The following is a 259,108-nucleotide window of genomic DNA, read 5'->3' as shown; positions in this document are numbered from 1 at the left end:
TCAGCTGACTCCATAGCTCTAGGTCCAAGGTGAGACAAGTCAATGGCTAAGAGAGCAGTAGAGGAAAGCAGCTTAGGACATGGTAACTAGGAAACAGGACTCTGCTCACCAGAGATAAAATATAAATCACAAAGGAGTACCCCCAGTGACCTACTTATTCCAGCCACACCCCAGTTGCCTATAGTTGCTGCCCAATTAACCTATATCAGTGGATTAATCCACTGATTAGGTTACAACTCTGATAATCATTTTACTTCTGAACATTCTTGCATTGTCTCACATATGAGTTTTTGAGGAACAAACACCTCACATCCAAACCATAACAAACCCTGCATAGTTCTATCTCAGCAAGCCACAAGAAATATCTTGGATAGGATTATTGAAGGCTTACTGGGAGTGAGGCTCTATGCTAAAGGTTTCACCAAGGTAATCTTATTTATCCTCATATCAATTAGTTCAAATGTTATATTAAAGATAAATAGAGGTTTGGGGGGTAGGAAAGATGGTGAAATGAGACAGACATCATTATCCTAGGTACATGTATGATTGCATGAATGGTGTGATCCTACTTTGGGTACAACAAGAGAAGTCAAAAGTTGTGCTAGCACAACTCCATTGTGTACAATGAGTCAAAGAGCATTCTGCTATCATGTATAACTGACTAGAACAAATAAATAACTTTTTAAAAGATAAATACAAGTTTATGATACAACTCTGTTGATCTTTGCTTATATTTGAAATTATCCATTACAATTTTTTACATCTTGTTCATAGATTCTTCTTTCATACTAAGTGATAAATGACATATTCCTTGACTTGTACTTGCTTCCACACTTCCATGTTCATAAGGATAAAAGCCTACTTGGCTCAACCACAGGCCCTCAGATGTAAGGGCCAGGGTAGAAGTTAGCTCCTCCCAGTTCACAGAGAACTTGCTCAAGACCACACTTATACCCACCCTGCTATTTCACTATGTCCTTTGTTTTAATCATCATGAATCTGAGAACTTTTTTCCACATCAGCCTGGAACTAATACTAACACTGCTCTAGTTTCAGGATAAATGTTTATATCCAATGCTCCTCCTTTGAGATCCCATAATAACTATTCACAACTGCACACATAACCTTGTATAATATATGTAGTAGCCTCTTGAACAACATTCTGTAATCCAGTGAGGGCAAGCCTATGTCCTATTGTTTAGAGAAGAAGTAGTATCTTATCATTATATCCCCAGTGCTTAGCACCAAGTAGGAATTTTTAAAAGTGTGAAAAGAATGGCTAGGCTAAATCAGTAAAGTCAACGTGTCAACATTCTAGATTCTCAAACTTTAGCATGCATCAAAATTCCTAGGAGGCTTGTTAAAACACAGATTGCTGGGTCTCCTATCCAGAAATTTTTTCAATATAGGGTAGACCCTTGAGAATTTACATTTCTAATGATTTCCTGGGAGATATTGATGCTTCTGGCCTAAGGACCACATTTTGAGAAGTTTTAAAAGTTTAGAAAAAAGGACCTGTGATATACCTTTAAGTGTACCAACATAAAAATAACGGGAGTCCTGAGAAAGGAGAGAGATAAAGGGGAAGAAGAAATATCTGAAAAAATACTGAGAGCAAAATATCTCCAATTTTGATTAAATTCATGAGTCTACACATCTAAGAAGCTCAAGAAATTTCAAGGAAGATAGAAAGATCCACACCAAGATATGACATAAGCAAACTGTTGAAAGACAAAGAATATTGAAAGCAGCAAGAGAGAAGCCATTTATTGCATATAAGAGAGACTAAAAAATAGATCAACAGCTGATTTCTCATTGGGAAGCATGGAGGACAAAAGGAAGTGGGAAGAGATAGTCAAAGTACTAAGAGATTTAAAAAAAAAAAAAGCTGTCACCAAAAATTCTATATCTAACAAAATTATCAGAACTAAGAGAAAAATAACAGAAGAATTTGTTACTAGTAGACTTAAGCTACAAAAAAAAAGCCAAAGAGAGTCCTTCAGGCTAAAATAAAATAACACCAGACAGTTATTCAAAACTATATGAAAAAAGAAGAACACCTGCAAAGGTAAGGATGTAGGTAAATATATACAAACATTTCAATGCATTTTTGTTCACAACCTATTTTCCTATCTTCTTTCAAAGACAGCTGCATAAAACAGTACTTATGAATCTATGTTAATTGGCATATAATAAATAAAGGTGTAGTTTCTAACAACAGCACAGGGGAGAGGGAAGGAGCTATATAGGAGTAAAACTTTTACGTACTACTGAAACTAAAATGGGATTAATTTTTTGAATATTTTTTAGTTGTAGACAGACACAATATCTTTATTTTATTTGTTTTTATGTGGTGCTGAGGATCGAACCCAGTGCCTCACACGTGCCAGACAAGTGCTCTGCCACTGAGTCACAACCCCAGCCCTAAGATGGGATTAATTTGAACTGCATTATTATAAATTAAGATGTCAATCCCAAGGGCAACCACTAAGAAAATGTAAAAAATATGTAGTAAAATAAATAAAGGGGCTGGAGTTGTAGCTCAGTGGTAGAGCATTTGCCTTGCACAAGCAAAGTACTGGGTTTAATCCTAAGCACCACATAAAAATAAATAAATAAAATAAAGGTATTATGTCCATCTACAACTGATTTTTTTTTAGTTTAAAAAATAACAAAAGAATTAAACTAAGGAAGTGGATAACTCCTTTCCTTTAGCAATCCCTTCTTCTATTTACTTATTGTCCTTAGGGATATTGCTGCTGTTGTTGTTCTTGTTTATAGTACTAGGGAGGAAATTCAGGGCCTTGTATATGCCAGGAAAGTGCTTTAACACGGAGATATTTCCTCTGCCCGTTTTATTTTATTTTATTTTGAGACAGGATTGTGCTAAATTGCTGAGGCTGGCCTTGAACCTGGGTTCCTTGAACCTCCTGAGTCCCTGAGACTATAGGCATGCACCACTGTCTTCAGCAGGCCTTATGTTTTAAAAAAGTTCCAAAACACTTTGGTACCATCTATATTCTATATTTTTAAAACTATTCCTCCTTTGTCTAAATTTATTTGTGGAGAATTCCATTGCAACATAAATTTTAATAGTTTTGACTGCCATTAAAGTCAAAATAACAGTGGTTCAAGCATAAGCAATCTAGAGTTGCTATGCAGATATAGTATATTATATTATTGTTCCCAATTAGTATTCCAAACGTAAAACATATATTCTCACCATGATATATATATATATATATATATATATATATATATATATATATATATCCCTGCCTTATTAGTATTGGGCTTTGCCATGTGACTTGTTTGATAGCATATGACTTGTTTGATTGATAACACAGAACTCTTAAGAGTTTTGTGTGCTTCCACCAACTTCCTTTTCTTTTTCCTACTACAGTGAGACTATATCCAGATTGGGAAATGCTTCTCCAGCATTCTAAAATGGAGATACATAGAAAACATCCATGCCCAACCCACAGCAGCAGTCACCTTACATGTTCTATAAATGAAAAAAAAAAAATCTTTCTATAATCCTCTAGAAATTTGTAATTGGTTGTTACTGCAGCAAACCGCCCAGTTGGGTGGCTCCATCTTTCTATCTTCTTTCTCTTTAATTATAATAATGCAGCTTCCAACTTGTGGTATGAAACAACTTCTCCCAATAGCATCACACACTGCCCTGTGGGAAGACAGAATGGAAAATAAACAGCACCTATACTCTTTTTCTAAAGTCACTCCCCAAAAATTGCACACACCTCTCCACTCAATCCCATAGCCCTACTAACCATAGCCCACAAGAAGCAGGAAAATACAATCTTCAGCTGAGCAGTCATGTGCCAAACTAAACAGGTTGCTCTATTTTTCTGCCATCTACAGATCACAGTGGTCCCCTATCTTCCCCATATTTAAACTTCAATTGTTATAATAGTAAGAAAGAAAATATAAATTCTTGGATTTTCATGAGAAGAAAAACTAATATGTACTGAATTCCTAATACTAAACCAATACTAGGTATGATTATTGGGTGCTGGGGAGACAAGAAACAATCTAATAAGGTCCCTACAGCCACAGAGATTTACATTGTAGTTAGGGGAGAAAGACAATGAATAAGTACTCAAACAATTAAGATAATTTCAAATTGTGATAATGTGTCATAATAAGAAATGTATATTTGGTCTCTGCCTCTGTTTCCTGACATGGAAACCCTAAAACCTCGTACTTTCCTAAGAAACACTGGTGCCAGAAATATCTTTTGTTCTAATATGTAATCTTTGAACTTGATTCCTGATACAAAGCTCTTAAATCCCCTAGGATTTTCTGGGTGCTGGAATATCTTTTGTTCTAATGAAAAAATTCTTGGTGAGTTCCTAAATGGGGAGGTGAGACAGAAAGACCATTTCACAACTAAAAACTTAGAATGGTTAGCCTTATCCCCCATTCTTCAAAAAGGAAAGAGGTAATGGATATTTAGTTAATAAACAATCAAGCCTATACGATGAAGCCTCCATAAAAATTCCTAAACTATAGTGTCAGAGAGTATCCTAGTTGCTGAACACATCCACATGCCAGGAGGGTGCCAACTTCAACTTCTTAAAGACAAAAGGTCCCTCTTGACAACATTCTATTTACCTCTTTTTCAGAGTGCTCATCTATGTCCTTTGAAATACCTTTATAATAAATTATTAAATGTTAATACATGTTTTTCTGAGTACTGTGAACTATTCTGATAAACAGTTGAAACTGAGGAGGATGAATTTCATGATTGCTTTTCTATTTCTATGAGGAATGCCACTGGGATTTTGATCGGAATTGCATTAAATCTGTATATTGTTTTTGGTAGTATGGTCATTTTGATAATATTAATTCTGCCTATCCAAGAGCAAGGTAGATCTTTCCATCTTCTAATGTCTTCTTTGATTTCTCCCTTTAGGATTCTGTAGTTTTCATTGTATAGATCTTTTACCTCTTTCGTTAAGTGGATTCCCAAGTATTTTTTTTTTAGGTTATTGTGAATGGGGTAGTTTTCCTCATTTCCTTCTCAGAGTATTTGTTACTGATATACAAAAATGCCTTTGATTTATGGGTGTTAATTTTATATCCTGCTACTTTGCTGAATTCATTTACTAGCTCTAGAAGTTTTCTGGTGGAGTTTTTTGGGTCTTCTAGGTATCGAATCATATTGTTAGCAAATAGTACTAATTTAAGTTCTTCTTTTCCTATGCATATCCCTTTAATTTCTTTTGTCTGTCTAATTGCTCTAGCCAGTGTTTCAAGAACTATGTTGAATAGAAATGGTGAAAGAGGGCATTCCTGTCTTGTTCCAGTTTTTAGATCTGGGAATGGAACCACCATTTGACCCAGCTATCCCTCTCCTTGCTCTGTACCCAAAGGACTTAAAAGCAGGGACACAGCCACATCAATGTTTATAGCAGCACAATTCACAATAGCTAAACTGAGGGGCCAACCTAGATGCCCTTCAGTGGTTGAATGGATTAAAAAATGTGGCATATATACACAATGGAATTTTATTCAGCAATAAAAGAGAATAAAATCATGGCATTTGCAGGTAAATGGATGGCATTGGAGAAGATAATGCTAAGTGAAGTTAGCCAATCCCCCCCCCAAAAAAAAACAAATGCCGAATGTTTTCTCTGATATAAAGAGGCTGACTCATAATGGGGTAGGGAGGGGGAACATGGGAGGAATAGATGAATTCTAGATAGAGAAGAGGGGTGAGAGGAAAAAGGAGGGAGCAGGAGATTAGCAAGGATGGTGGAATGTGATGGACATCATTATCCAAAGTACATGTATGAAGACATGAATTGGGTGTCAACATACTTTATATACAAACAGAAATATGAAAAATTGTGGTATATATGTGTAATAAGAATTGTAATGCATTCTGCTGACATTTTTTAAAAATCAATAAAAAGAAAGAAAGAGAGAGAAAGAAAGAAAGAAACTAACTGAGGAGGAGGTCGTGGGAACTTCCAATGCATATCCAAGTTGGACAGAGGTTGTGGGTAACTTGGAAACGCACCATGTGATTGGCATCTGAAATGGGAGAGCAATCTTGCAGGTCTGAGCCCTTAAGTGTGAGTCTGTTAACTTGAGATAGTTAATGTAGTATAGAATTGAACTGAATTGTGAGACACCCAGTTGGTGTCCACAGAGAACTGAAAAACCCATACACGTCTGGCATTAGAAGTGGTATGAGTGTAGAGAAGAAAACAGTTTGTTTTTTTCCAAATAAATAAGTTCTAAGAGAGTGGTGAATGGTTGGTTGGCAGATTGGTCAGAGAGGACTGTGTTAGAGAAGTAATATTTGAGAAAATGCCACCCTTGATAAACTCTAGAATACAGCATTTCAAGAAAGGAAATTTCAAATTCAAAGGCCATGAGGCAGGCATAGTTCTGGTGTAATGAAACAGAGTAGGCAAATGGTAAGAAATAAAGCTGGAGGGGTAGGTTTGTGCAAAGCCTTGAAGACCATGAGGAGGAGGTCAGGTTTCATTCTAAATGAGACATGGACCTTTGGAGAGTTATAGGTAAAGAAGTTGCATGGTCTGACTTAAATATTAACTAAATCACTGTGGCCATGGGGAATTCCTCCAGGACCTGTGCTATATGATATACAGATATTAGTCACTTAACACTACAAAATTATTTTTTAATAATTTTAATAATAGCAATTATTATTTCTCAAGGAGGCTATATAAATGTCAAAGTTCATATAATTCAAAGAAGATGCAATCAAGATGGCAAACAGATCATCTTTAACTCCTGATATTTACACCCATGTCTAATTTCCTCCACTTGAGTGTTGATGGGACCTGTAACTTGTTTCTAACCAATAGAATATGGCAAGAGTGATAGGATGTTGCTACCTTGACTTTTGCATAAAGGTCTGTCTTGGTAGTAGACTTACTTAGTCTCTTGTTGTTGCAAGCTGCCATGAATCCTATAACTATAAGAAACTGAATGCTACCGACAACCACATTGAATGAGTGGACCCTTTCCTGATTGAGCCTCCAGATAAAAACTTAATCCTGGCCAACAACTTGATTACAACCTTACAAGACCCTGAAACACAGAACCGAGAGAAACTATGACTGAACTTCTGACCCACAGCAATTGCCACATGTGTAGTATGTGTTTAAGCCAATAAATTTGTGAAAATTTGTTACCCACAACAAGAAAATAATATGCCAGGTTTCAAAACCTGGTCTGTCTGGGCTCCAAATTCTGTGCTCCCTCTCCTACATCTGATCAGTTGAATTTATAGAGAAAGTTTTTAACTGAGGAGTTGATAGAAGTTATAGACTGTCAAAATTTGCAGAAGTTCACAGGTCATATAGTCCATCCCTCCTAGGACAAACAAATCCCCTCTCCCAAGGGAATGTCTAAGGCTAGAATATATGTATGTAGTGTGTGTGTGTGTGTGTGTGTGTGTGTGTGTGTGTGTGTAGTACAGGGGATAAAATCCATGACCTTGTGCATGCTAGGCAAGCGCTCTCCTACTGAGTTACATCCTCAGCCCAGAAGGTTAGGATATTGAGCTAGAAGATAGCATTTATATTTATATGGCAAGGAATAACAAGGATAACTAATAATTTTTTTAATTTATCAATCTGAAGGAACCATTGATTGTGATAGTAATCTTTCTTTTCCTAGAATTGTAAGCAGTAGAAACACTCACAACATTTGAAAAGGTTTGTGTATTTATTTCAGAGAGATGGGCAGTATAAAAAAACAAGAGTCTTGGTACACAGACAGTCATAAACTCTATTAACTGCGAAAGTAAAAGATGTGGACCACCAACAGGTGATGGAAATCTCAGAGCAGGATTTTGTTGGTTCCTTCACAGTGTTGGGAATTAAACCCAGGCTGTTGTGCATGCTAGGCAAAGATCTATACCCACAGCCCTCAGAGCAGAATTTTAATCACAAAAATCAGTCTTGGAGCCATTTTATCATAATTAGAAAACATTATGACTTGAAATTATGAAACTTCAAATGTGAACTGAAACTTAATAAGCAAATGTGGAATTGGATTGTCAATAGCTACATAAATAATACATTACATATTTCTTAGGGCTGTGTTAAATTCCTGTATTTATCCACTGTCTCCATTAATACATCTGTAATTGTCAAACCACATTTTCTATTATCTGATTCAGACCCACATAGTACAATTCTTTTATCATTAAAGACACTTTTACCTGAAAAGGATAGTATTGATTTATTAAACTCAAGAGGTATCCAAATTTCCATCAACTAATTGATGGATTAACAATATGTGGTACACAGAAGAATATTTTTCAGCAATAAAAAGGAATGGTGTGCTAATTTATGCTAAATCATGGATAAATGTTGAAAACAGTATGCTAACTGAAAGAAGCCACCCACACACACACACAAAAGCCACATACTGCATAATTCCATTTAAATGAAGCATTCAAAATAAGCAAATAGAGAAGCAAGTAGATTAGATAAAATAAAAGGTCATTTGAAAATCCAGACAATTCTTAACCAATCTATTAGGAAGAAGCCACCTCTTTTCCTATAGCACTAGCAAATCTAGAATAGGACTTTCATTGGTCCTGCGTGGGTAGCATGCCATTTCTGAACCAATCACTGTAATCGAGGGGGATGCAGTATTGTGACTGACCAAGCCTGGATCTCATATTCACCCCCTCTTTGAAGAAAACAGTATCAGTGCTTCTCAAACCTCAAGAATAGAGCCTGAGTGCTATCTCTCCTAAGGAAGATTAAAGTGTTGTTATGGTAAGAAGAAAGAACAGAAGCTAGACAGGCCAAAACAATAGATGAACACTTTACCAAACCCACACAAGGGCCAAGAGAATCTCATCACGTAGAATCTCTTCATGACTTTGTGGAGCTAAAACTTCATAATACATGGCTACTTCTGCAATCCAATTCAATCCCATATTTATCTGAAACTGGTTAGTGTTAGAGTACAAGAGTCATCTGTGCTTGGAAAGCAACAAGGATACAGGGTGAGGGACTGTGATAGTAGAGTTGAACAAGACTCTGTTCTCAGGAAGTTTACTGGCTAATCCAGGAGTTCTTAGACTTTACTATACAAAAAAAAAAAAAAAAAATTCACCAGGGGGGATTTTATTAAAGATGCATATTCCTAGGCCCCAAACTTAGATTTAGAAAGTGTGTGAGGTCGGCTCCAGAAATGTGTGTGTTTGTAAATAAGCTCCCCAAGAGATTGTGTTCCAGGGGGACCAAAAACTCCCTTGAAGATTCTTTAAGGGGTGGGCATGCAAAAAAGAAGATACAGGGCACCTAAGAGATTCTATAAAACCATTGCAACTGAAAGGTGGCACAGAGGAAACAGTGTCCTTGTTTAGCTTATTTCATGAATTTTACATAAGGTATTGTTTCTTATAAAGAAAACTAGAGCATTTTATCTAGTCTACTACAAATGTTTCTGATTTTGATGAGCCTGGGGATGTTTGAGAGATGAGAAGCTAAGAGCTGGCCTTTATTCATTTGCTTAGAACAATCCTATACATTTCATCTCCTTTAATCCTTTGAGAATTTTGTAATGCAAATGAATTTACCCTTCAGAATGTATTCTACTCATTTGTATTTTCTTAGCTAAAAAACATTATCCTTCTATGTTTCATCCAAATTATTCAATAAGTCATTTGAACTTTTCTTTCTTTTTTTTTTTTGTATTGGGGATTCAACTCAGGGATGTTTTACTACCCAACCCCTTTTTTCTTTTATTTTTTTGAGACAGGGTCTAACTAGGTTGATTAGGACCTTGCTAAGTTGCTGAGGCTGGTCTTGAACTTGCCAGCCTCCTGCCTCAGACTCCCATGTCGCTAGAATTACTGACATGCACCACTACACCCAGCCCTGAACTTTTTCAAACTAATTTACTATTAGATACTATTAAGGTTCCATTTAGATTGACTCTCCTGAATAAATAAAGTTGACTCTCCTTAACCTCATGAGTAAATTGTAGGCATTGTCCCTCAGAATATTGAAAATCAACTCTGCAGGCTATTTTTTATACTGGGATAAGTTTTTTTTTTTTTTTTTTAAGAAAGAGTGGGAGAGAGAGAGAGAGAGGAGAGAGAGAGAGAATTTTTTTTTTAATATTTATTTTTTTTTTTTAGTTCTCGGCGGACACAACATCTTTGTTTGTATGTGGTGCTGAGGATCGAACCCGGGCCGCACGCATGCCAGGCGAGCGCGCTACCGCTTGAGCCACATCCCCAGCCCTGGGATAAGTTTTTGATATTAGATTATCAATTGAGAATGTCACAGACAAATAAAACAAAAAGGAGACCAATTGTGCTTATTTCATGTCCTCAAGTTCTTATATAATCTCATAAATGTATGCTAATTTCCCTTTCTTTGAGTTATTAGTTGGACTTACTGGCTCATTTTTAATAATAGAATATAGCAGAATTGACAATATAACTTTTAAGATTAGGTCACAAAAGGTATTCCACCCTCTTGCTTGAATTGTTCACTGTAAGAGAAGCTGGCTGTCATGCCATTAGAATGCTTCAGTAACTGTGGAGAGGTCCATGTGACAAAGAACTGAAGTCTTTAGCCAATAGCCATGTGAGTGAACCATCTTGAAAGAGGATCATCCAAGTTCATTCAAGCTATCAGGTGGCTGTAGCCCCAGTTAAAATTTTGACTGCAACCTTATAAGATAAAGAGCTAGACCTGCCCAGCTAACTGACTTTCAGAGTTCTGACACTCAGAAATTATAAGAGAGTACATTTTTGTTGGTGGTACCCACTATGTTACACAGAAGTAGATTGCTAATCCACTGACAATTTGTGTCACTTTTTTATTTTAAAATAAAGGATATTTTTAAAACTACTATCATTGGCTAAAATAAATGACTTTATTTATCTTTAACTTTTTATTGAGTACAGTTTTATATATGCCAAAGATAAGGAGTAAACCCTCATGTACTTGTTTAAATTCAACAATTATTAACTCATGAACAATTTTATTTCATGTATACCCACATCCATTCACGCATATTCATCTTAAATTATTTTGAAGGGAATTCCAGATAGCAAATTATTTCATTTGTAAATATTTTAGTATATATATATATATATTCACACACACACATTATGTAGATAGATAGATATAGATATTTCTAAAAGATAAGTGCCTTTTTTATACATAACCACAATGAGCTTATTATACCTGAAAACATAATTCTTTAATATTGCTGAATATTCAGTGCTGTAGTTTGGATATAGTTTGAGACTATCTGCTTAAGATTCATGTGCTAGAAGCTTTGTTCTCAATGTAACAGTGTTGAGGTTTTAGGACTTTTAAGAGATAATTATACCACAGAAGCATCATGTTTGGAGGGATTAATATAGTTCTCCAGAGTTGATTAGTTCCCTCAAGAGCAGGTTGTAATAAAGAAACAAGCCTAGCCCTCCCTAATGCTCTAGGTTACTGGCTCATCATGTAACCTCTTTCTCTCAGTACTACTGAAAAGTAATGCCATCTATCTACCATTTTATGACTCAATAGGAGGCGCTCACCAGAAACTGATGCCAGTGCTTTGCTCTTGGTTCTCCAGAATGTGAGCTTAATAAACCATTTTTCTTTTTATTTTATACAGTTCCAATGTATTTTACCATAGCAGCACAAAATGGACCAGAACATCCAAGTATTGGAAGGTTTTAAAACTTTCTTATACTTTATATGAATCAGGATCAATTGCTTGATCTGTTTTATACATTTCTTCTCATTCAAGTGTTCCCACATTTCTCAAAGTACATAATGTCTAGATGTCTCCTTTTTGTGTTGCTAGCCATTGATGATCATTTCTAGATCCATTAATATTCTATAGATAGAAAATTAGTAATATTTAATTTAATTATTTTTCATTTATTAGCTGGAATACTCTTCATACAAGAATACTGGAATACTCTTCATACAAGAGAAACTTTCATCAACTCTTTTAGTTGCCTAAGCTACAGTTCATGGAGAAACAATAAGATCTCTGTTTATTCCTTTTAAAAAAAAAAAAATCTATCACTTTTCAAAATAAAGTTTTGCAGAAGTGTCCCTACGGAATTTTGGGGTATATAAATATATTTAGTGTTTCAGTGCATTGCATTTGGTATTCCCTTTTCCCCCCTGGTGCTGGGGATGTTTGACAAGTGCTCTACCACTGAGCTACATTCCCAATTTTTTTTTTTTTTAATCTTAAGACAGGTTTTTGCTAAGTTGCCCAGGCTGGCCTGAAGCTTGTGAGCCTCCTGCCTCAGTCTCCCAAATTGCTGGGATTACAGGTGTGTACCACCATATCTGGCTATTATTTTTAATAATGCTCAAATTATTCTCCTTCTCCAGGAGATACTTCAACCTGGCTTCTAAGCCTTTTTGCATGGTTCTAATATTCCCTGGTAATTTCTTGCTTTTTTGAATGGAATGATGTTCCAGGCACAAGTTTTATATTTTCTGCCACTAATCTGGAATCCTTTTTCCCAGAAGCTCTGATTTTTATTAATGGGAAGTAGTTATTAAAAGCCATAATCTGGGCACTCTCTGCTACTTAGTCCTTATTTCAAGAATTTTTCAGTAGAAAGAGATTGAAAATACTTTCTCTTTTTAAAATTAAAATACACTGAAAAAAGATACAAATAAATACATTGTGAATTCATAATGGTACTTCTAATTTAAATCTGGGATTTAAGATATTTAAATTAATTTCATTGTTTTTACATTTGTCTTTGTTTTTATACCAAAAATCTTTGCTTCCCAATGACCCTTGCATAATTACTCATTTGCTTTAATTTATAAGACACAAAATATAGTCTCAGAACAATATACTATTGCCAACAATATGATCACAGAAAACAGTTTACAATTTTTTGTTGTTTTTGTCCTTAGGATATAGTTCCCAAGTTATATATTAGTGAAATTACTGTTTTAAAGCATTTGACACAGTCCTTTCTGTGTGGTTATATCATGTATTCAATTTATAATTAGATTGATGCATTTCATTTTGCTTCTGATTTTTAGGGACTTTAAAAAACTTTTTTAAGTTTGTTTCATAATTATATAAACTTTATAAATCATATTTATAAAACATAATAAATCCAGAGAAGTCTAGCTACTATCCCCACCTGTATTCACTGTCCTTCCCTCCTCCTAGAGAGGACTGATTTTTTAAAAAAAGTTTTTGGATTAGCCTTATTTTTAAAAAATATAAGCATTAACCTATTAATTTTTCTTTTCTCCCTTCAGCTTTCATAGACAAGTAGTATCAGATCACACATGATTTTCTTCATATTGGTTTTTAACTAACAAATATATTCTATAAATCATTCCATAGAACTGAATAGTTAGTTATTGCTTATTTCTATTTACAGTTTTCTTTATTTGAGTAGACTGTATCCTATTTGACAGCGCATTACAAAAAGGAATATTTCCAATGTTTTTCTACTGTAGTACTTTAGCAATCAATTGCTTACCTCAAATATATTTTCATATAACTTTGAGATATATTTATAAAAGTGAGATTGGTGGATCAAAGTTAAATACAAATGTAATTTCACTAGATATTGTCAAATTCCCTTTCATATGTGAATTAGTCTGGGTTTGCCCCAAAAACTGAATCAATGGCATACACACGAGTTTACACACACACACATGCAGAAAGAGATTTTACTATGAGAATTGGCTTACACAATTATAGAGGTCAGTAAGCCTATCACATGCAGTCTGCAAGTTGGAGTGTTAGAAAAGTCAATGCTATCCTTCAGTCCAAGTCTGAATCCCTAATGCACAGGGTCTTCAATGTTTAAAAGTAGGAGACTAAGATTTAATTTGCCTTTCCTCTGCCTTTTTGTTCTCAAAATTTTGGCCCTTACCTGATTAGATGGCCCTGAACTGCTAAGGACAATCTTCTTTACTCAGTCTAATTCAAATGCTAATCTTTTCTAGAAACACCCTCATAGACAGATTCAGAAGTAATGTTTTTCCAGGTACCTGAGCATCCATTAGCCCAGGCAATTTGACACATAAAATTGGCCATCATAATGTACATTATATCATTTTGCATTCTCATCTACAGCATATGAAAACGCCCATTGGCTCACAGTCCAACTGAGAATATTTCACTTTCACTTCCATGGTTTCAGCTACATGCAGTCAACCATACTCAGAAAATATTAAGTGGAAAATCCTAAAGCTGGGGTTGTGGCTCAGTGGTAGAGTGCTTGCCTAGCATGTGTGAGGTCCTGGATTCCATTGATAAAGATCCATAGACAATGAAAAAATATATATTGTAAAAAATCCTAAGGATAAACAATTTATATTTAAAATAATTTTTATTAGAGTATATTGTGATAATTATTCTAATATTATTTAATGTTGTTAATCTCTTATTATGCCTGAATTATACATTAAACATTATCATAGGTATGTATAAGAAAAAGGCATATATAGGATTCAGTACTATCTCTGGTTTCAAACACTCCCTGGGGGTCTCAGAAAAAATCCCTTTTTATAAGGGACAAACTGTATTGTTAAATTTCCAGACTCTTGCCAGTATGACAAATGATAACAAGTATTTTTGTGTATTTTTAATTAATAATTTTTTTTCTCTTAAAAACAAGGGAGACAGATCCACCCACACCAGGCCATGGGGGATCCAGGCTCACAGTAGGCCCAGGTCTACCCGTCCACCTGCTGGGCAGACGCCTGCCAGAGCCTAGCCTCTGGCACAGGACTGCCCCTTCTGACCAGCAGACTACCACAGGAGGTCAAGCCTGATGGCCCAGATCCACCCACACCAGCCTGTACAGGACCCAGGCTCACAGTAGGTCCAGTTCCACCCCTCTACCAGCAGTCACCCACCAGAGCCCAACCTCTGTCACAGGACTACTGTGGGAGCCCAGGCCCAGCCCAGATTTGTCCACACCGACTTACACAGGACCCAGGTCCAGGGTAAGTCCAAGTTTGCTCCCACCATGTGGGAGCCTAAGCCTAACCCACTTCCATCTTAGGACACTGCAGTCATCACCATAGCCTTCCCCACGCAGTAGCCCCTAACTTTTTGACAACAGACAGGGCCTAGAAGCAGCTTCATCTCAGAGCAGGCATCCCAAAGGGAGTGAGAGGCCCACCCTTCAGCCCCATCTCTGTAAGACATTGCTTCCAACTTGGGGCACCTTAACTATTATCTCGAGTTACCTCGGCTATTGCTGCCACCACCTTTAGATGCAGTAGCATCCATTGAGGGACACCAGCAGGGTCTGGAAGCCCAACATCAAGGTGAGGTACAGACAATCTGCATGGGTACTCCAAGAATATAGCGAAGAAACTGTAATATCTCAGATCCACACTGCAAGAAAGGAAGACACATAGACAACATGAAAAAAAAAAAAACAAGGGAGAAAAGTGCCCCAAACAAACCAGGACACTATAATAACAGAACACATGGACAGCGAAGTTGATGAAATGTCAGAGAAGGAGTTCAGAAGGTTCAAAATTAAAATGATCTGTGAATTAAAGAAAGACCTAAATGAGCAAATACAGGCAAAAATTGATCACTCCAACAAAGAGATAAGAGAGCAAATACAGGTAGCAAAAGATTACTTCAAGAGACAGAAAATCTGGAAAAAAAAACAAACAAACAGAAATCCTTGAAGCGAAAGACACAATGAATCAAATAAAAAAAAAAACTCAATAGAAAGCATAATAAACAGACTATATCACTTGGAAGAAAGAACATCAGATAATGAAGACAAAATATACAATCTGGAAAATAAAGTTGATCACACAGTGAAGATAGTAAGAAACCACGAACAGAACATCCAAGAATTATGGACAGCATCAAAAGACCACATCTAAGAGTTATTGGGATAGAGGAAGGCACAGAGTTTCAAACCAAAGGAATGCACAATCTCTTCAATGAGATAATATCAGAAAATTTCCCAAGCATGAAGAACAAATTGGAAAAACAAATACAAGAGGCTTACAGGACACCAAATGTACAAAGTTACAACAGATCTACACCAAGGCACATTATAATGAAAATGCCTAGCATACAGAATAAGGATAGAATCTTAAAAGCCGCAAGAGAGAGGAATCAGATCACATATAGGAGGAGACCAATTCATATCTCAGCAGATTTTTCAATCCAGACCCTCAAATCCAGGAGATTGTGGAACAACATATACCAAGCTCTGAAAGAAAATGGATGCCAACCAAAAATCTTATATCCAGCAAAACTAAGCTTTAGATTTGATGATGAAATAAAGACCTTCCATGATAAACAAAAGTTAAAAGAATTTACAACTAGAAAGCCTGCACTACAGAACATCCTCAGCAAAATATTCCACAAAGAGGAAATGAAAAACAATGATGAAAATCAGCAGAGGGAGGGATTACACAAAAGGAAAATCTAATCAGAGGAGAAACCAATTTATCTTAAATATCAAAAATGAACAAAAATGGCTGGGAATACAAATCATGTCTCAATAATAACCCTGAATGTTAATGGCCTAAACTCACTAATCAAAAGACATAGACTGGCAGATTGGATTAAAAAAATATGCTACCTCCACAGACTGAAGGTGAAAGGTTGGGAAAAATCATACCACTCACATGGACTACAGAAGCAAGCAAGGGTTTCCATCTTCATAGCAAATGAAGTAGACATCAAGCTAAAGTCAATTAAAAAGGATAAAGAAGGACACCACATATTGCTCAAGGGAACCATACACCAACAAGACTTAACAATTATAAATATATATGCCCCAAACAATGGAGCATCTATGTTCAGCAAACAAACCCTTCTCAAGTTCAAGAGTCAAATAGACCACAACACAATAATTTTGGGTGACTTTAACACACCTCTTTTATCACTAGATACTTCCTCTAAATAAAAGCTAAACTAAGAAACTATAGAACTCAATAATACAATCAATAACTTAGACTTAACTAACATATATAGAATATTGGAATTAAATTAGAAATCAATGGTAAAATAAGAAATAAAAGCCACTCCAACACCTGGAGACTAAATAATATGCTACTGAATGAAAAATGGATTGCAGAAGATATCAAGGAGAAGATTTAAAAAATTTTAGAGGTGAATGAAAACACAGATACTACATATCAAAATCTCTGGGACACCATGAAAGCAGTTCTAAGAGGAAAGTTCATTGCATGGAGTTCATTCTTTAAAAGAAAAAAAAGTCAACAAATAAATGACTTAACATTACATCTCAAAGCCCTAGAAAAAGGACAAATAAACACCAAAAGCAGTAGAAGATAGGAAATAATTAAAATCAGAGCTGAAATCAATGAAATTGAAATGAAAGAAACAATTGAAAAATTTGACAAAACAAAAAATTGCTTCTTTGGAAAACTAAATAAAATTGACAGACCCTTAGCCATGTTAACAAAGAGAAGGAGAGAGAAAACTCAAATTACTAACATAAGTGATGAAAAAGGAAATATCACAGCAGACACTACAGAAATACAAAGATAATTAGAAGTTACTTTGAAAACTTGTACTCCAATAAAACAGAAAATATCAAAGGCATCGACAAATTTCTAGAGTCATATAATTTGCCCAAATTGAATCAGGATGATATATACAATTTAAACAGATCAATTTCAAGTGATGAAATAGAAGACACCATCAAATGTCTACCCACCAAGAAAAGCCCAGGACCGGATAGATACACAGCCGAGTTCCACAGGACCTTTAAAGAAGAACTAATACCAATACTCTTCAATTTATTTCAGGAAATAGAAAAAGAGGTAGCACTTCCAAACTCATTCTACGAGGGCAGTATCACCCTATTTCCAAAAACAGGCAAAGACACATCAAAAAAAGAAAACTTCAGACCAATATCTCTAATGAACATAGATGCAAAAATTCTTAATAAAATTCTGGCAAATTGAATATAAAAACATATCAAAAAGACCATGTACCACGATCAAGTGGGATTCATCTCAAGGATGCAAGGTTGGTTCAACATAAGGAAATCAATAAATGTAATTCATCAGATCAATAGTCTTAAAGCATCATATGATCATCTCAATAGATGCAGAAAAAGCATTTGACAAAATACAACACCCCTTTATGTTCAAAACACTAAAAAAATTAGGGGTAACAGGAACATGTCTCAACATCATAAAGGCTATCTATGCTAAGCCCCAGGCCAACATCATTCTAAATGAAAAAAAATAAAGACATTCCCTCTAAAAATGGAACAAGACAGGGATGCCCTCTTTCACCTCTTCTATTTAACATAGTTCTTGAAACACTGGCCAGAACAATTAGATACACAAAAGAAATTAAGGAATACACATAGGAAAAGAAGAACTCAAATTGGCACTATTTACTGATAATATGATTCTATACCTAGAAGACCCTAAAAGTTCCACCAGAAAACTTCTAGAACTAGTAAATGAAGTCAGCAAAGTAGCAGGATATAAAATCAAAACACCCATAAATCAAAGGCATTTCTGTATATCAGTGACACATCCTCAGAAAGGGAAATGAGGAAAACTACCCCATTTACAATAGCCTAAAAAATAAATAAATAAAATACTTGGGAATCAACTTAACGAAAGAGGTGAACGATCTATATAATGAAAATTACAGAACTCTAAAGAAATAAGTCAAAGAAGACCTTAGAAGATGGAAATATCTACCTTGCTCTTGGATAGGCAGAATTAATATTATAAAAATGACCATACACCCAAAAGCACTATACAGATTTAATGTAATTCTGATCAAAATACCAATGGCTTCCTCATATAAATAGATAAAGCAGTCATGAAATTCAACTGGAAAAATAAGAGACCCAGAATAGCTAAAGCAATCCTTAGCAGGAAGAGTGAAGCAGGTGGCACTATACCAAACCTTAAACTATACTACAGAGCAATAGTAACAAAAAGAGCATGGTATTGGCACCAAAACAGACTGGTAGATCAATAGTACAGGATAGAGGACACAGAGACTATCCCACAAAATTATAATTATATTATATTAGACAAAGGATCCAAAAATATGCATTGGGGAAAAGATAGCCTCTTCAAAAAATGGTGCTGGGAAAACTGGAAATCCATATGCAACAAAATGAAATTAAACTCCTATCTCTCACCATGCACAAAATTCAACTCAAAATGGATTAAGGATTTAGGAATTAATCCAGAAACGCTGCATCTAATAGAAGAAAACGTAGACCCTAATCTCCATCATGTGGGATTGGGCCACAACTTCCTTAATAAGACTCCTTTGGTGCAAGAATTAAAATAAAAAATCAATAAATGGGATGGACTCAAACTAAAAAGTTTCTTTTCAGCAAAAGAAACAATCTGTGAGGTGACTAGAAAGCCTACATCTTGGGAGCAAATCTTTACCCTTCACACATCAGATAGAGCACTAATCTCTAGGGTTTACAAAGAACTCAAAAAGCTAAACACCCAAAAAACAAATAACCCAATCACAAATAGGCCAAGGACCTGAACAGACATTTCTCAGAAGATGATATACAATCAATCAACAGATATATGAAAAAATGTTCATCATCACTAGCAATTAGAGAAATGCAAATCAAAACTACTCTAAAATTTCATCTCACTCGAGTCAGAATGGCAGTTATTATGAAGACAAACAACAATAAGTGTTGGCGAGGATGTGGGGGAAAAAGGACACTCATACATTGCTGGTGCAACTGCAAATTGATGCAGCCAATATGGAAAGCAGTATGGAGATTTCTTGGAAAATTGGGAATGGAACCACCATTTGACCCAGCTATCCCTCTCCTTGCTCTGTACCCAAAGGACTTAACCACAGCATACTACAGGGACACAGGCACATCAATGTTTCTAGCCACACAATTTACAATAACTAAACTGTGGAACCAACATAGATGCCCTTCATTAGAGGAACAGATTTAAAAAATGTGGCATATATACACAATGTAATATTACTCAGCAATAAAAGAGAATAAAATCATGGCATTTTCAGGTAAATGGATGGAGTTAGAGAAGATAATACTAAGTGGAAGTTAGCCAATCCCCAAAAACCCAATGCTGAATGTTTCCTCTGATATAAGGAGGCTGATTCATAGTGGGGTAGTGTTGGAACCTTTTACCTCCTTTGGGACCGTGGCCATTATTGGGTGTTGGCTGAGGCGGCCTCATGGGTTAGCATTTCCGTATATGTGACCTGGCTGGATTGGCATTCGCTGGCTTTTAGCCCGCGCCCGGGCTTTTGACCTTAGTCCCGCCTAATGGTTTAATCTGAAATCTGCCTAGGCCCCTTAGTGATAGTGACGTAACTGCCCCTTATTGGTTCTTGCTACTGTCTCTTCTTACTCCCTCCTTCTATCACTATATAACCTTGTCCCTGACACAATAAAGTTGAGATTGCTGCACCTCTATGGTTGACTCAACTCCCGACTCAGTGTGATTCTTGGCCAGGCTGGGTGGCGGGCAGGGTCGCAACACTCATATCTCGCTCAACCCCGGAGACACTAGCTGGTCTAGTGCGCTTCACTACCTCTGTCGGAGGGCAGTTCCAACAGGGTAGGGAGAGGGAGCATGGGAGGAATAGAGGAACTCTAGATAACGCAGAGGGGTAGGAGGGAAAGGGAGGGGCATGGGATTAGAAATGATGGTGGAGAGGCTGGGGATGTGGCTCAAGCGGTAGCACGCCAGCCTGGCATGCGTGCGGCCCAGGTTCGATCCTCAGCACCACATACAAACAAAGATGTTGTGTCTGCCGAAAAAAAACTAAAATAAATAAATAAATATTAAAAAAAAAAAAGAAATGATGGTGGAATGTGATGGACATTATTATCCAAAGTACATATATGAAGACATGAATTGGTGTGATTATACTTTGTATACAACCAGAGATATGAAAAATTGTGCTCTATATGTGTAATAAGAATTATAACACATTCTGCTGTCATATATAAATTTAAAAATTAACTGAAAAACAAGGCAGACATAATTTCAAACCAAATATATCTCTTTGAATTGTATACAATTAGATTCTCAAACTCACTACATGTTCTTGTTTGTGCTCATTTTTCTCTAGGTTGGTGAATACTTGCTCACAGTTCAGTATCAGTGTGCAGAATATAGAAACCATTGCTCTGGCCAATGCTTTTTCATCTACACGTATAAAATAATGATATTTGTACACTCTCTGGAGTGGAAGGGTGAGCCTTCTCATAAATAAGGACAGCAGGCTCCAGAGTCTGAACATCCAAAGACTTTGCCCAGATTCCCAAGGAAAAGACCCTTAAAAGCTACACACACCTGGAATCCATATGTTATGGTTTAGATATTGTTTTAGTAAGCTTTTTTGCTGCTGTGACTAAAGGACCCAACCAGAACAATTTTAGGGATGGGAAAGTTTATTTGAGGGCTGACGGTTTCAGAGATCTCAGTCCATAGAAGATCAGCTCCATTCCTTAGGGCTCGAGGTGTGGCAGGACATCATGGCTGAAAAAGAGTGTGGCAGACGGAAACAGTTCACATGAAGATCAAAAAGCAGAGAGAAAGAGAGAGATCTCCACTTGCCAGATACAAATATATATATCCCCAAACCACACTCCAGTTCCCACCTCCTCCAGCCACACCCTACCACTTCATTTAGCACTCAATTAATCCCAATCAGGAGATTAATTTGCTGATTGGGTTAAGACTCTTACAACCCAATCATTTCTCCTCTGAACCTTCTTTCATTGTCTCACTTGTGAGCTTTTGGGAGACACCTCACACCCAAACGATAATAGAAGTGTCCCCAAAAAGCTCATGTCTGAGATAATACAAGAATATTCAGAGGTGAAAATGATTAGATTATGAGAACTGTAACTTAATCAGTGGATTAATCCACTGATAAGGACTAAGTGGTCTGTGTAGGCAGGTGGGGTGTTGCGGGAGATGGGGGACTGGGGCGTACATTTGGGGTTTACATCTTGTCCCTAGTAAGCAGCTCTCTCTCTCGCTCGCTCTCTCTCTCTCTCTCTCTCTCTCTCTCTCTCTCTCTCTCCTGGTTGTCCTGTCCTCAGCTGCTTTCCTCTGCCATGCCCTCCCACCATAATGTTCTGCCTCACTCCGAGCAGTAGAGTCCATTGACCAGGAACTGAACCTCAGAATCTGTGAGTCAAAATAAGCTTTTCCTTTTCTACATTGTTTTTGTCAGGTCTTTAGTCACAGAAATGGAAAAGCTAACGACAACACCATACCTGTTGGAAATCTCTGTATTAAAAAACTAACTCCATTCATGATATATGGATTCTTATTAGTTTTCACCTCGGAAGTTTGCCTTTGTCTAGACATAACTATTAATTTAGGACTAGATTTTCCTCTGAGGATTATAACCCTCTGTCCTCTAACTAAAATAAAAGTTGAAATTAATTAAGAGAACAAAGAACAAATAGTTTCCAAGCCCAATGAAGTATTTCAAAAGTTCTATTCACTCTGTTTTTTTTAAATTATAAATCATATGCTATTTATATTATAAATCTTTTTATTTGTCTATTAAAATTAGGCACATGCATTTCACTGCTATTATGGTTTAGACCTGGAATGTACCCAAAGGCTCATGTGTTGAAGGCTTGGTCCCCAGTTCAGCAATGTTCAGAAGTGGGGCTTTCAGGACATGTTTGGATCTCTAACCTCATCGGAGGCTCAATCCATTGATGGGATCATAATTTGAATGGACTATTGAACATGAAGGAAGTGGGTCCTGGGTGGCATGCCCTTGGAACTATATCTTACTCCTGATCTCTTCCTCTCTCTCTCTCTCTCTTTCTCATCCCTCCAACCTCCCCCCCTCTCTCTCTTCTTTCTCTCCCCTTCCCAGCTGCCATAACACAGGAAACTCTCCTCTGCCACATCCTTTTGGCCAAAGAGTAGACTCAGACCCAAAGCAAAAGAGCCAGCCATACATGGACTGAAATCATGAGCCAAAATAAATCTTCCCTTCTTTAAGTTGTTTTTCTCAGGTATTTTGTAACAATAATGAAAAGCTGACTAATAATAACTGCCTGATTAATTTGGGGTATGACCATGCATTTTGCTTTGGCCAATAAAATATGAGCAGAAGTTACTTGTGTTGCCTTCAGGCTGAAACCCCTCTTTCCCTTTGCTGTGGCAATCAGTATTTTTCCCATTAGCAACTGCTCCATCAGGTTGAGTCCTGGACTAAGACCCACTAAGATGAAGCAACCAACCCACCATGGACATGAGCCTGAGTGAGAAATAAACCTGGGTTGTTCCAAGCTATTGAAATTTGGGGTTTGCTCATTCCTATAACATAACTTGGCCTATCCTCACTAATAAAGCACTCTTCAGTGTGGCTTTGTATTATGAAGACCTGAGATTTCAATAAAGTTGAAAATATTGTAAAAGACATTGAAATAGATCAGAGATATCAAATGATCACTCCGTAATTGAAAAAATAACATGTATCATCTGCCAAATTGATATCTGCTTACAGGTAAGTTATTATTCATGCAATCACAGGTTCTCAGACTTAAAGGATCTTGGAGATGACAAAATCCAATACTCTTTCCAACACACAGCTCCTCTGTGCAACATCCCCAGAGAATGGTCTTTCAGGATCATCTTGTAAACCCCCATAGAGAGCTTAGGTATATCATATGAGTAAGTGTATTCCAATTCTTAATAACTCTTAGACTTGTTTAAAAGTGCTTTATTATATGTCAAGTCAACTTTCTTTCTCTTACTTCAAAGCATTGGTTATAAGAGTAAATTTAATTTCTCATATCAAAAAAAATTCTAACATGTCTTCTTCTCTTGCTGAAATATACCCAAGTTTTGTAATTTTTCAAAGTCACTATTTCAGACCATTCTCTTCACACTCCCTCACCTTGGGTCTCTCTGTGAATCTGGTAGACCATTCTTCAGTCTAATAACCAAAAAGACTCTGCATTCATCATTCACTATTCACTACCCCCATCTCCAACTCTGCCACCTCCCAAGATGGTTGCTGGTGGAATGGAATCCCTACCACAGTCACCCATAAAAGACACCTTTGATGTGACAGTCCTCCAAGAAATGAAAACCACATGGAGAAGAATGGCTAATAGTTAAGTGTGGAATTATAATAACAGAAAAGGCTGAATCCCTGCATTTTGCCTTCAGGGAACATTGGAACAATGGACTTATTGTATAATTCCAGCTGAGTGATTTTTGGGACCAAGGCAGTCTGAAACCAGAGAAGGGAAACCAGCTGCAGTGGATTCCAAGAAATATAAATGTGTGTGTACTTTTTGGAGGGAAATTTCCAGGGATTTCTGGGAATATTTAGTAACTTCTGTGCTTACATATGTTTAGTTGTATAAGGCAAGGGCTTATCCCAAAAGTAACCATTCAGAAATCAACACAATTTTATTTTAAAAAGTATCCAACTGGCTGTTTCTCTAACTCAGTAGTAGACTGATTGTCTAGCATGCACAAGGCCCTGAATTCAATACACTGTGCGCGCGCACACACACACACACACACATACACACAAAAAAGTGTCCTACCAAAACATGCTATCAGAAAACTTAGGATGCACAGAAAAATATACACACACAGAAATTAAAAAGTTATGACAAAAGCCAGGCACAGTAGCACATGCCTTTAATCCCAGTGACTCTGGAGGCTGAGGCAGGAGTATCACTAGTTCAAAGCCAGCCTCACCAAGTTAGTGAGGCCCTAAGCAACTCATCGAGACTGTGTCTCTAAATAAAATTTTGTAAAAAGCGGCGGGGGGGGGGGGGGGGCTGGAGATGTTGCTTAGTGGTTAAGGCCCTCAGATTCAATTTCTGGTACAAAAAAAAAGTCATGGCAAGAAACTCTTACAATAAAAATTTTGCATTATTCAATAGTTAACAGCATACTTATTTATGGTCACGTTTGATGTTAAAAAACATTATTCTTCAAAATTACTTTGTGTCCTTAAATTTTACATAACGAGATTTAGACTTTTTAGAGCTTTAACTCTCCTTTCTGCTAGAATTATAAAATTTATTTCAATTTCTTGACTTTCAGACAAGGAAATCAAGAACAATAAACTTCATGGTTATTGAATCATTTACCAAAGTGAAAAGTAGTTTGGGGTAAATACTTCATAGTCATTGCAAACTCAAAGTGTCTAAAAACTGAGCTCATCTTCCTCATCGCGCCTTCTTCTTCTTCTTCTTTTTTTTTTTTTAAGAGACGAGGTAATGCTATTTTTCTGGTCCACCACACTTACAATCTCAATGCCTCCCTCTCTTCTCAACATTTTCAAGAAAACAGAAGTTCTGGTATGGGGGAGAGATAGCTCAATGCTAGAGAGCATACAGAATGCTTGGGACCCAGGGTTAATCCTTAGCACCTCCCAAAATAAAAAATAAATAAAAAGAAATTCTGTTGCTTCTTCTGTTAAACTTTCTCTAGGATTTCAGCCCTTCTAGAATTTTATGCCACTCCCTTAGGTACCATCACCTGAGAAGCTGTGAGTAAAAGAAGACCCAAATTAATAGTCCATTTAGTTTTCTCCATTATTCTCCCTTAAAACATCCTTCCTTATATATGTCAGTCCGTGGTCTTAAGAGTGTCAGAGATCTTTTTTTTTTTTTTAAAGAAAGAGTGAGAGAGAGAGTGAGAGAGAATTTTTTAATATTTATTTTCCAGTTCTTGGTGGACACAACATCTTTGTTTGTATGTGGTGCTGAGGATCGAACCCGGGCCACACGCCAAGCGAGCAGGCTACCGCTTGAGCCACATCCCCAGCCCCGGTGTCACAGATCTTAATTGTTTATTGATTCAAATGTAAACTCTTTAGCCTAATAGAAAGACATTTACTTATCTACTCTGGGCCATGCATAGGACCAGGCAGGAAAGAAACAAGGGTGAAATCAACAGATAAGATTCCCAGCCCCTTAGTGCTACAATTAGTGGGGCAGTCAGACAGTACAGAGAACAACAAAAACAAAATAAATATATAACTTATGACAACTGCTCTGAAGGACAGTAACAGAGAGCTGTGCCCAAGAATCACAAGAAGAATCTACTTTGATTGGGTAAGGTGAGGTTTGGAGAAGACTGAAAGACAACTTGGGGGAAAAAAGAGGTTTCTGCCACTGTCCAGGTAGCAGATGATGATGAGGGTTATATTGGAGATACTAGTTAAGAAGCAAAAATAATAGGACTGACTAAAAATGGATTTGATGAGAGGGGTGGTAAGAGAAAGAGGTGAATCAGAGGTCATAGCCAGCATTCTGGTTTAAAGAAATCAGGTAGAGATAGATATACTGAGATAGATTTACGAGAAGAGTGAATTTGGGGACTCCATTTTCCAAGAGCTCCCTTTTTAGACCTAACCAACCATTTTAAAAGAAGAACCAGCCAGGGGTCACAACAATAGTAACAACTCAGGCATTGGCTCCCCACGGCCCCACCCCTTAGACTCAGCTATTCCAAAGAGAACTCTGCCCTCTGAGCAGATAGTGGCTCATCTTCATCCCAACTGAAAATCCGTCCAGAGCAGCTATGACCTCGTGGGGTTTATCTTCTGCAGCCTTAAGGGAGTCCCTAAGAAGGAGTATAACAAAGCACCTTCCCAGAAGTTTGAACAGGAGGGACAAAGAAGGGAATTTCTCCTGAAGATTTACCCATCTAGCAGGGCCACTCTCTCTAGAGAGGGTCTGTGGAATAGAAGGAAGGGAGCCCCCTCCCTCCCATTGATACAAGGGCAAGGTCCTTACCAAGGGGTTTCTTTGAATCAATCTCATCTGAAAGGAAGTGTCACTCTCACAATTTCCTGTCAACAAGAAACGAGTTTGCCTCCTCTGGATCTGGAAAATGTGTTTCCCTACCAGGAGCAGAGAAAGGCCAAGTCAGCCCCTCCTTGGCACACAACCATCCTAAGGCTATGTCCTGGCATCCTGTTCACTCCAGCTCTATCGGCCAAGCTTGCCCAAGGAAAGGCTTCTGGATTGATAGCTTTCCTTTCACTACCCACATAGCACTCCCTGGACAAACTGAATCCCACCTACCTCCCTCACTGAAATATGTACTGTGTGGCCCCTGGGACCTGCCCTAGATTGGCCACTCTTAGGCCACCCTAGGCAAGGCCCTCAACTCTCTAGAGAGAAAGATTCCTACATTGCTGCTGCCAGGATCACTCAGGCTGCTGACATTCTCTACGGCTGAGTGCTTAGACTAGCTAGAGATACATTGTCTGCACCAGGGAACAATGTGGCTCTTCTTCCAGACAGCAACCTCACACCCATGGCAGCTCTTCTTTCTGGGTTGGGGCAGGGTACTTTCGACAAAAAGATCTGCCGCTTGAGAAACACTTCTTTTGTTTTCCAACCTCCTGGCCATGGACACCATCCAGAGGTAGCTACCATTCATTATGAGGAGAGCCAATCCCACCTGAGGGGCCCTTGGCAGGATGCCCTTGACTGCACCTGTGATGGGACAGTCCATCAGCCCCAACACCATTCCCATTGCCATCACACTTCAAGCTCCACCCAAGACACACACTTTGACCTTTGGACTCCTTGCCCCAACTATCTCTTGGACATCTTTCTCTTGACCATCTCTTAGTTACCTCGAACCCCTTACCTGTGCCAACTCTGTGGATATCAAATAATTCTTGACAAATGCAAACTGATTTGTGGTGTCATCTGAGATTTTACCCATTGCCGTGACTAGCCCTTCTGGATCAGGCCTGCTGTACTGAGGAAGAGAGCCAACCTTTAGTAGTGACCCATGTGTGTCTGACTTCAGATTTAAGAGTTTTTCAGATTTTGTAATATTTGCATACGATTTATCAGTTTGCCGCAGTCTGGCTGGGCACAAAATAACCGAGCCACCACACACCTTGTAGATTCAAACTGTAAGGGTCCGGCGAACGTCAGAGGAAGAGACCACCAAGAGACCGGCTCATGCAACAGCAAAAGGGGATTTATTGAGGATCCAATCCAGCGCGCTGGGGCTCCAGGCTCACTCAACAAGGGAGAGCGGCCCAGACCCCTGAGCAGAGGTTAAGCAGTGCTTAAGTACACTTTTTGGGGAGGGTGGGGGCTTTGCATACATCAGAACAAATCATCATGAGGCGCGGGAAAATCGAACAACAACTCTCAAACTTGATTAGCACATTCATTGGCGGGAACAGGTTGGGCGGGGGTGATAGGTCAGTTCTAAAGCGGGGTACACATTCAAACTGATTGGTTTAGGCCCTGAGATGCCTACGTGCCAAGCTGCACAGGGTCCTAGGTTATTAAACAACTAGATGGTCAGGGGGAATATTTACTGAGCAGTCCCGAGATTTGTCCTAACTGCTACAGGAATTTCAGGGTTTGGGTGTACCATAGGAACTTAACAATACCTGGTCCTTTACATTTTATCTCAGGCTTTGCAGCTTAGAAACTTTACGATACCCGGTCTTTTACACTTTAACTTCAATTTCTTTTACTCTTACAAAACAGCAACTCTTTATTCTCGAACTGTCACCGGCACTCTACACGCACGTTCTGGGAAAATTTCCCCTCCACCGGGATCTGGGTCCCAAATACCCTCTGAATCCCACGAGAACTCAGAGAACTCAACAGGAACTCAAGGAGCAGGCGCCTGAGGCAGCAGGATACGCCCTATTCCCAGCAGGATCCACCCTAAACCTGGAACCGCCCTAAACCCAGATCCACCCTGGTCCTTGAGCAGGGTCACCTTTCTCAAACATTCATGCAATGTCACTGCAAATGACCTGGGTCCAAGGCAAGCCCATTTCCACAATGGAGAGTCCTCCCTCTAAGCAACATTGGGTAGGCTGACAAGGAAATTGCCATGCGTCATTCCTACTTGGCTATGGCTCTCAGCATCAGTTGAGGCCTGCATAGTGGTACATGCCTGCAGTCCCAGCTACTGTGGAAGCTGAGGCAGGAAGATTCCAAGTTCACGGCCAGCCTGGCCAATTTAACAAGAACATATCTCAAAATAACATTTGAAAAAGGACTGGGATATAGATGTAGCTCAACGGTAGAGAACTTGCCTGGCATTTGTGAGGCACTAGGCTAAACATTCAGAACTGAGGGGGGTAAAAAAAAAAAAAAAAACAACTTACCACTTGAACATTCCTAACACAAAAACCTGAAATCTGCAATGTTTAAAGTTTTGGATTTTAGGAGCATTTCAGGTTTCAAATTTCCAGATTAGGGATGCTCTACCTTCATATAATATTAAATAATATGTGTATAATTTTCTTATAACACATATAATTATATGTATGTGTATGTAGAAAAAGATGAATCATAAAGAATTGCCTCACGTGATTATAGGAGCTGACAAGTCCCAATATGCAGGATGAGTCAGAATGAATTATTTATTACCAGTTCAAATCCAAAGTCCAGAGAACGAGGACAGCAAATGGTATAGTTCCTAACCAGACTCAGTTCCCAGGAAAAGTCCATGTTTTTTGTTTGAGTCCAAAGGCAAGACACAGCTGATATTCCAGTTTTAAGATAATCAGCAGAAGGAATTCCCCCTTACTTTGGTACTATTCAGGCCTTTCACTGATTGTAAGAGACCCAGCCATTTAAGGGAGGATGATCTGTTTTATTCACTCTACCAACTTAAATACTAATCTCATACCAAAACACCCTTACAGAAACATCCAGAATCATGCTTGATCAAATATTTTCTTGGCTCCCTATGGGCCAAATTAACACAAAAAATTAACCAGTCCACCTGAAGATGCAGACCAACTGCTCCAACACTTACTAACTGAGGTGCTAAGAATATTAAAACCTATAAAGAAAGGGTCTGTTCTGGAACAATCTAGTCCCAATGTAGGACAACCAGCCATGTAGGACAAACCATGGGGTTTGCCACAAGATCAGAGAAATGAAGCCAAAGAATCTAAGATTGCTCAAAGTGCAATTTATTGGGGGTGGGGAGGAACCTACTAACAGAAATGTGGTCTTGAGTAGCAGCAAGATCAGGTGGATCCCTGTGATTTGAGACAGAAATGGGGGAATATCTATTGATCAGGGCAAAAATGACTTTATTCAAGCCAGAATGCTCCTTATCTTGAGATAATTTGCAAAATCAGGCACATTTCTGGCACCTGGGTCCAGTCATAAAGCTCCATATATGGCTTTAGTGATTTTTACCTGTTTTCAGTGTGCTGGGAAACTATGTTGGGAATCTGACCAGGTTTCCCAGGGGCAGTCATGGTGGTCACAACTCAGGATGATTGCAGCCATGTCAGCCTAAATCCATACAGGTTCCAACAGTAAAATGCACCAGGCCTACTTCAGATCCTCATAGGGATTAAAAGAAGGGTAACGTCCTACTCTGCCTACTCAGTAATGTACTTGTTCTGTTTGATATGTTAACTTGAGATAGCTGTGAGGCCTCTAAGGGTCAAGTAGGCTGAAGGATATTTGAGCCTGGAGGTCAAACGAGGGAGTTAGCATATAGCATTAAACCAAGGGGTAAAGATTACTGAGACAAAAGAGAAGAGGGTCTGGAATGGATTCCTGTAGATTGAATAGGAAAAGAATGGATATGTATAGAAGAAAACTGAGAAGTGCCAGGAAGAGGGAAGAATATGGTATCACAGGAATTAAGAATATTTGGAGAATGATTATACCAAATACCATGGCAAGATCAACTAAAGAGAACACAGAGAGTGCACGGGGTTTGATTATTTATAGACTTTTGCAGTTTGTGCACTAAGACACAACTCTAGCCCACTGTCATTTCTGTAAATGACCTGACCTCTTGATGACTTCTGAGACACACATCCTACTTTTCTCAGGACAGTCCTCCAATAAGTCATGTTGTTGTTCTCATTCCCAAATGTAATTCCAAATAGTGTTATCTTTTATTCCCCGAAGTGCACCAGATTGCATGGTGAACTATACGGTCTCCCCATTTATAACACAAGTCTTTTGTGCCAGGGTTAGAAGGAGGTAACTTAAGTCCTACTTCCTCCATTCTCCTTGCTATCTCAGGGCTTTTGCTCAGGGTACTCCCCACACAACAGAAAGTCCATTTTGCTTCTTTCTGACAAATTCAGATTTACCTCCTCATGCTGCATTGATGGGTCCATCCCACCACAGACCTTCTCTGTCTCTTTTAACATTGTATTTTTATTCTGAAACAATATAAGATTTATAGAAAAATATAAAACATGAAACAAAACACTTTTTTCTTCTTATCTAATTAATAGTAAGTTGCCAACATTGTTCCCATGGCCCCTAAAAATTCCAGTGTGTATTTGGTAGGACATTCTTCCTCCAAAATCAGGAAATAAACATGGATACATTGTTACTATGTAATTCTTAGATTTATTCCAGTTCGACTGGTGTCTTCACAGCAATGGGTCCAGTTCAGAATCACTCATTGTTTTTGTCAACTCTCTTTAATCTCCTTCAATTTGTCAAAGTTCCTTGGGTTTTTCCTTGACTTTCATGACATTGACCATTTTGAAACTACATACCAGGTATTTTATAAAATGTTCCTCAACTTGGGCTTTGTCTGCCATTTTTTCATAATTAGATTCAGGTTGTATCTTTGACAGAAATAAGACTTATTGTTATGTTTGTTTCATTGTGTCTATGCCTCAATATGTCGTATTACTAATGACTAACTTTGATCATTTCGTTAAGGTGACATCTACCAGATTTTTTTACTATAAAGTTACTCTTTTATCCCTTCATAATAAATCAATATTTTGTACGTAAGAACTTTGAGAATATGTAAAATTTTCATTTGTCATCAAAAGTTTTCTTTATTCATATCCCTTTACATAAATATGGATTTATGAATTAGAAATTATCCAATAGTATATTACCATCATGTGGACTACATTGTTATTATTTATTTGTTTATTTTTATAGTGTTGGGGATCAAACCCAGGGCTTTGTGCATACTAGGCAAGCCCTCTGGCACTGACACATCACTAGCTCAAAAATGACTAGACTGTCATTTTTTTCAGCTTTCAAATTGTCCCAGATATAGCCAAAAGGAATATTCCGGGCTGATTCTTGTGTTATTCTTTGAGTTCTTTCTTACTTTCTGGTCCCACAAGATATCCCAGGCTCATCTTTTACTTGTCTCAGTCTTAGAATCAACCATTTCTCTAAGGGGTCTTGGTTTCTTAGTGAAGTATTATATTTAGAAACCAGGGTTTATATTGTTGATTGCAAGCCCTCTCTGTGCACAGAACTAGAGAGTATCTAAAGATACACAAACACATAACCACATGTGCATTTACACTTATATTTACATATACATATCTTATTTGTTTCTTTACTTATTGAGAAACATGAATTCACACTGATGCTTCCAATTCCAACCCAAGTTTCATTCTACTTTTCTCTCTAGTTTCCTTTCCTTTTCCTTCCTTCCTTCCTTCCTTCCTTCCTTCCTTCCTTCCTTCCTTCCTTCCTCCCTTCCTTCCTTCCTTCCTTTAATGGAGTTCTACTACATTTCCCAGGCTGGTCTCAGACTTCTGAGTTCAAGCCATCCTCCTGTTTCAGTCTCCCAAGTACCTGGGACTATAAGCAAGTGTCATTGCACTTGGCTGTCTAGTTTCTTTCTTTCTTTTTTGCACCAGGGATTAAACACAGGGCACTTAACCACTGAGTCACATATCGCCAGCCCTTTTTATCTTTTATTTAGAGACAGGGTCTCACTGAGTTCCTTGGGACCTCACTAAGTTGCTGAGATTGGTTTTGAATTCACAATCCTCTTGCCTCAGCCTCTGGAGCTGCTGGGATTACAGGTGTGCACCCCCCACACACACCCCCACCCCCACCCCACCCCGCTCTAGTTTCATTTTCAACTCTTTTTCCAACAGCAAGAAGCTTTGCTCCCATTGCTTTTAATACCTCTACATGCATGTCCTTAGAGATACCACTTTCTCCCCAGCTGCACTCCAACACCCCATCCAGTGAGGACACTCCTTTACCCCATTTAGGCAAGCAATGACACCCTGTGCCAGACTCCATCTAAATGTAAGCCTCCTTATCCTAGTCAGGTTCTGAACACCATAGCTCTGCCCCCACACTCTCTCTGTGCACAGAATATCTAAAGATACACAAACACATAACCACATCTGCATTTACATTTATATTTATATACACATATCTTATCTGTTTCTTATTGAGAAACACGAATTCACATTGATGCTTCCAATTCCAACCCAAGTTTCATTCTACTTTTAGCTGCCTCCCTTGCTTGTCCCTTCTCCCACCCTTGTGACTTTTGCACTTGATTATTCAAGGAAGGAGGAGGAAGGAAAAGGGTAACTGTATCTTCTCTCCTTTCAAATACTTCCATCTCCTTTATGCTTGGTCATTCAGAATTCAATGATTATTTCCACCATGTATTGTCCTTAAATTGTGTAATGCCTTTAAATTGCATCTCCCCAATAAGATTGGCTCTGAATAGAGGAACTCTAGATAGGGCAGAGGGGTGAGAGGGGAAGGGAAGGAGCAGGGGCTTAGAAATGATGGTGGAATGTGATGGACATCATTATCCAAAGTACATGTATGAAGACATGAATTGGTGTGAATATACTTTGTATACAACCAGAGATATGAAAAAAGTGTGCTCCTTATGTGTAATATGAATTGCAAAGAATTCTGCTGTCATATATAAAAAAAATTTAAAAAAATTTTTAAAAAGTCTAGCTATTAGTACACACAGCAACTTGGATGAATCTCCAGGAAATTATACTGAGTAAAAATATCTTAAATGGTGAGAAAAAAAAATGGCTCTGCACTGAGAGCAAAGGTCTTGTGTCCTTCTTTGGGTCCACTACACTCTTTTCCCTTTGCATAAGGCCTCCTCCTGGCTTCCTCTTGCACCTCTTCTGGCTGAAAGCTGGGTGTGGGGAGTAAAGTCACTCAGGCCTGAGATCTGGCCTTGCCTGATAGTCTGCCTAGTGACTGGGGCAGTCTTATCAGTTATTTGCACACAGATGGCCCTTGGGAGGAAGGGGTGGAGGGGTTGTTCATGGAGGCCCAGGCTGTGAGGCTTATATCCAACACCTCTGAAGAATAAAGTACCCAACCCAGGACAAAGAGTCATGCTTTCAGACTTTGTGTCTTGAGGAATATTATTTTAAAAGGTTAGTCACATAGGCATTTGATAGCCCATAAAGGAAACAGTGAATGACTGACAGAAATTACAGGATGGCTCCACCCTCTTGCAGAAATGACATATTCATTTGAATGCTTTGGAGGATTTCACAACACGCAGTGCTTAGTGCTCCCGGAAAGCAGCTTTCCAGCATCCAGGATGGAAATAGGAGAAATGAGGATGAGCCTTCTCATCCCTTCCTTTTCTGCCCAGCTTTCTTTTGTGACCAACCTCCTCCTACAGGCTTTTCTTGTTTGAGACTTCATACCTTAAGAAATAAATTAATTCATGCAATTGAGAGAATTGTAGACAGAGTATAAAAAAGATAAATTTAATTGTGCTGCTTTTGAGGCTCGAATTCCAGTAAAACAACCAAATTTTCCCATCTACTCCCTCCCGCCAGACGTAGAGGTATTTACGTTGACACAGTGCCATCTGCTGGCACTTTGAATAGCAGCAGCTGATTATTCGCTGATTATTGTTTCAATGGCGCTTCTCACTGCTGCTCATTTTATTTATTCATTCTGAAAACATTTACTCTGTCCTAATGATGGGTCAGGCACTGTGCTCAGTGATAGAGATACAAGAACGTATCACTACTTCCCTGTGTAGTGTGGTAATTTTTAAACTCGACACAAGTCAGAATTATCTCAGGAAAAACTTAAAATGCACACTCCTAGGCTCTGCTTTGCAGACTTCAAGTTGAGGGTCTAGATTAGGTCCTTGAAGCCTGTATTTTAAACCTACTCCTCAGGTAATTCTGAAACAGAATCTCCATGAATTATATTTTGAACAAAAGTAAAGACAAAGATACAAACAGTAGAATCCATTATTGTAATGTAGTCTAGTAAATGCCACAAAATAAGGACAGGGTTTGCTAGGGACATAGATAGACTAAGGAATAGAATGGAGAAAAGTTCCCAGAAGGTAAGAGTCTAGACAAATAGTAATTGGTATGGGTTAGAGGTGTAACTTAGGATACTTTCCTAGCATGCGTGAGGCCCTGAGTTCACATCCCCAGCACTTCAAAACAAGAAAAAGAAAAGGTTGGGAGATGACAGAGGAGACCAGAGAAATATACAAAGGCAACTGGGTATGAAACTCCATGGGATTTGCAAGCAGTGTGGGAAGCTAGAGCTAAGAAGAGCTGGGCAGAGTGTCAAAAAGCATGAAGGCCCTGGAATATCAAGCTAACCTTATCTGCAGAGCTCCAGGGAATGTGGACACTTCTTACACAGAATGACTTGACCAGTCCTGCATTTTAGGGAGATCCCTCTGGCAGCAATGCTGATGGTGGATCCTTTGGAGATGAAGTATGAGAGCTCTGAGTGGAGGCAAGGGCGGAGGATAAAGAAGGGGCAGATCTGAGCGGGGGTCAAGGAGGTTCAGGCAGAAGAACATAGGGCAGGTACCAAGTAAAAAAGCCTCACAGTGACTGTAAACACTCCAGCTTAGGTGACCAGATGTTATTTTACAAGACAGGGCAAACAGAGGGATGGGCAGGGCTGGGTGGCAGGCGTCAGGGAAGAGTAGGAAAGACACAAAAGGAAAAAGCACAGTATTTCTCTGTAGTATGTCACTGCTCTCTTCTGTCATTTACTATATGGTTGAAATTCTTCCTTTACCTTTCTGCACTTTAGATATATGCATCTGTAAAATACAGATTGTAAGAGTATCTACTTCATAGGGTTGTTGTAAGTGTCTAGCACATATTAAGTCTCAATAAATGCTATTGTTTTATTACTTTTAATGTTATTTATAGTAAAATTTATTACCATATTAAATAGTTGCTTGTGGTACATCTAATGCTCCCAATGCTTCACCCCCTCCATGTTAAGAACTGTTACATCCATGGCTTTTGCCAAGGGACTTTGCAGTACCTCCCATTAGTACAGCCAGAGTGCTTCCCCCTCCAGGCCTCCGTGAGTAGCTTAGGCCAATGCCATATTAGTGATGATGACACAGCTGAGATTTTAAATCTGCTTGTGAAGTTTGGCTTATTCTCTTTGCTTATGAAATTCACCAGGGCTGGATCAGCAGCCTCAATTCAGAAGGGACCAGCCAACCCATAGGCTTGTGAACAAAGACATAAATGGGTTTTTGTTGTGTACCAGGAAGATAGGAGTGTTTCTATTACAGAGTATGTTTGCAACAATTACAAATCATATACTGATACGGAAAAAATTGTCTGGCCAAATTGTTCAATAATTAAGGGACTTTTGTCTCTCCGTTAGGCTCTCTGCAAGCAGAAACTGCCTAGGTATTCTAGATCTGACAATACCTAAGGTATTCTGGGCCTTTGGTAAGAGCAATCATTTTATTTATTGTTCTTAATAGCTAAGACATGGAATCAGCTTCAGTGTCTGTCCATCAATGTATAAACAGAGAAAAATATGATAAAGATGCACAATAGAATATTATGATTCTTTGAAAAGCAAAAGGAAATCCTGTCCTTTGAAACATCATGGATGCACCTAGAGGGCATGTTAAGTGAAAAAAATAAGCTAGGTACAGGAAGATAAATACTGCATGATCTCATTTGTATGTAGAATCTAAAAAAGATTACCTCATAGAAGCAGACAGTAGAATGGTGGTTACCAGGAGTGGGGGTGAGGAAGGAGTTGGGAGATGTCGATTAAAAGATATAACATTTCAATCAAGGGGCTAGAAATGAAGCTCAGTGGCAAAGCACATGCCTGGTACATGGGAGCATTGCAAAATTTTTTCAGTTAGGAAGAATAAGTTCAACAGGTCCACCTAACAACATGTTAGCAATAATGTATGGTACACTTGACCATTGTTACTAAGAAAATAGATTTTGAGTGTTCTCATTACAAAAAAAAAAATTAAAAATGAGTGTGGTAATGCCTATGTAATTAGTTTGATTTAGCCATTCCATAATGTGTACATACGTCAAAACATCATGTTGTATACCATAAATATTTATATTTTTATTTGTCAATTATAAAAGTAAATCTAAATATAATAAATATTATATTTATAATATAATAAATTATTATACTTATTTTAGGGTTTGACCAACTTGTAGCCACTAGGGTCACTTGGTGTCTTTATGTCCATGAGAAGAGAGGCATCAAGCAGAAAAGATGGCAGATGCCCAACCCCCATCTTCAGCTCAGACCCTTCCTTCCCCCTGATCAAGCTCAACTCGTGGCCCTGACCACAGAATGACCCAACAAAGCTAAATTCAATTATATGTTTGAAACCTAGAGCAGGCTCAACTTGGCCTCCAAATCTCCTATTTGGAGCACCCATATTACCAAGACTGTTTTCTGTATGCAAGGGGCAGGATTGTCTTCTTTCTTTTTGTCAGGGAGATCTGAGGTCTTTGTTCATTTCTCAGTTAAACTTGATAACCCTGCTTTATTTTGGACAGCAGAGTGGGGGAAAAAACACTGGGTCAGGAGTCAAAAGATTAGCTCTGCTACTGAATTGTCTGACACAGCCACACAAGTTAGCTGACTCTCAATTTTTTTTCTTCCTTCTTTTCTCCATCCCTTCCTCTCTTTCTTGCTTCCTCTTTTTTAAATTTATTTTTTAGTTTTAAGCGGACACAATATCTTTATTTTACATCTATGTGGTGCTGAGGATCAAACTCAGTGCCTCGCACATGCTAGGCAAGCACTCTTACCACTGAGCCACAACCCCCAGCCCACTCCCTCCCTCTTTCTTTCTTTCCTTCCTTTGTTCTTTCTTTCAATTGTGTTACAAGGACCTCATGTTACAAGGACCTCTTTTCTTTCAATTGTGTTACAAGGACTCTAACACTGAGTTACATTCCCAGTCCTGCCCAATTTTTATTTGTAAAATGGGAATTATCTGGCAATTGGGAAGATCAAGTAAAAAAAAAAATGAAATATAAGCAATTGTTCCTAAACTGAGGAGGTTCATTAGTATGGGGTAGGGGTTGGGAGTGAAGCAGGAGAAATAGCACAGCAAGGGTTCCTCCAGCTCAGGAACCTCAACACATCTCCCACTGAAGGCATTCTTAGTCCATTCTGGGGAGTTGAACCTTGGGCCATAGGTTTAAATCCTATTCTGACCCTCTCCCTCTAGGTTGCTTTAAGACTTCCTAGTTTAATTTATACCACTATCTCTTCCCTCATTTTGATCTCTGCGTGGGCATGGGACCTTCACAGCAGTTTAGAATTCTCAATGGTAACCACCTGTGGTGGTTTCTTATCCTTCTGAAACCCACTGAAAGGCTCACTTGGTCACAGTGAGCCTTTCCTATAGGAAATTCCAGATGAGATATTTATTGCAGATTAGAATCTGAGTTTGTTTTTTGTTTATTTGATTGCTTTGTTTTTGCTTGTGTATTACTGTTTGCTGAGAAGGATTTTTCACCTGCTTATACACATCCTCAGGACAAGTGAACTACAAACTCAAAGCAAAACTGCAAAGAGGGCAAGGTTTGTCTGGAGGGTTCCTCCATCATCCTTGATGCCCTCTTCAAGAGCATGAAGAACCAAGAAGCAGATTATGTTGGATGTCCTTCCAAGCCATCCAAATCTCCTACCTCCCTGTGCCCTGAGGCGTCATGGTTCTGCCATCTGCTGGGACTAACTTGACTATTTTAAAAAATGTATTGCTAGGGTGATTTTATATATATATAATTTTTTTGAGACAGGGCCTCCCTAAGTTTCTAAGGACCTTGCTAAATTTCTGAGGCTGGCTTCAAACTTACTATCATCCTGCCTCAGCCTTCTAAATTGCTGGGAATACAGGTGTGCATCACTAAGCTTGGATTAGATGATAATATCTTTTTTGTGTGTGTGCTGGGGGTTAAACTCAGGGCCACTGAGCCACTTCCCCAGCCCTATGTTGTATTTTATTTAGAGACAGGGTCTCACTGAGTTGCTTAGCGCCTCACTTTTGCTGAGGTTGGCTTTGAACTCGCAATTCTGCTGCCTCAGTCTCTGGAGCTGCTGGGATTGCAGGTGTGTGCCACCATGCCTGGCAGGTAATAATATCTTAATGTGCTAACATATTTGTCTTATAATGGCAATCTTTAAAACCTTGACCCAAAGATGAGAGTGGAAATATAAAGAGGAGAATTTTAATAACAATAACACAAAAACAATATTTGTAGACAGGGCCTTTCATGCACACAATGAGTAGCATTCACACATCGTGAAGAGCTGAGACAGGCAGGCTCTCCATCTTTCTCTTGACATAGAAACATTCAGTGCATGTCCAGGTCTGTGAGATAATTAGTAACTGAAGCAGGACTGGGTGAGACTCAGCTATTTTACTTTGCTCTTCATTTCTTCGCCATGTCATTATACTATAAAGGAATATTGAATGAGACAGAGGTTGCAAATATTTACTAGAAGGATAAACTGATATTCAAAAGAACTATCTGCAGGTTTACATTTGCTTTTGCTTTTATTTTTTTTCCTTAGTACTTGTTGCATCATTGATTGAAAAGAAGGCGGAGAAAAGAAACAGAGCAAAAGAAAGAGAAGGAGCACTCAGTATATACCTGGCATTTCACAAACGTAATCTTACTTAAATTACCGGACAATCACACATGATAGGTCCCTGTTTCATAAACACATGGAATGATGCTGAGAGAGGTTAGTCACTTTTCTCCAGGTCTTCCAGCTCGGGAGAGTGAATTTTGCTGTGTGCCACTGAGAGTCCTGTGAACTAGGATATCCTTGAATTTCAAGAAGGATTATCCTCATGGGAGTACACAAGGTCCTGGATCAAGGAAATTTGGACCTATTTTATAGGTTTTCTAATGTTTTAATAACTAGTAGGGCTAGTTCCTCCTCGTTGTTTTTCATTTTTTCAGGGCTTTCCCTGGTATTCTTGCTTATTTATCCTTCCAAATGAACATTGTGATAAAATGGACTTAGCTCTCAGGCTCCCCCTTCTGTTGCTTTTGCAAAGTACAATGATATTATTGACAGTTTCCAGACAAGAGTTCTGTCTCCTCTATTTTAGTCCCCTACTTTGGTCTAGACATTTTCTTTCTTTTCCCCCATATCCTACTAATATTCTCTCCGCCTAGTCTTATTTCTTTTGTAGTATTCCCATTCTTATCTAATGACAACTCTTTCAGTATCTCGGGGAGAAATTCTTCCTTCATTCTATTCAACTGATCCATCAAGGACTCCTTTTTAGTTCACATTTAAAATACGTTCAGGGAGAGACATCTGTGTAGGAGAACAGGGTGAACAGAGTACTCATGTGGGTAAGTGGCCAGGTGTGTGATTTCAGAGCCAGGAGTGGCACAAAGATGTCAGTGTAGGGATGCTCTAGCATGGAGTGTCAGAGCCCCAGCAAGAAGAGAAGGGTGCCCACATATTGGGATGGTGGTAAAAGGCCCACCATGGAGATGAAGTCAGATGGCTAGAGTTGGATTACAGGGAGAATGAAGCGCTATTTTCTTCATGTAGTCTCAAGGCCTCTCTAGGTGGCTTCTTCATGTGGCCCAAATTTGAGCTTTTTTGTAGTGTGGTGGACTTGGAGTAGTCAGATTCCCTCTGTGACAGCTATAAGCTCTTCCAAAATGAGTGCTCAGTGAACAAATCAGAAGCTGAATTGTCATTTATGACCTAGCCTTGGAAGTCACATAGCATTGTTTCCACCATACTCAGTTGGTTAAAATAGTCACAAAAGCCTACCTAGTTTAAAAGTAGAGGGGGACACAGGCCCCATCCCTTACTTGGAAAAGTGTCAAAGTCACATGTAAGAAAAGCACCTGGACTGTAAGTTGGTCTCCTTGTAGCTGTCTTTGGACAACATCTTTTGTCACAGTGGCTGATAAGGCCCAAAGAGACTGGAACCCTCCCTACCTTCCAGAATCATTCATTCTGTTAATTTCTCGCTTTGTTTGCTCCAGGCACACTGACTTCCCTACTATTCTTTGAAAACCAAGCACACTCCTCCCTCAGGGCCTTTGTACTTGCTCTGCCTACACTTTCTAGGATTTTCTCTCTCCACATATCTAAATGGCAGGGCCCCAGATTTCCTTTTTTTTTTTTTTTAATTTTTTATTGTTGGTTGTTCAAAACATTACAAATTTCTTGATATATCATATTCCTTTAGGTCTCAAATTGTCTGACAACCTTTCCTTAACAATAAAATAACAATAGCCCTATCCTCATTCTCCATTTATCTTCTCTGATATATTTTTCTCTGGGGCACCTATAAACACCTACCATTTAATGTATTTATACATGTGCTTGCCTCTTTTCTCTCTTTCTAATGGAATGTTAGCTCCATGAGAACAAGGAAGGCCTTATCTCTTTTGTTCAGGATTGGAATGATGTCTTTAGCCAGTAGCTACAGAGGACCTGAGACGGACCAATAGCCATATGAGTGGACTTCCTTCCCAAATTGTGGCTTGAGTTGACTGTAACCTCAACCAATGCCTTAACTGCAGCATTGTGTCCGATTCTGAGCTAAATCTGGACTCCTGACACATAGAAAATGTGAGATAATAAATATTGTTGTTTTAAAGCTACCATTTCAGAGCCATTTGTAAATAGCAATTGATAACTAATGCAGATTAGTATTAGTTAGATTCTGTAGAGATTGTTACAGTAATGGTTCCCAATGGATTGTACCTCTCAGTATCTGTGCACATGTGTGGTCCCCTCACACATGGACTCTGGATTTGTTTACAGGAAAGCATGAGGCAAGAAGAGGTGTGCTAAGTACTTAGCACATTGACCCTTGCCCTCCAGGAATCCTGAGTCCACAGAATCTAAAGATGCCAGGGACAAAAGACCTTGTGGGGAAAGGCCCAGCTGACCACATAGTTTCAGCCATTCCAGCTGATCTGTCATCTTGTAGTCACATGAGTGAGCCCAGGGGGAACCAACAAGACAAACTATACAACTGTAATAGAAAATAAATCATTTGTATTAAGCCAGTAAAGTTTGGAGAAGCTTTTTACAGAAGTAGACAACTGATGTACCCTCCTTCTCTTCCAGACTCACCCCCCCTCCACAAACACACACTATTTATAGACAAGTTCTGGCTGTGTTGCCCAGGCTGGCCTGGAAATTGCTTTTTCTTATCTTTTTATCCCATTACAATGCTAGTCGTGGCTTTTCAGACACTAAACCTTTCTATTCTTTTATTTTCACTTACCAAACTCATGGTGTGAACCAACATACACACCCAGAAACAGATTTCTTGGAACCGTAGTATATTCCTTTCCTAGGGCTGCCACATCAAATTACCACAAACTGGGAGGCTTAAAACAATAGAAAGTTATTTTCTGGTAATTTTGGAGACTACAAGCCAAAATCCAGGTGTCAGCAGGGCTTCTCTCTCTCTCTCTCTCTCTCTCTCTCTCTCTCTCTCTCTCTCTCTCTCTCTCAAATGCTCTGGAGGAAAAATCAGTTTCCCGTCTTTCTCTTGGCTTCTGGTGTTGCCAGCAATCTTTGGTGTTCCTTGGATTGCAGCTATTTAACTCGTCTGTGACTCCAACATCACCTGGCATTCTCCTCCTGGGTCTTTATATCATATAGGGTTAAGGGCTGACTGTACTACAATATGACCTCATCTTAACTAATTATACTATAACAACTCTACTTCCAAATAAAGTCATGTTCTGAGGTATTAGGCAATCCCAGTGTATCTGTCTGTCTTTTTGGGAGACACAATCCAACCTATGACATATATCCATAATCCCTGCCCTTTGCTGTACATTCTAGAGCTCTTAAATCTTCCAGTCTACAATGTGACTAAACATTAATTCTCTTTCTTTTTTTTTTTTTTTTTTTTGGTACTGGGGTTTGAACCCAGGGATGCTTTGCCACTGAGATACATCTCCGGCTCTTTTTATGTTTTTATTTTGAGACAGGGTCTCACAAAGTTGCTTGGGGCCTCACTAAATTGCTGAGGCTGACCTCAAACTTGCAATCCTCCTGCCTCAGCCTACTGAGTCATTGAGATTACAGGCATGTGCCATTGCACTTGGCTAAAACACTAATTCTTAGCATTCAATTAAGACATTTGTTGAATGCCTACTATGGGTAAACACTCTTTCTGGGCTTTATTTAATTCAAATAAGTCTGTATAAAAACTTGGTCTTATATAGTTTGGGCACCCCTTGCTAGATTAAAAAGTAAATTGGAGGGCTGGGGTTGTGGCTCAGTGGTAGAGCGCTTGCCTGGCATGTATGTGTAAGGGACTGGGTTTCATCCTCAGCACCACATAAAAATAAATAAATAAAATAAAGGTATTGTGTCCATCCACAACTAAATTTTTTTAAAAAGGTAAATTGGTATGAATATTAATTTTGAATTGTTATTACCATTGGAGCAAATTAAATAGTAAACAAACCCATACAAATGCCTGAGTGTGATGAAATGATCATGAAAAGCTTAGTTGCCAAGAGAGTTCCTGGTTTGGCAGTCACTAACTCATTTTTAATCAACAAGCTTTAGCTTGTTTAGTCAAAGTTAGTTGATGTATGTGGGCCTTTTAACTGTGACCACAAGTTGCATACCATCTCTTACCTCACCCCATGGTGACAGGATGATTCCTCAGTTATTTTTTGTTTGAACTTTTTTTTCTAAGTCCAATTTCACAATAACTTTTTCTTTTTTTTTTTTCAAATCTCTTTTGGCACTGGAATCTCAAATGTTCCTAGCTTTGGAGATTAGAAGTACTTTCCCACACTTTGAAGTTTTATAGTATTGCATAATTTATACTTGTCCAGACATTTTTATTCATTATTTAATTCTATATGTTATTTACTTAAGCCCTTCCTTTGCTTTCCTGGAGTCATTAGAATGTCCTTTTTCAAACTATGTGAATTGAATATTTAATTAATTTATTTTTCTTTCCATTTGCTTAGTAACAAACACACATGAACTAATTTTCTTGTAAATACAGGGCTGTCCACTTATTGAAATTTCCTTGTCTGATCATTCATCTCAGAATTCCTTTCTGAACACGACTGCCCTTGCCATCTACCTGAAAGAATTTCTTTTTCAAAATTGAAAGCAGTTTTGAACGATTCATTTGGCAACCTCTGAGAAAGATAGCACTGCATTTCTGTAATCAGAGCCTTCTTTTTGCCTCAGCATAGAGTCCCAGCACAAAGATAATAAGTGGACAATGGACAGTCTTTATTGAGCATTTTCCCTTGTAGCTGGTATTGTACTAAAAACTTTACACACATTATTTTAACCATTCCACATTAGTTTCCATGCCCTTTTTACCAGGTAAAATGCTACTCATATATTTGTCTCATATTTCTATTATCGGAACATGTGAAATATTCCATTGTAGGGCCTTCTTTCTGGCCCTGTGTCATTTTCCCTCCATATTCCAACTCAGTAGTCACAGCAAATGACTGACCTGCCAGATCTAAAACAACCTCCCTCCACACTTCCACACATTCTATTTTATTTTACATTATTTCAAATTATTTTGTTCATTTGTTTCCTGGTTATGATCGGCTTCCACTGCTAGACTTTAAACTTCAAGGGCTTTAAAACTCCAAGAAGCCTTGTCAACCACAGGACTCCATAAAGTAGCAGCTGCTTTTGATTCTGAACATTTGATCCAAGAAGGTAAGAGACATCTTTCATTAGATGTGTGCCTTAAAGTCCCTCAAAAACTGAACTAGGGAGGGAGGGAGGCCCTCCAGGCTCATTGTCAGTCACTGTGATTTTAAACAGATGCTTTCCCAGGGCAGAGGAGGAAGAAGGTAGAGAAGGGAAGTAAAGGAGAGTGGGAGGGAAAGCCGAGACTCCAGAGAGCCAGGAGAACTTGGCGTGGCGCGGAGGGTGCAAGAAGGCACCTGGTGGGACAGCAGACATTGCCAAAGGAGCCCGAAGAAGGCACGGTTTATGAGGCTGGGACTGGGCAGGTCAGGAACTGGCATGGACTAGGAAGGGGCTAGGGCTGCAAAAGGGGTGAGGGGGAGTAAGTGGAGTCCCGCAACCAAGAGGCGTCAAGGGGCAACCAGAGGTAGAAAGAGGGCGCCTAGGAGTTGCCAAGGGTGAATGGAGAGAAACGCGGTCTATCAGGGGGACCTGGCAGGACAGGCGCAGTGGTCGAGGGACGGGTAAAGGCTGGGGGCTGGATGAGACCGGAGCAGGGGGTTTTATAGGAGTCGACCAGGAGGCAGAAGGGAGCAAAAGAATGCCAGCGAAAGGAGCGGAGCAGAGCGGAGGGCGCAGATGGGGAAGCAGCGCCAAGGAGCGCAGGGGGCCTCTGAGACCTCAGGGATCCCCGAGGTCGCCGAGGGAGTGCCCAGGGAGCGCGGATAGCGCCGGCTGGCCAGGGCGGGCTGCGAGGAGGGGGCGCGCCGGGGTCGCCGAGGGGCGGGCGCTGAAGCCGGCGGCCGCGGGCGGGGCGGCCCGGTGGCTGTCGCTCACTTCCGGGAGAGCGTGGGTGCCGGGGCCGCCGCCTGCTTGCAGAGCTTCCAGCCGGCCGTCCCGGGCCGCGAAGCCGGTGAGCGCGCAGGCCAGGCCGCAGTCCCGCTGTCCGCCCTGCCTCGTCCTCTGTCAGCGGCCATGGGGGCTTCCGCGCGGCTAGTGCGCGCAGTGATCATGGGGGCTCCGGGCTCGGGCAAGGGCACCGTGTCCTCGCGCATCACCAAACACTTCGAGCTGAAGCACCTCTCCAGCGGGGACCTGCTCCGACAAAATATGCTTCAAGGCACAGGTGGGCGCCCAGGCCACGGGGCCGGCGGAGCGCTGTCGCCCGGGTCGGGTTTTGCGGGCGGAGGGGCCGAGGCGGGGGATTCGAGCCCGGATGCGGTCCTAGGAAGCGGGCGCGGCGTTTTCCTCCCGCCGCGGGGATATGAGATCTCTGGCAGCTGACAACCCCGAAAACTCCAGTTTCCGCCGGCTGTTTTGGGTAGGTTGCGTGGGGTGGGGGAGGGCATTCGTGAATTCGGACACGCTCTGAGTTCAAAAATAAAAAGAAACCACCTTGCTTTGTTTGAAAGGCACCTCCAGTCTGGTCGCAGCTGCTTCTGAGGGTCCTTCTAGCTGAGCTTCTTCTTCACGGGTCCCTTGAACATGGAAAATTGGCAGAGCCCTGCCAGGTCTTGCTCTTTTTCTTACCCCACCCCCATTTAGTTAAGCTCTGTGGGATCTTGTAGTTCTGACCTTTCTCTTGTAAGCTCAAGGCCAAGATTATTTACCCTCGTTGTAGTCACTGCTGAGTAATTTTTGAGCAGTGGCTTAGATTTTGATACCCCCAGAGACTTCTTAAACACAAAAGGTATCCTTATGCTTGATCACATAAAAGATAGTTTTGTTTTGCATGTCAAATAAAGCCGGAAAACTCAGTGCAAAATCCAGTCAACAAACGGTGTACTTTACATTGCTTGAATTTGTGGTATGTAGATTCTTTCTCTAAAAGACTATTTTTAAAAAGTTTTCTTAAAGTTTTTCTTTTTCTTAGCAAAAGTGTTGACCTTTACCTCACAATCAGAACCCATTTTGAAGCCTGCAAAAGGTTTTTTAAACAAGGAAAAACTCAGGACAGATAGAAGTACATAAAATAACACACAAAGCTTTCTCTCATTCCCTGTCTCAGTCCTGTTCCTAGAGAGGAAAAATGTGTTTCCTTATAGAAATGTTTATTTATGTACAAGCACATATACGTATATATTTTGTGTTATATGCAATCATATATGTACTCTGCGTCAAAGTGTTTCCACTTTATATCTGGGATATCTTTTCCCTGGAAATATAGAACTCTATTTCATTCTGTGTAGGCATCTACTTGCTGAATTTACTGATTTATTTAAAAAGTCCTCTTTTGATGGGTGTTTAGGTTATTTCCAGGTGAGTTTTTTGTTGTTGTTTGTTTTTAGTTTAAAAAATGATATTTAAATTGGGGGGAAAACCAGAATCAACCCAATATTTCTATAGTTTGTTTCTTGGAGTTCTTTGGTTCAGTATCCAACTTACCTGGCGCATTACTACTTTCAGTTTTAACATTGATCTTAAAAAATAATGCCTTGTAGTTAATTGAACTTTACCAAAAAGATTAAATTGTTTGACTCTCTTGCTAAATGTTCTTGATGCAACACATTGAAATAGTTAGGTAACAATAAACAGTCCCTAGTATTGTAGACTGATTTTTGGTGTGAGGTTATCCAAAGTACAAGGGAGTAAGGAATTCTTAAGGGATTATCTGAAAAATTACTGAGCAGTGAGGCATAACTGTGTGGTTAGAGAGCACCTTCAGGAAAGAATGTTTATTAATTTATTAAAACAAAATATTTTTAAAAAGTAAATTTAAAAATCAATTAAATAAACTTTAAAAATGAAGAAACCATCCTTAACACTCCCTGACATTCTTGCTGTCTTATTCCCTAGAGCTCTACAACCTGAAAAGAACCTAAAGGGAGTATAGGGAACATGAAAGGAGGTCCAGCTTGCCTCAGGTGCCTGCCCCTTCTGGACTTTTTAGTAATTCTTAGACAAAGACAGATAAAGACTTCTTTAAAGAAATTAAAGATTCATGTCAGGAGAACTAGAATGTCAGAAGACCAATCTCTGCAGGGTCATGGTTCAAGGTAACTGCACATAAAAGGGTTGGCTTCTCTACTTGGCTAAGGAAAATTCCAGAGTTCACACGGAAGCACCCAAAGAGATCCTGAGGGATGGTTGTACTGTGTCTGATTCATCTAGCTGCCCCAAGCAGCAGAACAGGCATATCCTGAGGTGGGTCATTTGCTAGAGCTCTTCAAAGCATTATGGGCAGTTCTTTAACAAGAAAAACAAAATGAAGCTTGATGTCATAAAATTGTTATTACAGATGTGAATAATCTATTAATTATTAAAGTTATGCATAATGATCTGTTATTACAGATTATCTTCACAGAACAGATCTGGCACAGTTCTGTATTTCAAAACTAAGACTATATTCTCAATAAATATTTGTGAATGGGTTGGATATTTCCCACAGAATCAGAGCCAAAAAAGGTATAATCTTTAAAAATAAAATACTGCTCATGCTTTCTGATACTAAGTTGTATTTATTATAAAGGAATAAAAATGTCATGAGACTATTAGGAAAATTAAGATCATCCATGATTCTGCCTTCCCACATAGATAGATAGAGTTATAGTTGACCCTTTGGTGTTTTCCCTTATTGTTTTTTTTTTTTCTCTTTTTCCCCTCTGCTCACTGTTGTATTTGCATGCATTTGTAAAATTGTTACATTTTAGATACTTTTTATTCTTATTTATTGTATGTTCACTCACACATCATTAAGCAGCCTTAAAATATTTAATTTCATTAAGATTATAAGTAAACAGTTTTTCTACTGTTGGACATATTGTTAACCATTTTTTTGCTATAATAAATACTGGTGCTACTATCCTTGTTCCTGAATATTTGTCAGCATCTTTGACTATTTCTCTTTAAATAAATTTATAATGTGGAATCTCTTGCAATCAACCATCACTTCATGAAAGTGCTGTATTTTATAACCCTTCTCAGTATTTTATAGCTAAAGTTGAAAATCATCCCAGGAGATCTCTGCTCTTTAAGTTTATAATGTGAGGGGGGCTTGTATTCTTTCCAGCAGTTGTAGCTTCACTGTTACCTCCTTGGGCCTAGAAGTTTTCCTCATCTGTAAATGCAATTTAAAATATAAGCCATGAATATACTTTATTAAGACCAAAGGTAAATCACCCAGGAGATATGATAAGGACACTGGAAATGCTAGGCAACTTATTGGCAATAGCAAACATGGAGTAACTGTAGATCACACCTGGATCCTGGAGTCAGGAAACTTGAATATGATTCATACACATTTAGTCCAATCCTCATTTAAAGATGAGGAAACTGAGCTCAGGAAAAATTAAGAATTCAGTCAGTAATATACTGCATTTATTTGTTCATCTAAGCAGTGCATATAATGAAATGTGAAGGATACAGAGAAGATTAATATGACCTCTGCACAGTCTGAAATACAAATTCATGAAGTGCTTCATTAAAAAAAAATAAGATGAAAATAAAAAGCATTTACTGAAAGACTAGGATGAAAACCCAGGGCTTCTGTGTGTCAATTAAATACTCCTTTCATTATGTAGTATTTCTTTTTTTTTTTAGAATTTTTTTAATATTTATTTTTTAGTTTTCGGCGGACACAACATCTTTGTATGTGGTGCTGAGGATCGAACCCGGGCCGCACGCATGCCAGGCAAGCGCACTACCGCTTGAGCCACATCCCCAGCCCATTTATGTAGTATTTCTCAAATTGAGATTCATGAGATATTTTTAGGTAGACATTTTTATATATTTATTTCAAAGTGCATGAGAAAAAAATAAACCTATATTTCATGAACTTGATGACATTTATTTAAAAAGGTGAGTCACTTTAAAGAAAACCATATAATATATAATGGTTCACCTGTTATAGAAATTGCAAAGTTGATATGAGATTGCTCAGAGTTTGAGAAAGTATACCACAGTATTGTGTGGACTCAGTGGCTTAATCTTTGAATCTCATTTGTTCTCATCTATAAGTTGTGGGAGTCCAACTCAGTATATAAACATCAAGATCCCTGTCAGCTCCCAAGTTTCTATATATCTAACAAAACATTATTATGTATACACATAGAGCATAATTATGCTTAATTATGATGATAGTGATGGCAGAGCAAATTATCTTTTTAACGGTAAAAATTTAATTTGTAATAGGAGATTCATTTACATAGTTTAGAATTCCTAAAAGTCTAAAAAGGATATTACATGAAAAAAATCCTTCCAAGATATTTCACGCACATGCAACCAAATGTTTACTTTTTCTTCTCTGTGTTTGTGTTTTACCTAAACGGCAGCACACTGTACATATTGTTCTGAACCTTTACCAACATGTTTTCAAAAAGAAATGCCCCATTTCACTTTTTTTCTAATAGCTTTGAGATGATGTATATACCATATAATTTATCCATTTAAAGTGTACAATTCAATGGACTTTAGTATATTCATAGAGTATCTCTCACCACAACCAATTTTAGAACATTTTTATTACCCACAAAAGAAATCTCCTTCCTGTTAGTCACTCCCATTCCCTCCCCACCTCACCTAATCCCTCCTGAGCCTCTGATACCAATAATACACCTCTATATTTCTTCATCTATTTTGGACATTTTATCCAAACATACAAATTAATTATACAATATATGGTATTCCCCCCCCCTCCGCGGCTTCTTTACTAAACATAGGGTTTATTTATTTATTTTTGTTTTGTTTTGTGTTTTAAAAGACAGGTTCTCACTCTGTTGCCCAGGCTGGCCCTGAACTCCTGGGTTCAAGGGGTTCTCCTTCTTGAGTCTCCTTAGTAGCTGGTCTATAGGCATGTCTCTCTGCACCCAGCTTAGTGCAGTGTTTTCAGGGTTCATCCATATTGTACTATTAGTATTTCATTCCTTTATTTTTTTAAAGAGAGAGAGAGAGAATTTTTAAATATTTATTTCCTTTAGTTTTCGGCGGACACAACATCTTTGTTTGTATGTGGTGCTGAGGATTGAACCTGAGCCGCACGCATGCCAGGCGAGCACGCTACCGCTTGAGCCACATCCCCAGCCCCACTTCATTCCTTTTTAATTGTCAAATACTCCATGTATGGATATACTACGTTTGATTTATCCATTCATGAGTTGGTGGACATTTGGGTTGTTTTTTCTTTTTCCATTATTTTCTGTGTATAGACAGTTTGTTTAAAAAGTTAAAGGAACAGTTTTTAAAAGATAAGTGTGTTAATTAATTTTGTCTCAAAGAAACTAGGCTTTTGTTAGATGGTAATTTTTGACAAAAATAAAGCCTTTGAAATTCCATGAATAGAATCCAAGGGCATCCAAGCAGCTTGTCCCTCCTTCCATATATCATCTATCCACCCATCCATCCATGGATCCAACAAGTACCTAATATGTGATAAGAAGTGACATACAGAAAGGAATAGATTTCACTGAAGATGCCAATAATCAGGATGTGGGCATGAGGGACAGGTGGACAGATGGACCTGTGTGTTCATAAGCTCCGGATGCTGTAACAGCCTCCCACAGCAGATCAGATATCTTCAACAGTAGAATTTATTTTCTCATAGTTTTGGATCCTTTAAAGTCCAAGGTCAAGGCACTGGAAGAATTGGTTTCTGGTAAGGACTTTCTGACTTGCAGACAGCTGCCTTCTCACTTTGTTGTCTCATGGTCTTTCCTCTGTGCCCAGGCACTCCTGGTATCTTCCTTTGCTTATAAGGACACACGCCTTATGGGGTCCACCCTTATGACCTCATTTAATCTTAATTACCTCCTTAAAGGCACTATCTCTACATTATAGTCACTTTAGGGGTTAGGGTTTCAACATGGATTTGGGCTGACACAGTTCAGTCCTTAACATGTAGACATGTAGTTTTTTAGTAGTGTGATAGACAAGTCTGTGACATCATAGATGTGTGGAGGAGGAAATTTTGGTTTCTTAGGAGGTTGAGGGATGCCTCACTATGAAGAGCTCTTTAAGATGTCTCTTGAAAGAGTCCATTTTCTTTTGCGATAACCAAATACTTGAGTTTATAAAGGAAAGAAGTTAGTTCAGCTCATGGTTTTGGAGACTGGAAGTCCAAGGTCAAGTGGCTATATCTGGCAAGGGCCTTGTGCTGCATTATGATGTGCAGATATGGAAGGACAAGTGGTTTCATGCAAGATACAGAACACCATCTGTTACAATTCATTCTCAAGGCAACTAGTCAAACTCTAAAAACTCATTTCCCAGAGAATTTTCCCAGTCCCACAAGAGTAATATTAATCTTTTAATGACAGTGGAGTCCTCATGAACCACACACCTCTTTAAAAAATCTTATCTCGCAATGCTATTCTGTTGGGGACCAAATTCAACATAAGTTCTAGAAGAAACAAAAACCACATCCATATCATGGCAGAGTAAGAACTCATCAGGCAAAAGAAGGGGCAAAGGGCTTGTGCAAAGGCTAGGATTCTTAGTATGTTCAGAGTATGTCCAGGCTGGGGGTTGTGGTTTGAGGGTAGGGTAAAAGTGGGGAGGGAAAGAGGTAAGATGAGGCCAGATGCAGACTGACCTTTATACAATTTTTGAATTGCAATTCTATGCTGAAACAGAGTTGAGTGGGAAGAGAAGTGTATGGATCTGGTATAAAAACACTTTCTAAGTGTTTCACTGAAGAGGAGAAAAACTGGGTGATAGTTGGAGGAAGGACCATTGGCCAAGGGAGATTTTAGCTTTAATATTTTGTTTTCAGTGTAATTCCTTGAAATATTTTATGCCTGGAATTAGTATAATGTCTGTGTGTGGTTAGAAGAAGAGTTAAATGAACACTCATTTACCTATCCCTGGAGAGAATGCCAGGCGCTTTGGGGGCTCTTCTGTGTGCCCTTTCCACAGATATCTTCTTCCTGTCCCACGTGATAACCACTGTGTGAATTCAAGTCTTTATTATTTGAGAAAGGTTTTACTCCAAAATGCCCAGGATGGGGGATAAAGCTGTCATTTAACCCATTCACTGTCATCTTTCTAGTTTTATTTTGACACATTTTTAAAAGTAGAGTTCATGTTGTTTACTATATAATGATGATGAAAGCAATTTAGGTAGGAAGGAGATTAAGTCTTTCTAGCCCTTTCTTTTGGTCTGTGTAAAAGAAAACTGATTCAGGTCCCTCTTTTGTACTTCATGGCTGCTCAAGCAATAATTTTGAATGTTCAGATATGATGTGAGGTTGGTTTGGGTAATGTTGTGAGGATGACCAGATTTTAAAAGGAGATACAGAAACAAAAATTGTAGTTTATGTAATAAAGCAGTTATTTCTCAGATTAATGCCTGGTTTATGGTTATTTATCCTTAAAAGTTGATTTAGACCTTCCCTGTTTTTCCTCTTAACTATCCTTTTCTATTTTTATTTGTGAATAACTTTATAGAAAATTAACTTATTGTGAAGAATCTACTTTTAAACTAGCTTTTTGTGCTGGGCATGGTTGGCACACACCTGTAATACCGGCGCTCAGGAGGCTGAAGCAGGAAGATCTTGAGATCAAAGTCAGCCTTAGCAACTGATTGAGGTCCTAAGCAACTCAGTGAGACTCTGTCTCAAAATAAAAAAGGGCTTGGGATGTGGCTCAGTGGTTAAGCACCCCTGGGTTCAATCCCCGGTGGTTTAAAAAAAAAAAAAAAATTAAACTAGCTTTTTGTGTTTTGGAGATGTGAAAGCTCCCAAATTTGTTAATTTTTGTTTTCTTTTTTTGTGGTGCTGGGGCTTGAACCCAGGGCTTTGTACATCCAAATTGTTTTTGGTTTTGGTTTTGTTTCTGGTACTGGGGATTGAACTCAGGGATGCTTTACCTCTAAGCTACATCCCCAGCCCTTTTTATTTTTTATTTTGAGACAAGAGTCTTGCCAAGTTGCTCAGGAATTCACTAAATTAATTGCTAAGGCTGGCTTTGAACTTATGATCCTTCCTCTTTCTCCAAGTGGCTAGGATTACAGGCATGTGCCATCATGCCTAACTCAATTGTTAATTTTTGAATCAAAAAGTGAATGGTACTCTTATGAGAAGTCTATTAAGGTATATGTATAATATTAAATTATAGGCAATCAAAGAAATATTTACCTAATGTCCAAAGCTCACCCTGGATGGAAGTCTTTGTATATAATTTAGGGAGTAAGTCAACATTTAAAATGTAAAAAGCAAACTGCTTAGACTTCGAGGTGGAGAGTTGAATCTTTTTTTTTAAACTCCAGTTGAAACATTATAGGCTTTTGGTTTTCATACTGTATATAAATATTTACCTATGTATACACAAAAACTCAAAATATCTATTATCAGTTTTAATAATAATTGACTTTGAGTAGTGGTGGGATTTTTTTCCTTACTAGGAACTTTCCACCACATAATCATGAAATTAACCCTTGTAAAGTATGATTCAGTATTTTTTTAGACTATCCAGAGTTGTGTAACCATCACCACAGTGAATTTTTGTACATGTTTTCCCTTAAGATTTTTATACTTTTAGCTCTCAAATGTAGGTCTGTGATCCATATTGAGTTATTATTCAGTTATCCCAGCAGTTTTTTTTTTTTTTTGAAAGATTGTTTTACTTCATTGAATTGTCTTGACATCCTTATTGAACATTAGTTGATTGTAAGGTCGAGGGGTTATCTCTGGATTCTCAATTCTGTTCCATTAAACCATGTGTGTTCTTATGCCAGTAACACACAATCTTGATTGTTACTTTGAAATCAGAAGTGTGTGTCCTCCAACTTTTTTCTTTTTTTTTTTTTTAAGATAGTTTTGACTATTCAGGGTGCCTTGAATTTTAGAATCTGCTTGTCAAAGACATCAGGTAGGTAGGATTTTGATAGGATTTCACTGAATCTGTATCACTTATGAAGAGTATTACCATCTTAACAATATTAATTCTTAAAATCGTGAATATAAGATGTGTTTCCATTTTGTTAGGTCTTTCTTGTCTTTCAATAATATTATAGTTCTCAGGTTACAAGTTCTGCACATTTTAAAAAATTTATTGCTAATTTTCTTATTTTTTTATGCAGTTATAAATTCAGTCTTCCCCTTCCTATGATGATCAAGCCCAGGGCCTTGTGCTTGCTAGGCTAGTGCTTTACCACTGAGCCACATTCCAGCCCACTGAGTTGTTATCTTAGTTTTATTTTCAGACTGTTCATTGTTAGCTATTTGTATAGTTACCTTGTACTCTGCAACTTTCTGGACTCATTAATTGATTAGTTGTAATAGTTTCTTAGTGGATTCCTTAAGATTTTCTATGTATAAGATAAGGTCATCTGCATTTACTTCTTCCCTTCTGGATACTGTTTCTTTCTGGACTAATTGCACTGGCTGGAATCTCTAGTTGACTCGAAGTGACAAGAGCAGATCATCTTTTCTTGAAGTTCCTCTTATACTGATGAAATTAAGCATTAAGCATTTTATTAATTAGTTCCATCACCTAAAGTCATTTGTTGTCATTGGTTGGGAGTTTAGAAGAGGGGTTGGTCTGAAGCAAGAGAGATGAGGATGGAACCCATTTGTTTAGGACTCAGTCCTGAAGAATTGAAAGTTTTTACTTTTTTTTTTTTCTTTTTTTTTCCTCCCAAACACCATTGAGAAGGATGGAACTCTGCCTCCCTAGAGCAGTAGTGAAAAGCCTGGAGACAGAATGGTCTACTCATATGAAGTATATGAACCTTTCCAAAGACTGTTATCTAATAAGTCTTCAGAGCTCTCTAGCTTGGAACCTAGGCCCTTTCTCAATGCTATCTGTATTAGATTTTATTTGTGAGGGGGAACAGGGTTTCATGATATTGTGCCAGCTGATCTGGAACTGGTGGGCTCCAGCCTTCCTCCCATCTCAGCTTTTTAAGTAGATGGGACTACAGGGGTGCACTACCACACCCAGGTCCAAATGTTGTTGTAAACCTGATAACACACCTTCAAATGGCAGTTTCCATACTGTTAATTCTTGGTTAAAATATAAAATTTCATGAATTTAACAATTTGGAATCTGTTTTGAGTTCAGTATAGCAATTCATACCAAGAGGTATGAAAATATTCATATATACTATGACCTTTAATCAGATTATTGGGAATGTATTCATCAGAAACAATTCAGAAGACTAAAAGAAGGAGAAGAAGAGGGAGAAGGGGAGGAGGATGAAGAAAGAAGAAGATCTTAAGGAAGATCTTAAGAAACAGCAGTGATGAGGAAAAACCAAGACTAAGTTACATAATTTAAATGTCTAACAGTACCACTGTGAGAAAGTATATTTTTATGTATAAAGCATTGATATACATTGATGGAGAGGACTATTACCAGAAATGACTATATAAGATCACTGAAAAATATTTACAAAATGTTAGTGAAAAAGAACACAAAACTTTATATATACACAAGTTACAACAGTTTTACAACTCTGAATATATATAGATTACTAAGGGAGCATAAGGAAATTAAGTTTTTTGGATAAAAATGATACAGTTGTGCACAGTATTTATAAATTGTTCATAAATTCTTTTCCAGAGTATCTTATTAATAAAAGTGTAATATGATCACAGTCAAAAATTGAATTGTATTATGACAGTAGCACCTGTTTTAAGATTGGGAAAAATCTCTAGACTAACATATGAAAGCAGGAATTTAAATTAAGCCATCTCAAAATAATGAATATTTCAAACTCTTATTTAGAAGAAAATATCAGTTATTCCATATTTTTCCCTGAGAGAAATAGAAAATTACAAATATATAAAAAATAATCTATTCTCAATTCTATCACAAAGAAATGACTACTGTTAGCATATTGGTCTATAACTTTGTATTATTTTTTCCATCTATACATTTATATTTATGTATTTTTTCATACTGGAGGATTTGAAATAGGCTAAACTTTATTTTGTAACCTGTTTTTAAGCAGAAAAGTCGATGATACACATTTTCATACAGGTGTGCTTCCCAAGGTCAATTTTAGGGAACCAGTTTTAGGAACCACTAGGATAAAACAAATGCACTTAATGATTTTCCCCCCCTCTGCTCTAGAGATTGGTGTGTTAGCCAAGACTTTCATTGACCAAGGGAAGCTCATCCCAGATGATGTCATGACTCGGCTAGCTCTCCATGAGCTAAAAAATCTCACCCAATGTAACTGGCTATTGGATGGTAAGTAGAGTGTTGTGAGCATTCCAACTGTCCTATGGTAAGTAGAGTGTTGTGAGCATCCCAACTGTCCTAAATGATGAGTGCTGGCAAGACAAAGATCATTTCATGGGCTATAGAAAGTTATCAAGAATGGTGGTCAGGGGACCAGCTGCAATGGCAAGGCTTATAATTCTTGCAAATTGTGAGGCTAAGGCAGGAAAGCGCAAGTTCAAGGCCAATCTCAGCAAATTAGTGAGGGTCTAAGCAATTTTAGTGAAACCCTGTCTCAAACTAAAAAATTAAAAGGGCTGAAGATGTAGCTCAGCGAAAAAGTGTCCCTGAGTTCCATCCCTAGCACCAAACACACAAATAGAGAAGTGTTTTTATTGACACTTTTTTTTAGTGCACAACTTTTAGTTATGAGTAGATGTTGGGTTAGCTTATGTTCAAATTCTACTCCCACTGCTTAATTAGCTTTGTGAGGAAGAGCAAGTAACCTTGCTACGCCTCAGTTTCTTCATTTGTAATGTGGGAATAATAATAGTGCCTCATTTATGATGGTTGAAAGAAGTTATCTTTATAAAATATTTGACATTATATATAGATCCTGGAACTTGGAGAGCACTCAATAGATTTAGCCACCATATTCTATTTGTTCTCATTAAATGTATTAAAAATGTTTTTATTAGAGGGATAAGGATATAACTCAGAGGTAAAGCACTTGCCTAAAATTATTTTTATCAGGATCATTTACTTCATTGTAAATTTTATAATAAATGTTTGATGACTGACTTATTCAGTTTGGGGCCATATATAGATTGAGCTTTTTGCCATTATAAACTTTTATTAGGGGCTATTTACCCCAAATCCGGGTTTCTTGGGTATAGTTTTATCCATTATAATTGCTGTTTTAGCTATATAAAGTCTAGGTCACAGGAAAATTTTTCCATCTTTCAGTGCTAATAAGAAAATGTATTTTTAGCTCTAACAAATTATTGCATGTACACTTTTAATCTTTGTCACTTTTGTAAAGTATTCCTTTTTACCAATTTAAATTTTTCCTGGTGTTCTAACCAAAATGTCCTTAGTAACAACACTGCAAAGTCAAAAATTTGGGGATCAAAATATTATTTTAAATTCCCTATAGTTGTATCTGTTTCTGGATTCACTAACCAGTTACAATTTGCCTTTCTCTGTTTTTTTTAACCACATTGTTTAAACTACTTTAGCTATACCAGTTGAGTATCCTGTATGTGAAATGCTGGGATCCAGAAGTGTTTCAGATTTCAGTTTTTTGTATTTTGGGATATTTGCATAAACTACTATTTGAGCATCCCTAATCTAAAAACTCAAAATTCAAAAAGCTCTGAAATCTGACTTTCTGAGCATCATAGGATTTCAGGTTTGGGGATTAGGGCTGCTTTATAAATTGGTTATCTGTTAGGGCTTATTCCTCTACTTTGTTTTCTGTCACATTCCAAAAAAGCCTTTTGAGGTTCTAAGTGAAGGTGATGAGTTCAGCTTTTGTTCAAAGGCATGAAAGTGTGAATGTCCTAATAAGATGGCAGTCAGGCAGAAGGTACTTGAGAGGATCAGCCTTCTGTTCTATTCAAACCTTCAAACTGATTGGTAAGGCCAATATACTTTAGAGGGCAATATACTTTATTCAGTCTACCTGTTTGAATGTTAATCTCATAAAAAAAAAAAAAAAAAAACACCCTTTCATATATACCCAGAATGTTTGATCAAATATCTAGGGATCCCATGACCCACACTCTCAAAAAAATTAATTAGTACAGTTGTATTACATCTATGATCAAGCTGCCTATGGTATTTCTTTTGTTTAGATTGTCCAGCATTTTTTTTTTAATACCAGGGATTGAACCCAGGGGTACTTAACCACTGAGCTACATCCCCAACCCCTTTTTTCTTTATTAGTTTGAAACAGGGTCTCTCACTAAATTGCTTAGGTAAATTGCTGAGGCAGGCTTTGAACTTTGTGATCCTCCTGCCTTAAAACTCTGGAGCCACTGGGATTATAGGTGTGGGCCACCAAGCCTGGCTTCCAACATCCCAATGTTAATTTTTGTTCTTTCTTTCCTTTCTCCTTTCCTCTCTCCCTTCATTTTTTTTTTTTTTTAACTTTCTAAAGGTTTTCCAAGGACACTTCCACAGGCAGAAGCCCTGGATAAAGTTTATCAGATAGACACAGTAATCAACCTGAATGTGCCCTTTGAGGTCATTAAACACCGCCTCACTGCTCGCTGGATTCATCCAGCCAGTGGCCGAGTCTACAACATTGAATTCAACCCTCCTAAAACTGTGGTGAGTAGTTGTAGAGGAGTGGACATATGGCAGACTGTCCTTGAGTCCTTTTGCCTGCGTGGACATAAAGTTGGTGAACTTGAAAATCTTGTACCTGACCAAAATTCCTGAGGGTATATTTTCAGGTTACTTGTAGTCCATTCAGGTTGGTAGTAAAGTCATTCCAGGAGCAACAGGGGTTTGTTACTCGAAATTCAAAAGTATGTGTTCATTTCCTACTTTGTGCCAGGAAATGAGTTAGGAGAAGAGGCAGGAGGGATTTGCAGCACTGACAGTTGAGGTTCTCAGTGTATAGCTGAATCTGTATGTGTGTGTATGAAATTGTTTAGAGGTTGGTTAGAAAATCTTTTTATTAAGGTGACTGATACTGTGTCACTTTCTGCTTTCTGTGCTAGCCTTCCCCTATTGTAATAAATACCTGAGATAATCAGCTTTACAAGGAAGAAAGATTTTGGCTCACAATTTTGAAGGTTTCAATCCATTGGCCCATTGCTTTTGGGCCTGTGGTGAGGCAACAAATCATAGTGGGGAACACATGGTAGAACAAAGATGGGGAAGTGGAAGAGACCAGGGTCCTACAGTCCCTTTCCAAGGCAAACCCCCAATGACTAAGACCTTCCACTAAGCCCCACCTCTTAAAGGTATCGCTACTTCCCAATAGTGTCATGAGCTAGGACTAATCCTTTAACACATGGACCTTTGGGGATCATTCCAGATCCAAACTATAGTACTACAGAAATAATCCTAGTTTCTCTTGGCTCTGTGTTGCAATGGTCTGTCTTTGGGTAGGATTGTTTGTTTAGAAGTTAACATATTTTTGTAATTGGTGCTTGAACAGAGATTCACTGAAGTGCTTATAAAAATTTCCTTTAAAGATTATGATATTTAATACCAGTCTTCTAACTACTGTTTAGGGCATAGATGATCTGACGGGAGAGCCTCTGATTCAGCGTGAGGATGATAGACCAGACACAGTGATCAAGAGACTGAAGGCTTATGAAGCACAAACGGAGCCAGTTTTGGAGTATTATCAGTGAGTTCTTGCTTTTGAGAACTTCTCTTGCATTTTGAAGCATGGGGTTTTTGATTTTCCATACTTTACAATTGGATATGCTAAAATTCCAGAAGACCCAATTCAAATTGGCTTAAGCAACAAAGAAAATGTATTAGCTAGTACAATAGAGAAGTCCAGAAGGTAGGCTGGATTTCAGTCACTCCTAGGTCTGACCAGAGGTTTGCCATTGTCTTAGCTTTGCCTTCTTTTGTGTCTTTACTTTGTCCTCAGGCTTCCTGCATGGTTGCAGACATTAGCTAGAACAGCCAGGGCTTCCTCTTTCATGAAAGGCTGAAGAGTAACCTCTTCCTAGTGAACAAAAGCTCTGAATATCCCTCAGATTAAACCAATTGAACAGCCACTGTGGTCATGGAATCCAGGCACTAACTGTTGTAGGCCTGGATTACCAGTCACTTGGCTGGGAGGGATTATACCAGTTAGTCCACACCCGGAGCTAGGAGTGACCACTCTCACCCTAAACTCTGCTATGTAGTGGAGAGAGGACTGGAATGAGTGCTGTGGAGGCAAACCTGCCCACTGTATGTGCCAACAGAAGTTGCTTTAGTACAGGAGACTTTCAATTGACATCTGACCCACCGATCGTGAATTTGTCTAATAAATCAGGAGGGTTTTTTTGGTATTGGGGATTGAGTCCAGGGGTCTTAACCACTGAGATATATTCCCAGTATCCTCCACCTTTTTAAAAATTTTGCTTTGAGAGAAGATCTCACTAAATTGCTGAGTGTCTCACTGAGGTGCTGAGGCTATCATTGAACTTGAGATCCTCCTGCCTCAGCCTCTCAAGTAGTTGGGATTACAGATGTTTATCACTGCACCTGGCGTGGTTAATAATTTTGGTATACTCTTCAAGGAGTTCATACACAGAATGGGAACTATACTGAGTTAATATTTGATGCAAGCTAAGAAAAAGTTCTGTTTCTTTTTTTTTGAGAGAGAATTTTTTAATATTTTTTAGTTTTCAGTGGACACAACATCTTTATTTTTTTAATGTGGTGCTGAGGTTCAAACCTAGCACCCCACGCATGCCAGGCAAGCATGCTACCACTTGAGCCACATCCCCAGCCCAGAGTCCTGTTTCTTTAGTCAGCTTTCCTTCTCCTTATAGAGAATGACTGCTTCCCTCTTATTCACTGTCTTACTAAATAATGATTGTCAAAACAGTCCAGTGTTGTGAAAGCATAGGCTCTGGAGCCAGAACAAGTTCAAGTTTCAGCTCATCATTTAATTAATTTGGCCTTAACCCCTTGCTTAACCCTTGCCTGTTTTCTCCTCTATAAAATGGGAATGAGAATACATGCTTGGACATGAGTTAATATGTGTTAATTCTTAAAATGGTGCATGACATATAGTAAGCACTACATAAATATTAGCTATTATTATGGTTGTAGTTATTGTTATAATAGGGGCAAGTATGCAGTAAAATCTGAAGCAATAGTCTTCAAACCATTTTAATAGTTATTTCTGGAGGGCAAAATTACAAAATAGCTGGTAATTCACTTTTTATAGTAGTTGTTATTATAATTTTGTGATTTATATAATGAGCCTGGCTCCAAAGATTTCCAGCTCTGGCCCTGGGCAAGATATTTAACCTTACAATACAAAATCCTTATTATAAAATCAGGCAATGTGAAATAATACCACTATATAGGCTTAAGGGAATGAAGAGGATATGTGAAAAGACTCAAAGCAAATTTGGTGTCTATTACTAAATCACCCAGTGTCAGTGATTATTATTTACTCTGTTGACACTGGGTCAGGCCCTTGGTCCACACAAATAGATTCAGTTCCTGTCAGGCCCCAAGCAGCTCACCTTCTGTATATGGGTGAAGTGGAAAGCTGAAAGCACTGTTTATCATTCGATGTGGTACAGTAACCTAATCCACACTGACTTAAGCAGAATTTGGGGCTGGGGTTGTATCTTAGTGGTAGAGTGCTTGCCTAACATGTGCGAGGCACTGGGTTCAATTCTTAGCCCTGCATATAAATAAATGAAATAAAGTTCCATCAACAACTAAAAAAATATTGAAAAAAAAAACAGAATTTATTGGTCATATACCTAAAAAGTCTAAAGGTAAGTAGATGGCTGGGTCCAGGTGTTGAAGAAACATCCGGCTCCCTCTGTACTCTAGCTTATCTCCTACCAGTTCAATTACCCCAGCAGAAAAGAGCCTTTTTTTTGCCAGCAAAAATCTTGTGATTGGCAGAGATTACTGTGACTTTGTCATTCTTGAATATGGGAAATGAGGTTCAGTCTCACCTGAACCTCATGGACTTTGGTTGGGGAGATTATTACTGTTGTTGGGCAGGTAACATTACTGTAAGGCTCTGAATAGAGAACTAGTCCTACTGGGATTAGTTATTCCAAAATGAGGAAATCTTACAGAAATGAATGAAGCAGGTCCTTATCTTGAGAGATCCTAGTGCCAGTAGTGGTACACCTATAATCCCAGTGACTTGGGAAGCTGAGGCAGGATCGAGTCCGCCAAGGCAAGCCTCAACAACTTAGCAAGACCCTAAGCAACTTAAGGAGACCTCCTCTCAAAATTGAAAAAAATAAAAGGTTAGAGATGTGTCACAGTGGTAAAGTACCCCTGGATTCAATCCCCCCACTCCAGAGATACTAGTTTTTCTTTCAAGACTTCTGGCTTTTGCTACCTCTTGCTGTTAATTCAAGCTTCTCCTTCTGAGTTCTCACACATAAAACTAAAGTTGGATTTCACTAAAAATTGAAAGTGGTACCATAAGGACTTCAGTTACAACATTGTTATATTAAAATGCCCACAGTTGTTATTGTATTTTAAAACTCCTTTCAGCCATGGGACATTTATAGAGTAATTAGCCTATGTTTAAAAATAGCAGGATGCTCTTACTCTTTGGAGGACTAATTTTTTTGAACTGGTTCCATTTTATTTCACAAAAAATGACAAATGTTCATCCAAGGTAACAGCTTTAGGATTGAATAGGTACCTTTAGTTGTGCTCTCAGCAATTAACCCACTTGTGACATTGTGGCTTGATTTTTAAAGTAGGTCTTCATGAGGCTTATACCATTAAGAAAGTTATTCTCTTGAAAGCTACTAAATTCCTGTGAATTTAGAAGCTTAAGACTTCTAATATGCAAAGAATACTGTTTGAATATAATTTCTCTGGTAGCAAATATTTCTTACCAAAAAAAAAAAAATGTTAACTATCATAATCTTATGAGGTTTCAAGAACTCTGAAAACCTAGTAAGAGGGTTTAACAGAGGTATCAGTGAGTTTTTCATTTGCTTTTTTGCAACCTTTGAGCCAGTGTGTATACATGAGTATGCATGGATTGGTAAAGGGATATTAGCAAGAGTGTCACACTCTTTGGACTAATATCTATGGGTTGAAGCAATCGCAGGATTCTGCTTCTTACTCTTCACTGCTGATCCGGTACAAGAAAGACAAATCTTTCCAGGGGAGAAATGAAGAAAATAAGAAAAACAATAAAACTTAAACTTTCTATTCCCCTTTCTGTTAAAGTTCACAAGGGTAGCGTAGAGGAAAAAAATAAAACTCAGCAAAATGAGAGATAATCCAGTATTGGAAAGCTCCAAGGAGCGAGAGAGAGAGAGAGAGAATTTTTTAATATTTCTTTTGCAGTTTTCGGTGGACACAACATCTTTATTTTTATGTGGTGCTGAGGATCGAACCCAGCGCTCCACGCATGCCAGGCGAGCACGTTACCGCTTGAGCCACATCCCCAGCCGCTGGAAAGGTCTTTTTGCAAAAGACTTTAATGAACAAAAAAAGCCAATGGCTATTCTGGTGTCTGACGGTCCCCGTTTGGAAATCTATTACCAACTTAGTGATCTGGATTAAGTCACTTTATAAGAGACAATTTTGTCAGCAGAGTAAGAAAATTTGAGTTTTGGAAATTACTGAATGAATTAGCTATAAAGCATTTAACAGAGGTTTTAACACACAGTACACAGTCAATAATGACAGCTGCTATTATTTTGTAAATGCCCATTTCTGTATGCTATGGGGCAAAGCTGAAACTAAAATGTAGGCTCTCCAGTGCCTAGCCAAATTCTTTCTCTTAGTCACCTAGATCTATACTTATGAGACTCCTAAATCTATACTGTCATGTTTTACAGAAAAGCTTTGAAAACCTTATTAGGAAGATTGAGACCTGTGTTTTTCATTTTTGTTTTGTTTTTCCTTTAGGAAAAAAGGGGTGTTGGAAACATTTTCTGGAACGGAAACCAACAAGATTTGGCCCTATGTTTATGCTTTCCTACAAACAAAAGTTCCACAAACAAACCAGAAAACCTCAGTTACTCCATGAGGAGAAAAGCGTGTAACTAGTAAGATGAGCAGAACCTCCTCATCTTTGCATTAGCAGCTCCTTTTACTAAGATTCCAGCATGTATGAATTCTTTGAAAATTGTTTTATTTCTACTGATTTTATTGTGGATATTATTAAGGATGTGCCAAATGATTCAGATACTAAGATTGATCTTTTGAAATCATCTAGTATATTTTATCCAATTATATTCTATGAGTGTGCAATTCAAAAACATCAGATATCAAAACTTTTTAAAGAATTTGTTAGAGTAAAAATTAAAAGAGCAATTAGTAGTAACATTTTTGTTCAGTAAAAGTGGTTGATAAAATTTTTGTATTTTTCTGGGAAAGTTGGAAAAATACATGTCATTTGGGGAAAATAGCTCATCAGAGGCTTCTGCATATACTGATGCCAAAAAATGTTTTCTAGCCTGTGGAACATGGTATGGTAAGACACTATATGAAATTCCAGGAAAAAAGCAACTAGATTTACAGATCCGTTGCAAGATGCAAATTCACTGCTGCCTTTACACTAAGAAACATGTAAGCTACCTACATATACTATATTTATTTTGTCATTAGAAATACCTTGTTTACTCAGAATTTTCAATTTGCTATAAAAATGTCAGCGTATAAGAAAATATTACTTTAATACGACTTATTTTCTTTTGAAAAATACATGTGTACTGAGGGACATGATTTGTGTCAAAATTGACATTGTACGTTCTTAGGTAAGCACCAACACTGACTTCAGTGGAAAATGTAATAAAATCTTAGGTTTTCAGATGTTACTCAGGTTAAGAAATGTATGTTTTAAGATATACTTGTCAGTTTTTTCTTGATCTAAACATACACTCTGCCTTGATAAACAAGTTATAGCAAAAAGAAAAAATAAAGAAAAGAGGAAACCCATGGTACTATGTAAAGTAGGCATACTTTACCATTAAGGAAATAGAAATAGATCAGGCATACCTGGAGGATGTTCTCTTGAGGAACACCAACATAACTGGCAAACACATATTGCAATAGAGAATTTACAAGACAGGTTAAGAAGGACCAGGAAAGTAACTATTCCTTAAAAGAGATTTTTGTTTTTGATCAAAGAAATTGATACTTAATAGTGTTCATTGCCATCCTGTCTTAAAGGGAAAGAACTCTGCTGGTGTCATCTGAGCAGCCATTTTAAAACTTAAAATCATTTTAGACTCCTAGCAGGGCAACAAGGATGCATGCTTATATATCCTGGCCTGGTAAAAGTTGTGCAATTTAAGAGGTGGAGGAAAAACCCACTGTGTCTTCCATGGGATACTGACTCTTATTTTCCTTGGTGCTAAAATCAAATGAATCAAGTCCTTGTACAAGCTATTAATTGCCTTTGAAAATCTGGCCCATCTTATTCCAAGGCCTTTAAAATACAAAACAAATGCCAGCAAGTGGTTCTTATGTATTTGGGGTGGGGCATACAACTTATTTTTCTTTCCTCTTGATTTTTACAAATTTATTGTTGATCTTTTGAAATGGACCAAGGCTTTTTAAAAGGATTACAGTAACCATTATCACTCTTACAATGCCTTATTAAAAACATGTTAATATTATGTGTTTCCTAAAAATGTTGCAAAACTACTAAACTTAGGAATTACCACTTGGTTATCAGGCATACAGTCCTTATTAGAATGTAATGAAATTTCAGCACTGTAGCTATTACTTACTTTGTCTTTGGTCCTTCACAAGGGCCACCCCACCCCACCTTCCTTTTTGCTACCCTGCCATCTCATTGCCTTTGTACTAATAAATTGTCTTAAAACAGGTTTTAAAGCTGATTTTATACAATTCTTTATCCCCTGCTATACAGTATGGTAGCCACACTGGCTTTTATGACAGCCTTAGATCTGGAAATCAATAAGAATTAAAGAATATACTATGAAAATTAAGACTGTCTTCTGTGACCATTCCTTCCCCACTACTAAACACTTAACCACAGTTTTGCACATGCATGCATTATTTATGGGAAATATGTATGATTTTTTTTTTTAATTAAAACAAGCAAAAAGAACTTGTTTTCTGCTGGATGAGCTAATGTCACAGACAATGCTGATTAAGGGTATTGTTGCTAAGTGCCTCCTGCAGGGGGAAAAAAAAATCATACTGTGATGACCATTATAACAATTCATGTACCACATGGAAATATGTCTGGAGCTGAATGCATGGTTTAGGAGGAGATACTACACTTGAGATTAAAAGATGAGGAGAACAGTACCTCAAACCACCCTCCTTTCTGGAAAGTCAGTATGAAATGGGACATGCATAAAGGCAATTAGCACCATCCAGAAATTTTAGTTTAGCTCTCAGTTCCACCTCAAATAGGTTAATTATTGTTTAAATTACTAAAACCAAGCCTATGGCTACTTTTGCCTGCTCCAGCCACATACAATGGCATCTTAGCAAAATATTTTGGACACACATGGTTTGGAATAAAATGTCTCATATTAACATCAAATCATTGCAATTACAGACCTCAGATTATATTAAATTGCTGTAATACAAGCAACAAGAATAATTTTAAAACTTACTTATAAACTACGTCTTCTCATTGATAAAAGAAAACATCCTCACTGATAAACTGCAGAAATAGCTTTCCTGTCCTTGCAATTAAAGATTTTCATCCTGGAAGTTATGGTTTAAAAAAAAAAAATTAAGGTTAAAATAATCTAGCTGAGCTTAAAAACTAGTAAAAGCCGTATGATCTGTAGTGTCTACTCACCTCTTTCCCTCCTTTTTAGCTTCCAAATGATCGGGAGTTTGTCCATATATAGCACTGAGTAAAACTAAATGTTAAGGCCAAAGTGTTAATCAGTACAGTGTTGTGTCATATTTTCCCAAATGATTCAAGTTAACTGTCTGAAGAGTGAACAGAATCATACTGCTCAAAGAACCAAGTGAACCAGGCAAAATGACACATACTTGGGGGACTGAGACAGGAAGATCACAAGCTGAAGGCCAGTTTGGGCAACTGAGACCCTGTTGCAAATTAAAAATTGAGAAAAAATTGTGGGAGCAGTGCTAATTATGTAGCTCAGTGATAGAGCACTTGGTAGGCAAGCACAGGCCCCAGGTTCAATCCCTAGTACCACCAAAACCAAAAGTGAATGATGTGGGAATTTTAAAAATCATTTTCTCTATTTAGAAAAGACAAAACTTCAATCTAATTCTTCAAGGGTTATAAGAATATTTTCAACTTCATTATTAGATTTTAAGCAATCCATGAACAACTTATTTCTGTGTACTCCCTCAATTCACTTACATAGTAAGTAAACAAATACTTACTAGATGACTCAGCTTCTCAGAAGACCTCTGAAATAGTATCCGCATGGTCATTACAGATGGGAACAGATGCATAGGATTTTAGGGTCTTTAAATGTGTATGACATAGTAGCAAAATTGAAATGGGAAATCTAACCTCAAACCAGACAAATACTATTTCTGTCCCACATGAATATAGAACTGAAATACCTGAGTTTAAGCATAGTAAATTGACTTTTTTTTTTTCTGAAAATACACCAAGACTTATTTCCCAAATACCTTTCCTAAACAAACTTAAAACTAGTTTTTTTTTCATCCTGTAAGAAAGTCCACTAATCTATAGATAACATGTTAATTTATTTTTAAAGGATAATATGAATGCTACTCTGAAAGAAAAGAGCCTGATTTTCCTAAAAAAAAAAAAAAATTATTATTATTTTTTTGAGATTGTGAGCCCATTAGGCAACAATTTGAAAGAGCCCACTAATGGTATTACTGGAAAAGAATGCTAGCCATCTATCTTAGAGCAATAATTTAAAACCAGTATTGTCTTCATCACTATTGACATAATAATTGCCAGAATAAATGGAATGATAGCTATTTCATCCTTTTAAAAAATATTTTATTAGAAGATTAATTTTATCAAGTAAAACAGGATTCTGTTGAATATTTTAATGTCAAAAATGTTTTATTCCTCAGATTGGGTTTTCCATGGCTTAGCCTGTTTAGGGAAAATTGTTCAACTTCAAATATAATTATCCCTTTGTTTAGTATATCTCTCATTACTTAAGAAACAGAAAAGAGTACATTTATTTCGATAGGAGTTAGTTCTCAGTATTAAAGAGGACATTTTTTAAATGAAAAAAAAAAAGATGTCAATTTACTGTTCTTAGTACTAAATTACTAATTATATAAAAGTTATAGTCTTAACGTGCAAATTATCCCCCCCTCTCGAATAAATCACACTTTTCTATACTTAAAAGTTATCACTTCCTTTTGATAGTTAAAAAATACAAATAGTCAGGCTGGGGATGTGGCTCAAGTAAGTGGTAGCGCGCTTGCCTAGCATGTGTGAGGCACTGGGTTCACTTCTCAGCACCACATAGAAACAAAATAAAGTTATTAAAAAAAGAGAATCATATTAAAAAAATAGTCACATTTCACAGAATAGTTCTGAGGTAATTCCTGTCATTAAAAAAAAAAAAAAAACTTTCAGAAATAGTTTACTCAATTTGTGGATTCTTTCTGTCTTGCCATTCTTCTATTAATGGCTCTGTCAGCCAGAGCCATTAATAGCTCTAACTTGGAAGAAGACAAAATGAAAGTCAAAACAATTTGGATGACTACAGGCAAGTTCAGGGAAAAGTGAAGTTGAAGAAGTGGTAAATAATGGTTCATATAACATTTCTGGGAAACGGGAGTAGTATATTGTTTTTGTGTCCATTCTCTCCAATTAGGACAAAGGGAAAGATGACAGCACACTCCAGAAGAAAAGAAAACTTTCTATGACTAGGTCATTGGTTTAAAAAATTACAGGCTGATGAATACTACCATATAAATTAGTCAAACATTTTATTATAGAGTATATAATAATATCAAAAGCACAAAAAAGACTTATTCTGAAAAACAGGAAAATTGTGACATTACAGAAGTAGGATTCAATAATTCCAGCCTGTTTCTATGGGTACTAGTGCCTAATCACCTCAGTTAAAACAAGATACAAATGAGGCCAAGGTTACAGATCTGATCCCCATATGGATCCTTTAGCATTATTTGGTTTCTTGAATTGAGACATGTATTCCCAATTCCATGTTTGCTTCCAAATGTTTGCTACTGGTCTATACTCAAATACAATCAAAGCTCATGTTCCTGTGAGAAGATAAATTTTCAAATAATAAGGACAGCATGATCAGCACTGTCATCTAATCTAAATAAAACAAGCCACCAAATATTCTAGTACATTTGAAGTGAATTATGCAAGAAGTAGTAAGAATAACATTCTATGGTAGCTAAACTAGAGAGGAATAACAAGTGGAGTAAAAGCCATTATTAGCATTAAGGGTTACCAAATTCTTAGATATGAGTAGTTGGCAGCTTAAGAAAGTTAGCTCTACAAGATTTATCATTATTGTTCTTCCAGTTTGTTCTTACAGGTCATTAGTATTCTTTTAAAACTTAGTCCCTGAGAGATCCCAGACTATGTCAAGTAAAGAAATTGAGTAAGCTTGTAGTCTATCTTGTTTTAAAAAAAACAAAGCCCTATATGAGCTCATCACTACAATCTTTAGTATTTAGAAAGTCAACAGTAAAATCAACTTCTAAAGAACAGCTTTGAGAATACACTGAGGGGTAACAGAGTCAAGGATTTAACTGATGGTGCCGAAAATACATATTATTATTTTAAAAGGAACGACTTTTAAAAATTTGTGCCACCCAGCTTATTAGTTATGTAGATTATCGACTACTGATTTATTGCTTTTAATATGATGAAACACCAGATTTGACAGCTAAGTTAGCAGTGGGATACAAGTACATTTTTATCTTTAATTATTTTTGTAGAATAGGACATATCCATATAAAAAGAGACTATGTAGCAGATGCCTCCTAGAATCAGCCAGTTCTTGTAAACATTGCATTTGTGCAGATTTTCATACTTTGATTCCAAAATTGAGAATTAGGTTAAAGGCAAATTTAGTAGCCAACCCAGGGGGAAAAAAAGAGTTCAGTTTGACTTCCTGCAACATATGGTACCACTTCTCCTTTCAAAAACAAAACAAAACAAAACAAAAAACCTAGCAGCACATAAAAAAAGTTACAAAACGTTTCAGTACTCTTTTTTCCCTCCCATCAAAAACCGAACAAAAATAAAGTGCAGCACCCATAAAAGTGTCAAGAAAAATAGCCAAGTTCTTCCTTTCTTGTAACAAAATAGCACTTGGCCTCAGCAGTCTTAACCAAATTATACAGTGTCCATCATTTTGGGTTCATCATCTTCTTTATGTACCACTGAATTTAAACTGCAGAGAGCTGTATTGATAGAATACTGAAGATAATCTGGATTCTGGGGAAGGAAGAAAAAAAAAGAATATATAATAACCAGTTTTATGCCAGTACACATAATCACATATGCATTTTCACATCCTAATTCTCTACAGTATAACAAAGTAGGAAAGAAGATAGACTTTGGAGTCAGACCAGCTAAAACTGGAAAAATAAATAAAAAGTAGGCTATTATTTGCTTAACCCAAAGAGATGTGATAAAGACAGAATATGTGTAAACAGAAATGTAATAGACATCACCTTTTCTTATCCTTTTAACAAAACTATCATTTTAGTTATTCATACTAGGCCATGTATGTAGCTAATCTATGTAATAGATGTATACACTTATTGATAATTTAAGTAATAAATGTAGCTTGAAGGCAGCAATGAATTTTGAAGATTACTATCTAATTATAGCAGTAAATGCTAAAAATGCAAAACATCTTAACAGAGGAAAAATCCACTTACTGAGTAAAATAAGCTTGAATAAAAAATCTGAAGTACACAGACCCATATTTAAAAAAAAATAAAAGAACTGAGATTTTATTTATTCTTTAAATAGAAAGATAATTCATAAATGTTATGTTTGCCCATTTCTAAAACTAAGATAAAAAACCAAAACCTTGTCCAGTATATGCAAAAATAAAACCGTGATTTGTTAAAGCACTACTATTAAGGAAATAAGGCCTTAAGATCCAGGATTTCAGGAAAATTTTTCCCCAGAATTCAATTTGGTCTACCCAGTCATTCTAAATATCTACTAGATACTTTTACAAATATTGTCATCACCTAGTTTAATTTATTTTTATTTAACAAACACCAGTGAGGAAAGTCCAAATGGCACAGATGTTTTAAACCTTCCCATACCTTAAGGAGAAAGGGTTTTCAAAAACTTCTTAATAAAGTATAATACTATATGAAGTTTTTTTTCTTCTTTTTTTTTTTTAAGCCAAAAAGCTAGATAAATTATTCCCCAGCAGGTCTTTATGAAAGAAGTGACACCAATAACTGACTGAGGTCTGGGACATTCATCGTGAACTTCAGTTCTAATCCTGCCTCTATCCTGTATTCTGAGAACTGGCTAAGGAGATTCTCCAGAACTCATTTGTCTTGAGGCTATCATGTCTCCCACTTTGAAAAAACAAAAAGCAATTGATATGCCTAACCTGACTTTGCTTAAATTACACTGGTTGGCTCATATTCTCATCTCAAAAATTTTCTTATCTCGGTGACAAGTGTCTTCTAAAAGCACAGGATTATCTTGCACTATTTGTAGTACATGACTCAACAGTCTGTAATGCAGGTGAATAGGCGGTGAAGCAGGAAATTCAGGATTAGAATATTAGCTCTATCACACACTTCAACTGACTTCAGGCAAATTATTTAACCTAAGTTTCAGTTTACTTATCCATGAAAATGAACCATAGTATTTTTGAGAAGATTAAACAATAAAACACATGAAAGTGTTTTGTAACCTGTAAACTGATATAAAAAGGAATATTATTGTGGCAAGATTTTCTTTCCAACTTCCTCTAAATTGACAACTTGGTCCCTCAAGTGGCCCCCCATCCTGTTTCCCTCAGCCAGTCCACAATACTGCGCATCTAGCTGAAATCTTAAAGTTCTCCTCTTCCTCAGGCAGATTAGGTTAGGATACTAAAATTCTCACTCTATGAGGAACTGCTCTGTTAGCCAGATTAAGTCTAAGCAACCCTGATAATGTTAGCAATTAAGTCAGAATCATGAGTCTAGCCCCCCCCCACACGCCAAATAAGTATAATGGATGCCTTGCAGTTATTATCAGTTACTATCTGTTATATTTACCAAAAACTTACTTCCCCCTTCCAGATGCAACTTTTTGATACTTTACTGAATCAAACACCTTCAAAGTCTCTTTATTTCTCCACATGAATCATGTAACATTTTAATTTTAGGAGGTTTATATATTGGATATGACAGTGACTTAAGTCATAAAATTCCCTTGGAAAAACTAGTTCCCTATGGGCTATATCTCAGGAAGTGAAATTCACCATTGTATTTAAATACCATTTAAGATTTGATATTATATAGGAAATCTTTAGAGGTAATGTTTCTTACAAGTTTGGGGGGGTACTATTAATTGTTTAAAAATCAGAACTTGATGATTTCCATCCTCGAAAATGATATTTTTGATTGAGTTGAATATGATCAATTGCTTTCCTTATACAGCCTACAATACATGTGACTGGAATGGTGAAATTATAGTGACATAAAGTCAAGACACTGAAATATCTCAATCTTTTATCACCTTATGAATTTTAAAAATAAATCTAGGACTCTCCTCATCTTGTCTACTAAATGAGACTTTCCATCTCACAATGCAGGCAACAGAATAAACTGGTCTTTAAAATCCTTGCACATGGAAATGAGAGCTGATTGGACTAAGATGCTTCCACTACAATCAAATGGGAAGGAACTATCTACCAATAATTTAAAACTGAGTTTTAAATAGTATCAGCTAGATGAGTGGTCTGATTCCTTCTTCTTTTTGCTATAAAGTCTCTGATGCTGTTGACATGGTTTTTATCTTGATCTAAAGATTGATTTAAGTAGTTGCTGATACTACCAGACACAATATTATAAGCTATATTAATGTGAACTAAGTGTTACATCTGATAGGCAACACCACCACTAGAGATGGTATTATATAAACCCATGAGGGGACTACCTTGATTACCACTTTCATGCATGCTCTGAAGCTAATCCATTTAAGAAAAGAGATAGAAGAGATTCAATGCATAAAATAGGACTAAGGATTACCTTTTGAGGCAAGAATATTCAAAACAGTCACACGTGTATCACATATAAGTACTCCAAAATAACAAAAACTATGATTTAATATGTTTACAAAATAAATATTAACTTCTCTAACTTACCTGTGGTAAGGATTCTAATAAACCTATAGATCCAACACCAGAATGGGGAACATGATTAGGAACTGTCATAGGTTGAAAACTTTGTGATTGAGAATAAAGTCTTACTCTTGACTTGAAAGCTTCAAGTTCATTTTTGAATGCTTCAAAATAACCTTCTTCCTCTGCCTAGAACACATAAAACAGACTGTTTTTCAAAACCAGAGTAAATTCTAAAAAGCTTACAATACAGCTGGTTGAGGAAATAAAGAAAAGGTGAACAGTCTAAATGTAGAAACCATTATGGCCTCTTCAGATCTGTGACATCTACTTGTTTTATAGGAACATTAATGACTAATTTGTTCCATTTCTTACTGCTTCAGCAAAATAAAACAAGCTAATAGGAACACACAAAAGTAAAACAGGTTTTCTCTTATCTCTCTTGATTTATCTGGATCTTTAACAGGACCCCAAAATCCTCATTTCACCTTTCACATTCATTCCATTCTCTTACCATTGCCAAACCGTCACAGGATATTCTTTAAAAAGATATAAATTAATGAGGGGGAACTATTGCCTACTTCTAATAATTTTCTAACCCTTTATTCTCTATGAAAACCAAATAAAACTCAACATTCTACTTCATTAGGAGAACACCTTTGTGTTTTTAGTTAAACAGGTACATCTTTTTCTCCCAACATTATGGAAAGAAAAAAATACGACTTATGATGACATGTAACATATTCTATATCAACAGAATGCTGGCTTTATGTTCAAGTGGTGGAAGAGAGCTTATCAAATGAAGTTTAGGTTATATAACCAGGTTAAAACCTCTTTAAATTAGTCATTAGCATCAGCATACAAATAATGCAAACAGTATTCTACTGCCTTCCCATCTTCATAAATTTCATAATAATTTCCTTAATCACATTTTAGCACCTTTACTTTAGTTAATATATGGGAGTCATGTGGACAAACAGAATGTTAGCCCTGTGCGTAAGGCCTAGGGATTCAGGTCTAGAGTGATTTGACTTTGTTTTATTAAGTAATCCATATAGGCCACTTGCTTAATTTCTTTTCTTTTCTTTTTTTTTGGTGGCAGGGTATTGGGGGTTGAGATAGAAGAGATAGAAGAGATTCAATGCATAAAATAGAGGACCCCGGGGCAACTGACCACTGAGCCATATCACCAGCCCTATTTTGTATTTTATTTAGAGACAGGGTCTCACTGAGTTGTTCAGCGCCTTGCTTTTGCTGAGGCTGGCTTTGAACTCGCGATCTTCCTATCTCAGCCTCCCAAGCCACTGGGATTACAGGCATGCACCACCGTGCACAGTGCTTGATTTCTTTATACAGGTTTCCTTATCTACAATATAAGAACAGAAATCCTCATAAAACATGACAAAGATTTATAAGTTAATCCATATAAAGTGCCTTGCACAAAGTAAGCATCTTATGAATATTATTGTTTAATTAAAAAATATATTAAAAATACAATGCAAGACCGAAGACTTCAGTGCCTTTCAGTTCTACTTTGTTAAATTTTCAAAGAATGTATACAGTGTGGACATGTTCCATTATCATATTAATCACCAGTTTAAATACATCCATTAATACAAGATGAAAAAAAAAAAAAAAGCTCCTATGTGCCATATAAAAATTTAGAAAAGTCACCATAAACCTAGCTAAAACACCAACTCATCAAAACTCTACATCACAAGGGTTTTAGGGTATTTTAAGGTAGAACTGTTGCCACCTTTGTAGGTTTTTTTTAATATTAAAAAATAGAGGACTGGGGTTGTAGCTTAATGGTGAAGCGCTTGCCAGGGTCTTAAGTTCCACCCCCAGCACTCCCCCCATCCCCCCAAAACACCTTTTGGTATATTTCTTTTGAACTTCTAATTTTACATGCTGAAACATATCCTATGTGCAAAAGAGCATGTAAGATACACATGTGTAGTTTATTCAGCAAAAATACAACCTTGTACCCATAAAAATTAGGAAATAGATCACTACTAGTACTTTATAAACCAGTTCTGAAGAGAAATTTTCCTCCCTACCTAAGTTATCATTAGACTCGGTCCTTTGCTTCTTTAATTTTACTGCTTATACACATATCCCTCAACTACATATTGCTTACCTCTGCCTGCTATAAAAATATTTTATAAAATACAGAATATTTAAATATATGATCTTTATCAAAATATATTTTAAAAACTGATACTGGTTATATCACTCCATATTTTATTTTATTCATTTCCCAGCTTTTTCATCCATACTGATACTGGTTAGTATTTTACCAAATGAATATAGCATAGTTTATTCATTCTATTGTTGTCAGACATTTGAGTTGTTCTCAGGCTTTTTGTTATTATGAACAAAGCTACATATTTTGGCATCTACTGTATAGGTATAAGAGTTGCACTAAGTCAAACTTTGGAGCTTAGGACTCTTTAACACTTGAAAATTACTGAGGACCTGTAATTGTGTGGGTTATATTTGTTAATATTGCTGTTAGAAATTAAAAGTGAGGAATTAAGGAAAATAAAAATAGTAGTAAAAAACTCATTACATACTACCATTAATAACATTTTTATTTTAAAAGACTATTTGTGTTAGGCATAGTGGCATATGCTGGTAGTCCCAGCTACTTGATAGACTAAGAAAAGATAATTGCTTGATCTCAAGAATTTGAGATCTACCTGGATAACAAGGTGAGAACCTGTCTTTAAAAAAAAGCATGTGAAAATTTTATTCTCCAAAACTAATTTAGTGCCATTTTTAATTTCTGCAAACCTCTCTAAGGTCTACCTTAACAGAAGACAGATTATCACATCTGCTTTGGGATCAATTTCAATTGTACACTTGTGAGAGAATAAGAATAAAATAGCAAATACCATCAATATTATCATGAAAATACTTCTAATCAAGGCCCGCCTGAAAAGGTTTTAAAGACTCTCAGAGGTCCCTCAACTACATGTTGATAACATATTCTCTAGGGTATAAACCTAAAAGAATTTTTGGGTATTCACATATGTGATTGTTCAATTTTACTAGAAAAATTTCCCAAATGGTTATTAGAATTTATATTCCCACTAGCAGTGAATTCAAGTCCTAACTGTTCTACTTCTTGGGCAACTTTCAAATTTTTACTTATCTAGTGAAATGGTAAGCTTTGCAGACATTATCTATTTTTTTGTGACATAGCCAACATTTTTTGTGTTTATATAAACATGTACCACTTCCTCTAAACTTACAGCATAAACATTTCTTAGAGCATTAAAAATGTTCCATAAATAACTAATGGCTGCATAAATCTATGTACACTACAGGTCTTTTTTTTTTTTTTTAACCATTCCTCTAATTATTGAATTTTTGGGTTGTTTCTTATTTTTCCATTACAAAGTCTGATTTCTTATTAAACTGTGAATATCCTATATCTTCCACTTCTGAAATGTTTTGCTTTCCATTAGCAGGTACTCAATAGTTACTGAATGGATAAATGATAAACTATCCAAATATACACATTCATTTGAATGGATCTCAATTTCATATAAATGCTATAGTATAAGTCATAAGAAAGTATGTATGAATTCATAAAAGATTATATAAGAATAGCTCCTTTAAGACTCAATTAGTCTGTGGCCTTCTGGTTAAATGGTTTCTCCTGATGTGTACAGAACAAAGGGGTCTCAGCTATGACCTAACCTTCCCATTTAACAATACAAAATAACTGGGTTGGGGAAATAGCACAGTAGTTGAACACTTGCACAAGATCCTCAGTTCAATCAATCCCTAGTATAGCGTGTGGGGGAGGCACACCCTTAAAACAGCAACAACAACAAAAAATACTTACTTTGGCTTTTTGGAAAAATAAACGAAAACACCCTCTTGGATCCACATTACAGTTTTTGGCCATTTCCATAATAAATTGCATTACAACAGCTTGATGTGCTATTTGTTCCATTAGAGCCCCTTTCTGAAAATAAATAAAATTATAAGAAACCTCAATTGGGATACTGATTTAAATTTTAAATCTTTAGGGTTACTTCTGATTTTGTTCTTTTTAGTTATAAGTCAAATACTATGTGGACATATAAAGAGTATATCTCAATTCTTTACTATTTTTATGTGACCAGAATTATTAAAGGGGACCATGCATTGGTCTGACTTAAAATGTGATTACCATTTGGATTTTTTAAAACATCACTTTCTAATTAGAAAAGAAAAAGGATATAGGAACAAAAGCAGTTGAGAGGCGGCAGAGAACACACCAGAAAAGTTTACATATGCTCACAAACAATTATTTTAAGTTCCCACATTAAACTCAAGTAGGTCTGAAAACAAAAACAATTAGAATTCTAATGACCTTCTTGCTTTCATTGAAAGTAAATAACATAATAAACAAAACACCAAGTAAGAAATCAGAATTCCACTAACATTTCCCACAAAGTCAACATGACCAAGTAACACACTGAAATTTTAAGATTCACACAATACCTGCTCAGCTTCTAGGTGAAAACACCATAGAATAAGATATTTAGCAGTTTCTTCACATACAAGGTATGGATGGTCAGACAAAAACCTCTGACTATCATCCCATCGACTCAACATACCTGAAAAAAAAAAAAATACATATATATGTGTGTGTATATGTATATATATACACACATATACATATATATGAAATCATGAATGCTAAATATTTTGTTTCTTCCTGTGAAGAAAATGTAAAATTATTCTCTTTAAAGGTAATTCATATTACCAAAGCAGTGTGTATGGTAAAAGGGCAAATGAAAAGGGATAATAGCCGCTAGACTAGAAATAGCTTCCAAAATTCACAGAAAGTTTTCTTTCAGATAATGAAGCTAATGTAGAAAGGCCAGTTTAAAGTCAAAAAGTCTTGCATCTGTAAATGCCCACAGTCCCAGGCAAATCGAGACAAGTGGTCATATTAAGGTTAAAGTAAAAGACCTGATTTACTCAGAGAACAGAATCTTTTCTATTCAAACGATGGAAAAGAAAGCAAAACCTCAATAAACTGCACTTGGCACACTTAAAGACTTAAGACGATATGTTAAAATGGTGACATTTACCAATTTAAGAAAATTATCTACTGGTAAAGCAATGAAGCCAGTATCATACTAGTAAAAATAATCATTTAAATTATTTTAGCTTTTTACTCATGATGTCTGTTTACACTCACAGTAAGTAAAAATTTCTAAAAAGTAGTTAAGTATACTTAAAAATGGCTGCCATTTTTTTTCAAGATGTCAAATGAATACAAATACTACCTTAAGAGTATATGCATGTTTATAAGACATCTCCTCAAAGTCAATATGACCAAATCATCATAGAACCAGACAAGTATTGTACTTTTAATTTTTCCAGTTGGCTTTATACTTGAATAACTTCAACATAACAATGTTAGCAGCTTTACACTCCTCAGATCCACCCAAGGAAATATGGATGTTACCAAATCATCATGGAAATTTTACAGGGCTGTTTTAGTACTCTGGCAATAAACTTTCCTCTAGACACAAAATGAATTTCTATATATTAAATTCTAAAGTAGAACACAATAACAAACAAAACTATTGCTGAAAATACACAGCAACATATAGCAATCAGTTGAAAATACATGATTAACTTTTCCTCAAAAGAAAAAGGGGGGGCATAAAAAAGGTTTTAACATTTCTTATAAACGTTTTATAAGCTTTGTGTTATTTCCCCAACACTTTGATGACAATGATTATTAGGTCATTTAAGATTCTAAGAAACAGAATACTGAAAGTTTAAGTAACTACTTCTCAAAGTATAGAGTTAATAATGACTCCTGGAAGTCAGAGTAAATGAAAGCAAAATCCTTATTTCTTATACCTGAAACCATAAAATTAATCCTATGAAGTAGTTTTGGCTTAACCTTCTTATACTTCTGAAAAGCTAATATTTCAACTCTATTTACCATCTGTAAAGCACTGCTTTTCTTCTTTACTTCTCCATGGTAGCACTGTGACTCCATGAATTATCAAAATTCTACACATTTTTGTCATGAAATGTATGAAAGGGTTAATAAAAATACTTGTAGGGAACCCTGATGGGTTAGTAGCACTTATAAGGGTCATGAGGAAGGGTGTCATTACATGTTAAAAGTTTTTTTTTTAAACAACTTATGTAATACCCAAGACAAAATTTACACTTGAAATTAAACACAGATTTTCTGTAACTTGGAAATATTGTCATCACTTGACTTCAAAAAAAAAAAAAAAAACAGACACTGAATTACTAGGAAATTGAGAAGTTACAGGTAGTTCATACAAATCTCTGTGGAGGGAGTATGGAATTTTATGAATAAAATACTGAAAGAGAATCAATACAGGATCAGAACATGACTAAAACTATTGATGTTATTTTGGAATTTGTAAATAAATGTAAGAATAACACACTCTAGCAGGACGGCTAGGAAAAACAGATTCTAAACTGCTTTTTAATATAACCGCTTCACCATTTACTAACTTGAGCAAGTTCCTTTACATGCCTCCATTTCCTTGTAGAATAGGGCTATAAGTAAATAATACCTGACAGGATTTTTAAACGATTATATAAAATGAATTCATAGAAAGCACTAGAAATAGTGCCTGACACATATTAAATAGATAATAAGTATTAGGTTACTAACATGATATAAGAAATATTTATTAAGCTAAATCTTTGGTCAAGGATAATCCAGTCGTCTATAAACTAGCCAACCAATTTCTTTGAAAGCTTGAAAAACTTCACTTGGACAATTTATTTCAATTATATGATTTAATTTATGTATTTCCCTGGTGAACACCTATCTAAATCTCAATCTATCCATCTCTCCATATTCTACCTGTTTCCTAAAATGGTCCCCAAATATGCATATCCTTATTAATTTCTCTTTCCTTTTTGCACTATACTTACAGAATGAAAACATTTTAACATTTTACACTATTCATCTATAATGTCCCAGCTAGGTTGTTAATTTATTGAGGAAAGACATATATATGACTATTTTTTTGTGTATTTCCAGAGCCTCAAATTTCCTGTATTTCCAATCACCTATGCACCAACAATTTCTACCTATACGACTACATAAACTCATCTTACTTGAAAATCAAACCCATTCTTCCATTTCTGTCAACCTACAGGCTTCCTGGATTCTATTACTCACTCAAACATTCTAGAAATTCCTCTGACATTTCCATTTCTCTGACATTAAAACTGACTATCAAGTTCTATGGTTATAATACCATAATCTGTTAATAAATTTCTAATGTTAAGCCATCCTAAAATTCTTAGGATGAACTCTTTTTTTTTTAATTTTTTTTTTTTTTTGTACTTGTAGATGGTCAGCATGCCTTTATTTTATTTGCTTATTTTTATATGTGATGCTAAGGTTCAAACCCAATGCTTCATACACGCTCAGCAAGTGCTCTGCCACTGAACCACAGCCCCCACCCCTTAGGATGAACTCTTAAAAATATTTTTCAGATTATAAAAATGAAGTGTATACATTATGAAGAATATGAAAAGTCCAAAACATAGAAATCAATTGCAGGTCTACCACAAGCAATATTAATATTTATGTATTTCCTCCCAGCCTATTTGAAAATGAATTTTAGAGAAACAAAATTAAAATCGTATCATAATCTTCTCTTTGTCCTACTTCATAGTCTATTCAAGAATACATTATCCTATTATAGTTTATATTTTTACAGCTTTTGATAACAATTCGTCCAGATTCAAAAAAATGACAAATCATTGCTAACTATGGCTGGATGGGAAGATGACGTGCTCTGAAAAACTGTTAAATGAATCCAAAAGCAGCGCTGTAGATCACAAAGACAGTGATGTCAAAGATACATATAACTTTGAATAAAACTGTACAGTGAAATCTAAGAAAAAACAGGGTTTTTTTATCTAAATAAGTATTTTGTATTTATAAAATGTGAATCAAACTAACAAATACAAATGTAGAAAAATAAGATTTCAATACTTCGTAATACTCCACAATAAGCATTGTACCATTTATCATTAGATGGTAAATTCCATCTAATTATAAGGGTAAAAGCAACACAAGAAAGACAGCCAACAAACAGCATAAGGGAAAGTTAGGAAAAACTCTAAAAAATGTAAGTACAGAGTAAGACCATAAAGTAGTACTGGTGTGAAGCCCCACATCCTAAACAGTCCCCCATGCACCAGGCTCATCTTTCAAGAGTCTGAAATGCAATCCAAGTATGGAAAGTCTCTCCATTTGAAAACTTTAAATACAGCTGCTATTCCAGGTGTGTTTACAGGAGTGTATCAGTGTGGTCATCATTCTCGAAAATGCTTTTTTCGTTCATTACAATACACATACAACACTAGAAAAATGTGCTTTCTCCAAGCAGGGATAGCATCAAACATTCATTGTCTTGCTTCAGGGCTCTATCTTCTCTGTGCCACAAATTTAGTCAGTGAGGATTTTGATTGACTCATCATCCCACAACTGCAAGCTGGTCCACTCTATGCTGATGGAACTTGGTGAGCAGGAAGTACTGGGTACCTCAGATGTCTTGGTAAGATACACGCATGCCAGAGAGTAGGAAAAAAACACATGAAAATGTTGGGAGCCTACTACCTTAGTAACATTTCTGTGGATCCAATGTGCTGCGGCAAGTAGGATATCTCCTCCAAAGTGAAAAGTCAATATGTATTTCCACTAAGAGACAGGCACAATGTGAATCTGGGAGTGGCTATCAAGTCTGGTTGGGTTCGAAGACAGCAATGCTCTGGTTAGTATTACAAGATGAGGTAGTGGATGTTTACAACATGCAATGTTCAAAACAATTTTGCTTATCAATGACCTATAGGTGTCAAGTTAGCTTTTACCCTCAGCTACCTCATTACACGTACAATAGTTTCATAAACTAAGGAGTTATTGTAGCACAGGCTTGAGATTATGCACAGATTCAACAGTATGGATTTTCCTCATCAGGGATGTTCCAGTATCCCAACTCAGCACAGCCAATGGATACCTGATCTGCCAGTAGCAGAAACCAATGCCAAAACCTCAATATGGCAACATACACAAGAGAAACTATACAGTCATCAAGAAGCAGATTACATATTTTGGTCCCATTTCATCTTAAAGAGACAGTAATTTCTCACTTGAGAAAGCCCATTCTAGATCTGGAATTGCCCTCTCTGCTTACCATGTTTCTATCAGTAATATACCTGTGGTCCTACTAAGTGAATTATTCAATATCCCACATGATTTTTGGTTTATTTATAACAAAAGAAATGATGACTGTAGGCTCATGAAATCACTCGTCTTACCCTGAACATCATTACTCAGAAGGAGGTTTTATAGAATGATGAAATTATTTATTAAAGACTCAGTCATAGTACCAGGTGGGTTACAACAACTTGTGAAAACTGGGATATTTTCCCACATAAAATTACTTTTGACCACACCACCCAGTTTACAATAAAAGTGAAGGAACTGTTTCTCACCTACTAGGTTCCATGGCTCCAAAGCAACTAGCCTATAGAATACTAGATGGGTAAAAACATCTTCAGGGATGCTGTTCTACCAGAATCGGTGTATGCTCTAAAAGAGCAACCAGTAGATGGTGCATTATTTTTTCTTATAGCAGAACACATAGACCTAGAAAGCACGGACTGTAGGTGGGAATGGCAGCTCACATAATACAACTAAGACAAATAGTTTTACAAAAATTATGACATAAGGCTCTACTCATTTAAAGATTTCAATATCTATCTAAGGGAGGACTGCTTATTCATTTTTTCTATTATAAAAAATATCACAATGGGGGCTGGGGTTGTGGCTCAGCAGTAGATTGCTCGCCTAGCATATGTGAGGTCCTGGATTAGATCCTCAGCACCACATAAGTAAATAAAGGTATTGTGTCCAACTACAACTAAAAATTAAAAATATAAAAAACATCACAACAATAATATGTAGAAATGCAGACTTTGTCTATACTTCTTTATGTACTAAGTTTTTCTTCGTTTTAAATAAGAGGTATGAAAAAATGAATTCTTCATGAAAAAATAAAGAGATGAGAAAACATTGACAATACTATCCATTGTCTTGACATTAGTGAAGCATAAATGAAATTTTAAATACTTTGGGAGAAATGCCAATGGGAGAAAAAAAAATTTTAAAAATGCCATTTAAAATATTCGTGAACATAGTGTTCTTTTGTACTGTTTGCTAAATTAACATATTACTGGTGATTTTAAAAAAACTATGAATTGAACCTTAACTCCTAAAACTTCCCAATAGCATTTTCATTCCAGCAGTATACTGTCTATAATTCTTAGAATACAACATACTGTTGCCTGGCTGCATTTCTACATGCCGCTATGGTTGCTACATGGAAAACTCTATCTGTTCCTCATAAGCAGGCTCAGATGTCACCTTTCTTGGGAAGCCTTCACTTTACATTGACCTCATCCCAGTCTTCTTCCCCCAATAGAAAAACTATCAGTTCTTTGCATACATATTTCTATCAGTACATTTATCTGAATAACTGTTAAATAACCTGCTTGAGTTACACAGCATAAAACCTTAAAAAAAAAAAAAAAAAAAGAATGCTAATATTTTAACAAAAGGATAAGCAGATACCAAGGAAGAAAAGAAAGAAAAAAGCAGAGGCTAGTCAAGATTGGAAAGAGACCATGGAATAAAGAAGATGGTTTCAGAAGGTATTATTAATAGACTGAATTTTGCTTTTCCTCACAATTTGATTTGTTCTATCAATCTATATTATTTATGACCCCAAAAAATGTCTACAATAAGATTTGTACATCTCCAGAAGTAGCTACATAACTGGAGTCTGTTACATATCTCTTTTTTTGGTTCCCATTTTATAAATCCATTTTTTTGCACATATATATATGATACCAAATATTATAAAGAAGAAATTCAGAGAGTAGACTTACCAAAATGTCTGATTTTTTGTTCATATTTCTGCATAAATGATTTTGATTTATCTTCATCTTCTGTTTCTTTTCTTTTATCTTGATTAATAAAACTCTATGAAAAAAATTTAGAAATTAAAGTTGGATTTTATGTTCTTGAATCTTCTTTCCTAGACATTGAATGTCTAGCAATTCTTCCAATAAACAATATAAAAATGTGGTGTAATATGACTCTATTATATCATTTTTTAAGTTCTTCATTAAAAAGGTAAATTTTTTTTCATTTGAGAGCTTAGTTTTGTTTAATGTGTGTCTGGAAAATTATAGATTTATCTTGAAAATCATACAGAAAAAACCAACTGAATTAAACCGTTTTGTTAAAATGGTTGCCCTACTAAAGCTAGATTCAGAAAGATTCTTTACATGAATAATTTAGGTTTACACTATTCATTTCCTGTGAACATTTGCAACTCTAGCCTAATTTTTGGATTCTGCTAGAAATAAACTCAGAAATTCAAAGCACATAGAGAGTAAAGTATTTACTATAAATTCTTTGAGAAGAGATAAATCAAAACATACATCTGGGTTGTATTGCTAATAAATTTTTCTTAAGAGGCAAGTTTGATTCTTGAAATCAAGTACAAAATTCTATTAAAGAAGTGCTTATTTTCAGTTAAAACAGACCAAAAATGAGGTTTTTATCTCTAGCCAGCGAAACTGACAGCATAGTTTCTCAGAACATTCTGTGATTACATTTATACCCTGATATTATCACTGCCCAAAATAAAAAGTAAAACCAGCTTTCTGTCAGTTTATGACCAGGAAGCCCACAAAAGTTTATACATTTCAAAATAAAAGCATTTTCCCCTTTACATATTCTGCCATCTAGACCAGCACTGTCCAACAGAAATATAATCCAAGTCACAAATATCAAATTCCTATTAGCCACATTAAAATGCAGAAACAGATGAAACTAATAACTACATTATTTAACCTAACATATACAACATATTATCATTTTAACATGTAAGCAACACAAAAATATTAATGAAATATTTAACTTTTTTTTTTTTTGATACTGAGCCATCAGAATCTGGTGTGTATTTTACACTTACAGCACATCTCAGTTCAGACTAGTCACATTTCAAGCACTCAATAGCACATGTGGCTAGTGGCTATCAAGTTGGATAGCGCAGATCTAGACCAGTCCTCTCAAGTCTCAAGCTCCCAGACAAAATCAATGTACGATTTTGAGAAAATGACTGGAACATAAAAAACAGTCCTCATTAATTTGTGATATAAATGTAGGCTATGTTAGAAATTAAGTTTAAAGAAACAATTAAAAGCAGAAACAAAATGAAAATATTCTTTGTGAGCACTGTGTTAAGAAACATTAACTATATAAAATAAACATTGCTTTGACTGTTCCCTCTGGAAGAAAAAAATTTTTTTTAATTATTTTAAATATTTTGAGGGTATAATGTAAAACAGAAGTAAAATAACACTTAAGACACACCCCTTAATACATTTATACAAATAGCAAATTATTTAAATGAAGAATGATCCTGTTGTAGGGGAGAAAAATATATATAAATTAGAACAGGCACAAAGAAAGTCTAGAAAGATATGACTCATTCTTAACAGAGGTTATGTCTGGAAAATGGAACTAAACGTAAAGGGAGCCTTTGAATTTCTATTTTACATGCTTGTTTATTGTTTATTTATCAATAAGCATGTTTTACTATTAAAAATTTTCTCAAAGAAGGAATTATTGATATGGCTAGTGGTGATGCACATTTACCTATGTGTCTTACTGACTGCTGTAGTAGAACCGAAGATGGTCCAGAAGAGGCAGTTAATAAATAGTGCTCAATGAGTGGGTGAGAGTGGATGCCAGGAAGACAGAAATTAAATAAGTTATAGGATGAGAAGTCTAGAAAATAATGATGGTGAAAGACAGGGTGAATGTTGATTTAGACAAGAATGAGCAGCCAATCTCTATAGCCCAAGGGTTAAATTTAGAACAAATACAAAAAAATTCCCCTTAACAAATTAATAGAAAATGACTGTCTTTCATTGCCCCAATAAGTTGCAGACCAAAGATTTAAATCAAATACTTGATTTTTAAGTTCCAATTTATACATCTTAATAGAGTGTGGATTACATAACTATATCTAGTTGTTAATTTTTACTGGGGATTGAACAAAGGACACTTTACCACTGAGCTATATCCCCAGCCTTTTTAATATTTTTATTTTAAGCCAGGTTCTCACTAAGTTGCTGAAGCTGGCCTCAAATTTGTGATCCTCCTGCCTCAGCCTACTTAGTTACTGGAATTATAGGTGTGGGCTACCAGCTATTTACTAAAATGTTACACATGAGATTTGTGTACCTCAACGTAAAATGTTACCCAAAGAATAAACAAACAAACAAACAAAAAAATGAATAATCAAGCAGGGATAGGTTCAGGGATAATCAAGCAAATGAAGGTACAGATCAAATGAGAATGACAGAATGATGACGGTGTTGATGTGCAACATGGGGTTTGTCTGTTTACTTTGTGTATATTGATATATACATTCATATATATTATAATATATATTTAATATTAAAATATTAAATTTATATTAATATATATAATATTTTCCATATTAAAAAAGCTAAAAAAGAACCAAATTCTCTCCTACATTATATGTTCATGGGTTAATTAAGGAAAGTGATGACATCTGAATGTCTATCTCTGTCTATTCTCTACATAAATGTAGTAACATCATCCCTGCTTCAAGTTCAGGGAACACTAATAGAGGATAATATACAAAATCCACCTTGTGGTAAAGGCAAAAGCTTTTAGCTTCTGATAAATGTTTCCTTTAGCCATTTTAGCAAAGTGGAAAAAAATTAACATAAAATATTTGTGCCTATAAGTATGTTCACAGATTTCATTACATTTCTACAGAGTAAGGCTCAATACAGAATGCTATGCTTCAACATAATATTACTTTATCCCATATTAAAATCATTAATTCATAAAATTATTAGGCTCTAGCCTGGTGCAATGGCCCATGCCTGCAATCCCACCAGCCTGGGAAGCAGAGGGAGGAGGACTACAAGTTGAAAGCCAGCTTCAGCAAAAGTGAGGCACTAAGGATCTCAGTGAGACACTGTCTCTAAATAAAATACAAAATAAAGCTGATGATGGGCTCAGTGGTCAAGTGCCAGCGTTCAATCCCCAGTCCTCTCACCGCCCCCAAAAAGTTATTAGGCTCTGACTTTCTCCTCCTTCTCATGTGTTTTGAAAAATCTCTAGAAGCTCTAGTTTTCAAATGGAAAACAAACATATAACCCCTGAGCAGTGTGAGAAATATGGGATTTTAAAAGTCTATCATTAATATCTATTATCTGTTATCTTCATTTAATAATAGACATCATTTTCATTCTTTTTTATTTATTTCCTTTTAGTTGTATTTGAACACAATACCTTTAGTTTATTTATTTATTTTTATGTGGTGCTAAGGATTGAACCTAGGGCCTTAACGTGCTAGGCAAGTACTCTACCACTGAGCCACAACCCTAGCCCCATCATCATTTTCATTCTTAAAGGTATCTTTAGTAAAGGATATTCAACACCTTTCTTTACCTTATCTAGTCTTCAAATCCCAGAGTAAGGATTTTATTCTTCAAATTTAATCCACTGTTATGTTATCAAGTCACTGTACTTACTTTTCTATTTCTTCACTTATAAAATAAGGTAGCTGAATGAAAATAACTCTTAATGCAATGACTACCAAACATAGGGTGCAAAATGAGATGTGAGAGAAAATTTAACTTTGATTTAGATATTTTCTCATCCTTAAAATTTCTAAATCCTTAAAAGCATTTTAAGAATGCTTTTTATATATAGTATTTGTTCAACATTATCTTACATAAACAATTAATTGAGCCTGGTAAATTATAACTGCCTGTAGGGGCTACTGATATAGCTTAGTGACAGAGCACTTTGCCTAATATGCACAAAGCCTGGGGTTCAATCTATAGCAACACAAAAACAAACAAAAGAAAATGAAAAAAAAAAAAAAAAAAAAAACTGCCTACAAAGCTGGATGCTGTGGTGCATGCCTGTAATCCCAGCAACTTGGGAGGCTGAGGTAGGAGGATTGCAAGTTCAAGGTCAGCCTGGGCAACTTAGTGAGATCCTGTTTCAAAATAAAAAATAAAAGGGCTGGAGATGTATCTCAGTGTTTGTAAAACACTTGTTTAGTATGTTCCAGGCCCTGAGTTCATTCTCCAATATGGGGAGGTTGGGATGGGAGGCGGGCATTGGGAGGTGGGTGCAACAAACCTGCCTGTAGTCTGCAGCTCTAGAGTAAGAACTTTCAAACTTACAGTTTAGATTAAGAAATAGATTGTACGTTTTGTCCTAACATGCACACAAATACCTAAAATACTAGTTTTTCAATACAATATTGACCCTAAGTGGGATGCACTTTGATCTTTTCTATCAGATTCTACTTGAAAAAGAAAAAATGCTGCTAGGAATGCACCAAATTGTTTTCATAGCCTACTTAAATTGGTCATGACCCCATGGTCTGAAGAATACTGTTTTTCTGTACTCTCCCAGCAATAAATGGTCTTTGACTTTTTCTTCTTCAGCGACAAAAGTAAAAGAAAAAGGCCTATATATTCTAATGAGAAACACAATACTGCTCTTAAAACAACTTAACAAACTACTACACTATTTTAAGAGACAAAAGAATCTGAATTATTTCTAAAAAGTTCTTTTCAGTACTATGACATTTTCTAGATTACCTCCTAAATTTACTAAACATTGGTAACTAAACAGTGAAAAGATTTTTATCTAGTAAGTCCAATAACTAAATGTGTTACCAAACTGATAGCAAGCAGGCAGCATTGCAATGTCAGAAAGTACTCGTAACATCTGAGCTTTACCACATACCAGGTTCTATGCTACCACACTTTTAAGACATTACTTTATTTGAAGCTACCAAGGCTAAGAGATGTTAAGTGACTTGTCCAAGGTCACAAAGCTAGCATGTAATAAAGTTGAGATTTAAGACAGTCTAATTTCAGAGCCCAAACTGCACTATACCATGTGTCATGCTATTGTCATATATTTGTATTAAGGACTACTAGAATTAAGACAATGCTGGAGTACTTGTACTTTCCATAAACTATCAAAATTTGAACACTTTACAAATACTTGGTTGTTTTGCTATCAAAACGTACAAATACTTAAATTTTTCTTCTTTCTTTATAACCCAATAAAAGGTCATACCTTATTAAAAACATCCTTGCTAATGGCATCCATGTTCCACAGACACATCCTCTCTCTTTGTACTAAAGCCTCTTCTTTCTGTCGCCACTCTTCTTCTCGTTGCCTTAGTTCTGATACTGCTGTTTGTGCTTTGGCATGTTCCTGATCCAAGGACTCAGAATTATGCAGTGCTAAGCTACCAAGTTTCTGCTGAGCTTCGGCAAGATTCCATTTGCACGCCACAGAGCTCTTCACAAACTCTTTCTGCTTTTGGCAAGCCAGCTCAATCCCATGGCTATACATCTGAATAGAAAAACAGTATTTGTAAGAAATGAAGGTTGCAATGGATATATTTGTGCAGCACAGCTCAACTCTTTTAAAAATTTTTATTCAAAGGATCTCTGTACAATGTTTGTGGTGCATAGCCTATCCTGTGTTCTTTGTCTACAAGTTACATTTTTATATTATAGGCCTTGTTTCATCAACTAGATTCTAAGCTTCTTTGTTAACCTGTGTCCCTCCTCCAACAACTAACACCACCACAAAGTCTGGCAACTATCACAGTGACTTGCATATAGCTGGTACTCAACATTTGACTCACAGTCTTCATAATCCTGGACCAACAGAATGAGAATAAAGATTAAATCTAGCTTACCACCTCAACACTCCACGTGTTGAAAACCAGATCTTTTAGAGTTTTGTTCTGCAAGTTCTTCACAGTAAGGAATCTCCTTTTGTTTAGAAATAATTATTTCTTGATTTCTGCTTTCTTTGTGTATTATCCCAATCCCTAGTGATCAGAGAAGATCTTAATAGAAATTTCTATTTATAACTGATTATATCAGACAGATATTCTTTAACTTTATCCTAATAAAAACAGGCAAAGTTATTTAAATTAATAACTGCCAACTGTTCTACCCTGGTGATTCTATCCTACTCAGAGTAACAATTACAGATTTTTAATATTGTGTTTTATTTGTTTATTTATTTGGTGGTACTAGGGATTAAATACAGTGACATTCTACCATTAAGCAACATTCTTTTTATTTTTTATCACATATATATGTGTATATGTGTGTGTGTGTGTGTGTGTTTGTGTATGTTTCACTAAGTTGCTGAGGACCTTTCTAAAATTCTGAGGCTGGCCTTGAACTTGTGATCCTCTTGCCTTGTTTCCACCTGAAGTTACAGGCATGTGCCACCGAGTTAGCAGTGATATTTACTTAATTGTTGTGTGTAAAGCAATATGGTAGTCAAAAAGAGGAAGGCATATTATGATTTCTTGGCCAAATATAAATCAACTTCAAACTACTTATTCAGAATAATTTCTCTTCAATCTGTTCCTATATATATTTCACTACTGAAAAGCTCTTATAACTTTATACCTAAATTATACAAATAGTCTGTCTCATTTCAAGCTATTCTCTACTCCACTACGCTATAGCCATCTTTCCAAAAAAAAAAAAAACCAAATTCAATCACATTACTCGTTCTTAAGACTCTTGGAATAAAATGCAAATTCTGTGGCATAGCATGGTACTTCATGATTTCATTTCCTATAATCTCTCCCGTCTCAGTTCTAGGTACTCTTCCATTTGTTTGCTTATTCTTCCCGCCTTCAACCTGTTGCCCCCTTCAATTTGGCAATCCTCCTTGCTCTAGGTAAACTCCTATCTCCATTCCAGATTCTAACAACCCATAAGCTTTTTCTTATTCATTCTGTTCCTACCCAAGATATAATACACGTTTTATATAATATTTTTCACATAATATTGTACTTATTTGTATTTTCAGCATCTAAGCTTCTTGAAGGGCTAGCATTCAATAAATAATAGAGGAATAAATGAATCTTCACTTCTTAGAACAGACTGGTCAGGTGGTAAAGAATTCTAAGGCAAGTAGCAAGTAAGGCCTCTTACACTGTTATAATGCAGATGTTTTATTTACTCATTCAACAGATTTGTAGCCCAGGTCCCCTACAAGTAAATCAAGTAAAACATTTATTTTTACTTTTGGCTATCTTAGAATAGGATCAAAGAAAAAACTGGAAACTAGCTATGCTTAAAAATGGGGCCAAAAAAAGAAAAATGAAACTATAAAACTTAATTTATAAAAAGACAAAGCTATACCATACCTTATATTTTTTCGAATTATGTGGAAGCAAAAAAAAATTTTTTTAAATCAAACCAATTCCAAAAATGATTTCTATTTAAATTCTTCTCCATAGCAATTAGAGATACCATTTGGCTACTTGGGCAAACTATCTAGGATGTATTCAGATTAAGTAAAATATTAGGTCATATTTTAATCCATGACCTTGATGTCTTAGATGGATATAATTATTTTTTAATGAACATAAATTCTGAAAAGGAACTGCTAAAGTCCACTAATGTTAGTAACGTCACATTAAAAATTCTCAAAAAGGATATCTATATTCTAATTTGCTTTTACCTTAATTGGGATCTCAGAATCATACACTGCTTATTACATTAAGATATCTAAATCTATCATATTTGGTAAAAATTAATCCAAAGTTTTTTTTTTAAAGAATAATTTTAAGTGCCTATTTATTGGATTAAACATTTTATTCTTCCCGAATATTCCAGTTCAAAAATTTAAGTCCTAAAGTCAGCAATACAAAATAAGCAGAGTTGTAACGAACACCTGAACTTAAAATTAGAAATCACTTTGCAAATCTGAAGACTATTTAAAGGTAATATCAGCTACACAGTTTTATAGTATTTCCTAGGATGAGTAGTGTAGTAGGTGGGCAAAAATACTGTACTAGAAGTCATAAATTCTAATTTTGACTCTGCTACAACTAGCTATATGGCCTCAGGGAAATCACATTTAGTGAAGGAGATAAGCCTATTCACTTATAAAATATTTTTCTCCTATTATGAGTTTGTAAGTGCACAAGTAAAAGATTAATATAAATGTATATTAATCTTTTAATCTTTTAATCTAATTAATGTATATTAATCTTAAGAGTTTCTCTTAAGTAACTTTTGTGATTCAATTATAATGTACTGAAATTCTTGAGACTTTTTTCTCTACGTCTGCCTTTCAAATTGACAACAGCAACTGCTGTTCATTCTCTCATACTCCCTTCCTTCCCCCACCTCTGTAATGCATTATAGGCTCATAACACATTTTGTATATAAAAATGACACTAGTGATCCATAATTAGTGGGTGACTACTGACACATCAACTCTTATTCTGCCTCACTTTCCCAGTGACCCGTTGGCTAAGTACAGACTGTGGTTATGAAACAGCATTTTTCTCCGTGTGAAGCCAACCAACTCCATTAGCTGAAATAAGACTGATGATCCTATACTTACTAGAAAAACAAATTTAAATCACTAATCTTCATTAACATTGAGCACAATGAGTTTTGAGGGAAAACTGCTATTAATTCTATTATGCTGTTATTGAACCTCAGTCTGCAGAAAGCCTAGGCAGACATCTACAATCCATTTCGTTGAACATAATAGTATTTAGTCTATGATCCCGAAATACAGCCCAAAACACTCAGGTTAAGAGAAAAAATATGAAAAGGTGATGAGTATGTAAGCACTACCTACGATTGGACCCAGAAAAATCCTAAATATCATATTTGGTTAAGTTGCAGAGACAAGAAATCTGGATTGAAAACAAGTAGCATTAGGAATCTTAGCAAAGAGTCTGGAAAAAAAAAAAAAAGGAGAGAGAGAGGGAGAGGGAGAGGGAGAGGGAGAGAGAGAGAGAGAGAAAGGAAGGCTGTGCCTAGTATGTTTTCACTGGAGAATGTCATTAAGCAGTCAGAACTAAAAACAAAACAGCAAGGGAAAGTCACCCGACTGGAAGGTGTGAGCCAGCATCTAAACCGAGGTTTACAAAATTTGCTCAGGTGTTAACGTGGGTTAAAGAGCACGTGAAATCTTTATGTGAGGACTCAGTGTAACGTTGAAGTATAACCAGTAACTATTCCTATCAGCCGTGCATAAGTACACTGGGGCCTTTAACAGAATAAAGTATTCGGACAAAAAAGCACGCACGAGAGGACAAAGGGTCAATGTCACACCGGGTGTGCCGCCCCAAATCTGGGCGCTGTCAGGAAAGAGAGAATGAGGAATGTATTCCAAGGATGAGAAGAAATCATCCAAGGTAAGCGAAAATGTGTGCGTGGAAGTGGTGGTTGGGAATGAATATATAGCTACCGCTTCTTCACTCCAAAAGATGCTACAATAGCGGAGGAATGGCATCAGGCCCCGGGGGTTGTAGTGGGTGCAGAAGTGGGCACAGAAGCGGGTCGTAGAGACGCGACATTTTAGGGGGCTTGGCGCCAGCATCTCCCCATCCCCCAGCAAAACGTGGGCCCCCCTCACCTGGGCGCCACCGCCCGGCAGCGGCGGGCAGCGGGGAGAGCCAGGGGACACATCCAAGTCACTCTCTTCCTCAGTCTCACCCTCTGCCCGAGGGAGGCTCCAGGGTCCGGGCGGCGGCCACGGTTGTTCCATGTCCAACTGGCCGCAGCCCTACAACTGCCACTGCCAACGGACTTGGCGTGAATGGAACCTACTGCACCCAGCCAGCCGCCCCAGCCATCCGGGGCCGTTACCCAGAATCCCTCTGCAGGCAGCGACGCCGACGCACACCCGCGCTGGCCTGGCCGCGCAACTGGCGGACAGCGGAAGAAGAAGTACTCAGCTCGGTGCGTCACTTCCTGGTGGGCGTGGCCTGGGGCGCGGCACAGGTCTTGAGTCTCGCGCGTGGAACTGGAACGCTTTCCCGTTTAAGTCTCGGAAGTCTTTCAGCCTGCCAATCAGTCCGCGATGGCTCTGTGGGTGGTGAGATGTTAGTTAGCGTTAGATACTGTTGTTATAGTGTTCCTTACCCTGTAAACGGCGGATCCTAGCCTGCGGGAGTTACTTGGACGGTGTCCACTTTGCGTGTTTTTTAAAGCTGCAACTTGTTTTTGTACAATTGATATATAAACCAGCAGGTCTAAGGCGGAAATGGAGGGGGCTAATTTTTTAAAAGCAGAGCCAATTTACCTCTCATTTCGAATTACCCGCAACAAGAGAGTTCTGCAAAATTTGGGAAGACAGGGACGCCCTAGATAAAACACTGGAGTGAACATGGCTCCAAAAAATTAAGACTAGTACCGCACCTACTGAATGTGTGATCCGTATCTCATTTAATTCTAAAGATTGTGTTCGTACTATCAGGCACCCCGCTCTCCGCCGCCGCCTGTTTTTGAGAAGAAATAGACTGAACATGCCCGAGGTCACACATTTAATTTAAGAGGAAGGGCTAGAATCCAGCCATGCAAGTATAATTTCAAAATCTGCATGTTTAATAATCAAACCTTGCTGCCCTACTCATAGAGTCTCAAATAAGAACAGCAAAACGCCACTCTTTCTTTCAGTCGATTAGACTAGCACATTTTTGAAGTTGATAAATAATAAATGTTGACCAAAATACAAGGAATGCTGTCGGAGAGAATGTCAGTTGTACAACCTTTTGGGAGGAGTAAATTAATAATATGAAAGGCTTAAGTGCTTCAATTCAGTAATTTCAATCCCAGGAAATTATCCAAGAATTTTGCACCAATATTCAATGATTCATATACAAAGATGTTTTTCAGTGGAAAGAAAAAGCCAAAAAGGAATTGTTTATCAATAGAGGATCTAAATTATGTCATATTGCTACAATGGGATACTAGTCTTATAAAGAACAAATGTGCTGATTTAGAAATATCTCAAAAGTGAATTGAGTGAAATAACAAGTTGTGGAATTAGATATATATGTATGAATCCGTACAGATCTTATTTGTATCCAAACAAGTCACCAGCTGAATGGGGTGGCCGGTCCCTTTAATTCTAGCAATTCCAGAGTCTGAGGCATTAGGAACACAAGTTGGAGGCCAGCCTCAGCAACTTATGAGAGGACTGGGGATGTAGCTCAGTGGTAGAGCGCCCCTAAGTGGAATCCAAAATACCAAAAACATACAAATAAACAATAACAAGTCTGAGTGTGTGTGTGTATGTAAAATTTCTGGAAGGTATACAAGAAACTTGATTACCTCTGGTGGGTAAGGCTGGGGAGGAAAGTTTCTGAGGGTTTTTATTTTCTAGTTAGCTTTCCCGTATTGTGTCAATTGGATATTTTCAATGAATAAGTAAAAGTGGAGAAACACTGCACCTAAGCCTTTTGAGTGTAGGAGTGAAAGCCAAAGGAGAAAATGAGAAACAGAAAAGGAAAACACTTTTTTCTCTTTGCTTCTTTGAAGCCACAAAGTGCTTTGAGCAGTGCCTGGCAAAAAGTAAGCTCTATATAAATCCTAAATTCTAAATAAATGCCAAGTTGTTGTTAGGGTTATTATTGGCAATGGTTTTTCTTCTACCTCTGAATACTTCTCAGTCTCCTTCCTCTAACTGATCTCTAATTTTGGAATCCCTCAGATTTTGACTAGTGGAGAAGATTTTATCTATCACTGTAGCCTTAAATTAAAACAACAACAACAACAACAACAAAAAAAAAAAACCCTTGTATTCACAGCCACCAACCTAAAATCAAGCCCAGACTTTACCCCAGTCCCTCAAACTCCTCTACTTACTGATTTCATATTTTTATTTGAATGTTTCAACCACATTTTAAGTCATATATATATATATATATATATATATATATATATATATATATATATATAATCCTACTCCTTTCCCCAAATCTCTTCTTCTTGTCTTGTCTTAGATCTCATTGGCTAGAACTTACGAATAATAATTCATTCCCTGGAATTGAATGCATTGCCACCCAAACAAAACTGGGTTTCTTTTAGCAAGGAAGAAGATATTACAAGTATGAGGTAGGCACTGTGTGCCACAACTAAGTTCCTGTGCAAGCTAGTGGTAGTGTAATTTGAGTGAGTGTCAGTTCCTGCCAGCTTCCCCTTCACAGTTTTCCCCTCCCCAGGGTTCTCTTTGTATGATCTTTGGCCTCCTTTTGGTTCCTGAAATATACCAATTTCTTTCCTGACTCCTGGCCCTTTGCATTTGATGTTCCTTTCACCTGCATATCTTTTCATTTGAAAGTCTTGGCTAGTGGTCATGCTTCTCTTTTAAGGTCTTAGGTCAAATGTTGTCATACCCTTGGGGAGCCAAGCTAGCCACTAAATCTAAGCCAGATTCTCATTTGCTCTCTCTAACCTGTAACCTTCTATCTCATCACTTTGGATATTTCCTTCTTGCCCTTCATAATACTTTTTCTATTTATTCTCACTTGTTAATTATTAAGTTTCTTCCTGCAGTAGAATGTAAGCTCATGAGCATAGTTTGCTTCTTATTCACCTTTGTACCTAAATTGTTCAGAACAGTGCCTGGGACATAGTAGGTGTTCAATGAATATGCCGTGAATAAATGGATGGAAATAGGAGTAAATAGATGGATATGAATATAAAAATAAAAAATGCAAGATTAAATAAAGACAGAAGAGAACCAAAAAAGAACACAAAGATGTATATTTTTGGTAGGAGACAAATACATATAATCACATAAGAAGTAACCTCATCTTGAGCCATTGCTGGCTTCAAAGCATGCATTTTGTGTCCCAAAACAGTAGACACACTTTTTAAAATTTTACAAGTTTTCTTTGTTTATATGGTACTGGGAGTTAAACCCAGGGCCTTCTGCATGCTAGGCAAGTGTTCTACCTCTGAGCAACATCCCCAAACCCTAGGCCTGCCTCCGTCTTTTTCTTTTCTTTTTTTTTTAACAAGTTTTAGAACTTAATTATACTCTTTTCTGCTTTTTTTAATGTTGCAAAATAAAGTTTCTGAGAAATTGCTTGTGTCATAATTTGCTTACTACTCCCAAAGATATAGTGCTAGCCAGCTGAAACTTAAGGAGCAAATTAGTTTCTTTCTGAATATAAATTAAGTTTAAATAGAAGAACTATATAGTACAAAATGTCCAAGAGAAGTCATAATTATTTAAATATTAAGCCTACAAATGCTAGTGTATTAAACACAAGGCAAAAAGTAACATAGTCTGACTCCTGAACTCTTATAAGTTTTATGAAATAGATGTCATGTGTGGGCCAAGATCCCAAATGACTTCAGGATTGTTAAAAGCCATTCAGTTGTAATTTGATTCTTTCTCTTGAAAACACTCCTAGTACTGGGAGAAATTCTGGAGAAGTGGGTACACTTAAAGAAACACTCAAATTTCCAGCTCCTGTTTTGGATTAGGAGACCACTGTTCTTACAACACAGTGCTTCTTTTCCCCTTTAAATGAATTTCCCTCTCAATTACTTTAAAATGTTACGGACCACAATAATTTGCTTAACTTACCTATATTAGAGGTGAAGAGATCCATCATGTTTTTTGTATACATATGTGAGACTTCTATCAAAGAGAACTGCATGTAATGCCACCAAGAATCCTTTTGATGGACTATTTTAGGACAGAAGTTCCACAAAAGGCTATGATATTTTTTTTAATTTAACTATTGATTTTTAAAAATTGTGATTATGAAATTTTTTGCTGGTACTGGGGCTCAAACCTAGTACCTCACCCATTCTAGTCAAGTACTCTACCACTGAACTACAACCCCAGTTTATTTTCAGACAAGATCTTGCTAAGTTGCCCAAACTGGCACTGAACTTGCAATCCTCCAACCTCAGCCTCCCAAGTAGCTGAGATTACATACAGGTGAGTGTTACAACCCCCAGTTGTGAATATTTTTAAACACATATTACGATAGAAGTACAGAAACTTTATATATCCATCACCCAGATTCAATAATTATCAAGATTTTTCTACATTTGTTGTATCTATTCCTTTAATGCATTTACTGAATCCTTGAAAGCAAAACCTTAGCATTATATCATTTTATCACTACATAATTTAATATGCATCTCTAAACAGTGTTAATATTTGTGTTATATAAACACAAAGGTTTTATCATACCTATAAAAATTAATTTTTTGGTATTTAATATTTAAACCATAATCAAATTTTCCTGATAGTTTCTATAAGTTAGTTTATTCAAATTAACTTTCCAATAAAGTCCATATATTACAATTGGTTATTAGGTCTCAACTATCTTCTATCTAGAGAAGTTCTCCTCACTACTAGTACTTCTTGCTTTTCCTTCCTTCTTCTCCTTTAACTTCTTTTCCTTCTCCTTTTCACTTTTAATACCATTGACTTGTTGCAGACTGAGGCAGTTGTCCTATACAGTGTCTCACATTCTAGATATTACTATTATTAACATGTTCTCCTCCCCCATTCGCTTCAAGTGAAGTTAGCTTTAGAGTAGTGCTGCCCACTAGAATATTCTGTGATGATGAAAATATTCTACTTGCATTCAATGGTACATAGTCACTAGCCATATATGGCTATTGAGCACTTTGAATATGACTAGTGCAAATGAGGAACTGAGCTGTAAATTTATTTAGTTTTGGTTCATTGAAATAATTATACATGTCTAGCATATTGAATAATGCAACTCTAGTAGCTTGATTAGATTCAACTTGAACTTAGCGCAAGTGCTTCATAGGTGCTTCCTATGAATCATGCAGGGAGATACTTGATGCTACCAATAATGATATACAGTGATTGCTAAGAGCCACAGCCAAGTAATATGATGCATGGCATTTTTGGTTGAAAGGTGATGCCAGCAAGCCATTGAGATGATATGATTATGTTAAGATTTGCATTCATATGGATATTGGACTCCTGCTGTCCACCTTGGCCTGCTACTGGACTCCTGGAGAGTTCCCATTGGTTGGGGAAGTGCGGTAGGAGGGAATTCCGGAGGAGGAACTTCCTCTTGGGATCCGGGAGAACGGCGGCGTGGGTCCATCGATCTGCCTGGGCGCGGACGGAGCACTGGCGGCAGTTTCAAAAAATAAAGTTTGTTCCTGCTTGAGTGGCTCGTGATTTTGTGCCCAGCCAGACTGCGGCAAGTGATATTAGGACTGATCCTGCTCATGGAAAGTTTTCCCAAAGGGTATGATTTTAACAGTAACCTTTGTGTGTGGGGCGGGGGACTGGAGATTGAACTCAGGGGCACTCAACCACTGAGCCACATCCCCAGCCCTATTTTGTATTTTATTTAGAGACAGGTTCTCACTGAGTTTAGCACATCGCTTTTGCTGAGGCAGGCTTTGAACTCTTCATCCGCCTGCTTCAGCTTCCCAAGCCACTGGGATTACAGAGGTGCACCACTGCACCTGGCTTAACAATAATCTTTAAAAAAAAAAAAAACATTAATTGCATCTTTATGCAGTTTGTGGGAACCAAGGAAAGAACCCAGTGCAATTCATTGAACTCATATATATTCACAGTAAAAGTCAAAAAGACAAAATGTTCTCTTATATCAGACTTGAGAAAGCTAAACTGTGAAAGAATATTTTAAAGAAAGTCTTCGAAGGATAATATAAAATACAGTTATTTCTTGGGTCTGGACACTGTGCCTAAAAACAGAACAAAACAAAATCAGTGTTCTGGAAATGCATTACTCCTGAAGCAATCAATTGTTCTATATACTTGGGACTTTCTTTCTTCCTTTTTTTATTTCCTGCAGGCATTTTTCACAAATGCTGATGAATAACAACTCACTTTGGAAATCTAATCTGTTAGTGTTTTTTACACTTACTAATGAGTAATTCACTGGCTCCAAAGATTTTAGGACCTAACTCAGTGTTCTCCACTGAATTCAGACATAAATAAATGGCTTAAGACAGGAATTGACGGTCTTTTTTTTAAAAAAAAATCACTTATTATGGAATGTAGCTGCCTTTGGAGACAACTATAAGGAGGTATGACTATGATGGAGAGAGAAGGCCCTCTTTCCTTGTCTTTGCCTCATCAGATAACCCAGGTGGCCCTTTTCTTGTGATTGATGGGGAACTGATAGCAGGTTGGAGGGCTCAGTATGCACTGAGAAGTAGCTCTAAAACCTGATGTGACTACCCTTTTAGATGCTGAAGAAACCTACAGGCTCTCTTCCCAGAACAATACACATTTGCACATGCAAGAAAGTTTGCTTATCCTTTCAGGAATGTTAGGGCCTCTGGGATAGGATCACAGAATTAAAAAAAAAAAAAAAAAAAAAAAAAACACACAAAACCAAACAAACAAAAAATCCTCTGCCCTGGAAGTGGAAGTGGCAGACATACTTTGCATGGATACTTTTGTAGCATGCAGTAGATAAAACATGGCCCCAAAATCTGAAGAAGTCAGTTCTTGCTCCTTCCTATATTCCCAGATTCATCCTTTCTATTGTTTTATGTTTCCTGTTTGTTTAGGTAAAGATTCCTCTTTACTTCTGTACCCCAGATTCCCTTCCCAGAGGCAAATATTACTAGCAGTTTCTGTTGTATTTTTTCAGGAATATTTAAGCATGTAGGAACACATAATATTCTGCCTTCCCAAAAGGCAGCATATCATTCACATTTTTGTGCCATGCTCTTTTTCTTTGTTCTATATTTTAGAGATTATTATTGTTAGGTCTTATAGCTCTGCCCCATTCTTTTTCCATGCTGTGTAATATTTCCACATGTGGCTCACTTATAATTGATTACTGCTTATTGAACATTTATTCTTTCTAGTATTTTTTAACTGTGAATACTGGTACAGCATATGTCAGTGTTTTGTGAAAGCATTCCCATGGGATAAATTTCTAGCAGTGGAATCACTCAGCCAAATTAAAATTTTTGGTAGACATTATCAAATTGTTCTCCTAAGAAGTTATATGTGGTAGATAGAATAATGGCTCACAAAGACATTTCCTATATTATTTCCTATAATCTTACTTAATAAAGGGGAAATTAAAGTTTCAGAAGGAATAAAGGTGCTAATCAGCTGACCTCAATATAGGGACCTTTTTGTCTGACTGGTCCCAATGTAATCATAAAGATCCTCAAAAATGGAGTAGAGAACCAGAGAGATATGGCAGCATGAGAAAGACTTGGCTTGATATTGCTGGCTTTAAAGATGGAGGAAGGGAGCTTGGAGCCAAGGAATTCAGGCAGCTTTTAATTAAAAATGAAAATGTAAGGATGCAGAAAAGGCAAAGAATGTAACCCTGCTGGTACCTCAATTTTTGCTCAGTGGGGTCCACAAAATTGGAAGATAATAAATTTGTCTTATTTTAAGCCCCAAAGTCTGTGATAATTTGATATAGTAGCCAGAGAAAACAAATATATGTATTTACATTCCAACCAGCAATGTTTCTCCATACCCTGTCCATTAGTGCCTTAAAAAAAATAGTTTCTTCCCTTCATATGAATACAATTATTTGAAAAGAAATGTTTATAATTTTGTGTCTTATAATTAGCTTTTTGGTTAAAAGGAAAATCTCAGTCATGATTGTCACATTCTTGTTCTTTGCACTTTGGCAAATTCTCATTTGAAGAAAGGTTTAATTTTCTCATCTGGGGCCAGGAAATAAGCAGGATGTACTGATATGTCTTTTCTGCAATGCTGATGTCACTGCTGATCAAGGTGCACTGCAGAAACACTCTACAAGAAACACTTTACAAGAAAATATAAATTAAATATAATCTCTATTGATTCATTGAATATCCCCACAGCAAATTAGCAAAAACAGCTGTGCCTGATCCCTTCTCATTGGGTATATTTAGCTTGCCCTCATGTGGTGAGACTGCCCCTTATTCACACAATTAACCCTTACAGACTGTAGATCATCTCTACACTTAACATCTATTCCAAGATATTTATTGAGCATCTGCAATGCAAATTAATCAGGGTTCAAACACTTAGCCTTGTAGAGTTAACAGATTATGGAGATAAACAGTAATCAGCAATCACAGGAACAAATGTGAAACTACTATTGTGGGAATTGGTCCAAAGGGATTATAGATGAATATAATCATCTAAAATAGTAAGATTCCACCCTATCAGAGAAAGCTGAAGAGCGAAAGTTGTGTGGGATCTGTAAATCTGTACATGTTAATTAATACCTACATTGGCTGACATCCCTAGATAAAGGATACAGAGTGAGGAAAACAAAGGACCAAGAAAAACTGTTTGGCTAGGTAGAATAGGATACAGAGACAAGAAGAATGTTCAGAGAGATGGAGGGAAACCATAACAGGGCTGGGCCATGAAACCAAGCAAGGAGAGTCCAATTTTATGAAGAGTTAAAGATTAGAAATAGCATATGATGGGAGGGTGGACAGTGTGTCTGTAAGGATCAATAGGATGTTCTTGTTTTAGGGGCAGTGATGTGGTAGGGCACACCTTGATTAAATATAACTTCTCTTTATTAGTTGTGTAGCCTTGGGCAAAAGGCGATTTATTTGGCTTTAGATTCTGCCTCTGTAAATAGGGAATAATATCTCCCTCAGAGTTATTGTGGGAGTGATTAGCTCTTTGTAGATCCTCAATAAAGGTTGATTTTCCCTTGCCTTACACTAGTTACTTATTCATAAATCTGTTTTTATTGTCACTCTCCTTGATATGTTAATATTGGTGTTGATGACTTCATCACAGGGCTCATTCCAGTTAGCTGTTGTAAGGTAACAAATCAGATCTCTGGATTATAGGAAACCAGGCATCCACCTGTGTATCTCTTGGTATGGGGGAGGGAGGGGAGCTGAGCACAATATGCTAGGAATCAGAAGAGTAAACAATACATCATCATCACACTGTATTTTTCCCTTCCAGGGAAAGAAACATCAGTGACCAAAACGAAGACCCAATTATTCTCTAGGGACGTCTTTTTGTACCATTTCCAATTGCATAAATTTCCAATGCAAAATATTAATGATAAATGATAACAAATGTTTTTGTTGTTGTTTTCAGAGATAGCATTGTTCCTCCCAGATTTTTTGGATTGGCTAGAAGTGGCTGATCCTACCTCTCTTCCTTCATTTTTGTTTATCAAATACAATGAATGGGGGAAAAAAAAACATGATTTCCTTTACCAATTCAGACCTCTTACTTTGCCTGTCATCTCTGACAGGTTTTTACAATGTGACCGTGGCTCTGTTGCCACTAAAGCAAATGGGGACTGGAACAAACAACACACCATGTCCCTGTATTCCCTTTTTTGTTTCCCCAAATCTAGCCAAGTTAAGGGAATAATGAGAGAAATCTTGGTCTGGAAAATCCAGACACATTTTTATCTTGAAGGACACTGGCTTTCTCTTATGCACACCGGGAACTCGGGTGAGTGTTATTTGAGAAAGCTACTTTTTTACGTGTTCACCAGGACAGTTGCTCCTTGGGATGCTGGTAATAGAAGCAAACTAAGCAAGCTAACGTGATGATGTCATTGTTTCTGCAGTCTAACCTAAAACCCCTCTGTGAATGGAGACATAAACAGAACTGAAGGCACTGCGGGAAAGATACATTTCACTCATCCAGCTCTGCCACTGGACAGAACACCGTGAGGGAGAGGAGGCACTGCTTGGCATATCACTATGAGGGATGGAGTGCTATCAGCCTTTCTCCACTCAACTCTTATTGGAGAGGTCACTTGATTTCTTGTAAGCTTCTTAAAGAGCAAACGCGTACCTACTGGGGCAGTTAATTATATTAAATTGGAAAATGGTTAACAGAAATTCCAGGACCTGGGGGGTAGTAACTACTAAAATGTGTAGTAATTAAATTATATCGGAGCTATGATTTCATTCCACTGTTAAAAAGGAAATTGTAAACATTTAAACAGTGATTGGGACCACACAGAGTTGATGGAAAGAAATTAGTGCTCCAAACACCTGACCAGGATCCTGCTCCCTCGACAACACCCAGTAAGTCACTGCAGACAGTTGCTGCCCGGGAAGCCGCGCCCCGCACGCGCGTTCCAGGAGGTGTACCGGGCCTCGCTTGTGTTCTAGGGTCGAAGGTTGCGCGTTTGAGTGTCCATGGCAACGCGACGCTTCCACCTTCTAGAAGCCTACGCTCTGGCGCCGGTTGTGAGAGACCGGTCCCGGTGGGAGGGACCCGGGCTGGGAGGGTCTGATGGGGGATCGAGGGGGTGGGGGGCTGGGGAAGTTTCTGGGAACACTTCCCCAGGGGTTGAGCTAAACTAAGGAAAGTTGGTCCAAGACCCAGCACAAAGGATCTTGTCATTCCAGATCTTTCGCCCGCGCAGGGAACGATGCCTCTGGAGGCGGTGGTGGAGTTGCAGATCCGGGAGGTAAGAGATTAGCAAACCTCTGTTCCTTAACTCCAAGTCAGACTCTTAAATGGTCTCCCCACCCGCCGCCCCATAGTTTTCACCGCTCTTCTCCCACTTGACACATACACATTATTTTCTTTGGGGACAGATCGTACCTTTTTGTCCTAAGATTTTTATATACGTTTGTATTCCTGGACTTCCTAACCTTTAATTCAGATCAACCTGTTCCTATTTTTTCCCCCAAAGCAAAATGTTTCTTAACTTCATTCTGAATTTGTTGTTTTAAAACAACACTACCTTAAGTCCAAGTAGGATTTTTTCTTTTTCAGAATAAAGATTTGTGAAAGAATTTTAAATTCTCCTTTAAATAACCATGGAATAATTTAATTTTTAAAAAGCCCCATTATTTCCTGATAATGTCACATTTATGAGCCAACCAAATATTATGACTTTGGCTTGCTAATTCAAAAAGGGAAATCAGTCAACAAATGTTCTGTAATTATCCACCACATCCTTCCTAAATGAGGTATTGGGGCAGGGGGCTTCACTGTTCTTATTTGGGAGACAGTCATTCTTCTTCTGCTTCCATTTTCCCATCATTCTGTAGTTAGTGACAGACTGACATTCAGCTTTGTCTCCAAGGTGCTAGGGACTTCTCTCCTGGCTACCATTAGATTATAAGACTAACAGGACACTGCTGTGGATTCTGGCTAGCTTCCATACAATTGGCAAATGCTAAAGTTTCATCAGACATGTAGCTGTGAAACAAAGATAATACAATTTTCCTGGTTTTGTTCCATTTTGCTGACAGAAAATAAGGCCAGACCATATCAATTGTGCTTTATTAATTGCAAGCTCTCAAAACTGCAGAAGGTGAAGAATCTCTGGAGAGAAGCCAAGTGATATTTCTTACATACAGGCAAAAATTAAGTTTTCATCTAACAAAATTATTGGTTAATTTTATTTTGATTTTTAAAAGGCATTCCTCAGTGTATAATTAACAATGAAATCAGTTGTCTATTCTACAGTACTTAGGATGTTCCAGAAAATCAGTTGAATTGATCTGTGCTTTAAAAGCCAGCAAACTCAGATCCCAACAGCTAAAACAGGGAATTCCATAAGTATAACTACAAACTGGAAGTTAAGCCCCCAATATTCAGACTTGTGGACACTGCAAGAAGAAATACAATTGCTTTCAAATATCTGGCCTGAATATTGCTGCAGTTACTATGAAGGATCTAAGATTGAACAACAAACCCAAAACCACTTAGAGATTCACTGTTGGCTGATTCAGCAAGTGAAGAGGTAGTTCGTGTTCAGGATATTGTGGAAATGTGAATTATTTTATTTAGGAGTAGCCGTTCCTCTTTTAAGTGTGCCTCTCTCAGAAAGTTCATGCTTCCCCCCAATCAGAACCTACTTATCTATCACAGTCATTCTCCAGGTTCCTGTGTGCATCTCTTAAAGTCCATAGTCCTTCTATTTATAAATGCCAAAATAATTGGTCATTATTTTCTGAAGACATTAGTTCCAAAAGTAGGCTTTCTTTTCAGGTAGAGCAACATTTAAAGCACATACCTCTTTTTAGGTCAAATGAGTAAAGCCTACCACGCATTTGGTAGTCTTTGGTCTTATGATTTGAGGCAACATGGATGAACAGCTTTAAATGTAAAGGTCAATGTAAACAGAAATTTAGGAGTTTTACCTAGTGTCTGATATAGCAGCAAGCTCCCCTGGTGAATTTCAAGTTAAATACTGTTACATAAACTATGCTTTATACAGGAAAACGGAATTCCATTTATAAAACTATAGAATACAGGGTCATCCTCATGGTATATATGAAAAAGCTTTTGCACATACATTGAAAAGAATCACATTATTTTCCTTTTTTTTATTTATGGATAGAGGAATGTTATTTTTTATTCAGTAGAGATGATGGGCAGCAGAGTCTCATCTCCTGCCATGCTGGTCATTGACATAATAACCTAAATTCTCAGTTCTTTTGACTTTCCCCAGCAGCTTAGCTTCTCTGTCCTCTGTTGTGCCATGCTATTGGTTGTCAATAGAGTTAGACATGAAACCAGAGTCTCATACTTACTTTTCTGTGGGCACCTTAGACATGCTCACCTTTTAAGTATTTCTTCAAGTAGTTCTTGATTTGTCCTCTGAGTGGTAAAAAACAGTATTAGAGAATACTGGAAAATAATATTTAAAGACCTTTTGAAAGGGTGTAGGGAAAGGAGAGAAAGTACTATAATCTTTCTCACTGCCTAGTCCACAAAGATGGAAGAGATAATAAAGTAAAAAGGCTTACCAAGAAAATCAGGATTAAGAAGAAATCTCCCTGATGGTGGCAACAAATCTTCAAGGAATAAACTAGAAAAACTTGTGTCTTAAAAAGACTTTTAGTACTGCTTAAAGTCTAACTCAGAAAAAGGACTAGGATTAGTACATGAAATATCTGCTCATATATTTATGGAATGAAGATGGTGTTTCTCAAAAATTCAATTTACAAGTGATGTTAACTTACAGGATTACTATACAACACAAATCCTACTGTCAAAACCAGCAACAGTATAACCACCCCAGCTTGGTTTCTTTGCTATTGTCCTGGAGATATAAACAGTTGAATAAATATACAATAGATTTTTTTTTTCTTTTTGCTTCCCTTTTTATGGCTGTCTTCCAAGGGCTAGCACGTGCTCTGGCCTAGCAACACATCAAGATGGTGGGATATCTGAAATCCTAAGGAAGCCTGAAAGAGGGGCAAGTGGGATGGTGGCTGATTTAGGCTGGCATCATCAAATTGTGGAAACTTTCAGCTCTCCTGTTGCCATAATCAATGAGATGGTGTCACTGTTGATTCCACAGTATAAAGAGGACCGGAGCATTGTGGGGTGAAAGCCAGCAGTAGTCCACGATGCTGTACTGCATATAGCCCAGAAAAAAGCCAAAAGCCACATCGGTGACATTGTGCCTCCCCAGCATGACCCTGGAAAGACCCAAGATGAAGGCCCACAGTACCACCAGCACCCTCAGTGGAATGGCCAGTACCAGGTGCTTCAGGATGAACCGGGACACCAGGGAGGCCCTTGTGGCATGGCCCGAGGGGAAGGAGTACTTGTCCACCGAGAGAGTGACAAACATGTCCATCTGATTGTGGGCCGGTCGGCGCCTGCGGACCAGCCCTTTGATCAGGGCCACCACCAGGAGGTCCAACAGCAGGGCGAAGAGTAGGTTCATCAGCACCTCGCGCCCAGCCCAGCTGTCGCTCCTGCATAGGCAGTACAGGGTGCCCAGCAGCCAGGTGATGCCGTGTCCCGAGATCTCCAGCAGCTTCATAAGGGGCCTCACGCTACCCCAAGACGAGCTCTCCCCTGCACACACCCCCAGCTTCTTGGACAACCACAGGTCGATGGCCAGCAGGGAGCGCAAGGCGATGCCCAGGAAGGACGGGTTCAGGTCCATGCGGTCCTCCTCGGGCAGTGAAGGAGGGGGCGCCTGCGAGGAGCCCGCGGCGGCCACTGGAAAGGAGCCGCGCCGGTGCACCGGGCTCTCGGACGCGCGCAGCCGGGCGCTGGTGGGGTCGACGCCCGCGGCTCGACTGCTGAGCAGGGACTGGAACTCGAACCTGCCGCTGCTGCCGCCGCCATGGGCCGGGCTGCCGGGGTTGCTGGTGTTGCTCGAGACGGAGGCGCCCAGCGGCCGTCCCTCGACGCTCCTCCGGGGGCTCGCCATCGCGGCGGGCGGCCCGGACCCCGGGACCCGGCGGGACTAGAGAGAGGCCTCCCGGCCCTGCAGCCTCTTCCGCTTCCGCACAGCCATCCTGAAGGGGCGGGGAGAGGAGCCGGCGAGAGCGCGATTGTGACACCTGGCGGAGACGTGGGAGGGAATTGGAATTTCCAATATGAAATAGGAGAGAACAGGGGAGGATGTTGATGATGGGAGGTACACGTGAGGGAATATGATGATGGGGGGACATTTCAGGGGCTCTGGAAGGCTAGGAGGAATAGAGCCCTTTAAATAAAACAAACTTTGCTTGTTCTCCCCCCCCCCCCCCCCAAGATTTCTTGCCCGGGAGTGTTCCTGCCAGACAAACAAGATGTGTACCTCGGGGTTTACCTCCTGAATCAGTACGTGGAGACAGCCTGCTTTCCTTCTGTGTTCCCTATTGTCATTCAGCAAATCCTGAGATTTAAAAAGGTGATCTTGACTTTCTCATTGTATTTTGCTGTCTGAAGATAATCTAATAGTTCTTGTAAAATTATTTTGTAAATTTTCTGTAAAAACATAACCCAAAGGCATTTAAGTATAGTGCAAAACTACAGTCAGCCTTGAAGTAAAATCACAGTTGAAAGACTTGCTTGTGCTTTGCAAGTCCCAGCCAAGTTCTGTCAATCTAGTGCTAAATACCCTGGTCAATGGTTTCTATTCTTGGAACTCCCATGACATTTTTTAACTGGAGCAAAGAGAGCATTTCTGAATGTTCTTGGAGGTGTTAGAATTGCATTACATTTAATAAATTGCAAACCTTAGCAAAAAAAAAAAAAAACTTTCTCAGACCCGGAAAAATAATGAAAGACTATAACCAAATCAAGTTAAATCTTATAACCAAAATCCTGTAAGGAGACAAAAAAGCTCTTCTGATTTATTTAAGTCAAACCTCGTTTATGTAGCTATAGTGATAAGGCTAGATTCTTGTTCCAATGAATACAGTCATGACACAAATAGCCCAAACACTACCCACCCACTTCCCACCTCAGTATTTAAAAGAATATTCATTTGATTACTATGCAGTTACTGGCAATCCCCTGAACTTTTTGTTTTGCATTTGGAGATGGAATCAGTTTTAACCTCAATAAAGCTAATGATGTTTCTCTAAACAGTGTCACTAAGATCTTTTGGGCAGAGGGAAGGTTGGTAGGATAGGTCTGAAAGATGGTGCCCAGAAAGTGACCTGTTTTGACCTGAGGATGGGAGAGAAGATCAAGATTGATTCACTGAAGGGCCAGGGTTGCGTGCAATATGTTTGTAAATCGCAGCCTATTAATTTAAATTAAAAATGTGCTAAACTGACTGGATAAAAAGAGAGAAATAAATGAGTATTATCTTAGAACATACAATCAGAACCCACAGGAACCTATTTCTCACATTTAGATGTTGAAAGTGGTGAAAATGCAGCCATTTTTCCTCCTAAGAATTTTCATATTAGTTTTATCAGTTTTCAATTTAATCTGTAGAAGACTTTAAAAATCTTTTTATAAGAAGCCCAAAGATACAAAATTGTGGAATCCTAGAATGAAATCTGTAAATGACTTTGGGCAGGGGGTCGTCTAGTCCAACCTCCTTGATTTGTTTAAAAAAAGAAAGGAATGAGTCTTAGAGTCACATTTTAAATGTCACTACTGCTCTGTTGAAAAGTGGTACATTTGATATTACTAGTCAAATATATCAGAACCATTTTTTTTTTCTGAATGAAACTAATTACCCTCTTTGTATGAGTTATTTGGGTTCATAGTGTAGTTTTCTCCTAGTCAATTCCAGCTCTTCTTTATCTGTTCACTTATCTTTCTTCAAATACTTGCAGCAAGTAGTGACATTTTCTCTTCCTTGGACCTTCTGTGTAATGCAGAATTGAATGTTTTAAAGCATTTGAATAAACAAATTCCTCATGAAAAATTTATGAGCTATTGTGTTTGAACAGTTTGTGTTCATCATTTACTCAAGATCACACTTGAGAAAATCCTCAGATAAGGGAGTATTCATTTTCCAGAGCTGGTATACAAAAATACTACAAACTGAGTGACTTAAACAACAGAAGCATATTGTCTCACAGTTCTGGAGGCTAGCAGTCTGAGATCAGAATGTTGGCAGGGTCATGTTGCCTATGAAGGCACTAGGGAAGGATCAATTCTTGACCTCTCTCCTAGCTTTTGATAGTTCCTTGGCTTTTGTCAGCATAATTTTAATATTTATATGGCTATTTATTCTTTCTGTGTGCATGCTGTTTAAAAAATTGAGGGCAGAGAGGCTATTAGGCTGGGGAAGATCCAGTGCTTTAAGTGCCTCCATAAGTAAACTGAAGCCCAATGTAAACTGTAAAATCAAACTAGAGACTTTACCAATTATAAACTGTCAACTGTCCTCTTAACTAGAGACTTTCCTAATCAGAAACTGTCAACTAACCACTCTCCAGGTCTTTCCACTCCAACCAATCAAATGTATCTTCTTGTTTTATTTCCATGTCACCTATAAAAGCTCTCTGCCCACTTGGTAGCAATTTTCTGATTGAGTGCTGCCTGGTTCATAAATCATTCTTTGCTCAAATAAACTCTTGAATTTATTTTGTATAAACTTTTTAATACCTTCTGTGCTCAAATATCCCCTTTTTATAAGGACACCAATCATATTGGATTAGGAATCCAACCTATTCCAGTATGACCTCATTCTAGCTTAACAATTACTTAATGACCCTAATTGGAAATGAGGTCACATTCTGAGGTACTGGGGCTGGGATTTCAACATTTTGGGGGACATAATTCAAACCATAACAATAGTAAAAGATGCAGTTATTGAAATAATTTAAGCAAAAAATTACATTTGCTTAATAAATCCAACCCAGTAAGACAAAAATGGATTACAGGGAAATCACACAGTCTCCCATTTTTGTTCTTAAAGCAGATCTGGCTTTGGATCCAAGACAGATTTCTAACCATGTTTAACATTGTTTAAATGAGAACTCTGAAGCTTGAAATCAAAGTCTACTGGAAAAAAAAATGCTTTCCACTGGGTTGCATAATTTAGTGGGAGAGGCCTTTGTTTTAGTCCTATCCCAGGGCCTTTACTGTCAAAAACAAAATATGCAGATTTGGCAATAACTGAACAGAGCACATGTGCTTTATGATAGATTTAAGAGGCTCTCTCTCCCCCACCTCTGGATTCTGTGAGAGCGTAACTCCTAGTAGTGAGCTTTTTTTGTGTGTGTTAATATGTAGGCAGAATTTCTATTTTAATGTTCCTTCTTAGCAGAACTAATTGCTTGGGAAGAGAAATCATTCATTTAACATTTAGTGAGATCTATTGTAAGCAGAATGTTTTTCTAGGTACTCAAGACTCAGGTTAATGTAAAATGTGCTTTTAGCAACAAATAGAACTAGGTCAAGTTGACGACATTTTAAGCATGTGGTAGATTTAGCCAACTCAGATTTCCTTGCATATGCTATTGTTCTGTTAATTTCTATGAATTTGTTCTATGTTCTATTTTTGTACTATATTGATCTTTTAATCATACTTGTTAAAAGTGTTTCTGTTGAGTCCTAAAATATTATATGGCTGGATTTTACCAAATAACATCCTAATTATTAGGAAGAAAATAATCTACAGTTTCTGTAAGTACCTATTAAAAAACTTAAAAATGTTTTTCCCATATTTTTCTCTGCAGGTATTTGAAAATGCAATAGATCCTGGAGCTGTAGCAGAACTTTTAGAAAGTAGGTACTCATTAAAGAAAAAAAAGATTATTCTGTGTAATTCACAGGTATATAATAGTATGCAGTTTGCTGTTTTTCTAAACTGTGATATTTCCATGTTTGATCATGTTTACATTCAAAAGACCTTATGGTAAATTTTGAATCATGTTTTTGATCCTATTACAAACTTTTTTCTAAATATAGATGGAATTTTCAAGATGATAAATTCTGTTTGGTTATTTATCAATATTAAGTGAGAAATCCTATACCCATTATTAATCACTCTCTATTCCCTGCTAACCCTCCCAGCCAAATGCAAATATGGATCTTTCTGTCTTTATAGATTTGCTTATTCTGGATATTTCACATAAATAAGATTATTCAATATGTGGTCTTTTGTGATTAACTTCTTTTGCCTAGCATAACATTTTGAAGGTTCATTTGTGTTATAGCATGTTCCAGTACCTCATTTCTTTTTATGGCCAAATAATATTCCATTGTATAATTATACCACATTTTGTTTTTCTACTTATCAATTGGGTTGTTTGCACTTTTAGGCTATGATGAATAATGATGCTATGGATATTTATGTACAAGTTTTTGTATGGACCTATGTTTTCTTTTCTTTCTATCTATCTATCTATTCATTCATCTATCTATCTATCATTTATCTATGCATCCATCTATCCAGGAGTGAGATCACTAGGTAATATAATAACTATTTGGTTAGACTTTTAAGGAACTCCCACACTATTTACCAAAGCAGCTGAATCATTTTACATCTCTTCAGTAATGTCTGAGGATTTCACTTTTCTACATCTTGGCCAGCAGTTATTATTTGTCATTTTGATTGGTCTTTGTGGGTATGAAGTGGTATCTCATCATTAGTTTGATTTGTTTTTCCGTGATGGCTAATGATGTTGAGTGTTCTTTGCAGAATTGTCTATTCAGATCCTTTGCCTACTTTTTAAGTAGGTTGTCTTTAAAAAAAAATTGAGTTACAAGTGTTTCTTATGTATTCCATATATAAGTCCCTATCAGATAAATGATTTCCAGTTATTTTTCTCCTGTTCTTTGGGTTGGCTTTCATTTTCTTGTTGGGATTCTTAGAAACACAAAAGTTTTAAAATTGGTGAATTCCAGTTTGTTCTTCTTATATTGCTTATACTGTTGGTGTCATATCTCAGAAACTATTGTTTAATACAAGGTCACAAAGATTTACATGTAAAAATTTTATAATATTGACTCTTATATTTGGGTCTGTAATCTGTCTTCTGTTGATTTTTGTAAATGGTGTGAGTTATGGGCCTATTTTCATTATTTTGCATGTGACTATCCATTTGTCTTAGCATCATTTGATAAAAAGACTGTAAAGATTTTGTTTCTGTCACTGAAGTCTCTTGGCACTCTTATTGAAAACCAAGTTCCTATAATGTGAAGGTTTATTTTTAGGCTCCCAATTCCATTCCATTGATTCATATGCCTATTGTTATGCCAACATACAATCTTGATTACTGTAGCTTTGTGAGAAGTTTTGAAAGCAGAAAATGTGAGCTTTCCAGCCTCCAGTTTAGTTCTTTTTTCAAGACTCTTCTCAGGGGGATCACTTAAGTTTTTTCATATGAATTTTAGAATCAACTTGTTACTTTCTGTGAAGAATCTAGCTGGGATATTAATAGGGATTTCATTGAATCTATAGATCAATTTGGGGAATATTACCCTCTTAACAATATTAAGTCTTCCAATCATGAACATGGGATGTGTTTCCATTTATTTAGGTCATTTTAAGCTTATTTTCAATGTTTATAATGTTCAGTGTACAATTCTTGCATTCCTTTTGTTAAGTTTTAAGTATTTTATTCTTTTTGATGCTGTTGTAAATTAAATTTAATTTTTTTCCATTTTTAGATTGTTTATTTCAGTGTATAGAAATTTAGCTAAATTATTCTCTGATATTATATTCTGCAAATGTGCCAAACTCATTTATTGATTCTAGTTTTTGTTTATTTATTTATTTTTTATGATTTTATACACACAAAATTAGATTGTCTACAAATGGAAATAACGTTATTTCTTCCTTTATAGTCTGTCTGCATTTTATTTCATTTTCTTGTCTAATGCCCTGACTAGAGTTTACAGAACAATATTGAATAAAAACAATAAAAGTGATGTTACATGTCAATTTTTTATAGATGCCCTATATCAGATTGAGGAAGCTTCCTTCTGTTCCTAGTTTATATGTTGTCTTTTTTTTTTTTTTTTCTTTGTGGTGCTAAGGATTAACTCAGGGCCTTGTGCATGCGAGGTAAGCACTCTACCTACCAACTGAGTTATGTCCCCAGCCCAGATTTTTTTCTTTAATTACAAAAGAATGTTAAATTTTATCACATGCTTTTTAATCCTTTATTTTGTTCATATGTTTATTTGTTTTCAGACATTTAGCCAATTTTACATTCCTGGAATAAATTTCACTTGATTATGGCATACAGTCCTTTCCATATATTGCGTTATTTGATGTGCTAGGATTGTGTTGAGGATTTTGGGATCTACAGTCATAAAGAGATACTGGTTGACAGTTTTGTTTTCTGGTGATATCTTGGTCAAGTTTTGCTAATACTACCCTCATAGAATGAGTTGGGATTTTTAAAAAATTTATTTTATTTTATTTTTAGTTGTAGATGGACACACTATCTTTATTTTGTTTATTTGTCTTCTTATGTAGTGCTGAGGATTGAACCCAATGTCTCACACATGCTAGGTAAGCACTCTACCACTGAGCCACACCCACAGCCTGGGAAATGTTTTTTCCTCTTTAGTTTATTAGTATTAATTTTCTTTAAACTTTTGGTAGAATTCACCAGTGAAGCCACCTGGGCCTGAACTTGTCTTCAGATTGTTTTTCAATTACAGATTTAATGTTTCTGCTTGTTTTATTTTAATTTTTTAAAATTTTTTTAGTTGTATTGGACAAAATACTTTTATTTTATTTATTTTTATATGGTGCTGAGGATCGAACCCAGGGCCTCGCACATGCTAGGCAAGTTCTACCACTGAGCCACAACCCCAGCCCCTCTTTCTGCTTGTTGTAGGTCTCTTCAGTATTTCTATTTCTTCTTGAACCAGTTTTGATAGATTATATCTTTCTAGGAATTTTTCCATTTCATTATCTAATTTGTTATCATAAAGTTGTTCATAGTATTGCGTTACAGTCCTTTCTATTTCTTTATGATCAGTAGTAATATCCTCTCTTTCATTTCTGATTTTAGTAATTTGAATCTTATCCCTTTTCTTGATGAATTTAACTAAAGGTTTCTCAGTTTTGTTGATTTCTAAAGAACCAGCTTTTGGATTCATTCGACTTTATTGTTTTTCTGTTCTTTATTTTATTAATTTCTTCTTATCCTTCATTATCTTCTTCCTTCTGTTTGCTTTAGATTTAGTTTGCTCTTTTTTCCCCAATGTATTAATATGAAAGATTCATTAGTAGGTAACCAACAACCACTTTCTTAATCTTTATGAATTTTTCAACTGAGATTTATTCAGTTGAAAGAATTAGGACCAAGGTCATAGGTAATAGCAGAATATCATAGAGAAATAATAAGAATTAAATGCTAGGTGACCTGAGGCAGTGCTGGAAAGAGGACAGAATCAGGAGCAGGCTAGGTATCCGGCCAACATAAGAGGTGGATTAAGAAATTTGAGGGGCTAGGGTTGTGGCTCAGTGATAGAGCACTTGCCTAGCATGTGTGAGGCCCTGGGTTCGAGTCTCAGTACTATATATAAATAAAATAAAGGTCAGTTTACAACTAAAATAAATATATATTTAAAAAAAAGAAATTTGAAATTATGCATCTAATGAGTCTGTGTCCACAGATAGTGCAGGTTAGAGGCCACTGAACAAATGTTCTGAAACAGAATAGTACAACAGTAAAACAGGGGTTCAGAAAGCCAGGTGTAGAATAAATAGAAAATCTACAGGAATCAAAGGTTATGATCATCAGAAACAGTAAATGAAACTTTGAAGGAGTTGATGGGATGTGGGTGTGCTCAAAACTCACAGCATCTAGAGAAAACCCTGGATCCTATTTATGCTATTCACTAAGACTAGAAAGTCAGAAAGAAGAGTTGGTGGAGGGAGTTTAACTTTGGACAGATTGAGTTTAGAGTGTCAGTGTAAGATCTAAATGGAGGTGTTTCATTGCTAGTAGGCAATTAAAAGCTGTAGGTATTTTATAAAGTATCCTAATGTACTTGTTCTTTGGAAGAATGGGATTTTCAGTGAAACATCTTGTGGGTAAGAACACTAGCCCTGGGAATAGACTGCGTGGGTTCCTGTAGAGCTCTGTCAGTGTTAGCCATGTGACCTTGCTATGCTTTTTTCTTTGAGATTTAGTTGTCTCATTCATAAAATTAGAAGATAGCTGTTATTAGACTCTTTGAGTTGTGGTGAGAATTAATTGAATACAAGGAATTTTGAACCTAAAACAAATTAAGTGCTTAATGGAACTGTTGGAGTGAAATTTCAGGCTATCTTGGTTTTTAAGTTTCTTGGAATTTATATTTATTTATTTATTTGGGGTACTGGGGCTTGAGCTCAGGAACACTCAACCACTGAGCCACATCCCCAGCCCTATTTTGTATTTTATTTAGAAACACGGTCTCACTGAGTGGCTTAGCGCCTCGCTTTTGCTGAGGCTGGCTTTGAACTCATGATCCTCCTGTCTCAGGCTCCCGAGCCACGGGGATTACAGGAGTGTGCCTCAACATCTGGCTAGTTTCTTGGAATTTAAATTTTGTTCTTATGCATTCATAAATCTATTTTTATGAATGCATATTTTTCATAAATCTACAAAGTGAGAATTTATTTCTATTATCTATTTTAAAATGTTTTTACTTCTAATATTATTTTGTGGGAATTATTATCTTTATTAATTTTGTATTGTAATACCATTTGTTTTAATTCACCTTTATGATTTGAGTTTTATTCTTGCCTCTAGAGATACTATAGATTAGATCATTATTTCTAAATGTATTTTGAACTCAAATAATAATAAAGTTTTATTTTATGTTTTAATTTATATAGTCATTGGTACACTGTCTTCGGTAAGATAAACTTTTATGTTAATGGGTCACAATTAGATTTTGAATTTTTAAGATGAAAAGTACACATTTTAATGCTCCTTTTTTTTTTTTTTTTGGTGGTACTAGGGATTGAACCCAGGGCCTATGTGCATGCAAGGCAGGCACTCTACCGACTAAGCTATATCCCCAGCCCCCCATTTTGATGCTCTTATAAAAACACTTTTTTTTTTTGGTACCAGAGATTTAACTCAGGGGAACTCGACCACTGAGCCACATCCCCACCACTATTTTGTATTTTATTTAGACACAAGGTCTCACTGAGTTGCTTAGTGCCTTGCCATTGATGAGGGTTGCTTTGAACTCTTGATCCTCCTGTCTCAGCCTCCCCAGCTGCTGAGATTACAGGCCTGCATCACCGCACCAGGCATGAATACACTTTTTTTTTAAGTATTTATTTTTTACTTGTAGTTGGACACAATACATTTATTTTATTTGTTTATTTTTATGTGGTGCTAAGGATCGAGCCCAGGGCCTCACATGTGCTAGGCGAGCACTCTACCGCTGAGCCACAACCCCAGCCCTCATGAATACATTTTTAAGAGACAAAATATTACATGTTTTGTCTGTACTTTCCTGGAGTTGAAACGATATTTTTATAACTCAGATATTCTTATTCTACTCCCTCGACTTATTGACACCTGAGACCTTGTTGGTGTGGCACTTATTTTTAATTATAATTGTTCCTTGATATCCATGGGAAATTGGTTCCAGGACCTCAAAGAATCCCCAAACCCACCAATATGCAATTTCCTTATAACGAATGATACAGTATTGACTTATAACCTATACCCACCCTCCCATATATTTAAATCATAGCCATATTACTTAAATGCAGTGTAAATAGTTGTTATTCTGTATTGTTTGGGGAATAATGACAAGAATATGTCTGTACATGTTTAGTACTGATGCATTTTTAGAAATATTTTCTATCCGCAGTTGGTTGAATATGTGGATGGGGAACCTATGGAAATAGAACCTATAAATATAGAGGGCTAGCTGCATTGTTGTTATTAATAATGTAAATGAAGTGTTATGGTAGTTTAATTTATAAAATTAAAATATTTAATAAAAAACTCTGACAATTTTTTGAAGTATTAAAATTCCACTGTTTTCCTTTTTAGGCTTCCTAGCCAGGTTTGAGTTAATACAGCTAGTGCCTCCAGGTAATGTGCCAGAAATGCATTTCTACACCAACTTAATTTTAAGAGGATTTTTACATGACAAAATGGGGACTGGCATTTAAACACTGAGCCTTTATATAACATATAACTTCTTATGCTTATATGTTTATATATGTGACCTTACTGTGTTTTTCTCTTTGAGATTTAGTTGTCTCATTCATAAAATTAGAGGATAGCTGTTATATCTTGGGGTTGTGGTGAGAATTAAAAAGTATATATGGAATCAGCCAAAGGTGTCTTATCAATGGAAGAATGGATAAAGAAAATGTGGTATATATGCACAATGAAGTTTTATTCAGCCATAAAGCAAAATGAAATTATGGCCTTTGCAGGAAAATAAATGGAACTAGAGACCATCTTGTTCAGAGAAATAAGTCAAACTCAAAAAGTCAATGGTCAGTTGTATGTTTTCTCTCATGTATAGAAGCTAGAAAGGAAAAAGGAAACAAAGGTCAGGGTGGATCTCCTAAAAATCAAAGGGCGATCAGTAGACCAAAGGGAGCAAGGGGTGGGAGGCAGAGAGGGAGAGGGGAAAAGTTAGGAAGTGATATTAGCCAAATGATATTGTTATATTGTGTGCATGTGTGAATATGTAATAACAAATTCCATCAATATGAACAACTATAATGCATCAATAAAAATGTAGAAAAAAGTTTTTAAAAAGTGTACATAATATATACTTCTCCTCTGCCAATCTGTTGACAATTCCAGGACATTTTTTGTCACCCCAGAAATAAACCCCATACACAGCAGTTATTCCTCATTCCCTCTTCCGTCTAGCCCCTGAGCACTGCTCATCTACTTTATGTCTCAATTGATTTGCCAATTCTAGAATTTCATATAAATGGAAAGCTACACTATGTGGCTTTTTAGGTCTGGATCTTTCATTTAGCCTAATATTTTCAAGGTTTAGGCATGTTGTAACATGTATCAGACCTTAATTCCTCTTTATGCCCAAATAATACTCTTGTATACTCACCATGTTTTGTTTATACATGTATATGTTGATAAAAATTGGAGTTGTTTCCACTTTTGGGAGATTATAAATAGTGTTGTTATGAACATTCACATACACATCATTGTGTATTTCTTTTAGTTCTCTTGGGTGAGTGTGGTTTTCTACATTATACAATAAATCTGTCAAACTTTTTGGGAAACTGCCAAACTGAGTATGGTTTTTCAACATTTTTAGATGGTTGAATAAAAATTTTCAAGAGAAGAATATTTAGTAATGTGAAAATTATATGAAATTCAGATTTTATCATCTAAAAGAAAGTTTTACTGGAACATAGCCACATTCATGTTTAAGTATTACTTGTAGCTCTTTCACAGCACAGTGACAGAGTTGAGTAGTTGTAACCAGATGGCCTGCAAAGCCTAAAAGATTTACTATCTGTTCCTTTATAGAAAAAGTTTGTGACCCCTCTGCTACAATCATGGGACTCTAGGAGGAACCCATTCTCTGATGCTTTTGCATTGAGTCTTGAGACCTGAGCTGGTCCAAGAGGGTACAACCAGCTAATCTCATAAATAGTCTTTGAGCATGGCTCTGTGATTTTAGGGCTTTATATCTCTATGGTGTGTGTGTGTGTGTGTGTGTGTGTGTGTGTGTGTGTGTGTGAAAGAGAAAGAGAGAGAGAGGAGAGAGACAGAGAGAATCTAAAACCCAGAAAATTCTCTTGTGATCTTTGATCTTTGCTATTTACACATTTCTGTTTTTTTCTTTCCTGAGATGAAAATAACTTCATAGTCTTTACTTACAAAAAGGATCCAAAAATCACATCATCCTGAAAGAACCATTAAGCATGTTTCTTGGTATTTCTCTGTGATTAGAGCACATTGTTACAGACTTTTTATGTGTGTTATATACATATTCTATTCTTGTTAAAAAGTCAAACTCAAAAAGTCAGTGGTCAGTTGTATGTTTTCTCTCATGTATAGAAGCTAGAAAGGAAAAAGGAAAATTAGATTTTCCTCATTTTATGCCCCTGTTTTATTGTCTTTTTTTTTTTTCCTTTTTAGTACTGGAAATTGAACCCAGGGACATTTAACCACTGAGCCACATACCCAGCCCTTTTTATTTTTTATTTTGAGACAGGGTCTCACTAAATTGCTTTGGGTCTTGCTAAGTTGCTGAGGCTGGTCTTGAACTTGTGATCCTCCTGCCTCAGTTCCCAAGTCGATGGAATTTCAGGTGTACACCACTGCGGCCATTGCCAGGTTCACTTTTTTTTTTAGTTTCCACATCAGAGAGAGAAACTATAACACTTTTCTTTATGTGTCTTGACTTATTTCTCTTAGCATGATGTCATCCAGTTTCATTCATTTTTTCCTGCTAATGACAGGATTTCATTAAGTCTGAATAATATTCCATCATTTCTAATGATAATCTATACCTTGATTTTTGATAGCCATGAAAACCTTAATTAATTTACTTGTGTTTTTAAAGGGCTATAAACAGAATATCTGCAATATTTTGGGTTGGATTTTCTTATTCTACCTAGTTCACCTAGTTACCCATAATTTAAAATTTTTCAATATCTATTTTCCATAGTGTTATCCTTACATTTTATTGAGCATTTAGATTTTGTCTTTCACATATTTATAAAAATTATTTTTCCTTGGTTTATTTATGAAGAGTAGAATTACTAAATTAAACTGTGCCTTGTGAATCTGGGGTTAACTGATCACCCATAAGGTTCACTGCTACATCTGCATCTACAAGGCAGAGCATACCCATTCCCCATATCCAGCAGATAATAAGGTCCAGCTGAATATTGTCATTTGGATTTACTGTGTTTACAAAATGTGTAATAATTTATTTTTTTAGATTGATTTTTTAATTTGTTCTAATTAGTCATACATGACAGTAAAATGCATTTTGACACATTTATACTTAAGTGGAGTATAACTCCATAATTCTTTTGATTGTACATGATGTAGAGTTATACAGGTCATGTAATCATATATGCACATAGGGTAATAATGTCCAATTCATTCTACTATCGTTCCTACAATAATTTCTTTAAGATATATTTTACCATGTTTTATAGCCCCTTTTAAAAAAAGGTGATTTGTGAAAATCCTACATTTGAAATTGGCTTCTTAAAAATTTCCATTTTACTATATTGTGAATTATTTGCTTCCTTTTCTTCTATATTAAGTAACTGTCAATGTCCTTGATTAATTGTGGTGTTTGGTTGCAAAGTCCTGACATTTTAACCTATGTCTTTAGTTAGTTATAGTCAATACATACATATTTCCTCTTTTTTGATTCAGTGTTTTGGTATTTTACATGTGAACGTTCCTTTTTCTTAAGAGAGCATGAGAGAGGGAAAGTGAACCTGGCAGATGCCTCAGCTAAAGAATGGGGGCAGTGGAGGATTTTGAGTGAGGATCATATTCCTACCCATAATGATATATCACCAGAGCAAGTCAAGGGCCCCTGTGAAGTGATGTAGACCCAGGCAGCTATAGTTCTTTCTTCTACTTCTTGGTCAGCCCCTGCAAACAGAAAAGAACCCCACTCTGTCTGAATTTAGGGATAGACACTCTTGGATATGTCGTTACTTTTTAAGGCAGACAGAACAGAGCAGATAGATGCCTCCTACCTGCTGTTCAGAAATTCTTAGTGAAGGTTTTTCAGCCAAAAAGTGACAGGCTAAAAATCAGGCCATTGAGTTTTTTTCCATAAGTTTTTTTTCTTACTTGACCTAATTTTATGTTCAAACATATATCACTGCTAAGTGGCAAGTTATATTTTAATATACTAATAAGGTAGAAGTATGCTTATTTTGGTCTTATTTAATTTTGCATGAATTAAAAATTAAAAATTACCTAAATACCTCACTGTACAAAATTTAATTAACATAGAAGTATATAGACTCATTCATCAACAACTCCTAACAGATACTTCATTAACAATTAGTTGCATATGTTTTTAGATCTTTTAAAATGCATTTGGTATATATCATGCATTTAGTATATTTAACCAACCTTAAAATAACACATGCACACACCTCTACATACTGAATATGTGAGGTGCACACTATATTTTTGTAGATGTGGTGTACGTTAAATATGTGCATTTGCAACTGCTTTTAAAATTTAATTCATGTTGAACCGCTGCATATTTTTTATGTGACCAAAATCCATTTTTGAGAAGGCTATGAAAATAGTTGTCTGTAAATAATGATGATTGGAGAATATTTAAGCTGAGTGCATCCATACTGGTTCTAACTCACAAGTTAATCATATGCAAAGTGGGAGCCTTATTATGCTTGTTTTCTTTTTGTCCACAATCCTCCAATTTCAGATTATAATTTTAGTGGAATTAAGTTTAAATTACTCAAAATAACAATTTCACTCAGCTACAGATGCCATGCAGATTAACTGATTAATTGTTCAGCATATGTTATTGAGGGTATACTTCACATGTGTCTACCCTGTGCCAGTCTTTCTAGTATGATACTAGTGACTCCAGGCACTAATTGGAGGTAGTGAGCCCTCTGGATCTGCAGTCCTTGATACTAACCTCTTGCTTAAAGTCTTGTGTGGGCTGCACTGTGGGGTCACACAGGCTACATTTAGACCAATTTTTCTTTGGCTGATTTGTTATCTTGCTGTATTTTGCTGTATATATTACTTTATTGTTTGTTACTTTTTGCTTCTCTTTCACTTAACCATGGAAAGACATTTTCCCATTAGAATAGGAATACAAATAGTGTTACTAAGATTTGCATATGGCTTTATGCTAAAGAATGAAGAAGTCCAGTGATTTTGCTTCCAAAAATTAATGATCCCTTTGGCTCTTAGTTTACAAAGATGCTATGGACACAGGGGGGCAGTGTAATCCTGTTTGACAGTGAGCTCGGTACTTTTTATTAATCTCCTAAGCAAATACCTTATCTTTGGGTAATCCATGTATATTCAGTATAACTGTAAAATCCTATTTTAATGGGCACCCATTTACTTAATCAGAGCTTGATTTTATACTTCACCAGTTGTGTTCACTAGGTGCCAGCACGGAAAGTAGTTTCTATGAAAGTCAATTACTGGGAGTAAAGAGATAAAGAGTAGGTGGGAAACAGGTGGGAAGGTGAGTATAATTCTAAGATTAGTCTTCAGTTTCGTTTACTTCATTTACTTTGTTTGCCTCAGCTGAACTGCTTTTGAATTCTTACTTTGCCATGTGGGCATCATGAAATGTCTTAAATTCTGAGAGCTTCAGTTTCCCTGTCTGTAGAGAGAGAATCAAATTATATTCTCTCTCTAGAATCATACTGTCAATTCTGATATGCTCCATAGATGTTAAAGATTTCTAAAAACCAATGTTATTAAAATTATTGTTCTTCTTAAAGACACATTCATTTCCTTTTTTTTTCTTTTTTTGGTTAGATGATGCTACTATCTATGCCATTAGCCTATGGAGAACACTGAGTTCTTTCAAACACTTCATTTGTCCTGAGACTTGCTCAGCCTGTGAATGAGTTCATTATTCATAACTTTGACTCTTGTTGTAACTTCCCCTTAATATGCTGACATTTTCACACTTGGTGGCAGTTTGGGTGTCTGGAAAATGACCAAACCAGAGAAACTGTATTAAGAAGTTTTATAGCCTTCTATTTATTTTTCTAAATTGTTTCAGTCTATTTTTAAAAAAATATTTATTTTTTAGGTGTAGATGGACACAACACAATGCCTTTATTTTTATGTGGTGCTGAGGATCGAACCCGGGTCCCGCCCGTGCTAGGCGAGCTCTCTACCGCTGAGCCACAATCCCAGCCCCTTGGTCTATTTTTAATCTTATTATTCCGAATGTAGTAGATGAGCTCACTTCCACTTCTTTGACCTCTTATTTTAATCTAAATTCTTGCTGCATATAGAAATAATAATTTAGTGTTGTCATTTTGGATGCAGTGACAAGAACTAGCTGAAAACATTTGAAAGGTAAGAGGACAAAGGAAAAGCCTATTTCATACCACACATCTAGGTATTTGTTCCCATCAGGAATGTAACCATGTTCACAGAGACCAGAGTAGCGCTGGGACAACCCTTAGGCAGGTTTTGGGGAGCAGTCATGACAATGACAGGTAATGTCAGATGCTCTGCTTCATGTTACATGTGTTTTGTCATTTGTCCTTACAGTACCCCTAAGGTTAGGTAACTAGGATGATTTGTATATTTACCTAAAGAGAAAGCTGAAGTTATAACATTTGCATAATTACCTAGGGTCACATAGCTGATAGGTGGTGAAGCAGGGATTTGAAGCCAACTTTTACTGACTCTGGAACCTGAGTTTTTATCCAGTGGGCCACAGCCTTCAGTAGAAAGCTGCTTTTGTGTTGCTAGTGATAGGGAAGGAAACTGGTACACCACTTCCCATTTTTATGTTGTACTTCATTGTTCAGTTGGAGGAAGAGTCTGTTTTGGGCCAACAAGGGTGGAGAGGTCACACCTGTCACAGAGAACACTGTAAAGGGAGCACTAATGAAAAAGGAGCCTGGGATAAGACTAGTAAACGAAGCAGAAGACTGATCTCAGAATTGTACTCACCTGCCCACCTGTCTCCTCACCTCCTCTTTATCTCTTTACTCCCAGTAATTGACTTCCATGGAATCTACTTCTTTTCACTCCCACTTATAACTCTTTTTTAAAAAATGTTTTTTAGTTATACATGGGCACAATATCTTTATTTTGTTTATTTATTTTTATGTGGTGCTGAGGATTGAATCCAGTGCCTCAAATGTGCGAGGCAAGTGCTCTACTACAGAGCTACAACCCCAGCCCAGCACTTACAACTTTTAACTATACATTTATTTTTTGAGGTTTTGGTGCATTAATTTTAAATATATTATTTTTAATGTGTTAGTAATATTTAATGTATTAGCACTTGTGGACTACAGACTCCAGAAGGTCAGGAATTGTGTTTATCTTGTTCACCTGTATATATCCATTCTTTAGTACTCTTGGCACATAGTAGGTTCTCAACAAATATTTCTTGAATAATGAATGAAAAAAATCATTGAAAAATAAATGTAATCCCATCTACTTGGGAGACTGAGATAGAATTGGAAATTTAAGTTCAGACTGGGCAACTCAGCAAGACCCTGTCTTAAATTAAATTAAATTAAATCAAATCAAATAGGACTGGGGATACAGCTCAGTGGAAGAGTGTCCCTGGGTTAAGTCCACAGAATCACATACACAAAAAAACTCATTCATTTTCTTGAATGAATATGAGGATTGCATTTATCAAGTATTCACTGTGTTAGAATTATGTTGTTCTGTAGTTCTGAAGACAGCATCCAGTATGCTATACTTTACTGTTCTTCTCTGAACATCTTTGGAATTCAGTTTTAAAATGTTTGTCTTTAGGGCTGGGGTTGTAGCTCAGTGGTAGAGCGCTTGCCTTGCATGCATGAGGCCCTGGGTTTGGTCCCCAGCACCACATAAAAATAAACAAATAGAAATAAAGATATTTAAAAAAGTTTGTCTTTAACGATAATTCAAGGGGTCTGTGAAAGATGCTGACATTGTGACTCCTTTTTAGAGATGATTGTCTTAGTCTGCCCTGTAATTGTTGAACTGCCCTGAGTTCACACCTTTTTAGGGGCAGCCCTGTCAATAGAATAGTGAACAGAAAAGACAAAGTCAGTGTTTTCATAGAGGAAGCAGATCATGAATAAATACATGAACAACGACAACAACAACAGTGATAAATGTGATATCAAAAATAAAATAGAGTGATGTAATGTGGAACACCCCTTTGGGCTGAGTTGCTAACTTTCTGATGAGATGATACTTAAGTCAAGTCTATCATTTGATAGGAGGGAGCCAGCCATTCAAGGGCTAGGGGGAGGAATACTACAGGGAGAACAGTAGGACAAAATTCTGTAATAGAGGCGAACTTAGTATGTTTGAGGGACAGCAAGGATGGGCAGCAGTGATGACAGGAAACAACCCAGGGGGAGGATAATAAATAAAGTAGGAGAAGGTGACGAGAGGCCTGATTATGTAGAGTCTTGAAGGCTGGGGTAAGTTGCTTAAGTTTTATTTTAATATTTGGGAAGACTATTGGAAGGTTTTAAGCAGATGAAAGGCACAGTTTGATGTACTTAAAATAACACAGAGTGTGGAGAATAGGTTTGGTGGGCGATGGAAGCCAGGGGATCACCTAGGCGGCCATAGCAGTGACCCAGGAGAGAGGTTAAGGGGTGGGGCATGGAGTTAGGGTGGTAACTATAAAGATGAAGCAAAGGAAGCAGATTTTAGATTTACTTTGGAGATAGAGTCGACAGAACTTGCTAATGGAGAGCTGAATTTTTTTGGGAAAATATGACTTCTGGTTCGGGCCTGTTAGGATGAAGAAACTATAATGCATTTAGGATGAAGCTTGAAAGATGAATAGGATCTCAACACAATGAGAAGGAAGGAATAGCATAATCTGTGGGGAATACATTGCAGAGGAGGGAAGATTGAGGGACGATTCATCATCAGTTGTTGTGGATCATAAGCTGGATCATGTCTGGGAAGGCAAGTGGAAAGAAAATCAATATAATATTCCAACTGTAATATAAGGGAAAAATAAAAGGACAGATGTTTATAATAAAATGATATGCATGTCAGTTCATAAAACTGAGCATAGTGAGGTATTTAAATGTGACATGGTTTTCAAAATGCCAGACAGGTCTTGATGAAGATTCAAACAATACAAAGTAAAATTTTTCCTTGATATATGCTATACCCGCATTCTTAGAAAATTCAGTTTATTTTAAAATCACACAAAAAATGCTTAGTACTTATATGTAACATAGATTTAAGGTCTTGGCTCAGATATTCATCAGGCAATTTTTAGCCTGAAAGAATGTCTTATAGGACTATAGAAAATCATGCAGATAGCCCATTGTCCAAGAGGCAGGAGTATTGTGAGCACTGCAGGACACCCTACCACCTTTGGCTCCTGCCCATAAAATGCCTCACAAATGACCAGAATGTCCCTGGGGTTGATGAGAACCACCTTATGAGAACCACAGGTTTAGCTGTTCTCTGGGCCAGTGGCACCCCTGTTTGGCAGACAATGAACCCCAATCTAAATAAGTAATCTTTGTGTATGCAGGGGTGTGTCTGCCTTGTTCCTGTCTATTCCTGGGGTGTGGCCAAGGTTTGTCCTTGGTAAATATTTGGTGAGGGAAAGAATGAAAGAATGGTTGGAAAGATAAGTTCTCTTCTTTGTTCTGTTTTGTGGAGCAACCCTTTAGTCTCTTTAATCTGTTATGACTTGAGAGAATTGTTAAACATTATCCATGAGATAACGAAATAGTACAAATTATTTTCCCCTTGAAAAACAAGTGCTGGTACCAAAATGTCTATTTTTACTTATTTGTATCTCTGCCATAGTCTGTCTGAACTTTTATTTTGTTAAATGTGGGTGAAGATACACATATTTGTGCTTTTCTCCTTCTTTTCTAGTGTGGGAAGAGTTGGCCTACTATGAAGAAAACACACGAGATTTTCTTTTCCCTGAGCCCAAGTTGACACCTTCACATCCTGGAATACATAGAGAGGTGCTTATGAAGACAGCCATAGGTTTTCCAGTAAGTGATCTTGCTCATCTGGGCTTCTATTGGGAGAGAAATTCTTGGAACATGAACATTTTATTCTCAACAGTGTTGATCTTGGACAGATAACTTTATCTTGCTTAGTACCTCACTGCTGTTCAGGGCCCTGTTTAGATGCCCTGCTCAAGATACCAAATTATACTTATTTCTACCATTGATCTGATGGTGGAAGTCTTATTATCCATTCAGGCTAAATCATTGACATAGTTGCATTATCACATAGCTATACAAGCAAATTGATATCTCAACTTCTTCTTATTGTGGATTAACAGAAAGATTTATTTAGTCATAGCAATTACGACTAAGTAAAGAAGCAATAGTGGTAATGTTATCTCTCATTTATTTTGTGCCTTCAACTTTTTATGCATAATATTTTTCTCCTAACATCTCTCAAGTTAGCCAAGGCAGATCTTATGGCCTTTATTTAACAGAGGGGAAATTGACAGAGGCCCACTAATTGTTATTACTGAAGGATCTTTCTTTTTTGTGTGTGTGTTTTGGTTTTTTGTTTGTTTGTTTTTGGTACTAGGGATTGAATCCAGGGATGCTTAACCCACTGAGTTATATCTCCAGCCATTTTTATTTCTATTTTGAGACAAGTAGCTCAGGGCCTCACTAAGTTGCTGAGCTTGACTTTGAACCTGTGATCCTCCTGCCTCAGCCTCCTGAGCCGCTGGGATTATAGGCATACGCCACCGTGCCCAGCCTAATGTCTGTATCTTTAAGCCCTTCAATATTTTTGAGACTTTGGCAAATATTACTGAAACTATTTTTTCCCCAACATCATTATCTTGTATCAATTATACTCATGGTCTTATGATATGCTTGCCTTTATTATGGTGAGTTACTGGGATATCGCTTTTCAGAAATTAAAAGGGAATAAAACTTAAAGAGAAACTCTTATATTGCCCAAATTCTCTGTTAAATAAAAGTCTTTTGTTTTGTTACATGGGATTGAACTCAGAGACACTTAACCACTAAGCCATGTCTCCAGCCCTTTTTAATCTTTTATTTAGAGACAGGGTCTCACTAAGTTGCTTAGGGCCTCCCTAAAGTGGTGTAGATGGCTTTGAGATCCTCTTGCGTCAGCCTCCCATGCCACTGTACAAGTCATCTTTAAACACTGGGCTGGAATCCAGCAGAATATCAAGACAAGGAAAAACACACTATCTTATGTTTTTCACATTATCTGTTTAACTTTATGGGTATAAACAGAAAGAAGGACTTGTAAGATGCTGTGTTTATAGTTATTTATAAATGTACATAATCATCAGAGAAGGAATTTTAAAAATGTATGGAAATAGTTTCTTACAATTACATTACTTCTATCAATTCTTACAATTACATTAATCGCACTATATTTTAAACAGTTTGTAAAAAGAAGGGCTCTGTTTCTCTCAAATATTCCAAAAAACAAAATAAAAACTGTGGCTGAAGTTTTAATGATAGCTCTTGTTCATTGTGTGCTCACTAGATAGCAGGTACTATGCTGAACTCATTACATGGATTTTCTTGTTAAAACCTTCTTCACCTTGTGAGCACTTTGTTCTGCTTTTCTTTTTCCTATTGTGTGGATGGAAAGCTGGTTTAGGGGGGTTTCAGAAATGTACTGAAGATCATAGAGCTGGTGAGTAGTAGATCAGGGGTCCTTATGTTTCATTGTTGGCACTCTTAGTGCATGATGCTAGTTCTCTTGTATTTATTACAGCCCACTCCTACTTTTTTCCATTAACATTATAGGAAGTTATTCATTTTATTCTCTTAATTTATCAATTCATTAATAATTAGATTTCTTTCCTTTATTAAATGGGATTTTTTTGCATTTCCATATATATGTATTTTAAATTTCACTTGGTACTTTAACAGTCTTCTAGACAGTATGGTAATGAGGAAAAATAGCAGCATCAGTTTAGGAAACAAAATTCATTTTGAGTTTGGAAATAATTCTGATGAATATGAATATTTGATATAAGATATAAAACAAGTTTTTCAAAGACAAGAAAAGAGAATCTTTATCTATCCCTCCTTCTAGTTATCTCATTCAATTTCATTGTCCCTTGATAAACAGAGTAACTAATAGCATGGACACTGGATAAGTTATTCAAACTGTATATTAGTTTAATCATGTACTAATGGAGATCTATTAGGACCTGCTTCATGGAGTTATGTTAGGATTAGAGGAGTTAATATTTTCAACATACTTAGTTCTGGATCTAGTAAATAATACATATTATGTAAGTCTTTAGCTATTCTTATTATGTATATATTTTAGATAATATATGTGGATTATGCCAACCACAGAAGGGCAATTAGGTTCTTGCATGATTTCAAGTTAGGATGAGATATGGAAAGAACTGTTTCTAGTAATTTAATTACTTCTTTTATGCTATTTTATTTTTAGGGCATTGCTCCCAAACTAGAGTTTTCTACAAGGACAGCCATCCGAGAATGTATGTTTCTGCATAGAAACAGATTTCATGTAAGTATAATCAAAAGACAGCAATAGAAATGACAGAATTTTTTCCACAAACTTAAATTTTAAATGCAACTGAACAAATAGAAACCTGTAAAGTTTTTTGCTAGGTTTCTATATTCACACTGTTCGCTCAGCCTATCACATTAGAGTGGATATGTTTGGCATGTATTTGGTATGGTGTAGAAGTGGATAATTTAGACATTAAAATCACAAGTTTGACATAATCGACCAGTTATTGTTCTGTTTGTTTGTTGATCTTGTGAACATTTTGTTTTTTAATTGATTTTTTTAAAAATAAATGACAGCAGAATGCATTACAATTCTTATTACACATATCCAGTATAATTTTTTCATATCTCTGTTTGTATATAAAGTATATTCACACCAATTCATGTCTTTATACATATACTTTGGATAATGATGTCTATCACATTCCACTATCCTTGTTAATCCCCTGTCCCCTCCCTTTCCCTCCCACCCCTCTACCCTATCTAGAATTCATCTATTCCTCCTATGCTCCCCCTACCAACCCCACTATGAGTCAGCCTCCTTTTATCAGAGAAAACATTTGTTTTTTGGGGATTGACTAACTTCACTTAGTATTATCTTCTCCAGCCCCATCCATTTACCTGCAAATGCCATGACTTTATTCTCTTTTATTGCTGAGTAATATTCCATTGTGTATATGTGCCACTTTTTTTTTTTTTTTTTATCCATTCATCCTCTGCAGGGCATCTAGGTTGGCTCCACAGTTTAGCTTTTGTGAATTGTGCTGCTATAAACATTGATGTGGCTGTGTCCCTGTAGTATGCTGTTTTTAAGTCTTTGGGGATATAGACCGTGGAGGGGGATAACTGGGTCAAATGGTGGTCTTGTGAACATTTTGTTTCCTTCTTTCTTCTGCTGAGGCTTAACTTCAGAGTTGCATCTGCAGTCCATCTTCAGTAGGTATGAAGAGCTCAGGGCACCTGTGCTCATCACCTCCACACTACCATCTTTTTCACTCCTAATTTCTCTTCATCCTCATTTTTATCAGTCTTTCTTTTACCTTAATGCACATAGCCATTAGAAATTCTTTCTAGAACGGAATGGAGAAGAAATGAAGATAAAGTGTAAAGCTTTTTCAAATACTTTAGGACAAGGTAGAATAAAATTAATAGTAAAGTGCTTATCCCTAATCTCATAGTAGTCGTAGAAAATACCTTGAAATTATGAACTACAGATTAAGGGGCACTATTAGAAGGGCCACTAATCTATGAAAATCTAACAGTTCTTACAGAATGGAGACCAGTAATTAATTTTAAGGACGGCATTAGCTACTTTCCCCCCACTATACTGGGGATTAAACCCAGGGGCATTGATTTATATCCCCAGCCCTATTTATTTTAATTTGAGATAGGGTTTCACTAAATTGCCCAGTCTGATCTAAACTTGTCATTCTTCTGCCTCAGCTTCCCTGGTAGCTTACAAGTATGCCACCTTACCAGACATAGTAATTGCTTTTAAATTTCTCTTTATTAGTCCTCCATTTTCTCCAGTTTATTTGTGATATGTTCATGACAATTTTTCAGTCTATCTTTTTCTTCCATTCTACCATTTTAACTTGTTTAACTTCCTTATAGTCTGCCTTCTAAATGTGAACTTTTAAAATGAATAACTAACAAAAGTATCACATTTATTTTAGAAAATGATAAAATACAGGTAAGAAAAAAGGGGACAAGATAAAAACAAACATCACCTGTAATTATTACCATTTAGAGATAAGCTTGACTTAAAAAATTATATTCAGTACACATACACATATATTTTTCTATTTTAAAAGATTTGGATCATACCATGAACATATCATTTTGTACATTTTTCACTAGTATTTTTCAAAAGTTCAATTAAATACTATTATATTCAGATTAAATTTTCTTTTATTGTAATATATATTATATATATGTGTGTGTGTGTATGTATGTGTGTGTATATATATATATATATATATATATTACTTCAGGAAGAAAGATGTAAGTCACGAATGCCTTTATCCACATCACGTCGACCAGTGTTTCCCTTAAATAATAAAAAGAAAAAGCCAAAGGAGAACAGTCCTGATAGACAGCCCAGAGGCACTCAGCCCCGGACGCCCTCTCCATATTCCACCAGACGTTTCTTCCTTGACAAACCAGCTCAGATGAACCTTGGAAACAACTTCAAAATCTCTGAAGAAGGGAAGCCTCCTTTCGTGGTTAGACATGTGAGCCTAAAATTACTTTTTGGAATACTTTGGAATGGTCAGGATGTAGATGATGATGTGAATAAAGGAAGGTTGGGCCATGAAAACAAATGAGTAGTAGTAAATAAAGAGGGAATTCAAATTAAGTAACAACTGTGAATAAATTATGTTCTTTCCTAGAATAATTCCAGGAAGCTCCTCTAAAGGTATCTCATACAGAGAACTTGCTTGGCAAATGTCAACATCCCTATTTTTAATTAAAAAAAATTATTCCTAGAGCATATTTCAAGAGTTTGTGAACTGCTGGGAGTTGAAGATAGGCTGGTGTGTACTCTCTCAATTCAAAACTGAAGTTTCATCAGTTTAAAAGAAAACTGCTTTGGTTTTCTCAATGAGATTGGTGTCCCAGCAGCCATACTTTGAAGAGCAGAGAGAATATGTTTGTAGGAAGAAGCAAGGATATGCCATATTCACAGCCATTAATTAGAGGCACTTTAAATTTATCCTGCAGGAAGTAGTGAGCAAATTTAATTGCTTTAGTTCTCTTAATCTCTTTACAATTTTTAAATGTTGTACTATAAAAACAATGGAAAATATGACAAAGTTCAAGAAAATAAATTACCCATAGGCTCACTAACATAGTAAAATCATTATTTCATTTAATTTGGTTCATTTTCTCTGTCTTTTTTGTATTCATAGGTTTTATCGAATTATAATTTTAGTGTATTTAGTGTATATACACCTTCATTTCCTGATATATTTTAATTAGCATTGCTTTTTATTTATTTATTTTTTTTTGTGCCAGGGATTGAACCTAGGGGTGCTTAACCATTGAGCCACATCCCCAGCCTGCCATTTTTATTTTTTATTTTGATACAGGTTCTTGCTTAATTGCTGAGGGGCTTGCTATGTTGCTTAGGCTGGTTTTGAACTTGTGATCCTCCTGCCTCAGAGCTGCTGGGATTACAGGTGTGAGCCACCATGAACATTGCTTTAAAAGAATTTTCTATATTATTTTATACTCCTCAAAAACATCATTCCATGTTCTAGTTAATGACTTATTATCCAGAATATTAAATATTGATAATATGTTAAGTTGATATTAAAGTTGCTAGTTGTAATGTTTCTGTATTTGACATATAGTGAGGCATAATAAGTCTGAAAGTCAAGGTACTGTTAAGATGATGTTAAAGTAGTTAGTTTTTAGGAAGTCAGAACTTACTGCTAGAAACTACCAAATAGACAACATACCTACAAATACTCTCAGACTGGAAGGGAATGTAGAAGGCTGAAATGTTACCTTGTGGCAATCCCTTGCTTTCAGAGAGATCCCTGCCTGAGCCAGCAGTGTTCATACTATTTAGAAACATGAAACTCTGTCCTCTCTTTAAAAGATCAAAATAAAGCTTTGCTTGCTTCCTACTCTGCTCCATCCTTATCAGTTATTAGAATGTAATTTGTGTTCAACTTTAGTTCCTTATGCTAACATGTAGCCTGTATCCTCATGTTCTAGCTTCAATGAAGCCTCAGTGAAGACAAGGACAAACAGTTTCTCTAACATACTTGGAGACTGTGATTTTTTTGTTTTTCAACTTTCTCTTTTCCGAGCTATCTAATCAATGATTGAGGAGGAGAAAGGCATTTTTAGGTAATAGGGATAATAGGGATAAGGGATAAAACCTACTTTAGATTGTAGTCTTATTTTTTCTTTATTTTCAGGTGGACAGTGCAAAGCCCTTTGGTGAAAATAGTTCAGAGCATCATTCACGAAAGTCTAGAAGAAAATCTAAGTTTCCAAACTTCCCATTTCCAATAAGAAGAGGTACTAAAGTTTCTTGTTACACCTGTACATAATTCTTATGAGAACAAGTGCATCCTACTTATTTTCTTTCATTTTGAGGAATCAAAAGTTACACTGGACACCATGGGCCTGACTATGAAGGACTCTCCATCTGTGATGTTCGCAGAGGGTGTTCCCATGGAGCTGAGGCAACCAAGCCTCCAAGCCATCAATTGGATAGTCCCCCTTCTATTGAAGGGGACTGTCCTGAGTATTATTGCCCACAAAGTATTGCATTTGTCCTTTGGCAGAGCTGAAAAAGCAGACAGCAGTCTGTCTGGGTGTGAACTCCTTGCAAAGGCACCATTAATAGCTAACAAAAAAGCTATTTTGTCTGCCATTTTTTCCAAGTGGGAAAGAGTAAAAGATTGATGGTGATCAGGAGATATAGCATTTGCTATACAAGATTCCCTATCAGTGAGGAGGGAGCCAACTCTATCTGAAGCAGTTTGGTTAAGGCAGGGATCTCAAAACTTTAGATTTCAGGACACTTGTCCATTTTTAAATATTGTTGATTATCCAAAGAGCTTTTGTTGAGGTGGATAATGTCTATCAATATTTAGCATGTTAGAAGTTAAAACTAAGACATTTAAGAAATATAAAACACTAACACAAATTCCATTAGCCATCAGCACAGTGATATTATGACATGTCATGGTAGCCTTTGTTAGGATTGTGAGAAAATGAAAGTGAAAAGAGCAAATCATGGCTTAGTATTATTATGCAAACAATTTGACTTTGAAAATTGTTTAAAAGGTCTCTGGAACCCCTAGGGAGGTTCCTGGAGTACACATGGAGAATTGCTGGGTTAAGGCATTCCTGAGTGTCCTTTACCTTTTGACTTTGATTTGTGAATCATGTCAATAGTGAAGGTCAAGGTAGCCAATTCAACCATTCAACCATTCCTGAATGTAATCAAAATTATTTGATTAGGAAGGGATTGTGGTGGTTCCTTTTCCCTTGTCTCCTGGTAGGACTGGTCTTATCCCATTCCTGACAATAGAGTTCTCTGTCTTAGGCTTAAAGGTTTGTACTCTTAGGGGGCTGCAGAGTCTTTTATGGCAACTCAGGCCAGAATTCTTAGATCATGGTGACTGTCTGATAGTAGCTGACCAAGGTCAGAGTATAGGGTTTGAAGCAGAAAGTGCTTCATCACCTCTGACATTTAATTTAAGTTCTGTGAATTGAAATCATCCACATGGCCTGTAAAAGCAGCACTGTCTTTCCTATTACAGTGAAATCAAGCAGAAGCAAATGTCCTTCCCTGGGAAGGACAAGTTGGGCTTAATGCTGGTTTGAATACAACAGGACTCATATATCACAAGGTCTCAGCCTTTGTCGTTTCTTTATCCTGGCAGGTGGAAAACTAAGGTTCCAGAAAGGTTACAGGATCCTTTTTTTCTAATAAGTCTCCATGTGATACTGATGCTGCTAGTCCATGGGCTGCACTTTGAGAAGCGAGGGAACAAAAGCCAGCCCTCTGTGCAAGGAGTGCTCAAAATCAGAGCAAGGGGTTCCTAGGCCCCAGGGCAGGTTTGTGGCTATTGTTGCAAGGACTTTAGCACTGCCAATGCCCTGTCCAGCTCAGGGTGGCAGAGGAAAGCTCCTGGGATGAGATGAAAATGCACATATTTGTGACTCAGAAGATATGAAAACTACCAGACTTTGAAAACTCGTTTTTTTAAAAAGTCTTCCTTCTTATTACCAGTGGCAAGGGGGAATTTTCCATCCAGGAAAGGTCCTTGTTACTGCCTAATCCCCAGTCACACTGGGGGAAGCCAGGGTGGCATCAGCATCATCTTATAAATATTTTATTTCAAAATCATTTTTTTCCCAACCTGGAAAAATCCAACTTCACCTTAGTTTTCTCTATGTGAATTTATTACTTCACTTCCTATCATCCTTAGCATTTCTGGTATTCTATATACTTCTCATATTTATTTAGGGTGATAATGATTTCCATCGTTGCTGCTTTATATTTCTCTAAGCTCTTATGTATTCATTGTTTCAATTTAACATTTGTGTCTACCTTGGACAATATACTCAAGAGCTCCTGCATATAATCCTATAAAAACCAAAGAAAATGGCAGAAGAGGCAGAGTATATGAATTTTTTTAGACCCACATTACTTTTTTTTAGGTTCTGAGCATCTAGGCAAATATAGTTTTTTTCTGCATAAGGCTGCATAGAGGTATTGAACTTATTGCTTCACTTTAGGTTTGCTTTACCTTAACCCTTCCCATACATGGTGTCATTAAATTATAACCTCACTTTTGACTTCAAGAAGACAGAAATAGAATTGCAGTGACTAAATGGAGATTTAAAAGTGATAGTGTAATTTACAAGGGAGCATTTAAGATTTTTAATAACTCATTCATGGTCTAAAATTTATATACTGCTGTGGAATAAATGTAACAGCAGTTTTAGGACTAATGGTAATAATGAGTCATTCAAACACCTGTTCCTCTTTCTTCTAGCTTCTTCTCTTGACAGCATTGCAGCAAACATAAAGGTAATTTTAGAAGTAGCATTTGTAAAATGATTAATTTCCAGCTATCTTATGTCAATTACTGGGTTTTCTGCAATCAGTTGTGGAAATGTATTTCCAGTTAGTGCTGCTTATATGGACTTGCTTTAGTTTAACTAGGGTTTATGCAAAGAGGTGCCCAAGTTCCACTGTACTCTTTGCTTTGGGACTTATTAGTTTCCTCTCCTCTTTTCAATTGTAGGATGAGTTACCTAGGAGGGTGTATATAGGGGCCTATTACCTACTTTATCAGTAGTGATTTTCATTGCTTTTTCTGTAATTGAATGTTTATACATAGAGGTGGTAAATCACTTGTTCTTGAAGTTTGGTTTGTCAACGTGAAGGCTCAGACTTCTATGGTATGACTTGAAAATATGTATGTGCAGAGCAAATTGAATATACTATGCTTTTTATGCCATAGCATTTAAAAAATTTGAATATATATGTGTGTATATATATGTATATATATATATGTATATATATATATATACATGTATATATATATATATATATGTATGTATGTATATATATATATATATATATATATATATATATATATATATATATGTTTTCCAGACTAATAATCCCCCATCCTCAGAAATCAAAGTTCAAAGCATTAATTTATTTTGCCCTATTAATATATGCTAAACACACAGGCTGTGGGTTATTTTTCCTTGACCTTGACTCCTGAGCATTTTGTCTCTATAGTCTTCTGCATTGCAGTTCCTCTTTCATTTGCAGGGACAAGTATTTTATCATCTTACTCCCAGTTCTCTTCCTTGTCCCACCCAACCCCTGGCTCTAAATTAAGCAAACAAAACAAAAAAAATAAAGAATAATGCACAACTATTGTCATTCAGGTTATCAAAGAGCCAGATGAACGGATTGTCTTAAGGAATGAATCATCATCAAGTTTAAATTCAAGTAAGTTTGGAAAGCCCTTGCCCAAGAACCAAGGGGATGCTGATTTCCACCGGGAAGCTTCACTTGCCATCTCCCAGCAATCCAGCTCTACCAGCCCTCTGGATCAGCCCTTTCTCCGAGAAAGGTTAGCACTCATCTCTGCTTGAAGAGAGCACTGAGGTCTGGCAGCAGAAAAGCCCAGTCACTTTATTAGTTTGCTTTCTGAGGATACCTTGATATGAAAAAAAAAAAATGACTGTTCTTTTTAAAATTTACCCCAAAGTCAGAATTGAGCCTTTTCTCTTGCCTCTGGAAAACATCTCTAAGAAATGGATAGACAACTAACTGGTATAGATACTTTTTATCTATACATTTTTATCTATTGTAAATTTTAAAATTAAAGCTCTTTATTTCATCAGTATAAAAATCTTTGCTATAGAAATCTTAGAAAATAATGAAAAAAAAGTGAAAAACAATTTCTCATAGTCCTGCCAAAGACAAGTGTATTAACATGTGGATGTATTTTCTTTTTCTAGAGATAGTTTGTTTCTTTGTCTACATTATTATCACAGATAATCAAAATACATTTGCATATGTCTGGAGGACAGACCAGAGAGCTAAAAGCTAGAATCTGCATTTGCCAAACTGCACTCTGGGAAGGTGACCAAATGCCCACGTTCCTTGGGTCTGCCCTGAGTTGAGCCCTCTAAGTTCCAGGAATCCTCCGAGTCTTAGGCAAGCCAGCACAGGTGATCACCTTAACTGAAAATAATATTTTAAAGATAGTTATTTTATTTTAAATGGGAAAGATATGCCCATTTTCTTTTCTCTGTGTTATTAGTGAACAGAATAAGAAAGAAATGCCCATACCAAAAGAATACTGTTGATCATAAAGGAATTCATAGTAAATATATCCCAGAACCAAATAGGCCCTGAGATTTTAACAGGAACTATGTAAAATTTGAGGTACACGAGGAAAGTGGCAATCCATTTTTAGTGTTTTTCAGAATGATAGAATAACTATATTAAAATGTTAATTCATTTAAGGAAACAAGGTAATTATTTTAATAATATCTATTAATGTATGGTGAGTTCTTGATTATTGACTTTATTGGAAAATAATATAATATAGATTTTTGAAAACCAGCATTGGCACATTGAGATAGGTGGTTAGACCACACACTTATACCTGTCTCTGTGCCTAGTCTCCATTGACTCCTGGTTTATACTTTTGCCATCAGACTGGAATGCAGCAGGTTGGCAAAATGGGGGGTTATCCCAAATTCAGAAACTTGCAGAGAATTGATTTGATAGACTTTTATTTATTTACTTATTTATATGTGATGCTGAGAATTGAATCCAGTGCCTCATACATGTTAAGCAAGTGCTCTACCACTGAGTCACAAGCCCAGCCCTGGTAGAGATTGATTTGAAATGGAGAGTGGGAAGAACCTTTAACTGATGGTGATTGGGAGACTTGGCTCTCATGCTTGTCTTATAAGTGCTGTTTGATCTCTCACAAATATCCAACCTTTTAGACCTCAGTTTTGTGATCCTTAAGATGAATGTGATGATCAAAGATCCATCTTCTTTCAACCAGCAATTAATTCTCTGCTGCCAGAAGTAGGAAAAGCCCACAGCTTTTGTCCGTGTGTTGTATTTATATACATCTTCCAAATTCCTTAGAATCAGTTCAGCAAAATTTTCTGAGAGACTGAACTGAGTATGCAGTTATTGGGCAACTGTTATGTGCCATTTACACGGTCATGACATGTCTGCTTCCCAGTTGCTTACACACTAGATGAGAAGGCAGACAGAATCCCATCCCATTAAGTATGAAATGGATTGTGTTATGTACTTAATGGAAGTACATTCCAAATGCAGGGGAAAGACGGTGCAGGAGGAGATTAATTCCTTCCTGAGGGAGATCTGGGAAGGCCTCATTTATCCTTCTGCCTGTGAAATGGCTTATGCATTCATTCAACCAGACTTTTATGACTGTCTTTATAGAGCAGGTCAGAGATTCTCTGGATGACATAATTGCCTCATGTTTTTTGAGTCAGTATCAGTTGAGATTAGAATTAAGTGTATGGTTAGAGTGTGGAATCTCTATGGTTAAAAAAGTGTCTCAGAGGGAAAACAGGACTGTTAACCAATCTGCTCTGCCTGGAATGGGAATACTTGACATTTAACTTATTTCTCCTGACTCTGAGAACTTGAACCTAGCACAGAATTAAAAAGAAAGGAAAAATGTACAAAGAGCTTTCTACAGGCAGAACTTTGTGAATAAAGCAGACAAATGCTACTAGAGTATAAAGGAGGAGAATGGTACTTCTGGAATGTTTTGTGGAAGAGGGAGCATTTTCATTTGGCCCCCAAGGAAGGAGACTAGTTTATGATAGAGTTAATGGGAGTGAGGGCTTGGAGATAAGATTGCAGGGCACTGTCGGTCTCTGAGTTTTGCGGGGGATAGTGAGTGTCAGTGCTCAAAGATCTGAGGGGCAGAGGATGCCAATCTGAGGAATTTGGGCTTTGCTTAGAAGAGAGTGGGAAGCTTTTGCAATGTCGCCTTTAGGAAGGTGTGTCTTCAGACCAGCATTTTATTAGCTATTTATAATGAGACAGAGAATTCTGTGTGTCCAGAGTCGCTCTAAGCAACTAACTTTGGACCTAATTGGACTATGAGTTTGTAAATGAGGCCATAATCCATAATGACAAAAGAATGCCATGGCCACAGAAAGGTCATCCAGTTTGCCCATGGTTGTCCTGACTTTAGAGCCCAAAGTTCTGCTTCCTGGGAAACCTCTGGGTCCAGGACAACCCAAGAGATGGGGTCACCTGAACTCCAGAGGAGTTTAAGGCAGCTGTTTGATTGGAGGATATACCCGTCATATACTTGGGGAACACCTCATTCCCCATTGATTTTAGAGTAATTACAAAGACAGGCTTCTGGAACAGGAAGGGTTATCAGCACCTTGTCCCCAACTTACCAATGATTCTTTTCACAGCAGTACCATCAGAACCAGTCTCTGTGCCCAGATCCCAAGAGTGCATGAGAAACACCTCTTGAGATTCTCCTATCTTAATACTGAAATCAGTAAGGTCTGAGGTCATAGGGATAGTTTGGAGTGAGATTTTGGATTGAGATTCAGCCTAAGGGTTGAATGGAAGAAATGCAAAGTCCTTTGACTATCAAGGTAAAAAATAGTAGTCCCAAAGGAGAAAGGAACACTCTCCAGCCCAACCCCTATCTCTACCATCTGGATAGTGTCACACCCCCTTCAATGTACATCCTCACTCTTCCTTCCACATGAGAAGGTGAATAACATGGACAAAGCTGTAATAAATAAACAGCACTGAGCCAGTCTGCTGGCTCATCATTCTCAAAGAATAGAATCTCAAATGTAGAATAGATTGTAGGTAACATGCAACATATGTATTTATACTGTATGTGAATGTGGGAATTCCTTTTGTATTTTGAGACTTATAAAAAAGCATACACAGTGTCCAGCTGGTAGCTATTTTTAAATGTTAATTTGATTTATAGCTTCAAAATATTTCTATTTCTTCCTCTTAAAAATTCTTGGAGAAATTTACAAATGATATGTGTGGTCATTTCTTAAATACATCAGTACTTTAGGGGAGGCTTTTGTTTGCTGTGAATTGTTTTTCGGGGTTGGTAATGGTTTGGAGTAGAGTCATTTCTACCCTTGGTGTCTTGTCTCTCTGGAAACCAGTGGGACATGCTTGTTACAGAGAGACTTGTGATCAGAAGCTGGATGGACCTGGAGCTATGCAGAAGGGCAACTGTACAGGAGTTATTAGCTTAGTGGTTATAATAACTGTATTCCCAAATGCTCCTACCATTTCCAATGTTTGTCAGCCATAAATAACAGTAGAGAATGCTTTCATCTAAATTGCTGAAATTCTTTAGGCATTTTTAGGAAACAGTATCTATGCTTTTCATTATCAAATTGCTATATACACTTTTAGTTTAGTTTGACCACAGAATTTAGGATTTGGTATCTACCCCCTCCCAAATATGAGTGAGTGAATGAATGAATGAATGAATGAATTCACCACTAAGCAATAGTCTTTAAATACTTACTGTGGTATTTGATACCTACTATTCCTGGGATGAGCTATTAACCAGAGTCTCATTCCAATATCAGTCTTAGGAGGGGAGAAAGACATTAACCAGATAATAACAAAATGTTCACTGGTAGAAGTGCTATGAATGTGGTATTGGGAAATGGAACACTAAGTGCATATAATAGGTCAGCTGACCTCCTCTACAAAAGACGGCTCAGGTGACACTCTTTGGGAAGTCAGCAAAAGAACTGAGCCCAGAAGTATAGTTAAGAGTTAATAAGAGTAGGGATAGGGATTGGGAGGTGGTGGTGTTGTAGGCAGAGGTCTTGGCAAATGCCAATGGACAGGCAAAAATGTTCCATGTTGAGGAACTGAAGGACATTATAAGGTCTGTGGTTAAGTTTGGGGTCCAGGTAGTCTAAGTTAAATGAGATATAAAATGAAATCCTTGTGGTAGAAAATAAGGGCTTAAATTTTATATGAAAAATTGAGGGATTGAAAATTTAAATGTAAAAGCAAGATTTGTTCTTTAGAGAACTATCTGAAAAACACAGCAAAGTCTGAAGAAGAAAAGAATTAATTTCTCCTAGCCCCACATTCACATACAACCATTTTTTTAAAAATATATTGGTTGTTCCTGCTCCCTAGTTATTTTCTGATGTGTAAGTTTTATAAAGGTATTGAAATTATACCATGTTAGACTGTGGTTGTAGCTCAGTGAAGGAGCACTTGTCTAGCACGTGTGAGGCACTATTTTCAATCCTCTCAGAAAGAGAGAGGGCGGCGGGGGGGAAGCACTGGTTTCAATCCTTAGCAGAAGAAAGAAAGAGAGGGAGAGGGAGAGGGAGAGGGAGAGGGAGAGAGAGAGAGAGAGAGAGAGAGAGAGAGAGAGAGAGAGAGAGAGAGAAAGGTATTTTGTCCATGTATAACTAAAAAAATTTTTAAAAAGAAATTACACTATGTATACCATTTTGCATGTTGCTGTTTTTCTTATGATTAAATTTTTAGTATCAACCCGTGTTTGTTATGTACTCTTAAGACAGTGTTATTTTTTAACATAATGTTTATTTTTTAAAGATTTAGGTGGACACAATATCTTTTTTTTTTGTTTTGTTTTATTTATTTATTTTATTTTATTTTTATTTTTTTAATTTTTTATTGTGGGTTGTTCAAAACATTACAAATTTCTTGACATATCATATTCCACACTTTGATTCAAGTGGGTTATGAACTCCCACCTTCACCCCATACACAGATTGCAGAATCACATCAGTTACACATCCATTGATTTACATATTGCCATACTAGTGTCTGTTGTGCTCCGCTGCCTTTCCCATCCTCCCCCCTCCCCCCTCCCCACCTCTCCCCTCCCCTCCCCTCCTCTCTCTCTACCCCCTCCACTGTATAACCCTGAGGGTCTCCTTCCATTACCATGCAATTTCCCTTCTCTCTCCCTTTCCCTCCCACCTCTCATCCCTGTTAAATGTTAATCTTCTTCTCCTGCTCTTCGTCCCTACTCTGATCTTAGTTACTCTCCTTATATCAAAGAAGACATTTGGCATTTGTTTTTTAGGGATTGGCTAGCTTCACTTAGCATAATCTGCTCTAATGCCATCCATTTCCCTGTAAATTCTATGATTTTGTCATTTTTTAATGCAGAGTAATACTCCATTGTGTATAAATGCCACATTTTTTTTTTATCCATTCGTCTATTGAAGGGCATCTAGGTTGGTTCCACAGTCTTGCTATTGTGAACTGTGCTGCTATGAACATCGATGTAGCAGTGTCCCTGTAGCATGCTCTTTTTAGGTCTTTAGGGAATAGACCAAGAAGGAGAATAGCTGGGTCAAATGGTGGCTCCATTCCCAGCTTTCCAAGAAATCTCCATACTGCTTTCCAAATTGGCTGCACCAATCTGCAGTCCCACCAGCAATGTACAAGTGTACCCTTTTCCCCACATCCTCGCCAGCACTTGTTGTTGTTTGACTTCCTAATGGCTGCCAATCTTACTGGAGTGAGATGGTATCTTAGGGTGGTTTTGATTTGCATTTCTCTGACAGCTAGAGATGTTGAGCATTTTTTCATGTACTTGTTGATTGACTGTATGTCCTCCTCTGAGAAGTGTCTGTTCAGGTCCTTGGCCCATTTGTTGATTGGGTTGTTTGTTCTCTTATTGTCTAATTTTTTGAGTTCTTTGTATACTCTGGATATTAGGGCTCTATCTGAAGTGTGAGGAGTAAAGATTTGTTCCCAGGGTGTAGGCTCCCTATTTACCTCTCTTATTGTTTCTTTTGCTGAGAAAAAACTTTTTAGTTTGAGTAAGTCCCATTTGTTGATTCTAGTTATTAACTTTTGTGCTATGGGTGTCCTATTGAGGAATTTGGAGCCCGACCCCACCGACTGTAGATCGTAGCCAACTTTTTCTTCTATCAGACGGCGCGTCTCTGATTTGATATCAAGCTCCTTGATCCATTTTGAATTCACTTTTGTGCATGGCGAGAGAAAGGGATTCAGTTTCATTTTGTTGCATATGGATTTCCAGTTTTCCCAGCACCATTTGTTGAAGATGCTATCCTTCCTCCATTGCATGCTTTTAGCCCCTTTATCAAATATAAGATAGTTGTAGTTTTGTGGATTGGTTTCTGTGTCCTCTATTCTGTACCATTGGTCCACCCGCCTGTTTTGGTACCAGTACCATGCTGTTTTTGTTACTATTGCTCTGTAGTATAGTTTGAAGTCTGGTATCGCTATACCACCTGATTCACACTTCCTGCTTAGCATTGTTTTTGCTATTCTGGTGGACACAATATCTTTATTTTTATTTTTATGTGGTGTTGAGGATTGAACCCAGTGCCTCGCACATGCCAGGCGAGCGCACTTCTACTTGAGCCACATCTCCAGCCAAGACAGTGTCATTTTTAGTAGCTGTATAATACTTCACTCTGTTTACTCTGTTGAGCAGGTTCCATCCTGGTTCTCAGCCCACATGGAAGAAGATCCATGAAAGGGTATGCAGTCTTCTTACATCCCACAGAGCTCAGCAGCATGTGAACAAGGTTAGGAGTTCCGATGAAACTAAATCTTTATTGACAAAGTAATAAGGGAACTGGAACTTGCAGTCTAGTGAGGGAAACACACATTAATCAAGTAACTACAGGAATAAATGTACAACTGTGACATTTACCACGGAGAGTACAAGGTGACCTGAGAGTGTGCAGCAGGGGCAAGTGAGTAGTTAAGAGCCAGGGAGGAAGAGGAGGAGGAGCTTAGATCTGAGGAATGAGTGGCAGCTACTTTGGTGCACACCTTTCATGGAGTGGAGGTCCCGTGAAGGGGTCCTTTTAAAGGACTGAGAGAAGATGGTCTAACTTGTCTGTAGCACATTTCCTCTACACTTGGGAACCCAGTCCAGAGAAGAATATGGGGTGTGTGTGTGGTCCATGTAAGATTGAAGAAAGTTTTTCTAAAATTTAATAAGGCGATTTTGGCTGTTTGACTTACATGTGGGTGTTAGGAGTATTCTGATCCATTGGTAGATATATCCAGGACTTTATGTGTACTACAGACCTACAACTAAGCCACCTTTAACAATGCAAAAGAATACAAATGAAAGGTTAGCAGTACACTCGGTGTCTGGATATAACCATGCCATATATAGTTGAATTGGTCACCTTGGCTTGTTAAATACTGGCATGTACTAAATTTATGGGATGACATTTATAGGTGGATATTGATTACTGTAACAATGAGAGTAGTGGATTACTTCCTCTTTGTGAAGTTATTGGTTTTACCTTAATTCGCAACCTTTCCAAGTAAAGGACTCTCTTTAAAATGAAGAAAAAAAGAAAGGAAGGAATGGAAAAAAGAATGAAAGAAGGAAGAAAGAAAAAAAGGAGGGAGGAAAGGAAGGAAAGAAAGGAAGGAGGGAGGGAAGCTACATACCCACACATACAGCGAACACCACAGATTTGGGATGTATGGGATGCTCACACAAAAACTACTGATCTCTATTACGTTGTGGCAGTACAATTTCTGGATGTGTTTTATAGGAAGATTCTACCTTTGAAATAAATGATAACCTTGAAAGACCAGGCTGCTCTCCAATGAAATACCCACTGCATGAAGAGATATATTTTTAACTGCTGTCATAAGTAAGTAAGAAGCTTCAGTACTTATTATCCTTTTGTGAAAAAAAATTGAAGTTTTCTACCAATGAAGTAACTAAAAAATGTTGTGGACAGAAAATGTGGAGGAGACCTAAGGGCCGTGTTCTTCCTTCACCCAGTAAAACTCAGTAAAGAATGATGGTACATATATCTGCCAGCTCTCTTGCCTCCTATCCCACCTGCTGTCTTTATCTAAAGACCCTTGGGCTTCTTTCAGCTCCTTGAACCAGTCCCTTTCCTTGAACCAGGGGCCTTTGCACTGTTGCTTTCTCCATCTGGAATTCTTCCCGCCTCTGCCCGGGTAACTTCTGTTTGTCCTTCAGCTCTCATCACTTTCCATGACACTCCCTCCTTTATAACACTCTGCACTTATCTTTCATTAAGTGCGACACAGTTTTTTATTATTGTTTTAAATCAGTCTCTTCTACTAGAATGAAACCTTCATGTTATCCAGAACTGTATCTCTTGTCACTTGCCACTTTAAATTTAGCATTTTGTGCAACACAGGGAATACCATTTAACTTTTCAATTGGACATACTGGCTGTGTGTCCCAAACAAGAGTCTGCCTTGCCACCCTCATCTGCCATTATTCTCACATCATTCGGCCCTCCACTGTGGTGGTTACTTAGTAAACTTTCTTAAAAGTGAATGTCAAGTAAGGTAACTCTATCTCATATTTCAATTCAGATATGTGGCAAAGTAGTTGGCCGCATTGTGAGCTGTTCATCATTTCTCAGGTATTCTCTTATATTTTCCTTTCTGAACCAGGCCCAGAATAATAATGGCTCTAACTTTTAGAATGGTATTCTTGCCTGTGGATAGTTGAAAGCTTATTTCTGTGGATGGGAGTGAAGCTGGGGAATTCCTCTTCTGCCATCCTGCTGACCAAAGTCTCAGCTTTTCCTTATCAGATGCTTCCTAAATCCCAAGAATGGGTCCAAACACTTCACATGTATTAAATGAATTGATACTTACTTCTCACAACAACCATATGAGATGAGTACTATTATTAGTTCTGTTTTACAGAGGGAAACAGAGACACTGAGGGATTTAGGTACCTTGCTCAAGGTATATATCTAGTGAATGATGGAACTGACAATATGAACTTAGGAAGTCTGGCTTCAGAGACCATCCTCTTAACCATTACAAAGCTAGAGTGTGTGATAGGAGAACTCTGGGAAGAAAGACAGCAGGTATATAAACAAGAGCCCTTTGAAACCCAAGCAGGGTTTTCAGACACTGCCCTTGGATGTCTTCCAGTAAGATCCTATTGTATATTTCTCACTCCAGCCTCATCAAAATAATTGAGTCTTTTTAAACAATAAAGGAGTATGGGATAACCTGCTAGATTTTCACTATAGTCAGGCTCCTGAAAGTCTGCTTTAAGGATCATTTTTTGCTTTAGGTCACAATTCACCTTGCCCCAGGGCTGGCCAGGTCTCCTCATCTTTATCACAGAGGAATGTGGAGGACAGCTCAGTAATTGTCTACATTAGAACGTTCTGCTTTGTAGATTAAAGGATTCTAGGCCACTTAATCTCTGGTCATGAAAACAGTCATCTAGGCTTTTATTAGGTTGTTGCACAGAACATAGCCCACATAATTATGAAATGCCAAATTGCTTTGAATTTCAACATGGGTAACATCAAGTTACCTAAAGCCTGACCAGCTGGTGTGGACATTGATATGAGGGGACTCAGAAGAGGTAAAAGAAAAAAGCTATAAATTCTGTCTTGGAAAATGGATTTCCTACAAATCAGGAGTCACCACCCCCCTGGGGTTTGGAATATGCTCATGAGTGTTTTCCAGAAACTACCCATTCTATCCTTTTACTAACTCTCCTTTTTTTTGTATTTTTAAAATTTATTTCTTTTTTTTTTTTTTTTTTTTTTTTTTTTTAATTTTTTATTGTGGGTTGTTCAAAACATTACAAATTTCTTGACATATCATATTCCACACTTTGATTCAAGTGGGTTATGAACTCCCACCTTCACCCCATACACAGATTGCAGAATCACATCAGTTACACATCCATTGATTTACAAATTGCCATACTAGTGTCTGTTGTGCTCCACTGCCTTTCCCATCCTCCACCCTCCCCCCTCCCCACCTCTCCCCTCCCCTCCCCTCCTCTCTCTCTACCTCCTCCACTGTATAACCCTGAGGGTCTCCTTCCATTACCATGCAATTTCCCTTCTCTCTCCCTTTCCCTCCCACCTCTCATCCCTGTTAAATGTTAATCTTCTTCTCCTGTTCTTCGTCCCTACACTGTTCTTAGTTACTCTCCTTATATCAAAGAAGACATTTGGCATTTGTTTTTTAGGGATTGGCTAGCTTCACTTAGCATAATCTGCTCTAATGCCATCCATTTCCCTGTAAATTCTATGATTTTGTCATTTTTTAATGCAGAGTAATACTCCATTGTGTATAAATGCCACATTTTTTTTATCCATTCGTCTATTGAAGGGCATCTAGGTTGGTTCCACAGTCTTGCTATTGTGAACTGTGCTGCTATGAATATCGATGTAGCAGTGTCCCTGTAGCATGCTCTTTTTAGGTCTTTAGGGAATAGACCAAGAAGGGGAATAGCTGGGTCAAATGGTGGCTCCATTCCCAGTTTTCCAAGAAATCTCCATACTGCTTTCCAAATTGGCTGCACCAATCTGCAGTCCCACCAGCAATGTACAAGTGTACCCTTTTCCCCACATCCTCGCCAGCACTTGTTGTTGTTTGACTTCCTAATGGCTGACAATCTTACTGGAGTGAGATGGTATCTTAGGGTGGTTTTGATTTGCATTTCTCTGACAGCTAGAGATGTTGAGCATTTTTTCATGTACTTGTTGATTGACTGTATGTCCTCCTCTGAGAAGTGTCTGTTCAGGTCCTTGGCCCATTTGTTGATTGGGTTGTTTGTTTTCTTATTGTCTAATTTTTTGAGTTCTTTGTATACTCTGGATATTAGGGCTCTATCTGAAGTGTGAGGAGTAAAGATTTGTTCCCAGGGTGTAGGCTCCCTATTTACCTCTCTTATTGTTTCTTTTGCTGAGAAAAAACTTTTTAGTTTGAGTAAGTCCCATTTGTTGATTCTAGTTATTAACTTTTGTGCTATGGGTGTCCTATTAAGGAATTTGGAGCCCGACCCCACCGACTGTAGATCGTAGCCAACTTTTTCTTCTATCAGACGGCGCGTCTCTGATTTGATATCAAGCTCCTTGATCCATTTTGAATTCACTTTTGTGCATGGCGAGAGAAAGGGATTTAGTTTCATTTTGTTGCATATGGATTTCCAGTTTTCCCAGCACCATTTGTTGAAGATGCTATCCTTCCTCCATTGCATGCTTTTAGACCCTTTATCAAATATAAGATAGTTGTAGTTTTGTGGATTGGTTTCTGTGTCCTCTATTCTGTACCATTGGTCCACCCGCCTGTTTTGGTACCAGTACCATGCTGTTTTTGTTACTATTGCTCTGTAGTATAGTTTGAAGTCTGGTATCGCTATACCGCCTGATTCACACTTCCTGCTTAGCATTGTTTTTGCTATTCTGGGTCTTTTATTTTTCCATATGAATTTCATGATTGCTTTCTCTATTTCTACAAGAAATGCCGTTGGGATTTTGATTGGCATTGCATTAAACCTATAGAGAACTTTTGGTAATATCGCCATTTTGATGATGTTAGTTCTGCCTATCCATGAACAGGGTATATTTTTCCATCTTCTAAGATCTTCTTCTATTTCTCTCTTTAGGGTTCTGTAGTTTTCATTGTATAAGTCTTTCACCTCTTTTGTTAGGTTGATTCCCAAGTATTTTATTTTTTTTGAAGATATTGTGAATGGAGTGGTTGTCCTCATTTCCAATTCAGAGGATTTGTCGCTGATATACAGGAATGCCTTTGATTTATGTGTGTTGATTTTATATCCTGCCACTTTGCTGAATTCATTTATTAGCTCTAATAGTTTCTTTGTAGAGCCTTTTGGGTCTGCTAGGTATAGAATCATATCATCTGCAAATAGTGATAATTTAAGTTCTTCTTTTCCTATTTTTATGCCTTTAATTTCTTTCGTCTGTCTAATTGCTCTGGCCAGTGTTTCGAGAACTATGTTGAACAGAAGTGGAGAGAGAGGGCATCCCTGTCTAGTTCCAGATTTTAGAGGGAATGCCTTCAGTTTTTCTCCATTCAGAATGATGCTAGCCTGAGGCTTAGCATAGATTGCTTTTACAATATTGAGGTATGTTCCTGTTATCCCTAGTTTTTCTAGAGTTTTGAACATAAAGGGATGCTGTACTTTGTCAAATGCTTTTTCCGCATCTATCGAGATGATCATATGGTTCTTATTTTTAAGTCTATTGATGTGGTGAATAACATTTATTGATTTCCGTATATTGAACCAGCCTTGCATCCCAGGGATGAATCCTACTTGATCATGGTGTACAATTTTTTTGATATGTTTTTGTATCCGATTCGCCAGAATTTTATTGAGGATTTTTGCATCTAGGTTCATTAGAGATATTGGTCTGTAGTTTTCTTTCTTTGAAGTGTCTTTGTCTGGTTTAGGTATCAGGGTGATGTTGGCCTCATAGAATGAATTTGGAAGTTCTCCCTCCTTTTCTATTTCCTGAAGTAGCTTGAAAAGTATTGGTATTAGTTCTTCTTTAAAGGTTTTGTAAAATTCTGCTGTATACCCATCTGGACCTGGGCTTTTCTTAGTTGGTAGTCTTTTTATGGTTTCTTCTATTTCCTCAATTGATATTGGTCTGTTTAGGTTTTCTATATCCTCCTGACTCAATCTGGGCAGATCATATGACTTAAGAAATTTATCTATGCCTTCACTATCTTCTAATTTATTGGAGTATAAGGATTCAAAATAGTTTTTGATTATCTTCTGTATTTCTGAAGTGTCTGTTGTGATATTGCCTTTTTCATCCCGTATGCTAGTAATTTGAGTTCTCTCTCTTCTTCTCTTCGCTAGCATCGCTAAGGGTCTGTCGATTTTGTTTATTTTTTCAAAGAACCAACTTTTAGTTTTGTCAATTTTTTCAATTGTTTCTTTTGTTTCGATTTCATTAATTTCAGCTCTGATTTTAATTATTTCTTGCCTTCTACTTCTTTTGCTGTTGTTTTGCTCTTCATTTTCCAGGATTTTGAGATGAAGTATGAGATCATTTATTTGTTGGTTTTTTCTTTTTTTAAGGAATGAACTCCAAGCAATGAATTTTCCTCTTAGAACTGCTTTCAATGTGTCCCATAGATTCCGATATGTTGTGTCTGTGTTTTCATTTATCTCTAAGAATTTTTTGATTTCCTTCTTGATGTCTTCTATAACCCATTGATCGTTCAGTAACCTATTGTTCATTCTCCAAGTGATGTATGCTTTTTCCTTCCTTCTTTTATCGTTGATTTTCAGTTTCATTCCATTATGATCAGATAAGATGCATGGTATTATCTCTACTCCTTTATATTGTCTAAGAGTTGCCCTGTGACATAATATATGATCTATTTTTGAGAAGGATCCATGTGCTGCTGAGAAAAAAGTGTAACTGCTTGATGTTGGGTGGTATATTCTATATATGTCAATTAGGTCTAGGTTATTAATAGTGTTATTGAGTTCTATAGTTTCCTTATTCAACTTTTGTTTGGAAGATCTGTCCAGTGGCGAGAGAGGTGTGTTGAAGTCTCCCATGATTATGGTATGGTGGTCTATTAGACTCTTGAACTTGAGAAGAGTTTGTTTGACGAATATAGCTGCACCATTGTTTGGGGCATAAATATTTATGATTGTTATGTCTTGTTGGTGTATGGTTCCCTTAAGCAGTATGTAGTGTCCCTCTTTATCTCTTTTGATTAACTTTGGCTTGAAATCTATTTTATTTGATATGAGTATGGACACTCCTGCTTGTTTCCGAAGTCCATATGAGTGATATGATTTTTCCCAACCTTTCACCTTCAGCCTATGTATGTCCTTTCCTATCAAATGCGTCTCCTGTAGGCAGCATATTGTTGGGTCTTGTTTTGTGATCCATTCTACTAGCCTGTGTCTCTTAATTGGTGAGTTTAAGCCATTAACATTTAGGGTTATTATTGAGATATGGGTTGTTCTTCCAGCCATATTTGTTTATTTCTGTTACTAAACATGGTTTGTTTTCCTCTTTGATTATCCCCCCCCCTTTACTGTCCTACCTCCCACTGTTGGTTTTCATTGTTATTTTCCATTTCCTCTTCCTGTAATGCTTTGGCGAGGATGTTTTGAAGAGATGGTTTTCTAGCTGCGAATTCTTTAAACTTTTGTTTATCGTGGAAGGTTTTAATTTCATCCTCCATCCTGAAGCTTAATTTCGCTGGATACACAATTCTTGGTTGGAACCCATTTTCTTTCAGTGTTTGAAATATGTTATTCCAGGATCTTCTAGCTTTCAGAGTCTGTGTTGACAGATCAGCTGTTATCCTGATTGGCTTACCCCTAAATGTAATCTGCTTCCTTTCTCTTGTAGCTTTTAAAATTCTCTCCTTATTCTGTATGTTGGGCATCTTCATTATAATGTGTCTAGGTGTGGATCTCTTATGATTTTGCACATTCGGCGTCCTGTAGGCTTCTAGGATTTGGGATTCTGTCTCATTCTTCAAGTCTGGGAAGTTTTCTTGTATTATTTCATTGAATAGACTTCTCATTCCTTTGGTTTGGAGCTCTGTACCTTCCTGTATCCCAATGACTCTTAAATTTGATCTCTTAATGTTATCCCATATTTCTTGGATGTTCTGCTCATGGTTTCTTAACAGTCTTGCTGAGCTGTCTATGTTCTTTTCCAGTTGAAATACTTTGTCTTCATTGTCTGATGTTCTATCTTCTAAGTGTTCTACTCTGCTGGTAGTATTCTCCATTGAGTTTTTAAGTTGGTTTATTGCTTCCTGCATTTCTAGGATTTCTGTTTGTTTGTTTTTTATAACCTCTATCTCCCTGTATAGTTGATCCTTTGCTTCCTGGATTTGTTTGCGTAATTCGTTGTCGAAGTGATCTTTCATTGTCTGATTTTGCTGTTTAATGTCTTCCTTGATACTCCAGATCATCTGAAGCATGTATATCCTGAATTCTTTATCTGACATTCCATCTGCTGCAGCTGTTACCTCTTCTAAAGTTGCGTTGACCTGCATTGCTTGTGGTCCTTTCTTTCCTTGTCTTTTCATACTGCTTGCGTATCTTTCCTGCAGGTGCGGGCGGCGGCTCTGCTCTCTTCTTATTCCAATTGGGGTGTCGTGGCTACCACGCCGGCAGGTCACTGGGCCTGTTCTGGGAGCTGGCGGCGGCTCTGTTCTGCCCCTACTCCAATTGGGGTGACGAGTGTACCACGCCGGCAGGCCACTGGGCCTGATCCGCCGGTCGGTTGCAGGTTTGCCTACCCTGCAGGCGCGGGCGGCGGCTCTACTCTGCCCCTACTGCAAATGGGGTGACGTGTCTGTCGTACCGGCAGGCCACTGGGCCTGTCCCGCTGGTCGGTCGCAGATCTGCCCACCTTTCGGGCACGGGTGAAGGCTCTGCTCTGCCCCTACTCCAATTGGGGTGTCGTGACTACCCCGCCTGCAGGACACTGGGCCTGTTCCTGGCACGGGCGGCGACTCTGCTCTGCCACTACTCCAATTAGGGTGGTGTTTGTACCACGCCGGCAGGCTCCTGGGCCTGATCCGCAGGTCTGTTGTAGGTCTGCCTACCTTGGAGGCGCGGGCGGCGGATCTGCCCTGCCCCTCCTACCACGCCTGCGGACCCCTGGGCCTGATCTACAGGTTGATCACTGGTCTGCTCACCCTGCGGGCACGGGTGGCGGTTCTGCTCCGCCCCCGATTGGGGTCACGTGACCACCACACCGGCAGGGCCTGATCCGGGCGTGGGAGAAGGATCTGCTCTGCCCCTACTCCAGTTGGGGTGACGTGTGTACCACACTGGCAGGCCACTGGGCCTGACCCGCCAGGCTGTCACAGGTCTGTTTACCTTGCACGCTCATTCGTCACAGCGCGAACCGCGGCTCTGCCCTGCCCCTCCTACCACGCCCATGTACCACTGGGTCGCGGGTCTGCCCACCTTGCGGTTGCGGGTGGCGGCTCCGCTCCGCCCCCTCTCCAATTGGGGTCACCCGGTCACCACGCTGGCAAGCCGCTGGGCCTGCTCCAGGCGCTGGCGGCGGCCCGGCTCCTTCCCTCTGGCTCGACGACAAATTGAGGAGACTCGGGTGACTGTGCCTCACCCCCCCTACCAGGAGACCAACTGCTTATGTCACCACTGGTATTGATGAAGTTCCCTCCTCCGCCGCTTTCTGCAGACATCAGATCTCTGCCATGTTGGTATCCTATGCGAATGGCAGCATTTCGTTCCCCTTGCCGGGCAACCAAAGCACCGGGTGAGTCCTGACTGGCCCTCAGCAGGACCCGGACCGAGAAGCCGTTTCCGCGGGCTCCTAGCCCCGGGCCAGGGAAGTTCCGGGAGCCGGAACTCGGCCACTCCGTGCTCGGTGTAAGCTCCTATAAATGTAAGCTCCAAGAAGCAGTCCCCGCGGGCTCAGTTCCGGGAGCCGTAATTCGGCTGCTTAGTGCTTGTTGTATGCTCTGGTAGGCGCAGGGTCCAAGAAGCAGCCTCCGCGGCCTCAGCAGCCGCTCCGCGCTGGGTATTCACTCCGATAAGATCAGTTTCTAAGAAGCACCCAGGCGCTGAGCCCTAGCAATCTGTCTGCAAGCCGCAGGCGAATTGCAGCCTGAAATTACCTGTTCTATGGCTGAATGAGCTGCGGTCAGTCGAAAACCTAAAATTTATTTCTTACATGACAATAGTGGAGTGCATTAATTCATAATTATCCATTCCACTTTTTGAGCTATGGATTCCTAGTGAGGCAGGATCCTGGAGCGTCATCGTGTTAGAGAGGTTCTTGTGAAAAACCTGGATGACTTTGGCTAGTCTTAAGCAAACAGGGCATTTATATAAGCAGCACTGTGTAACTAGGGAATATCCAAACAAGTAAAGTCAAGTAGACACAATAGCATAGCTAGCATCACTCCTGTGGGTCGGGAAGCGAGATCCCAGAGAGGATGCATATGGCACACTGTGCTGCATTTCCACCACGTGTTCCGGTCGATACCTTCCTCAAGGACTCTCCTGACTGCAGCATAAATGTCTGTCCTGTCCCTTCTCCATATCAGCTCTTTCATTGTCAGTCAGCTTTTCCTCTCCTGGCTTTCAAGATCTCAGGGAAACCTAAAAGTGGATTCTTAACCACAAAAAAAATGAGGGATTCTTAAATCCAGAATGATGAGTCCAACTATCTGGCCAGGTAGAGAGAGGATAGAGGGAAGAAATGGGTAGAAGGCATTGGAATACATCTGTTTCCTCCTTATTCTGGATGTTTTGGGACTTGGTACTTTTGACATAAAACAGATTATCTCTTGTATACTTTAAAATGGTGAATTTTACTACAAAAATAACAACAACAACAACAATAAAAACTCTGAACTCCTCAGGTTATCCTTAGTTCTCTTGGACAGGGAGGGCATGATTGCCTCTATTCAATATCCCTTACCAGTGTGTGAACTAACTGCCCATGTCTGGTACACTTTCTGAGAATCCATTTTTGGAGATGGGTTTACAAGGCCATCTCTATAACACTCCTGATCCCTATGCACTCAGGCCCTCTGCCTTCTGTGCAGGAAGCGGAGACTTAGCAAATTGCATTAGATCTGGCCCACTGGACTCTCTATCCCTGTGAGCATTTGCCCACCTGTGATTCCAAATTCCACCCTGTGGCTTGCCCTCAGGGAGAGAGAGATTGAAGTTTCTTGTAATGCCTCCAGCCAGTTAGTGAGGAACTTGGGCCTGAATTTCCTCAGACACTAGGAAGAATTATATCCCTGAACTTTTTCGAAAATTGAAGAATAACAAAAAGGAAATACATCAAGAAAAGATAAAGGACGCAAATAAATTGAAGTACTGGTTTCTAATCCTGTCATAGCTCATTGCCTCTAGTTCCTAAGACAGTAGCTGGTATGGCATCTAACTCACCTGTCTCCACTGGGTAGGGGCCATTTGACTTTCTTTCATAGGGGCCCAAACACCTCTGTGAAATCAAGCTGAAAGCAATTCCACCTCACTGCTGAGCCATGCCACTGTTCAGGGCTCTCTCTCTGACTTGGTCACCAGTTTCTGAGGGATTTGGTGATTTGTGAGGATTGAAGCAATGGATAATGGTGTACCTTTCTTCATCCTAGGAGCTTTCGGTCCTGTCAGAGACTAACAGACCACACAGGCAGTGGCTACCCACCCAAATCAGCAGCAAACTTATGGGTTAGCAGTTGAAGAATGAGCATTAGAATCACTGGGAGTGCTTTGAAAAATTTTAGTGCCTGGGCCTCACTCACTCCAGAACAATTTAATTTGAGTCTGTATAGGTGGTGCCTAACACTGGTATTTTTTTAAGGTCTCTCAGAGATTCTGATGCACATTTAGGATTGAGAATCTCTGCAATAGATTGTGAGTTTCTTGAGGATGGGGAGTTTGGAACACCCCCAAGTTCCATACTTAACCTACTCTGTGCTCAGTAATGATTGCTCTGTAGAATACAGTTGATTGGAATATGTTGGACAGTTCAACAATTATTTTGTTTGTTCCGAGCATTTGCTACACACACACGACTAGTAACAACGCTCACAATAATACTAGGAGGTAGATACTCCAAGTATTGTCATCCTGATATTTTACAAAGAGGTCAAATAACTTGTCCAAGGTCACACAGGTGTTATTCTGCACTGGGAATCTTGGGGAAAGAGGCTCAGAAAACAAATGACCTCATTTGTTTTCATTGGCATAGTCTGAGAAAAGCTAAATGCCAAGAAGGGTAGTATGAAATAATCTTTTTCTCTTTGATTGTGTTGATTGTAGTGATGGAGTATGTGATGTCTCACATTTTACAGGGGAAAATGATGAAGGCTGGAGGAGGATCACGAAGAGCTTGCTCAAGACAACTACACATCCTTGGAGAAATGAACAATGATCTTTGTTGTCTCTATTGAGTTACTGGTGTCTAATCCCCTTTATATCAAACCCTGTATTCATTCTTTTTTGCCCAGGTAAGAATTATTGATTAAAATGTTTGCTGTTTGGGGCTCACATTTTCTTGTCACCTGGAACATTGTGTTTTGTTGTGGCAGGTGCTTTTCCATTTGCAAAGCACGTGTTAGAATTCTGACAAAAAGGTCAAGATGCTTTCTCAGCTATTCTTTATTTTTGTCAGTGAATGTGTTCTTGAAAAGCTTATCTTCCCTCTTCCTTCTTCCTTCTTTCTTTCCCTTCCTTTCTCCCTTCCTTCCTCTTAAATTTTATATGCAACAGAAGTTGCTAATTGGGGGAATAACCTGATAAATCCTGCAGGAAACAATTGTCAACCTGATTTTCTCCTTTTGGCAAATCTGATTTTGTTGTTATTGTTGTTTTTAATGTTAGGCTTGATTTATATGAAGTACTCTTAAAATGTAGGAAAAGAGAATTATTTCTGGAAAAATTCACATTTTGTTTTAATGGTTGAATTTCTATGATAAATTTGTAAGAGGAGGCAGTTTCTTTGGATTGTGGTTTAAACTGTTCTGTTCCCATCCCTTCCTTTTTTCACCCTTAGCAATTCTTAATAAATTTAGATGAATATCAAAATCTTTTTCAAGCATTTCTCCAAAAGAACTACATTAAGTAAATAGGTTCCACAGAAAGGTCTGCCAAAAACCAGACTTTAAATTAATTAGTAGGGTACCTTTATGAAAAGCTTACATAGTTGGTGGAGCAGGAAGAGGAAGCAGATGGAAGGAAGGGTTATTAGAAGCACATTAGTTTTCATGGGCACAGACCCAGAGAAAAGGGGGTCTGAAAAATGGAAATCTTCGTTTTTTATTCATATTATAACCTAGGCATCTTCTTCTGTCATACTTGGTATGGTCTGAATGTTTGTATGTCTTCAAATGTTGAAATCTTACCCTGGAAGATGAAAGTATTAGGAAGTGGGGCTTTGGGGGAGGTGATTAGGTCATGAGGGTGGAGCCCTCATGAATGGGATCAGTATCCTAGAAAATTAGGCCCAAGGGAGCTCATTTCTCCCTTCCACCACAAGTGAGGATGCAGTGAGGTGGTACCATCTACAAACCAAGAAGAGGGCCCTTAACCAGTTTCCAAATCTGTTTGTACCTTGGCCTTCCTGGCCTCCAGAACTGCGAGAAGTAAATTTGTTATGTTTAGAAGCTACCTGGTATTTGGTATTTTGTTATAGTATCTCAAATGAACAAAGACAATATACTAAAATTCTTTTAGTTTTTACAAGATACAGAGAGAGCTAGGTTTTCTTTTCTCATTATGACCACAAAAATTGGTTTGTTAGGAAAACAAAATTAAGTAGAAAAAGAGACTCCCAAAACAAAAACAAAACTCATTTAACTCATCTCAGAATTCTAGTCAGTTGGAGCTGGGGTTGTGGCTTAGTGGTAGAGTACTTGCCTAGCACATGCGAGATTCTGGGTTCGCTCTTCAGTATCACATAAAAATAAATAAATAAAATAAAGATATTGTCCTCTCCGGGCTCAGGCCTTAGCCATGTGACATGGCTTAACGCACCAAGAAAGTCAGAATCATGGGTAAATATGGGACCCACTATGGTGCCTCCCTCCGGAAAATGGTGAGGAAAATTGAATCAGCCAGCACACCAAGTACACTTGTCCATTCTGTAGCAAAACCAAGATGAAGAGACGGGCTGTGGGGATTGGGCACTGTGGTTTCTGCATGAAAACAGTGGTTGGTGGTGCCTGGACCTACAACACCACATCTGCCGTCAAGGTGAGCTCTGCAATCAGAAGGCTGAAGGAATTGAAAGACCAGTAGAAAGTTCTAATATATAACAAAACTGTGGTTTGTTTTTAATTGTATTAACTGGATATTCTGATGTGAATTGTATTAATATTACCCTTTAAAAAGAGATTTGTAAACTGAAGCCTTTCTAATTTGAATTGAAAAATTTTGCTGAGATGGGTTATTGTAATTCAGGGTTTTTTTTCCCCCCAGTATTTAGATGATAATGGCATGAAACTAAGTCTTAGGTATATGCTTACCTTTTTTTTTTTTAAAAAAAAAAAACACTGTTCAACTTCTTAGTGAACATATTGTGCAAAATTTGTTTTAAAGGTAAAATGTGCTAAAAATACACAAAGGATATACATAAAACAAAGATTGTGTCCAACTACAACTAAAAAATAAAATATTGAAAAAATAAATTAAAAAAGAATTCTAGTCAATTAAAAGCATATATTCTAATAAGCATTCCACCTTTAGAAACGGACAAAGCAGGCTTAAATTACATGCATTTATAAATGTTCTTGATGTTTTTGGAACTACCATTTATCAATTTGTTATTTTGATATTACCTTTAAGAAGTCATCAAAATTTCAAAAAATACTGTGTTACATTAAGATTATAGTATGCTGGGCTCAGAGGCACACACCTGTAATCCCAGTGGCTTGCGAGGCTGAGGCAGGAGGGTCATGAGTTCAAAGCCAGCCTCAGCAAAAGTGAGGTGTTAAGCAACTCAGTGAGAACCCTGTCTCTAAATAAAATACAAAATAGAGGTGGGAATGTGGCTCAGTGGTCAAGTGCCCCTGAGTTCAATCCCCTGTACCACCCCCCCACACACACCAAAAAAAAGATTATGGTACAGTTCTCAGAAAAGGTCCATTTACATAAGTAGTTAAGGGAAAGAAGTCCTAATGAATTCATATCTCATTTTAGTTATTTTAAAATACATGAAACTCAGTGTTCATTTTTCAAAAATGGTTTGTGCATAACTTCTTAATTTAATAAGATCTTGAATGCTTGCTTTTATTAAGTCATTTTTTTATTAAATATACCTTTTTTCTCACTTTCTGATCTGTTAATTCTATTTTTATATTATTTTTATTTTAACTTTTTATTTCTCAAAGAATCATTGTTTTGAGGAGTCATCTTAGGGCTGGGGTTGTGGTTCAGATATTTTGCTTTTGGATTATGTAACAGCACGAATAATTTTGTCATGTATTGGGGTTTGGATTGCTGTGTGAAGATCTGTGTAATTCAACACAATAAAAAAAGAATCTCCATCTATCTTGCTTCAGTTTATAATTTATTTCTTGACTTTCACAGATGAAGATCTGTCAAATCCTGGACCATAATTTACAAATATATTTCATGAGATTTTGGTGAAAATCATTGTACATGCTGCTGTACAATGAGACCTTTATGGCCATTAGGCTAGCTGAAGCTTATAGGGCCTGTATTATAAAAGAGATTTTTAAAAATGAGAGTGTGAATAAAAGAGGTTTTAAGTGAAAAATGTGAGAAGCTTGATGTGTTATGTATTTGAGTTCAACCTCCCCCTGAATGCCATGTTATTCTCAACATACCCATGACACCACTCAATGAGTTTCATTTAAAGGGTCCTCTCATCTTTCTGATGGACATTCTGAGGAGTAGGACATTCCCTCTAGTCCATGCTATGACGAACAAATCTTCTAGTATTTCCAAGTGGACTACTGGCCCTTCCCTAATTAGGGGTTCCAACCAAGAAGTACTTGGGAACTTTCAGATTGTGTTAGCTTTCTGTTGCAGTGGCAAAATATGGGAGACAAATGACTTAAAAGAGGAAAGCTTTATTTTGGCTCTAGGTTTCAGAGATTTTAGTCCATGGTCAGCTGGCTCCATTCTATCGGCTTGTGTTGAGGCAGATCATTATGGCGGAGAGGGTATTGTGGAGCAGATCTGCTTACCTCATGGAGTCAGGAAAGTAGGGAGAGAGAATAAGTGAGGGTTTGGGACAAGATTTGCCCTTCAAAGTCAGGCCCCTAGTGACCTACTTATTCTGCCTAGGCCTCACCTCTTAATAGCCCATTCAGCTAGAACTCATCAATGGATTAACCCATTGATGAGGTTAGTGACTTCATGATTGAATCACTTTTCAAAGCCCCACTTTTGAATAATGTTGCATCAGAGACCAAACCTTCAACAACCTGAGTCTTTAGGGTTCATTTTAGATGCAAACCACAACACTGGTCTTGGGAAAAATTCCCTCTCACCACTTGCCTTGCCCTGGGAATCCTGACAACAGTGATAAGAGCTGCAATCTTCTGTTCTATTGGTCTGGGACCCTTCCATCCTCATCAATGGGTCTGGGTGTCCCATTATGGCAATAAAATTACTTTATAGGGGAAAGAGCCTATGCTTACTTTCACCTTCAGAACTAGGGAATTTGGCTAAAACAGGAACATGGTTAGGACAGAAACTCTTCCTTGGTGCAGATGGGTCCTTTTTAGGATGGCTGGGTTGACAAAGCCTCTTCAGCAGAGTAGGCATTCCCAGATCCAAAAATATCCCCTTGGATCAGTCTGTCTGTCTGTCTGTCTGTCTATCTATCTATCTACTATCTATCTATCTCTATATGTTCTTTTCCCTTTGTTTTCATATCTCTGTTTTTAAAGTGCTCTGAAGCCCATAGTATAATATGACCTCTTTTCACTTACCCATAACAGTTGCCTTCTGGGGCTCATTTACTCTGTGTAACTCATGTAAAGTACGTGATAGAGCACCTGGAAAACTGAGATGCTGAACAAAGGAATGAGGGAAGGAGTGCAGGAGTGTTGGGGGAGGAAGGGAGAGAGAACCTTTACCCTATCTCTTTACTGGCATTCCAGGTCCCCCAAAAGTAGATGATAAGGTTTCTAAGACTGTGCCTCTCTCAAACACCCCAAAGTTGCCCTTGACCTGGCCCCCTCTGTGTAAGAACATAGGAAAAATTGCCCTCTACACACATTGAGGCTAAGCAGGACATACAATAACAATTTACTAAAAGTTTATTGAGGATGTTTGCATCTGTATTCATCAAGGATATTGGTTTGTAGTTTTCTTAATGTGTCCTTCTCTGGTTCTGGTATCAGGGTGATACTGGCATTAAAGAGTGAATTTGGAAGTGTTCTATATCTTTCTGTTTTAGGCACTTATAGCACTGAGAAGCAATAGCACCTGGATTTAAATCCTGCCATTTATAGGCTGAGGGCCTTGGGCAAATAATTTAACCTCTTTGTGTCTCGGTATCCAGATGTGTAAAATAGAGATAATAATAGTATCTGCCTCATAATGTTGTTGTAAATGGATGACACATTTTGAAAGCACATTAAATCAGTGCCTAGCACAAAATTAGCACTCAGTAAATATTTGCTATTCTTATTCTCATCTCATTTAATTATCTGAAGAAAGCACTATTTCCTAGATTTTCTCACTAAGGACACGAAAGCTCACTAAAAGCAAGTGTCAGAGTCAATTTTCAAACCCTGGTCTGTCTTGTTTCCAAACCTCTACCACTTTCTGGTTGTCACATGGGCATTATTGTCCCTGAGGCTGGTGCATCCTAGAAATTCTAGCTGAGGGTTTGAAGAACATAAACTCAGTGTTTCAGTCAAAGTGACAGGGCAACTAAGGTCTTTTGACAGTTGTTAGAATGAGGTTAACCACTTCTTGCTTAGGTCAACAAGAGGTGCTTTCTGTTTCTATTTCCTGTCATTGGAAGATTATGTTTGTAAATAGCATTTTTAGGAAGTTCTCCTTCCCCCTCACTTCAAAATAAACCTCCCTGTTCCTTTTCCTCCAGGAACTGACACTTAAGTTGGTATTTTGAACTGAGATAAATACCACACCTGTTTTAGTGGGATGACTTCCAGGAACAGATCGTAAGCAGTAGGTGTTATTGCTGGAAGTGCTGGATTCATGGTGGGAACTCCTGGTCATGAAAGCTCATCTGGCATTGCGTAAGGGAAGTTCATCTCAGGCGCATGATGACATTCTTTGTCCATTGAGTCATTCGATCTCCCAACCCTGACAACCAAATCTATTCCACAGTCTTGCATGGGTCCACTGAACTTGTATTCACCAAGTTCCTACTATGTGCTTAGTGTAGTACTGGGACCTGTGGGGTAGCAGAGGTCAGGCTAGAGGTGTACAACACAGCAGGTACCTCTGGAAGTCTCCAGACTTACTAGGGCAATGAGATAATTCAAGTGTGACTCTCAAAAAATATTGCAAACTTGAGTGTCTTCAGGATCAGGCAGTACTTGTGACTCTTTGATGCACTAGGATTTGAAATAATGGTGAGTGGTAGAAACTGGAGTGAAATGGGCACAGTGACACCTACTCCCCCACTCCCACAGGTTGTTTGAATTCCTCAAATTCAAATGTAAAGCAACAAGGCTCTGTTGCCACATAAAGCTGATATGAAGCCATGTCTTGCCCACAGTCATCAGTTCTGACTCCTGTTTAATAGTATGAAATAATGATATCGATTAAGTGATGTTTGTGGAACTTAATTTCAGTCCTTTATAATCAACTCTCATACTGATTATAATAAAGTAATAATATAAGGTTATAATATCAGGTAATATCTGATTAGTTACCAAGATGCTTTTGTTTCTCTAGATTCCAGGATATAAGAAACACTGGAGTCTTAGGGCTGAGGGCTAAGAGGGTCTTTTGACTTTGAAGAAAAAGAACAGATGGAGAAGAAGCTTGGAAAAAGTGAGGCAATTGGAGAGGGGAGAATGAGGATGTGTGTGGAGAAGGAAGTGTGCATTAGGAATATATTCTGAAGTGTATTAAATAGGACTCACATTTTAAACTTTGTACTATAGACATTAGGGCTTGGGGACAAGAAAGTCAAGTGTCAATCTGACAATCTTATTTAGGATAGTCTGGGAGTAGGTTAGAGACTAGGGGCAGGGAGACTCTGAGAAAGCCTTTGAAGAAATCCGGAAACTAGCCTTGAGCTGGGTAGGAGGCCAGGGAAGATAAAAGGATTGATTCAATATCTGGGATGGAAAGAAATAATGAGACAACTTACTTTATGAAATGTTTTGAAGCCTATGGGTGTGTGTGTTAGGGGTAAGATCTGATTCCTTTCAGGAAGAAGCCAGGTGGCCTTGGCTGAACTGTGAAGCCAAGGTAAACTATTCATTTATTGAGAGTGAAGTATTGATTAAGAGAATAATTGCCCTGCCGATCCAAGGATACAGAGTCCTTCGTTTTATGAAATTCATATTCTTCATGACCTAAGGCAAGATGAACTCAAGAACTAAGGGAAAAAAATAGGAAGTCAAATACAATCTTTTGGGGGAGGGTTTTTTTCATGGTCTCTTTTTGGCAGGCGGGATAGGGAACACTTAGAATACTAGGGAGTGGGATTGCTAAGAGGCAGAATAGATGTCCCAAGGACAATGGAGGCCTTGTCTTGTATTTAGTTTAGCTTTTTTTTTTTTTTAAATTTCCTCTGAATCATTTTCTTTTCTTTGAATCTTTCTTATTATGAAGGTTCTATTGTAGTAGAATGTAGAGGATCATCAAAGTACAAGTTGTTTGTTGAAGGACTGCATGGGAAGAGAAGATGAAGGAACATACCACATCCAGTTATTCACTGTGAAGGGAGGCTAAATTTTGGGCCAGCCCCTTCACAAAAAGGCAACATTGTTCACTCCAGCTTCCCCCTAAAGCCCAGAGCAGAGGGATTCAAATAAATGCACTAATTTCTATAGACCTGCCTTATAGCATCAAACCTAGTGGAGTCAAAAACAGGAAGACACTTGCAGGGGAAATAATGATGACTTTAAAAACACAATACTCAATTTAGGAGAGACGTAAGTAGAAATTTATGTGGTTAATATTGAGTAAGTTCAGTTTAAAAAAGATAGTAGAAAGGCCAAAGGAAAATGCCCAATAGAAGTTAGAAATGGGATCTGAAGTTTGACCAAGAAGTCAAGGCAAGAGAAATCAAGGGTTTTAGTTACATTTTGTGGATTCATATTTTTGATAATCATCTACATAAAGTAGTTGGAGTATAGTATTTGAAGCCAAATTAATGAGTGACTTTCTGGTGGACAGAGTATAGAGAACATTGAAAGGAAGCTTGCTCACTCATTTCTCAAAAATTTGAGGGGCCCCTGTGTGTTTGGCAGAGGCAGAGATGAGAACCACAGCAGGAAGCAACAGCAGGAGGAGGTTACAAAGGTGATGGGACAGGGCGGGAAAGAGGCAGGCAGGGAAGCCCCTGGTGGTGTCCCCAAAGTCAAGGGGAGAGAACATAGTGGTATGTGAGCTAATCAACAGTGACAAGTGTTGCAGAAGAGTAAACACTGATGACTGGGAAAATGCCCTTTGGATTTCACAAGCAGGGCATTGGTTACCTTGGAATTTCAGGAGAGCTGTAGGGGTGGAAACCAGACTATGGTGGGCGAGGGTGTTAATGAATGGGAAGGAAATGGAGGGTGAGCATGAAGACCAGAAAGCAACCCCAAACATTTGTCAAGAAAAGGAAAGAGATATATAGTTTCAGTTTTTATTCTGATACCTTCCCATCTTTAGTTTGGGATAAGGTAGGTCTTCTTGGAATAATTTTTTTTAAATGTTTAGTTTTTAGTTATAGGTGGACACACTATCTTTACTTTATTTTTATGTGGTGGTGAGGATCTAACCTGGTGCCTCATGCATGGTAGGCGAGCGCTTTGCCTCTGAGCCACAACCCCAGCCCCAAGAATTGGGTTTTGAATGAAGGATTTAAAGGTGATATAAGGGGAGAGTGATGTGAAGAAATGGTATCAGCCATGGAGGAGGTGAGGTAAGGTCACAAGGTGACAGAGGATAATAGAGATATTTTCATCTCTGTTAGAATGTGACAACAAATTTGAGGGAGTAAATTTGATCATAGCCAATGAAATGCCATCATTAGAAAAGATGAACAGCTTTTAATGAGGTGACAGTTGAATACTACCATGCACAGCATTTTGCTTTGTAGGCATTTTTGAAACCCCAAATCTTGATTGCTCTAAAAAGACTTTGGAATCATGTTTGAGTCCCAGCTCTTTGAACTTGGACAAGGTACCTCATCTTGCTAAACCACAGTTTCCTCATCTGGAAAACAAAATGGCGATATTACCCAAAGTTCTCTATAGGTTTACCGCAATGCCAGTCAAAATCCCAACGGCATTTCTTGTAGAAATAGATAAAGCAATCATGAAATTCATATGGAAAAATAAAAGACCCAGAATAGCAAAAGCAATTCTAAGCAGGAAGTGTGAATCAGGAGGTATAGCGATACCAGAATTCAAACTATATTACAGAGCAATAGTAACAAAAACAGCATGGTACTGGTACCTAAACAGGCGGGTGGACCAATGGTACAGAATAGAGGACACAGAGACCAATCCAGAAAACTACAACTTTCTTATATTTGATAAAGGGGCTAAAAGCATGCAATGGAGGAAGCATAGCATCTTCAACAAATGGTGCTGGGAAAACTGGAAATCCATTTGCAACAAAATGAAACTGAATCCCTTTCTCTCGCCATGCACAAAAGTTAACTCAAAATGGATCAAAGAGCTTGATATCAAATCAGAGACCCTGCGCCTGATAGAAGAAAAAGTTGGCTCCGATCTACATATTGTGGGGTCGGGCTCCAAATTCCTTAATAGGACGCCCATAGCACAAGAGTTAATAACTAGAATCAACAAATGGGACTTACTCAAACTAAAAAGTTTTTTCTCAGCAAGATAAACAATAAGAGAGGTAAATAGGGAGCCTACATCCTGGGAACAAATTTTTACTCCTCACACTTCAGATAGAGCCCTAATATCCAGAGTATACAAAGAACTCAAAAAATTAAACAATAAGAAAACAAATAACCCAATCAACAAATGGGCCAAAGACCTGAACAGACACTTCTCAGAGGAGGACATACAATCAATCAACAAGTACATGAAAAAATGCTCACCATCTCTAGCAGTCAGAGAAATGCAAATCAAAACCACCCTAAGATACCATCTCACTCCAGTAAGATTAGCAGCCATTATGAAGTCAAACACAACAAGTGCTGGTGAGGATGTGGGGAAAAGGGTACTCTTGTACATTGCTGGTGGGACTGCAAATTGGTGCGGCCAATTTGGAAAGCAGTATGGAGATTCCTGGGAAAGCTGGGAATGGAACCATCATTTGACCCAGCTATTGCCCTTCTCGGACTATTCCCTGAAGATCTTAAAAGAGCGTGCTACAGGGATACTGCCACATCGATGTTCATAGCAGCACAATTCACAATGTAATGTTTTGAACAACCAATAATAAAAAAAAAAAAGTAGGTTATATTAAATAATTTTAAAATGTAATTAATTAAATAATAGGCTTTGCTTTTTAAATCTAATTGAGATTTCATCCTATTATTTTCTTGCTTTAGCAAGTTTTTAGTTAGATATATGAAATGATTAGTTTAATAAATTATTAAGCTTATGTGTTTGTATAGAAACAGAAAAAGTTTCTCAATGATAAGATCTTATATAACTGAAGTGAATTAAAGGCCTTTTAAAGTAAAAAAAAAAAAAGAAATGCAAAAAGCTGCACCTATTTGATGTGTAAAAATTGATGAGTTTGGAGAGAGTTTTATGCCTATAAAACCATTTCCATAGTGAATATCATAAATCTGTCACCTCCAAGTTTCCTTTCTCCCTCCTTCCCCTTTTTTTCTTCTTTTTGTATATATATATTTTTAATGAGAACACTTACTATCAGAGCTACCAAAATTTGTAAGTATACAGTACCATATAGTTAACTATAGGTACTATGTTGTAAAGTAGATCTTTACAATGCTTCTTTTTTGTCTTGAAATTTTTGGACCATTCAGATTTGTTAGAATTAATATTCCAGCACCCCTGGCTCTCTCTGCTTTATAGTGCTCAGTAAAGAACACTGGCACTGGAGCAGGACTGCTGTGCCATCTTATTTGTTGTGTGATCTTAGCCAAGTTGCTTAAATTAACCTTTCATGCTGGTTTCCTCACCTATAGAAAGGAGATAATAATACTTCCACTTCATGATGCTGTTATGAAATTACATGAGTTATTGTTTAGGTGGTAGGAACAGTGCTTGCCACATCATAACTACAATGCCAATATTTGTCAAGTGAATAAAAATCCTCTGTCCTGTCATTTTTCCTTCTAGTATCACAACATTCCATCCCCTCTTGCCTTCATTCGGGCAGGGAGAAATCTCACTCGATGCCTACAGCTATTAAGTATTAGGTCAACTTCTTAAAGAAATGGGACCCTCACAGTAGAATGGGTAGAGAATAGTGATGGGAGGGGAGGGGAAGAGAGATGGGGATAGGGAGGGCAGCAGAATACAACTGACACTAGGATTGCTGTATGTATACACATGGATGTATAACCAATGTGATCCTGCAATCTGTACACGTGGAAAAATGAGAATTCATACCCTATTTAAATCAAATATATGATATGTCAAGATCATTGTATTGTCTTGAGCAACTAATAAAAATAAATAAATAAATAAAATTTTAAAAAAAAGAAATGGGACCCTTACTTGCCTTAATGTCATTCCTCTGAAAGATAATGATACACCAGAATAGAGTAGGTAGTTGTCTGGCTGGAATAATCTATGAGCGAACTTGTCCTAGGGGCAGAAGAGCAGACTACAGATCCTTGCAGCACAAGTTTGACTTGTTTGCATCTTTAATTTTTTCATCGATTGAAGGTGGCATGTTTTCCTGACTTAACTAACCCCTCCTGTCAGAGTCTTGCTTGGGTTTGTGTGTGTTTAATGTGAAGCTGACAAATTCTTGTCTATTGTAATGTTTCTGGCTAAATGGAAATGGAGGACTAGCTGGGAAGCCCTGGGAGGTAAAGCCAGTTTGGCATGCTGGGAAGACAGAAGTGTTGAGGAAGGGTCAGCCAGTGCTCCTTTGTGGCTAAACTGGTACTTCTTTTATTCATAATATAAGTTTACACAGTAGCACTTCTCTGACATAGTCACACCCACTCTCTTTCCTAAAGACCTGGAAATTTTGTTATCCTCAGATTCAGGTTTTTAGGTCCCTGTTTCCTCACTCCAGTCGGTTCAGACAAAACCTTTCTGCTGGCCTTTTATTATTCTTGCCAAGCTAAGTGATAACCTTAGGAATACAACACAAGGGCTCTTTAAATGAACATTATGTCTACATGCTGGATAGAGGATCAAAGTCATCTTTCAAATATTCATGCCTTCAGCATTTTGTGAGGGCAAGGGGTGCCTTTTCTCTAGCCACTGTGCTCCCAGGATCACTCAATTCATTTCAACCCATCTTACCTTGATCTTGAAATGTACTTTTCTACAGAGTCCTAACAAAATAAAGTAAAACCTGGCTAGAGTCAGATCTCCAAATCCTCCTGACTTCCTCTGGCAGCCAGACCCTTGAATCTGAAGGGCCTAGATGACAACTCTTTTTTGCAGTCTCCAGACACCCAGAAGTGAAAGAAGAGAATGCAATGTCATAAAGCTAATGACTTTTCTGAGTCATGGAGGAATGGCAGCTACCAGAGCCTCTAGTTTGTCATGAATAAGCAGTTTTTTGAAGAGAAAATAGTGTTGGCATTCAAACACTACTGCTCAGGGATTTGATTTTGTATTTTAGTTCCAGGGTCCTTTGCCTCTCTTTTGATACATGGTACTTGTGCAGGTCAGTCTTCTCTCCAGGTAATATCCCGATGGTGCTCTATGGGATTGGAGCTTCCCAGCTCCAGGCAGGTGAGGCCTTCTAGAAATCAAAGGAATGTCTCTGGAAGAGCAATGGCTTTCCTTCCCCACTTTTTCCAACCAGAATAACAAAATGGTATGGATATTTATCTTGTAATTAGGGCCACATTCCCTAATTGCAACAGTGACACTGAAACACTGCAGTAGCAATTGTAGTTGCAACTTATGTTAGCTTTCTGTTACTGTGATGAAATCCCTGAGATTAAGAAAGGGTTTATTTTGGCTCAAGGCTTTGGAGATTTCAGACCATGCTCCATTGGCCCCATTGCTAATGGCAGTGTGATAGATGATGTGGTATATAATGGCAGGAACACATGGCAGAGGAGGCTACTCACCTCATGGTGGCTATGAAGCAAAAAGAGAGACAAGGGTCCAGGGTCCCAATATCCCCTTCAAGGGCATGTTCTCAATGACCTAACTTCTTCCCACAAGGCTCCACCTCCTAAAGTGCCATAGGCTGGTGAACAAACCTTCAGCGAATGGACGTTTGGGGGACACATCCAACAACAGCATATCTCTATGGATCACCCATGTAAATGGGGGAGGAGGGAAAGGGTGTAGGCTATTTTTTCTCCAGGGGCTGGCATAGGGGGTAAGATACTAACAGGGTCTCTGCTAAATACATCCCATACATTTTCTCATTAATACTTAAAGCAATCTCCTGAGGCAAGGATTGTCATTCTTATTACATAGAAGAAGAAATCAAGTCTTAGATTATTAGCAAGGGTCCCAAAGGTGACATGGCATCACAACTGCATCATGCCTACCCATTGTGTTTCACAGTTTGTTGCTGGGCAGTTAAATTCAGAAAATCAGTCCTGTTGCATGGCATCTTCTAGCACTCTTCCAAGCCTCCTCAGGACCATTGCTTATCTCCTCTTGTGGCAGGGAAAATTCTTAAACATCTGTAAAGCCAACACCACTGCTGGCCTACTGTTCTATTATAAACCAAATACATTCCCCGTAGCTATTCTTAGGTGTTTTTTGTTTGTTTGTTTTTGTTTTGTAGATGGACACAATACCTTTTATTTTATTTATTTATTTTATGTGGTGCTGAGGATTATACCCTTACACATGCTAGGCAAGATCTCTACCACTGAGCTACAACTCCAGCCCTAGAGGTATTTTTTAAATAAAAGTCCTTGTACCCAGAGGGCTTCCAAATATTTGTTGAAAAAAAAATAACCATTTTCCAGAGCTAATAAAAACATCCTCTGTCCCTGAGTATACTCTGGGCAAGATCAAAATCATATGGAGGTCCTCTGCTCAGGTGCACCAATTCTTCCAAACAAATCTCTCTGAGGACTTGTGTTGTTGGGTATTCCCCGCATGATGCAATCAAAAGAAACATTCCTGATTTCCTTTGGCCAGATAGTGATAAGCATTCATACACTGTCTTCTTTCAGTGGGGCCCAAGGCTCTGTCTGTACCTTTGATGTCTATCATGAGTCCACCATGTCCTACAGAACACAGTCATGACTCAAGTGTTCCACACAGGACAGTGCCGTCCCTTCAAAGAGCACTGTCAGCCCAGCCTTTAGCTGGGTTGTATTAGTCATATTTCAGATGGCAGGACTGGTTCTTCCTTGAAACCAAGTCACCATCCTCTTGAGATAAGCCTGTCTCCTATTAATTTCCAACAAAGGTCTATTTACATCTCTGTCACAAAATATGAGCACAGCTGTTCATAATGGCACTGTATTTCAACTATGTAACACTCACTGGTTCACATGAAGGTTATATTTTCTCAGGTCAGGCTTTTTCATTTTGGGGTTGTTTAAAGGTTTTGAAAACAATATACTGTGTACAATCTGACTCAGCTGGCCACATCTCCACCTTCCCACATCCACCCGGGTAAGATAAACGAACAGATACAAGGAAGGAGGAAAAGGCCAGGAAGAAAGAATGAAGGAAATGTTTATTGAGACTGAAATGGAACACTGTTTCTTCTATGAGTTAACAGCACAGTGTGTTAACAGGCTGGTTACAAACTCCAAAACAAAGATGACCCATAGTTCATGAAGAGCTCTGCCAACTCTGGTGCCACTAATTGGAGCCACCTGATAAGAGGATAGAACCATTCAGTCCAAAAATACATTAATGATTCAACTCCATTTATATTTAGATTTAATTCCTATTAACAGTACCAATATTTGCATTTTAAAATTCACACTGAGTTTCACTTTGATGTTTACATGGCAATTTCAGTATTATTTTCTTGTAGATTTCAGGTACAGGTGGTCAATACTATTTACTTTTCTGCTATCTTTGGCACAATCTCTGGTTTCTAAAATATAAAAGTACAGGTTTAGGTTGGCTACACAATATTGCAAAACATGACTATTTGGGATCTATCTCCATGTAAGTACAAGTTCATGTTAAGCATTATTTACAAGATGGGATCTGAAGTACAGACTCTAATAAGCTATCTTCCTTCATTAGCAGAAGAATGACAAGTAGAGAATTTTAATGATCAGGGCCAAGATTACTAGTTAGAACAGTCCTCTCTGGAGGAGGAGACAAGTGTTGGAGGAGGAGACAAGTGTCAGAGGATGGAACAATTTCCCCTGAACCATTTATGTTGTGGGATTGATTTTGCAAGAATCCAGGGTAGGGATGGCTGTTTTAGGCAATGTGTCTTGTTCAACTTCTGGAATCTACATTAAAATACAACTTAGCTGGTAGCTCGCCATTGTTGTCTGGGCCCTGATGGATTAAAAAAAAATCCAAGGGCAGCAAAATACTGGCCTCTTTAAGTGGGTGTGAGTGAACTTGGAAGGATGAAGCTTTCCAGTCAGATCCAAGCAAGTCTAGCCTTCTGGGAAAACATCTTTGCACATCATCTTGTAGAGGGCTGGTGTGGATTTCCTCCAGAAAACGCAAAAAGTCTGTGAACTGTAAATGAATGGCTATGCCACCCTGGAGTATCACCATAGTACATCTCTGCTTTAAGGCTGACACACAGATGTGAAGTGATCAAACAACATGATTTCTCATTCTAGTGCTCCTGAGAAAGGAGTTCTGATAAGCCGTGAAGCAGACCTGGGTTGGAATTGTGGTTATTCAAGTACAAGGAAAGTTCCTTATTTCACATTGACAGTTTAATCCTGATCTCTGTCTTGTAAATTATATGAAAATAATAAATATATACATATATATAGTTCTATACTGAACACTGGGTTAACAGTTACCAGCGTCCCAATACAGTACATTGAATAAAGAACCCTTCTCCCTAAATGCTATGTCCATGTTAAAGTTAAAACTGTTATTGCAGAACTGTGCTGGTCTGTTTTGTTTTGTCTTCCAAAACAGTGTCTTTGAAACTGGCTGGAGATGAGTTCAAAATGGACAATTTGGCACATTGACCAGGTGGGGTTGTTCAGATGCATTAGAATCTATAAAAAGTGAGAAGTCAAAGGAAATCCATGCCAATAGAAAGTCTGAGTAAAAATTTGTAACCAATGACAGAAATTTTTAAAAACCCCAAATCACTGATTATGCATGAGAAAGCAATCTCTCTTCCACATCTGTTACCTAATTCTAAAAAGTTATTACTTCATATACTTCCAAACTTTGTTTTATAGAAATTTTCAAACCCAGATAACACAACTTTCTTTTAATCAATTTCCTTTTATCTTACCCCAACCCCAAATCCCAAAACCCAGAGAACAAAGGCTATGAAGCCAAATATAGAAAATAATCTGGAGGTCTGTTTATCAAACTACATGTACAATTGACCATTAGCGTTTCTCTTCATGTTTGAATTCGCTAAGAGATGACTCTCATGGAGATGTCCTTCATCACTCCAGTCATCTGAAGCCAAGGGCTCTAGAACTGTGAGGTCTGGGTGAAAGAGATAGTGTCGGACTTGTCCACTGCGAAGCCTCCATTGACATAGGACTTCTTAGTATCTGAGTCTTCATTATCCAGTATTGTGGATTCCAAGGCAAAGGGATTCACAATGTTGACTTCGGATGAAACATCCATCTGCTCCAGCTCCTTCTTAGAGAGCTTTTCTACAATGCCAGTCCCAAATGCATCACCGAGGACATTGACCATGGTCCTGAACCGGTCCCTGGGGAAGAGACAGGAAAGTCAGGCAGAGGGCTCAGATTTGACTTTCCTTCATCACTGACAGGACAAAGGAAAGGACTGATATGTTTGGTTAAGATTTAAATCAATACAGAAAATTCTGTCTTCATGGCTGGCTGGCTGGAGGTGCCTCACAGGCCTGGGGCAGAAGGGTATTCTAAAGCCACAGAAAGAACAAACAGGCTCCACTGGGTCTGTGCACCCAATAGGTAGCAATGTCTTCCCTAAATCTCCTAAAGTTCTCTTTTCTTCTTCCAAAGAAATATGAATATAGTCTCCACAGAGATGTTTGGAGGACTGAGGGAAACTCATGATTTATCCAGATTAAATGCAACTGACATTATGGGTTCTCTTTTGGCTAAGTGAGAGAACTTATGCCTCTCTCTCTCTCTTACTTTTTCCTTTCCTGGTGTATTTGTTTCTTTACCAAATGAATCTTGTTCTATGAGTAAGCTACCAGGAACATGGCAGAGCACAGGTTCAGAAAATACAGGTCAGCCCAGGAATGGATTCTCCTTGAGGCAACTGCAGCCAGTCCTAACTTCTGGACAGCCTAGTGAAGAGGCTGATGGCAGGACAGTCTGAAGACAAGGCCTACTGGGGAGGGGAGTATCAATTTTGACACTGGAGCTTTGATGGCAGGAAATGTGTACATAGGTATTCCTGTGAAAATGATACCCGTGGGAAGGAAAAGGCCACAAGTGTCTACACATATCCACTCTGCATGCCATTCTGCTATTTAGAGCAAGGCCACGGATTGAAATGGCCCTAGTTTCTTTCTATCCCATGACTTCAGATTGGATTTTTGGTTCATCTGGCTATCATGACAGTGAAGGTCCCTGGTTTCAGGAAGAACTAGGGGAAGGAGAAGAGGGTAAATCCATCATTACCAATGGAAGGAAAAACTAAAGCTTACCTCAGTGGTATGGTATTTTTGCAAGAAGGGCACCATTTCAGTTGGCTTATTAAGGCCTGGTGAATGTTGAGGGGACTGTGTATGGGACAGCTTCCAGGCTAGATGCAGGGTTCGGGACATACCTAGAATGTCTCTGCTTCCTTTCCTCCATCTCACCTGCAACCTACAAACCATGCAGCACTGGACTTCCCCGTCAACCCCACCGGCTCTAAGTTAAAGGTTCAATGTGGAGATTACACTTACCCTGAGGGTCAGGGGATGGAGCCAGACCTAGGTGCTGGAAGTGGACAACCAGGATAAGTCCCAGAGCCAGGCTAGTTCCAACTTTAACTTTGGAATCACAGAAGGCCCATTCTCACTCTCATGCTCTGCTGTATTTTGTGTGTGTGTGTGTGTGTGTGTGTGTGTGTGTGGGTGAGAGAGAGAGAGAGAGAGAGAGAAGTTGTTTGGGGCCTTAATTCATCTGAATTGTAGCAATAAAATTTGCCATATTTTGAGTATGTACTGTCTATTAGATGTGATTCTAGACACTCAATTCACATGAACTCACTTGGTCAATGGCAGAATTTCTCCTGTCTCACAGATAATGCAAATGGCTCTCAGAGAGGTTAGGGAACTTGCTTAAGCTCAAAAGCTAATAAGACATCAGATGAAGATTCAAACCCAAGTCAAGCTTACCCCAAAGTCTTTGCTCACACAATTGCCCCTGTCATCTCCAAAGATGCTTGATAAGATGCACAGATTTTAAACCAGGACATGGTGCCAAATCAGGTTAGGAGAAGCCAGGATGGACAGGGGCCTTTTCCTGGCTTCTTCACCATTTTATCCTATGTTTATCTTCTTCCACACCCAGCTTCTAATCTTGAGTATCACTGGTATAATGAGGTAATGGGGCTTACTGGCTTTTTAAAATCACTATTTAAAGTTAGGAGGAGTTAATTTTTAAGCATGTTATCAGATAGCCTGGTCAGAGGGAAATTAAAGCAGCAACAGATGGCTCATTAGGCAATCTAAGCAGGGATGATGGCAGCCTGCAGACTGTGAATGGTAGGAAGCTGCCTGCTCATCTGGCTGAGGCAGAGCATTTATTCCAACTCACAGGAGCCAGTCGACAGCGACGATCAGGGTGACATCCTCGGCAGGCAGGCCCACAGCACTCAGCACGATCACCATGGTCACCAGGCCAGCCTGGGGCACACCAGCAGCTCCGATGCTTGCAGCTGTGGCTGTGATGCTGTAGTCAAAACACACCAGCAGAGAGGAGTTAGACCCAATTTCTCCACTTAATGTCCCTGGTCTGAAATGGTCTCCGTGGGTGTTACTGCTCTGCCCTGAAATTGGGCAGGCAGAATCTGTTATCTGTTAAGCACCAGCTCTGCCTCATTATAGGATGAGTGTTGCAGGGGACTGAGAGAAGCATGATGCCAGGTTCTGACAGGAGGAGATATGGCAAGGACATATAGAAGAACTGCTTGAGTGGCAGCAAAAATGAGCCTGAGAGTTATTCAAGAGGAGGGCAAGAGTTTACCAACAGGGGTGTTTATAGAAGGTTTTATCTATCTACCCATGCATCCACCCAAAGTTCCAAGTACCTCTCCGTCTGCTGTCTTCCTCCCTTCTACTCACCTTCCCAGTCATTTACTGAATATCTAATGTGTTCCAGGAATTTAAGTTGCCTTGAAGGATTAGTATAGGTAGTGGCAGGGTAGGTAGACAAAGGCATTTTGAGTGCAGCAAAGGAATGAGCAATTGTTAAGCAGGTTTTATGCACTTTATGGACATCACAAGACTCTTGTCTCTCAGAGGTTTCAGGGCACTGAATTGAGAAAGACCAAGACTCCTGTCCAAAGTACAAGAATTTATTCCTGACTGCTCCTTTTGCCAGTGGATGCTCTTTGTGCAAAAAGAAGCGAGATCTGGAATCCAGAAAAGGCAGGGAAATGAACTTTATTACCATGTATTTAAAAAGATCTCTCTTGGGGATATATGTGGTACTAGGGGTTTTTCATCAGCAGCATCTTTCATATTTTAATTGGATCATTGTGGAGGAAATCAAGGCTCACCATGCCCTGAAAAGTCCCTTGGTTTGGATGAGCATGAGAGCACAGCCACAACACTTTCTGGAGACATGGTCTTGCCCTTGGGCCAATGAACTGCTGCCAAGAAGTCACTGGGTGGAAAGATAAAAATATAGGAACTGCAATTTAAACCAGAAGAATCCCGAATTTAAGCTACAAACCCATATTCTAGTGAGCTCTAAAGTCTCAGTTCTTAGGCAACTGATTCTACTGCCCATTCATCTGCCTAGTGATAAGCTGTCAGGGTTTAAGGAGTGGTTAAATGCAGTCCAGAGTTTTTTGATGATTATGTTATTCCCTCAGTGGCTGTGGCCCCCAATTTGTGGGGCTGTACCAATTTCTCTAAAAGTTTCAAGCTTTGCATAATTCTTTAGATCTGTTCTGACCTAAGTACTCTTTGGAAAACCCAATTTTATTTCAATGCTGGTTGAATTGAATGAATCAATGGGTTTTCTTTGTCAGAAGTGATTTGTGCCCAGACCCTCTGATCCCTCTTGGAAGCCTCAACATGTTATTGTTAACCAAGTCCCTATAGCCTGAGGCTGGACTGGAAACTCAAAATCCACTGAGCCAAAGAAAACTCTGCCCTTGAGCCTTCACGTTGTTTGCTAAATGTCAGCAGTCTGACTGGCTTTGGTCTGAAATTTGGAACTATACATAACTATAAGCAGGAAAAATATAAAATTCTATTCCTGCTATTTGAACATATACTACTTTGGCTGAGAGGACTTTCATTCTCTAAGGTACAAAGTTCTTTCCTAGCACCAAGGTTTAGTTTTAAGGACAGGCCATTTTTTAACTCAGTCCAACATGATTGCAGGTTGGGTGTGAATTGTAGTGAATAAAGGTTTGGGAATCAGACACACCTGGGTTATACTTCTGGCTCTGCCATTTTACTCACAGTTTTAATGGGCAGGTTACTTCTCTGAATCTAAATTCCTTGACAGTACTATGATGCTGCTCTGAAGATGAATCCGGGCAAATCATCTGGGATAGTAGATTTATAACATGCCATTTCTGCTGCTAATTTTTCAGCCTCTGTTGTTGCCACTGCTAGCACTAATAATAATGTCACTATGACGACAAGCAAAAACACAGGTTGAGCATCCCTAATCTGAAAAATCCAACATCTAAATGCTCCAGGATTTGAAACTTCATTTGATCACTGACACGATGCCACAAGTAGAAAATTCCACACCTGATCTCATATGAGGGGTCACAGTCAAAACACAGGCACAAAAGAATACTGTGAATATTTATAAGGTATACATGAAACTTCAATGAAGTTTGTGTTTGTACACTGATTTACTCCTAAGCTATCTCATTATGTATATGAAAATATTTCAAACTCCCAAATCCCAAACACTTCTGGTCCCAAGCAGTTTTGACAAAGGATATTCCACCTGTGCTATTATAACAAACGCAACTACTACTATTGGTACTTTTTTCTTGTGAGCCTTTCTAGGCCCCCAATCCTGTAATTATCTGTTTTTATAAGATAATTTATCCTATTTTCAATCAGTTATAGCCTGTGATAAGTGAATATTAGATAAAAAGATACCACAAAACGATGGTATCTATGTTATTTGATGTTCATCCCACAAAAAGAAATGTACTGTGTATGGGTCTAAAAGTTTTTAACCATTAGCCATGTGAGCTATAACTGTAACCTATAAAGTTAAAGCTAACTTTTATTTGCCAGGTAGAGCCAGAGAGGACTTTTTAAGTCAATGATTACTTTGGACTTCACAGTTGTTATGGTTCTGAGACACTAGTTATCAGCAAGTCTGACTGAAGATTTGCCAGAACAGGGAGGGAGGTTTTAATGTGATTTTGCTAGTTAGCTTCTTAGGCCCACAGTTGATTCCTCTAGCAGACAGGTTTTAAAAAAATGTTAGAAAGATCTATAAAATGTATGACTAAGGAAAAGGGAGGGGATTCATTAAAAAGTGGCCAGTACACTTGAGAGCCACCACCTCATACAACCACTCCTTGGAGCCGTTTAGTGCAAACTCTTGATTCCCCAGGCCAGGCTGAGGGAGATGGGGAAAGACACTTGGAAATGTAAAAGCAGCAACTGCTGAAGCACAGGGGACAGGTGTAGAGCAGGAACTTTCTCCGGCATGATTGAAGGTCTTAATTTAACACAGTCTCTGCTGTTGTAAGTACAGGACTTTACTGAAGCTCTTTTGGCACAGCCTTCTTCTTTTTTTTTTTTTTTAGTTTAAGATGGCCTTCACATGTGCTAGGCAAGTGCTCCACCACTGAGCTACAACCTTGGTCCCTGGCACAGGCTTCTTTAGCCACTCACACTTCATAGATTATGCAGCATTTGTCTACTACCTCCTACTCCCACCAGCTGACGTGCTAAATGATATATATATTTTAGTACTTTTTTAGTTGTAGATGGACACGATGCCTTTATTTTTGTTTATTTATTTTATGTGGTGCTGAGGATCAAACCCAGTGCCTCACCTGTGCTAGGAGAGCACTCTACCACTGAGCCACAATCCAAGCCCCTCCAAATGATACATTTTGCACTTGTTTTCAGTGAATTTCAGGCAAATAGCAATAGTTTATAGGGTTGAGGAGGAGGTTTTTAAAAATGTACTAAATTAGAACATTGTCAGTTAATGAACTCCTTATCCATAGAATTTATGTCTATGTTGTGGACACAACAGTTAATTAACTCTAAAAGGTTGAGAGTCAATCCTGAGTGGGCCTAGGGACTAAGTTTCATATTACAAACTGAACTAAATGGTTACCTCTAATCCAAGCCTGTCGCTCCACTCCGACATACTGCTGTCCAAAAGAACTTTTGGCAGTGATGGAATTGTAATACAGCTGTGCTATTTAATTCAGTCAGCCATTGGCCACACATGACTGGTAACAACCATATTGGTCCTAAAGAAACAACTCAAGATTTACTAATGATATTTCTACTACCTGATTGAGCAGACAGACTATTTTGGTTCTCATTCGATGAGAATTCTCTTTAGCATCTGACTCTGTGAATCATTTTCAACCTTGAAAAATCTTCTTTGGGTTTTCATGATAACATGATTCTTGGCTCTCTCCCATCACTCTGTTCCTTCCCACTCTCTCTCTCTTGAATTCTCCCTTTTTTTGTCTGCGTCTAATATTAGAATTTTCCAAGGCTCAGCCCTAATTGTCTTCTCTATATACTCTCCCTATGCAATGCCTTCCATTCCTAACATTTATGTGCTCCCTGTGTAGGCACTAAGCATTTTATATGCATCATCCTACTTCATCATTACTACTTGAATAAATTGTAGGCACTATTATTATCATTTTACAGGTGAGAAAACAAGAAAGCTTAGAGAAATCAAGTCTTTTGCCTGCGGTCACAACTAATCATAGTGTCGCTGAGATTTGAACAGACACCTGACTTGTGACCTACTTGTTTGATGACCACCATTAAGATGATTGCCCTGACTTCCATTTCTCAGTCCAGACCTGCATTTCTCACTGTATATTTCCTTAAAATCTTAAAGGCTTTCAAATTCAATGTGTCAAAATATAAACTCTTTATTTTCTCCTTATTCTTGTTTCTCTCATGCTAGTCCCTGTTATGATAAGCCCCATCCATCAATCCAGAACCATCCATCAAACCTGGGAGTCATACTAGTCTCCCTCTGAATCCAACTGATAACTCTTCAATTTATTAGCTCCTTTCCATCCCCAGTGTACTCAGTGCCTTGTTGTAGGCCTTTTAAGACCTTACTCAGACCGCTCCAAATGGCCTCTAACTGGTCTTCTAGCTTGGGGTCCCTGTCTCCATCCAATCCATCCACTGCATTGGCAGTTACCTATCTAAAATGCAAATCTGTTCATAATATTATAAACGATCTAAGACCCTTCTATGAGCATCCCATACAAAGCCTTTCATCAGATAACCCCTTTCTCCTCATCCTTTCATGTTTTTCATGTTATACTCCTTATGTCAGCCACACCAAATAATCTGTACTCAGTAACTAGGTCATGGCTATATCACAATTCCTGAATAAACTATTTTTGCTACCCAAAGCTCTAAAGTGTCTTTCTTCACCTAAATTCTTACTCCTCATCTCATATTCAGCTACATTTCCCCCTCTTCCAGGAAGCCTTCCCCCACCTTCCCAGGTAGAGCTGATCCTTCTTTCTTTGGTACCCTCTGTAACCACCACAGCAAGTTCTGGATAACTGCTATCACAGATATCAGCTCTCACTTGGTTACCTATTCCCCATCCACCAAGGGCCCTTAGAAAGCAGAGACTAGACTCTATTCAACCTTGAGTCTTTGGTGCCCCCTCTGTGCCTACTTTGAACTGAGCACAGAGTGGTGCTCTGGCTAGCCAGACCCTGAAACAGAAATCTTGTATACCACAAGTCCACTACTTATACTTCATCTTGGGAAGAAACTTGGTAGGCCAAGAAAAAACATCACTGGGCCATTCTTGATCTCCCTTCATAGACCATTTTACTTGAGGCAATTCCTATAACAGTGATGCAAAAGAGTGACACCAGGCCCCACCTGATAGTGATGATCTGCCCAATGCCCAAGTCTAAGTCATTCAACTGCGCAATAAACACAGCTGCCACTGCTTCATAGAGTGCAGTCCCATCCATGTTGATTGTGGCACCAACGGGCAACACAAATCTAGTGATCCTCTTGTCCACCTGGTTTTTTTCTTCGGCACAGCGGAAGGTGACAGGCAGTGTGGCTGAACTGTGTGATATAGAGAGAAAAGAACTTATGGTCTTAGGATGGTGGTGCTCAATCCCCACCTGAAAAGACACATCTCTTCCACAAAAGTAAAGAAAGGACCCAAAACAGGTTGGTATTGTGGCCAGTCCAGGGATCCGAAGGTGCTGTGTCCACCACTGCCCCCAGTGATTCTAGAACTCCTCCCTGGCTGCAGGCCATGCTGAGGGCAGGAGATATTCAACAGTGTGAAGAAATATGGTGAGGATGGGGCAGAGAATATGGAAGTCAACTCTCAAGTTAAAGGTAGGTACAAAAAACACAGGCTGGAGTCTGCTCCATCAAGTGAGGGTTGAGCTAGTAAAGTGTGGCCTGAGGCTTCTTCTAGAAACCTCTTATAGTTACCTGGAAGAGATCATGAGAGCTGTCAGGAGAGCCTGGGCCATACCCATGGCAAATCGGAAAGGGTTCTTCCGGACGACTATGAAATATATCAGTGGGAGAATTACAATGGAGTGGATGGCAAGCCTGTAAACAAGAGGGAAAAGTTTCAAAGATAATACTCTCTTACTTCACTCTTTTTTTCAAATAGTTTTTAAAAAGTATGACGTTGTTCAGCTTTCCTAAAGACCCAATGAGAAAATGAGAAGTTGCCTAGGAAATATATGTTCCCATGCTGCAGATGAGGATGTAGGGGCCTATTCAGTAAATGAAGCATCTGGTCAAAGTTAATGACAAATTCAGTAGCCGAATATAAATTTCAGAGCTCACAGAACAGAGTTATATCATGCTGAAATGCTCCTGTCTGTGTGATTCCTGGTTTTGAATTATGACTTCTCTAAGACTCAGCTAAATTTCCCCCTCCTTCAGGAAACATCCAGTTACTTTCCCAGGAAAAGCTTACCCTTTCTTACTTGGCACTCTCTTTATCCCCTACTGTGATACCTCATTATAGCCCTTGTCACAGTCTCTACCTTCTCTGTCCCCTGGGCTCTGCAGTTATTTTGCTGGATGGTACTCACTGTGTAAGAGGGCGTTCAGAGTGGCTATAAGGAAAAAGTCCCTCTTCTTCCACAGTTGTACTTTAGGACTGGCCCCCTTTACTAGCCTTACCTTCTCAAATTGTACCTTATTTTACATGGAAATAAATAGCGTACCCAAAATAGGGGGCTTAAGAAATGAGACTCATTTGATGGATGGCATGCATGTGTAAGTGGCAACCTAAGAATTTACAGATCAGTTATACAAGGTTGAAATGATAAGAAATGGGCACTGCAAATACCAATCCTGGAAGTTTGGAGAGAGGGTCTTCTCAATACAGAGCTTATACCTAAGAACTGTGAATTCTTAGCTAGGACTTTTAGTTTTCTGTTAGAAGCCTAGAGAAGGCAAGAGAAAAGAAACCAGCATAACTCCATTAAGAAATGGCTTAGTGTCACAAGCCTCAGTTACATCACTGCCAAGAGTTTGATCCTGGTCCTGCATGTTTCAGCGGTCCCAGAGCAAGGCTGGCCTCTGGTGAGGCCAAGGCCCTGCCTCCCTGACCTCTGTGGCCTGGAGATTTGACGCTGATCCCCACACTATAGGAACCCAGGCTGCTTCTGTGTTAGCTGACAGGGCTGTGCTTTTGGCAAACACAGATTATGAACCAAAAGCTGTGCAATGGAAACCCCAAGGCAATTGAGTTCCAAAAGGTGAGCCAATTCCTCAAGTTGGGTGTTTGACCTGTGAGAGTCAAATCAATGTCATTTCCTCATTCCCTTGCTCCATATGTTTTAGCATATATGAAGTATCTTGCTCTTGGATGGGTGTTTGGGGGCACCCTCTGTAATCTACCCCACTGCATTTCTTCTCAAGGAACCATACCAATATCCCCACTCCCTTCCTATTTGTGGCTTCTAAAAAGCCCCACATGATTCCAACTAGCCTGACGATTTCCCCATCACCATCCCCAATACACTGAGGACTCAGGGCAGGGAGTAGCTACCAGCCTCAGTGACAGCATTTGAACCAACCTGTTCTCCTGCTCCTACTTGCTCTGATTTAATTTCATTTAGGCCCTTCTTAATTTCTTTCCACTTCAGGGTATGTGGGGGGCAATTCCTACCTGCTCGGTTAGTTTATGTTCTTGAGAAAGTAATGGGCAGGAGACAGCCAAAAGAGGCTACGAGTGGGTTTCTCTCTTGTTTAAAAAATGATTTAAACACAACCAATAAAGGCAGTGGTAAAGCCTGGTCCAGGCTGTTCTGCCAAAAGCTGGCAATTAGCACAGTGTGAGCCACCTACAGTACAGCTGTTAAAGGGCAGCCCTGCTCACTGCTCTCTTATCTCTAAACTATCTTTTCCTGTACTTATGAGAGAAGCCGACCTTAACCAACCAAACCCCAGTCTCTCTGCAGCAATCCTATTGAACCCAGTTGAAGGTTCTGTTTTTTTTTCTCTTGAATCAGACATACCCACTCAGGACAGTAGCCATGTAAAGACCCAGCTTGCGGAATATTTCCCAGTCTTCAACTTCTATGATCTTCCCAGCAATCAGGAACAAAATACCAAGTGGCATGTAACTAGAAAGTAAGCACAACAAAGACCCAATTCCATCACTAGGGTTTTCTCAGGCTGGGATTATTGGGGAGGAAACAAGCCAGTGCATGCACCCCAGCTTGCAACTGGAAGTACAGAAGACATGGTTGCAGGACAGCAAGTGCTCATCTTCGAGTCCTGGGCAGACTAATGGCTCTAGTTTCCAGTACCTGCAAGCAAGCACCTTGCACTCTACCCACCCAAACTACTGCAAGGGTATTTTGCAAATATGACATAAATATGCAGTGAGATTGGTGCATACCCCATACCATATACACCCCCACATCCTACTGATTGTCACATCTGCTTAGCCCATTTGAGCTCCACTCATCCCTACAAAATAAGGATGCTAAGCTCTTTCTAGCCATGGCATCTCATTTCTCAGGTGCCAGCAATTGAAGCAACGGTAATAACAGTGGAAGTGGTCACCATATGTCTATTTGTGGAGCTCTCATTAGATCTTGTGTTGGGGAAAGTATTTTACATGCATCATCTCACTTAATGTTCTTCCAACCCTGAGGTTAGGTTTTATTACTTTTTTTTTTTAACAGATAATAAAGCTGAGGGTTTTACAGGATTAAGTGGCTTGCCTGTCTGTTATTACTGAACACTTTACATCACTGTCAATGTCCTTTGGGGTTAAATAATGTTGAACCAATTCCATGTGAGATACATGAGGCAGAGATCTCCCAGGAAATGTGGACTTTCTGGCATCTCAGTGACAGGGCGGATACTTAGGTGGTGTCTCTGGGATGCTCAGATGGCAGTTTTCCTTTGAGTGAGCTAGTGGCCCTGCTGTAGCATTTTTGATGTTTTGAACCTCATTTCTGCATGGGGCCTAAGAAGGAAAAGCACCCTGAAAGCACCCTCTGTTCTGATCTGCGAGGAGCTCTTCCAGATCATCCCTTTAGGAGCACTTCTCACCTGAGTGTTGGTTGGGTGCAAGATGACCTGCCAGGACTTTGAGGGAAAAGACAGTGGCTGATAGCTAGACATTTATTAATGAACTACCTACTGAGGAGTATATGGAGCTATTTCATACTCCAGTGTCTTGATTTCTAATGTCTCCATCTCCAAGAGGAGACGAGTTGAGGAACATAAGCCTCATCTTTCTAATTTTGAGGATACAGAGTTTTTAGGAGAAGCAAAATGGTCTCAAATAGTGTCTGCTCACCACATAATGATCTGAACAATTTTCATGGTTGCGTCACTCAAGGCGTTGAAGAAATCCACCAGAATCTGTCCCTTTTCTCCCATTTTTCCAATGACAAGTCCGAAGACGAGGCAAAAGATAATCAAGCCTAGAACATTTATGCCATCTGAATACATGCCCACGATTCTGTATTCCTTTGTTTTGTTCTGTGGATCAAAACAAAGAAAATATATTGATACATGATGATAATCACAGTGATCTATTAGAGTCGATAATACTTTAGGAAATATAATAATTATTAAAAACCCTACACAAGTATCAAATCCCCTCCCCCAATGAAATTTAAAGTCCCCCCTTTTATTTTATTTTTTTTAATATTAAAGCCTGACTATACAGCTTAGTCTTTTATTTATTTATTTTTTTATGTGGTGCTGAGGATAAAACCCAGTGCCTCACACATGCGGGGTGAGCGCTCTACCACTGAGCTACAGCCCCAGCCCCCCTCCCTTTTCTTAACAAGTCCATATTTTAATATTTTTTCTGAAGATTTATAATTCTATTTTTTTTTAATTTTTGTTATAAATTTTAGAATCAGAGCACTTTTCAGGGTTATTTAAACTACTAGCTACATTTGGAGTTCGTTTTTAAAGAAAGATGGGAATTAATAACACAGGAAGCACAAACTACCATCTGTTTTATCCTGATAATGAAGCACAGGAACATTTTTCACTGTCTCTGTTCTTGTATGACCAACAGGATTTTAGAGATAGATATAAAATTAGCCAGATACCTACTACAATGAGCCATTTCTTCAATTTATCCTGAGTAAAAATACCCTGAGATTCACTGAGAGAAAACATAATCTGACTGGTGCAAACCAGGGTGATAAAGAATTAGGTTAACAAGCCACTGGGGTATCAGTCATTTCTTATTTATGATGAAACAAATATTTATGGAGCAGCTAGAGTGTTCTAACTGCATTGGCTATAGTGCAAGGCCTTAAAATTCAGCTGGAGAGATGAGACCAACTGTGAGAAACATGAGCCAATAGCAAAATGGTGTGTAATTAAAGACACAGCCAAGCTATGAGTTACAAGCATCACACAGAGACTGGGACATGAATGAGGACTTCGAGGTTAGGGAAAGCTAAGTTTGAGGAGTAGGCAGCCAGGAGACAAAGTATGTTCCAGAAAAAATGGTACGCACCGGCAAAAATCATGGCATATGGGCCTTTGTAACTTGCTTGGATAATAATTCTTACATAACTGTTCCTATGGCTGACACCCTAACTTAAACCTCTCTGTTGGATGACCCTAAAAGAACCAGTTCTTCTCCATTGTAATATCCATCACTCTTCGCATGAGGACAGATGCAGTATCTGCCTTTTTACTATTATAATCCCAAGGCCCAGCAGGGCCTGGCATATGGAAGGTGCTCAGAAAAATACTTTGGAAGCACATCAAAAGGCAGGAATAAGGGGTAAGTGAGGAGGCAGATCTGGATATAAGAGAGGGGGCTGTTGGGAAGAAAGCTAGGAAGACTCCAGAGAAGTCAGGTCATGGAGGCCCTCTACCCAAAGCCCAAGAAGCTAAGGCTTTCTGAAGTAGGAAGCAAGGAGCCATCTGTTGTCTACTTAGTTTGAATTCTTAAATATATGGAATATTTCTCTTTTCCTTAAATCTTTCCTTTTTATGTGAAGACAGAGGACATTCAGGAGATGTCTATTAGAGGCCTACAAAGGTATCAATTCAGGACCATACATTCCAGTTCTGAAATCCCTAAAGATCTTAAAGTCCATTGATCTAATTGGTAAGTTTATAGAAAACTCTGGGTGACAAAACCTATTCTGAACAGAGATGAGGCTACTGATAATCTGTTTCTCTGACTTTACAGAGTATCCACGTGTTTGTTACAGAAATATTGATGATGTTTGATTCTCTGGAGTGTTGCTGCAATCTCACAGATGTTACTTATCATACAGTGTATATATTGTATAACCCTTCTAAAGTCTTAAAAGATTTGGAATTAGAATCATTTCTCGGTAGAAAGATTTGGACATGGAACTGTGGGTCTGTATCCTGTGTTTATATAGCTTTATAAAATTAAATCAGTCCTCAAGGTACCCAATTGTAAAAGGTGTCAAAAATTCAGTGGCAACAAGCCTCATTCTTTTCCCTATGTATACAGTTGAAACCCTTTGTTCTTACTAGTTTTTATGTAGTATAGTTCCCCCACACACACCAACATACTGAGTTAGCAAATGCTGAATGATTGCTACTAGTCACATCAAACAATCAATAGGTGACATTTTTATGCGGGTTTCTGCTTAAAAACATCTCATTTAATATATACTGCTGATTCATTGACATTGAACTCATGACCAACAGCACTATTACTCCTGCCTGAATGAAGATTCTTTAACACACATATTTTCTCCTTAACACACATCACAGCCTTCTTGTGTTTAGGAACCCTTAAAGAGTACTTTAGTACTTTGTTTCTGTTCACATTAAATAGTGAAATCACCATGAAAAAGCACAAAAATGGAAAAAAATGGCACTAAATGCATCACAAGATGGACATTTGCTTACAGAGTGAGAGCCAAAAGTAGGCAGGTCCAGCCTAGTCCAGCCTCACCTGGGAACATGCACAGTGGGCGACTCAAATTTTGTGCTGCTTTTTGCCAATGACTATGAATGTGCCATGAATATTGATTTGGGGGTCACAAGTAAGTTCGCAAAAAGGAGAATTCACAAATGTGGATTCTGTGAATAACAAAGACTGACTATCTTTCATCTTCTGCTCACTCATGAGTGGCATCTGCCTACTGGGGGAAAAAAGCAGGTGACAGAATGGTACCTCAGAAACTGTGGACATCATGGTGGTGACAGGCTCCTCTGTCATGTTCCTCTGGGGATCACTGGGGGGCTTTACTTCTTCACGCTTGGTTTTGTACTGCATATTGGAGAAAAACAAAGACAAGCAAACAAATAAGATTTTTAGCATCTTTGATGCTACACCATAGGAATAAGTTACTTTTGCCAAACAAGTACCTCCAAAGAGTTCTACCTTCAGTGCTTCTGTTGCTTCTAGTTTTTGATAAAACCACCCATGAGGTTTTATAACTAAAAATGGATTGAGAAATCCAAATCCCTGACTCCCACAACCACCATTCAATAATGTCAGAACGTTCTTTCACTTTCATAATAAGGACAAAATCAATGGAGAAATAATGTGAAAGAAAGGATGTTTTCTCCACAGGCGCTTTCACAGAAAGACCCAATAGGGATTCCTATCACTTTTGCTTTTATTAATTAATTTTTTTAATTGGAAAAAAATACCTCATCACTTTGGTAAAAGTAGTCCCCAGGACTTTAATAAATATCCAGAAAGTTTTAACAAGATAGTTGCATCCAAATCAACAGTCCCTTTAGGGCTATTCAGTGAGTGAGATTTCTGTTTCCTTCAGTTCTGTTTGGATCTGTGGAGCTTTGACACAGAGGTTTAAGAAAGAGCTAGTATATTATTACACCAGGCGCAAATGTCCCTCCTACAGGGCTCTGCCAACACTGAGAACCTTACAAATGACCACTGTGGCTGATCTGCAAAGGCACCCCTGAAATAGAGGTGGTTCTGTGCCCCATGGAGGTTGGCAGGGAGCAATATAATTGCCATTTTTGTTGGTATACACAGAAGTTTCTGTTCATGTAATTTATGTAAATGAATACAGCAGTTTGTGATAGACTCAGCTGTCTTGACAAATGGAAGAAAAAGACTTGTCCATGGAGTGAAGAGATGTCAAACTTTCCTAGAGGGGGGAAAAAAACCCCTATGGCTTTGTTACATTGCTCTCCAGAGTATGGGCAATAGACATATAATGGTTAAAGAAAAGAAATAATCTCAGGAATTCTAGCTATGTCATGTGTGTTAGATACAGATTGCCAACACCAGAGCAGCAAGAAAGAAGAGATAGAAAGCTCTTTTTCTAACCATTGCACTGCATCAACAGACAGTTCACATTTCTTTACAAAAGTAACATGATTCTCCAGAACAGGTACTGAAGGCCACATTTTAAGCCACTCATTGTTTGAAAGATTACTAATTGCTCCATTTGAGCCCTTTTGAGGGAAACTGCATACGGGAAAAGGAAGCAGTGTAAAATATGACATGCATTTGACTGTTGGTTTGAAAGCAAGGATACAAAACAGAAAAGCCACTGAAACTCTTCATTCACAGGTGCACTGCCCACTGCCAGGTTTGATGGGATTACTTCCATTTCTTGGATCATAGAAGGAAAAAAAAAATATCTTAACTGGTAATGGAAAGAAGAGAGAAACTCAAGGGTAAAAGTCATTAATATTACCTGCTGAAAACAGGCTTGGACAAGGTTCTCAGGGAACATATTCCTGTTGGAGACATGAAAAGCAGTATTATAGGATGGCAAAAAAGTGTTGTTTTTTTTTATCATACTCAAATACATTGATAAAAAATGAGTGTAAGATAGAATGAGTACTCTGATTTCTCCTCTGGCCTCTCTTTTGAAAAACACTTCCTTGTAATAAGATTTCTTTCTTGTTTGCCGAGCCTTAACTGAGTATAGAATGTTCTCCTAATCAAATGTCACTTAACCAGTTCACTGAGTAACAACAGTTGCGGAGCCCAGTGAAAAGCTGGCAGGTAGATACTTGTAGTTGAGAGACAATTCTTTAATTTTCTGCACATTTCAGTTTTCATACATGAGACAATATTTCTACTAATAATCTGTTCCCAAATTCTTTATGCCAATTGCAAATATTATTGTAATTATTGAATTAAATGTTAAAGCATTGAAATATGGCTGTGAAAAAGACAGTGTGGTTTCTATTAAAAACCAAGTTGAATGCCTGGAATTTCAATAGAGGCCAATGACTAAAATTTTCACTATTAAATTTGATATGAGGAGACAACTTAAATAAAAAGAAAAAGTGGAATGATTTGGCACTTGACTTTCTTTGCAATTTTGAAGGGTTTGGGTTGCTTCACTCTATAGAAACTCAACCTGGAAATTGTAAAAGATGCATTTATAAGGGCACCATATGCAACAGAAATTATGAAAATACAATGAAGTGATACATTGAAACAAAGACTGTGACCCTACATCAAAAAAATTGGTGAATAAATGCTTTTAATTTTTAGGTAGGAAAAAATATGTAATACAGCTCCTATAACTTTTTTTTTTTTTTTTTTTTTTTTGTGTGTGTGTGTGTGTGTGAGGGGGTGTTGCTGGGGATTGAACCCATGGCCTTGTGCATGCTAGACAAATACTTTTATCACAGTGTCACACCCAGCTCTCCTAGAACACCTTTTGTGAGTCTCTGATTTAATTGCTACTTTAAATCAACAAACCTATTTCTGGCTCTGTTTTAGATAAGAGGATTTTTCCTGTACAGTTAAAAAAAATGTATTTTTCCAAGTGTGAGGTTTTCTCCCTACAATTAAAAACAATGTGTATCTCCAAGAGTGCTACGGACTGAACATACAACCCAGTCCGACATCTTTATACAATAAAGATACTTTCTGCATCTCTGTCCATCCTAAATCATTACAGAAGACACTGTTGCTTCTAATCCTCTTGGAACCATGACCAGCAAGCAGTAATTACTTGCCATGTAATTTGTGGGGTCCAAGGTAAAATGAAGATGCATAATAATTTTAAAAATTACTAAAAATGTCAAGATAGAAGAGCATTAAAGCATGCACATGGCCTTGGCCTCCTGTAACTACACAGCTGGCACAACCAGGAAGCTAAGACTCTCACCTGATCAGGTCTAACATGGCATCTACTGTGCTGACTTCCGGGGTGCTCCCCATCCTGTCGATTTCAGACACCTTCTGGGTGACACCAGGCTTGATGCTCACCACCAGCACAATACCTATGATCAAGGACAGTATCCACAGTGCATTAAGAAACTTCCGGGCCATGTGTGGTGGCATACGCCTGTAATTCCTGTAACTTGAGAAGCAGAGGCAGGAGGATCACAAGTTCAAAGCCTGCCTCAGGAACTTAACAAGCCCCAAAGCAACTTAAGTCAGACCCTGTGTCAAAATAAAAAATAAAAAGGGCTGGGGATGTAGCTCAGTGGTTAAGTGCCCCTGGGTTTAATCCCTGGTACCAAAAATGTGAAAATAAAAAATAAAGAACCTTCCAGAACATTTGGCATCCTGGTGCATTCTTCTAACACTGTAATGAGGAGACCTGAAATTAACCAAATGCTGAGACATTCGTGGCTTCCTTAATTACTTCCCCATTGAAATTCATAAGCAGAAGGAATTCTGCGCCCCCCCCCCCACCTTTAAGCATCTAAGAATTGCTTCTGGAAATACCTATTGATGAGAATTCTTTTCTTTTCTTCAATTCATGAGATCAACCTAGGCAGGTGTGCGGGTGAAGGTACTTCATTTCCTGGCCCAGGGAACCTGTTGATATCTTTTGTAATTTAGCCCACAGACGCTGGTCATTCTGCAGGTCATACAGAACAAGCTTTGTCTTGTCTACCTTCTTTACCAAAGGCCTTGGAAGAGCTAGAATGCTGTATTGTGGGTGAGTGTCATTCAGGGGTGGAATGGAGAATAGATAGACAGGAACTGCAGGGAGGGAAGGTGCTTCATGCTGTAAGGAAGACCTGTCTGCATGCTAGGTCATCTAAAAGCACCATTGTGATCTCTGGAAATAATGGGTTTCTCTCTCAAAGTGTCTAGCAGAAATGGGAGGTTGTAGAAGAGACCAAGGCATTGAGGGATGTTTGACTAAAAGACAGAGAGGAAGAAAAGATATTTCCATGCCTTTCTTGCTCCTTTCCCAAGAGGAGGAAGTACTAAGGGGACTTTGGAGTGTAGAATGGGTCAGTTTTGCTTGTAGGACCAGTCGCTGGGCAGTAAGAGGGCTGTGGATCTTTTCTTTATGGCCCACTTTCCCCTGTCAGGGCTGCAGAAGGGATACCCAGTTAATTATAAGGCAATATCTTGCTTTTTCTCTGCTATTTTTTCTTTGTGCTGGATCCCCTTAAAGAGATACAACTTTGGTTTAGGGCTGGGCTCAGGCCCTCCTAAGCCCCTCAGCCTAATACCACTAAAACTTCACCATATCCCACCTCTTACCCATTCACTGAATCAGGGCTGCAAGGATCAGGCTGGCTGCAACATCTGAGAACATTTCCTTCCTTTCTTCCCCCTCTGGGCACCCTTCTTAAAATGTCATGCTAGGTCACAAAAGATCTTGAAGCTATAAGAATAGCTCTTCCTTTATTAAAACTTTCTCTTTCTCCCTTGTACAAGTGGGATTTATACTTAGCAATACTGTTAGCTGTTAGAATTTGGTAAAATGTGAAATGCACTGAAATCCTACCTTTCTGGAAATATGTATCATTATACTCAGTACCACTATTATAGATTAATTATCCAGTTTAAGATTACATAAGCTCTTGGCTTCACTTTCTTCAACCAATGACTCTGATAAGGTATGGAACTGTCATCCACTTCCTTTTTCTTAGTAGAGACTCTAATAAGCAGTACCATGTCTAAAATTATGTCAGCATTGCATTGCCTTCACATAACAGGTGCAATGTAGACTTCAAAGCAAAAAGTTCCAGGGTAGTTTGACATATTACTTTCTGATTTAAAATAATCTTCATTTTTAACACTCCAACTACTTTTTGGATGAAAAGTCACAATTGTATAGGGGAATAAGGATTCAGAAATAAACATTACCTAGAATTACAGCAATGATGGTGGTACAGAAATAATATACTACAGCACGCAGTCCAATTTTTCCAGATACACTGGAGTCCAGTGCAGCAACACCTGGAAGGAGAGGAGAGAAAGGTCAAATTCACTCATTTTTGAAAGACAGAATTCCAGCTGGGTCTATAATCCCAGCAACTCCGGAGGCTGAGACAGAAGGATCATGAGTTCAAAGACAGCCTCAGCAAAAGGTGAGGCACTAAACAACTCAGTGAGACCCTGTCTCTAAATAAATTACAAAATAGGGCTGGCCATGTGGCTCAGTGGTTGAGTGCCCCTGAGTTCAATCCCCAGTAACATCCCCCACGCCCCCAAAAAGACAGAATTCCAGGATTGGTGATTCAATTCTTAGGGTGTGAAATGAGGAGCTGAGAGGCCCATCTCACACAGTCAGTTTGGATAAGACACAATGGGCAAAAGAAGCACTTAAAAATTCCCAAGCTAAAAATTAAGAAATAGAGACCCTGGGCAGGCTAACAGCTTTGGTCTCTGTTGTTCTTAAGGGCAGTTATGAAGCAATTACAAGGAGTATCTCTTCTGCAAGTGCTCTAAGAACCTTACCAGGATTTGCATATTATGTCACTCAATATCCTTTATGATAAACTGATAAAACTTTCCTGGAATTCCATACTAAGGTAACAATTTATCTTGAAGAACTGAGACAGTACTCTTTTTCGCTTAATAAGAATCATGGGTGTCATGATTATTTTCCCGTCTGTCTTTTCTGTCAGGAAGCTCAGTCAAGTGAAAAAGTAACATTTATGTGTGATTATAAAAGGAATGCATATTCATTACAATTAACTAGAACAAAAATAAAGATGAAATTAAAAGACTTTATCTAACCCAACCACAGTTAATAAGCCAGTGAATTTTTCTCCAATATTTTTTTCCTTGATGTTTTTAACCCACTGTCTTCTTAATTTTGTATTATAAGCATTCTCTCTCATTGTTACAAACTTACCCTACTGATAATCTTAATGGCTACATAATCTCCCTGGATCCTAATGTACTAAATCATCATTCACTTATTGCTAGATCTTTAGACCGTCTCAGAACCTGATTCAATAATAATTCTTGGTAATTTCATTATCCATCCTTTTCCTAACATATTTCCTTCCTCTTTTCATGATTTTCAAATTGCTGCTAGTTGAGCAACTTTATGAGATGCCTTAAAATTTCTGTTTGAAAAAGCACAGGTTCTGTTTCCAAAGGCACAGGTGATTTAAGAGACTTATGGCCACATCATTGGATCCAGTTTCAAATAGTCTTGGGATACCAAGAGGAGTGTTGCCTAAATTTAAGGGGGGTTTCTGGAATGCCAAGGACAGCTATATTAGAGGTGGAAGGTATATATCTCTGCTTGCTAGAAACCTTTGCCCTCCATCAAAAATGCTTATATCATTGGAGTTGTGGCTCAGTAGTACAGCACTTGCCTAGCATCTGTGAGGCACTGGGTTCAATCCTCAGCACCACATAAAAATAAATAAATAAAAATGCTTGTATAAATGAGGTCAAACGATGCTCTCTAAATGGACTTCTATGAGGGGGATAGGAAAAATTGAGAAACAACCAAAGCAAGCTGTCATTTAAGATTTCAGACTTTAACCTACATAAGTTCTAAAATGAAGATCACGTTTTTGAGTCAAATTATCATCATAGAAAATTATTTTGCATTTTCAATACTTATGAGTTTTCCTATAACTGTTTGCAAAGCCCTAAGTACAGGGTAACAGGAAAAAAGAAGAGGTTGTCACAAGGCAATCCCCAGGGAAAGGTAGTAAACCTTATGGCTAACAGGATGTTCAGGCAGCTTTTATGGTTTCCCCTCCCACTATAAAAGGCTTACCCTTTCTTTTAAGTGACTGGGGGATTATGCTCCTCACATGTAATGGTACATATGTGACAGGAGAAATCTGCAAGGACAGTATCACCGTTATGATGACAGATCTAAGTCATTTCTCCCTTTACACACCCTATTCCTTGGGTTTGATTACTCTTCTGGAAGTTAATATTTTGAGAGAGGGAGCCCTGGCCTCTTTAGCAGTTACCCAGGAAGTTGTTAAAGGGCCAGTCAGCAACCTCCAGGACAAGGTTGTGCAATCACAAATGACAGGCATGTTACAAGAGTCACATCCTAGAATATCCTTGATGACAGAGTCTATTCTCCTTGATTGGGAAAAATGGAATTTGGTGTGCTGAGGGGAACTTCTTTCCTGACAGTAAGGCATTGAAAAATAACACTTATGCAAAGAACAACAATAATAAGCTGAAGGCCACAATTCACAAAAGAACCAACAATCTCATTTTTAATTTAGATCTCTCTAATAAAAAGCAAACAATAATGTAAATATGTTTGTTATTTTATGATTTTTTAATACTGTATGATTATAAAATGTGCCTATTTCATTTTAGAGCTCAGTCTATTATTTTGACAATTATAATTATTTACAAAAATAAGGGTAGGTTAAAAAGAAACAAGAAACTCACCACTTTAACACAATCCTATGTAAACTACAGAAGCACCTGTAATCCCGACTTCATGTAGGATGTATTTTCAGATATACTGTCCTTCTTTGGTAGATGTCCAATTTAAGCATGTTCCAGCCCCTAAAGGGCCGATAAGTGACAGATTCACAGGGTAGTTATGGAACGGTTCCCTGGTATGTATTTGGTACCCTCTCAGGACTTTCTTCCAGCAGTGAAACAAATTAAATCTATGTGGGTAATTGTTTCCAGCATATGTTAATATGTCTTAATTTGTCTTAATGATTTGGCCATGGGCTGGTGCTTCCGATTGTACATCAGGACTCAGCTGGCAATAAAAGCCTTCAGAATAATGAGCTTATTGGTGGAAATATCTAGGCAAATACCTCCTGGAGCAGTCAATCAGCTCCTCTCAGCAGGAGCACGGCAACTATCTTGTAGTCACTGTTAGTAAGGGCTTGACTTCCCATTCCTCTCATCTATCCCATGCCTCCAGTATTCCTGGATATAGCAGAAAATTCTGTACTTTTCTACATTCTTACAGTTACACTTTTACTTCTCCAGTCATCAGTGTTGGTTGTGGGGCAGAGCAGCACCCCAAATCCAGACTCTTGGATGATTTATAATGCATCCTTGGGAATATGGTGGCTAGCACTGTAGAGGGAAGGGACATATACAAGGAAAACAGTCTAGCCTTTGAAACCCTATATAATAGAACATTACAGAACTTAATAACTATGAATGTCTGTCTGCATGGTCTGAACACCCCACCTGCCAACAATGATGGTGATGATGATGATGATGATAATTATAACAAAAAATGATAATAATGATGGCAGAAGCCACTAGACTGACTGCATATTACTAAGTCAACTCCTTTAATTCACATTGTAATCCTCAGAGACAGGCATTATTATTATCCTCTTTACAGAGGAGAAAGTTGTGGCTGAGAAAGGCTAAGTAATCACCATGAATATAAAGCTGAGGAGGTCAGTGGTGAAGCTGGGATCCCAGTCCTGGTTTGACCCCGAAGACCATATTCTTAACCACTATGCCACTGTGGTTTCATTCATGTGCTGCAAAATTCTAGACTGGTGCTATCCAGTGTTACTTCCTGGGATGTGGAGATGCTCTGTATTTGTGCCATCCATTGAAGTACCCACATACTACATAAGGCTAGTGAGCAATTGAAAAGTGGCTACTGTGCCTGAGGAATTGTATTTCAATTTTAATTTAAATTAATTTCAACTTAAATAGCCACATACAACTAATAGTTATCACATTAGACAGCTCAATCTTTAGACCTTACTGGAGTGTTCAGCATTTAGTGGGTGCTCAACAATACTGAATGAACAGCTCAAGTTTAACTCCATTATGAAAACTGGTGAAGCCTCCTGACCTTGCCAACATAGGGGCAGGGAGAGGAAGAGATAAGGCACAATCTCTGGGCACATGGTGCCATATTGCTCCAAAGCCTGATGCTTATTCTTCTCTGGGTCTCCAGAACATTCAATAAAGTACTTTATGAATGTTTTCATGTCAAACTTTCCACATGATGGGGAGAGCTACACTTTTTATAGGTCATCTTCCTTTTATCAACTGAGTCCATTCTAAAAGTCTATTTGTGTGTCAGAAAAGTAGAACTCAGCAGGTAGCCTCCTTAGAATCACTTGTACATAGTGGTTAGGTTGGGTTCTCAGGGTAGCCAAGAAAAACACTTGCCAAAAGCTTCTAGGTGAAAACATGTTTAACATCTTTGTGTCTCTCAACTTGGTTTTCTTTATTATGGTTCATCTCCCTCCCACAAAGTCTTTTAGACATTTTCCCCTTAATAACCACCTTCATGAAATTTTAGTACCACAAATTATGTGTTTATGTACTAAATGACTACATTTGCTTTTTACATAGAATAAAATCCCTCCCCTCCCCTGCCGCTGCTGCTCACCTCAAATCAGCTTTTGCTGCCTTTAGGGTGATATTGCCACACTGGGAACTAGTGGTCAAGCTTAGTGAATATTTGCCATGCACATAATACAGGGATCAGACTCTGAAGGTGGTGCCTCTCCATCCCTTAGCAGAGATAGGTAGGACAGCATGTCCACATGGCTGAAACGTGGCCCTGCCTTATGCTTGGTTTTACTCTCAACATCCACCTGGGTTTCCTGCTCTCAGGCCTGGTGCCTGGAGAAATCTAGGGGACCTCCTCGATTTATAGTTCCAGAAACTCCTTCCTCCTGGGAGCTAATGGCTGTTCCACCAGAACTGACAAATGATAGTAGACTGTGTGTTCATCCATCACAAAGCAGGAGCAAGAGGATCTGCACAGACATTAACACAAGTGTTGAAAAGCATTTACAGTAATGATCCTGTTGACTGCAATAATAAAAAATAAGGCTAGAGTTTTATATGTCTTTTTTGTATCATTTTTCTGGTAAATTGTTTTTATTATAGTTTATAAAGGCTGCTGATCTGTGACAGATTAGAAATTTTAAAAACGGGATTTTCTCATCTAGTTTAAGAACCAGATATATTGTGAAGCCCTGGTGTACAGAATAGGTACTGTGGACTTTCTGAGGATCAGGTGAGACTTGATGGAGCACCTGAATTAGACAGAAAAAAAAAATGCACAGGACTCCAGTTACCAATAAGGCCAGGATCATCCTTTGAACCAGGACAGTTCTGAGTTGGGCTATGGCCTAGAAACAGGGATAAGATCCATGGTTGTCCTTGGAAGTCGGGGGTACCTGCTAGTGCTTTATTTTAGGAAAGAACATTTGCTTTCTTTACCCCAGGAGGAGGCTCTGAAGAGCTGGGATGTTGGCTCTTGGCCAAAGCAGTATTCATCTGAACTTTTTATAAAAACACTGCAAAGGAAGCAGTGCCTGGGCCAAACAATAGCAGGTTTTAAAAATAAACATCCAAGAGCAAAAGACTCGTCAGAAAGCCCTCTGATGAAGCTGCCTCCCACAGGAGAACAAAGTTTTCATGACATTCCCTATCCATCTTGCAGTTAAGGTATCAAAATTAACTTTGTCATTGGGAAGCTTTTTAGTCTGTCATTTGATGGTGCTTCACAATTCTGAATGGACACAACATTCAAGAATCTCAGAGTTGCATAGGAGTTAGAGCCTGCTATGTGGACGACTCCTATCTATCTCCAGGGGAGTCCACCTGCATAGAGAGAAACAAGCATGGGCTCTGCTGGGACAGATTGGGCTCAAATCCCAGCCTTCTCCTCCCAGACTCAGTTTCCTCATTGACACAGTGGAGGTTTTAAATGCCTATACCTCTTTAAGGGTGATGGTGAGGAGCAAAGTGAACAACCTCTGCTTGCACAGCTGTCATGAGGATTAGAATTAGTGTCTATATCATGCCTGGGACAGTGCATAAACTAGTGCTAGGCAAGCAGTCCCCAATATTACAGAATGAATGATCAATATGATGCATGTCACTGAGCAATGAAAGGCACAACAAACATGAACTTATCCCCCCCCCCCCCCCCTTTCATTCCTTCACTATATAATAACTAAAGAGATCTTCTGAAGTCATTTTATACTCTGGTATAAACCTCCAATGGCACCGAAGATAAAAGAGAAAATTCTCACCCAACAAATTAGAACCTATCTGCCTTTCCAGTCCCAACATGTGCCAACTGCCCACCTCATCACTTCCCATCCCTCTTCTAGAGCAATCCATGCCCTTCCCACCTCCAGGCCTCTGCACAGGCTCTTTCCTCTGCCTGAGTTGCTTTACTCCACTCTTCATTTGGCTTTTAAGATCTTTTCTTAAGGTACTTCTCTGACTGCACACCCTGATTTTCTTGCTTGGAGTCCTGTGCATATCATGTTTCATAATTTTTCATCAGTGAGCTCATTATTTAACATCTGTATTTCTCACTAGATGGTAAGCTCCATGAAGTCAGGAAACCTAGATATCTCCTTATCCACCAACACATACCTGGTGCCCAGCACATCAGACATGTTGATTTTTATATTTAATGTGGTTACATATATATCGTTGCCTATCTCAGATTTATCTCCCAGGCTCTGGCCACTGGGCAGCAGAGAATGTTCCAGTGTGGAATTCATCAGGCCCAGGTGTTGCCCTTATGATCTGTGTGATCTTAGAAAAGTGGCTTAATCCCTCTCCAACCTCGTTTCCTTATCCTTAAAGATGCAGATAGGACCCCACCTACTCCACTACTTCACAGGGTTGTTACAAGGAGTCAACAAACAAGTTCATGATTTTTGAACTATGAAAAAAATTTTTTTTAATTCCCTGGAGAAAACAAGGCTGGATATGATCTCACTTTGTTAGTCCAGGGCACAGGGAAATCTGACAGCCTGGATTAATACCCCTGGGAGGTTAAAAGGCAAGAGAAAAGGCAGAGGGGAGTATGCAAAACATATTTCTGTGCACACTTCACCTAGATATCTCTATTTCTTAGAGACATTAATATAAAGAACTTCCTTAAAATAGGTGATATCATCACCCTAGACAATTCTTTGAAGTAAACAAAATAAACCAGTTCTTGGGCAGAATCAAGCAAGGTCACTTTATAGCCACTGTCCACATTTGATGTTCAAAACATGTGTCAAGAAGCATGGTTTCCAGGCTGGTAAATGGCACAATCAGGATTCAAACCCAGGTAGTGTGGGTTTGTACTCTTAACCACTAGACTCTCCTGCCCCTCTATGATGGACACTTCCCCACCTGAAGCTTATTCAGGGTGTCCCTTTGTAGAAAATGGCACAAGTGGCAGTCACTGCTATAACTTTCCTGTGCCTATAGGCTCAAGTCCACACAAAGCCACTGAAGCACATGCTCACTCTTCTATCCCATTCCTCCCCCCTGTGTTTCTAGTACATCAATTAAATCTCACTGCTTTCCCAGATGCTATGCATTCAGCCATTCTCTTCTTTCTGGAATATCCTTTTTCCTTTCTCTTGATTCCTATCTTTCCTTCAAAATCCCACCTCTCTGTTCCTTCCACTGCTCTCATTCCCACACAGCACTTACCACATAGCATTGTAATACAGTCTCTCTTTCTTGCTAGGATAGGATTTAACTTGATGTCTTTCATGCCTAGCATACAGCCTGGCTCATTGAAGATGGAATGAATGAATGAAGTCTCCTAGGTCTATGCATTCAACACACTGGAGGATCATTAAAACCCCTGCTGGGTTTCTCTCTCCTTTTTAAAGAAACACAACTGGGTTATCTTATAGTAAAAACAGGGCTGCAAACTAGTCAAGTAGCAGTTTAGGCATAAGAAAGCTCATTCATGGTTGATTCTTGGGCTTCACAGTCTCAGGGAGAGACTGAAGCAGGGCATGTTTATCCCCTGCCACTTTTCATGTTATTACTGGACAAATGGCACATCCATTAAGGAAACTTTACTTCTTTTACACTTTGTGTTCCTTTTGGCTTGGGGGGGGAGCATTATAGACATCAAATTAATATAAGTCCCTTGGATTTAATAAGTGTGTTCTTATTCAACACATATATTGATGATCTTAGGGAAAGGTTTAACTCATGTGAAAAAAGCTGCTTAACTTACCTTATTTTCCTGGTTCCCACATAAGGCTGGGGATAGGGCCAGGGGGCACTTGGAAGGCAGGAAGAGACAACTAATTCCAGGTGTTGCAGTATTAGGCCACAACCTTCCCCAGGGTGGAGTTTTATAAAGAACCTTGAAGTGGTAATTTTCATTAAAACTGAACTGTATAACAGACCATCACAGTTTCAAGAAAGAGTGCAACTTCCACAGCTGAAGTTGGCATTACAGCTCCTAGATACCTATGTTTACAAGCAGTGGCTTATAATTAACAGCAAGTTGTATAGCCACGTGATATGTGCAACTCTGGTGTCTTCTTGCCAACAAGAAGATTCCTGTACCTGGCTATTGGAAGACTGTGGTCCATGACCAGATGATTGATAGGACTTCACCCTCTTATAGGTGGTTTTCTGTTAGTTTTCATACAGTTGGTATTAATAAATGTTTTTTGAATAAAACTGAACCCTGTCTCAGGGAGGCACATGGCATGGTTCTTTCCACTGGCGGATGTGGGATCATTTCCAGGTACACAGCTGCCTTTGAGTAAATGAATACACAGCCTCAACCAATGCCTTTCCCAGCCCAAACAATCCAAGTGTGTCATCTCTTGCAAAGCCTGAATTTTAAAATAAGGGTCTTCAAAATCTCTGGCCCATTTCATTTTATTCTTCTCCATCCTCTTTATTTCTTTGTATCTCTCCAGGGCATTTATACTCATGTTCAGTGTTGTGGTTTATTTTGCCACATGGATTTAATCTCAATTAGATTGTTTTTAGAGAATCAGGATCCAGTCTTGTCTTTCATCTGCATTAGGGGTCTCATGTTTTGGTAAATAAATGTTTTACTGGCACCCAGCCAGTCAACATCATCTACATATTGTCAGTGGCTGTTTTCCCATGGTAACCAGAGTTAGGAAACTGGACAGAAAATGAATGGCCTCAAAAGCCTAAAACATTTACTGTTTGGCTCCTTATGGAGAAACTTTAGTGACCTCTGTTTGAAAGGTAACCACTCACATATGTATTCTACATTTGTTACTGAATAAATACTCTTTAGGTCTAAGCTTTTATAAAGCTTTAAACATTTTTTTCCTTTGGCTAGAAAGTAGTGGAAAACTTTTGCCCTTAAGGTTAAGGTCAAGACCTAAAAACTTTGAGATCCTGATATAGAAGCTGAAGTAACTAGCATTTAAAAGCCTGTAGTATTTTTATTTTTTTAATCTTCTGAGGGTTAGGCCTTAACTTTATCTTTTGTTGTTGTTGTTGTTAGTTGTAGATGGACACAATACTTTTATTTTTAAAATTTATTTATTTATTTTTGAGAGAGAGAGAGAGAGAGAGAGAGAGAGAGAGAGAGAGAGAGAGAGAATTTTAATATTTAGTTTTTTAGTTTTTGGCGGACACAGCATCTTTGTTTGTATGTGGTGCTGAGGATCGAACCTGGGCCGCGTGCATGCCAGGTGAGCGTGCTACCACTTGAGCCACATCCCCAACCCCAAATTTATTTATTTTTATGTGGTGCTAAAAGCACTCCACCACTGAGCTACAATCCCAGTCCTTAACTTTATCTTTGAAGAGGTTCCCCACAAATGTAAATTCAATCACCCAATTAATGTTCTTTTGGGGACTGTGAAGTCCTTGATACATGGAAGGTAAATGGTTTCTTCTGATATCTAAATGTGATTTGCCCAGGAAGTAGAATCTGTCCTAGGATCCACAAAAAGTGGCCTGAGAGGGGAGTGTGGGGAAAGGAGAGAGTTTTCTTGGCTTGGTATGAACTTGGAATACACTGAGCTCCTTCTTGAGTCTGAGTAGGCATTTGCAGGAAATCCAGACTGAGATGTCACAGGAATGGTTAGGAATGAGCTTCTCTTCTTTGCAGGAGGAAATGTCCACAGGAACCAGCATGGACTTAGCTCATCCTGACCTGGGCAGACCCCAAGTTCTATGGGCTGGATGGGAAGGCAATAACCCAAAAGGTACAACTAGTGTGCCAATTCTACCTATGTTCCCTGATGGAGCCCATAAGGTAAGACCTACCCCTTGGGCCTGCAAGTTTTTCTCTGGAGTAGGTATTCCACAATGGCAAGCTTTAGAGGAAATAATTGCATTTGGGTCAGGACAGGAAGGCCTATGTTGTAGTGAAACTCTTCCTTCTTAGAACCTGGTATTAGGTGCTGGGGCCTGGGGTGCAGCAATGCTTGGCTGGAGACATAAACTGCACCAGCTTCCTGGAGGCACGTTGGCAACTAAACAGAGGGGTATCCCTGTTAAGGAACTCTAGGACCCTTGGAAGATCCCGTTTAGGAAGCAGTTGGATGTCTCCATTTGTTTTTCATCTGCTTTTAGTCACCCCAAAACCTTTAGTAATTCTCTGGTCTATGTAACAGTCTGCCCTTACCCACACCATGGAGAATTAAGCAGTTGCTCCTTTTTAAGAATGAACAGAGAGGTGTGACAACCACAGCAGACACCAGGGGGCGCGGTAGTGCCCTGGAGCACTTCCGGCCCAGGCAGTATGAATGGAAGAGTATGGCTAAGAGCAGGGGCATATGCAGGGGAATCTTGGAGTGGGACTGGAGGGGCTCTTCTGTTTCTATGCTGGTCACAAGGGGCTCTGGTCATCAGAAAGGGGTACTATGCCAGGCACTGGCACAGTAGCACATACCTTTAATCCCTGCAGCTCAGGAGGCAAGAGGATCCTGAGTTCAAAGCCAGCCTCAGCAAAAGACACTAAGTAATTCAGTGAGACTCTGGTTCTAAATAAAATACAAAATAGGGCTGGGGATGTGGCTCAGTGGTTGAGTGTCCCTGAGTTAAATCCCCAGTACCCACCCCTCCCCTGCCCGCCCCCCAAATGGAATAATTAGGATACTATGACTTAAATTGAAACTCACTGGCTACTAAGACCTGAGCCAGTATTTTTCCAGAGTCACAGTACTCAGGCGTATCTACAAGCCATCTCCTCTTTTTGTTTTGCTGGTGGTTTGACGTAAAAACAGCTTAGAAACCTAAATGTTAAAAGGGCCCAAGCACAGATCATCCTCACCATGGCAGAAAGGTGGGGTTTTTTTAGAATGTAAGTCATGGAGAAGATTCTGTTAGTGCCCCCACTGTCTGTTTGTCTCTGAAAATGCCTTAAGATTATATTGAGTGTGCCTTCTCTTTTACATTTTTCTATTTTAAAGCAAATATGAGACATTATGTTATTTCATCCCCACATAATTCCACATGCATTTTTTAAAAAAGAACATTTTCCTTAATTAACTCTATGCCATTATCATCTCTAACAAAATGATCAGAAATCTTTGATATCATCTAATATCAAGCCTATATTCAAATTTACCTGATTAAGATAGTTTCTTAACATCATCTTCTTATAAATTATCCTATTTAAAAACTATCATCCTATTTTAAAAGACTATCATCCTATTAAAAAAAAACAGCTATAAAGTAATAAGCATTTTTTTTGTCACCAAAGGCTTTCATGGCCTTTTTTTTTTAACCTGTTAATTTGGCAAGGAATATTCAGGAGCACAGATTATTAGTCTTGGGTCTCAGTGTTAGCGGTATTTATTCCTCTAATTCATGTATTCCTGAGGGATGCATTCAATCTGCATAGCTTCCACAACATCCTCCTTTGGCTTAATAAATGCACCAATTAGGCTAGTGACCTGCTGGGTTTTCCAAGGCTTTTGCAATGTGAAAACTGCCCTTCCTGTGAATTCTCCATGCCATCATCTGGGTGGGGAAATGGAATGATGCTGCATGGCTGGGGTGAATGACCTGCACACAAGGCTAAAGGGGGCACTGAACTGGCAGGGACAGGGAGCAGAGCTCAGAGAAGAGGAGTAGGGAAATTACCAGAGGCAAAGTCTGTGGAGCACAGAGTAGAATTCATCCCACTTTCTGCCATTAAACAAAAGAAAGGGGAAAACACAAAACAAGACAAACAGAATAACACATGTTCACCTTGAAAATGTAATGAAAGTACAATGAATCATGTTTTCTTACTATCCAGATTGAACCACTGTTAACCTATTGGTTTTAACCCAACTTTTAAAAATGTATACATATTTTACAAAAGCCTGGCATTTATACAACATCATGTTGTGTAATTTGTTTTATCCTTTCACTGGACGCGTATTAGGAAAATTTCCACTTGTCACTAAATATGTATCCAAGCAGGTTTTTAATTGTTGCACAGTATCCTAACTTATGGGTATACCACATATTTAGATTGCTTATAATTTATTGCCATTATTTTTTAAAATGCTACCATGAATATTCTTGTACCTAAATCTGTGAATATGTCTCTGCATATTTCTTTATGATAAATCCTATGAAGTAGAATTACCAGGTGGAAAGATCAGAACATGTTCTAAACCACCTTCCAGAAAGTTTGTTCCAATTTTGATGGGAAATGAAAGTGTATGAATTTTCCCACATCATTGTCAATACTAGTACTGCCACTTTTTTCCTTTAATCTGACAATTTTAAACATGAAAGTGGAACCATTTTCCCTATTCTGCTTTTGCTCATATCCCTGGAATCTCGGACCATTTCATTGTCACTACTCAAAAGAATGAGTAGTGGTTTTTCTTTCTCTTTAGCTCCTGACTAGCTACTTGGGATTTGGTAAAGGATAGGTATAGAACCTACCAGAATCTGTGCTATGGCTTTGAAAAACAGCTGAGCTATGTCACTAAAATACTGAGAATTATAATTTATTTCCCTAGATTATTTACAAAGCTGAGCTATACACAAAACAGCCAGCCTGAAATACATATCACTAAGTGATTCTCAACAGCCCATATTTTCAAACAGCCAACATTATAGAACTAGTATATTCATACATGTATTTTTACCTTTTCTTCTAGAACCTGGATTACTACATGAGTTTTGAGTTTGCTGCTTAATTTTGGATTAACTTTCTTTACTTTCCCAATAGAAACAAGAATTAAATGATGTCACTCATCAGGCAGCTTTTGAATCTTGTGCAAAATATGTAAAAGTATGCAAAATATCTTATATGCGTACAATTGTACGCATATAAGGAGAGAATCCAAGATTCTCATTTTGCTCTTGAAAGAGTACAAAAAGAAAAAAAAGATTAAGAATCTTTGATATGGGGAAAATTTCTAAGGTGTTATAACTGCAGTGCCTACAGGAACCAATCAGCAAATATAAAAGAGAGAAGTGGACAGGGTGTTAGGGAATATGGAATGGTGGGGACTGCGGCATCCTCAAATGTATTTCCTTCAATTAAATGGAACCACTGTCTCTTGGCTCTTGATGGCTGTTGGTGTGTATGAATGGTGTATCCAGATCTTAATTTTTTTTCCAGAAAAAGCCAGAAATCTGTATATTTATACAAAATTCTTCCAAATTTAAATGCTTCCAATAATACGAAAATAAAAATCATGTGGGAGAAACAACTAATATGCTGATTTGTTCCTGAGGCTGTGAGGCTTGAAAGAACTCAGGCATTTCAAAACATAATTAAATATATAAATAAAGATAATTAAATGTTCTCTTTAGGTTTCTCATATGCTGAGAACACCAAGACCATTTATGAACAAAGCTCCCAAGGGACTCGAATCTGACTGGAGTTTTGCTCTTGTGAAGTTCATTGGTCAAATGTGGCAGCTTTTCAAACAATGCAATTACTGAATGCAGCAGATTCCTCCCTTCCTCCTGGCCAATGTTTTGGACAAGATCAGATCTTTTCAATGGCAGTGGAGAAAAGTGTTCTAGAAGAGGACGTACAAGTCTCCTAATTGCATGGTTACATAAACCTTGATTTTGAAGCTGACAACAGAAGTGACTAATGTCATGCCACATTTTCTCAACTGCCAGAATTGAGATAAGTACAAGCAGTGATGGAATGCATATAGCAGCATACCATTTCCAAATAAATGGCATTTTTGTCAATCAGGTTAGTCTCTATCTAGATAAAGAGATACATTGCAGGATTATATTATAGGATTCCTTCTCTTTGTTCGTAAATGGCCTTGATGTTCTTAGCTTATTAGAAACCTAAAGAGACCATTTAATAATCTTTATTTATGTATTCAATTATGGTTTGGAATTCCTTCTCTTTGAAGAAATCCTACAATATAATGACCAATAAGAGAAAAGTCATTTTCAGATCCAACTGTGTCACAAGTTTAAAAATGCTGGCCTTGTAAAGTATGGTACAAACCCATACTTAGGTCTTTTCCACAGTACTTGGCTGCTGGCCCCCTGGCAAATTTGCAGGGCAGGTATGTAGCAAATTCTGAGTCCTGTGGAGGAGCAGAAGTAGGCGAGGAGTAGGGAACAGAGGGACCCTAAAGGCAGCTGCTGAGAGAGCTCAGCTGCAGCTGGGAAACAAATGAGTGAATTACTGAAAACATGATCAAAATTGACAACCACATTTTCCCCGAGGACACTAGCTAACATTTCAGGGACCAAATATGCCTTTTCCCCACTTCTGTGCCCCAGATGGAGTTTTATCTACAATATATTTGAAATAGCATCCCCCTCACAAGACATCATTTGTTGAACAAATGAAGATTAGAGACAGTGCACCATGACAAAACCATACCACTCTGACACCAAGGAAATGTTTTCACCTAAGCAAATATACACTTTCCAAGTGAGGAGTGTATATGAGTGTGTGATTTGTGTGATGCCTCTAATGCATTCCAATTTTCCATAATTAGAAAAGGCCAACATAGATTCTGCTGGACTCCTTAAAGAATCACAGAGAACATCAAGGTACCTGTAATCATGCTGGATATAATTAATGGCAAAATGATGAGTTTCAGCATCCTCATTAGAATTTCTCCAGGAAAAGCAAAGTAGAATTTCTCCAGATTCGAGAGCTTGCTGTATTCTCGAACTAAGACTCCTATGGCAATGCCTAAGAAAAACAAGGAAAAAAAGAGGAACATTGCTGAGTTCTCCCATCTACATTTTTAATGGGAAAATATCCCCCAAACTGCAAACTTTAATGGCAAGAAGACATCACTCATGAGTCTGTAAAATTTAGACTTTTAAAAAAATGTATTTTAAAAGGAAATAAGTTGAAGGTAAACATTAGTCGATTAATCTGTAAAAAAATAATCTCACATAAGAGCTTTGGTTTGCATTTCTTTCCCATCAATTCTATGTATAATAATCACAAAATTGTGGAAAAGAAAGTAATCCACCATCTTAGAAAAACCAGTATAACTTTTATTTTTACAAACCACCTTATTCTATTTATCAGCAGAGACATTTTACATATTTCATAGCTTGCATATCCACTTGTATTTTCTCATAGTTTTGTTATAAGCACTTTTAATGATGAATTTTTGTGATGCTTTTCTGTTAATGCAACTTTTGTAATTTCAATAGCAAATTAATATTATATTGATTTGACATTTATTATATTACTGAACAACTATGTTTTCATTGGTTTGCATTCTGTCCAGTTATTTCTAAGTAATGATATGCTCCAGTTTATCCAATCAAGAGCCATTTTATGAAGTTTGTGATCTTGAGTTCTTATACATACATTGACTACAGGGGTACATTCACTTTTAAGAAATGTTATATATTCCCTGAAATTTTGCCTTAACAAGATGCTTATATGAAGTGTACAGGAAACAATTTAATGACAACTTTGATAACTAAACTCACAAAATTTCAATATCCTCCTCATCATATTTCAAACTGTTCTAAATCCTTGTACCTCTCCCCACAATACACACATATATACTTTTTTAAAACCACAAAATAAATAAATTGGGATGACTCATATCTTTTTTCTTTCACTAACCTCTGATGAGTGATGCTAATTGAAAATGAAGTGATTAAATGGCATGAAAAGTCAAAGTGGATATAACTGGGTATGCAAATTCATAAACTCAAATTATCAGCTGGTGAAAATTTGACTGTAGGACAATGAAAAGAAATATGAATTATAATCAATATAAGAATTTCCATTTAATTTCAGGTATTCCTCTTTTACCCACTAGTAGACCAAATACATGAACCTCTCACTTGGTGCATTTTGTGTTTTAAATCTATCCTTAATTTTGTTTTCCTACATATTCTATCTTTTCCTTGATCTCTTTATTTGTGTATATAATACAGAATGCATTTCTGGTCATAAATGTTTCCCAAATTGTAGCTAAGACAAAGAACAAATCCATTACCTCTCTAATTTAGTTCATATATCAAAACCTACTGTTAGAAACTCATGAGTGGTTAAGATGATTCAAAATGTTTTAAGTAAACTAAAAAAGGCATTATATACTTCTTTCCTGCTTTATTAATTGTCTGGGTTCAATTGTTCTATATGCATATACTTATGCCATAAAGATAATCCATAATGCTCAAAGCTGTTTTTTTTTTTTTAATTCTCTCTCATGCTATTTATATTGCTTCAAATAAATTTTTGGCTTGAATGTCAAAGAAACTTCAATAATGTAAAAATAAAGATGTGTTTGTGTTTAAAAAAAAAAAAAACAGCCACAAAAGCCCTATGTTGTGCCCAACCTCAGGGTTTGTATTCCCAAGGATGAACTGCCTCTACCCATCTCCATCCAAATGAATGCAGTGTGCTTAGAAAGAAAAGTACTTACTATTTTTTTCAGACTTCAGTGAAATATGGGTTTTTATGGGAGAAACAAAAGAGTTATAACTTGGATTAGTTTACAAACAATCAAGGGCAAACTGCAAGGTGAAATGCGTTATTGTATGTGGCAGTTAAAACTTTCTATTAAGCTTGTTCTTGAAGGTCACTGTTACAAATTGTACTCCAACATTTCTCTATTTTACTGAAAAGAATTATAAATGCCAGTCAAGTTAGGAGGTTTATAGATGTTGCCCCGAGATACTCAAGTACCTGAGGTGTTTGGTGAATGCCCTCAACTGGGACCAATCAAATTTGGAAATATCAGATTCGGGTCAGGGTGAGGATAATCCCTGGGAGATCTTCGGGTCCCTAGACCAGGTCAGGATCTCACAGGACACATCCCCTCCCTACCCATTACAGAGTTGGAACCTTGGGCTGGATTAAGGTGCATGGAGAAGGTTCAAAAGATAAAGCTTGCTGGGAATAACTCCTCTCCAAAGGGTGTGCAGGTTAGGCCTCCCTGAGAGGGCAATGCCCACCTGAGAGAGGTAAAGGTCAATAGTCTCCTTGAATGGTAGAGTACCATAGAGGCCTTTGGCAAGGCCAGTGAGGAATTCCCCAGTGGTAAGGTAGTAGCTTAGAACACTGTACCCCTAGCAAGGGACTCAAGGACACCGTTTTTGAGCTTCTCTTCCCTACACAGGCAAGATTATCCCAAGCAGGTAGAGAGATAGTGTGGAAAGAATACTGGTGTTAGATGAGCATGCTGGGATTTGGGTTCCACCAATTGTGAGGCATGTAAGCAGGGCCATAAATTTTAAGTCCTCTTATTAAGTGGTGGGGAAAAGGTTAAGTTAGTGACCTTCAGAGATCCCTCTGATGCCCAAGAGGCTATGAGCACCTCTGAGCCTCCACTTTAAAATAGGGGTCACAGGATCTCAGTTCCAAGAAAGCTGTCCACACTTTCTCCAGGTTTTATGCTAAATATAAATATGTTAGTAACACAGAGGAGAAAGAAACACAAGAAGAAAACAATCAACTAGGGATTCTTAAGTTCAAAGACCCAAGTTTAAAAGAGAAGATACCCAGAATGTCATCTATTTATGTCTCTATTGTGTGAGAAAACAACTGCAAGTCCCACAGACTTGTCCCCAGGGTTCTGGGGTGATTTGCTTTCTAAGTTTATAAAAAAATTATTATTCAGGAAGCAATACTAGAAATCACAAGGAGAAAAAAAGCCATATATCAGTACATCAGCCGGTCTTCCTCTCTGTTTTCTCCAGGTCCTCACCAGTCCTTGTTCTCAGGAGCTTACACTTTTTAGAGTTATAAAATTAACCTGGGGATAGTAGCTGAATTGCATTTGATTTAGATTTATGAAAGCAGCATTGTTACTGTTTGAGGGGACGTGAAGGACAGAGATTAGAATCTTTTGTGTGTTTTTTTCCCCACTAGTTTCCCATTACACAAATTAATTTTGGATTGATTAAATAAGAATTATTGACAAAGGTAAATATTTTAAATTTTCACTGAAATAGTTATCAGGCCATGCCACATGCTAGGCTCTATAGTAAGCAATTAACCATGTGCCCTTTTGGCCTCCTGGAGCTACTCTGAGATGAACATTAATGGTGAGGAAAAAAAGCATAAAAAGACACTTCCTATAATGACAATGTGTATATGCTGGATAAATGGAAGGATGGTTTCTCTATAATGCCCTTACACTGCAATATATCTGGACCTTTTTCTCATCCTTTTCTTGCTCTCCAAAGATCTGAGTAGCTCCACCAATGCAAGCCTTTCTTAGAAGTATATCTCAAAAACCAGATGCTTGGGTTTGTAAAACTCTTATTTTTTTTTTCAAATTTTTTAAAAATGTATTTACTATACTAGCAATACTAGAATAGCTCTACTAGAAATTTTTAAAAAGTATAAAAAAATTCACCCCAAACTACCAACTCACTTGAATACCTGCAAAGTGAAATTGTTTTTATTTTACATATTCTATTACAGTTAACCATAATATAATGGTGAACACAAATGAGCACATTTGTGTTCCTATCAGGAGCTGCACTAAACACCACAAATGAATTATCATATTATCTCTTGTCATCTTTAATGGCTATATCATCATGGAGTTTTTGGTATTTTTTATTGAGATAAAATTCATATAACACAATATTTTCCATTTAAAGTGTGCAATTCAGTGGTTTTATGTATATTCACAATGTTGTAGAACCACTGCCAATGTTTAATTCTAGAACACTTCTATCACCCCAAAAAGAAACCCAAACCTGTCAGGAGTCGCTGCTCATCACCTTCTCCCTCCTGAGGCCCCTAGAAACCACTAATTTATTGTCTGTCTCCACAGATTCCTGCTCTGGCAGTTCACAGAAATGGATTCATACAATATGTGGTTGGTTGTCTCAGTTCTTTCACTTAGCATGTTTTCTAGAGTCACACACGGTACAGAATGTAAAGGGGGGTTATAAAGCATTTTTCACTTAACTTGATATCATGAACATTTCCCAATATTGAACATTTTTACTGTTGGTAAGTGTTGAGTATTACAAGTTTGTATAGACTTGCTTATTTACCATCAACCAACTGTTAGACATTCAATCCTAGAAAAATTTCCTGAACGTTGCTGACTTTTCCTAACAACCAAAGACTGTGATGCAAAGCCTTAATGTGATGCAAAGCCTTAATATTATCATACATGTCCAGACTTCAGGGAAGAAGGCACACTGAACACATTCTTTGTAGTATCTGAATTCAAGAAAAAGCAATAACAAATTAACATTTATTAATGCCAATTACATACCAAGCACTACATTGAGTGCTAGAGGATCTGAAAAGCATGAGTTAAAAAGGAGTTCAACCTTGTTGTTATTGCAATAATAAATGTTTTCCTTCATGGATAACTCTGTCCACTATCAACAGGAAATGTGGTTTGCACTGTTTTGTGAATAGCTGTGACTGCTTCCATTGAGTCATCTCTCCTGGTGCCTACCACCTACAATTAATTCAGTCTGACTCAAGAATAAAGTTGATCTTGGTGAGGATCTCATGGGTTTCTCTGGGATAATGGTTTGGGACCACAGAAAAAACAGTTTCTGTTTGGCACAATACTGAGCTAAACCAGCATCACCATGCCTTAAAGAGTGACTGCTTCTCCTCCTAGCACAGCTGATCCTGAAGTAACTTTTGGAATCAAAGGTTACACTTTTTTTCTGCACCATTACTATACCAAGTGCCCTTAGTTATGCTTCCAATGCTTCAAAAAACTCATGGGCCACAATGGAGTGTTTTGATAATGCAATGATCCAGATTTCTGATAATCCACAACATTCCACTGTCCAATATGTCAGATATCAGAATCTATGATATGCAATTTGAGAGGGAGGAAAGAATTGGACTCTCTTCTGTGCATGCTCCTCCTTATTCCCTTCTCCCCTCCCCAAACCTTCTGTCACTCCAAATAAAAGTTAGAGAAAATAAGGGAAGGCATCAGGTTATTCACTTTTCATTATTTATTGTGTATTTTTAGGAAGACATTAAACACTCAAGTTAGTCTATCAGCCTACTTGATAAAAATAAATAAAATACATACATAATATTTGTTTTATTGTCCAACTCAATTTTATCATCTAGTAGCACTCAAAGCATTCATTTTACAAATGACTGAGAACTTTAAAAGGGACTAGCTCCACAGACCATGAGTAAAATGACTATGGTGATATAATAACAACCAATATACATTTAAAAAACGAGAGCTGATGCTAGAGATTACCATTTATTATATTCATCTGCATTTTTATCTGTTCCCTCATACATAGGTTTATTATTCCACTGTTATGATCTAGATATGAAGTGTGAGACAATGCATGAATGTTCAGAGGTAAAATGACTGGGTTATGAGAACCTTAACTCATCACTGATGAGGATTAATCCACTGATATGGAGGAACTGGGTAACTGCAGGCAGGTAGGATATAGCTAGCAGAAGTAGGTCACTGGGAGCGTGCGTTTGAGGTTTATATTTTGTCCCTGGTGTATGGCGTTCATTCTCTGCTTCTTGGTTGCCATGTCCTGACTGTTTTTCTCCACTATGCCTTTCCACCTGATGTTCTGCCTCACCTTGGGCCCAGAACTATTGAGTTGGCTGTCTATATACTGAACCTCTGAAACTGTAAACCCCAAAGAAACTTTTCCTCCTTTATGTTGCTCTTGTTGGTCACAGTGATGAAAAGCTGACTAAAACATCCACTCACTAATATGCACATATCAAATATTTACTGAGCACCTATACAAATAGGCACCATAACACACTGCATGACTACAAGGACAATTCAATGTCCAGCCCTGTCCTCAAGGAATCGTCTTTGAAAGGCACACAGACAAACTGTTTTAAAACAATGGGAGCCTGCTGTGGTGGCACACACCTGTAATCCTAGCTGCTGGAGAGGCTGAGGTAGGAGGATCACATAGCCTCAAACAACTTTGTGAGGCCCTAAGCAATTTAGCAAGACCCCATCTTAAAATAAAAAACAAAAAGGGCTGAAGTTGGGGCTCCATGGTTAAGCAGCCCTGGATTCAATGGAAAAAAAAAGAGTTAGGATGAAGATAAACAGTTTCTTCAAGAGAGTAGAAAGTTTATCAGGGAAAGGAGGACTAATAATAAGACCAAAAAGAAAAAGACATTTCAGAAAAACAGAACACTATTGCAAAGGCATGGAGTTTAGAAATCCTAGTGCATGTGAACGGCTTCAAGCCATTCAGTGTGGGCAGTGATCAGAAGGAGGACTGGCAGCTGCTGAAGGGCAGACTGAGACGGGTCCCACACACTATGCTAAGGAATTGAAATTGATCCTGAAGGCAGTAGGAAACCACTGACAGATTTACCCATTCATCTAAAGGAGTTCTGAATTAAGAGAGCCGTGTGAACCGTAGAAGCCTGGAGAACAGTTAGGAAGTCACTGCTGTGATCCTGGCGAGAGGTCTTAAGAGAGTGAAGAACTGGGAAGACTTAGGAGGTAGAAGTGCAAGTACTTGGTGATGAATTTGTTGGTTGTGGGTGGAGGGTGGTACAGCTGAGGAAGAAAGGGAGGCCATGGGATTCTTGCCAGTTTTCTAGCTTGGTCAACAGAGTGGACATTGGTACCTATCCCAGTGGGGAATTTGGGTAATTCTGGAGAAAGGTGATGAATTAACTTTTGGATGAGAAAGATGCTTAATGAACCCGTGGATATGTGGGTACAGAACACTGGAAAGTGGTGTGGGTGGGTTAATATGGGTGACACCAGCAAAAAAGTAACTAGAAAGGTAAGGGCAGATGAGGCCACACGTCAGCCAGCTCAGGTCATGGCCAAAGAAGCATGCACGGCCATGGTACACTGTAAGGTTAGGAGGCACAGATTCTGGCTTCTCTGTGTAAGACTACAAGCCCGTTTTCTTTCTTCTGATCTTCTTAAATCATAAGACTCTCAAACTATGAGAACATCTAACTTGCATTTTTAATAAAACCAGACTCCAGTTCTCCATGATTGTCCACGAGTCATGGGAAGGACAGGCAGGCCTTAGGGCTTGGTGTTTTGTTCCTGGAGATGCTTTTCCCTTTGGGAACTTTCACTAATAGCACTGGCATCCCCACACTGTAGCCCAATGTTTAAAGTATCATTCTCTTCATACCTCAGCACACCAAAAGCCAGACTAAAAGGCCTAAATGAGACCTTGCTAAAAGTGAGGTTATGACTTGGGGGGGAATCACAAAGAGTAAGATGCATAAGATAAGTTGGGTAAAGAGATGCCCATATTTACTGATTCTTAGCTGATGATCACAAAAAGAAAGCCTCCTGCTATGTTAATGGTTACTCCAGGAATTGTTTAATTTCTTTCATCTTCTGAAGCTCAAGTACAAATTCAAATTTCTGCTTCTTTTCAGAAGGTTCACCACTTTCTCCTTCAGAGTAGTGAACCACAATGATATTCAACAAAAACATTCTAAAACTCGATCCTCCATTGGGTACCACTGGCAGACCGCAGCAGACATTAGTGTTGGATGGTAGGTTAATTTTTATTTATTTATTTATTTATATTATGTAAACTTAGAAACAATTTCTGTGGATCTTTTTGTCTAAAATGAGTCTGATTTGAAGATCTCAATCAAAATTGTATTCCAAGACTAGACATAGAAGGCTACCAAATGCAGCACCTTTGATCTTCTGGTGTGTTGATCACAGAGGTTCAGATAAAGGAAGAATTATCAATGGTGTAACAAAACCAGCATTGTTTGTGGAGTATGCCACAGTTTACAGGGTACATTCAGCATCTATGGGAATAATTTCTATTGCTGTGTAACAAACAACAAACTTAGCAGCTTAAAACAACAAATATTTATCGTCAGTTTTCATGAGTCAAGAGCCAGGACACAGCACAAAGCTTCATGGGGGTCATCTGCTCAGTGCATCACAGGCTGCATTCCTTTCTGGAGCTCGGGGTTCTCTTCCAAACTCATGGGACTGTTTTCAGGATTTACATCCCTGTGGTTGTAGAACTGAGGTCCTTGATTTTTTTTTTTTTTTTTTCCCTTAACTATCAGCTTGGAGCTGCCCTGGGCTCTTGGAGGTTTCCACCATTCCTTACCACATGGCTTTCCCACAACACGGCCCACACCTCTTCCTAGTCAGCAGGACTATATGTTCGGGTTTGGCTCAGTCTTTTAAAGGGGTTTCACTGGATGAAGTAAACTCTACCCAGAATATTCTCCTTTTTGATTAATGTAAAACCAGCTGAATAGGGATCCTAACTACCTGAAAAATCCAGGTAATATCTCATCTTTGCCAGATAATATAAATAATTACAGAAGTGAAATCTCATCATAGTGTCATTTATGGGAAGGAGATTATATAGGGCGTGTGTACCAAAGGTGAGAATCTTGGGGAACATCTTAGAATTCTGCCTACCATAGCTATTTTTCCATAACCTGATGACATAGAGTAAAACCCTTCGGTAGCACTGGCATTAACTCTATTGCTTAACAGTAAGTGTGTTAGAATTCCATGCCATGTAGCATAGAATTCAGATTGTCAATTATTTGAAAAAATGCTATACTAAAATATTTCAAGGAAAAGTAAAAAAGCATTAAACACGCATACACTCACTATCCAGAATGAACGAATCATTAGTATGTTACCAAATTTGCTACAGATTTTCTTTGATTTAAATAAATCCTTATGGTGGAGGATCACTGTAGCTCCCTCAATTCTATTCTCTTCTCTCCTCAAGGACATCACTATTTTGAGTCTATTTTCTGTCTCTCTCTCTCTATATATATACATACTACATATCTGTGTCTATCTCTTAAAATGTATTATGCTGTTTGTGTTGGAGAATATTACTTAAATGGTATCTGTTTAAATGTATGTTTCCTTTCTCAATATGCCTTTTAATTTGGGAATGTTTTCATTATGTTTTTGAGATTTATGTATGTTAATACGAGAAGATCTAGTTCCTTTATTCTAAGTCTATTTCAAAATGTGTTCCATACCACACGCCTATTTTGTTTTTGTTTTGTTGTTAAATTCCACCCTTATCTAGCAATTTATTTCCTTCTAATGTTTTAGGTTTATCTGTTCTTTTTCTAAATTTTATAAATTGATTGTTTAGCACATTCGCTTTTTCACCCATTTCATACTATCCTCCTTCTAAATTCTATGATAGTATTCCATGAATTATTATGCAGTATTTTCATTGCTGATTACTTCTTATAATTTCTACTGTGACTTCTTTGAATTATAAATTATTTTAAAATGTGCTTTTCAGTACCCAAATACCTAGGAATCTTTTTTTCCCTCTGTGATGCAGCTGACTGGTTTTCTCAAGCCTATCTTCCAGTTTACTAATCCTTGCTTTGTTTTTATTTAGTAGATATTTAATTCACCTACCAAATTTTTAATCCTGTTGTCTTTAAGTTTCATTTTATCTCCTCATACTATGTCTAAATCATTTTTTTTTCTATTTTCCAGTTTCTTTTCCATCTGTTTTTCTTGAAGAATGTGACACATTTTTATTATGTACTCTTACAAAATGTTTTACCATGTCTATTTTGGGGACACATACTCTCCTGTTCATGTCCTTTCCTGCATTGTGTGGTGTGTGTGTGTGTGTGTTTTAGTTGTTGGATTTTGGTGAGGGGTAGCTTTTTCCTGTGAGTTGTGAAAGTGTCTATATCAGCTACTCACTTGGCTTGGGGACTCAGGAGTTTTGAGGCCTCCAGGACAGTTTTCATATTAGATTTTTTAGCTTAGGAAATCAGAATTACATGGTGGTATTAATTTAAATCATTCACCTAGGAAAGCATAAGTCTGAGGTTTAATTTATTCATAAGTGCCCCATCTCCCTTCACTTTTTGCCATGGTCAGATAGCAAGATTTCTCAAGGTTTTCCTGAGGTCACCGAGTAGAATTTTTCTGCTCTGTATTCTAAGGACAGGGTAAAATTTTGAGGTTTCAGGCTTTCTGCAGAGGTCTGATTGTGGCTCCTTTATTCATGCAGATCAAGATCATCTCAATTTTTCTCATATGAATATTAAAACCCCAGTCTCCCATCATAAAGGCCTATCATTGAGTCTAGACCTTGGCACAGCTCATTTACAGTTTGGGCTACAGTTTACAGTTCTGCTACAGTTTCAATCTGAACATGTCCTTCAAGGCCCATGTATTGAAGGCCTGTGGTGCTGTTGGGAAGTGGTAGAACATTTAAAGAAGGTTGGGACCTAGTGTATGGAAGTGAAGTCACTGGGGGCATGTCCTTGAAGCCATATTGGGACCCCAGCCCCTTCCTCTTTCTTTGCTTCCTGGCTGCCATGAGGTGAGCAGCTTCCTCTGTCACACATTCCCACCACAATGTCAGCCTTACCACAGACCCAAAGCAACAGGGCCAAGCAGTCATGGACTGAAACTTTCACAACTGTGAATTAATTAAATCTTGCCTCCTTATAACTCAAATTAGGTACTTTGTTTTCAGTGACAGAAAGCTAACTAATATGAGTTCCCTTTTAATTCCTGGCACCTGAAGATTTTCCTTTATTTCTCTTGTGTTTGGGTTTATGTATTGTTTCTATATTAATTTGGAGAGAAGTGCTACATTTTATGTGTGTGAGATGGTAGGAGAATCCATCCAGATTAGCCATTATGTGATGTTATACCATTACCAATGATCTATTCCTTATCCTTTCCAGGGTGACCATTTTAAGACGGGTAATGGACTCAATGAAGATTAAAACTGAGAGCCCCACAAAATATAGAAAAGATCTTGCTATATTAAGGACTTGCTATACTAAAACAATTACTGATTTTCCAAATACTTCCATGTAAACTCATGGAATCAATTAGCCAATAATCATTTACAGACCAACAAATTCTTAAAAGACATTAGTCAATGGAAAAATATAGATGAGAGCAATGCATATTCAAGGGGGCCTTTAATCTACATAATGAAATAAGTATGTTAAATAACATGAGATATTTTGAGGGGAGAAATCAACAACTACTCAGGGAGAAGGCTCTGGGTTCAGACTGTGTTCAAATCCTGGCCTCACACTTTATTTAGCTGTGTAATTGTAGATAAAATACTTATCCAGATGCATGTACCTGTTTCTTCATCTACACAAGAAGCATAATAAAATACAACCTCAGAGTCATTAGGAATTTAAATTTAAGCTTTACATTTGCATGTAAAGTTCTGGTTCACGAAGTAAGAGCTTCTAATAAATGTTTGCTATTATAAGCTATGCACTCTTTTTTTCCACATTTTTATTGGTGCGCTATAGTTGTACATATTGATGAGATTTGTTGTTACATATTCATACATGCACACAATGTAACAATATATTTTGACCAATATCACTCCCCAGTATTCTCCCCTCCCTCTACCTACCATCCCTTGGTCCCTTTCCTTTATTGATCTCCTTGACACCTGAAGGCAATGTGGAAAGAAAAAGTCTGATATGAGAATGAGGATATGTTTGGATTGATTATCTGCTGTAGTACTAGTTTAACTCAGAGTTTGGGAACATAAGCCATGTACTCTTTATAGATTTTCTCATAAAATCCTCAGAACAGTATGGCTTTGACAGGTGAATCATGGTCACAAATTTGAAAAGCAACAGAATCAGAAGAAATTAATGTAAAATATTTTCAGTGAGACTAAATTTCCAGTTATTCGCTGAGTTCACTTAATTTATTTTGTAGATAAATAGTTACTTTTATTCTATACATTTTAAAAGTTTCAGAGTTAAAGATAGGACATGGGAAGGACTCACGAAGTAGCCAATGTGATCTTAGTTCATTTCTATACAACTTCATATTACTGAAATAAAAGTCTCAAGATCTGAATGGGACTAAAAGAAAAGGCATTTAAAATTTTTGGTGTCTTCTAAAATAATTCTCATTTGTGATTCAGTAACCTAATTAAATTTTGCAAACATTTACCATGTCCAAGGATCTGGGTTAGGAGACATGTGGGAGGAATGATATTAAAATGAATGATATAAGACCCCTTCCCTCAAGGAGCTCATGGTTAATTAGGGCCAATCACAGATGCAATTTAGCCTAAGACAGGGGGCAGAGTGGGAATTTCTATAGAATTATTTACATTTCAGGGAAATGTTAAGTGACCGAAATTTTCTTCATCCAATAATGAGAAGAAGTACAGGAAATATTAGGATGACATCAAGAGTACACTAGGCTGAATTCATGAAAGCCATGAAAAAAGAAAGATGAATCTGACTCAGACAGACACAGATTCAATAACCATGTGAAGTGGGCAGGAACAGGGAGGATATCAATCTATGATGCCCAAATTTTGATACGCATATGAATCACATGGGGAACTCATCCAAAGTTTCAAATTTAGTGATATTATGCCTGGCATAGCAAAGATGTAAAGAAGCCTAACAGGGGCAAGGGCATCCTTGCACTAATGACAATGTCCATTTTGACAGAGCTGAAAGATCCTGGTGCAGGCCTCCAGCAATGGTACAGGGAGTATGCAACATACAAACAAGTTGGGTTATCAGCTCCCTTTGGAAAAGTCCTGACCTGAGAGCCATCTTTGCCTACTCTTTCTCTCTTACTCAGTCTACTATTTCAGCTGTGGTTCCCTTTCCCTGTTGTGTCTCAGGGCAGAATTCGAGGTTTCCACAAGGTGTGCAGTGATGATGGCAGAGTTGATCCAATTTACTATCCCAGTCAGGCCAATCCATCTTAACAAGAAGAATGTGCTGTAAATATTCTCCTTGGAAGGAAGAGAGTTGTTTTTTATTTTTTCCAGTACTGGGGATTGAACCCAGGCATGCTATATTCCCATTCCTTTTCATTTGTTATTGAGACAAGGTTTCACTAAGTCGCCCAGGCTAAACTTGAATTTGTGATTCTCCTGCTTCAGCCTCCCAAATTGCTGGGATTATAGGCTTGTGCACCATGCCTGGCTCAGACATTTTGTTTGTTTGTTTGTTTTTCAAGAGTAATTCTGAAGCAAAAACAATGTTTCCATTCCCACCATGGGTTAAAAATAAGATAAACTGTAAGGAATCGGTTTGACCTGACCTCAGCCATCTGAGTCATAACTGCCAATATTGCCTCTACGTATGGTAGGCTTTCCATGCATAGTTTCCCAGTGTACTATAAATAAGCAAAACCTTTACAGAGGTATGTAGAGATTTATGTTCAGACTCTGGAGCTGTCAGTACAAGGAATGTGCCTGATACTAGCTTGATATAAACCAAGTACATTTGGTGTGGATAAGTCACTCTTGTCCTGATCACTTTTATACGCCCTTTTCCTCTGACCCAGATTGGAAAGATCCATTGGTCTTGCTGCTGCCCAGGATCATGCTTCTATCAGTAAGTCCCCAGAAAATTGAATTATTTGCAATCCTGGGTCTCTCTCTTTGTTCTCATGGCAACTTGTAGCTGTTTTTCACACATTGAGACCAGGTTTTTTGGGAACATAAACACATAAACTTCTGCCATGACCCAACCCCATCCTCAGCCTCCATGACACTTTCTACTATATGAGATGGTGACCACTGCTTTCTTCAAGATGGAGGGATTAATGCATGACCTCAACAGTAAAACCCTTTGCAAAGGAAGTGCTTCCTTCTCACCTCAATCCCTTTGTTTGAGCACAAATTCTGATGACATTCCAAACACCAATTATTAAATATAAGGCAGTACTTGGCAGAAACCACTAAGTTTCACAATATGGCAGTAAAACACATATTTTTTTTTAAAGAGAGAGAGAGAGAATTTTTTTAATATTTATTTTTTAGTTTTCGGCGGACACAACATCTTTGTTTGTATGTGGTGCTGAGGATCAAACCCGGGCCGCAAGCATGCCAGGCGAGTGCGCTACCGCTTGAGCCACATCCCCAGCCCACATTTTTTTTTTTTTTTAAACTTTTCAACTGACTCAAGAATGGCAGACATGTAAAGCATGTGTTTGGCAAAGTTCTAGAATATATAAAACTCTCATACAACTCAACATTAAGAGCCTAGTTTTATTAAGTGTGCAAAGATTTTGAATACATCTCTCCAAATAAGATATGTAAATGAAATAAGTACATGAAATGTTGTCCAACATCATTAGTCATTAGAAAATGTAAATCAAAATCCCAAAAGAGATCCCACTTCACATTAATTAGGATGGATATATATGTATGCAGTAGAAAAATAATATATTTTTGTGAGGGTGGGGAAAAATTGGAATCCTTCTACATTGTTTTGGGGAATGCAAAATGACATAGTCCCAATGGAAAACTATTCAGCAGTTCCTCACAAAGTCAAGCATAGAATTAACATGACCCAGAAATTCCACTTCTTGGTATACATTTAGGAAAATTGAAAACATACCTTCACACAAAATTTATACATGAAATGTTCATAGCAACATTATTAATAAATAGCCAAAAAGTTAAAACTATTTAAATGTCCATTATCTTATTGTTGGATGAACAAAATGAGGTATACCCATGCAAGGGAATATCATTCAGCTATAGAAGGCATAAGGCACTGATAAATGCTACAGAATAGCTGAACCTCAAAACTATACAAAGTGAAAGAAAGCCAGTCACAAAAAAACACGTATTATATGGTTTCCTTTATGAGAAATGTTCAGAATAGGCAAACCCATGAAGACAAAATGTATACTCATATGTTGAGAGCCACAGCCCAGTCAGAAAGATGCCTGGCATTTACCAGAGGGAATGGTTGAAAGGTGATGCTGGACTGATTGTATTGTATATTTGACCTTTACTGTCGGGCAATAGGGCGGCTCTTGCTGCCTTGGGCGCCTGCTACTTTGGAGTTCCCGGGAGTTCTCCGGGGGTGGGGGTTTGGGGAGATTGGGCGGAGCCTGGTGGAGGGAGTGTGGTCCCATGTGGTGTGTGCAGTGCCTGTGAGAGTGGGGGAATAAAGAGTTGCTGTTTGAATCTACAAGGCTTTGTGGCGGCTCGGTTATTTGTGCCCAGCCAGACTGCAGCACTCATAGTTTCTACAAATGGGATAAGGGATTGGGACTGAATGCTAATAGACATGGGGTTTCTTTTTGAGACATGAATGGAAATTAGATAGCAGAAATGGTTGTACAACACAATGAATATACTAAAACCACTCATAGTGTACTTTAAAATGGTAAAAACATAAACTATACCTTAATTTTTAAAAGCATACACTCCCTCTTAAATGAACTAAATTGATTAAGAAGGGGGAAAAGAACCAGAGAATAATAATACTAAATATGATTAATTTACACTTTGATTATTTCAATGGTTTATTTATGGGATAGGAGAGATGACAACGACATAGGAAACTTCTTTTTCTTTTAATCATCATACCAATAGCACAAAGATCACTAATGATGTGGTGATCAGACTTTTGTTCAGACTTGGCAAGATGTGTGTAAGTTTATTAGATTTGAAAGTCTCACCAATAATGTGAAAACCCAAATGAAGCCAGACATGTTTATTAACAGCTCAAAAGAAGATGATCAATTTAAAGAAAAATTGTAATTACATATTGTGGTTCATAACCTGCAAAGGAGATGTTTGAGAGCTTAATTTTCAATTATATAGCATAAAAATGAATCAAAACGGCTAACACTAAATCAGAACTATTCTAAGATTATGATTTGAAAATCCTTGGAGAAAATGAAAAGTCAAAACTAATGACCTAGCTAGGTGTGTTGGCACATGCCTGTAATAGCTACTTAGGAGGCTGAGGCAGAAGGATTAGGAGTTTGAAGTCAACCTGGACAACATAATATGAGACTCTATATTTTTAAAAACCTATAATATAAAAATATATAAAAAAACACAAATTTTAAAAATTAACAGCCTGGAAAAATATCAACTGTCATTAATGAATGACTTGCATGTTATATACAACCATTCAGGTAAGCTCTGTGGAGGTTACAAGAGCCTAGTCCCACGTGGTTTACAGTCTAGGTGTCTTATTTCTTCTAAGTCATAGCAGAAATTTCCAGGAATTTCCCAAGCCTGGAGTTGAGTCTCCTGTACCAATTAAATAGTGTTACAGTAAGTAGGCCATTTAACTCTCTAAGCTGAAGTATCCTCGTCAAAGAGGGGAAAGAGAACCTATGTCACATTGCCATTGGGAGCATTAAGTGAAATAATGAATGCAGAGGACTTAGCCCTGCCCTTGGCCCACGGGAAGGCTTAATAAGTGTTAGCTATGATTGAACATGACAACAGATGACACTAATGGCAGCAAAAGTTGAGAGAACAGCACTTTTCAAAATTAACTGATGCCCTGGCATAAATCAAAACTACTCCGGAGATAACAGAAGAGGAATCACGATTCAGGATTTTAATTTGTGTCTATCACATATTTAGCTATGTCACTTTATCTTTTTGCTTTTGGTTGCTTCATCTAAAAACTTCAACAAACATGCCTCAGAAATGTGAAGACCAAACAAGTAAACGTATATAAGAAGCACTTTGTGATCTAAACCAACATATCCATTATTCTTATTTTACAATGTACATGTCTTTTATTTTTTAATTATTTTATTTTTGTTTCTTCTAATTAGTTATACATGATAGTACAATGCATTTTGACATACTACACACAAACGGAGCACAACTTCTCATTCCTCTGGCGGTACATGGTGCAGAGTCACACTGGTCATGTAATCATACATGTATGTACAGTAATAATGTCCGTCTCATCCCACCATCCTTCCAACCCCCACATTTCTTCCCCTCCCCTCACTACCCAATCCAAAGTTCCTCCATTTTTATTATTCTTATTTGCTCCCATTTCCTTGAAGACCATTCAAATTATATTTATATAAAACTTGGAGGCCTAAAGACACATTCCTGGTGGAGAGTTGAACAAAAACTCCTATTAAGAGCAGGAAGAAACCTGTTTTATTTCTAGTTCATAACCATCTTCAAACTAATAAACATATATGCAAATACCAGTCTTAGAAGCACAGGAGAAAGATGTTGAAGACTGTAATGCAGGCAGAACAGTGGGAAAACATGACATAAATTTGACACAATTGGGCCCAACTCCACTCACTATGTATTTTCTAGCTCTGGGACAGAGTGTAAATGGCAGCCTTAATTTTGTCATTAGTCAGGAGAGAATGATACCTGACTCGGAGATTCAGGGTCTGAATGTTAAAGGTGATAAACCATAAAGTCAGATAATTCTCTTCCTCTTTCTTTTCATTCCTTCCCAGTCACTTCCACCTTTCCTCTTAGGGAGTAGGGATGGTGCTGAAAGGAAATAGCAGAAGCAGAGTGACCTGAAATTTTTCACTCTACCCAGATGGACAGAGTGGGACTGAAGGATCCTCTATCTGATAGAAGCCACAGACACTGCATGGACAGGTAGCTGGAGTTGGAACAGAGTGTGAGGTCTCCATCACCACAGATTCTAAACAGATGCAAGAAGTCTGCAGATGGTAGCCACAAAGACATTTAAACACACATGCAATAGAAGAAACTTTTTTACCACTCTAAGAAATAATACCTCCTTGATCATCTGTCCAAAATAAAAAAGAGGAAAAAATTCCATTCTTAAAGACAGAATTTAAATGCATATCAACAACTTCCACAGTTGGCACAGAAGAATGCAAACACCCAAGGCTTCCAGGGTCAGGGCGGTACTGAGGGAAGAAGGTCTCGGTGGAGGGTGGCCTGTGGTGGTCCAGCCAGCTCTGGCCAAGCACTGTCACCAAAGAAGTGAGGGTCCATGGGTGACTCATTCTCTTTTTTTAACAAGTAACTAGGAATCTGGGTCTTTGTATGAAACCATCTATTTTTGAATGTTAACAAACGCTTATAAACAACTATTAAATTCTGTGAGGTCATGCCAATACCTCTGCAAGTCAGTTTCCTCCTAGGCTGTCATCTTTCACTCTGGTTTTTTCATAGAAGATAAGACAGGTGTGGCAGCACACGACAGGAGGACGTGAGTTCAAAGCCAGCCTCAGCAAAAGCAAGGTGCTAAGCAACTCAATGAGACCCTGTCTAAATAAAATACAAAATAGGGCTGTGGATGTGGCTCAGTGGTTGAGGGTCCCTGAGTTCAATTCTCGGTACCAAAAAAAAAAGAACAGATACAGAAACAGAAAAGGAAAGCAACTGACTAGTGTTTGGTTGAAAGCAAGCAAGCATCACAGTATCAGGAAATGAGCACAATGAACACACAAAGCCTCCTGTGGTCTCCAGGCACTCTAACAAATGTTATCTGAGTGACTGATCACACCAGCACCCCAGGAAATATTGGGTGGTGAGGCCAAGGACAGTACAAGGCTCCTGACACCCAGAATTTATAATCTACTAGGCAGGACCAGATTAGCTCATGGTGACATAAAGAGGTGTTGCTAATTTTTTGGAAAGGCCACCCCAAAGTTGTAGGAGTTTAAGGATACCCTTAAAATCCCTGTTAGATGAGGATTAGGAAAGGTGGAAGAATTCAGGATATGCCTTCAGAGTGCAAATAGGAATTCAAAAGGGAGGGACTATGGAGAAGGAAGGAGAGTGGGGAAAATACAAAGAAAAGGGGTCAAGAGAAAAACTGACATGCATCAAGTGTCTATAGTTCTAAACACTTTTATGATACATTATAGATTATTTTTGGATTTTGAATTTTTAGGGATTTTGCTATATTGTATATACATAATTCTGCACATGAAACAAAGTCCTGTGGTGTAAAATTTTCCACCTCTGGTGTCATGTCAGTGCTCAAGAAGTTTCAGATTTTGGAGCATTTTGGATTTGAGGTTCGGAATTCTCAACCTGAATTTTACTTAATTGTCTCATATAACAAACCATATTTGTAGATGAAGAAAATAATGCAAGAAATGTTAGAAAACTTGCCTACAAGTCACAGCCATCCTCAAGACCCAAGATTGTCTGACCCCAAAGTTCTGTTTTTCCATAAGGAAGTAATGAATGTGTTTAGTCACTAGTTTGGCTGATGTGTGAGAGGGTAGCTTAGAGAACTAAAACTAGAAACATGGCCTGGGGCATTCCATGAAGGGCCTTCAGTACCAGGTTGGACAATTTATATTTCCCTGATCCTTTGTTCCCTTCCTTATTTATTTTTTAAATTTTTTTATTCTAATTTGTTATATATGACAACAGAATGCATTACAATTCATATTACACACATAGAGCACAATTTTTCATATCTCTGGTTGTTCCCTTCCTTATTGAACCAGCTCATTATAAGGATTCGATGAGATAAACATGTGCTGGACTATGAAGTAATATAGATTTTAAAGATTAGCTAGTGGAAGAGATAGTGAGTAGCCATTGAACAAGTTTGCATAAGGCCAGGTTTAGGGCAGAGATAAGGCCAGCTAAGGTGTGTAAGAAGCATTAGAATAGGGAGAATAAAAGACAGGAAGGAGCCTCATCCTCAGTGGGAAGGTTGAAGGCAGAAGAATGAGGATCCCAGACTCAAGACTTGGGTCAGAAAAAGGTTTCGGGAAATGGCAGGCTGGTTTATGTCTGGGTGGGAGGGAGTTTGAGATCGCTTGTTACTTTATCTTGTTTCCAATAGAGAAGGGGAGGTCCAGTGAAGCCATTCTGGTTCTCATGTTCCCCCTGCAAGTGCTATTTTATTTCAACTTCTGGCTCAAACTAAACCTGTCATACTGGAGCCCAATCTGTCAGGAACCAGCTGGTGTGTTCCGAACTCGGTTATTCACATGTTCAGGCCCCTTAGGGGCAAATTCACACAGGTTTCTCTTGGAAAGAGGCCTGGGGGTGAAGAGCTCAGACACACCTGTTTTGGAACTGGGCTCTTTCACAGAATTGCAGGTCATTTCCTCTTCCCTTATGGCAAGTCACAGAAGAGGAAACAGGCTAGCACTTGTACCAATGTGCTTCTCTAAAAGAATTGAAGGCTAATTACTGGGATGTGGCTTGAATTCAGAAGTACATTTTGAAGTGGTTGGAGAGGAACAATTGTTCAAAGACTCTTTGACTTCAGGGAAAACAAATGACTAGGGGCAGGGAGAAGGATCTATTTCCTTGTCCCATTCTGGAAACTTACAGGACAGAAGCAATCAAAACCCCTGCACTCCCTACAAGGCACAGCCTAGTCCTAGAAAAAGGGAGGAGCAGCCTAACTATCAGCAGCCTGTGGTGGAAAAAGACACTTGATCTGGACAGTCTTGCTGGAAAGATGACCCTTCTTTTGCAAAAGGATGCTAAGATCCAGAGAAAGAATGTTTAGACAACAACACTCTAGGGCTAAAAGCATAAGGGTGTTGGGAGAAGCCCAGCCAGGCTTACTAAACACTCTCTCCACCTGTTGGCATGCCTTCCATGATGCTCCAACATCACCCTCCTCTTGAGCTGCACACTTTCTCAGGGTAATTTACAGCTTGAATTTCCACCTCTATTTCCTATCTCTGTCTCCCAAGTGCAAAATCCCATGTACAATTGCTTTCTGGGGGTTCTCTATCTGGATATATACTTCAACATGGAACCCAATATGGGGAAAATATTTTTTTTCCTTTTCCCCAGAAAATTTTAGACTTGGCATCCTGGGTTCCCGGGTGGTTTAAAATATGTCAACATGATCTCTGATACTCTCTCCATCAGGCAATGGTCTTTGCCCCCTTTGCTTGAACCTGGGTGAGTTTTTTGCTTGCCCGATATAGCAGAATGCAACAGCAGTAAGACGGCATGGAGTCTGAGGTGAGGAAAGTGAGGGCCAGCATCTACTGGTTTCTCTTCTTGGTACACTCACTTTGAAGCACTCAGTTATCATATAAGAAGTCTGGTGACTCTGAATCTGCCATGTTGGAAAGACCACGTGGGAAGATCAGAAAGAGCAAGACAGACAGACAGACACACACACACACACACACATCAGAGGAGCCCTAAAGCTGTGTGAGTCTTGCCAGATCAAGAAATAGCCAAGTTAGTGAGAAATTTAAATGATTCCAGACCCAACCATCAGCTCCCCATAATCACAAAAGAGACTCCAGGGGAGAAGTGCCTTGCTGAGCCCAGCCAACCCTCAGAACCATAAGGAATAACAATATAATCATTGCTATTTTAAGCCACCAAATTTGCTCTTTATCTTTAGGTCTATGATCCACTTGATGTATTCGAAAAGTATGATGGTGAAAGTTCATTTTTATTTCTTTTCTTTTTGGATATAATGTCCAATTGTTCCAATATCATTTGTTGAGAAGACTATTTTTCTTTGGATGACTTTTATACTTTTGTCAACACTCAGTTGGGCATATTTGTCAACATTTAGTTGGGCATACTTGAATCTACTTCTGGAATCACTTTTATGCTCCACTGTTCTCCATCCTTTTACTATTACTATACTGTCTTAATTACTCTATTAAAATAAAATAGTGTGATTTCTTCAATTTTCTTGTTTCCCAAAATTGTTTAGCTATTCTAATTCATTTTACTTTCCTATAAATTTCAGAATGAGTTTGTCTTTATATCTACAAAAACTCCTTGTGAGATAACTTTTAATCACAATTGCATTAAATATATAAATCAGTTATGGGAGAACTGACATTATTACTATGATAAGTCTTCCTTGAACAAGTATGTCCATTTATTTAGGTGTTCTTTGATTTTTTTCATTAGGGTTTTATAATTTTTGGCCTACATATCCTATTAGCTATATATCTAATCTTTTACTTTTGTAGGTATTCTATATAATATTTTTAAACTTCCATGTCTAATTGTACAATGTTATGATACAGAAATAAAAAATGATTTTGTGTATTGACATTGTATCCTGCAACCTTGCTCAACTCATTCACTGGCTCCAAGAATTATCCAGAAAATGATACCATAGTTTGAATGTCCTCCTCAAAATTCATATTGAAGTTTAATCTCAATTTTGAGGTATTACAAGGTGGGACCAGGTGGGACCTTTAAGAGGTAATTAGTTAGGAGGGCTCTGCTTTCATGAAAGGATTAATCCCATGGATTTTGAGGCTACAGGTTTACCTTGAGAGAAGATCTGTTACAAACGTCAGTTTGGTGCTCTCTTGTAGGTACCCTTCTTGCCATGTTATACTCTGCACCACCTTGGGATTCTGCAGAGAGTCTCCGCAAGTAGAAAGGCCCTTGCCAATGGAGCCCCATGACCTTGGACCTTCCAGCCTCAAGAACCATGAGCTAAGTAAGTCTTCACACTTTATAAGTCACCCAGCCTCTGTAGAAAACATAGTAAGATGCTTGGTTACTTACTCAACAATTTAATGGTTTTTGTAACATTATGAATTCAATAAGATTTAACCTGAGTGTGTACAAATCACTGTCAGGCAATAGCTCAGGAACACAGCAGATAAAGGCCAACACCCATTGTCCCTGCTGTTAAAAGAGCACCTCTCAACTCTTAATCTGTTTCAGGAGGAGCTGACCCCAAAACCACAGTTCAGAAGTTTGGGGGAACAGCACAGGATTGAGACTGACTTTGGTCTGTCATTCATCACATTTCTTTGGTCCCAAGACTTTACTGAAAATGAGTCTATGACTCAAATAGGACTGAGGGACTCTCAGACTAAGGCCCAAGAATCTGGTTGGAATCTACAGAGACCAGAATCTCTCTCTTTTCCTCCATGTATAATTGGGAAACAGGTACCCTGAGCTGTGGTTGCTGCTTTCTCACTATCTATAGAAGTCTTGCTGGAAGTACAAACAGCAAAATGCAGAGACTCTATGTAAAGAAAGAACAGGTCTCAATGATATTGTTGAACCCCTGAATCTAGCTATACCTGAAGCCAAGTACTACTTTTGGTACTACTATCTGTGCCATAAATTCTAAGTCTCTCTCTCATCTTTCTGGCTTAAACTTATTTGAACTAGATTATATGACACTTCCAGCTAAGACAGTCCTAAATTACAGATGGGCAGAGCAAAAGATACTCTGAGTACCTTCTCCATCAAATCCATCTACCCTACTACATGGAAAAAAGAACAATTGATGTGGGACAAGTCCTTCAGATGTGGAGGCCAAGGGGAGAGGCTTATGTGATAGGGCAAAGGCAGGAGGGTGGCCATGCTGGAGGGTGGCCATAGATACAGATGTTGTGGGAGCCATTTTCTCCTCTTATTTCCCACAGTGGCCATGAGTGGCAGCCACAGTCATCACCAGAATCATGAAAAGATTTCTATGCTACCATTCACAGACTTTATCTTTTCAACACTTCTTTTTGATAATGGTGTCTTGAAAAACCTTTCAGTGTGGAACTCAATGTCGTATGTTTCTGTGCAGCTTATTCTCCATGTGTCCTCCAGACTTGCCCTCTGTCCTTCTTTGCCCTACACTGTGTGTTGGCAGGCTGAGCTAGGATTCCTTACTTTCTGGTTTGGGCTGGAGTTAGCCAAGGGGAGGCACTGGCGGTAGAGCCTAAGAGTGGAAAGATTGAAGTTGTGGGATTTCTTTTCTCCCTCCCTCCCTGCCTTGCCAGGGTTCTGGCAATATCTGTGTTCCTTAGTGGTTACATAGGTCTTTGTCATTTGTTCCCTCTGCCTCAGTCTTCACTGGATTGTGGTCGAGTGCCCCCTTCCCCTGTTCAGGCCCAATGGAGCTAACAGAGTACATAGTTATTAGTCCCTAGGTACCTCTCCATTCCTTGCTAGTTCCCTTAATCCTGCCTAACTCTATATAAAGTCCCCTGATTTAATTCTGTTCAGTAGAACCCTATTGAGTGAGCCTACCGCCTGTTTCCTGAAAGGTCTCTGATCCAGGCCTGCATGGCCTTCCCACCCTCAATATCAGCATATACAGCTGTCACAAATGTTTTACATTTAAAAAAAATTTTTTTTGCTTTCATGCCCATCTTCAAACAGATCCATCTCTTTGGAAAACCCTTTGCCACTATTGCTGCCTAAAGAACACCTATCCATTCTTTAAAACCTACTTAAAATGCCACCTCCTCCAGAAAGCCTTTCCCAGGGTTTCTCCTCAGGACTGAGTCTCTCCTCTGGGCCCTACTGAGCTTTAGCTGCATCTCTGTTGCCCCCTCTGACCAACTTCTTCTCTCTCTCCCCTCCCATCTCATTTTCAAGCCTAAGGCAGAAGCACCATCTGCTCATGTTCATGCCTGCACACCCCCGCCCCCCACCACTGTCCCAGCCCTGAGTTTGACACACTGTAGGTGTCTGACACCTGCTGCACTGAACTGAACAATTGCAATTCAATGTATGTACCAGGAAGTCACTGCATTTTCCACCCTCTGCTCATGAAACTTGGTTAAGAAGGGCAGGAGAAAACAGCTGATGGAGGATGCTATTTGCAAGGCATGAAAACTGGGCTATAGAAATGTGGGTACAAATTTTCCCATCATCCCAGGACCATGAAACCCGGAAACGCATCATAAAAAATGTAACTCTTGACTCATGGACTAGGTCTCCATCAACAAAAGTTAAGGTTCTGTGCATATGAGAAGTGAAGGGCTTTTTGCCAAGTTCCTACATCTGGGAACTTCTTCTGGAACCTCTGAAGCCTGAGGAGCCCTCTGGGTTCAAATGAAGGTGAGATTAAATGGGAAAAATGAAGACCATCAGTACTCTCTAGAGCAATCATCCCACGGGTTCAGATACCCAGCTGGTGAATAAACCTTTCAATCTTAGATGGACCAAACTCTTGCTCTCCCCGGGAAATGCGTCCATCCCCTGCATGCATGGTTGGTTACTTACTGAGATACATATCTATGTCCCGACTTGTAGGCTCTAAAATCCCATTTTCTACCTCTTTATTCTACTTTTCTCCTCGTAAAACAGTTTGTCTGATAATATCAAGGGTAATTCAAGCTATCAATGGATTTTATGCATTCCTATGAAATAACTTCATGTACCTTGTGGTCATATTCCACTCTATCCACTCCTCAGAAAATATGAGCCTGCAATCACCCATACCTGTATGGTTTGGAGAAGGTCATAACTTTTTCTCAAGTTTAATACCATATGTCCCTGATCACTACCTCTTTGCAATAGCTAGTTTCATAACTGCTATAAAAACACCTTCTCAGTTCATTACACAATGTTAGGAACACTTCTCTCCATATAAACAAAATCTGACCCTCTCCCTCCTAGGAGGTTTAGTCAAGAGCAACGTGATATCAGAATGAACTCTGGAAGAAAGAAGTGAGCCAGTCACCCCAGATTTTCTAGACCTGCCACAAGCCTGGAATCCCCAGTTTGATGAACCTTGAATCTTTGTCTAAGAAACTGAGACACTCCAACTTTTCTCCATCTGTTTCCGCTTACAAAGTGTGTGTCCCCTTGAACTCTCTTCTCCATGATGCTAACCATGCAGTCTCCCTGCCAACTGTATACCCCTTTGTCCTAACTTTGGGAAGCTGTAACCCTACTCCTTCTTCACTCCCAGAAGGATCGTAAAAATATTTATTTATTTATTTATTTATTTTAGTACCAGGAATTGAACCCAGGGGCCATAAATACTGAGCAACATCCCCAGCCCTTTTCAATATTTTATTTAGAGATAGGGTCTCTCTGAGTTACTTAGGGTCTTGCTAAATTGCTGAGGCTGGCTTTGAACTCACAATCCTCCTGACTCAGCCTCCTGAGCTGCTGGGATTATAGACATGTGCTATCATGCCCAGTTTAGAAATATTTACTTTTATCTTCAAATGAGTTAAGACATATTTTAAGAATTTTGTGATATTTCTTAAATTAAAATGAGGTAGCTCCAGTGCTGAAAGGCTAGGTCAGAAGTCTATTTGTAATACCTTGAAGCTTCTCTTAATCCTCACTGGAAGAAGAAAGGCAAAGACAGATCAGCTTGTTAGGCTCTCATTTTGAAAGGAAAGAACACTCCTGTATGGAATATTAAACATGTCAACAGCCACCAAAAGAAGCCCAGAAGCCTTTTCATACAGGATGTGAGTAGGACTGGAGAAAATACGTGAAGATGACATCTTAGGCCAATGCCTCCAAGGAATAACATCCTACTCAGAATCCAAGTTTTATTATTTGCAACCCTCCTTTGTTTTTGTTTCTGAGAAACAATAATAAGCATTCATAAGGCCCTTGATGATTTTATAAAGTACCTCCACATGTGTCAGGTCGTATGATGACAACAAAGGATTAGATTTAAGTTCCAGAAATAAATGTGAATTCATCCAAGATGATCAAGAAATCAAATATGGTGGGGATCTCCTTCTCACAGTAACACTTGAGCATTTTATTTGCTCATGGACTCGTGTATGTGTGTGAGACTCTTGGGCCTCCTTTTTCAGGTCTGTCCTCCTGGGCCACAGATATTCCCTCAGGCAAGAGGGGAAGTGGAGAGGGTGTGGAGGAAGGGGGAAAGAGATTGGGCCATAGAATCTAAGCAAAAAGACACAGCTTCCTACCCACAATAATCAGCCAACCCCTTTCCTTAATGCACAGGACCTGAGTAGGATTCAGGGGACTCTACAGGAGCTTGGTGATGAGTACTGATTCAGACCACTTCAGGGGTCTATATCTAGGATACAATAAATGCAGTCTTCTGTAGACATCAACCTGAGGTTTAAGAAACAACTAAACCTTACTCAATCATTTCTACTTAAACTTCTAACAAATAAACTTCTAATTTAAAAAAAAATAAGCTAGTTGGAAATTACTGGACAATATCAATATTTTCAATGTAGGTGTCAAACTAGTCACAGAAGAGACTTGGACATTATTCTCAGTTCTGTGGTTTCTAAACTGGCCATGAAGTTTGAACTCCATTCCTCCATGGATCTCAGAATGTCCACAATCTAGTTAGTGAAACCTCAGGAAACTCTCCTGGCATGAGAAAGGAACCAGGTAGAGGAAGCACAAATGGAGCAAGCCTGTTTCATCTCCTAGTTGACAATTAACTTCTAATAAAAAAGAAAAAATTCTATCTTTAGAATCTTTAATAACTAAGTCTAGTGTTTATCCAAGCAGTGCTTGAGATCTACTGGAACTGGTAGCACAGACAGGCAAACTAATTTCTTATCATAGAAATAATCTCCAGACAGGGAGAGAAATGAGAAGACTATGAATAAGTAGGTTAAAGGAAGAATACTTGGAGTGGGAGAAATTCACTAAAAGATGTAGGAGTTGTGAGTTGGGGTTATAGGTCGGGATTAGAGCTCTTGCCTAACATGTTGGGTTCTTTCTCCAGCACTGATGGAAAAAAAAAAAAGTGTAGGATTTGCTAAATATCACATTTTTAAAAGGTTCTACCATCCAAGGCTCATTCAGCACTAATCCATGGCCCAACTCCAGTTATTCCACTTTTGCAAATTAACTCAGAGAATTCTCTGGATATCAGATTTTCCTTAGGAAAGAGAGATGCTGAGCGCTTCAGGGCCATTCTGAAATCACACAAAAATGGCTTCAGAATTGTTAGCAGCAGCCAGCCTTACTCTTTTTCCTGGGGCCTCCAAACTAGAAATTAAATATGTTGGGACGACGTGGGTTTTGGACAGGAGTGCCCCAGGGTCTCTAAAGATCCATAGGACTTAGTGGGTAACTAGGGAAATCAGTGGATTTACATACACTGATATAATTTATATCTTTCATTTTTCAATGAAGAAGGTTTTGTGATCAGTCAAAATATTTTAGGGCTCATTTGGGACAGCATTCTGAGGCGAGAGAGAAGTGTGAAGACACAACAATACACGTTACTATGAGTTGAATACAGTTTGTCCCCTCTGAAACTCATGTTGGAATTTGATTGCCACTGTGGCAGTGTTGGGGGGGCAGTTAGATTGTGACAACAGATTCATGCCTTTCTCCCCAATGTGAATTCTTGCTCCTGCAGGACTGGACTAGTTACTACAAGAACAGTTTGTTCTGAAGTAAGGTTGCTCCTTGCGTTGTCTCTCCTTCACTTGCACCTGCTTGCCCTTTGGCTTTTCCACCATGAGCTGAGGCACCATGCTCTTGGACTTTCCATTCTCCAGAACTGTGAACCCAAATAAACCTCTGTGCTTATAAATTACCCAGTCTCAAGTGAACCAAGACACAAGTATGAAAGAGTAGTTTCATGCAACACTCAAACAGAACCGGACAGGATAAAGGCTCTGTAATCCCATCAACACCTCTTATCTGGACTCCATCTTTCTGATAGGCCCAAAAATCCTATCACACCTGCTCAAAGCCATTCCAACTATGACCTCCTCCAGGAACTTTTCCCCAATTCCAACTCTCTTTTTAAGACCCAAGGCATGTTGTAGCTTTTAGGTAGCAGTTGCCACACTTGGAGGCTCATGTTAAAGATATTTGTGCATGTATTATCACCAATAGACAAAACTTAGACTTTGCATCTCTTGCCAGTGACTCCATACTTGTTTAATTTCAACTGAGTGCCTAATTGATTGCTAAATGAATAGATTTTCCTAGCAACAGACAGTACTTTTAACCTTTTATGTCAATCCTGTTTGATTAGGTTGCTTAGAGCCTAGTTTTGAAGATTCTGAGGCCATGACAGAGCTTAGTAGTAAGAAGTGCTATAATCAATTAGTGATGCCTGCTACAGGGCAGGGTTGGGAGTGGTGATGTGAGTACTGAATATTTGTGAATATAAATTAAGGATTATAAGAATTTAAAGAAGAGAGATAAATTCTGATTAAACAATCAGAGAAATTTATACAATAAAAATGGAAATGAGATCTATCCTCAGTGATGCACAGGGGTTACCAATTGTTCAACATTGGATGAAACATCTGAGCAAAAGTATTCATGAAGGAAAAGTACAACCCACCACGGGAAAGCAACTATTAGACAAGTTCGACTAAAATATAAGCTCAAACAGAAGATTGATGTAGGAAACAGGACTGATCACTGTGGCAGGCTCTGAATAAAGATGACAAAAAAGAGTCAAGAGAGAGAAAGGAGGGAGCAAGATAATAGTTTTTATTTAGCTAAATGAAGAATAAAGTCTTCAAGAATGCTTTTAACTACCAATTAGATTATCTAGGTTTGTTAGGGAGGAAGAAACCTTGCTTAGTGGTTAATAACCTAAGTTTTGGAATCAATCTTGGATGCAAACCTCACCTCTGTGTCCTCAGGCACATGACCTTAGTGTTATACGTTTCTGTGTCCTCATCTGCAAAATGGGAACCCCCTAACTCATTTAATGTATGGGGATCAAAGAGGAAATCAATATACAATTAACTCAAGTAAGTCCTCAATATATATTAGTATTAAGCTCACTTAGCCACAAGAAAAAGAACTTTTCAAAGGAGAAAATGTGCTTCCTGTGGTGTCTTATAATTTAGGGAATCTTATGTGAAATTTGTAAAGTGACTAAGTAGCTCAAAAAGCAATTAAGTATGTGAGTTTGCACACAAATTGGGTAAAACCAGTTTATTTTCCAGGAATGGGCAGAGGCTGGGAGATTAGGCTTTCTTTAGTTTAGGCATATCTGATGAGGGTATCTTTTTTTAAACTTATTGTTATTGACTTAATTCATTACTAAATTTTAAATAACCAGCTAACTCTTAAGCAATGGAACAGAGGTAGAAAAACAATTTAATTGCAAAATCTCACATGAGCTCTCTTGCCTAAAATTTTTCCCCCTGGTTGAGTGAGTGCTGTAGTTTAAACATCTAAGCGCTGAGCTCAAATATTTCTCTCAGAACAGTTACAAGAATAAACATGCAGTACAGACCATCTCTGGGGTCATTTCTGAGCTGAAGTTCCTATCCCAAAACCCACCACTTTGCTTCAACATGCAGTGTTAAGCAGAGACCACATGATGTTGGTGCTAAGACCCTTGCAAGATACTTGGAGATTTGCTGTGGCCACTGTCACATCTTTGGATACAGTAAGGGACTGTGAGACTAAGAAGGAGCCTGAGAACTAAGACTTTAGCTTGAGCAGATGGACTGGTGGAGGATCTTACTCCTCAGTGCTGGTCTGGGTCTGAGTGGTGAAGAATGAGGCATAGTGTCCCCCCACACCCAAGCTCTATCTCACCTGAAAAATATAGGGGTATTTGTTAGAACGAAAATGTCCTCCCTGTGATAAAGGAACAGGCAGTCAGCAGATAGTTTCTGAAGCAAGGTAATAACATTTCTGGCAAGGAATGAGTCACTGAAAACACTTCCTTTCCATTAACAGAGGTGTTACTGTGGAGTGTATTAATTACAACAGAGCACTCTCTGTTGCAGTTTAAGGCTGTTCCCCCAGCAAGTATAATGAATTTGCTCCTTCTAAAAGTACCAGCTTAGCTGCTCTATAGCTCCAAAGTGAGTTGTGGGCTTCATAGTAACTGTCTCCAATGTTGTCTTCTACTGAATGTATGTTTAACACTCAAAATAGGAAAGGCCATTTAAAACATTTGCTACTTCAACAGATGATGCTGCAGGGGGGTTTATGTGGGCCATTCCATGTCATCTAAAATGAGTACATTTTCTTAAGTCGTGCTTGAGTCCCCACAGTCTAAGTGACCCGAGGTTTCCAGTGACATGGGAGAACTGCAGATTTCCTCAGGCAAATACAGCCTCCCTGGCAGCAGCCTGGCAAATTACTGACACTCCAGGAGTTATTTTTGGTCTCAACTCTGTTAAAGGTAATCACAATTTCTCACAAGTAATTAATGTGGAAAGCTCTCTCTGTATAAGCAAGAGCTCACACGTGCATTCATATGCTCTTAAAAGCTGAGTCCTAACCCTACTGGTTTACACATTGTCTGACTTAACTTAGGTTTCTTACTCATCTGAGCTACTTCCTGAATTAGCACACAAAAAATTTAACACATCATGTTTCTCTGTTGAAACTTTTTTTATTTCTTGTGCCTGGTGCTCAAAATTTTTCTTTTTTCTTTCTTTCCTTTTTTTTTTTTTTTTCTTTTGCAGTGCCAGGGATGGAACACCCAGGTCTTCATGTGCTCTATCACTGAGATACACTCCAGCCCATGGTGCTCAAATTTTGACAGGTGGGTAACTTTTATTCTATAGTTCAATTGTACTGAATAAAACATTAAATCTTAGATTGAGTAACATTTAACAAGACATTTAATATATGTCAATTATTAGCAATTTACTTCAAAGTCCTCAATAGGTGGCATTTGGAATGTGCACCCTGATGTGCAGACTCTAATATTAAAAAAAAAAATCATTTTAAGGTTCATTTTATAATTAATCTTATAATTTTATGTTTAGATAATTTATTTTGGGGTTTTTATTTGATAGATTTAATATATATGCCTTGCATAGAACAACCTCAAATCAGAATCTTTTCAGTGATTCAATGATTCTTCTAATCTGGTAGGTTCTGATTTATTTTTTTTAAATATTTTTAGTAGTAGATAGACACAATACCTTTATTTTATTTGTTTGTTTATTTATTTTTTTAATGTGGTGCTGAGGATCAAACTCAGCACCTCACATGTGCTAGGCAAGCACTCTACCACTGAGCCACAATCCCAGCTCTGGTTGTGATTTAGTTTTAAAAATGAAAGCAACAGGAATAGGCATTCAAAATTCAATTTTCTTTTCTTGATTCCTAAATAGGTAGAACTTGGGCCAATCCAGCTAGGGACCTTTCCTTTAAGCTTCTTAATTAAGCAGATATGTATGACAGATAGATAGATGATAGGTTGATAAATGACTGATAGATAGATAAATCAAAGAATAGTTAACTCAAGATCCAGGTGATTCCATCTTCATATAATACTTTTTAACCACCCCTTAACCCTATCTCCTTAGTGCCCTGCAGAAGTCTCTGGCTGCCAGTAGTGACCTGAGGAATGACTATATCATAGAGTTAAAGATTATCAACCTCAGAGATTTTCTAATCCAGGGTCTACAAGTATGCAGCACACGTACCACTATACTACAATGCTATGCCCTTGACAGACATCAGTAATCCATCTCAGAACTTTGGTTTCCATTTCTTTCTCAATAAATATCATAACAAATAGTCTACTTCCTATAAGCAGGAGTCAGCACATGAATGGAATCCCTTTTGCTTTTCCAGTTAATCCAAACCCCTTTCTTTCTGATAAGAAACAATGATCCAAAAAGTATAAGTGTAGGATATACTTTTTCACATAGCTTTTTAAGAGCCAGTTGCACAGTTTTAAGGTCTCATTTTGTTTCCAAGTGACTTCTGGGTGTAACAGGAGTTCCCTCAAGGGGTTTATAATCTAGTTTAAGGAAGAAAAGATGAGCATGCTTGATATAAATGTAGACTAAGGGAAGTGTTAATCTGTGCTACTGATATAGATCAGATGGGGCTGAACTAGACAGAGAAGACTTCATGGAGAAAATGAAGTTTTATGTAAGTTTTGTGCTCACTGATTTTTTCTTACTAACTCTCTGGGTCTTAAATGGTTCAACAATTCAACAAATGTTGAATGTCACCTATTAGGCACAGAGACAGTTGCTCTAGGCACAGAGAGGAGCGGCACAGGATTCCTTCCCTCCAGGGCTCATGGATTGATAGGGAGGCAGAGAAACCAGAATATAGGGTCATAAATACCAGGCAGATACTAGTTAGAAACTGCTGAGAGCCACAGCTGAGTCGGAATGGCCCGTGGCATTTTGCCAATAGTATTGGTTGAAAGGCAAGCCATTAAGATGATGCTGGATTGATTCGGTTGTATATCAGACCTTACTGTCCACCCCGGCTGTGCGTACTTAGACATGCAAGGCTTAATCTTTGAGACAAGCATATGCTACTGGCAGGAACGGACAGGGGGGCCCAATGCTCCAGGGGCCCACAACCACAAACATATGGGGCACTGGAGGAACCCAGCAACACCATCAGGGTAGTGTCCAGGACACATTATCCATTAGATCTCTCATCAGACGAACCAGAGGGAGCGCAGGGTTGGACATCTGCGCCTCCGCCAGAGCAGTACTAACTCCAAAGATGGGAGTTCAAATCATTCCCACAGGAGTAAAAGGACCTCTTCCCCAAGGAACAGTAGGCTTATTGTTAGAACGCAGTTCTTCTACTCTAAAAGGACTTATGATAAGTCCTGGGGTAATTGATCCCGATTATGAAGGTGAAATAAAAATTATAGCTAGTTCTCCAAGAGGTATATAAGTAATTTCACCAGGAGATAGAATAGCACAGTTATTAATAATACCCTGCCTGCATGATAAATTTTCCAGCTGTACTATAGAAAGAGGTTCCAGGGGATTAGGCTCCACAGGTGTAGATTGGGCTATGCTGTCTTTAAATTTAGATTCTCGCCCAATGCTATATATCGGGCGGACAGTAAAGGTCTAATATACAACCGAATCAATCCAGCATCATCTTAATGGCTTGCCTCTCAACCAATACTATTGGCAAAATGCCAGGGGCCATTCCAACTCAGCTGTGGCTCTCAACAAGAAACATCAGTGGGAAAGCACAATGGTTAGGAGCAGTCTCTGGAGCCAGACTGCCAGGATTTGAATCCCAGCTCTGCCTTTGATCAGTGACCTTGGGCTAGTTTCTTCACTCTCTTGGCCTCAATTTCCTGAAAATATGCTTGCTAGAAAGATCAAATGGGTCAGAACAGTTCTTGGCATATGGTAAGCCACCCTAAATCTTTGATCTCACATGTGAAACTGGAAGGGAGAGCATTTTGCACCACCTTGGGGCGGGGGCTAACCATATGAGGGAGGGTCTAATCTGGGTCTTGAAGGATGAGGTGAGCAGGCTAGATGCAGACAGTGGGGGGTTGTGGATGTCATGCTAAAAAAAGACATCCTCTCCACCCTGAGGGCAGTGGACAGTTCTGCACTGTTTTAAGCCCGGGAGCACTATGATCCAGTCTACTTCTTAGAGATAGGTCACTTTAACAGCAGTTTCAACGATTAACTATTGTAGGGGTTGGACTGGTGGTCTCCAAACAAACAGGCCCATGCCCTAGTCTCTGGAACCTGTGAATAGTAGCCTGAGTGGCAGAAGAGTGAATATTATCTTATATGGCAAGATGTGATTTAGTTAAGGATCTTCAAAGGAGAATTTTCCAAGCAAGCTCAAAACGCCATCACTGAAGACAGAGCTAGTGGGAGACCACACACACACAAACACAGAAGAAAGTGGTGTGAAAAGGAGGTATGGCCACCAGCTCAGGAATGCTGGGACTGCCACCAGAAGGTGGAAGAGTCCAAAAGCAGATACCCACCCCCCCTAGAACTCTCAGAGAGAGTGTGGCCTTGCCAGATTCCAGACTTCTGGCCTCCAGAACTTGGTGAGAATAAATTTCTGTTGTTTTCAGCCACCCTGTTTACAGTTCTTACAGTAGTCACAGGAAATGAATACAACCTTAACTCTTCATCTTCCATCTTGGGAGTGTGGAAGCCCATCTCTGCCCAGGGTAAGCCCTCACCAGACCACTCCACCCACAGATAAGTGTCTTCTGTTCTCTTGGGCCTCATCATCCATCATTCATCCTTCTCTGTCTGTATCTTTATCTTTTTTTTTAATGTTTTTATTAGTCATTGATGGTCATTAATTAATTTATTTATATGTGGTGCTGAGAATTGAACCCAGTGCCCCACACATGCTAAGCAAAGGCTCTATCACTGAGTCACAACCCTAGCCCCTGTATCTTTACTTGTAATGATTGTTTCTCTTCAGATTAAATCAGGATCAAGTCTCCTAAAAGTGAAACAAAACAAACAAACAAAAAATAATAACATCTCTGGATCTTACACTAACTACCATTTTCTCCCAATTCTATCACACCTAAGTAGCTCCAAAGAAAGGTCACTTGTCCTTTTTCACTCCCATGCTGTTAAGCACCCTCCTCTTTCTCACCAAGCCTCTTGCCCAATATTCCCTCCAGTTTTTAACTCCTTTGTTTTCCCCTCTCTGGGTCCCCTTCTCTACTCATACTTCTAATGCTTAGTGGCCAGGGCACTGTCTTTGGTCTTCTCCCCAGATAGGTTCTTGCCAAAGTTTTAACTTCTTTCTGTACCTGAAATGCTCTCTCTTTGACATTCCACTCCAAATCTGCCTCCTAAGCAGGAGATTCATTCATCCAACTGCTTGTTGCCTACTTTTACCAAATGTCCCCTGGGCTCCTCCACCTCTCAATGTTCACATTGCAACAATGTGTCATACTCTTTTCCAAGAGGGCACCCCTTCTGGGACTCCCTTTCCTGCTGGAGACCACTGCCTCTCTTTCAGAGCAAATCCTCCAAGCCTGCACAGGTTAACCTACTGAACACCTGCCTTTTCCCTTCCACTTCCACTTGCACAGCAGGCTGCTCAACTGAGGCACCCTTTCGTCTTGCCTGGACTTTGTGCCTGACCTACCTTATTGGTCTGTCCCCTTCTCACCTCCACCTCATCTCCTTCCACTCTATGCTCACCTCACTCCTTTCCTTGCTGTTTAATGACAGAGTTGTGGTATTTCCCAGATATCTGTGAAAACTTGCTCCTTCACCTCTTTTCAGCCTTGATTCAACCATCACCCTCAGTATGGCCTTCCCTGTCATCTTATTAAAATTGTAGCCCCTACCTTCCCTAACCACTTACCTGGCTTTATGTTGCTCTAGAGCACTATCAACATCTCACATACTCTATGTTGTATTTTGCCAACTTACTGTTTACCCTCTACCTCTCTACTGGAACATAAGTGCTACAAGGGCAGGGAATTTTGACAGTTGCTGTGTGACCTGGCTTTAAAAACAGACCCTGCACACAGTGGGTACCCATTACATATTTGTTGAGCAAATGATGTAAGTGTTGGTTCCTCAACCCTGCTGAGCCGAGGCTCTGTGATGTGAGGGTCTGGTCCTGGAACCAGCATGAGTTACGGCTGGCCCTGTCCTCAGGGGACTTCACAGACAGACATAAAATCAGACAAAAGAAAGCAGACACCAAGTCTCAAATGAACACTGCCAGGTATATGTCACAAAAACTCCAGAGGAGGAGATGTGAGGCAAGGGTATTACTAAGAACTTGAGGGAATTGTTTTTTATTTTAGACCATGGAAAATTGCAATCTATCAATGATTGCTTCCTCAGGGCTCCAAAGGAAATGATTTACAACAGTAGACCTTCTTGTGCCATTGTGTAAACAATACCTATTGCTTCCTCCCAAGATTCCTAAGCTGGAAATCACAGATTTTTTCAAATGAGTGAAATGACACTTAACCAGTCTGGAAAGGAAGATGAGGCTTTATACTACGAGGTGGTTAAAGGGCAACACAATAGCCTACCAACACCTCATGTGATATCATTGCTTTGGGGTAACTGGGATCAGAGTGCTCACAGAATTCTCTCACTCGGTAATTCTGCTTGGACAGCATTCCCACTTACAACACAAAACCTCTTCCTTCTTAATTTCTGCTTGTTAAAGGAATTGAGGATCAGGCTGTACAGCACAAAGCAAAATGATAATTCTTTCCAGTTCCCTTAAAAAAGGAATAATGTTACAGAGTTATTGGTTTAGAGCTCCAAATTATAGGCTGAACACTAAGAGGAAAGAAGACAGTGACATAGCTTGGGAGACTTTATTTCATAAGAAAATATTAATTTTCTCATCATCAAATCATTCAGATTTACCTTGAAATAACATTTATTGAGTGCCTATCATATACCAGCCACAAAACTGAGTATTTTTACATTATCTTAACCCTAATAACATATCCCCATTTTCCAGATAAGGCAACTGAGGGTCCCAGAAAGTAGCAATTTGTCTAGATGGTAGAGCTTGACAGTACCAGAATTCAAGCCCAGGACTCCTATCTCCAAGTTCTGTGCTGATTCTCTTTTACTAGAGAAGCAGGGAAAAGCCTATAAGAATTATAATCGAAGCAATGGAAATGATCCTCATGGCATTTTAGGAAAGGCTTTTCATTGAAAATCCAAGATATTATTTTCAGGATCCTGTAGGATTTCACAGAAATTAATAAAGGTGGTTACCTTACTATTTAATTCCTTCACTTTGTGAATAAGAATTTGAGAAATGTTTAGTTCATAGCATCTTCTTGTCCATGAAAAGAGTTAATTTCTCATTTAATAAAATGATCTTTAATTGCATTTCCTCTTATATGTTGTATCTTGGAAAACTAGAGACCTTAAACAGGCTCATAAAGAGTCTTTGCCCTTTATTTCAATAACTGAAATATTTTATAAAGTCAGGGCCGCTGATCTGTGTATAGCAAGAACCAAACATTTCAATGACTGTAATAAGATGATATTTCAACAGAGTAGTTAATAAATTTGAGAGTTTTTTCTTCTTTAAGAAGAAAAGTCCAGAAAAGGTGGTTGCAGAAGAATTCTGTGATTCTTCTGAATCAATTAAGGCAGTTATAAACTCTTAGTATCATAACCTAGCAAAGGGCTAATGGATACTCAGTGCCACTGTTATCAAGTGGCTAGAATTTCACTGCTTGTTAAGCAAGTGAGCTGGTATTAATCACACAAAAAGAGGCATGATTTTTCACTCAGGCCCAGTGCATTCCAAAAAGAAGGAAAAGAGGAGGAACCCAGGAAGTGCCAGGATAGGCACACTGGGGATGGTTTAGACTTGAGACTTCTCAGATCAGAAGCAGAAACTTGTGGAGGGACTTTCCTGGGTTGCAGTCTAGAGGAGCAAATGTCCAACCATACTTTAGCCAGGCACTTACAATTTTTAAATGGTGAATTGTCTTTATGGAGAAAGGTCCACCTGATACCAAAAGACACCTGCAAATGGACACGAAATCACTCTTGACACTGAAGATATATTTATGCAACTGGGTCCAAAGGTCAGGGAGCAACTACTCAAAATCTTTCAAACTGGCCTCTAGTGAGTGGCTGTGGTGACCACTTGGTTAACAAATGAGTGTCTGGAGAGCTCAGGGCTGAAAAGGCAGCATTACACTGCACTTGCACAGGGACTGGGAGGGAGACACTGACTAGGGTTATCCCTAAAGTCTTTATAAAGGCATTTAATAATTCCAATTATTTACTAGGAAAATAAACATGGCCATCTCTTCTATTTGGCCAAAGGGAAATCAAATCGGTCTTTGTAGAATTGCTATTTACATGTGGTAGGGCAGGACAAACCTGTCTCTAAAAATGCCCAAAGTCACTTGGCAATTTCTAGAGGTAAGAAGCCAACAGTTGTCTTCTTTCCTCCCACAGATGTTCTCTGCTAAGGCAATTCCAGGATATTATTTATTTACCAGAAACACGACTTTCCTTTGCACAAGGTTCAGGAGGAGCCTGTCTGACCCCAAGTATCCCATTAACATCCAGAGGTTTTTCTCTGTTGTTGCTGTCTCGTTTTTGATGGGGAGGATTTTGGAAGGGGGCAGGCAGCACCAAACACTCAGATTTAGAAGCAGCAGACCGAGAGGAAGGTGCCTGAGGTTAGAAGGGAGACAGGCTGCCCCACCCCCCACCTGCCTTTCTCTTAAAGGCAGCAGGTTTCCGAGCAGAGGGTGGAGCCTGTCAAGGAATCCACTTTCTCCAGAGGGTGCACCAGCCCTCACTTTGCTGGATTTCTCCACCTGCGCAAGCTCAAAGAAGGGTATCCCTGGGCCCAACTGAGAAAAGAGACGACCTTGGCAGAAATTAAGGATCTAAAATACGAATAACCCGTACCTCCGAGCTCCGACAACAACCTAGTCCAGTGATCTGTCTGGAGTGAATCACTTAAATACACCCTAGTTTAAATGTTTAAAAACAAGTAAAACTGGCTTAACATTATTTTTATTAGAAAACGTGGAGAGCAAGGTAGCACAGGAAGACTGGGCTATGCGAGTTCTGTCTTTTCCCCTGTGATCTCCCGTGGGCCACAACTGCACGCCCCTGAATTCTGGCATGCATCGGGCAGTTTTACAGAGCCCCGGTGCAGAAAGCAGGCGCTCACTCCCTTGGAAGGTACCTTTCCGCGCACCGCCCTGGGTGAGGGGCGGCAACACTCCTAATCTCCCCTGGAGGCTAGGCCAGCCCGCAGGCTAAGGTGTCTCTTCTAGTCCTACAAAGAACTGTAATCCGTTTCGGTAACTGGTGGGATAACGCTGTTCAGGGAGGAAAAAAACGGGGGGTGGGGCAGATAGGATGGAAAAAAAATATTAAGCCACGCTTGCTTTCAAAGGGGCAGAAAACAGAGCTACTTGCTTTCCTTTGCACCTTTAAATCCCCTTTGATCATTTTGGGTAAAGCAACCCAAAACGGAGTCCCCCGAGTAGCTTTATTCTTCGCATGCATAAATTGCGCGCTTGGGGGAAAACGGCGGTCTGGGGTCTAAGGCCAAGGTCCAAGGGGAGCGGGTGGCCCCGGCAGAGACTGCGCCCGCGCCATGCCCACCCTTGCACTCGCACACCCCGCACGCGGCCTGGGCTCTGGGCACGCGTGAGGGTGCGCGCATCGCCCACCCGCCGCGCTGCTCACCTAGCACCACCGCGGCCACTGTGGAGAGCAGCAACCAGTTATTCTTCAGGAAGCGCTTGTAGTCGTATCCCTTCCTCGCCGTCTTCCCCATGGCTGGCGTCCAGGTTCGGAGCCGCAGCTGCGACCGCCGCTATTGTGCGCGGGGCTCGGCCGTGGGCGCGTGGGCCGGGGCTCCCGGGATCGCCGGCAGCTCAGTGGCGCGGCGGAGGCGGGATGCGGGTGCTCCTGGGAGAGGAAGCGCACAGACTGCTGCCGCTGCCGCTGTCACTGTCACCGCTGCCACCTGGGATCGCGCAGCCTGCTCGCCACCCAGCTAGAGCGGTGGTTTTGCGTGGCGGGCGCGCCCGGCTCCTCCCGCTGCCGCTGCTCTCCGCAGCGACCCGGCCAACCAGTGAAGAAGGAGGGAGGAGCGGCGGGCCCAGGGAGGCGGGTGGGTGCGTGCGTGGGGCGCCTGGGGTCCCGCAGAGCAGGCGTGGGAAGGCTCCCAGCGCACCGGCTGGAACTGGGGGTGCTTCTCCCGGAACCTGGTCTGCCCCATGGCCTTCAGCTAGAGTGGCTATCGCTCGTCCCCCCCCCCCCTCGTGTTAGGTCTTGGAATTTAGGGTTCCTTCGGCCCCTTATCCAGAGGGGGCGGAGTCACTGCCCCGCCCTCCCTCCCTCTCTGTCTCTCTCCCCACCACCACCACCAGCCTTCCCACTGGTGGCACTGGGAGAACGCGCTGCCCTTGAGAGTTTGGAGAGGCTTTGAGTTGGGGGACACTGGTTCTGCCTTGAGTCCCTCTTGCTTTCCATGCAGGATGTGATTTGGCAGACGCCTCGAAAACCTGAAGCCTCTGGGTGAGCAAAGGAAAGAGCGAGCGAGCACTGGCAGTAGAACAAGGCTTCCGGAACTTTCACACAGGGCCGCTAATCCCCCGCAGAGATTATTACTTTGAATTTTGAGACTTAAGAGGCGAGGCTTCAACAGTATTTGCTTGTGGACACAGGCTTGGAAGTGTTCCCTGCACCTGCAGATGATGATCCCTGTCACAACTCTACTTTCTGCTCCTGGTGACTTGCTCCTCAGCAGCGCTTGGTAATTAGGGCTGAGAACCCATCCAACTGTTCTAGGAAGGTGGGCAGGCCCATCTCTTAAGGCCAAACACGTTAGAAAGGCAAACCCGAGAGCTGGAGAAATTAGGTTAGTGATGCCAAATATACTTTGTGCTGCTAAGTGAAATTTCTAAATCTTTCATTCTTCTACCCATTTTTTTAAACTCTCACTTAAATTCTTTTCATCTCTTTTAGCACATTACCACCTCCTCAGTTTTCAACTGCCTTCTCATAAACTTTATTGAAATTAAGTTGAGCCCTATAACTTTTTGCCAATGTGGAGTCTACTCTCTAGTTAGGGGTTGGGAAGAGATCTTTCACTACATTATCTGATGACTATAACCCAACAATTCAAGCTTCATTCCCTTGTCTTAGATTGATAAAAGCAGGATTAAAAAGAAGATAAGCTTTATCAGCCATGTATACTTTAGTATGAATGAGTTTGATAAGCTCCCTTCTAGAAAGTAAACTTTGACTGTCGGAAGGATAGTGTTTTATCAGGATCATTGGGTGGCCGAGGGGGATCTGAAGACTGTCAGAAAAGGAGAACTATCAAAAAAAGGGGACAAAGATTCATTCCACTGTGGGGAAAAAAAAAAAAAAACTGGAAAAACTCCAACATCCAACATGAGAGAAATGATAAATATATTCTGGAACTGCCATGCAGCAGATTATGAAGTCTATTTAAAGGAAATTTATGAAGTTTTTAATATCATGAGATAGGAGAGAAAAGAAAGATTTTAAATTGTGTATATAATTTTATCACGTATGTAAAATAAACTTAAAACCATGTGCTTAGGAAAAGATTAAGAAAATACACCCAAATTTAAACAATGGTCATCTTTGGGTGAAAATATTATGTTTGAAGTTTTTCTCTTTCTATTTTTCTGTATTTTCAAATTGTCTTCTTTAAGAATACCATGGCCATAATAGTTGCTGGTAGGGCTGTATTTACAAAATAAATAAGCCCTGAAGGGAGAAAAAAATAGAAGAACCTAAGAGGAACTTGGCATACTTCATAACTTTCTGAATTGTAATAAGACAATTACACTTGAGTTCTTTGGGTAATATACTTAAGTTTAAATACCATGCCATCACTTACCAGCTGGGTGACCTTGGACAAGTTGCTTAAGGTTTTTTGCCTCAGTCTTTTCATCTGTAAAATGGGGCTCTGAAAACCATTACTTTGTAGGGCTATAGTAAGAATTGAATATGATAATATATCTGAAAGCCATAGAGTAGTGCCTGGCACACAGTATTATCACTGGTTTCTCATGGGGTCAACCTGGACAGGCATCTTCATATTCCCCATGCCTTGAAGCCTGCCTGTCATCTGACCCACCAGAGCCCTTACATATTGATCAATAATAATTGCTGTTTAAAAGTACAAGAAATTGAATATTACCCATTGCACTTAAAGCCTATATAGTGCATACTCATTTACATTATGCAAGTTTAAAATAATGCAGTGTAGATTAATGAAGTCCCATTAACTACATACATTTTGAACTAATAAAAATCTCCCAGAGCCAAGTAAATTTTACACTGTTTATACAGTTGCTACATAGTAGCCCCAATTTAGCTGATAGTATAAAAATTAACAAGCAAACACAAAGCATGCATGTGCCAGCACTGTTCTGAACACTTTACACACATTAATTCACTTGGTCAGTGCAACAACTCAGTGAAGTAGGGAATGTTGTTACCTTCTGGGACTGTTAGAAGAATCAAATGAGATATTGTGTGTCATCATCTTCATCTTACAGATGAGTAAACTGAGACACAAAGAGGCTAAGCAAATAGATCTAAGTTCTGTTCCTAAGAGGATCAGGATTGAACTATGAGGTATTTCTAGAATTTCTGCTTTTAGCCATCACCTTTTTCATGAGGAACAAATACAGAATTGCAATAGGAAAATTACTGTTGAATTACATGTTTTATGCAAGGTCTGTTCATATTTTGGAGACACTTTGGTGTTCTAATATGCCACACTCCAGTAGACACTGAATACATTTTATGGAGTAGTAGTTGAACTCCTGAATCCTTTGTCACTGTTGCTGGTACCTAATTCTGTGGGATTTCTCTGCCTAAGACAAGCAATGTATGAAGTGTTTCTTTGGGGAAAGGGAAAGTTGGAGACCCCTACTGCTGATTCCTATTCTTTTTAACTTTCTTGGCTTGTGAGAATCATGGACACATGTGATCCCAGATTGCAGGAGAGTTAGAAGCACTTCCCTTGTAAACTCCACCTAGGGGGAATTTGGCCACCAATTCCTGGAAGAAAGAGTTCATTCTGCTAGGATGAGAACTTGAAGCCAAGTAGAAAAAATTGCTAGGATTTTTTTTTTCTTCCAACAAATGTTAACAACTCCTTTTTCTTTTCTTTTTTTCCTGTAAGTCTTTTGAATTCCTTCCTGTGGCTGATTTTTATTGATTACATTTTGCTCATCATCATCATCATCTTCTTCTTCTTCTAACATTTAAGTAATTCTGGTGTTTCCCTTTATTGTCCCCCCTCTACAACCACTTTTTTTTTCTTTTTTACATGTTGACTCATGGACTCTCCAGTTAGTTATTAAAGAAATGAGACTTTGACTTTATCTGACAAGGTTAAATCAACATGTGACAGTCTGGCCTTATATATCAATTGAGATATAAATGAAAAAGACATTCAGAAGCAAAAAAAAAAAAAAAAGTGAAGCATCAGCTTCTGAGCATCTCTTGAAGTAGTCTGCTGGTTATAGTCTCCTTCATAAAGCAGACACAGTTGGTTGCTTTGTCTCACAATGTGGCAGTGGAGAAGGTCACGGGGGACCAGAGTCTCCTCCATCTTCTCAGCTTCCTGCCTTGTATAATGGGGAGTGGTGAGAACAATGCTCATGGAACTAGAAAATACTATGACTTTTCTGAGGATAGTTAGGTAATTTGTAACATCTTTTACCAGAACCATGTGTATTCTTTTAACTCAACCATTTCACCTCTAGACATTTATGTCTCCCAGAGTACCCAAAAATGTGTACAAAGTCTGTTCATCCCCAGTCAGTTGGAAACAACTATCTCACAAAGTAGACTGGCTAAAGATTAAATGTGCAAAAGTACATTGGACAATGGAACACCAATCAGGGAATGAAAAGCATATTTTAGTAGAATATTGAATTAAGTGGGAATTACAATGGGAAATTGAATTACACTGGAAAATGGCAAAGACTGTTTTGAAATGACAAAAGTAAATTATAAAACAGTGGTCAGGATGGTTTTTGCCATGAGGATGTAGTCACTTACTACTTGTAGTCTTGAAAATATAAAACAAAAATATGCCCACTATAATTATATTTAAATGTGTATAAGAGTGGTCATTTGAAAATTATTAATGTGTGTTTTTCTTTTGCTTTTCTGAGCACATGCTGTTTGCCCTGCCACGCCAAGGTATTTGTGTGTGAGAGAGATTAGGATTTGTTACAGAAAGAATTTAAAAAATGTGGTAACATTCCACTTCTGCTAATATATAGGATCATACAGCAGGCAGGAAACACTACTATTGGAAGCCAGACTGTTTTCTAGTCCTGTTTTCTGGTCTTTCTATTAGAATATCAAAAGCCCAGCCTAGAAGATCCAGCTCATAGCATTCTCCTGCAGTGTAGGAAAAACACCCCTCCTTTTAGAACAGGTGTGGGCCTGCACAGCAGGTGGTTAAGGCACAGGGAAATGAGAAGAAAAACTCACCACTGGGTTCTCAAGGCCTTGGTGGAAAGAAGAAAGGGAAGGAGAAGAAGAGATGGTGGTCTATCTTCTCGCTCTTTAGGTCTTGTCCGGGAAGTGTTTGGACATTAGAGAAAAGAGGATGGCAGCTCCGCTCACCGTTCCTACATAGGAGGCTGCCTCTACACTAGCGCTTTCGAACCTGGGGCATAACCACATTAATGCAAATGGGGCAGGGCAGAGTGGTCAAGCAGAGAGAAGCTCTGAGATTTCATTTCCCAAAGTTGTGGTTTGGATATGAGGTGTCCCCCAAAAGCTTACATGTGAGACAATGTAAGAAGATTTGGAGGAGAAATGAATGGGTTACAGCCTTTACCTAATCAGTGGATTAATCCTTGATGGGATTAACTAGGTGGTGACTGGAGGCAGGTGGGATGTGGCTGGAGGAAGTGGTTTATTGGGGACATGGCTATGGAATATATATTTTGTATCTGGAGAGTGGAGACTCACTCTCTCTGTTTTCTGATTATCATGTGAGTTGCTTCCCTTTGCCATACTCTTCGGCCATGATGGAGCTGGCTATATATGGACTGAGCAGTCTGAAACCGTGAGCTCTTAAATAAACTTTTCCTCCTCTACAATTGTGCTGGTTGGGTCATTTAGTCACAGCAGCGAAAAAGTTGACTAAAACACCCAATCATTCTCAGTTCCCAGTTCCTAGGATACTGAGTTGAGAGTCTCAGGATGGTCATGACAGGGTAAGTTGAGCCTTCTCAGGGTCTGGTGCTGGAGGTGTCTCATGAGAACTGAACCTTTGTAGACACTTGCATATTTGTTACGGGCAGTAGCAGGGGTGAGGCTGAAGCTTTGGTAAACGTCTCTGGGCCCTAACCAAGCATACTGACAGGACAGAATACATCTCCATAGCTGCAGATATCAACCACAAAGGCCACAGGACAAGTTGTAATCAGAGCCACCAAGGGCAACCACATGGATACCAGGATCTAGATAAGTCTGTATATTATTTTCAGTTCTTAATTTTTTAAGTCTCTTATATTCTATAACTGATCTTTCTTGTCTCATATATTTGTTAAAGATAATGGGTTATTTATCTTACAAAGTTGCCCACATTCTAAATTGGACTAATTGTTTCTTCATGGTGGCAATTAATTTCTCTATCCCCTACAATTAGCTGATATTTACATCTGAAGGTTTGGCAGTGCTAAGATTGAACAAGTGGATTCTGATGTTGTCAGCCTGATTAACCTGTGATAAATGCATCATTGACCTTTTAACTATGGTTTTAGCATCTGTAGGTGATGGTTGTTTAAGACCATTTCATTTTACGAATTCAAATTCTTTCATTCTTTCTGAATACATTCCCTGGAATCAACTACTTGGTTACCCAGAGGTAGAGTTTATACAGAAAAAGCAGGATATGTGCCTAATTGTTTCTCCTTATTGGTTTTCTCAACAGTGAATTGGTACCCTAGCAGCTTCCAATGGGGACTGCTGAGGGTTTTGTTTTCATGAGTTTTGGATGGATTTATATGTTCCAGGCACATGCTCAAATCATCCCATGTTTGGCCAACAAAAGCCCCTTCACTTTGGCTTCTGTGTCTTTTTGACAATCATTTGTCTCCAATAGTATCTTTGCTTTTTTGGCTCAGCAAGATTTCCCCAAAACGGTTTTGTATATTTCTTGCCCTGGAATCAAAATCAGGCATTTATTCCTTCAAAAAGTTCAGGGTTTTTTTTTTTGTTTGTTTGTTTGGTTGGTTGGTTGGTTGATTGGTTGGTTTTGTGTGTGTGTGTGTGTGTGTGTGTGTTTTTTTTGTTTGTTTGTTTGTTTTGGTGTGTGTGTGTGTGGAGAATGGTACTTAAAGCTACAGTCTTGGTGATAGGGAAGTTGTTGCTTTGACACTGTCATTGCTTCTAGGCCTTTTCAGATGACAGAGTTAAAAAATGGGCCTTTAATCGTAAGAGAGAGAAAAGCAAGTTCATGTTGTTATTTCCAGTTCATCTTTTATTGTGGCATAATACGCATAATCATTTTTTTAAATATTTATTTTTTAGTTGTAGTTGGACACAATACCTTTATTTTATTTATTTATTATTATGTGATGCTGAGGATCCAACCCAGTGCCTCGCACATGCTAGGCGAACTCTCTACCGCTGAGCCACAACCCCAGCCCACATAATCATTTTTAAGTGTACCACTTAGTGAAATTATGTATTTTCATACTGCTCTGCAACCATCAACACCCTCTGTCTCCAGAACTTTATCTTCTCAGACTGAAACTCTATGCCCATTAAACATCAGGCCACTGTTATTCCCCACCGTCAAGCTCCCAACTCCAGTTTCCAGCAACCATAATTCTACTTTCTGTATCTATGAGTATTTGTCATTTTATGATTATCTTGTTTCACTTAACTTGATGTTTTTAAGATTCATCCATATTGAAGCAGGTATGAGAATTTCCATTTTAAAGCTGAATAATGCTTGTGTGTGTGAGCACACATTTTGTTTAACCATTCATTCACTGATAGCCACTTAGATTGCTTCCACTGTTTGGCTGTGATGAATTATGATGCTGTGAATGGAAGTGTACAAATATCTAGTTGAGTTGCTGCTTTAAATTCTCTGGAGTATATACCTAGAAGTGTAATTATTGGAGCACATGGTCATTCTTTGTTTCATTTTTTGAGGAACTGCCATACTGGTTTTTTATAGAAGCTGGGCAACTGTGCTTGGACCACTTTTCTTACCAGTGATATTCATAGGTTCCATTTTCTCCACATTCTTGCCAAATTTGTTATTTCTTTTTAAAATTATATAATAAAAAATAACAGCCGTTCTAATGTGAATGAAACAATTAAAATGTAAGGTTTTAGGATTTTGATTGAATTTAAAATTATTCTTCTTCTATTTCTTTTCTCTTCACTTTAAAAATCTTTGTTCTTAAAGGCATTAATCCAAGTACCTTTTTCCTATAATATACACATAATAGTTTTTAAAAAATAGGACCATATTACCTTAAAAAATAAGACTCAGCTTAAGATATCTTTGTGCTTTTATGGCTCCAGGGTCTACACCATTGGGACATATGATCAAATGACTGTTTAAAAAATGATTTGACAATTATTTTCTCTATTGTGGTTATTCCATCAATTTAACATAGAGTTGGATTTTTTTTTCCATTTGTTTTCAATTTTCAGAAGTTGGCTTAAGAAATTTAATATTTTTTATTAGATAAAATACTTACATAGTTCAGTCAAAACTATAAAACAGCATAATCAGAGAATTCTCCCTGAAATCACCATCTCTTCTCTTCTTTTTCTCTTTTCCCTCCCACCATAGGTAACAAGTCAAGTATCAATTAGTGTTTGGTTTATCCTTCTATTTGCTTTGTTTTAAAAATATATAGACGATTTTTTAAAATCTATATTCCACCCTCCCTTTACTGCACAAAGGTGACATTTACAAACCCTGTTCTGTGCCTCGCTTTTATCACTGAACAACACGTCCTGGTGCTCACACACTACCACAATGCAGAAATCTTCCTCATTCCTTTTTCTCCTTAACACTCCTCTAGACATGATTATAAAGAATTCTTCCTGTTTTCTTTGCACTGTAGCAGAATCCCATGCTGTGTGGATATACCCATGGTTTATTTAACAAGCTCCCTAGCAATGGCTGTTTGGTTTTCTAGTACTTTGCTGTAAATAATACCACAGCTAATAGCATTGACCTTACTTAGTAGTGCTCTGCTAAATGTTTACTGACAAACTCTCTGGAGAAAAAAAGACAAAAACAAAACAACAACATAAAAACAACCCTGATATGTAATCTCTGCCAAATACCATAGCAAATTATTTCCATTATGGTCAATTTCAGATTACCAATGTGACATCAGTGAAGGTGGAGTCAGAAAGAGACTTATAGTAATATACTATTATGTAGTATTTCTGTCATACAGATAATATACAAACAAACTCAAGGAAATGAAAATATTTACTGCATCCAAAATAATCATGGAGCAGTGAGTTTAAGTTGTTATTACCTTTGTTTTAACTATAATTTATTTTGTTTTGTGTTTTGATTTTATTTTTTAAAATGGGAATGTTTAAAAACCAACTTGCAGATATTTCTGAAAACTTAACAAATGAGTCTGATGAACTGGTTCAACACACCATTGTTCTATACTATTCTTCAATACCTGGATAGAAAGTCTTTCTGTTCCCTAAATTAGCTAGCATGAGCATCATCTGAATATCATGGAATGCATAAGGATCTATTTTTGCCTTATGAAGTTCAGAGATAGCCTGGAGTCTGTGTGGAATCTCCCTGTCAGCATCCCCGGTTCCTTCTTCTTCTCTAGCTCAGCCATCTAAGTAAGCAGCCTCTTGGCCCAAAGCGGCTGATGGTACACAGACATCATGTCCATATGCCAGAGAATAGGAAAGAAGAAGAGGGAAAAGGCAAACCATTTGCACTGCTTAAGTGATTCTGCTACCTTCTGGAATATTTCCCGGAGGCCCCATATAGTACTTCTGCTTATAATTAACCAGACAGCATACAGCTCCCTGGTTATACCTAGCTGTAAAGGTGGCTGGAAAATGGAGCCAATATGCAGATTGCTTCCCCCAAATAAAATCAGGGTGTTTGTTTATTCTATCTTACTGAATAAGAAATAGAAAATAAATATTGGGTAGTGAACTAGTAGACTCTTTCCCCTAACTAAATCTTTCAAGTCCATCCCTCCAAAATTTTTTCTAACTATGTCTCTTCTCTAAATTACAGCATTTGTGCTCCAGTAATTGTTTTGCACACAATATCACATCATTTCTTCTACTCTTCTTTTGGTGTTTCATGTATATGTCAGGCTTCCCCTTCCTAATTCACTTATATGCAATTATAAAGTATGGGACAGGTTTGTATTTTATGCTTCTCTTATAGCTTACATTTTTTTTAAATGTAAAATGAGAATAGTAGTACCTACACAGTATTTTTGGGAGAAGTAAAGAAACAATCATGTGAAAGACTAAAAAATGAAATGTTTTCTGTGTACACATCCTTTTCCCCTCCCTTCTTCTCTCAATCCCTTCCTCCTTTCCTTTCTTTTATCACTTCTTACTTCCTCTGATTAAATGTAAACAGAAACCTGAGGAAATGGGATGTGAATGTTTTATCTTAGCTTAAGTTGGGGTCAGATTTCCACATCACCAGACTGACTCTAGGTACACACTTATATTCTACCTACTACTGACATCTTTTGCTTATCTTTGAGATTTATAAAAAGTAAATCATGCAGACTCTTTTGAGTGTGACTTTTGTTCACTCACTGTTCATGAAATTTATCCATGCTGTTTTGTACAGCAGTAGTTTTCATTATGTGAATATGCCAAAATTTATTTATCTGTATACAGGTGACAGACATATGAGTTGTTTCCAGTTGTTGACTATGATAAATAGTCCTGCCATATTCTTATACCTGCCTTTTGGTACACATACATATGTGTTGGATATATGTGGAATTATAAGTTATATAGTGTGGATGTGCTGGGTGACAGGGCATATGTTCAACTTTACTAGAAACTTCCAGATAGTTTTCCAAAGTGATTGTACCAAGCTCCCCTCCCACCTGTAGTGACAGTTCAGTTGCACCCCATTCCTCTCAGTATTTGATATTTGCAGGCTGTTCTATGATACTTCACCTAGCTCCTGCTTTGGGACTGAGGTACTCATTCACATAATTTCTGGTAGTGTTGGTGGCCAGCAGCTTGCCACTGACATCCTCTGTGTAAATTAACCTCAAGCAGAGAATGATTCCATACCCAAGGTCATGCCTCTACTCCTGGCCTCTACTCACAGTGACTCATCTGTGGTGGTGGTGATGGTACTGATTGGACAGTGGTGGGGATGGTGGCGGAGTGGTGGTGATGAATGTAGTTATGGTGGGTGGAAACAATTACCATCACAACTCAAATGCTCCCTGCAAGAGTAACTGAGGCTTCTATTGCAGGATCATTCCCCATGTCCAATTCTGCTTTCCTCACATCCATAAATGTTTTCCCAAGAGCAGTCTTCCC

The 259,108-nt window shown here is 38.3% G+C and overlaps 5 protein-coding genes, 1 non-coding gene and 1 pseudogene across 9 annotated transcripts; 4 read left to right on the top strand and 3 right to left on the bottom strand.

The window, feature by feature from the left end:
• Positions 1–45,030: 45,030 nt before the first annotated feature.
• On the top strand, positions 45,031–66,477 carry Ak3 (adenylate kinase 3). 2 transcript variants are annotated; one of them, XM_071600610.1, is made up of 5 exons: positions 45,031–45,051; positions 56,735–56,854; positions 58,986–59,158; positions 60,073–60,191; positions 64,427–66,477. In XM_071600610.1, exons 2-5 carry the CDS (start codon positions 56,794–56,796, stop codon positions 64,545–64,547), a joined length of 474 nt encoding a protein of 157 aa, XP_071456711.1. In that variant the 5' UTR covers positions 45,031–45,051; positions 56,735–56,793; the 3' UTR covers positions 64,548–66,477. The 2 variants fall into 2 exon arrangements, with proteins under 2 accessions (XP_071456711.1, XP_027798894.2); XM_027943093.2 differs by lacking the exon at positions 45,031–45,051 and adding an exon at positions 45,548–45,851.
• Positions 49,049–49,152, top strand: LOC139701641 (U6 spliceosomal RNA). Its single transcript, XR_011704201.1, has one exon. It is a non-coding gene; the product is annotated as a U6 spliceosomal RNA (small nuclear RNA).
• Positions 66,478–69,401: 2,924 nt separating the features above from the next.
• Positions 69,402–94,667, bottom strand: Cdc37l1 (cell division cycle 37 like 1, HSP90 cochaperone). The gene is made up of 7 exons (XM_027943101.2): positions 94,376–94,667; positions 90,029–90,310; positions 84,757–84,850; positions 78,280–78,395; positions 77,636–77,758; positions 73,804–73,968; positions 69,402–70,907 (listed from the first exon to the last, which is right to left on the bottom strand). Exons 1-7 carry the CDS (start codon positions 94,505–94,507, stop codon positions 70,806–70,808), a joined length of 1,014 nt encoding a protein of 337 aa, XP_027798902.1. The 5' UTR covers positions 94,508–94,667; the 3' UTR covers positions 69,402–70,805.
• Positions 94,668–105,048: 10,381 nt separating this feature from the next.
• Positions 105,049–159,494, top strand: Spata6l (spermatogenesis associated 6 like). Of its 3 annotated transcripts, XM_071600606.1 has the most exons (13): positions 105,049–105,164; positions 109,212–109,349; positions 112,588–112,636; positions 118,879–118,920; positions 128,410–128,534; positions 130,960–131,037; positions 133,037–133,276; positions 134,975–135,077; positions 137,573–137,607; positions 138,483–138,670; positions 145,580–145,673; positions 146,667–146,768; positions 157,726–159,494. In XM_071600606.1, the coding sequence occupies exons 1-12, from the start codon at positions 105,126–105,128 to the stop codon at positions 146,754–146,756; spliced, it is 1,221 nt and encodes a 406-aa protein (XP_071456707.1). In that variant the 5' UTR covers positions 105,049–105,125; the 3' UTR covers positions 146,757–146,768; positions 157,726–159,494. The 3 variants fall into 3 exon arrangements, with proteins under 3 accessions (XP_071456707.1, XP_071456708.1, XP_071456710.1); XM_071600607.1 differs by lacking the exon at positions 118,879–118,920; XM_071600609.1 differs by lacking the exons at positions 145,580–145,673; positions 146,667–146,768.
• On the bottom strand, positions 105,972–108,992 carry Plpp6 (phospholipid phosphatase 6). The gene has a single exon (XM_027943096.2). It carries the CDS (start codon positions 108,882–108,884, stop codon positions 108,000–108,002), a length of 885 nt encoding a protein of 294 aa, XP_027798897.1. The 5' UTR covers positions 108,885–108,992; the 3' UTR covers positions 105,972–107,999.
• LOC114098836 (large ribosomal subunit protein eL43-like) lies at positions 159,393–159,670 on the top strand (annotated as a pseudogene).
• Positions 159,671–174,182: 14,512 nt separating this feature from the next.
• Positions 174,183–248,315, bottom strand: Slc1a1 (solute carrier family 1 member 1). Its single transcript, XM_027943083.2, has 12 exons — positions 248,225–248,315; positions 208,534–208,674; positions 193,695–193,787; positions 191,746–191,860; positions 190,312–190,354; positions 188,808–188,903; positions 185,970–186,154; positions 184,672–184,779; positions 182,621–182,743; positions 182,045–182,239; positions 176,532–176,666; positions 174,183–174,499 (listed from the first exon to the last, which is right to left on the bottom strand). The coding sequence occupies exons 1-12, from the start codon at positions 248,313–248,315 to the stop codon at positions 174,253–174,255; spliced, it is 1,572 nt and encodes a 523-aa protein (XP_027798884.1). The 3' UTR covers positions 174,183–174,252.
• Between the last annotated feature and the right edge of the window lie 10,793 nt (positions 248,316–259,108).

Source organism: Marmota flaviventris, chromosome 13 (assembly GCF_047511675.1).
Source record: "Marmota flaviventris isolate mMarFla1 chromosome 13, mMarFla1.hap1, whole genome shotgun sequence".
Classification (NCBI taxonomy): Eukaryota; Metazoa; Chordata; class Mammalia; order Rodentia; family Sciuridae; genus Marmota; species Marmota flaviventris.
Note: the sequence above shows the minus strand (reverse complement) of the source record. Positions and strands in the feature narration are given on the sequence as shown.

Bases quoted from the DNA above. Each gene is read 5' to 3' on its own strand.
- Ak3 (XM_027943093.2), top strand. From the start codon at position 45,701: ATGGGGGCTTCCGCGCGGCTAGTGCGCGCAGTGATCATGGGGGCTCCG. The intron at 45,852-56,734 runs GTGGGCGCCCAG...CCTCTGCTCTAG, and splicing joins AAATATGCTTCAAGGCACAG to AGATTGGTGTGTTAGCCAAG. The intron at 56,855-58,985 runs GTAAGTAGAGTG...AACTTTCTAAAG, and splicing joins ATGTAACTGGCTATTGGATG to GTTTTCCAAGGACACTTCCA.
- Cdc37l1 (XM_027943101.2), bottom strand. From the start codon at position 94,507: ATGGAACAACCGTGGCCGCCGCCCGGACCCTGGAGCCTCCCTCGGGCA. The intron at 78,396-84,756 runs GTAAGTCTACTC...TTTTTTTTTCAG, and splicing joins ACAAAAAATCAGACATTTTG to GTATGTTGAGTCGATGGGAT. The intron at 70,908-73,803 runs GTAAGTTAGAGA...TTCCTTCCCCAG, and splicing joins TATTAGAATCCTTACCACAG to AATCCAGATTATCTTCAGTA.
- Spata6l (XM_071600606.1), top strand. From the start codon at position 105,126: ATGCCTCTGGAGGCGGTGGTGGAGTTGCAGATCCGGGAG. The intron at 137,608-138,482 runs GTAATTTTAGAA...ATTGTCATTCAG, and splicing joins GCATTGCAGCAAACATAAAG to GTTATCAAAGAGCCAGATGA. The intron at 145,674-146,666 runs GTTAGGAGTTCC...TGTGTTTTATAG, and splicing joins CTCAGCAGCATGTGAACAAG to GAAGATTCTACCTTTGAAAT.
- Plpp6 (XM_027943096.2), bottom strand. From the start codon at position 108,884: ATGGCGAGCCCCCGGAGGAGCGTCGAGGGACGGCCGCTGGGCGCCTCC.
- Slc1a1 (XM_027943083.2), bottom strand. From the start codon at position 248,315: ATGGGGAAGACGGCGAGGAAGGGATACGACTACAAGCGCTTCCTGAAG. The intron at 188,904-190,311 runs GTAATATTAATG...TCCAATATGCAG, and splicing joins TCCAAGCCTGTTTTCAGCAG to TACAAAACCAAGCGTGAAGA. The intron at 186,155-188,807 runs GTACCATTCTGT...TTTGATCCACAG, and splicing joins TGATGTCCACAGTTTCTGAG to AACAAAACAAAGGAATACAG.